This window comes from Pagrus pagrus (assembly GCF_965226575.1).
Source record: "Pagrus pagrus genome assembly, chromosome: 23".
Classification (NCBI taxonomy): Eukaryota; Metazoa; Chordata; class Actinopteri; order Spariformes; family Sparidae; genus Pagrus; species Pagrus pagrus.
Window position 1 is genome coordinate 2,402,349 of NC_140205.1, and position 204,138 is coordinate 2,606,486.

Below are 204,138 nucleotides of genomic sequence, written 5' to 3' on the forward strand. Positions count from 1 at the left end.
CAATTCGGCGCCCTTTGAGCGACACAACAACATCTATTTTGCGAGTTTCTGCATTTCTATGTAACTGAATTGGACTGTCAGCTGAAAGGGGGGCTTACAGAACTCGCCCTGAAATCTTCACATTTTAAGGTTTTATTCAGTATTTCAGCAATTCTGTGATACTTATGGCCAAATCAATGGCCCCACTGCAATAAGGACGTGGTAATAGCCAATTCGGCGCCCTTTGAGCGACACAACAGCAGCTATTTTGCGAGGTTCTGCATTTCTATGTAACTGACTTGGACTGTCAGCTGAGAAATTATTGAAAACGGGGCTTACAGAACACGCCACATTTTAAAGTTGTGTTCAGTATTTTAGCAATTCTGTGATACTTATGGTCAAATCAATGGTCCCACAGCAATAAGGACGTGTTAATAGCCAATTCGGCGCCCTTTGAGCGACACAACAACATCTATTTTGCGAGTTTCTGCATTTCTATGTAACTGAATTGGACTGTCAGCTGAAAACGGGGCTTACAGAACTCGCCCTGAAATCTTCACATTTTAAGGTTTTATTCAGTATTTCAGCAATTCTGTGATACTTATGGCCAAATCAATGGCCCCACTGCAATTAGGACGTGCTAATAGCCAATTCGGCGCCCTGTGAGCGACACAACAACAGCTATTTTGCGAGTTTCTTCATTTTCCATGTAACTGACTTGGACTGTCGGCTGAGAAATTATCGAAAACGGGCCTTACAGAACTCGCCCTGAAATCTTCACATTTTAAGGTTTTATTCAGTATTTCAGCAATTCTGTGATACTTATGGCCAAATCAATGGCCCCACTGCAATTAGGACGTACTAATAGCCAATTCGGCGCCCTTTGAGCGACACAACAACAGCTATTTTGCGAGTTTCTGCATTTCTATGTAACTGAATTGGACTGTCAGCTGAAAGGGGGGCTTACAGAACTCGCCCTGAAATCTTCACAATTTAAAATTTTATTCAGTATTTCAGCAATTCTGTGATACTTATGGCCAAATCAATGGTCCCACAGCAATAAGGACGTGTTAATAGCCAATTCGGCGCCCTTTGAGCGACACACCAACAGCTATTTTGCGAGTTTCTGCATTTTCCATGTAACTGACTTGGACTGTCAGCTGAGAAATTATTGAAAACGGGGCTTACAGAACTCGCCCTGAAATCTTCAAATTTTAAAGTTTTATTCAGTATTTCAGCAATTCTGTGATACTTATGGCCAAATCAATGGCCCCACTGCAATAAGGACGTGTTAATAGCCAATTCGGCGCCCTTTGAGCGACACAACAACATCTATTTTGCGAGTTTCTTCATTTTCCATGTAACTGAATTGGACTGTCAGCTGAGAAATTATTGAAAACGGGGCTTACAGAACACGCCACATTTTAAAGTTGTGTTCACTATTTTAGCAATTCTGTGATACTTATGGTCAAATCAATGGCCCCACTGCAATAAGGACGTGTTAATAGCCAATTCGGCGCCCTTTGAGCGACACAACAACATCTATTTCGCGAGTTTCTGCATTTCTATTTAACTGACTTGGACTGTCAGCAGAATGGGGGCTTACAGAACTCGCCCTGAAATCTTCACATTTTAAGGTTTTATTCAGTATTTCAGCAATTCTGTGATACTTATGGCCAAATCAATGGCCCCACTGCAATAAGGACGTGTTAATAGCCAATTCGGCGCCCTTTGAGCGACACAACAACATCTATTTTGCGAGTTTCTTCATTTTCTATGTAACTGAATTGGACTGTCAGCTGAGAAATTATTGAAAACGGGGCTTACAGAACACGCCACATTTTAAAGTTGTGTTCAGTATTTTAGCAATTCTGTGATACTTATGGTCAAATCAATGGCCCCACTGCAATAAGGACGTGTTAATAGCCAATTCGGCGCCCTTTGAGCGACACAACAACAGCTATTTTGCGAGTTTCTGCATTTCTATGTAACTGAATTGGACTGTCAGCTGAAAGGGGGGCTTACAGAACTCGCCCTGAAATCTTCACAATTTAAAGTTTTATTCAGTATTTCAGCAATTCTGTGATACTTATGGCCAAATCAATGGCCCCACTGCAATAAGGACGTGTTAATAGCCATTTCGGCGCCCTTTGAGCGACACAACAACATCTATTTTGCGAGTTTCTGCATTTCTATGTAACTGAATTGGACTGTCAGCTGAAAACGGGGCTTACAGAACTCGCCCTGAAATCTTCACATTTTAAGGTTGTATTCAGTATTTCAGCAATTCTGTGATACTTATGGCCAAATCAATGGCCCCACTGCAATTAGGACGTACTAATAGCCAATTCGGCGCCCTTTGAGCGACACAACAACAGCTATTTTGCGAGTTTCTGCATTTCTATGTAACTGAATTGGACTGTCAGCTGAAAGGGGGGCTTACAGAACTCGCCCTGAAATCTTCACAATTTAAAATTGTATTCAGTATTTCAGCAATTCTGTGATACTTATGGCCAAATCAATGGCCCCACTGCAATTAGGACGTAATAATAGCCAATTCGGCGCCCTTTGAGCGACACAACAACAGCTATTTTGCGAGTTTCTGCATTTTCCATGTAACTGACTTGGACTGTCAGCTGAGAAATTATTGAAAACGGGGCTTACAGAACTCGCCCTGAAATCTTCAAATTTTAAAGTTTTATTCAGTATTTCAGCAATTCTGTGATACTTATGGCCAAATCAATGGCCCCACTGCAATAAGGACGTGTTAATAGCCAATTCGGCGCCCTTTGAGCGACACAACAACATCTATTTTGCGAGTTTCTTCATTTTCCATGTAACTGAATTGGACTGTCAGCTGAGAAATTATTGAAAACGGGGCTTACAGAACACGCCACATTTTAAAGTTGTGTTCACTATTTTAGCAATTCTGTGATACTTATGGTCAAATCAATGGCCCCACTGCAATAAGGACGTGTTAATAGCCAATTCGGCGCCCTTTGAGCGACACAACAACATCTATTTCGCGAGTTTCTGCATTTCTATTTAACTGACTTGGACTGTCAGCAGAATGGGGGCTTACAGAACTCGCCCTGAAATCTTCACATTTTAAGGTTTTATTCAGTATTTCAGCAATTCTGTGATACTTATGGCCAAATCAATGGCCCCACTGCAATAAGGACGTGTGAATAGCCAATTCGGCGCCCTTTGAGCGACACAACAACATCTATTTTGCGAGTTTCTTCATTTTCTATGTAACTGAATTGGACTGTCAGCTGAGAAATTATTGAAAACGGGGCTTACAGAACACGCCACATTTTAAAGTTGTGTTCAGTATTTTAGCAATTCTGTGATACTTATGGTCAAATCAATGGCCCCACTGCAATAAGGACGTGTTAATAGCCAATTCGGCGCCCTTTGAGCGACACAACAACAGCTATTTTGCGAGTTTCTGCATTTCTATGTAACTGAATTGGACTGTCAGCTGAAAGGGGGGCTTACAGAACTCGCCCTGAAATCTTCACAATTTAAAGTTTTATTCAGTATTTCAGCAATTCTGTGATACTTATGGCCAAATCAATGGCCCCACTGCAATAAGGACGTGTTAATAGCCATTTCGGCGCCCTTTGAGCGACACAACAACATCTATTTTGCGAGTTTCTGCATTTCTATGTAACTGAATTGGACTGTCAGTTGAAAACGGGGCTTACAGAACTCGCCCTGAAATCTTCACATTTTAAGGTTTTATTCAGTATTTCAGCAATTCTGTGATACTTATGGCCAAATCAATGGCCCCACTGCAATTAGGACGTACTAATAGCCAATTCGGCGCCCTTTGAGCGACACAACAACAGCTATTTTGCGAGTTTCTGCATTTTCCATGTAACTGACTTGGACTGTCAGCTGAGAAATTATTGAAAACGGGGCTTACAGAACTCGCCCTGAAATCTTCACAATTTAAAGTTTTATTCAGTATTTCAGCAATTCTGTGATACTTATGGCCAAATCAATGGCCCCACTGCAATAAGGACGTGTTAATAGCCAATTCGGCGCCCTTTGAGCGACACAACAACATCTATTTTGCGAGTTTCTTCATTTTCCATGTAACTGAATTGGACTGTCAGCTGAGAAATTATTGAAAACGGGGCTTACAGAACACGCCACATTTTAAAGTTGTGTTCACTATTTTAGCAATTCTGTGATACTTATGGTCAAATCAATGGCCCCACTGCAATAAGGACGTGTTAATAGCCAATTCGGCGCCCTTTGAGCGACACAACAACATCTATTTTGCGAGTTTCTGCATTTCTATTTAACTGACTTGGACTGTCAGCAGAATGGGGGCTTACAGAACTCGCCCTGAAATCTTCACATTTTAAGGTTTTATTCAGTATTTCAGCAATTCTGTGATACTTATGGCCAAATCAATGGCCCCACTACAATTAGGACGTACTAATAGCCAATTCGGCGCCCTTTGAGCGACACAACAACAGCTATTTTACGAGTTTCTTCATTTTCCATGTAACTGACTTGGACTGTCAGCTGAGAAATTATTGAAAACGGGGCTTACAGAACTCGCCACATTTTAAAGTTGTGTTCAGTATTTTAGCAATTCTGTGATACTTATGGTCAAATCAATGGCCCCACTGCAATAAGGACGTGTTAATAGCCAATTCGGCGCCCTTTGAGCGACACAACAACATCTATTTTGCGAGTTTCTGCATTTCTATGTAACTGAATTGGACTGTCGGCTGAAAACGGGGCTTACAGAACTCGCCCTGAAATCTTCACATTTTAAGGTTTTATTCAGTATTTCAGCAATTCTGTGATACTTATGGCCAAATCAATGGCCCCACTGCAATAAGGACGTGTTAATAGCCAATTCGGCGCCCTTTGAGCGACACAACAACATCTATTTTGCGAGTTTCTTCATTTTCCATGTAACTGAATTGGACTGTCAGCTGAGAAATTATTGAAAACGGGGCTTACAGAACTCGCCCTGAAATCTTCACATTTTAAGGTTTTATTCAGTATTTCAGCAATTCTGTGATACTTATGGCCAAATCAATGGCCCCACTGCAATTAGGACGTGCTAATAGCCAATTCGGCGCCCTGTGAGCGACACAACAACAGCTATTTTGCGAGTTTCTGCATTTTCCATGTAACTGACTTGGACTGTCAGCTGAGAAATTATTGAAAACGGGGCTTACAGAACTCGCCCTGAAATCTTCACAATTTAAAGTTTTATTCAGTATTTCAGCAATTCTGTGATACTTATGGCCAAATCAATGGCCCCACTGCAATAAGGACGTGTTAATAGCCATTTCGGCGCCCTTTGAGCGACACAACAACATCTATTTTGCGAGTTTCTGCATTTCTATGTAACTGAATTGGACTGTCAGCTGAAAACGGGGCTTACAGAACTCGCCCTGAAATCTTCACATTTTAAGGTTTTATTCAGTATTTCAGCAATTCTGTGATACTTATGGCCAAATCAATGGCCCCACTGCAATTAGGACGTACTAATAGCCAATTCGGCGCCCTTTGAGCGACACAACAACAGCTATTTTGCGAGTTTCTGCATTTTCCATGTAACTGACTTGGACTGTCAGCTGAGAAATTATTGAAAACGGGGCTTACAGAACTCGCCCTGAAATCTTTACATTTTAAGGTTTTATTCAGTATTTCAGCAATTCTGTGATACTTATGGCCAAATCAATGGCCCCACTGCAATAAGGACGTGTTAATAGCCAATTCGGCGCCCTTTGAGCGACACAACAACAGCTATTTTGCGAGTTTCTGCATTTTCCATGTAACTGACTTGGACTGTCAGCTGAGAAATTATTGAAAACGGGGCTTACAGAACTCGCCCTGAAATCTTCACAATTTAAAGTTTTATTCAGTATTTCAGCAATTCTGTGATACTTATGGCCAAATCAATGGCCCCACTGCAATAAGGACGTGTTAATAGCCATTTCGGCGCCCTTTGAGCGACACAACAACATCTATTTTGCGAGTTTCTGCATTTCTATGTAACTGAATTGGACTGTCAGCTGAAAACGGGGCTTACAGAACTCGCCCTGAAATCTTCACATTTTAAGGTTTTATTCAGTATTTCAGCAATTCTGTGATACTTATGGCCAAATCAATGGCCACACTGCAATTAGGACGTACTAATAGCCAATTCGGCGCCCTTTGAGCGACACAACAACAGCTATTTTGCGAGTTTCTGCATTTTCCATGTAACTGACTTGGACTGTCAGCTGAGAAATTATTGAAAACGGGGCTTACAGAACTCGCCCTGAAATCTTTACATTTTAAGGTTTTATTCAGTATTTCAGCAATTCTGTGATACTTATGGCCAAATCAATGGCCCCACTGCAATAAGGACGTGTTAATAGCCAATTCGGCGCCCTTTGAGCGACACAACAACAGCTATTTTGCGAGTTTCTGCATTTTCCATGTAACTGACTTGGACTGTCAGCTGAGAAATTATTGAAAACGGGGCTTACAGAACTCGCCCTGAAATCTTCACAATTTAAAGTTTTATTCAGTATTTCAGCAATTCTGTGATACTTATGGCCAAATCAATGGCCCCACTGCAATAAGGACGTGTTAATAGCCAATTCGGCGCCCTTTGAGCGACACAACAACATCTATTTTGCGAGTTTCTTCATTTTCCATGTAACTGAATTGGACTGTCAGCTGAGAAATTATTGAAAACGGGGCTTACAGAACACGCCACATTTTAAAGTTGTGTTCACTATTTTAGCAATTCTGTGATACTTATGGTCAAATCAATGGCCCCACTGCAATAAGGACGTGTTAATAGCCAATTCGGCGCCCTTTGAGCGACACAACAACATCTATTTTGCGAGTTTCTGCATTTCTATTTAACTGACTTGGACTGTCAGCAGAATGGGGGCTTACAGAACTCGCCCTGAAATCTTCACATTTTAAGGTTTTATTCAGTATTTCAGCAATTCTGTGATACTTATGGCCAAATCAATGGCCCCACTACAATTAGGACGTACTAATAGCCAATTCGGCGCCCTTTGAGCGACACAACAACAGCTATTTTACGAGTTTCTTCATTTTCCATGTAACTGACTTGGACTGTCAGCTGAGAAATTATTGAAAACGGGGCTTACAGAACTCGCCACATTTTAAAGTTGTGTTCAGTATTTTAGCAATTCTGTGATACTTATGGTCAAATCAATGGCCCCACTGCAATAAGGACGTGTTAATAGCCAATTCGGCGCCCTTTGAGCGACACAACAACAGCTATTTTGCGAGTTTCTGCATTTCTATGTAACTGAATTGGACTGTCAGCTGAAAGGGGGGCTTACAGAACTCGCCCTGAAATCTTCACAATTTAAAGTTTTATTCAGTATTTCAACAATTCTGTGATACTTATGGCCAAATCAATGGTCCCACAGCAAAAAGGACGTGTTAATAGCCAATTCGGCGCCCTTTGAGCGACACAACAACATCTATTTTGCGAGTTTCTGCATTTCTATTTAACTGACTTGGACTGTCAGCTGAATGAGGGCTTACAGAACTCGCCCTGAAATCTTCACATTTTAAGGTTTTATTCAGTATTTCAGCAATTCTGTGATACTTCTGGCCAAATCAATGGCCCCACTGCAATAAGGACGTGTTAATAGCCATTTCGGCGCCCTTTGAGCGACACAACAACATCTATTTTGCGAGTTTCTGCATTTCTATGTAACTGACTTGGACTGTCAGCTGAGAAATTATTGAAAACGGGGCTTACAGAACTCGCCCTGAAATCTTCACATTTTAAGGTTTTATTCAGTATTTCAGCAATTCTGTGATACTTATGGTCAAATCAATGGCCCCACTGCAATAAGGACGTGTTAATAGCCAATTCGGCGCCCTTTGAGCGACACAACAACAGCTATTTTGCGAGTTTCTGCATTTCTATGTAACTGAATTGGACTGTCAGCTGAAAGGGGGGCTTACAGAACTCGCCCTGAAATCTTCACAATTTAAAATTTTATTCACTATTTCAGCAATTCTGTGATACTTATGGCCAAATCAATGGTCCCACAGCAATAAGGACGTGTTAATAGCCAATTCGGCGCCCTTTGAGCGACACAACAACATCTATTTTGCGAGTTTCTGCATTTCTATTTAACTGACTTGGACTGTCAGCTGAATGGGGGCTTACAGAACTCGCCCTGAAATCTTCACATTTTAAGGTTTTATTCAGTATTTCAGCAATTCTGTGATACTTATGGCCAAATCAATGGCCCCACTGCAATTAGGACGTGCTAATAGCCAATTCGGCGCCCTGTGAGCGACACAACAACAGCTATTTTGCGAGTTTCTGCATTTTCCATGTAACTGACTTGGACTGTCGGCTGAGAAATTATTGAAAACGGGGCTTACAGAACTCGCCCTGAAATCTTCACAATTTAAAGTTTTATTCAGTATTTCAGCAATTCTGTGATACTTATGGCCAAATCAATGGCCCCACTGCAATAAGGACGTGTTAATAGCCATTTCGGCGCCCTTTGAGCGACACAACAACAGCTATTTTGCGAGTTTCTGCATTTCTATGTAACTGAATTGGACTGTCAGCTGAAAACGGGGCTTACAGAACTCGCCCTGAAATCTTCACATTTTAAGGTTTTATTCAGTATTTCAGCAATTCTGTGATACTTCTGGCCAAATCAATGGCCCCACTGCAATAAGGACGTGTTAATAGCCATTTCGGCGCCCTTTGAGCGACACAACAACAGCTATTTTGCGAGTTTCTGCATTTTCCATGTAACTGACTTGGACTGTCAGCTGAGAAATTATTGAAAACGGGGCTTACAGAACTCGCCCTGAAATCTTCACAATTTAAAGTTTTATTCAGTATTTCAGCAATTCTGTGATACTTATGGCCAAATCAATGGCCCCACTGCAATAAGGACGTGTTAATAGCCAATTCGGCGCCCTTTGAGCGACACAACAACATCTATTTTGCGAGTTTCTTCATTTTCCATGTAACTGAATTGGACTGTCAGCTGAGAAATTATTGAAAACGGGGCTTACAGAACACGCCACATTTTAAAGTTGTGTTCACTATTTTAGCAATTCTGTGATACTTATGGTCAAATCAATGGCCCCACTGCAATAAGGACGTGTTAATAGCCAATTCGGCGCCCTTTGAGCGACACAACAACATCTATTTTGCGAGTTTCTGCATTTCTATTTAACTGACTTGGACTGTCAGCAGAATGGGGGCTTACAGAACTCGCCCTGAAATCTTCACATTTTAAGGTTTTATTCAGTATTTCAGCAATTCTGTGATACTTATGGCCAAATCAATGGCCCCACTACAATTAGGACGTACTAATAGCCAATTCGGCGCCCTTTGAGCGACACAACAACAGCTATTTTACGAGTTTCTTCATTTTCCATGTAACTGACTTGGACTGTCAGCTGAGAAATTATTGAAAACGGGGCTTACAGAACTCGCCACATTTTAAAGTTTTATTCAGTATTTTAGCAATTCTGTGATACTTATGGTCAAATCAATGGCCCCACTGCAATAAGGACGTGTTAATAGCCAATTCGGCGCCCTTTGAGCGACACAACAACAGCTATTTTGCGAGTTTCTGCATTTCTATGTAACTGAATTGGACTGTCAGCTGAAAGGGGGGCTTACAGAACTCGCCCTGAAATCTTCACAATTTAAAGTTTTATTCAGTATTTCAACAATTCTGTGATACTTATGGCCAAATCAATGGTCCCACAGCAAAAAGGACGTGTTAATAGCCAATTCGGCGCCCTTTGAGCGACACAACAACATCTATTTTGCGAGTTTCTGCATTTCTATTTAACTGACTTGGACTGTCAGCTGAATGAGGGCTTACAGAACTCGCCCTGAAATCTTCACATTTTAAGGTTTTATTCAGTATTTCAGCAATTCTGTGATACTTCTGGCCAAATCAATGGCCCCACTGCAATAAGGACGTGTTAATAGCCATTTCGGCGCCCTTTGAGCGACACAACAACATCTATTTTGCGAGTTTCTGCATTTCTATGTAACTGACTTGGACTGTCAGCTGAGAAATTATTGAAAACGGGGCTTACAGAACTCGCCCTGAAATCTTCACATTTTAAGGTTTTATTCAGTATTTCAGCAATTCTGTGATACTTATGGTCAAATCAATGGCCCCACTGCAATAAGGACGTGTTAATAGCCAATTCGGCGCCCTTTGAGCGACACAACAACAGCTATTTTGCGAGTTTCTGCATTTCTATGTAACTGAATTGGACTGTCAGCTGAAAGGGGGGCTTACAGAACTCGCCCTGAAATCTTCACAATTTAAAATTTTATTCACTATTTCAGCAATTCTGTGATACTTATGGCCAAATCAATGGTCCCACAGCAATAAGGACGTGTTAATAGCCAATTCGGCGCCCTTTGAGCGACACAACAACATCTATTTTGCGAGTTTCTGCATTTCTATTTAACTGACTTGGACTGTCAGCTGAATGGGGGCTTACAGAACTCGCCCTGAAATCTTCACATTTTAAGGTTTTATTCAGTATTTCAGCAATTCTGTGATACTTATGGCCAAATCAATGGCCCCACTGCAATTAGGACGTGCTAATAGCCAATTCGGCGCCCTGTGAGCGACACAACAACAGCTATTTTGCGAGTTTCTGCATTTTCCATGTAACTGACTTGGACTGTCGGCTGAGAAATTATTGAAAACGGGGCTTACAGAACTCGCCCTGAAATCTTCACAATTTAAAGTTTTATTCAGTATTTCAGCAATTCTGTGATACTTATGGCCAAATCAATGGCCCCACTGCAATAAGGACGTGTTAATAGCCATTTCGGCGCCCTTTGAGCGACACAACAACAGCTATTTTGCGAGTTTCTGCATTTCTATGTAACTGAATTGGACTGTCAGCTGAAAACGGGGCTTACAGAACTCGCCCTGAAATCTTCACATTTTAAGGTTTTATTCAGTATTTCAGCAATTCTGTGATACTTCTGGCCAAATCAATGGCCCCACTGCAATAAGGACGTGTTAATAGCCATTTCGGCGCCCTTTGAGTGACACAACAACATCTATTTTGCGAGTTTCTGCATTTCTATGTAACTGACTTGGACTGTCAGCTGAGAAATTATTGAAAACGGGGCTTACAGAACTCGCCCTGAAATCTTCACATTTTAAGGTTTTATTCAGTATTTCAGCAATTCTGTGATACTTATGGCCAAATCAATGGCCCCACTGCAATAAGGACGTGTTAATAGCCAATTCGGCGCCCTTTGAGCGACACAACAACATCTATTTTGCGAGTTTCTTCATTTTCCATGTAACTGAATTGGACTGTCAGCTGAGAAATTATTGAAAACGGGGCTTACAGAACACGCCACATTTTAAAGTTGTGTTCAGTATTTTAGCAATTCTGTGATACTTATGGTCAAATCAATGGCCCCACTGCAATAAGGACGTGTTAATAGCCAATTCGGCGCCCTTTGAGCGACACAACAACAGCTATTTTGCGAGTTTCTGCATTTCTATGTAACTGAATTGGACTGCCAGCTGAGAAATTATTGAAAACGGGGCTTACAGAACTCGCCCTGAAATCTTCACATTTTAAGGTTTTATTCAGTATTTCAGCAATTCTGTGATACTTATGGCCAAATCAATGGCCCCACTGCAATAAGGACGTGCTAATAGCCAATTCGGCGCCCTTTGAGCGACACAACAGCAGCTATTTTGCGAGTTTCTGCATTTCTATGTAACTGAATTGGACTGTGAGCTGAAAGGGGGCCTTACAGAACTCGCCCTGAAATCTTCACAATTTAAAGTTTTATTCAGTATTTCAGCAATTCTGTGATACTTATGGCCAAATCAATGGCCCCACTGCAATAAGGACGTGTTAATAGCCAATTCGGCGCCCTTTGAGCGACATAACAACATCTATTTTGCGAGTTTATGCATTTCTATGTAACTGAATTGGACTGTCAGCTGAGAAATTATTGAAAACAGGGCTTACAGAACTCGCCCTGAAATCTTCACATTTTAAGGTTTTGTTCAGTATTTCAGCAATTCTGTGATACTTATGGCCAAATCAATGGCCCCACTGCAATTAGGACGTACTAATAGCCAATTCGGCGCCCTTTGAGCGACACAACAACAGCTATTTTGCCAGTTTCTGCATTTTCCATGTAACTGACTTGGACTGTCAGCTGAGAAATTATTGAAAACGGGGCTTACAGAACTCGCCCTGAAATCTTCACATTTTAAGGTTTTATTCAGTATTTCAGCAATTCTGTGATACTTATGGCCAAATCAATGGCCCCACTGCAATAAGGACGTGCTAATAGCCAATTCGGCGCCCTTTGAGCGACACAACAGCAGCTATTTTGCGAGTTTCTGCATTTCTATGTAACTGAATTGGACTGTGAGCTGAAAGGGGGCCTTACAGAACTCGCCCTGAAATCTTCACAATTTAAAGTTTTATTCAGTATTTCAGCAATTCTGTGATACTTATGGCCAAATCAATGGCCCCACTGCAATAAGGACGTGTTAATAGCCAATTCGGCGCCCTTTGAGCGACATAACAACATCTATTTTGCGAGTTTATGCATTTCTATGTAACTGAATTGGACTGTCAGCTGAGAAATTATTGAAAACAGGGCTTACAGAACTCGCCCTGAAATCTTCACATTTTAAGGTTTTGTTCAGTATTTCAGCAATTCTGTGATACTTATGGCCAAATCAATGGCCCCACTGCAATTAGGACGTACTAATAGCCAATTCGGCGCCCTTTGAGCGACACAACAACAGCTATTTTGCCAGTTTCTGCATTTTCCATGTAACTGACTTGGACTGTCAGCTGAGAAATTATTGAAAACGGGGCTTACAGAACTCGCCCTGAAATCTTCACATTTTAAGGTTTTATTCAGTATTTCAGCAATTCTGTGATACTTATGGCCAAATCAATGGCCCCACTGCAATTAGGACGTGCTAATAGCCAATTCGGCGCCCTGTGAGCGACACAACAACAGCTATTTTGCGAGTTTCTTCATTTTCCATGTAACTGACTTGGACTGTCAGCTGAGAAATTATTGAAAACGGGGCTTACAGAACTCGCCCTGAAATCTTCACATTTTAAGGTTTTATTCAGTATTTCAGCAATTCTGTGATACTTATGGCCAAATCAATGGCCCCACTGCAATAAGGACGTGCTAATAGCCAATTCGGCGCCCTTTGAGCGACACAACAGCAGCTATTTTGCGAGTTTCTGCATTTCTATGTAACTGAATTGGACTGTGAGCTGAAAGGGGGCCTTACAGAACTCGCCCTGAAATCTTCACAATTTAAAGTTTTATTCAGTATTTCAGCAATTCTGTGATACTTATGGCCAAATCAATGGCCCCACTGCAATAAGGACGTGTTAATAGCCAATTCGGCGCCCTTTGAGCGACATAACAACATCTATTTTGCGAGTTTATGCATTTCTATGTAACTGAATTGGACTGTCAGCTGAGAAATTATTGAAAACAGGGCTTACAGAACTCGCCCTGAAATCTTCACATTTTAAGGTTTTGTTCAGTATTTCAGCAATTCTGTGATACTTATGGCCAAATCAATGGCCCCACTGCAATTAGGACGTACTAATAGCCAATTCGGCGCCCTTTGAGCGACACAACAACAGCTATTTTGCCAGTTTCTGCATTTTCCATGTAACTGACTTGGACTGTCAGCTGAGAAATTATTGAAAACGGGGCTTACAGAACTCGCCCTGAAATCTTCACATTTTAAGGTTTTATTCAGTATTTCAGCAATTCTGTGATACTTATGGCCAAATCAATGGCCCCACTGCAATTAGGACGTGCTAATAGCCAATTCGGCGCCCTGTGAGCGACACAACAACAGCTATTTTGCGAGTTTCTTCATTTTCCATGTAACTGACTTGGACTGTCAGCTGAGAAATTATTGAAAACGGGGCTTACAGAACTCGCCCTGAAATCTTCACATTTTAAGGTTTTATTCAGTATTTCAGCAATTCTGTGATACTTCTGGCCAAATCAATGGCCCCACTGCAATAAGGACGTGTTAATAGCCAATTCGGCGCCCTTTGAGCGACACAACAACATCTATTTTGCGAGTTTCTTCATTTTCCATGTAACTGAATTGGACTGTCAGCTGAGAAATTATTGAAAACGGGGCTTACAGAACACGCCACATTTTAAAGTTGTGTTCAGTATTTTAGCAATTCTGTGATACTTATGGTCAAATCAATGGCCCCACTGCAATAAGGACGTGTTAATAGCCAATTCGGCGCCCTTTGAGCGACACAACAACAGCTATTTTGCGAGTTTCTGCATTTCTATGTAACTGAATTGGACTGTCAGCTGAAAGGGGGGCTTACAGAACTCGCCCTGAAATCTTCACAATTTAAAGTTTTATTCAGTATTTCAGCAATTCTGTGATACTTATGGCCAAATCAATGGTCCCACAGCAATAAGGACGTGTTAATAGCCAATTCGGCGCCCTTTGAGCGACACAACAACATCTATTTTGCGAGTTTCTTCATTTTCCATGTAACTGAATTGGACTGTCAGCTGAGAAATTATTGAAAACGGGGCTTACAGAACACGCCACATTTTAAAGTTGTGTTCAGTATTTTAGCAATTCTGTGATACTTATGGTCAAATCAATGGCCCCACTGCAATAAGGACGTGTTAATAGCCAATTCGGCGCCCTTTGAGCGACACAACAGCAGCTATTTTGCGAGTTTCTGCATTTCTATGTAACTGAATTGGACTGTGAGCTGAAAGGGGGCCTTACAGAACTCGCCCTGAAATCTTCACAATTTAAAGTTTTATTCAGTATTTCAGCAATTCTGTGATACTTATGGCCAAATCAATGGCCCCACTGCAATAAGGACGTGTTAATAGCCAATTCGGCGCCCTTTGAGCGACATAACAACATCTATTTTGCGAGTTTATGCATTTCTATGTAACTGAATTGGACTGTCAGCTGAGAAATTATTGAAAACAGGGCTTACAGAACTCGCCCTGAAATCTTCACATTTTAAGGTTTTGTTCAGTATTTCAGCAATTCTGTGATACTTATGGCCAAATCAATGGCCCCACTGCAATTAGGACGTACTAATAGCCAATTCGGCGCCCTTTGAGCGACACAACAACAGCTATTTTGCCAGTTTCTGCATTTTCCATGTAACTGACTTGGACTGTCAGCTGAGAAATTATTGAAAACGGGGCTTACAGAACTCGCCCTGAAATCTTCACATTTTAAGGTTTTATTCAGTATTTCAGCAATTCTGTGATACTTATGGCCAAATCAATGGCCCCACTGCAATTAGGACGTGCTAATAGCCAATTCGGCGCCCTGTGAGCGACACAACAACAGCTATTTTGCGAGTTTCTTCATTTTCCATGTAACTGACTTGGACTGTCAGCTGAGAAATTATTGAAAACGGGGCTTACAGAACTCGCCCTGAAATCTTCACATTTTAAGGTTTTATTCAGTATTTCAGCAATTCTGTGATACTTATGGCCAAATCAATGGCCCCACTGCAATAAGGACGTGCTAATAGCCAATTCGGCGCCCTTTGAGCGACACAACAGCAGCTATTTTGCGAGTTTCTGCATTTCTATGTAACTGAATTGGACTGTGAGCTGAAAGGGGGCCTTACAGAACTCGCCCTGAAATCTTCACAATTTAAAGTTTTATTCAGTATTTCAGCAATTCTGTGATACTTATGGCCAAATCAATGGCCCCACTGCAATAAGGACGTGTTAATAGCCAATTCGGCGCCCTTTGAGCGACATAACAACATCTATTTTGCGAGTTTATGCATTTCTATGTAACTGAATTGGACTGTCAGCTGAGAAATTATTGAAAACAGGGCTTACAGAACTCGCCCTGAAATCTTCACATTTTAAGGTTTTGTTCAGTATTTCAGCAATTCTGTGATACTTATGGCCAAATCAATGGCCCCACTGCAATTAGGACGTACTAATAGCCAATTCGGCGCCCTTTGAGCGACACAACAACAGCTATTTTGCCAGTTTCTGCATTTTCCATGTAACTGACTTGGACTGTCAGCTGAGAAATTATTGAAAACGGGGCTTACAGAACTCGCCCTGAAATCTTCACATTTTAAGGTTTTATTCAGTATTTCAGCAATTCTGTGATACTTATGGCCAAATCAATGGCCCCACTGCAATTAGGACGTGCTAATAGCCAATTCGGCGCCCTGTGAGCGACACAACAACAGCTATTTTGCGAGTTTCTTCATTTTCCATGTAACTGACTTGGACTGTCAGCTGAGAAATTATTGAAAACGGGGCTTACAGAACTCGCCCTGAAATCTTCACATTTTAAGGTTTTATTCAGTATTTCAGCAATTCTGTGATACTTCTGGCCAAATCAATGGCCCCACTGCAATAAGGACGTGTTAATAGCCAATTCGGCGCCCTTTGAGCGACACAACAACATCTATTTTGCGAGTTTCTTCATTTTCCATGTAACTGAATTGGACTGTCAGCTGAGAAATTATTGAAAACGGGGCTTACAGAACACGCCACATTTTAAAGTTGTGTTCAGTATTTTAGCAATTCTGTGATACTTATGGTCAAATCAATGGCCCCACTGCAATAAGGACGTGTTAATAGCCAATTCGGCGCCCTTTGAGCGACACAACAACAGCTATTTTGCGAGTTTCTGCATTTCTATGTAACTGAATTGGACTGTCAGCTGAAAGGGGGGCTTACAGAACTCGCCCTGAAATCTTCACAATTTAAAGTTTTATTCAGTATTTCAGCAATTCTGTGATACTTATGGCCAAATCAATGGTCCCACAGCAATAAGGACGTGTTAATAGCCAATTCGGCGCCCTTTGAGCGACACAACAACATCTATTTTGCGAGTTTCTTCATTTTCCATGTAACTGAATTGGACTGTCAGCTGAGAAATTATTGAAAACGGGGCTTACAGAACACGCCACATTTTAAAGTTGTGTTCAGTATTTTAGCAATTCTGTGATACTTATGGTCAAATCAATGGCCCCACTGCAATAAGGACGTGTTAATAGCCAATTCGGCGCCCTTTGAGCGACACAACAACAGCTATTTTGCGAGTTTCTGCATTTCTATGTAACTGAATTGGACTGTCAGCTGAAAGGGGGGCTTACAGAACTCGCCCTGAAATCTTCACAATTTAAAGTTTTATTCAGTATTTCAGCAATTCTGTGATACTTATGGCCAAATCAATGGTCCCACAGCAATAAGGACGTGTTAATAGCCAATTCGGCGCCCTTTGAGCGACACAACAACATCTATTTTGCGAGTTTCTGCATTTCTATTTAACTGACTTGGACTGTCAGCTGAATGGGGGCTTACAGAACTCGCCCTGAAATCTTCACATTTTAAGGTTTTATTCAGTATTTCAGCAATTCTGTGATACTTATGGCCAAATCAATGGCCCCACTGCAATAAGGACGTGCTAATAGCCAATTCGGCGCCCTTTGAGCGACACAACAGCAGCTATTTTGCGAGTTTCTGCATTTCTATGTAACTGAATTGGACTGTGAGCTGAAAGGGGGCCTTACAGAACTCGCCCTGAAATCTTCACAATTTAAAGTTTTATTCAGTATTTCAGCAATTCTGTGATACTTATGGCCAAATCAATGGCCCCACTGCAATAAGGACGTGTTAATAGCCAATTCGGCGCCCTTTGAGCGACATAACAACATCTATTTTGCGAGTTTATGCATTTCTATGTAACTGAATTGGACTGTCAGCTGAGAAATTATTGAAAACAGGGCTTACAGAACTCGCCCTGAAATCTTCACATTTTAAGGTTTTGTTCAGTATTTCAGCAATTCTGTGATACTTATGGCCAAATCAATGGCCCCACTGCAATTAGGACGTACTAATAGCCAATTCGGCGCCCTTTGAGCGACACAACAACAGCTATTTTGCCAGTTTCTGCATTTTCCATGTAACTGACTTGGACTGTCAGCTGAGAAATTATTGAAAACGGGGCTTACAGAACTCGCCCTGAAATCTTCACATTTTAAGGTTTTATTCAGTATTTCAGCAATTCTGTGATACTTATGGCCAAATCAATGGCCCCACTGCAATAAGGACGTGGTAATAGCCAATTCGGCGCCCTTTGAGCGACACAACAACAGCTATTTTGCGAGTTTCTTCATTTTCTATTTAACTGACTTGGACTGTCAGCTGAGAAATTATTGAAAACGGGGCTTACAGAACACGCCCTAAAATCTTCACATTTAAAGGTTTTCTTCAGTATTTTAGCAATTCAGTGATACTTATGGTTAAATGAATGGTTGCACTGCAATAAGGACGTGACCATGCTAATTCGGCATACTTTTTCATGACACAACAACAGCACATTTGACGATATTCTTTATTTTTCATGTAGCTGACTTGGACTGTCAGCTGAGAAATCATAGAAAACAGACGCTTCAGAACTCCCCCTGAAATCTGTACATTTTAAGGGTTTCTTCAGTATTTAAGCAATTCGGTGATACTTATGGCCATATCAATGGCCCCACTGCAATAAGGACTTGTTAATAGCTAATTCGGCATACTTTAATGGAACCAATTGGCCAAAATATCAACAAATACAAACTAAAAACATGAAGTAGTTTGACCGCTGATTTGGACGGTCAGCTGCTGTGGATGTGACACGCAAATCCTGGAGGATATTATAGCAGCTAATTTTCGAAGTTATACCTCAGTCAAATGTGAAGAGACAGAAATGAAACACATCATTTTAATTCAGAGTGACTTCAACTTTTCAAGAATATCATTATCTCCCATGTCCATTGCGAATAAACGTCCATAAATCCACTTTGAAATGACAGAAAAAAGTTGCTTAAGAACTCGCCCTGGAATCATCACATTTTTAGGTTCTCTTCAGTATTTAAGTAATCCAGTGATACTTATGTGTCCATTCATGGTCACACTGCAATTAGGACGTGCTAATAGCTAATTCGGCATACTTTTAATGCCTCCCATTTGCCAAAATGTAAAAACAAGGTTTCTAAAGAGACCAGCATAGCTACTAACATGTAGCTGGGACAATCTTCTAATTTTTCCTTCACTGTTTTGATTCCCAAATAGATGTTTCCATTCATCAGATCAGCTTAAACATGTTTAACTTCTTTAATTTTCACATAACAATTAAAATTCACACTGAAAAGCAGCTTTTCACATGGACACAACTGAGATTAGTTTTAAAATTAAAAATCCTCTAAAAAATATTCAATAATTCTGACTGTGATACTGTGGGGGATCTTAAAAATCGGCCAACCTCCCCTACAAAACTAAATCCAGTATCAAAAAGGCTTGTGATAAACTTCTGCAAACTTCTATGGGAAAAAGTAAACTTTTGTGACGTATTTTGTTATTTGAAAGTGGCAGAATTGAGCCTCCGTACAACCACACCTCCTCCTCATCATTTCAATAAAATTCAAACAAATTGAAATAGTTTATTTTCATAATCACATGATTATGACAAAAGGAGAATCATTCAATTTTTCCTTGATGTTTACATAATTATATATGAATATGGCGTCTATAAGGAGAGAGGGTCAGTTCACATCCATCACAGCCTTTAGAGTCTCTTTGGCACTTCAGAGGCTGAGAGGACGTCCGTTGATGTCCGGGCTCGAGCAGCGCAGATTTCACATTTCATCCAGGGGTTCAGTACGAAGCTTTAAACACATTAAGCTTCACACAGAGTCAAAAGTTCTGTTTCATTTAAAACCACGTCTGTTCTCACGTGTTCACATCCTGGTTTTAAACAGGAGAGGAGCAGACAGGTGTGCGGTCTTTGTTGGTGGGTAGCAGCTGGGACTTCACCACAGAAGAAGACGAGACAGGAAGTAGCCTCATTCTATGGAGGTCCTGAGGGACAAGTGAAGACATTTTTTCTTTCTGGTGATTCATTTTCTAAGTCTGATCTAAATGTTTCCTCTGCTGTGTTCATAACTTCATAAGTGCCTAAATTTTTTTGCCATCTGTGAAAACATAAAATTTAGGGTCATGGGTCATGCTGAAACATTTGCCAGGACAATCTTTCTAAGTGCCGTTATGTTTTTCATCTGTGAAAACATGTTGGGTTTTTCTCATGTATGAAATCGAGGAGTGAAAAAAAAGAGAACATTTCTAGAAAAGGGGGAAAATATACAAAATAAAAAAATAATGTGAAAAAAATTTGGAGGGAAGACATTTTTTCATTCATTCTGAAAGTGAGTAGAAAAAAATTCAAGAGAAAAAAAAGTTGGCAAGAGAAATTTCTTTTTGTAAATCTCATTTTTCTCAGCATTTGTTTTTGCACTTCATTTTGACCACAAGAGGCTGAAGGGCACCGTCACCACATGCTCTAAACAGTGGAGGCAACGTTGGACGGTTCAGGCCTCAGCGTCGACGGCATTAACACAAAGACCATTAATGTATATTTTCATGTACTTTGTGATCAAAATATCAAGTTTTTCACTGCAGTAACTCCGTCTCCGTGGTAACACCTGAGAGTTTTGACTAATAGCTGAAACAGTCATTACAATCATGATTTCAGCCATCAAGCTCGGGGGGTCGGGTCTTTTAACTTGTACAGCGCTTTGTGTTGCATTTTAAATGTATGAAAAGTGCTATATAAATAAAAATAATAATAATATATAAATAAATAAAGTTTAAATTTAAGCTCTTATGTAATGGAAACTTTTCTGCTACTCCAGTAAATACAAATACAAAAAAACAATTCTCATGGAATGTGTTATAAAACACATTTTATTTTCATGCGTTTTCACAGATGGCAAAAAAATAAATAAATGAGGAACTTGATGAGGAAGATTATCCAGCCAAAGCTGTTTTTCTACCAGTTCTCAAGTGACAAACACAGGAGAGAAGACAATTTAGACCAGATTTAGAAAATGGATCACCAGAAAGTAAAACATTTTTCACTTGCCCCCTCAGGGCTTCTGTATCCTCCTCCACCGTTTGATCACCAGCCGCCACAGTTGAAGCTCAGCTCAGTCGGAGCCCTCCTGGTTCTCTAAGATCGGATCTGTGGACAGAAGAAAACTTAAAATGTGCTGAGCTGATTTCTGATTAAAGCCCAAACAGGATACACATAACATCTGCTCTATCAAACATTTTTATCTATCTATCTATCTATCTATCTATCTATCTATCTTAATGGCTACAGGCCTAATGTGGACACTGCTGTCATTGTTGTTGTCATTAATAGTTTGTTCCCTTGTGCTTTTTATTTGTTTTATATTATGTTGATGACCCCAGGAAGAACAGCTTCTACCTTGGTAGTGGCTAACGGGTATCCAAATAAGTAAAGAGATAAAATAATCAGTTGGGTCGGGCGTTGAACCCAAATGCTTATTGAGTATCTACTAAAGTCAGGTAAAGTTTTGCAGTCTACAAAACATTTCTGGAGCTTCAAAGCGAGAAAAAAGGTGTTGCAGCGTTCTCTTAAACAACTGAAGTAGCTGGAGACTTGTTTTAAAACGCAAATAACAACAGAAAAATTGATTTTCAAATGGATTTGAAAAGACGTTAATTACACAGTTTTTACGCCAAAATCTTCACGGCAGCTGCTAAGCTACAAGCTCACACCCTGTCTGAAGTGGGTGCTTGAGCTCAAATAGCTGTGTGTAAATGTGAGGACATTGAGGGTGTTATTAACGTCTTTTCTGTTGTTATTTACGTTTTAAATCAAGTCTCCAGCTCCTTCAGTTGTTTAGCAGAACGCTGTTTAACTGTGAAGCTCCAGAAATGTTTCGTTGACTATGAAACTTCACCTGACTTTCCAGCTGCAACGTATATTTAAGTGTGTGTGTGTGTGTGTTACCTGTCAGTGTGCTGCTGATGTTGGGAGGAGACACGATTAGTACAGTGCTGCCAGATGCTATCCCAGAATGCACCACTGGACCCTCGACAGACTGGGAACTCAGCTCCTGAAACTCACATTGACAGTTTTTGATTATGTTCAGTATTTGATCTCTTAAATTCATAAGGATGCACTGATTCTTTTATTGTCGGTGTTGTTCTACACTCACTGTCCACATTATTAGATTCACCTTTACAGTCTAATGTAATGTAATAAACAACAGCTCTGTGATTAATTTTATATTTAACGTGTTTCTATTATTTTGTCCACCCCTGTTTACATACATATATTAAGAATTATCACCATTCATGTCAAAGAAGGAGTGAGAAGGTTCAATAACTGACCAATGAAAAGGTCAAATCTGTTATTTTAAAATCTCTATAGTGAGTCTTTTCAAATTAAAAGCATGTGTATGATGCAGGAAGTAGGAACATGAAAATACGTCATTTACAAAATAAACATCCCTCCTGAAGATTAGTGTTGTTACCTTGTCAGTGAAGTCATCCGTCAGTGGCTCCTGAGTTTCCGTGACGACGCCCTCTGAACCCTCCAGGAGACTCGTGGCTTCCAGGCGGTCGTCCTGACCCTGCCCCTCCGTCTCCACGACCAGCTGTGATTGGCCGAGGTGGTCTGAGGAGGCGGGGTCAGAGGTGACTGTCTGGATGATGACGCCGTCGCTGGAGCAGAGGCCGTCCGTCTGAAAACACACACACACACACACACACACACACACACACACACACACACACACAGTGAGGTGTGAAAACAAACAAACAAACAAACAAACAGGAGTGAAAACACCAGAAACACTTTGTAGAAACTGACCGACAGGCTGTGGAGGATGATGTGTTCGTGTGATGAGGGAGAGGAGCCCGTCGTCAGGGTAACCGTGCTGTTGTTGCCTAAGCTGAGCGGAAGGCCCTGACTGGTGGAGAGGCTGAGCGGCAGGCCCTGATTGGACGTCGTCTGGAGGTAGTAGGTCCCCGGGGTGCCGGTGGGCTGCAGGTGGAAGGACTGGAAGAGAAAAACAAGACGAGGAAACTTCTCTGTTAACATTATTCAATATAAATTATTTATTACATGATGTGATGACTCAGTGTAATCGTGTCAGCTATGAAACAATCAAACAAAATGAAAAGATTTGTTGTTCTTACCGGCAGGATCTCGAAGGTCTGCAGGGCTCCTGTGTTCAGAGTGATTGTTTCACTGTCGCTGGCTGCTGCTGAAGAATCTGACGCTGGAAGACAAACACACAGAGTCAACTGTCAGGAATCAATCGCACAAAAACCATCAAACACACAGAGTCAACTGTCAGGAATCAATCGCACAAAAACCATCAAACACACAGAGTCAACTGTCAAGAATCAATCGCACAAAAACCATCAAACACACAGCTGGAGCGTCCGACAACACAGAACATCTGCAGTGTAGCTGAGATCTTTGTATCACGGAGTCTTATTTTACTTTTAAACCTAACACAGATGTTACAGTGAGTCTCACCCAGGTGTGTGATCTGCAGCGGGATCTGGACGGGAATCTGCAGCGCCGCCACCGAGCTGGGGGCGGGACTGCCGCCGCTCTCATCCAATCGGGTGAGTCGGATCTGTAGCGAGGAGGAGGAGGGGCTTCCTGGTCCGGATGAAGTCTGCGAGGTCGCCATCAGCTCCTGGAGACCCTTCAGGAGGACTGAGGACACACACACACACACACACACACAGACATACACACTGGATTACTTTAACGTATAAGTATTGGTACTTCAATGAAGTATCTGAATACTTTTTCCACCTCTGATTAAAGCTGCTTCAAGAAAAAATATTTTCTACAAACTCGAAACTTTATTGCTTAGGTCAGACAAAAGAAGTGTGTGTTTGTGTGTGTGTGTGTGTGTGTGTGTGTGCGTGTGTGTGTGTGTGTGTGCGTGTTTACTATTAAAGGGGATGTCCTTGTGATTGGCTACTTGTCTCTTGATGCTCCACCACTTCGATCTCAACCACTGAGGCGACCGGACGCTGCTCCACCCGCCTGCGAGATCCTCCCACTTGATTTCATTCTCATCCTCCACCTCCAGCTCCAATATCCTGAAACACACCGTCACAGATTAATGTTGTTTGTAAAGTAGATTTATTTATGTTAGTGCACACACACACACACACACACACACACACACACACACTCACACACACACTCACCTGCTTATGAGGTTGAGGTCGTCCTCCTTCATCCACTCTGTTCCTCCGCTGTGTTTCCAGTTCAGGTAGTTCAGCCACTTCGACCGACACTGCTTCTCTGAACGCGTGCGAACCTGATCGGCGACCGTCGCCCAGGAAACGCCTCCTGTGACCGCCGACCCCGGCGACACGCCCGCCATCTCATACACGACCTCAGCGAGACGCCTCTCCTCCTCCTCACTCCATTTACCTGTTTAAGAAAAAAACAAAACAGGTCAAATAAAGTTATGAAGTTTTAACTAAAAATGTACACACATATATTCACACCCCACGGTTTTAATTCTGGACAATAAGCTTCTGTAACAGCATTTATAACATGATAAACTCTCCTCTAAAACTCAGGATACAATTCATAATTATTCATATTCTATACTTACTTCTCCTGTTATAAAATCATGATCCAGTTATAAAATATGTGGGGTGTGAATCACAGAGCAGTTCAACATATGTGGCCCACAATCTCTGTGATGTTTATTCTAACCCTCCTGTTGTCTTCAGGTCAAAAATGATCCTAAACTGTGTTTAACAGCAGAGAAAAACCCTTTGTTTTTTTTTTCAACTTGAAATTTTATCAGACACACACACACACACACACACACACACACACACACACACACACACACACAAACATACACACACAGACACACACACACTGCTGATTGATCTTAGACAGAACTAAAACTTTCTCGTGCAGGTGTTGCATCACCTTTCCACGACCCCATGCACAACCTTCAAAGATCAAAGTTCAAACAATTTCAGACACAAACATCAAAGCATTGTTTACTAACACTTCTCCATTCAGAGTCTACGTGTGCTGCAGATGACAGAACCCTCAGTTCTCTGTGCTGAAGCCATGAGTGCACATATTCACCGCTGAACAGGCCATACAGCTCTCAGATCTCCAGCAAAGCGCATTTGATTTGGAAGATGAGGAGGTATCTGAAGAAGAAGATGGCGAGGAGTACAACCCAGAGCATGATGCATCATCTTCAGATGAAGAAACGTCTCAAGCTGAACGAGCAAGGTCATAAGGTGAGGCTGCATCTAGTCTCTGGGTTGAGAGAGAGGAAGCTGCCACAATGCCACTGAAAGTCTCTCACACTTTCTCATGAATGATACGGTTTGATTACCGTGAGTCAGACCTGCAAGACGTGTGACAGACAAACTAGCTGCCATAAGAGAGGTCTGGGACAAGTGGGTGAAGCGGCTGCTTGTTCTCCTCTGGTGGTCATGGTTGCCCTCTCAGATCGCCTTGTTGGTTTATGTTGTCCACATTTGACTATTACTGGAAGTGCCTTCAGTAAATTGCATTCAAAACTACTTTCTGCACATTTGTGATACTTTTTTGGGCTATACAAGTACTATTTCTTGATAAAAAATATATTGTTTACCACCTTTGCAGTACCTTAAGAAATAATAACAATAATAATAATCTACTTTAGTAAAGAAAACATGTATGACAGCTGTGTTGAAATAAAAACAAGTGGTGTCCATTGAATGAATGCAGTCTTTCTGCACTGTAACAAGGGAAAACTCTGATATTCACACAGTTTCTGATGAATGACAGGTTGTTTCTTCATGCAAAATAGATTTGGCATTGAAAATGAAATGAAGTTGGTTTATTTTAGATCTTTTTGACCCGGAGGACAGGGGGCGTATACAGAATGTGAAGACAACAGGAGGGTTAAATACTGGAAGAAAGCAAACAAATGCAAAATATTTCCCAATATTTCAGACAGTTTGTCTCAGTTTGATTTCCCTCACCTGTGTTGCAGGTGTCCTTCATCAGGCGGCAGCGGTCTTTAACAGAAGAGGCACTCCGACCCAGAGCGGCTCCGATAGTCGCCCAGTCGTTCCCGTGTTTCTCCCTCAGCCTGAATACAAACACCAAACATAAATAATATATCAATGAATGTTTTAAAAAAAACTTTAATGTTAAAAGAAGATGCACAGGGGTTTGACTCACGCTTTTAGCTTCTCTATCTCATCAGCAGTATACCTTTAGGGGGAAATACAAAATAAATTATTACAAAGTGAGAAAACAACAAAGTTGTGTTGTGTTTTCTGTGATCTTTTCTTCAAACTCACTTGCCGACGTGGTTCCTGTTGTCGTACATCCGTAGAACTCGTCTGTAGACGGCGAACAGCGGCCTGTTTAAGCCCTGAGCCACAGAGCGGTAGAAATCCTTCCTCTCCTCTTTGGACATCTCAAAAATGATCTCTGCCGGGTCTTCGATGCCTCGGCCCTGAAACACACACACACACAGAGTCAGTCATACAAAATATGTCATAAATCAAATCAAATCAAATTTTATTTGTATAGCCCAAATTCACAAATCACAGTTTGCCTCAGAGGCAATATGTGTCACAGACGTCTTCAGGTGCAATAAAGAGAAATAAAGATGGCTGACGTGACAGGACGGACCTTCACGTATTGATCGATGTTGCTCATCAGAATGTCGATCTCCTCTTTAGACCACATGCCCTGCTTCCACTTATGACCTGAACAGGAAGAAATGTTGAATACTAAACTTTACATTCTCATTTTTTGTTGTTTACTTCTTTCTGGTTGAGAAGAAATGAGTTTATCCTGCATGAATTAACAATTATCTAAACAGTAAAATGTGCAAAAAGTTGTGCGAGCATCCTGTTAATATCATTAGAACTGCATTTAAATTAATTTTACAAGAATCTAGAAAACTAATCATGAAGAAACTGGCATCTGTGCGTCCCATAATAGTGGTTATATAACAAAAGAAAGAAATATTCTAAACCTCTGCTGGATTTTTTAGGTGAATATTAATGTAATTTTGATGCCCCTGTGTTTACCTTTGTTAGCCAGTGTGTCTTTGTCTTCTTTGGTTGTGAACCAGGCCTGACTGACAGCCGACACCTCTGCCTTCTGACTGGGTGAAGGAGAGTCTTCATCATCCTGCAGAATCTGCACAAACAAACAAATAAAGGAAAAAAACACACACGTAAAGGCATTTTTCAGACCATACCAACAAACCTGTGAAAACCAAGCTCTGTGAAATATCAGGACTATAACTCTAAGTCCATAATTGTAAATCAACAGTCGAAAATTAAGATCAATCACTGTGTCCAGCTTAATTTATCACATTTTTGAATGAAGTTTGGTGTGTCTCATTGCATCACATATTATTCTTATTCACAAACACATCTGAAAAGTAGCTCCTAGCTGGCTGACTTAGGAGAAAGTCCTAACATGAAGGGGCGTAGAAGCATTTAAGAAGTAGAAGCAGAAGAAAAGGACCTGGATCTGAGCGACTCCCTCCTCAGAGAGATCAGCGTCTGCTGTGGCTGTCATCGTCACCTCGAAGCCTTCATCGTTCTCCGACACTAATGTGAAGACAGAGAGAAACAAAGAATCAAGAAACTGACTAAAAGTGGCTTAACAAAACTTTATTGATAATGTAAAACACAAAGTTTAGGATGTCGGGGTTAAACATGATGTCAGAGATGCAAACACAAAATGTGTCTTACTCGGTAAGGTGACCACGTTGAACTGAGGTGTGTCCGTGTCTTCCTGTTCATCTGTAGAGAGACGCAGTTTCTTCTGAAGGGGCTCAGAGTCCTCATCTACACACACACACACACACCATTGTAACATGTTCAAACTAACCAAAAAGTATAAACGTAAGTGGATAAACGTGCTTAAAATCTGAAAAAGTGCAGCAGAAATATTGAGTAATTTCTCGGCTTAATTTGCCTAAAAGTTGAATGAAGTCTGGTGTTTTAGGATGAACACAAACTACAAATATTATTAAACTTTCTCCTCACAGGAAGGAGGACACAGAAAAAGATTTGTGTGTGTGTGTGTGTGTGTGTGTGTGTGTGTGTGTGTGTTAACCCACCATTAGGAGGACAGTGCAGTATGATGCTTCCATCACTGTCCTGAGTGAGTGTGACAGACTTGACGGTTTCTAACGCTGCATGCTCCTCCTCTGCAGCTGAGCTCATCCTGCTCCTGGTGATCAATACAACACAGTGACTGATATTTAATTTACTTTTATTTTAGTAAATTAAATGAGTGTCATAAATATTTTAATAAACATCTAAGTTTATGGAATGGGCTCTGGCAGCTTCCTGTCAGCCCCACCATGCACTTAAATGGAAACAGGGTGAGTGAATTGGCCATAATTACATGAAATATGTTGTGATTATTGAGCAGCACATATGCCGAACAGGAGGTTGGATTGTGGAAGTTATAATGAGGATTAAGCAGATTTTTCTGGTAATCAGCAAGACTATGGCAAACTTTCAACACAGGCCACACCAAATCCCCTTACAAAATACACCTATTTAAACCAAAATTGCACACAGGCAAAGATATTCAACTCCCACATCTGCACTTATGACATTATATTTATCTTTAGATGGGAACGCTACACTCGGGTGAGAAGTGAAATGTATATAACAAATTAATTTCAGTAAAACTCTTAAACTGTATACTGAGCTTGTAAGTGCTCACTACCGCCCTACACTACTTTCCAGAGCAAACGTAGACCCAGCTGCTAGATTCATTGGCCATCATTTGTCCTAATATGTTGTGCTTGTCGGACAGTATGTAAGCCGGATTACAGGTTGGACATTCTTTGAAAGGTTTTGCTTCAAGTTAAGATCAGCAGTGTGTTTATTGTTGGCATTCAGCAAGAGTACGTAGAATTGGTCTATTTTTAAATGGAGTTTGGCGTGAGGTCCCGTCCATCACTATGTGGGAAACTGGCGAAAACACTGGCACTCGGCGCAGAGATGGACGCGTCACTTTGTGATGCAAACAGCCAAAACCTTTAGAAGTATTCTTGTTTTAATACACACACGCAGTAATGTCGCTGTTTATATGATGTTTGACAGGAGACGGGCAGTCTCCCGCTCCTGATAAAGCTCTCACGCTAACCGTTTGCATCCAGCTAAATGAAAGACGAAAATCCTCCGGCGCCATGTTAGTCGACAAGGTGAAGCTTATGGCGTCTGTGCTGTTTGACGGTGTTCTGGCGCTTTATTCTCGATTTTTTCCACTTTGAGCTTTCTCCGCGTTCCCCCCAGGCTCCGACTACCAAACAGAAAGTGAATTTTACTTTTGATTTGGCTACTTACTTCCTGTTTTTGGTCCGGGGACTTGCGAGTTACCAGGATGAAGGTAAGTGCCAGGATGGAGGCTCGGCCGACGGAGGGCCAGCGGGTTGCCAGATAAGGAGATTACCCGTAAAAATGGAAGCTTGTAATTGATTTTATTTACTTTTTCATTTAATTAGTTGTTTTAATTCACTTTATATATTAACATTACATTAAAGCTGAAAAATATCAATGGAAAATTAACCAGCAACTGTTTTTGTAATCAATTAATCATGTAATTATCTTTTTCTAGCATTTACTAATAAACACAAGTTGCACTTTTAATTTTTTCTATCAGTTGTAAATTGAATATATTGGGGGTTTGAACTGTTAATTGAACGAATCAAGATATTGTAAGATGCCAGTTTAGGCTTTAGGGCAATGTAAAGGTATTTTTTCATCATTTTCAGACGTATAATAAAGCAAACAATTGATTAAAAAAATTATTTGCGAAATTAATCGATAACAGAAACAATCTTTACTTGCAGCGCTATGAAAATCATTCACAATTTTAGAGAACACAAAGAGGACACAATTATTTTTGATTCTTATATTTTATTTTAATTTTTATATTTTTAATTAACCTATTCACGTATGAGAACCGGAAAAACAACACTTATTTAATGTGCACTGCAGATATTGTATTCTATTCAGTTTTAAATCACATAAAACTCAGTCTATGTATATCAAAACCCCTTTTTTGCTTGCATCTTAGTTATTGTTCTATTCTACTTGAAAACCGGATTGTACAGATACAAGTCTATATTCATATACAGTACAATTTGGTAGAAATTAATTGAAAATACAACCAGTGTTTTATTGATCATATAGGTTCATTCTTCATCTTGAAAAAATTTTCACTTGAATTTCGCTAACAAAGACTTGAATGTGGTTGAAAGCTCTGTAAAATCTTGTTAGTGGACCCTGAGTAGCAACTATATGGATAAAGTGTTAAATTATTTGCATTGAATACAAAACAATTCACTTTGTGTATAAGAATCAAACCTGGCAACCACCCTCTCCGCTCTAAAACCTGTCCGGGTAACAACCTGACATATTTATATTTTTCCATAGACTAAAATAACATAAATGAGATATTTAAAATCGACATTGACACTAAATAAAACGTGAATATATTAAATCTAATTTATTCTACTACACTGTGTGGGTAGCCGATGTGTGATTTGTTGAGACGGAAATGGTTCCGCTGTTATTTCGATCGGACGACAATCGGCGACGAACGTAACGTTCAAACTGCAAAAATCCAAATCACACTTTCTGACACTTACTCCTAAAATTCAGCCAAGACATGGGAGAGCAACCAGTGAGAGTGTAAGTTTGACATTATAAATACTTAAACTTTATCTGTAATGACGTCTCATCCGGTTAACTGTGGTGGTTTAGTCTGTGACGGTTTTTATTTTATTTTTATCTCAGCCGTGATGTGACAGAGGGTCTGTTAGATCCAGTAAAACACGTTAATTAAAGGTTTTGTTGATAAGATGGACATAGGAGCGTCTATTAAAAGTTTGAAAGTAACGTGAGGTCCAGTTGTTTTAATCGCTACGAGAGTTCGAATAAATTCTGCGCCGAACCCCATTCAAAATGTTGACTATTTAAGTCTGTTACTCGTCGGCACATTTATTTACAACATAAGAGCTGATGTAGAAGCATTACGGATATCAGTAGTGAGGACTGAGAAATTCGGCGTACATATACTTCACCAGAATACATCTACTTCAGGACTATATGAGTCTGCCTCATGCACACTTGTAATCTGATATGTAATATGATAGTTACAGAAGTACATGTTACTGAACTTAAGGGCGCGTATGGCCATGTTTTGTTTGCCGAATTGAAAAGTTGTCTTTAATATCCATGTGTGCATGTTTACAACCGAACAAGGCGCCATTAAAGCCTGATTAAGATGGGAGTTGATCAAACTACAACATCTTGTGCTCTTTTCAAACTGTCAGCCATCAGAAACGATCCACGAGTCTTAAATGCTTCTTTAAATGGATGTTGTGTTTATTTTATTAAGACAGATTTCATTAATAAAGTGTATTTTTGCAGCTTGGCGTGTGGGGATGTTGAAGGCAGGCTGACCGCTCTGTTCAATCGAGTCCAGACCATCCAGAAGAAGACCGGACAGTTTGATGTGAGTCAGCTGATCTGAACTGTCAGTCTGTTAGTACATGTATGATACGTATCACACTGTGTTCATGTTTGATGCTTTTTTTCTCACAGCTGTTGCTGTGTGTCGGAGAGTTTTTTGGGACGACACCAGAGGCCGAAGCAGAGTGGCAGCAGTACAAAACCGGAGCCAAGAAAGGTACAAACATCTGGATGAGTAACTGTTTAGTGGAACACAATCATGACCCTCACATTTTATACAGCAGCTGAAGAGACAAGCAGGTTTTCTTAAATAATTCTATGTGGATTATTATGAAACATCATGGTGGCTTGAGACTTGTGACTACAGATAATTTTTTTTTTTACTAAAACAGAAAAATCTCATGAAAACATCAAACACAGGCAGCAGTTTCCTTCTTTGACCACAGTCTCTTTTGTGCCTCCTCAGCTCCCATCAGCACCTACATCCTCGGAGCAGCGAGTCAGGAGACGGTGAAGAATTTCCCCAGCGCTGATGGATGTGAGCTGGCTGACAACATCACATACCTGGGTAAGACCAGTTCCCTTAAAGAGACTAAGATGCAAGTAAAATACAAGAGTGAGGGAAACTCTCCTGGTGTTTTTCCCATAAATGTCACCACTGAATATATTGTCTGTGATAAAGATAGAAGAGGGAAGTAACAGATCGTGAAAAGAAGTTTCATGCTACTTTAATAAAGAACATCATGTTGATCTGTGTGTGTTTTTAGGTCGGAGAGGCATGTTCACGGGCGTGTCAGGATTACAGATCGCCTACGTCAGCGGTCGGGAGGCCCTGCAGGAACCGGCCCCGGCTCACTGCTTCACATCCAAAGATCTGTCGGCACTCGTGGCTCCGCTGACCAGCAGCTCCAAGTTCAGAGGAGTCGACATCCTGCTGACGTCACAGTGGCCCAGAGGAGTGTGGCACTACGGAAACAACCCGGTAACCAGGAAGTCCAGAATATATAAATGTTACTGAGGAGGATTGTTTGATATCCAAAGTTTACGTGTCTTTGTTTCAGGAGGTAAACACTAAGTTCTGTGGAAGCGGCTCCGTCGCCAGCCTCGCTGACAAGCTCAAACCACGATACCACTTTGCTGCACTAGAGGGCGCTCACTATGAAAGACTCCCGTACAGGTACACTGCGCAGCTGTGGAGCAACAAATCCGCTGCTTTTTTGACCAAATGTTGACCAGTTTTATGATCTAATGGAGAGTTTTCATCCTCAGGAATCACATTGTTCTCCAGGAAAATGCTCAGCACGTCAGCCGCTTCATCGCACTGGCAACCGTCAACAACCCCGGCAAGAAGAAGGTGTGTGTGTGTCTTCTCAGAGTCATAACTCCATTGAATATAAACACACATACACGATACGTATATTTTTAGATTCGATATGATTTGCACTTCCTGTCGATATCTTTATCTCAGATGTTTATTTCATATAAACCTCCATAAATCTAGTTTGAAATCAAAGAAAAAAGACAATTCAGAACTTGCCTTAGAATCTTCATATTTTAAGTTTTCTTCAGTATCAAAGAAATCCAGTAATAGTTGTTTGAAAATCATTGCGAACACTGTAAACAGGAAGTGCTTATAGATGATTCGGCATATTTATAATGGCAACAATGTGGAACATTTTCAGAAATAGGCAAAAAGTTTTTAAAAGTTACTGTAGATTTTCTCGATTTTGTCTCGGTGGCGGTCAGACTTGGAAGATGTCACATCCTGAGCCTTCCATCTGTTTTTGTCTGTTCGCTGCAGTATTTGTACGCCTTCAACATAATCCCCATGAAGACCATGGATCCCTCAGAGCTGGTGAAGCAGCCGCAGGACGTGACAGAAAACCCGTACAGGAGCTCTGCGAAAGACAAGACAGACAAACAAAGGCCGAGCTTCACAACAGAGGAGGTACAGAGGGGGAGACAAAAATGTTGTCACACAATTACTTTTTGGTTAATGATCTAAAGCTAGTGTCAAATACAATATAATAAAAAGTCCATAATTGACCTTTTCTATCCCACTGAAGTCACTCAAAATACAGTTTTTATGCTACATCAAACATGCTTTTTAACCCAGCAAGCAGTGTGGCTCTAAAAATGAAAATGGTTAATTGAAAATATCTAATGAAGACTCTCCGTCCTTTTTGCCTTCTGTTCAGGAGCCGGCCAGTCAGTTCTTCTTCGACCTGAGCAACAAGCGGGGCGGCGGGGGTCCTCGGGGCGGCGGCAGGAAGAGATATTCAGACGGAGAAGGACGAGGACGAGACCAGCAGCACAGAGACGGGCCTTTTCAGGGACAACCCAAACAGCCCCGCAAGCACCGTGAGTCCAACCAGGAAAAACATGACCTTGTTGTTCAAAGCTCCATTTGGTGGATCACTTGAGTTTTTCTACATGAGGAGCTGCTTGTCGTTCTTCTACTTTTTAAATCAGCTCAGTGTGAAGTTTGACTTTTTTGTGAAAATGTTTCTGCTGAGCTGAAACAGGTTGACACTATTTTGGGGAACAATATCAGGAGAGCCTAATTTTGGCAAAATCTTAACACTGAAAGTATGCCAAACACTGGCATTTTAAGCCCATATTGTTTCCATTTTGGCACATTGGCGACATTAAAAGTATGCCGAATTACTGATTAGCAGTTCCTGTTTGCAGTGTACCAATGGATGTATAGACAACTGTCACTGGATTACTCTGACACTGAAGAAAACCTAAAAATGTGAAAATTCTAAGGCAACTTCTGAAGTGTCTTTTTTTCTATTTTTTTCTTGTCTTGCAAATTATTTATATTTCAGGTGGAACACTATAAAAACAGCATTTGGGGGTAAATTACATTGGTACATTGTGTTGTATTGTCTTTTTATTGTGTGCAGCTCAGCCCACTGGTCCCTGCTGGTTCTGTCTGGCCAGTCCTCAGGTGGAGAAACACCTGGTCATCAGCATAGGATCACATGTGAGTTTATACCACAGATAATTAACCCCAACATCAAATAATGATGTCATATTATCATCAGCACAAGGTACTAAAAAACACAGAAACATAGTTAACAGGAATGGTTTTGATTGCAGTGCTACTTGGCCATGGCTAAAGGCGGTCTGACTCCTCACCACATGCTGATCCTCCCCATCGGTCACTACCAGTCTGTGGTGGACCTGAGCTCAGAGGTGGTGGTGGAGATGGAGAAGTACAAGTCGGCCCTGAAGAGCTTCTACAAGAGCAAAGGAGAGCGCTGTGTGCTGTTCGAGAGGAACTACAGGAGCCAACACCTGCAGCTACAGGTACCAACACACAGGTTGTCACTGCTTTAGTGGATCACGGGACACATTTGTAGTTTGTCTTCTGTGGGTTACAACCACTAATGTCAGATAAAGACTTCCATACAATCAGAGAATTTAGACTTTTTTCCCCTTAAAAACGACTCAAACTGATTAATCGATCATCAGAATAAATGATGATTAGCAATCAATTGTTGCCGCTCTGTTTTTATCGTGGTTGTTCAGGTGGTGCCGGTGCCTCTGGACCGCTGCGCCACAGAGGACATCAAGGAGGCGTTCATGGTCCAGGCTCAGGAACAACAGATGGAGCTGATGGAGATCCCTGAACACACCGACCTCAAACAGGTACGTGTGAACACATACACCTGGAACCAATAACTACACACACATGCACATGAATATATTCACAAGAGCTGCTGTTTTTAATCTGGATATTTGGTTACGATAAAGCCCTCATGGAGAGAGCAAATGTTGACATATACTGAAAAAGAAGATGAGATGAGAGATGACAGAATATATACTGATGTACATGTGTGTGTTCAGATTGCCCCTCCAGGGACACCGTACTTCTACGTGGAGTTGGACTCTGGAGAGAAACTCTACCATCGCATCCAGAAACATTTTCCTCTGCAGTTTGGAAGGTGAGCAGCACAAAACAGTTTGTATTTAACAAAGTGAATACAACTGTGACCTTCAGTTTACAAAAATATAATCTTTCATGTAAAGATTCAAGAAAATATCATAAAAATCTGAAGGCACAGTCAGTTATTATTGTGTTTTGAGTCCATGTTTTAACAAAAAAAGATGCTTAATCTAATTTAAAACAGTGAATGATGACAAGAGGATATGAATATAGTTCAAAATAAATAAAGTAATTATGTCTAACGCTCTATTCTGACAAAATTGGCATCACAAGGGGAGATCAAAAAACTAATGTTCACTGCACAGTAAATTTAACTCATCATTCCAGACTTCACTTTAATTATCAGGAAATTACAGGATGTGGTCTGTAACAGAGATTCAGCAGGACAAAGACAAACGAGAAACACAGAAGAAGAAGAAGCCATTCTCCTTATAACATGCAACACATGCTGAGATCATTTATGTTGATGCACACCTCCTGAGGATCTCTGATTATTAGGAGTAAATGTCCATGAATCCGCTTAGAAATCATAGAAAGTGATGCTGCAGAACTTGCCTTAGAATTTTCACATTTTTAGGTTTTCTTCTGTATCAAATGAATCCAGTGTTAGTTGTCTGTACATCCATGGGTACACTGCAAACAGGAACTGCTAAAAGCTAATTCGGCAAACTTTTAATGAACAATTATAGGCTAAAAGCACCAATTACTGACATGTAGCTGACATTATAACACCACATTTTAATGAGCTTTTACAGGGTCCTGCACGCCTGGTGGTTTAAATGTATTCTGCCTTCTTGTTGGTTTCCAACACAAATAAAATGGACACTATAAATTAGATAAAAATACACAACTCCTGCGGTATGTGTGTGTGTGTGCGTGTGTGTGTGTGTGCAGGGAGGTTCTGGCCAGCGAGGCGGTGCTGAACATGCCAACTCGAGCCGACTGGAAGGAGTGTAAACAGAGCAGAGAGGAGGAGGAGGAGAGCTGCAAACTGCTGAGAGACGACTTCCAGCCGTACGACTTCGCCTTAGAAGACTAACACACACTCACACACACACACACACACACGCACACACACAAAACACACAGATACAGTCAGATACACAACAGTCAGGACATCTGTTGGTGTTGCTGCTTTTGTTTCTACTGAGTTCTTTTCTACAGAATTTTCTACCTTAAAACTGTTAAAGTGATAATGGAGAAGATTAATACCACGTCCATGTTTGTATGGATATGTAGCTACAATCAGCTGTCAGTTAGCTTAGCTTAGCTTAGCCTAGCTTTGGCTCAAAGGCAACAAAATCTACCCTCTCAATAAATAACCACGTTATATCTTGTTTGTTGTGTGAGCTTTATCGGTTCCTGTGGGTAGATTTTTGTCACCTTTGCACAGAGCCAGGCTAACTGTTTCCCCCTGTTTACAGTCTTGATGCTAAGCTAAGCTAACCAGCTGCTGGCTCCAGCTACATACTTACTGCACAGACATACAAGTGGTATCAATCTTTTTAAATCTTGTCAATAACCCAAAATAAACTTATTTCACAAATACACCCAAATGTTTTATACCAGTGATTTTTTAATATTTGGCAGAAAGAAGGAAACTGAGATGTTTGCAGCGAATAAAAATATTTTTAAGTGTTTAAAGTTTCTTTAAAGTATCTACTTTTTCAGAAATGTTTCTTCCAAAACATGTTTTCTCTGGATTCTTGTCTTTGTCAAAATTTATAGAACAGTTTGCATTTCCAAAACGCAGACGTGCTCTGGATGAGCTGCAGGATGAACTCCTTCACAATAAAAGTATAAATCCGTGCACACCGAGGCTCTTAAAAAATGTAACGCTGTTAAAACCCGAGCAGCATCTTCTATCATTTCTACTGAGGCTCTTTTGTTTTCAGCTCAACTTTGTGGGGAAATAGTTTTTAAATGTATTTTTTTTATATATTTTGTAAATGATCTACAATTAAATTCTCATTTTTGTTCTCTGGTCTCATGTTGTTCATTATGAAATTTAGTTTTTATTAATGCAAACAGGCTGTAGAGTAGGTCTGTGTACAGATGAACAAACCATCGCTCCACCTACATAAGAAAAAATGTAATTAATGAGATTAAAAAGTCAACATAAATCTCAGAATTATGACTTTTTCTCATAATTTCCACTTCATATCTCATAATTGTGTTTCACCATGTAATGTTTGTTATTTATATATACTGTTTGTGTTCTAGCAAGGCTGAGTTTCATCCATTTTCTTCCTTTATCTGGCAGAAATGAGCTTCCACAGCATCATTTATGCTGAACATCTGGCCCCAGATGTTTCAGTCCAACAGTTGCGTCATTTGACCACTAGGCGGAGACATTATCCACATAATTAACAGTATTTTGTTGCTCTCTGTGTTTTTCAGTGATTTAAGTGAACACAGACTTCACTGTCAGACATTTTTGTGATGGCCACAGTTACAAACTGACATAACTTATGAAATAGAAACCATAAAGAACATAAATGACCTATTTTGTTGTTGGCTAACGCTGCTGTGATTGGTAAAGAGCTGAAGTCACGCCTCTTCCGGTCACACCATGGGACCTTATTTTAGAAAAACTTAGTAAGGCAGTGAATGAAGAGAGAGAAATAATGTTTTGATCCTGTCTGAATTGTGCCATGAATCACACACATGATGTTTGTGAAGTGGATAAAGTGTCAGTTTGTTGTGATTAAAGTAAAATCATGTAGTTTTGTGTTGAAGCGCTCAGTGAACTACATCGTCTCATCAACACAACATGGAGCCAACTGGGCTCAGAAAAGCTCGTTAAAAAAGATGAAGATCACAATAAATTTGCTCATATTGACAACTGCAGTTCTGTGAAAGGACAGTTGGTTCTGGTTCAGTTCTGGGAGCTGCTCATCGATGTTTAAGTTAGGAGACACCGTCACTAACGACACTGTTGGCTAACGCTGCTGTGATTACTGGAGGGCCAAAGTCATGAAATATCAGACAACGACAGAAAATGATCTTAACAAACATCATATATGTGATTCATGACACAATTCAAACTTTATTTCTTGTCATTCACTAACATACAAAGTCTCCTCTCACAGCAACATTTTGATAAAGTTCATAGATTCAGAAAATACTCTGAGCTTCTTCTACGTTCCTGTGCTCTGATTAAGTCTTTAATTTGGAACAATACCTCTTTTATTGTCATTGTTTGTGTAACTTAATGAATTTTACATTTTAATTTCTAACAGCCCCTCTTCTACTAAACATCTTGACTTTTAATACCACTGTTCTGCCTCTCTTGTAATAATATCTGCGTCGTCCCAACATGTCTGAACTCCTTTACAATCTTATTTTCTTTCATGGTATATTTTTTAATATCGCTCCCCGGTGTCCCTTTATTGCTTTTCTATTAGTTTTGCATGCAGTTTCCTGTGATCCATCATTGTTATTGCATTTATTTGTGCTCCTTGCTTATGAAATATGAAGTTACGGTTGTGATCAGTCAATCCTTTGAACAGCCAGCTTCAAGTTTTTTATTCAACACAAACATCTGGAGGATCTCGTGCTCTCGTATCGGTGATTGCAGATGTGTCACAACACAAACATCTGTCTGTTCTCGTGCTCAGTGTAAAAGAAAAGGCAGCTCTCACTCTGTTTTCTCTGAGTCGCAGGCTGAACTCTGACGATACCTCTGATGGAAAATCCATTATGATGATTAAGTGTCGTTTCCATTAGCCGCGATGCACCTGCACATTTTTTAGTGCAAGTTATTTCTATGTATGACCTGGCTGCTGAATCCTCCGAGGAGTTCATCGTTTGCGTAGATTTCAGGAAGGGAAAACATGTTGTCGTCTCATATTTCACAATCCTCCCTCACATGCACACACTCAAATACATCTGGCAGATAATGTAAAGACGCCACTTCAAATAAAGCAAAATATTTGAGTTTTTGAACATCTGCGCGCTGTTGATTTTGTCCCGGAGAGTTTAAAAAGCTCAAGCTCTGATGAAGTGATATTTAAAGAAAAGCACGTTTTGTTTATGTACGCCATGATGATGAAACCCTCCACACTGCCTTCTCAGATGAACTCAAGCACCCCTTCATCAGCACCTAAGTGTTTTTAAATGGATATTAATCACATAATATCAACGTATATCATGTTTAGGTTGCTCAGTTCTACACTTACGGTGGCAAAAGTTGGATGTTTCAACCACTTTATTCCCTGTGAGGTGATGTTGTTGTTGGGAATCACTGATCTTCACCTTTTAAACTTGAGTTACCTGCTGACGCTGATGATGGAGATCCTGAATGAAGACACCCACACAGGATGCAGCCGACTCTGATCAGATTATGTGGGCGTCATCTTTCCACTGGACTGTTTGTAGTCGCTGTCAGATAAGGTTCAAGTTGCAGGTTGTTATAAATGAGAGTCTGATTGCTATTTATTGGCTTATCTGGACCGCCGTCTGATACATAAACTAATACATGAGGCTGACATTTGGACAGTAAAGTGGTTTTTATCTCTGTTTCCCCTTTGATGGTTTTTACAGACCTTTTACTCAGCAGACGTTTTTGTTTTGTTAAAGCAAAAAGTACAGACGTGATTAATAAACATAATGGATTAAATACTTCTTAAAGGAACAGAGACATCATTAATTACTGTTACTAATTAAACCTGTAGTTCTGCCTGTGTTAATTTGCAGAAATGGAAAAAATAATGAGAAGCTGGTAAAATTTACTTAAAGCATCAGAAGTAAAGTGATTTATAATCAAAATGCTTTGTGTCTCCAGTTTATGGGAGTTTGTGCCTGATGTTCTTTATCTTGTTTCTTTTTTCACCATCCGTAAATCATTTATCAGACGTTCACCAGCCTATAAAACATCAGCGGGTTTATTCTGAACTCTGAAGAATCTGTCTTCAGTTTCTGCAGCAAACACGTGGATTTAATCGACAACACGTAGGATGATGTCAGAGACTTCACCTCACCGTGCACTTGTGTTTTTTTAAAGCATCATTCTTTTGAAATGTTTTAACTCGGTTTTTTAAAGTTATTTGTTTTTGTTTGATTACATTTATTTAACTGAATACCAATAATTATAATACAAAGTTAATTAATTGTCATACATTTTGAACAGCTTAGACAAATTGGCCAATCACATCTTTATTACACAGATACAAACACAGATCAAATCTCGGGAGAGTGACTCGACTTGGGACTTGGACCAAATGACTTGAGTCTCGTGTTTGTCAATTATCTGGTTTTATGTTGTTTTATACGAGTGCAAGCAATGATAATTAGAAAATCTATAAAGAAAAGTCGAAAAGATTCCTTAAAGGTAAAGTATGAAAGAATTGGCCACCTCTCCAAACAAGCAGGTGGCAGCAGATTACCAGAGTTACTTCTAAGTGTAGCTGCTGTTAGCTTGTTAGCTTAGTTAGCCATGCAGCTAGCGGTCAAACTGGAAGCTCGGAGGCTTGGAGTCAGCCAGCTAATTTCAGTAGATATCTTTAACACAATACGTAGACGCCTTTAATAAAACACCAAAACTCTTATTTCTTCACATTCTGTTGATCATTTTTGTTCATTTGTTTTATGATGTTTCATTTATGTTTTAATGTGAAATTCTTAAATAGACGTAAATATTCTCTAAAATACGTGGACACACTGAAGTAAAGCTGTCCCTCTCCCTCTCTGCAGTTAAACACAAAACAATAGAGAAGTGGAGAATATTAAAAAAACATTCTTAAACATAATCTTGTTAGGACAAAGATGATAGTCTGATTTTATTGGAGACTTGTAAAATTGATGAGCGCGGCTCTCTGGAGCCAACATCAGTCTTTTTTGTTTACATTTTTCATTATTTCTGTATCCGGGGCCACAGCGTCTGTGTGTGTGCCATGCTAAGCTGCGTGCTATTTAAAACGGCTTTACAACCCTGACAAGAAAAACACGTTAATGGAAACACTTTTAATATGTGCTGGAATGTTTTTACACGAAATTAAAGAATCTTAACGGGAGGCACGAGAAGTATCCGGTGAGGCGTCTTATCACTGGACCTCAGTGGTGGAGCACAGAGGAGGTTCAGTGTCCGGCTGCTGCCCTCTGGTTCTGATTATCCTCCTGCCAGTCATGTTTTACAACAACCTCGTCATGTAAACTCACAGTGACACGCACACGCACACCACCGCCGCCTCACAACGCCATCGTCAGGATGTTTCCCAGATGTGAGTCTTGCCCAACATCAGCTCCCTGCTGCAGCTATCAAACAATCGCCTTGTTATCTGCACAGTCTTTAATTCATCTTGGCATTTTAATTTCCTCAATATATAACTTTTACAGCCGCTCGTATATCTCAGATGATGTAACTGTGCAGGTTTTACATCACATAGACTTGTAATTATGACTGATGTGCACAGAATTGCTTTTCCTTCAGCTATCGAGGATAAGAGCAGGGTTGATGCCTCTTTCTGGCAAAGAAAATACCTCAGTGTTGTGTGAGTTCAAGTCTTCAGATACAGGTTGAGACTTTACAGTTTACAGTGTAGTTTTCTGAAATGTTGTTGTGTTTTCTAAAATGTTGTGTTTTCTGAAATGTTGTTGTGTTTTCTAAAATGTTGTGTTTTCTGAAATGTTGTGTTTTCTAAAATGTTGTTGTGTTTTCTAAAATGTTGTTGCATTTCCTAAAATATTGTTGTGTTTTCTGAAATATTGTTGTTTTCTGAAATGTTGTTGTTTTCTGAAATGTTGTTGCGTTTCCTAAAATGTTGTGTTTTCTGAAATATTGTTGTGTTTTTTGAAATGTTGTTGCGTTTTCTAAAATGTTGTGTTTTCTGAAATGTTGTGTTTTCTAAAATGTTGTTGTGTTTTCTAAAATGTTGTTGCATTTCCTAAAATATTGTTGTGTTTTCTGAAATATTGTTGTTTTCTGAAATGTTGTTGTTTTCTGAAATGTTGTTGCGTTTCCTAAAATATTGTGTTTTCTGAAATGTTGTTGCGTTTCCTTAAATATTGTTGTGTTTTCTGAAATATTGTTGTGTTTTCTGAAATGTTGTTGCGTTTCCTAAAATGTTGTGTTTTCTGAAATATTGTTGTGTTTTCTGAAATGTTGTTGCGTTTCCTAAAATGTTGTGTTTTCTGAAATATTGTTGTGTTTTCTGAAATGTTGTTGCGTTTCCTAAAATGTTGTTGTGTTTTCTAAAATGTTGCGTTTTCCAAAATGTTATTGCGCTTTCTCAAATGTTGTGTTTTCTGAAATGTTGTCTTGTTGTGTTTTGTGGAAAGTTGTGTTTTCTGAAATGTTTTCTGCAAGTTTGTTGTGTTTTATTTAAATGTTGTGTTTTGACCCTCATGGCCACCATAATTAATAAAACAATTAATTACCATTTATAAAAGGTCTCTTATTCGATCTTTTACTTTTTTTATCATATTGGTTTTCTTTACTTAACAAAGGCAATAATCAACATAATACACAAATAACTGTAACGCTTCCTCTTGTAGTGAAGAACATAGAAAAACGAAGTACATGCATACCTCAGACTCTTACCCAAGTGAAGTACTTCCCAAAACAGCTTCCTCTTCTCCTCCAGAGCAGTTCAGAGGCTGTAATTAGATTTTATCTGAGCGGCTGTAGATTCACCGACATACATTGAACATTAAGTCACTTTGGTTGTTTTGTCGGCGCTCTTACGAGCCCTAATGTGTCTGTTTGTCCCTGAGGTCTGCGATAGGGAAACCACTTCCTGAATGCTGAAACATATGGCACATAAACAGTGGAAACGCTCGACTGGCACATACGTGACATTTGGAGAACATTTGTGCCTTCAAAATAAAAATCCCCTCCCCGCTGGGTCGAGTGAGCCGAGGACGCTTTGTGTTTTCTGCTCCATCTGTTTGTTTTTCTGTCTGTCATCCGAAAAAGACTTGTAAACAGATTTAAGTGTCATTTGGTGGAAAGATGGAGAACATGAGCCAAGAGACAAGCGATTAGGTTCTGGTTCAGATCCAGGAGCCGATCCAAAGGAATTCTTCACATATGAATGTACACGATTGTTCTGTTTTCTGTGACTTTCATGGATCCAGATGAGGATTAAAACTGGGAAATAAAACTCTTACAACTATGTAATGTGGTAATAACTGAAGGGAGGAAAGTTTAGTGACATTAAGAAGAATTTCATTTAAATAAAGCTGCTTCTTTTAAGGAGTCAGTGCAGAATAACTGAAGGTCAAAGGTTGTTATTGGCATTTCTCTTTTATATCTGATAACTATATTAGTTGAACATAAGGCAACAGTCCAGCATCGATGAGGGTACCCAGCTAAAAACAACCTAAAGGTCTTGTTGAGTTGGCTATAAACTATAAACTAATGAACCCAAGTGCAGCGAGCCAGAACATCAGATAACTTCTATCAGCAGCAGATTTGGCAGGTGAGGAGGGAAAGACACAAGGCGAAAACACCGGAGACAGTGACACCGAACAACAAAAAAGTTTTGACGTGGCTGCGTTGACTGAAGCAGCGACGGTGAACTGGCCGGGTGGAGACGGCTGAGGAGAGTATTTAAAGAGATGTTGATTACAGTGATGAGGTGCAGCTGGTGACTCATCCCTGACTCCAGCACACCTGCAGACAATCATTCACAATAAAGAGAGACTGCCGCTCCGAGGTAGCCGGCAGGTACGAAGAGATAATGTTCCCGGAGTAGATGTAACAGGCTGAAAAAAATCTAATTTGTTTGCAGAGAGGGCAGCGTGAGGCTGTAAAGGACGTTTAGAAAGGTACAGAAAGTTAACACTGCCACAGTAGTCAGAAGAAACTGTCAGTAATCACTTGATTAATGATGCCACAGGTGTTTGTGTCGCCCAAAGCCTTCAAATCTAAATCAGTGTTACATTAAAGGCACAATGCCAACTCTTCCAGATTTGTGCATGTTTTCTGAAAGCTCACAAACAGACGACACCGAGCAGTGAAGCCGATACACTAAATCATTTTGGGCTGTTTCAACTTAAAAATCTAAGTTCAGTCGCTGCCTTAAATATTTGAGTTAACTCAATTTAGGTTGAATAGTTCATTTAAAATCTTCTTTTAATTGGATTTTAACTGGACTCGAAAATACGTCTTCATTAGATATTAAGTTGAATCAACGTCTGTTCAGTGACGCCAACAATCGTTACAATTAAAATTGTAACGTTGCGTCACAAACGCTCGTCTACAGGCGCGTACTTTGAGTTTTGGTGGGGTGCGATAAAAAAGAGTCAACTGTCGCTATAGAAGTCGTACAGTTCAAGAATGTAGGTCAAAGAAAAGTTACATAGTTCCCAGAAAACCTTTCTTGGTAAGAGTTAGGAAAAGATCATAATTTGTTTTTTAAATATCTCATCTTGTCAGAAAGACGTCTGCAAAGTGATACGATACGTATGAAAAGTACAAATTTAATGTATCCGTGTTTTCTGCACGACGTCAACACTTACTCTGGTAAATCGTCCGGGGAGGTCGTGCGGTACGAGACGGACTGAATGTAAATGGAGGAAAAAGCAGTCTGAGTGATTATATAGAAAAAGATAGAGGCCACTTAAATCCCGAGCACAGGATGGGACTCCACCCGAGGTCGTTAATGATGAAAGCTGCTCCATTTTAAAGGCCACATTCATCTACACTTCCTGTCTTTAACAATACGCTTCCTCCTCCAGAGTTCCTGCATTAAGCCCTTTGATAAAAAAACGTCCCCGTGGACAAAGTGATTGATTCTCAGTTCCTTCAGACGAGACGGGAGGACATGTTGGGTAAAGAAGGAAACTATGGTAACGGCGTATAGTTTTGATTACTTCAGAGGTTTGCAGGTTTTACACCAATCACTGCAGATTGTATGTAAATTGGTTTCTGACACACAAGTCCATACATTGATTTATTACCTCTGGGTTCGATTGATCACGTTCTGGAGCCGAATCGCACCAGAAAGTAGGTCGAGCTCATTTATTTGATATTCCTGTGTCGTAGGTGTTGAAGGTAACTCGGTGAGGGTGTTTGTAGGTCACGCAGTGAGAAGGATACGGTCGGCTGGTCGGGGATTTCACTCTCAGGCAGAGTTATCTAAACCCAGAAAATCACTGAGGAGGAACAGCAGAGAGCAGAGAGCGTTATGAAACTGTATTTTTAACGTAGGCATATCCTGACTTTTTCTGTGCTTTCATACGTAAAGACGAGGATTCAGACCTCTGCTCTCGTCTGTTTGTCTTTATATCTGTACTTCTGAACAAATCTAAATCTTTTTACATTCTGATGTTTGTTTTTTATGCTGATTATCTCATGTGGTTATCTTTCTTTCGCTCACTGTACAGATTGTAAAGCCCACTGAGGCAATGTGATTGTGATTTTGGGCTATGTACGTAAAATTGATTTGATTTTAACCTCTGAATTCAGACTTTTTTCTCAGAATTCAGACTTTAACATCAAAATTTGAGTTAAATCTAAATCACAAGTCAGTTTATAGAGTTCATCTTCAGGATCAATCTCGCTCCACTCCTTTGTTTGATCTCTGATTGTGAAAGTTATCTTTTCCACGTCTTCATTTGTTCTGTTGCTGATATCCACGAGTTTTAGTGACTCTGGTTCTTTTCATGTCGTTTCCACCTACTTCATGTTAAAGAAACGAGCGTTCACCATCTTAATCATTCCCAGTAGATTGATATCCAACATATTTCAGTGTCAGAGGCTCTAAAATTTTAATTCCTCGTGTGAAAATTTTCATTCACACGTTAGAAAAAGCCAAACACACATAAAAATGTCCAGTTCACATGTTTTTCCGGTGAACTTTTCCTTTAATTGATTGCTACTGAGCTGCTTTTTTGGGTGAATCTGTAGTTTAACCAGAAGTTCATCAAGTTCTCTGTGGCCTAGTTTAACCCTCCAACTCCAGGACCACATCACAGCCCCCCCGGACATGTGTGTCGTCTGATGTCACGACTCACACTGACGCACAGCAGACCTGAGACCTCGGGGGAAATCTGAGCTGACTCAGGTAACTCAGGAGTTGACGTGAAACAGCTGAGGGGACATAAATACTGTTACCTTTACCCACCATGAACACATTAGTATAATAAAGACCAGAGAGCGCTGCTGTCCTCGACTGCAAAACTTTAACTTTAACCAACCAACAGGATTTCACAACAAAGACGTCGGTGTATCAAATGTCCAGGTTCAAAATGGAAAAACAGGATTAAACAGCCAAACTGTGAGGCTGTAAACACACTCAAACTATAAATACATAGAAGTTTTTGAATTTACATTACATTTTTTATTTTAAGTGTTTGACATGTAAACAATAGACCATAAACCCAAAGTCATTGTTTTCCGTGAGCATCATTATTTACTGAACCAAATTTAATGTTCATCCATTATATATTCTGTGGTGCGAGAGGAAAAAACAAAAACAGATCATCTCCAAGTTAGTGAGATTCATCCTCTGGGCACCATGAACATCTGTGTGAGATTACAGCTAAATCCATTTAATACCTGTTGAGATAAACTAAATGTTCTGTCCATACAGTCACATCGCTCACAGGCCAGAAACTAAAAACACGAGAGAGTTTTCCTCTTTCCATGAACTGTTCACCACCAGTCCACGTGTTCGACCTGTGCTGAACGCCGTCTTTGTTTATTTCTCCACTCACATAAAAATGTTCTCTGTTACATCACCTGGAAAAACCTGCCGTTACGCAACCGAACAAACAAACAGTGCGGAGCAGAGAAAACAACCACACGACACGTGAGGAGACGAGTGATAACATTTATCTTTCTTTACAACATGTGCAATATATATATATTCAGAATACATAACACCGATAAAACATCTGAACAACAACAACAACAACAACAACAACATCATCTGGGAATGAGTCTGTAAAGAAGTAAACAAGCCCCAAAAAGACGTATATTCACAAGATTAACGTTATTTATATTAAACAAAGTGCAGTTTTAATTACAGTTAACATGCATCAAACATTACATTTCTTGAGGATGATAATTAACACTTGAATAAGCTCGTATTAGCTTTAATATGACTCTGGTGTGACTGTGAATTCAAAAGAGCTGAAACAATTATCATTCTGATGAGAGTTTAATTGTTAAAGTTAAATTTGACCCCAAATTATCTGGTTCCAGCTCCTCAAGTTTAAATATTTGCTGGTTTTTGGTGTAATTGGGCTCATTTTTCTCTGTTTTCTGACATGTTTAGACCAAACGATCATCGATAATCGAGAGAATAACTGGCAGATTGGTAACTGAACATGAAAATGGCCGTTAGTACCTTTCAAAAAGTGTCGTGACTGTGCTGTAATATATTTATGTGCATGTGACGGTCCAGTGTGGAGGATTTAGAGGCATCTCGCAGTGACGTTGCAGCTCGGAACCAACTAAACACCCCTCGTCCCGTCGATCGGAAGACAATTAATTGCAAAAATGTCAAATATTTGTTGGTTCCAGCTTCTTAAATGTAACGATTTGCTGCATTTCTTTGTCATCGTGACTCTCTTGTGGTGGAGGCTGTAATGTCATCTCTTTACTGATTTTATTCCTTTATTTATTTCTATTTTTGCATTTTTTTCACTCTCTTTATTTTTTTCATGATATGACTTTTGTTGTGAATTGGCACTGTACAAATAAAGGTTGATTGATTGTGATTTACCTGTTTTATAGCTTTTAGTCCTTTTACTTGCAGTTAATCATATTGTCTTTTTGTGTTTTTACGTTTTCTGTTCTGCCTCCTCGTGTTGGCTCGACTGTTGAGTGTTTATTCAGTAATATTGTCCTCCTGAGATTCTTGAGATTATTTGTTTTTCAAAGCACTTTGTAAACTCTGTTTTTAAAGCTGCTGTATAAATAAAGTTTATTATTATTATTGTTATGACAACTCGACTTGGAGGTTAAACACTCTGGACTTGTTTGTGTTCATTTGATGTTTCAAGGTTTTTGTTTTTTTATGAGTTTGGCTGTCAGTCTTTCACATTAAAGTGACGAGGAGGGATTTTTTTTTTCATTGAAGGAATTAAGAAATAAATAAGCTTTAATAAAACTATTTGTTTGATTACATTTACTTCACTGATTACTAGTTATAATACACATATAATTCATCTTCATACTTTTTGAACTAATAACATAAATTGGCACAAATACACCTCGTCTTTTTTCTTTATACAGATCAAAATCTGCAGGTAAGACTGCAGAATCTTTCGGAGGTGAAAGGACTCGACTCGACTTGAGAAAAAATGACTTGGGACTCTTATTTTCCGTTTCTGCCAACAGATCCCCATAAACCCGACACACTGGACCTTTAAAGAAATACATCTGGAGAGTTCGACTCATGACTTCAAATATCAAACATGTTTAGAAGAATCTCTACGAGATCTGAAGACGTCAGATCTGATTGAGTTTATCTGCTGAACGTCGACAAACAGCTGACCCACACTTGTTCCCATCAGTCGTCACGAATCAGATTCAACAACAGCTAAACAATCATAATGTTTGTCCACCGACTGTAATGTAGCACCAGAGTTCACATGTATCTCGACATATTAAATCCAGTAGTTTCCTCATGCGTCACAGAATGAATCTCAGTGTATCAAGAGAAGCTCATATTCAGACATTAAAGCAGTTGAATTACAGCGAGGAGCAGTAAAGGCCGTCATGCAAACAGCTGAAGATTAAGTGAGTGGATTTGTTTTGACTGTCAAACCCCCAAAAATTCTCAGAGCTGGCAGACTGAAAACAGCCGTGTGAGTCTGAACAAACTAACACTAAGAGTTGCCATGGAGTAAACGTTTCCACTCCGGACCGGACCAAAGAAAACAGAGTGAAGGTGTGACCGCACCCTCACATGAGATCATGCCTCCTCCACTGCCACAGAGCAGCAGATTAGGACCGGCTCATGTTCAGATAGTGTTCTGGTGGTCAGGACAGACACTGCGGTAGGCTTTTAGGATTTGGGTTGAGGTCTCTGAAGGGCTCCGAGAGGCGAGGCCCCTGCAGGCGGGACTGCAGCGTGGTCCGGCGGATGCTGCTGTCCGAGTCGTGGTGGACGAACTTGTTCCTCAGCGAGCGGCAGCACGGCAGGCTGCTGGCGAAGTCGGACAGGAGGTGTCCGCTGAAGATCATGTAGATCCAGGGGTTGCAGCAGCTGTTGAGGCTGGCCAGCAGGGCGGAGAGCGTCACGGTGGCGTTCTCAGAGTCTGGAGGGGAAACACAGATTTATGAGCCACGCTCTGAAACGTCAACAACTAATCTGAGGTGTTTACTTTTTGTCTCGAGGGAGTCGGACTGCAGCTCTGACTCACTGAGCTGCCTGTTAAGTGTTTATCCTCGCCTCCAGCCCCAGTTTGAGCCTCTGCTTCCCTTCCTGCACACAGTTTAAGACTTCGACTAACAGTTTTTCCAGCGCGGATTAATTTGACAACTGTTTTCTCAATCGACTGTTTGTTGAACCTCCTCTGTGAGAAGTCAGGGATATGTTGAAACTTTACATTTCTTTATGTTGCAACTTCGCTTTTCTTTAGGTTAAATCTTCAATTTCATATGGTCACAACTCTGTACCTCTGCTCTGGTTAGGTTTAGGCACAAAAACCACTTGGTTAGGGTCAGAAAAACATCATCTTTTGTCTTAAAATACCTGTTTTGGGTCGCTGCAAAAACATCCAGGATTTATCTCCTTAAAACATCCTGTAGTTTCACGCTTGCAAATGTTGAAACACAGTCTTGAACAGTGGTTACTGCCTCAGTGAAACATTAACTGTCAGTACCATATTCATTCGGCAGAGCTGCAAAGAGATAGTCTGCACACTGTAAATGTCAAAAGTTGACTTTACTTTAAAGAAGTCAGGATAAAAGTAGATTATACAGACGTCCAGAACGGACAAACCCAGTACTGTTGAGAGAAGAGTCCACGAGCGAGCGGAGGGGTTGTGTTAGTTCAGACATTTCAGGATAGAGAGGAAAGACGCTGTACGAGTTTTAAAACAGCAGGAAGTTGTGAAAATGAATTTAGAAGAGGTTTCAATTTGCTGCAGTGGAGACGATTTGTCTTTGAGCAGAGAGCAGCACACTTTTAGTAGATATGAACTGGATTCAACATTTTTGTCAGTTTGGCTGGAAAATTCTTTTTATTTTATGATTTTGGATCATTTCCGTCAGTAGTTTGGATCAAACTGGTCACATTTTTTATTTCACTGCTCACAGAACGGACTGATTTTGTGCCATGAGGACAGACATCAAACACGCTTGGTCTGAACTCTGTAATTTATTCCCTGTCCGGTTCAAAAAGCCTCTGAAAGCAGCAGTTGGACGGTCATTTGTCGATGAAACTCTCTCTGGAAGCGATGAAACTCTTCAGGTGGGGCGAGCAGCTTCGCTCCGTCAGGCTGATGGAGCGAAGCTGCTCGCCTCCATCAAACGAGACTCACGCTGCACTGACCGCACGTGTCTGAGTTTTAATACAACGCCAAATATCTGCCTCTCTAATTTATCATGTGCAGCAGTTTGACCAACTGAAGATTTTCCAGGGTTCAAAGTTAGAAGCGTGAGTATTTTTAATGCAGTTTATAGTTTGAAAAGGTGAAAATGTTATAAACTGTTCAAAAGATAAATCAAGAAACAGATTTTGGGCGTTCAGGGGTGATGAGTGTAATGAGTCGTTTATATGATACCTAACAACTTAAAGTTTTACTTTTTTATTAACGGTTTGAAATATGGAAATATTTTAGTTTAAAATTTGCATATGGTCCATTTACGTCCTTTTGTTCCAGCAGCTTTACTCCCACGAGACCAACTGTCTTCAAGAAGAAGAAGAGTCCTAATGAACGCTCTTCATTAATATCCACGACCTGAAGGTGGAAGTTTGAGTTGTTCTCCAACATTTTCAGACAGAAGAGGCAAAATAAATTGTAATTTTAGTTGTATGAAGTTTTTCTTTGTAATTGTTTGATTATTTTTTGAACTACAATCTCTTGTTTTAAGACAACTGTCACTTGTTTTTAGATGATTTTCACTTGTTTTTAGATAATTTTCACTTGTTTTCAGAGCATTTTCACTTGTTTTAGATCATTTTCACTTGTTTTCAGACCATTTTCACTTGTTTTTATAATATTCTTACTTGTTCTTAGACCATTCTCACATGTTTTTAGACCATTTTCACATGTTTTTAGACCATTTTCACATGTTTTTGGACTATTTTCACTTGTTTTCGGGCAAATTTCACTTGTTCCATTGACAGATTTCTTTTTTCTCACAGGCAAGAAACGCAACAACAAATACTGTTTTTTAAACTTAGTTTTGCGTCATTTTTTCCAGTACACCCAGGAGTCTCTTCTGTTGTTTTTGCTCTTTTCTCGTGACATACTGGAAAATGAATGGTCCTCTGGCCACTAATGGAAGAGGAAAATCACTCTGAAGTCGAACTGCTGACAGCTCAGACTCTTCATACATTATTGAAATATGTTTTATGTATTTTATCATGTTGCGTGTTTATTCATATATAAAGATTAAAGACAAATGTAGATCGTGAGGAGAATGGCTTCATGTTTGAGTGTCCACATGCCAGAAAATAACTTGAACTGCAGTCTTGTTTTATTCTAGGAGTGTAACCTGACTGATTAAATCTTCCTCTCAGCAGACAGAGGATTCGACTCACTGGTCCAGGAGAAGGTCTCGTCCCACACCAACCACATCTACACAGTGAAGAGAGGCGCCCAGCAATATATATACAGTTTTTACTTGTTTTTATACTATTTTTGTAATTTTGAGACATTTTTCACATATTTTTATACTATTTTCATATTTTTAGGGATTATGTTCTCACATTTCTAGACAATTTTCACATTATTTTAGACTACTTTCACATGTTTTGGAGTATTTTTACACTTTTTAGACATTTTTCACATGTTTGCGGACGACTTTCACTTGCATGTATATTCAAATATGTGGTTTAAAGACAAATGTATTGTATAATATATGATTGTGAGGAGAATGGCCTCATGTTTGAGTGTCCACATGTCAGAATAAAAACTTTGACTGCGGTCTTAATTGACTCTATGAGTGTAACTGGACTCTCAGCAGACAGAGGATTTGACTCACCGGTCCAGGAGAAGGTCTCGTCCCACACCGACCACATCTGCACGGTGAAGAAAGGCGCCCAGCACACCACGTAGGCCAGCACGATCACAAAGGTCATCTTCACCGTGCGTAATTTGGCGCGGGAGATGGTGCTGACGCTGCTCACCGAGTTCCTGCCCAGGATCCCGGACTTGTGCGACTCTGCCGCGGTGCCGGAGCTCTTCCTTCGGGTCTTATACTTCAGGTTCCTCCAGATCGTCCTGCAGATGAATCCGTAGCAGAACACGAGCATGGCCACCGGCACCAGGAAGATCCCGGCCGTGATCCAGGTGATGTAGGCGCGCAGCCCCCACGGCTCCACGAAGTGTCCCCAGCAGTCGTAGACGGCCGAGCCGGGGTGCACCTCGCTCAGGGAGAAGATGAAGTACTGCGGGGAGCTGAGCACCAGGCTGCACGCCCAGGTGGAGCCGATCATGATGTGTGCGCGCTGCGTCGGCTGCTGGAGCGTCTGCAGCGGGTGGCAGATGGCGATGTAGCGGTCCAGGGTCATCATCACCATCATGTAGGTGGAGGCGAACATGCCGAGCACCTGCAGGTGTTTGACGATCCGGCACAGGAAGTCCGGACCGTAGAAGCGGAAGGTGATCTCCCAGCAGAGCTGCGGCAGCACCTGGAAGAAGGCGACCACCAGGTCCGCCAGGCTCAGGTGCTTCATGAACAGGTGCATGCGGGACGGTTTCCTGCGGGTTTTGTACATGGCCAGCAGCACGCTCACGTTCCCGACGACCGCTGCGATGAACGCGAGGCTCAGGACGGTGATCTCGATCTTTGCCACCTCCTCGTTCCGCCCGAACGGGTCCGTGTCGTTCCTCTTCCCGCTCATGTTCCCCCCAGCAGCAGCCTCCAGCTGCGGGCTGAAGCTCAGCTCCTCGCTGCTGTTTCTGCCCGTCATGTTGTTGCAGCTCTCCCAGGAGAACAGCATGTTGGATGCGTCTGCACCGGGCGCACGGAGGAGCTGCTGTCCGTGCGTTACCGTCACCACCGGAGACTGTGGCTGGTACTCTGATTACTCCAACATGTGTGGGGTGATCACCGGGGTGCACGCGGATACATGAACAGAGAAACAGTCAAAAACCACAAACAAACAAAAAACAAACTCCACATTTGTTCTCCACGTGTGACGCACAGAAACTCCTGATGTGACTGAGTCCACCGCTGCAGATCAGCTGCTTTTAAAGGCTCCTGCCCCCCAGACCAGAGACCAGCCCCCTACACACACACACACACACACACACACACACACACACACTCTGTTTCTTCCCTCCCACCCATTTAACAACACACAGATAAAGTGGAGCCTGCAGGGAGAAATCTCTGCTGTTTGACTGTGAGGACAGAAAACTGTCTGAATAAACCAGTTTATCTGAATTATTAGAAGAAGAAAAAACAGGATTATGGAGGATCATTTCACCTGGAATTAAGATGGCCGGACTTACCATCAAATATATTGTTTTTTGTCACCACAAACATGGCCAGAAATTTGCCTGAGGTCTGGCTAAAAACGCTCAGTGCCATAAAGGTGGAGATGAATCAAAAGTATCTGTTTTTTGAGGCGAAAAACAAGTTCTCTTAAAAACACACGGTTGTGTTGCCTCAAACACGGCTGCAGATGTCCCGACTTAACATAGAAATATGCTTTTTGTATCAAAACAATGATTGGAGATTGTCCTGATGTCTCCTGAAAATATCCAGCAGTTTCACACTTACAAAGTCACCGGCTCCACCTCCTGACACAGAGGTCAGGTAATAAAAAGAGATTTTGTACACGTCAGTCTGTTACGCAGCCTATAAGACGCACAAATTAGAACGTAGGCGATCTGTGGTGGCCAGAAATGTAAACATCCTATCTTATGAGGCCAGGATGTTCTGGGCCTTAGATATTTCTCCCACACTGCTCCCTGTTTTGGGAGAATTTTCATGTTTTTTTAGACTATTTTCACGTGTTTTGGAGTATTTTCCCATGTTTTTAGACATCTTTCTCATGTTTTTAGACTATTTTCACATGTTTCGGACTATTTTCACATGTTTTTGACTATTTTTCTATGTTTTTTAGACATTTTTCATGTGTTTTTGACTATTTTCAGATGTTTTTAGAACATTTTCATATTTTTTTGGACTATTTTCACATGTTTTTAGATTATTTAGACCGTTGCATGTAAATTCATATGTAAAGTTTAAAGACAAATGTAGATTGTGAGGAGAATGGCTTTATGCCAGAATAAAAAAACAACCTTAATTGATTGTAGGAGTGTAACTGGACTCTGGTTGTGTATTTATTAAAAGCTGAATAATAATTATCGAGCTATTTTTGAGCATTAAAAACTATTTTTGCTGCCGAAAACTTCAACTTACTGACATGTTTCTGCTGCATCTCTTAGGTCACAACTTACAATAAGATTATTATGATAAATGTAAAAGAAAATCCTTGAAAAGTTTTGTTTTGTCCAAAAAAAAAAACACTTACAAAACAAGGCTATTAAAATTTATGATGACACAAAACAAAGAAAAGCAGCAAATCTGTTTTAGAGGCCGGATCCAAAAACTTCTCAGTATGTTTGATTAATTCTGACTCTATTGTCAACCGCGCGACAGAGAGGAACATTTTTGTATTAAATCTGATTAGCGTGTCATTAACGCTGACCTGAATGTTGATTTAGCCTCTGACCATGACATGCTGTGTGTCTGTGTGTGGAGGAGGGGTGTGTGTGTGAGTCTGTGCAGCATTAATGTGTTTATGTGCAGATAACCTGATAACCTCGGAGACTGCACTTGTTTTCTCAGCATTGAGCAGAAACCAAACGGACTCGGTGGAAAAACTCCTGCGGGCAGAAACATAAAGTGTTGCAGCTTCACACCGACCAACAATCTGCTGGAGTTTTCTCATTAAGAAGATTTATTGTAGTTTTTATCTGTGTGACTTTTCTTTAATCAGCGCTGCTTGAAATGTGACTTTTATGCGTAGGAGTGAAAATGGAGGAAGTCAAACGTTTTTTATGTTCATCTGATAAATGAAAACATGTTAACACAAGCTTATATTTTTTAATTTTGGGCTATTTGCCTCTTTAACATGTCTTTTTTCTTTAACTCTGTTTCCATGATTTCTTAGCAGGTTTATGGACTTTTATTTTAATGGACATCAGAGATAATGACGTCCTCAGGAAGTGTAAATCACACTATGCATGCACTATCATGTCTGATTTTTGCTGCTGAATGTCCATTACAGGCCACATCATCCTGAAGGTTCGAATGCCATCTGGAGTTAAATTACACAGGAGCAGAGTGAATATTTCATTCCTCACCTCCTCTTGTACTGACAGTTAATCCCATCTGAATGGGACTCAAGTACTTTTAATATTGTACTTTTTATGAGTTTTTTCCCCACAGTTTCCTAAACTTACAACCCCAAGTTCAAGTCTTCAAGTCTGAACTTGAAATATTCACTTTCTGGTGGGAAGTTAGAGAAGATCAAAAGTTTGATGCCACTCTCATGTCTTTCTGTTGAATAGGAGGCTACAGCCAGCAGAGGGTTAGCCTAGCTTAGCATAAAGACTGAATACAGGTAGAAAGAGTTAGAATCCACCTACTGTTTTTCATGAGCATCGGCATGAGAATGGCGGACTCCGCCACTAACACTGAAGACTGAAGTGGAGTAGAAGTGACTGGTAGATTTGCTTCACTCAGTATTTTATATTAGTATATTTTTTATTAGATACTTTAAAAAACTTTTACTCAAGCGCTCCTCGTACGGGGCACCATTACCAGAGTAATATTTTACACTATTGTTTGACTTTTGGGTACTTTTTGTACAAGACTGCGTAAATTAACTTAGTTACTTTGACATCACTATTTCAACGTGATATCGATATCACAATATTTACAATAAAAACACTATGACTGTTGTACTTTTACCTAAATTGATTTGTGAATCCTGAATCTTGTAAACGCTTCCTCCAGACCTCGTGTCTTCCTCCTCTGACAGCGCACTAAAGCACGCCATAATTTCTGGCGCTCGCTGCCTTACAAGGCCACAACTTCCTGTCTTAATGTTCAATCTATATGCAAGCAGCAGGAGAGGAGAGAGGGATCCAGAAGTCTCAGAGGCTGAATGTGTTTGTCACGTCGACTTGTTGTGCACGGGCAGAGCCGGCTGCTGATGCAGACCGTTACATAATGTGTTGTGGTTAAACAATGGTGGGTAATGGTGGTGGCTGTCAGGGGTTATAGATTTATGATGCTGTGATTGTGAAAGCTGTCGGAATAATAATAATAATGATACATGAGCGAGGCTGGTGAGGAGAAAGAAACACTGATAAGGGCTCTGATGCTGGCACACATGGCAAAACACATGTTGGGTAACGGTATGTAATCAAAAACACACGTTCAGTCTCTGTTTTTCTACTCAGTTTGGTTTGATTCTGCCATCAAATGACGTAAACACAACACGATTATTCAAATGTTCACCCAAGAAACAAACAGAAATGACACAGAAACGAGGACAAGATGCAGAATTAAACAAAATAAAGTACGAACAGAGTGTAATCCAAACAATCTGCACAAAACTGAAGCATCAGACACAATAAAAACAGTTACAGTTAAGTAACGTGTTTTCACAACCTGCTCCAAATCATGATAACAGCAACAACTGCTGATCTGCTTTTGTTTCTTTAAATAAAAACTCTTTTATTCTCACGTTTTACATCTGGAAGGCTGTTCTGAGTTTAAGCTGCAGAACAATGCAAGAATGAATGCTTACCAATAAACTCAAACACCTGTAATGTGTTGTTCCCATTCATTCAGGCATGTTATTATTATTATTATTATTGTAATTATTGATCATGATGAAGGTCTAAGGACTGAAGCAACCCTTTTTTTCTAGGTCCTATTATAAGGAAACTTGATTTTTGAATCTCAATTCCAATGTGTCAGTATTTGACGAGTTGAGAGACTCAAAGATCGACTTTTCTTACAAACCTTCTTCAGACGCTTCTTTCAAAATGGCTCTATTGTTGTTTTCTCTTCTGTTACAACTGTTTCCGGTGCATTCATGTGAAACGTGAAGTCAGTGACGTACGATGTGACGCGTCAGATAAAAATCGCAGCCTTGCCTGCGGGAAGTGGGAATGGGGTCAGTAGGCGAGTTTTAGCAAGTTGACCCGTGTTTAAAAAACCCTGTGTAGACCCGATAATGTTGCTATAAGTCTACTGCAATAATGTATAAATCTGAAACAGGCTATTCTGTATAATGAGTGCTTTTACTTTAATGCTAATGCTTTAATACTCTGTAGTTCATAGTTTTAATGAATGACTTCTGAATACTTAGAAAACTGTAGGAAGGAACGAGCTGCAGATAAATGTTGGAAATTAACCTCCTAAAACTTTTCTAGATGTTTTGCTAAAAAAAAAAAAAAGGAAGTAGAAATACTTCTAGAGCCGAGTCACACGTCTGGACCGGCTCTGAATCATTTCTACAAATCAACATTTTACTGGCCAACACTTTGTTGCTGAAGCTGAATATTTACTGAGTTTCTTTAAACAATCATTGACTGATTTATGGATTATCACATTATCATTGATTACGTGTTTTTTTTCCCTCTGAGCCAGCAGAACCAGCGCCTGTTCCAGGTGAATCATTGGTATTGATCTACGACACTATCAGGACTCACAGATGTGGCCATTTCCTGCAGCACGACTGTAAATAAATCCCACTTATTGCCCCTTTGAGTTTAGTTCATACTGTTCTTTAATTAACTATACATTATCCCAGTGGCTCTGCTGGGCTTCTCTATTATCTCCCCGGGTCCTGTTTGGACAGTTCAATACTACAGTAATTCAGCACTAAGTCAACAGTGGTCCTTGGGGCAAAATCTGAGGAGCCAGAGAGGGAAAGAGGAAATACGGCAGAGAGAGTGAGAACGGATATGAGCCGAGCTGCCAGTGATGAACTTCTGCTGCTTCAGCCCGGTACTGGAGTTAAAGTAATAAACCACAGAGATAAAAGAGTCCCTGAGGGGGGAAAGTTCTGCTTTTAAATGTTGTTAAAGTCAAATTAAAGGAGTAGTAGCAGTAAAAATTAAAAGTTAAAGAACTCATATTGAAGAGCTGTCCCTGTCGGAGACTAATGACGATGAAAAATTGATGTTTTAGAATTAAAAAATTGGAATTGGACATAAAGTTTGTACATTAAATATGAATCATATCAACATTTCTACAATATGTATCATCGTAGGTGTCAGCAGATTTTTCAGAGACAGTTTGAGACCACTTCAACTGAAAACCAGGTAGTTTTTCCAGCCATGTTTGTGACGACAGAACCACATATTTTTAACAAGAAGTCTGGACAATTTCAAGCCGATAAACCGGGTACTTCTGATGAGATGTCAGGATAATTTGCCAGGTATTTTGAACGAAAACATGGTCTTTTCTAACCCTAATTGAGGGATTTTTGTGCCTTAACCTAACCAAAGCATAAGTGTAGCGTTGTTACGAGAGAGAAAAAGAAAATTGGAGACAAATGAAGGCATAATCATGAAGAGATTCATCAAGTCTGACATGTAAAATAGCTTATCATTGAGTCTCATCCCCATGTTGTCAGATATCAAATCTTTGTGGGGCGCCGTCTCGACCCAGCAACCGAAAGTATTTGTATATAACAACCCAGTCATGAGAATCAATCAACTATCGTTCTCCAGAATCGCTTATTGCACCTTTCACAGGGGGGTTTTGTGAATGACTGTCTCCTGAGTAACTGAGTTCAACCTCTGGTGAAATCAGTCGGACCATCCTGAAAGACAGAAATGTTGCGTAGTCCGACCCTCGCATTGAGGATTTCTAAAAACTCCTCAGATCGTGTAGATTTCACATTTCAGCAGTACAAAGTATTCCCTTATTAAACGGAGCTCCAGCTGTCAGATAAATGTTGTGTAACAAAACAAAACTTCCCCTTAAAACGACTCAAAGGTGCAGATGACATATATAAATGTAAGTCTTCCAACTTCAAAGCTGTTCCCCCCCCCCGCCTCGGCCTGAAGCTGTGTTGAAATGGCTTCATAATTAAAAGTGCATTGTCTGAGCTGCAGGACCTGTCACCACGTTCACGTCTGACGGCGCTGACTCAGTCGGGGAAACACATTCCTCAGTGAGAAACGTCGACTGTGTGAAACTTCCCAGTGGGAAACAGTCGATATGAAGTGTCGATGTGCTGCAGGAGGTATTGTTTTCTCTGCATGTGTAACCGTTTATATGCAGAGTGTGTGTGCGTTTGTGTGGGAGCTGAATCTATAGAAAGAGCTATTTTCAAGTCTGACCTCACACAATTGTTCTGCTCTGAAGTCCTTCAGCCTCGAGAGACTAAATGTCATATTTAAAGCTGTCACAAGATAGAAAAGGCTCGTGAACAAAAACAAAGAAGCTCTCAAAAGGTCATTTTATACTTTGAGTGTATGCTGATGTTTACAAACTGCATCAATAGCCAATCAGAAAACAGAGGGGCTCCTTCATTAAATATCAAATGGCAGACTGCGAATTAAAATTATTTTCATAATCACTGAAGCACTATTTGTAATTTCTGCTGCAAAACAAAATGACTTCTGATGACTTTTGGTAGATCCAGACCTTCTGCAGGAATAAAGAGCTGGAGTCTCATCAGATTCTGCTCTGATCCGGAGCCGTTGATACCGACGGGAGGAGAGCTCGGACATTACTTGGTAACTTCTGGGATCTTCATTCCTGTTTATCAACCTGACTGCAGCTCAGTCGGAGGTTAAGTCAAACAACCGTTGTTCGTGCTTTCGCTCATAGTTTACTGCTAATGTTCAGTAAAGTAATCCGGCTGTTCGGGGCGAATAAATCGAAATGATCAGAAGCAGAATTCTTGCATATTATATCTTTAGTTCTAGCAATAATCATGTTTATCTATAAAGTAATAGTTTGCTTTAAAGTCAAATTACGTGAACTTAAACATGTGATAAGATTAAAGAAGACAACACAGTGTTATAGATTAGTTGTGTTTTCCAGCTGTTTTGCTTTACGACCTCACAAAAGCTCTTTCTTGGGCCCCTTGTCCTGTTCCAGATGTTGTTTTGCAGTTTTACCGGATACATTTCGCGTCTAAACTTCTCATGTTTTCATTTAAATAACCATTCAAACTGTCCAATATTTCATATGATAAGCAGTTAATCACTCCGGACCACCTTGATTTACCTTGTGACCCCTAGATTGGGATCAACTGGACTAAATTTAACCGTTCAGTGTGTAAAAGAGTGAAGGTGGAGGAAGAGACGCTGACTAAAGAAAAAGAGGCAGGAACACAAATCCTGAGCTAAGCTGGTTTGACGGGTCAGCGCCTGCACTCTTTGTACATTTTAATGATTATGTGAATTTGATGTCTCAACACTTCCTGTGCAGAATGTATGGACCCAAGCAGCTGGTCAAGATGACTTTCACAATATGAATTAAAAGTGGCAAAACACAAGAAAATCAAATCTGATGTTAGTTCGAAATGTTCATGATTACGTCCCATTATGTCGCGTATATCAGAGAGTTGGACTCCGCGGAGAGACAGTAATCCAGATTAAATGAACAGAGCCTGATCCCCATCAGCACCTCGTGTCCCTGCTGTCAGTCTCTCCACACGAGGAAGACGAGCTGTAGATCGCTTCAGGAACAAAGGATTTCCTGTTGTGTGGCGGTAATGATCCCTAAACCTGTTGATTTATGAATATGGATTAAAACGTTTAACCCTACAATATATTTAACTGATAACATAAAGTGGAATAATTAGCTTGTTACACTATAATAAGCCCATTTTTTATGTAAAGCTGGACTGTGTGTAAGTGTAGTATTTTAATATAATATATATAATTATATATATGTTAGTTATATGGTTATGAAATGTACTTTAATTGACAGACAAGCAGATGTTGAGTCCTGAAGTCCTGGAAATGTATCAAAGATATGAGGGAAAAGTTATTTTAATACATTTTGTGGATAATTTTTGTGTAAATATGTTACTTGGTAATCATCGCGTACTTACCATGAAGTATGTGAACCTGGAAAATAAAGTGTAAATGTGTATTTTAATGCAAATATTTACTGAAGTAAAACTTGTAAATGCAGGACTTTTACTGTAGTAATGAATCCGAGTACTTTACTGATGCCAGCTGGTTCTGACCGGTCACCTTGACTATTCTTACAACATGACCCATATAATCTGATCCTGATTGAATTAGCGCCTCTCTGTAAATAGCGATCAATGTTTCTGTGAGACTGCAGACTGTCCTCCAGCGCTGGGCGAATGTTTTGATCAGTGATCACAAGCAGCAGATGTCTATGTAGACGACACTTCCAGAGCAGACTGGAAGTGAAAAGACAAAACAAGAGAAGTCGGACGTTTCCTTGTTGGTAAAAGATCAATATCTTACCTGAGAACATTATCCTCAGTCATACTTCAGCACCTCCGTCCCCTTTGTTTTGTTTTTCTCCCTGTTGAGGAAACGAGCCGACAGCTGGATTGTTTGTGTTTTCTTTAGTTTTCAACAAGTGAACCTGGCCGTACATGTATCAGCTGACTGCCTCAGGAGCCTTTAATTATATTTATTCAATTTTATTATATTTCCATTGATTTCATCTTTGCAGACTTGTTTGATCCAGGCTGACAATAATTAATAACAATTTTAAGACATTTTGTACAGACATGTAAAAATAACTAATGATAACTGATACTAAGACACAGTGTGTCTGACAGTCGTCCTGATTATAGGACTGTTGATGTTTTGCTTGATGTTTTCTGTCTTTCAGTGTTACTGACAGATGATCTTCATGTTCTCTGTGTGTTGCTGCAACACCGTCAGAGCCTCTAGACGCTTCCTGTTTCTAGTTTAACACGTGGGACTCGTGATGTTTTGGAAACAGCAGACCGCCACCTCGGTTAAGTTTGAAACAGTGAACAGCACATTCACACTTATTGTGTTGTAGAAACACACATCTCACAGTATATGACACACATACACAACAACATCAACAACATCTGTTTCGACTTATTATCCATGTATTAACCATGTATCCATGATTTTTTAAGCTAACTTCTCCATTTCTTCTAGCATTTCTTACCCTTGGCGAACTGTTTCAACGTCCATTAGCCTTCTTTAGCTAACTATTTTAACTGTTAGGCTATCCATTACATTAAGTTGGCTTTTTAAAGCATTTACTAGTTACTTCTTGTTTACTGTTTACTGTGTGTATCCATTACCTTTAGCTATTTAAACCAATTCCATTTTAGCTAACCAGTATCCATTATTTGTGACCAGCTTTCCCAGCTGTTATCCAATACTTTAGCTTTAGCAAACTATTTTAACTGCGAATATAACGATTCATCTGTTCGTTTTAGCTTTTGTTTAGTGTTTCAGCTGAGTCAGTGTGGATTTTTTTCTATTATCTTTTTAATTTTTCAAGCTAATTGACCTACGCCACAATCTTTCCATACACCCCTTTAAAAACTCCAGAGCTTAAAGTCCACAAGAAGAAAAGTTTGGGTGCCGAGTCACAGCAGAACAATGTGTATTATTATTAGTGTGTGTGTGACTGAGAGGCTTCATCATGTTTATGTTTTCTATATAATACCCTCCTCCTATTAAGTTTCCATACCTTGTATATATGTGTATATTTTGGGGAATTCTTTCCTACAATCATCAGACGAGGCTCACGAGTCAATCACAGCTGGTATGTGTGCGTATAGATTTACACCACCTAACTATACATCTCTATCTATAGGAGCTGTAATGTGACAGTCTGGAGGTGAGAGGCACTCAGTCCTGTGAGCTCCACGTGTGTGTTCATGTACACTATGAGGCCGTGGAGTGTGTGTGTGTGTGTGTGTGTGTGTGTGTGTGTGTGTGTGTGTGTGTCAGACATGAAAGTACATTTGATTGTGTGTGCAGTCGGCCGTGCTGAGAGGACGATAAGAGGCTTTGGCCTGACGAGCTGTTTAACAGTGAAATCTGTCCAGAGTGATACGCTCTGATCTCAGACAGGAAGTTGAACCTGGTTCAGGTTTTCGCCACAGCACAGTCTGATGTCAGCAGAAAAAATGGTTTGGCCAATTAAAAACGCGTACGCTGACGTGCCAGGAAAGCTGTCTCGTAGTGTCTTCTGGGTCGAGTCCCTGTCGTTTGTTATTTAAGACAAATCACAAGTGTTCATTAGGAAGCGTTCAGAGTCAGGATCAGGTCGTTAAAGTGTTTAAATCCTGACAATTACAATGACACAGCAGTCCTTTAAATGCACAATACTGAATAATCAAGCTGTTTAGTGGGTCATGTTTGACACAAAATTTTTGTTTTTAAGTCTCTAAACAGTCAAGTTCAGGTCGAGTCTCAAGTGTATATTTTGGGGAATTAAAGGATAATTCTGGTTTATGATAACAGGAGAGGCCTGCGCTACAACAATGCTGTAGTGGAGGTGAAATACAATCCAGGAAGTCCAGTTTGAGTGACGGAGCACTACATAGAGGTTAGTTATAGTCTTTTACAAGTGCAAATTACAAGGTAAACTGTGTAAATACAAAGCTTTCGCTACATTTAAGCTATCAGGAATGAGCGCTCGCACATATTTGATCAGCCAGGGCAGCATCTTACTACTGGATAACGTCACAGTGTATTCTCGTTATGTATAACAGTAAGTACCCAAAGGCGAGACACTAAGGAAGACGTAACAAAAAGGAAGGTTTTACGAACTGAAGCTGTATGTGAAAAAACAAATTAAATACAAACCACAATAACACGAGGAAGCAAAAGAGGGCGGGAAAAAGACCAAGACAGGAAGTGGGAAGTAAACCATGAAACACAAGGATATAATCTACAAAATAAAGCAGGAAACAACTAAACCAAAAACTCAAACCACGACAGGTCTCAAAAATTTGGCACATCCTCGTAAAACAGAAAACTGATGATTTTAATATACTTTTTTTTTTTTGAGACATTGGACCACATTTCAAGGTAAAACAACATATTTTTTTACATTATTGTTGTAAATGTAAGCTGTACATTTCACTTCCAGGCTAAAATAAACCTGTCTTAGACGTACGCTGATATTGTAGAATACATTTACACCTTTCCTATTGTGTGATGTTAGCCAGGAAGTGGTTGAATGCTATTGTTAGCTGTTGTCTAACAGAAGCTCTTGCTGTTGTTTAACCATCTACCTTGTATTTCCCAAAGTATATAACCAATTTAATGAGTCTCGAGTCTACAGTTCGCTGATAAAGAGTCTAAACTGAGCAAAGACAAAGTGAATCAGAACTAATACTCTTGAGTTTGTGGACCACGTCTGTTCTTTTCCTGCCCCGTCCTCATTCAGTTAGTCAAGAAATGAAATTACAGTCAAATCACCCCATGAGTTGAGGGCTAATAATGAGCCTGGGTTAATTGTGACAACTTAATTAAAAAGGAACCAAAGGAGGAGAGACATGTTGTGAGGAGGGAGGACACTGAGACGGGGGAACATGTTGGACTTCAAATGCACTTTCAAACTCGCAGGTCAGTGGGTTTGTCTGCAGAATTGGTGATTGGTGTGAAGCGAGAAGTGAAAGCAGGACTGATGTGAATGTCAGCGAGAAAGTTAAGTGACCGTATTTGAGGTTTGATGTCGCAGTCGAACACTTTCATAAAAGCAAGTCGATGTGAAGGAGCAGAACAAAATTACATATTTCATAAAATACAAGAGAGCTGCATGTTTTTCTCAGCGGCGACCCGCTCGCACTGAGAATGGTTTCCATGGTGAACACTCGACTGTTTCTCTGCTGATACAATGAGCTGCATGTAAATACATACAAAGATTTTCTTCACCACAATAATTCGAGGGGGAAATTATTACACTGCAGGCACAAGCCTCAATCATGTGAGTAGTGTCGCTTTTACCTCTCCGGGCTCTCAAATGTGACGATATGATTCATTATTCAGCTTTTAGCGAGTCGAGAATACATGTTAGCAGTGCACATTTCAGCAAACCTGGTCTAATGGTCTGGTTTAGGAACAAAAATGTCACTGGAAATGTTGAAACATCGTCTCAAACAGTCGCCTTTCATTCAGCAGCCGTCTCGCCCGGCTGTAACGTCACGTCGTGAAACATACACATATAATGTGTCCGTGGTTTGCAGGAACTTATATGTTGTCATGTCTCATCTAGTTGAGGTTACGTTGTCTTGTGTTTTCCCGTTTCCTGTTTCCTCTTTCGCCTCGCATTACTGGCACAAGTTTGAGCACTGGATCATTTATCTTTATCCACGTTAAGGCCTTTACACACCAGGGACGAATCAAGAACACAAATACGCTTAATTACTATGTGGCTTCAAAACTATTCACACCGGCAGCGATGTGAATTTTCGACACGGGTATATTATCACATTAAAATGAAACTTAACGCAGAGCAAGCAGAATAACCGACTGTCCCGAGGCTCCAGTCCGGACTGTAGCGATGTATCAATATGTCAAAACACCAAAACTACAAACAAACGAACCGATGGAGGCTGCTGTAGATCAGCTGTGAGGTAAAATTACTCTTTTTATCAAAGTAGTCTGGTGGATTTGAAGACAGCTCAGATGGACATAACAGCTTCAATAAATCCCTCATATATCTGACACCTCAAATTTCAAAAACATTGAGCCAATAACATCCACTAATCAGTTGCAATACGTCTAATAATGAACTTCTAAGTCTGAAACACACATATCTCTCCATAAACATATATTTTGTGCCTCTAATTTGTCAGACATGACTGACAGAGCCATCAGACGCAGAGCACTCAGGATTACATGACACGATCACGCCCTCGATCCACACTTCACATTTCTGCCATCTGCACAGGCAGAACTTTAAAATGGATCCGAGCTCGTCTGGCACCAGTTTGTCCCCTTCTGTCACGAACAAACTGCCTCGTTCTCACTGCTGCATAAATCTGAGCATCTCAGCACAGACGGGAACGCGAATGTTTACGTCGATGTGACCGAGTATGTACAGTATATACATCTATAGTCTGTATGTTCATGTGTGCAGGCTGTGAAAACAAATCTCCTCCTCTGGGATAAAAAATAAAGATCTGCAGATGTTTTTCTAGCCGATCATTTACACATTTCTAAAAAAGTCTTTGGTGCAATTACTGAGTCACCGATGGCGAGTTATTCACACACATTTAGCGAGGATTTACAACGAGACAGAAGCTGCCAACAGAAGCTCTTTAATGGAGGCAGTAAGTGATGGTGATGAAGCGATAAAGAGTGTAACAGCAATGCCTCCATTTTCCTAATGTACACTCTGCAAATCACAGTCAGCCCAGGAATTTTAATCGCTCTGTCAGATGTATATTATCACAGCCCGGACATAAAAAATCGGGGTATGTTTATTTTGTTCCTGGTGTGACCTGATTTTAAAAAGCGCTTCTATCTGACCTCAGACCCGTGAGATTGTGGGGTTTCACACTGACAGACCCACGCTGGCCCGGAGTAATCTCTGCTCTGGGAATACAGGAATGTGGGAGAACTAAGGGGTGTTTGTTTTTCAAAGAAGTGTGGCAGTCCGAGCACGGAGGAGTTACGGAGGCATCTGGGTCGTTGACTCTGCTTTAGCACTGTGAAAAAACATTTTCACAGCAGGAGGCTGGAGACCCCCAACATGAAGTGGGTGCAGAAAACAGACAGATGGATAAAAATAAATGTATGTTTACCACTTGAACCCCGTCCTGAATCACCACTCCAGCTTGTCATATCAGTCCCCGTCAACAAAACTAATTACATTACTGCGTTAAACCTGCAGGGACCTCAAAGATAATTGTGCACTTTAGATTTGCTTTACAGCAGAGACACCTGCTCACATAATATGTGAAACGAGAGACCGTTAAACGGAGCAGAGTGCGTCAACTGTCAGAAAATGTATGAAGAAAACTTTCCTGTCAGTTTGTAGTTTTATATAAGAGCCCGTCCTCACGTGGAGATTAGCTGTTACTAAATATTTGAAGCCACTAGCAGGTGTAACTGCTGTGTGGCTAACTGATAAAGCTAACATTAGCTAGCAGACTGACTGGTAAAGGAGGAAACATGGAGCTCAGTCGATGTTCTGACCTGCGATTTGAAAAATGCAATTTAATAATGACGTAGATTAAGAAACAACACACCTCAAATTTCTAAACATGTCAGTAACATTAGCATAATTACCACTAACCTAACAATACTACTAACTTTGAAACGCTTTTCTTTATGTATGTATTCTTACAGTACATCAAACAAATACCTACATTTACAGAATATATATCTTTTGCACCTCTAAAACTATAAATTATTTTTGGATGTTATGCTAGAAATTCAGACTTCCTGGTTCAAATGCACGTAAAGGTAAAAGACATTTCTGCATTCAGAAAACATCTTAAGAACTTGGGAAGATTAACGTTGAAATTATTTTATGGATTTATGAATAACCAGGTCAGTTATTCCTCTACTGACCCACCCAACAACCTTAATATTTTAAATTCTTATAACTATAACGAACTGAAAACAACCTGTTTCGTGAGAAGACTTTCCTTTTTTTTCTAAACACCTTTAACTCGTTGGTTTTGGGACCTCTCATGACGAAACCTGACCACTGTGGCCAATCACTCAAATCCTTCGTCCTCTTTGAAGGTCTTCGCTGGGTCGCAATAAATCTTTCAGTTCCAATAACGCGACTGACATGTTGTTTTTTCCAGCTCGTTTTGGATTCAGTCCAACGACTTTACATGTTTCTGCTGCAGTATGTGTGTACTATGATCTATTTCTGTTGTGTTTATGATATTACGACCAGCGCATTGGAGCAGTATGTGGCACGGGATGTTTACATGCAGAACATCAGGGGGCTGTAGGAGGTCAGAGGTCATGTGGTCACATCCTGTTCTTCATATGTCAAAATGTTCTCCCATCATCCAACATCGTCACGCTCTAATTACATTTAACCCCATTTTTTATCAGCTGATCCCGACCTGATGATTTGTTCTCACTTGGGGATGTGCAAGGTGAATAAAGTTTAAAGATGGAGGATACGCTGGTTTCACTGGAGTTATTTCCTCTCCTTGTACGGTGCAAAGATTTATTGGTGTATGTTGATCCCACATGGCACACGAGGGAACATTTCTCTTCTTCATGTCATGAGAAATGTTGGTAATCAGTGGGAACTGACACAGTTTCTGACTCTTCCTACTGAGCCATAGGAGAAAGAGAAATATGGGTCAGGAGCCGAGCGTAAACATGAACTTACTGACGTTATTTTAAGCTGAACTGAGACTTTAAAAAGTATTATTTCCCCTTTTTCAACAGAACATAAAAACATTTTTGTACATTTTTTGATTCTCATTTGTCATGTCAGTGTTTGACTGACGTTTGAGGAGACACGCTGTTGATTTCCATGGTGCGCTACCAAGTTTAGCCATGTAGCCTGCAGCCTGATGTCAGTACAACATGTTTTTCTCTGTTTTCAACAAACTCACATAGTGCTGATTGTGAACAGTGTGGAGTATTTAAGATCGCCAGCATGCAGCTGAAGGTAATAGTGGTAGAAATATTACCTCTGCTGCTTGTAAGCGTATTAGTGTATTCACAGCACTACCATTTATTCATCTCTACTGAAGCCTTCTTAAGCTCACGTTAAGCTACAGCTCAAACCTCTCTGAACCACAGTGACGTGAAGAGATGCTTTGAAGTTGGCTCGGTCCATCAGGACTTTTACGGTTTGTAACAGCAGCTCTGTTTCTTTCTCTTAGACGTGTTTTCTCCCGCCTGTGAAAACACATTTAGGACAGTAAAGCCGTCAGGAAATAGAAACTTATGGGAATCTCCTTCAATAAAGAAACAGATGACTCGTTGTGTAGTCTCTGTCTTTGTGTTGCCGTGTGTCTCTTTGTAGTCGTTGTGGGTCTGTGTCTTTGTGTTGCTGTGTGTCTCTTTGTAGTCGTGACTCTCTTGTAGTAATTATTTTGTCTTTATCTTTTTGGGTCTGTTTGTCATCTGTGTGTCTTATTGTAGTTGTTTGTGTCTTTATATTTGTTTTGGTTCTCTGTCTTTTGGGTCTTGTTTTCACTGTGTGTCTTTGTAGTTTTTGCAAGTCTCTTTGTATTCGTTTTGGGTATTTGTCTTTTGGGGTTTCTTTGTAGTCATGTGTCTCTTCGTAGCTGTTTTGCATCTCTACCTTTTTGTGGATCTCTGTCACTCTGCATCTCTCAGCAGTCGTATGTCTTTTTGTAGTCGCTTTAGGTTTCTGTCTTTTGGGGTGTCTTTGTCATTGCTGTGTGTCTCTTTGTAGTCGTATGTCTCTTTGTAGTTGTTTTCAGTCTCTGTCTTTTTGGGTGGCTTTATAGTTGGTGTGTGTCTCTTTCAGGGACACGCTGGTGCTGGTGTAGATTCAGACACTGAACTTAACTTTTTAGTTTACACTGCTGATGAAGAGATGCTGACTCACGCTGACACTCCACTGGACAGATATTATACTAAACACGAGCACATTGTGTTACTTAACTGTAAAACATGTTTCCCTGACATCCATACTTAAGATTTATGACTCTACAACAACAACATGTTAACAGTTCACACTTCAAACAGAGACCCTCTGGGCCCCCGGGCCGCTCAGTGATCCATCAAACTCACATATTTCTAAGGTGTGTTAGGACAGACGTCCAGCTGGAGAGGAATAACTTTAACAGTGGAAAGCCAGATTTCAGCTGCCTTTTGGTTGTTTGTGTTGAGATTTCATATCATGTCCTCCCGACTCTGAACGTGTCCTCATCCCTCAGAAAAAGAGGAACATCTGGTGGCCCTGAGGTGCAAAACACAACTGAGAATGATCATTTTTACAGAAAAGATGCGACTGTAACCATTCAGAGCAACAAAATACAAAAACGGCACAAAATTAACAGAACAAATAAACAAAACAGTTAATTTAAGTTAATTTCTTTTTGCTTTTTTTGTTGACAAGTTTTCTGTAGCGTCGTCAGGGCCACTGAACATCTCTCACAGTTGAGTGCTGTAGCTGCTCTGCTGCTTTTAGTGAGTTAGAGAGTGCAAAGCTAACAAAGCTAAAGAGAGCGATAAAGCAGGCAGAGGTTTAAATCCTCACTCAGTCTGATCTAATTGAGTCGCTCTGTTGAAGTGAGAGCGATGGAGCTGTCTGCATACACGGGATGCCTTCGGCTTTTCAGCAGCTTATTTTAAAAGGCTGTGAACCCCCTGAAAGAGCACACCAGCTATAGCAGGCTATACATTGTGTATCTTTGAGGTTGTGTGCAGAAGATGAATTACTTTAATTGAGCATTTAGATATGAAGCCTGCAGCAAATTGGTTCCAGACGAATAAGATAATATACCACCCACACCGAAAACCACCTCTCATTACTGGCCTTGAACCTTTGTGCTGCCTGTGTTTGTGTGTCGCTCAGGGCCGATCGGCCCTGTTGTGTTTGTTCGAGCAGAGCTGCAGTAAAGCTCTTAAAGCCCAGGTTTGTTTGTGCACTGAATATGATGAGCAATACAAAATAGTTTGCTCTGCACTCCTACTACTACACAGACACACACACAAAGTACTAAATATGATCATTTCCCCAAATGGGCCACCAGAAAAAGTTATCTTTTCATCAATTTGCAGATTTTCCCTTCAATGTCACTTAAAGGGATAGTTCTTAAAATAAACAATATGAAGTTACTTAGCTTAGCTTAGCACAGAGACTGGAAACAAGGGGAAACAGGGAATCTCGATCCTTGCCGTGCAAACACGTTTCATTTACTATAACTTCTTCACAATAAAAGTCCCCCATTATAAGTCATTTTAAAGCTTTTATTATGAAGCAGCATCACAGGAAATGTTGTGTTTTCACCAGCAGTGACTAAACACGACTCCTGAACCAGCTGAAAGTGAACACGATGAGACAGTAAAGAGATTCAGTTAGAAGCTACAAAAGTACTGAGAGCTGATCACACTGACGTTTAGAAACGTCTTTCTCTCAGATTTCCTGAACAGACGTGCCATTTATTTTTTCCTCGGGCGGAGGTGGAGACCAAAAATAGAGCTAAAGGAGAGAGAATACTAAACTTATATTCACCTGGTGAAACAAACACAACTCCAAACATATGCTGGATGTGTAAATAGCTGTTTGCTAACACATGACTACGTATGTCATGATGATGTGTTCACAACTTGTTTCTACTTCCCCCAAAATGGGCTCAAAAAATTCAGTCACTGTTGGTTTGAAGCCAAAAGTAACCCTCATGAAAACATCCAAAAGACTGCAGCTTCTTTCTAGGAAATCATAATGGGTCCCTGTGGGAACCGTAAATTAAAGGGCTACCGTGACTTTTTGTTTTTCAGCCTGAAAGAACAACTTTTACTGCTTTAACTTTATCACCGGGGAACTTTTATCCTTCTGTCTCTCCCTCTCGCTTTGAACTTTAAGTGAGTTGCTGTCAGTATCTCCGTGAACAGAGTCGTAATTTACAGCCAAGGTGACTAAAGATGCACACACACACACACACACACACACTGGCCGCTCCTGGCTCCTGTCCAAAGGCTCTGATGGTGATTAAGTGTTTAATGTCCGCTTTGGAGGAACTGCAGGATTTCTGTGACGGATCAGCACAAATTCTCATAACCCCTTCACTCACGCTCCCAGATTACCTGATCTGACGTGATCTGTGTTTGATCCCCGTTTTATTACAACCGCTCTGTGTCTGCGGATGGACAGCAGCCGCCTCGGGGGGAGTCTGTAAACCATCTCTGCTGCACGCCAACGAGGCTCGGCTCGGCTCAGGGACAGTGCAGCCTCAGATACTTCACCTGCAGCAGCAACAACCGTGAGGGGCTGAGATGAAACTGAACAGTCACCAACGTAAAAGCTAACTGAGCGTCATTAAAAGGAAAAGTTAGATGTTTTAGGAAATACATTTGAAACCTCTCTCATGTCTGTAGGTAAATATTATCATTTATGTTAGCTTAGATTAGCTTAGCTTAGCACAAAGATTGGAAATAGGGGTAAACAGCCAACCTCTTCAAAAGCCTAATATCAGATTTATATATAGTCACATCTGAGGTTAGCTAATGTTAGCAAAACACTTCCTAACTCACTAGCTAATGTATAACGGTTAGCTAATGCTACATCAAGAGGAGTTAGCCTAATGTCATATACATAAATAGCTACATTTGAAGCTCAATAATGTCAGCACAACGCTACCTAACTTGCTAGCTAACGTATAACGTATAGCTTACGTTACATCAAGAGGAGTTAGCCTAGTGCCAGATTTAATTATAGTCACATCTTAGGTTAGCTAATGTTAGCAAAATGCTACCTAACTCACTAGCTGATAAATAACGTTATATCAATAGGAGTTTGCCTGATGTCAGATCACTAACGTCAGCCCAACAGGACCAGTACCACCATGTTTCTTATTGTCAAGCTTGTCCGACCTAGCAACAGTAACTAAGGGAGGCGGGACTATGGATCAGCCGACTCTTTAAAACAGTTGCAGCTATGGATCAATCTACCTGATTGTTTCAGCTCTAAATATTGTGTTCATGGTGTCTGTTATGTAATCGTCCTATTATCATGATCACAGTGAGTTTGTAATGTATTCCTGTGTTTCTCTCTTTATCTGCTGCTGCTTCCTTCATCAGTCACCTCCATCGTATTCAATCAGCTTCATCGTGACTCCACGTTAATGGGCTTTAAACCTACAGAACATGTTCATCCGTTAAGATAACGATCTGTTTACATCCCGCCATTATCGCCTCGACATGTATATTACTGCAGCGCTAATGAGTCATTTATGGAGTCGACTTCATTTGCGGCTCAGATTTGAAGGCTGCCGACAACAAATCAAACAAATCCCATGAAAACACTCAAAAATACAGCGATGGAAGTATACACTACAACTGGTGTGTGTATAACAGCCTGATATATCTTCTTCCTCTGAGCCAAAGAGCTTCATTAATATTAAAAACACATCAGTGAGCCAGGCTGTTACACTGGGCGACATGGTCCTTCATTAACACGAACAAACAGACTGTAGTTTATTCGTTAAGGCTTTATATTGAGAGTGTACCATCTCAGAAAACATTCGCCTCTCGAGGTCTGCGGTCGAGAGGGCTTGTGTTAGTTAACAGACAATAAGGCCTTTATAAGATGTCTAATGACGTATTTATTGACCCTTATTAGACTTTATTCTCAATTTTGATCTAGCAGCTGCATAGTTAACTGTTAATAAGAGCATATAAAAGTATTAAACCATTCAGGTCGACTGTGAAAACGACTTTTTACAACCCGCATTTGATGTCTGTTGTCAGGTGTCGACCTCTAGTGGCCGTAGTTAATATCACACCAGCAAAGGAGGAAATCAGGTGAAGTGGTACGGAGCGATGAGCACATGGAGGAGGTCAGGCAGCTTCACATTAAAAGCATTTAGCTGGTGAAAAGTTGACTTTTATTTTGAAGTCGTGTAGTCACAGAAAATGCTGTTAGAAAGTCTGTTAACGAGCTTCGTATAAGAGCGTCTTATAATCGAATAATAATGCTATTATTAACACTTAGCATCCTGTTAATGCTTAATAATGTTAATAAGCATCTAATACAGACTTATTACAGGCTTTATTACCTATTAACTAACGCTTATTGCATTTAGACCTTACATGTTCTGAGTCAAAATACTTAATGTGATTAAAGTATTATGAGTCCAATCCAGTAAAATCCCCCCCGTGACTGTTTTACTGTCACATCTGATCTCATTAGATGATTGAGCCTCAGTCGTTAACGTAAAAGCAGCTGATCCTCCATGAATCCATTGATTGATAGATAGTGAGTAATGTGGTGACAAAGACCTTCACCGTGCTTGTTTAGTCCAAAACTCAACATTATTACAGATACATTCAAATGGTTACAAGAATTAGCCTCATTCAGACTCGTCTGACATCACAGGAGGAGTCGGGGAACGAAACATTCACCATTTAATCTCCCACATGTTTCACTTCATGGCTTGTAATAACCTCTGTGACACCAGTTCACTCTGCGGTTATACAGTCAGCGCAGAAAAACATCCAAAGTGGCTGTTTTTTTACCTTGAAGGCCATTTTCTCACTCTCACGCCTACATCAGACGTTACAGAGCTCTGAGGAGAATATCAACATGTGGAGGCAAAACAGCGTCTGAGCACAGGAGCAAGGACACACGAGAAGATGGAGAGAGTGAAAACATGTTTACCCCCTCAGACTCTCTTTCGGTTTATTGAAAAGATGTTTCAACGACCTTTAAAAGTGCTTTTCGAGCCACAAGTATGTTGTTTGTACAGTCAGAGTCACGCTTGTACAGGAAAGATCATCGTCACAAAGTGTGTTTACTGCACCAGATGTGGCTACGAGATCATTTTCATCTTGTTGAGAGACCATCGGTTATAAAGAGAGTCACTTCAGGTTAATCACATTTTCTTTTTCTGTCCTCTCTCTGTGTGTCACTGAGCAGGAAGCTCAACATGCCTCCAGTGAAGGTTGAAGACAAGGAAAGCTCGTTGTCTGATTAGTTCGGTTGATCTACGTGCCGGAAACTCACTAGTGAGAAATGAACGTCACGTCTTCAAAGCATTAGCAAGTTCACAAGAGTGAAAGGTTTGAGGTTTTGACTTGTTGTTGTTTTACTTCCCGTCTTTGTCTTTTTGCCCTTTGTCCGGATTATTTTCACCTTTTCCTCGTTAGTTTCCCCTCAAAGCTGTATTTAATCTTCGTCTCAGTTTCAAGGAACCTAAAAAAAAGAAGGACGGGTCATTACGTCACCAAATTTGGCGCCAGACTGTGGTGTCAGCTGTACTGAAGTCTAAAACTCAACATATCGACGTCGTACGACTTCAGATGAAGAAAAGCCTCCAGAAAGTGGAAGAACAGACTTCAGAGAGGAGGTTAAACATAATATCATCACCAAAATTGAGCAGGTCCGACCAAATATCACTGATGAGACACTGTGAAGGAACGAATCTATCTATCTATCTATCTATCTATCTATCTATCTCTCAAGAGACAGATGCAGGAATTTCTTTCTCACTTTCTCTTCCCACTTGCTTGATTGTATTAAAGGCCTTGGCGGAGGTATTCACTCTATTGATTTAACATCTTGTTTGACTTGTCTTCATGGCAAATAACTTGAATTTCACAACATCAGACTAATGCGTGCCGGCATTTCTTCCTCACTTACACAACTGAAACTCTCACTCATGCTGTACATGTTATTCATTTCCACCTGCCCACAATGTTTCCACACATTCCTCCAGCTGACTTCACTGTCAGATTCATCCTCAAAGGGGAAAAGTGGGAGGAGAGATGACAGAAAAATAAAACAGCTGCCATTAATTCCTCTCGTGCAAATATGCACCATTAACAACACGCTGTGCTTCTGTAGTAAACGCGTCTGGTTCAGATTAGCAACATAAAAACAAAGACGAAGCTTTAGAAAAAGACAAATCACTGGAGGAGATTTATTCTGTTTCTTTTTATTAGTTCCTGGACGAAACGTGAGGACGGAGAGAAAACACTTTGTTGTGATTCAACAAAATCAGCTGTTTAGCAGCGATAAGACATGTAGTGGTCGTATGAAGGGTCACAAGATATTAACATGATACGCTATCAACGAGCGAGCATGTCAAGAGGCATAAATGGTGTAAAAAAAACGATTATAACATGTAAATTAACACGTGGACACTTCAGAAGGTGATTATGAAGGTTAATGGTTACACTCAGCTGCAGCAATTAACCACAGGGATGGATGTGACTGATTGGCTCCGACCTAATCACCAATTAAAGGAAGCTCTTTATACAATAATGACATTAACCTCACTGCAGGGGGTCTAACATTAGACTGATACAAATGGAAATAAACTGATACGGAGACGTCTGAGCTATAAAATATCCACCAGGTGAAAGTCCTCACATGTAACACACGGTGGAGACAAACAGCCACGAATGGTTCCTCGCTTTATTAAAGCTTCAGTGTGGATTGATGTTGTGTGTAATGCACAGTGAGATATATTACAGCTGAACCGCTCCGTCACTGTCACTCAACTCAATCATTCAGCGGGAAAAATGGTCTCCTGTGACGGATATATGACATAATTAGATTGTTAATAATGATGCATTAACGTGTAAGCAGCATTTTACTGCTGTAGCTGCTCAAGGTGGAGCCCGAGGGGGTCGGGGCCTCCAAAGGGTCACCAGATAAATCTGAGGGGTTATTTGGAGATGAAAGAAGAAGAAACTGAATTCTAATACACAAAATTATATAAATTTTTATCAATTTGTATTTGTTTTTTGTTAAAAAAATAGAGTTCTACTTCTTTGAGCCTCAATCGTAAGAAGTTTAGAGGGGAAATTAATATTTTGGTGGAAGGTCACGAGTCAGGAAAGTTAAGAACATCTCATTTTTGGTATTTCTGCTTTATGATACAGAAAGAGTGAAAAACAGTACAGGCAGGATGACAGACAGCAGAAGGCCTGGGCCGGTAAAAATACTTAAATGGTTGAAGTAGTTCGCTAAAAGTAGATGAACAGTTAGTTCAAATCACTGGCAAACAGTTGAACTGTCAGGTAGAAATTAGCTGGTGGTTAAGTGGTTGAAATAATGAGCTAAAACAGTGTCTTAATGGTTTGACTGATCAGCTGAAAGTAGAGATTACAGGGTTAAAATAGCTAAAAGTAATCGTTTGGCTGTAGTTAGCTAGAAACTATTGATTTAACTGTGCTTGAAATAATGTTGGGAACATGTGGTCACTTCTCATATTTAATAATCATTATAATTTATTGACCAGCAGACTGTTTTTAATCCTCTGAAGCAGTTTGACCTCACTTCTCTTCTACACTCACTGATCTGCTGCTCTGCCGCGTCACTGGTCACCTCAGCTGTCAATCACGCTTCTAATCCCGCCTCCCGCGCGGACACACCCATTTCCTCACCGGCATCTCATCTGCTGTTATTGGTATGATCTTCACGCGCCAGGGCAGCCTGGTCCAGTCTGTCTGCGTGCGTGCGTGCGTGTGTGTGCGCGTGGCTGCATGTGTGAAAGGTTACGGCGGGGTGAAGATAACATCAAACAGCGACTCTCAGCGTGCTGTGTGCGCGTGTGTGTGTGTGTGCATGTGTGTGTGGTCCATTGCATTTGTACCTAGTGGGCGTGTGCCCGCTCCTCCCTCCCTCCCTCCCTGCAGACCGGTGCGTGCATGCGCGCGGGTGTGATTGCATATTTGCACGAGAGGAAAATGTAATTTTGCAGCTTTTTATTTTTTGCCTCTGATGTTTGGACGCTGCTGCGGGTCCTCGCTGCGGTCACGAGTGTGTAACTCCTCTCTGAGTGTGCGTGGTCTTCCTCCTCCTCTTCCTCCTCCTCCTCCTCCTCCTCCTCTTGCTCCTCAGCGTGGAGGTGCGGGGCCACTACTGGCTGTGTTGTTGCGGCACTGGATGGATCTAACTGGCATGTTTGCGGGTGAAGCCTCGGGCGGTGCACACGGAGGGAAATAAACCTTTTTTTTTTTTTTTTTTTGTAATTGTCTTCTTCTTCTTCATCTTCTCACCTGCTGATCAAACACCTGCATCATGTCAAACTCCAACAAGAGCAAGAAGGACAAAGAAATCCTCGCTGAGTACGAGAGCCAGGTGAAAGGTAAGATCTTTATTTTATCATTCATTCACCTGCACCCAGTTTTCCTTGCAGCAGGCACACCCACCTTTTCTCAGCCACACACACACACACACACACACACACGCACACACACCTGTCTCGTGCCCATGCAGCGGATTCAGGGTGTGTATTGGAGCTGACACCTTCACCATGAGACGTCAGGATTTCTGGGTTCATCCTGAGTGCTGCATGGCGCCCGAGGGGGGAGGAGGAGGAGGAGGATGGGTTATATGTATCTGTGTGTGTGCGTGTGTGAATGTGTGTGTGTGTGTGTCTTCTGCAGAGCACCTTGATCTATTTCGCCTGTGCGTGCGTGTGTGTGTGTGTGTGTGTGTGTGTGTGAGCAGGTGGGTTTTACACTCAGACCTGAGGCGAGTGTGTCCTCGTCTGGGTGTCTTTCTATTGGTATTCCTCTGAGGCTGTGACTGCAGCAGTGTGTGTGTGTGTGTTAGTGTGTCAGTGTGTGTGTGCGCGTCAGTGTGTGTGTGTATGTGTGTGTGTGTGTGTGTGTGTGTCCATAAGATCACCTGGCATTTAATGATGCTAAACTGGAAACACGTTAAAAGGTGAGGATGATAGTGGTTGCCATGACCGTGGGACAACCCCCCTCTCCTCCCTCCTCTTCCTCTTCCTCCTCCTTCTGGCGCCATGGTTACCACCATCCCCCTGCTACGTTTTGGGGCGGTGACGGACACGTCAAATGACCTTTTTAGTAAAACTACAACAGGCAGCCTCGAGGCGTGATTAGACATTCGTGAAGCCGCCTCGTCGTTGCACCTGGAGGCTCAAAATGTCCGACCTTTACTCGTGCGACACCTGCAAATACCATTAGAGACACGGCCGGGGCGCCACCTGTGTCGTCCCGCCTCCCTGACAGGATCTTTTCTTTCCTCCCTCTTCCCTCGCCACATGGCTCCTCACACTTCCACGTTCACTTGACACCTACGCCCACGCCATTGCCATCACCATCACCATCGCCATCGCCATCACCATCACTCTCGCCTGTCTCCTCTTTGAGTATGAGGAGGAGGATGTGTGTGTGTTTACTCTACGGTAGATTAACCTTTTTTTTTCCTCAAATTCAAGCAGCTTCATTCAGAAAATCATCTCCTCTTCCTCGTCCTCTTCCTCTTTCCTTCCCTTGCACACAATCAATTGGCGTTTGAGTGATTAAATTTAATGGAGAGCGTTACAGCCCCCATGTGAGGAGGATGAGTGTGTGTCTTGTTTACACACACTCACCCCTGTTTGTGTGTGTGTGTGTGTGTGTGTGTGTGTGTGTGTGGGGCCCTTTGCTCTGGCGTCCTGCCAACACACACACTCGGGGATGCCCTGCATTGAAATGACCGCTCGGTTGAAGCCCCCCGCTCCTCTTTGCGGCTCCTATATGGATCTGCGTTGTAACTATGTGCTTTCCAAGTCTGCCTCCCCTGCTCCTGCTCCTGATTGGTCGATGCTGGAGGGGTGGTGTGTAATGTATATACACACACACACACACACACAGGAGGTGGCCGGCGCTTTTTTCTCACGAGGGGGTGGGGTCTCTACTCGCTGAGGTGTGAGGTGAGCCTGGTGGAAAGGTAGCAGGGAGATTATGCACAGTGCTGACGGTGCTACATGTTTGAGTGTGTGTGTGTGTGTGTGTGTGTGTGTGTGTGTGTGCGTGTGTGTGCGCTCCGTCACCTCCCTCCTCTCCTCCGTCTGAATGAGATGAGGATCGTCTTAATGAGAAAATGCAAATGAAAAAAAGAGAGAAGAAAAGAGCTCTGCAGGGGAGAGAAGAGATGAAGTGTTTCCTGCTGCATGCGGTGGTGGTGGCGGTGGCGAGGGATGCAGCTCTGGTTTGGGTTTTTTTGCCTGAGTGTGCGTGCAGGTGATTAGTGACCTCACATCTGCATACCTGCAACACAAACAGGAGAGGAGGAGGAGGAGGATGAAGTGACTCTTCACTGGAGGAAGATGTTCTGAAGGCCTCCCATCAGCCTGATGATGATGATCCAGCGCTTACTCTGTCCCCCCCCTCTTGCCCGTCCTTGGACCTGGTCGTCATGGTAACGGCCACCTAGGGGAAAGCTGGCGTGAGCTTCCTGTTCCTGTGACATCATCGCACACATCCCATACAGATATAAACATGAACACCTTTTCCCTCATTATGAAAAGTGTTTGAATGGATGAGACGGGAGTAAATGAGTCATTCCAGAGGATGATGAATGAATCAGTCGGCGGCTGGAAGAGAAAGACAAGTCGAAGCAGTTCGAGAGGCACAAAAGGAGGGAAGGAAGTCAGAGATGTTGAGAATAGACGACGCAACTAATGATTATTTTCATTATCGATCCATTTGACGGGTGCGCGTCTCGACTTGAGTGATGAACGGTCAATAAAATGTCACAAAGCAGTGAAACGCGTCGATTACAAGTTCCCTGAGCCCGAGGTGACGTCTTCATCGCCTGCTTTTCCCTGTCAGTCCTAAAGAACAAAGAAAAGCGACAAATCTTTACTTTTGAGAAGCTGGAAGCAGAGAATATTTAAAAAAAACCCACTTAAACCCGCTAAGATCACCTGCTTATCACCTCCACATGTTTCCCGCCGCGCGAAGTGATGACGCGTTATCAAATAAGGACACTGAAGTAAAATGTACAAACCGGTGATCAACGTAACATCCTCACTGTCCACGCAGCTTGTGTTTACTGTAACCGGTGTTGTTCCCTGTTTCCGGCACATTCGTGACGTGAAACGTGACGTCAGTGACGTACAGCGCTGCAGGAAGTGGGAATGGGGTTTAAAAAACCTGTGTAGACCCACTGATTTTGCTGTAAGTGTTTCTGAATGTGAAGAAGTGTGTCCCACTGATCTCACCCAGGGAAAACTGTCCCTGCCACTACTGACATACATCCTCTTGCCGGGGCTTAAAAGGTCTGTAAGCCTCAGAAGCTTGGGTTAAAGATAGCCGCCTAGCTATAGATGCTAATAAAGCGCAAATAACAACAGCACGACTGGAAGGTCGGTTTACCCACCTGGGCAGGTTTAATAATAAAATTATAAACAGGACGTGGAGACGTAAGCTTATCGATATCGTTCATTGGTCTCAGTGTGGCAGCATTTAATGATGTAGCAGTAACAACCTTCCACGTCACAGATGAATCAGTCTCTGCTTTAAACATTGTCTGGTTTCAGCTTCGTAAATGTGAAGATTTGCTGCTTTTCTTTGTCATTTCTGACAGTAAATGAAGAATCTTTGGGTTTTGGACGGTTGGTTTCTTTAAAGAAGCAATTTGAAGACGTCACTTTTGCTCTGGGAGACTGTGAGGAGCGGTTTTCACCATTTTATAGTGTTTAACTGATTAATCGTGAAAATAATCAGCAGATAAAGTTGTTGCACCTCTGAAGTCTAAACTCAGATGAATCAGTGTCTTTTCTGCTTTATCTGTACTGAAACTGATGATTAAACTGCTGTTCTCTCCTCATCTGTTGCTGACTAGAGCTGCAACAATCAGCTAAGAAAATTAATTGTCAAACCATTTTGGTCATTTTTCAAGGAGAAGTGTCAAACATTGTCTGGTTCCAGCTTCTTAAATGTGAAGATTTGCTGCTTTTCTCTTGATTTCTGACAGTAACTGAAGAGTCTTTTGGTTTTGGACGGTTGGTTTGGACAAAAGAAGCAATTTGAAGACGTCACTTTGGGCTCTTACATTTTATAGACTTAACTAAAAGATGAATTAATCAACAATCACAATAATTGGTAGCAGTCCTACATGTTTGATTTATTAAAACGCACCTGTCGTTGAATCGCCTTCAAAATAAGAGCTGAAACAATGAGTCGATCAGCTGATTCGTTGCCAGATAACCCATTAATCGTCGTTTATCTCTTGATTTCTGACAGTAACTGAAGATATTTTTGGTTTTGGACTGCTAGTCGGACAAAAGAAGCAGTTTTGAAGACGTCACTTTGGGCTCTGGGAGATTTTGACGAGCTTTTTTCAGACTTTTTTGACATTTTATAGCCTCAACAGTTGATTGATTAATCATGAATATAATCTATTGTTGCAGCCGTAGCACTGACAGTCCATCGCTGTATGTGAAAACCCGTATTTGTTGAGAATAATGATGACAGCCTTGAAGGTAATGCAGACATTTCCTTTGTAGTCATGTTCTCGTCTTAATGCATTCTGCGGAGAAAAAGCTCATTATGGTCTTAAATCGACCGAGTTTTAGACAAACAAAATGGAGATTTTTTCTCAGGTTTTACTTGAGATTGAATCTTTTTGTCGCTCAACATTCAGCACATAGATTATCGGATGCTTTCAGAGCAATATTCTCTATGAGAAGAGAGTCCGAGAGTGTTTCTAGACGTACAAAGATAACTGCTCGAAAGTCTAGACACCATCGTCTCAGGGTGATTATCACATCAAGGTTTTTTGCATCATTTCCCACTTTTAATTGTTTTGCTGTTTTACGGCAACACACTTACAGACTTTTGGGATTTGTTCCAGTTTTTCTCGGCAGCCTCAGACCTGAGCTGTGTGCACATGATCTCACTAATGTGTGGAGCAACAGAGGTGATTGAAATTAATCTCATTTAATTTGTTCACGACTCCGTAGCGACGATGTAACTGGTCCAGGCTGATGGTATTTATAACGTTTGAGCTGGAATTTGACTGACGTGCATCCTCCTCGTCTTCCTCGCCGGTTTCATGCTTTCCCCTTCGACCAATGAAAGCTACAAACCGAGCGTTCAGACTGAATCAGTCACGAGACAGGTTCTTCTCTCTGCTCGGTGTTACTGTCTGTCTGCAGACTTTTCCCTGTGTCGGCGCGTTGCCACATTGTGCCGTGCTGACTGTAGATCCTCTGATCAAAGAGGCTGAGTCTTGTCTTTGGGGGGTGTTGCGAGGACGAGCGAGGGGGTTTTTCTAAGAGGAAGCATTTCAGACTTCAAAAGGTAAAAAGTGCAGGCGGATATCCTCCTTTCACGTTCAATCGACTGTGATCCAAGACGACGAGTTTCATTGATATAATCTCGCCTCCTCGGTGGATCTGCCTGAATCCGCCTCCTTTTTTTCTTCGACAGCAATCCTCATTTTTTCTTCTTTGTTTGTTTGACACAGACAGACACAAACTCCTCTGCAACGATTATTTTAATCATCAGTGAATCACAGGCAGTTAATCTGATTATTTCTTGATTATTTGATTAATTATAAACTGGCAGAAAATAGTGAGAAATGCAAATCAGAACATAGTAACGCAGTGTTTCCCACACGTAGACTTTACCTAGGCAGGCCACACATGTATATTAACAGCCCATTTTAACATTTTATACTTTTATATTTTAAATTCATCTGAGAGAACGACACCATCCGCCATCCATTAACTAGCTGACAGGGTAACAGCGTCAAATTACTTATGTTCTGCCTTTCAAATAGGGATGAAAATGTTAAGGAATTTCTTTAATTGATAGTTTCCTGCCTTAACAATCGATTATCGGTTAATTATTGATAATATATGAAATGTGTTGGACATTTTTTCATTTGGAAAACAGTTCATCGAGCCCATATTGACGCTACAAGGCGAAAATGTCCCAACTAACAACGTCTGAAAGTTGGAAACACTGAAGACAAGGAGTGCTTTGAGCTAAATGCTAACACTTGTATGTTTATTTAGCGTGCTAGTATTTGCTAATTAGCACTAGAAGTACAGCTGAAGACGGAGGACGAACTGTGTTGAACAAACTGTAAATTTGACGCCAGAGGAAAAGTCGGAGAAGCACCAGAGTCGTTGCCGCTCATCACCAGGAAGTCTTGAATCTCTGTACATGAGTTCATGTCAGTCTGTCTGATAGCTGTTGAGATATTTCCCGTCGGGAGTCTGCGGAGCCGCTCTGCTCTCTGATAGACGTTTATGTAAAGAGTCTCACATCATTTTGTCGGCAGTAAAGTTTGCATTTACAGCCTTTGATGTGGAGTCTGAACTCCCTGCGGCAAGCATGAGTGGGATTTGTAAGAAAAGTCAAAAGGAGTCTGCAGCTCAGAAGCTTCAGCAGCTAGTTTTATTCCTCAAAATAAGATTAAATACAAATACATCACCTTTTGAAGAGTTTGGTTTGTGGACTGCTGCAGGTGAAATGCTGAACGTTTGTCAACTTTTTAATTGCCAACTGTTTTGATAATCGATTATTCAGTTTGAGTTATTTTTTAAGTGAAAAAAAGTCATAATTCTCTGATTTCAGCTTCTTATATGTGAATATTTTCTGGTCTCTTAACTCTCATCTTTGGGAATATCTTTGGATTGAGGTCAGAACAAGACATTTGAGGACGTCACTGACATTTCTGACCATTTTCAGACATTTTATAGACCAAACAACTAACTGTTCAACAATGAAAATAAAAGTTAGCCCAGTCAGCGGCACAAAGTGAAGACTCCCTCGACCAGTTTGAGAGGCATGAAGGATGGAGGAAGCCCCTCCCCCAAAATTGTGATTATCCAATCATAGCTTAGCAACTTTTTTACGCTTCAGCTTGTGTCACAGTTCAGGACAAGTGAATAAACAAATGAAACACAAGTGTAAACAGGAAATGGATGGGAAAACAGACAAAGACAGGAAGTGGAAGGTAAAACATGACACAAGAGGAGTGAACCTTCAAAATAAAAAAGGGAAATTGCTGAAATAAAAACCTTGGATCATGACAGCGTGTGTATGAAGTAAACAAAAGAGATGAAGTCAGACAGAGTCAGGCTAGCTGTCCAGTCTTGATGCTAAGCTAAGCTAACTGGCTGAAGACATGAGTCTCGATCTTTTCATCACGACTCGCAGCAAAAAAGCGTCGAAATAATGTTTTAACAATAACCGAGCATGAAGCATCAGTTGTGTATCTATGATTACTCGCAGCTCATCAGAGGCTCAACACCAATTTAGAGGAGTGATTAAACCGCCGACCACCGGGACCACCAGCCAATCAGAGACAAGCATTTCTGCGCCCAGGGTTAAATGTGTTACCGCCGCGAGGGGACACGGAGCAGCAGAGCAGACATTCATTTATATGAAAGTGTTGCAGCTTAACACACGCTCAGCGTATGAGAGCAACGTGAGACGGCAGCCATTTTAAATTAGTAAGCTAACAACAGCAACGCCACGATCAATATCTACACACACCAACACACACACGCACAAACACACGTACAGTAACACAGAGACTTTATAGACTTGTGGGGACCAAAGGCCACAGCAGTGTTTTTCTATAGAGATCTATGAAGCATGTCTGGAAATGTGTGTGTGTGTGTGTGTGTGTCTGTCGATGCGGCAGATTCGAGCTCTTGTCTTCACCTTCCTCATCACATGGTTCACACACAGTGTGTGGTTGCCAAGACAACAGGTAGTGGAGTGGATAGGGTCCCCCGGGGATTGGTTTGTGTCTTTCTGTGTGTGTGTGTGTGTGTGTGTGTGTGTGTGTGTGTGATGGAGAGAGGTGGGGTTATCATTGTGTATTCTGTAGCCGCTCTCTCCCTCCTGCTGCAGATAGATCCAGCTCTGAAACAGCACGACCAGCGAAGCGTGCAGCCAGGCATTACCATGCTGACTGTAGGACTGACTGATAGTGTGTGTGCGTGTGTGTGTGTGTGTGTGTGTGTGTGTGTGTGTGTGTGTGTGTGTGTGTGTGTGCGCGCATGTAGGGAGTGTTTGTGTGTGCAGGTTTTTCTCTGCGGTCAGAGGATGTCGGCCAAGGTGACTCCTCTGAGAAAAATGGACTGGTCTTCTTCATCAGTAATTATAAAGGATTAGAGAGCCAGAGAGAGAGAGGGGCGGCGGAGGGAGGAAGAGGAGGGGCGGAGCAGCTGATTAGCTAATCGACAGAAAATTAAACAATTTAAATTAAGCAGTTCATTATTTTATTGTCATTTATCAAGCAAACAGACTAAAGAAGACCAGCTTCTCACACTTCTGTCGCTCTGAACTGGATATCTTTGATTTTAGATTGCTTATTTTCTCTAACTAGGAATCTGAAGACGTCACTTTGGGTTTTGAGGAAGCTGAGATTGACATTTTTCTCTATTTTATTTTAAATTTAGAAATGTCTGTCTCTCTGTAAGTCCAGGTCCAGACTGAAATATCTCAACAAGTGTTTGATGGATTGCTGTAAAAATTGGTTCAGACCTTCACGTTGCCCTCAGACTGAATTATTAATCACTTTGCCGGTTTCTCGCCTTTTAATCTGGAAACCATCAGGTCAAAACTTCAAATTGTCCATGTGTTGACCAGCAAGACTCATGACATCCCCTTTGTGTGTTTCTGCGCTAAATAGGAAATGCTAGCACGCTAAACTGAAATGATGAACATGGGAAACATTACACCTGCTGTGTCTAATGTGGACAACTTCAGAGGTTGGAGTTTTGGTCGAAACCTCCGACTTCCATCCTCAGAAGGTGTAATCAGACTGCGTGCGCATCTCATAGTTCAGCAGTGATAGATCAGAGGGTGTGGTGATTATTAAATACGCTGTCAACCAATCACATCATTGGCCTCGTAGCTCTGAAACAGCTTAGCCAATCACGACGTCAGCTCACGTCATAAATGGCCACATCATATAAAATGTGACAGCAGCCGCTTACACTGTACGCTGAATTTAAAGAAATGTTTGCTAAAAGAAAGTTGTAGACGAGGAAACGTCTCACAGGACTGATGATGCACAGTTATAACTGACCCGTCTGATGTGTGTGTGTGTGTGTGTGTGTGTGTGTGGAGGTGTGTGTGTGTGTGCTAAGTAGCGTCCTGGAGTCATTAGTCTGATTTAATGAAGGTAAACACACTCTGACGCAGCGCTCCTCCAAATCAGAGGCTGCAGATTCATCAACATGTGTCCTGCTGCCTCCAGATGTCTGCAGAGATTTAAGTATTATTCTGTTGTTGCTGCACATTCGCTCCAATTATTTACTTGTATATTATATTTACTAAGTGGCCGCGACTCAGTGCAAAGTTTAAGACACATTTTCCACCAGAATTTAATAATAAACTATTTGGGATTAAGGACCAACGTCTCTGTTTGTGCTGCCTCATCTGAATGAGCCTCCCACCTGAGCACCGTGCGCTCTACGCTGGGCACAACATTACACCGCAGACCGCCAGAGAGAATCTGAAGGTCAGGAAAACACCGAACTGTCGGAGCGCCGCTTGTGTTGGTTTGTTGCACCGCCACAAAAATAGAGCCTGTGGTGTTTTTCACTGCATGGCAACAACAAGATGAATGAAGTATGCAAAAGCACTGATAGATGATCTGCCATCTTTGTGGCGGTACAACGAAAGATTAATAGGTGTCACAACGCTGCCTCCAGAAATATTCCAGTTATTCTGCTGCCGTGGTCCAACAAATTGCCAAAGTGTCTAATTTACAATGACATCCATCTGTGTGTGTGTGTGTGTGTTTATTTGTGTGCGTAGATGTGCGGGCCCAGTTGGTGGAGCAGCAGCGATGTCTGGAGCAGCAGACCGAGATGCGAGTCCAGCTGCTTCAGGACCTGCAGGACTTCTTCAGGAAGAAGTCCGAGATCGAGACAGAATATTCCCGAAACCTGGAGAAGCTCGCCGAGAGGTTCATGGCCAAAACACGCAGCACGAAAGACCATCAGCAATACAAGTAGGTCTACGTGTGTTTCCAGAAGCCCCGAGATCCTAAATTTAATTTAAAAAGACGTTATTTTCACCCTCTGTGCTCGGTGGAGCTCACGCATCCACTTCAGACGGCGTGCGTGCTCACGCTTTTATCTTACTGTGAAGATGTCGGCTTTAAACAGGGCGTTTTTTGTGAAGTTCAGTTTTTAAATGACCTCCTTTACAAAAGAGTTATTGACAACAGAAGCTGAATCTCTCCTCTCTCCTCCAGAAAAGATCAGAACCTGCTTTCTCCAGTCAACTGCTGGTACCTGCTGCTAAACCAGGTCGGTTACATGTTTGGGTTTTTTTGCTCGAAACCTTTAATTAACACAAAATATGAAAGCACAAAATCAGAGATATTCCTCTCATCTTTCTCCGTCTCTTTCCTCTCCAGGTGAGGAGGGAGAGTAAAGACCACGCCACCCTCAGCGACCTCTACCTGAACAACGTCATCTCCCGCCTCACGCACATCAGCGAGGACTCCGCCCGCCTGCTGAAGAGGGTGAGCTCATATGTCTTCTTCCTCTGTTCCTCTGCTTAAAATAGTCCCCAACAAACGCACCATTTCCTCCTGTTTAGCGAGCAGCTGATTTCAGAAGTTGCTGGACCTTTATTTAAAATGAAACTACATATCTGTGAGGTGTTGTTAAAGATTTACGTCTTCAGCTTGCAGTTCAGAGCGACACCTGAAAATACAAATGGTTCTCTCGTTGTAAGCTCAATTAATTAAAACATTTCCTCGGCCTCCCGCTTCGGTCTTGATTTATGTGACCATGAGAACACGGCGCTTTGAGACAGCGACTATTTATTCACTTCATTATTGATCATTATGATGTTTATTTCCTCTTGTTTGATCTATAAAGTGTCAGAGTGCCCGTTACAATTTCCTCAATCATGAGGTGATGAAATCAAATCGCTTTTTTATCCGACCAGATGTCTAAAACCCAAATATATTAATTTATTATCAAATAAGATTTTAAAAAAGCAGCAAATCCTCACATTTTAGAGACCGGAGCCGGTGAATTTTGTGCTGGAAATAAATAATTATTTGTTACTAAAAGGGTTAAAGATCCCTCCAGGTTTTGTTCATGAAGATAATCTTCACAGACGACATCACGGTCACAGGACTTCAACGTCTCCACCACTGAGCGTCTTACTACACAATTACTGTCCAGGTTTATATAAACTGATCAATGCACAAGTTGTAAAGTCAGAGTGAGAACAGTGTGTAACTAAAGTGGGCCTGTGAAGACGGACTAGTGAGGAGACGAGTCTCCGTGTTCGCTGTGAGGACGTTTAATGTCCCCGACAACCTCTGTAGTCTCATTCAGACACTTGTTAGCAACCGCTAACAGTTTTTAACACATGAAGAGCTTTATAATTAAACTGTGGACATTTAATGATGGATTTTATGTTGGAGAACAAAATGTGTAAATTTATTAAAGACTTCAGGAATTTAACCAAAAACTAATTAAAAAAAACTCAGACTTTGAGACGAGGGAACCACATGTGCATAAACGCAAACCGATTTCTGGGTTTCAGGACTTCAGACTTCACTTCTGTGTGTCGGCACCGATGCATTACATAAAAAATTTGATGCAAAGATTAAGAAGACGAAGCCAATGTTTCCTGCATCCAGCACCATTTTGTATCCTTAATCTGCCGTTTTAAGGACTCAATCCTACAATAAAACACCATCAAAGAAGCCATTTTTCTGCGTAATGAGTACGTATCCGTTTGATACTTTGAGTGCATTTTCCTGACAGTACTCCAGTGTGTGAAGTATTTGTGCAGCGTGGTACTGAATACTTTCCTCCGCCACTTATAAAACTCCACCTCAGCCCGACTGAAAACATAATTTCCTCCTCTGATCTGTGATGAATCGCTGCAGCAGCTCTGTGATTAAATATTCATGATTTAAGACTCATTTTATTTCAACACAAATCACACATGTAAAGGAAATTGGAGGATTTATTAGATTTTTGCTTTTCTCCCTTTTTTGCACAGCCGGTCTGCACGCTTCACTTCACAATCTATTACCGGTGACTGCGACAGATTTAGAGCCAGACACACGGAGGGGAGGAGGACGGGCTCAGACCGGAACATTTATATAGATTTACAGTAAAAAGTTTGGTTTTATAGGCAGTAAAACTTCACCTTAAAGAGGGTTTATCACGGAGGTCACGTGATGTGCTGCGTCAGAGGCTTTTAAACCCTCAGAAGTGCTGCAGGCCGACCGCTCCGACAAAAAGAGTCCTGAACCCTCAGAGCTGTCGTTAACGTGCTGAGTTTTAATTTTCAAGTGTGTGTATGTAGATATGCTCGGGATGGAAATACTCATGGAAGTACTTGAGTAAATGTACTCATGTAAATGTGACATAAATCAAGTAGAAAGTATAATATTTCTGTCTGAATTAGAAGTTTAAAGTAGCAGAAAAAAATGGAAATACTTAAATACAAGTTCTTCAAATCGGACTTAAATGCAGTACTTGAGTAAATGTACTTAGTTACATTCCATCACTACTCTTAAATAAATGTAGCGACAAGAAAGGTACAATATTTCTTTCTGAAATTCAGTGAAGAAGAAATATAAAGTAGCAGAAATTGGAAATACTCAAGTACAAGTACTTCAAATTAAGGACTTAAGTGCAGTAACTGAGTACATGTACTTAGTTACATTCCATCACCTCTCTTAAATAAATGTAGTGAAGTGAAATGTACTATATTTATTTCTGAGATTTATTGAAGTAGAAGTGTAAAGTGAGATAAAATGAAATACTCAAAAAGAGTACAAATACTCTAGTATTTAAGTGCAGTATTTGAGTAAATGTACTTAGTTACATTCCATCTCTTCTTTAAAATAAATGCAGTGACGTGAAAAGTACAATACTTCTGTAGTAGTAAGTAGAAGTATGGAGTAAGAGAAAATGAAAATACTCAAATAAAGCTCAAGTATTTGAGTGCAGTACTTGAGTAGATGTACTCTGGGAGCTTCCGTGTGTGCCGACCTCGGGGCTTGTTCATATTTTACGGCATCTTTAAGTACCAGAGTTGATTCTAATGAAAAGTAAAGTCAGTATTCCCCTGAGCTCAGTTAGGCTGCTCCGACTTTAACAAATTAAACACACGTGCACGCGCGCGCACGCTCCTCGCCGCCTCCAACTTTAGCTCGCCGTCTTCATTATTAATCTCTCCTCCGGCTCGTCTTTTATTCATGCTAACTAAAGTGCAGCGGCCGCCGGCAGCTATAAACAGTAAGACCTCCATCACGTCTCGGAGAGTCGCGCTGAGGAAGGGACACCGGGAGGAGACGGACGGCTCAGTGGCCATGACAACGCTGACAGCCCCGTGGCCATGGCGACCGGCTCAGCTGATCTTTTCTCAGCGGGCGCTATGGGAACGAGATTCATCCATCGTGGGATTCCTCAGTCATTTAGCATAATGTAATATTAATGCAGCCACACAGCTCCTTTGCCCCAAACTGGAGGCTGTGTTTAATGCATGAGGCAGATTGAGCTCGGCTCGGTTCAGTTATGGATTCGTTTGTTTGTGCGCGGTCATTAATTTATCTGCCGCTGCTCGACCTGACTGATGGAGGCGCGACAAGAGAGGGCAGCTAAGGAAGAAAGTTTGCAAGAAGTTGAAGGAGAAGCTGACTGAAATCCTCCGTCCAGGCAGAAAGATAACTTCACCTGACGGGAAAATCTGAAAAGAAGTCGGTTCAGGCTGATATAAAGGCTCCGCTGGGTGTTCAGAGGTTTAAAACTGCTAGAAGATGCTGGTTTTTAGGGGAAATTACTCGAGATCAGACTTGTTACAGCACAGTAGTAAATGAAATACACTGAATATTAGCAAAAATCATCTTTATTCAGTTTTTTTGCCGTCTTAAAGGAACAGTCGTTATCTCCTCTTTTTCTGGTGTGGCAGCAAAACACTCCTGTAGAAATGTCTCGTTGTTGAAACTTGTGTTATAAGTTTCTTATGTAGTATCTTAATCTGAAAATGAACTTGCTACTGTCGGATGAATAAAGTCTGTGTTTTCTCTTCCATTAAAACATCCCCCGTCACATAAATGCCTAAATCTTCTACAAACCAAAGGAAAACACTGAATATGGTGGAGTATTTCCTTCTTAAATGTGTCGGAGTAGCATAAACTTAAAATAAGTACAAGTACCTCAAAAATGTACATTAAATACATGGATTAAATTGATGTAGGATATGTTAATTCCCACCCCTGCTGCTGACACTATGTGAACATGTTAATTCACCTTTTGCTGATGATATTTTTCTCTTCTTCTCCTCTTTTAGAGTAAGGAGATCATCTTTCAGCTTCAGGAGGACCTCATGAAGCTTCTGAACGAGCTTTATACCGTAAGTAAAACATTCTGACTCAAACTAAACCTCAGGAGCAACTTATTTTTCAGAAAGACAGATAAAAGGACGCCCTGATGTAAAGTAAATGGTTACTTCTGCACTGAATCCAAAAATGTTTAGATCACATCACATTTTTGATATAATCTACTGGACTGCATTGGTGTAATTTGTCTCCAGTAGCTGACTTCTTCTAAAAGTAATCTGCCCAAACCCTGAGAGAAGGCAGACAACTGAAACGTAAAAATATCATTAGGGTACATTCTCTTTGTACACGATGAATTAGAAAGTGTAACAACACAAGAACTGGGCCAGCGAAGAGTCACCGAGGCATGTTTTAACAGCTCGGGATGCATCCAGGGAGAAGTCCTCGCTGCCTCGCATCCAGAGAGGTTTTTATCTCGGGCTGTCAGGAACATCTGCTTCTCGCCTGACATTATTTTCAGGTCTGCAAAGAGCCTTAAAGGAGGAAGTTTTCTGAGTTTGTCTGTCACATGTAAAGGTTTATTTGAAGAGTCAGAGTACTCGTCTTAAAAGCCTCCTGTCCAAAACGCTGTAAATCAGATTAGAGCGGACCTGATAACCTTGAGGAGTAAAAACATTCAAAGGCAGTCTGATGTTGTTTTTCCAGTTTTTGAGGTCCATTTGTGTTATTATGTGCTGCTGTTTCCTAGGTGATGAAGACATATCACATGTACCACGTGGAGACGATCAGCGCGGAAACAAAGCTGCGGGAGGCGGAGCGTCAGGAGGGACGCGTGAAGGGCGTGACGGGGACGAGCGGAGGCGGGGAGCCCGTGTTCGGGCTGCGGATAGAAGAGCGCCATCAGAGACGCAACGCCGCTCGCAAGATGGAGAAGATGAGGGAGAAGGTACGTCGTTGTCCTTCCTGCTGAGAAGCCAAGGAAAGGTGCAAGGATGGAGAAATAGCCAGTCCTTTCCTCTCAGGCATCATCTGAAGCAAAGTCACACACTTTAAATCACAAAGATACTTTATGAGGCACATTTTCACCAAAAATCGCACCCCTTCTCAGAGTCATGACCCGGTCAAATCTGCACGCACAGACATGATACACATATTTTTAGATTCAGCAAGGCTTAAACTTCCAAATAGTGTCATTACATCAGATGTGCATCAAGACTAAATGTCTATAAATCTGCTTTGAAATCATAGACATAAAGACACTTCAGAACTTGCCTTAGAATCTTCACATTTTTAAGTTTTCTTCAGTATCAAACTAATCCAGTGATTTCTGTCTAAAGATCCATGGCTACACTACAAATAGGAACAGCTAACAGATCATTCGGCTTACTTTTAATGGCTCCAATGCCAAAATATAAACAAATATAGGCTCAAGGCTTAAAACATAGATTTTCTCAATTTAGTCTGAGGAGGGGGACTGAGTTTGGCAACCGTCGAAGGTGTGTGTTTTCTCTGAGTCACAACTCTGTCAAATATGAACACACAGACATGACACACATATTTTTAGTTTCTCCATGACTTGTACTTCCTCAGAATATTATTATCTGATATGCATTGCATGGAAAACATCCATACATCTGATTTTAAATTGTAGAAAAAAGACGCTTCAGAACTTGCCTTAAAATCTTCACATTTTTAAGTTGTCTTCAGTATCAAAGTAATCCAGTTATAATAGTCTTTACATCAATGGGTACACTGTAAACAGGAAGTGCTAATACTTAATTCGGCATACTTTTAAAGGCATACTTTTAACATATATATATATATATATATATATATATGTTGGTTTGTTCCTTCATCCATTTTAACACAAAAGTCAGATTTCACACCGAGCTGTTTAGAATAAAAGTGCAAGCTGCTCTTCAAAGAAAAAAACTCAGTGATCCAATTTAAAGTCCAAGGATGTTGCTCCGGATGAGATTTAAATTACAGGAGGACAGCGAGTTCAAAGAAAAACTGGTAATTGCACGTGTAATTATTGGACGGGATTAAAATCACTGACTAAAGCGGGTCATGTTAAAAACTCTCCTGGTGAAATAAATCCAGTCTGAGTGAAGCTTGAGCCTCATTTTTTCATATTACGTGTTGGATTATTTACACAAACTGGATTATCTGCTCCAGCTCCTTTTAAAAGTACGTGCGACTATTTCTTATCTATATATACAGTTTTGAATGTTATGCGTATCTTTTAAGGGACCATTTAAAGTATTGTCACATGAGACTGAATAGTTATTTCACAGATGGATAGTTAAAATCTGCAGACTCTTGACTGTAAAAAGGAAATTCTGGGATTTCTTTTTCTTTAATGAGATGGTGGAGGCGTATATATGGATTCTGGATACCGGCCAACAATGTAACCAATATTTTCTTCATCTCACGTCTGTTTCTTTCTTCATTAGAGGAAGGCAAAGTACTCAGAGAACAAACTGAAGACTCTTAAAGCCAGGAATGAGTATCTGTTGACTCTGGAGGCCACCAACGCCTCCGTCTTCAAGTACTACATCCACGACCTGCCCGACATCATAGACGTGAGTGTGCTGAACGTTTCTGGCACAAATGATCTAAAAACTGTCTGAAAGCTGTGAAAACGTGCAACTCTTCCTCCATCTTCGTCTCAGTGCTGTGACCTAGGGTACCACTCCAGTCTGAGCCGGGCTCTGAGGACCTACCTATCAGCCGAACTGAGCCTTGAAGCCTCCAGGAGGGCGGGTCTGGAGGTGCTGGAGGGGGCCGTGGAGGGCCTGGACCCCGCCCGAGACAGGCAGCGTCTGCTGGGCCTCTACCCCACCGCCTTCTGCCCCCCATCGCGCTTCGGATTCCAGGCCCACATGGGCGACGCAGTCAGTACACCGACCAGATGTTTTACATTTGATTATTCAGTAAACACGAGCACATATTTGACTTTTGGTTTCTCTGGACAGTGATGTTCTGATGATCTTCTTCCACTTCCTGTCAGGTGACCCAGATTGCCTCCCAGCCGCAGCTCCAGGCCGAGCTCACCCTCCGCCTCACGCAGCTCCAGACCCGCCTGGCGTCTCTGAAGATCGAGAATGAAGAGGTAAGACTCACAAGTGCAGAGGCAGCACAAATCAAAATGATTGAAAAATCTGTACTTTGCTTTTTGATGTCTACTTTTAATTTAAGATGATCCAAATTGTGCGGCCAACGTCTGCTGACAGCAACTGCCTTTTTTAAGACACGTCAAAGCTGCAAAATTCACAAGTACAAGTTCAAAGACCGGGCGTCTTTAAAATGTCTGCAAAGACGCTGAAACATAGAAAAGACGCCAATCTTTCCTGTGTCTCTGCTCAGTGGGTGAAGTCGAGCTTCGTGCTCTACCGATGCTGTGTGGATGAGTCTGTAGGTTGATATGAACTCTTGACTGAACACCTCAATAGATTTCACTACAGCTCAAAGCTTCATGGATCACGAGTCATGAATTAGTCATCGTTTCAGGGCGGAGTTTCATTTTACATATTGTTTGATGAAGTGGGCGTTCAAGCGCGACCGCTCTGTTTATGTACACGACACATATGCAAAGTGTGTTTCTACTTACAGCGAGGATAATGGGAGTAAAAGTGTGTTTATTTGTACGTGATAATCAGGGTGTGTTCGTGTGTACGTGTGTGTGTCTGTGAGCTGCTGAGACGTGCAGATGCAGCTCATTAATCCAGACTCCTTCAGCATTTTTATGCCCTTCAGGGCGAGTTAACAGCTGCCCTCTGTGCTCACAACACTCCCGTCTGCTCCGCAACAACAGCGAGGACGCCACCGACTGCAGCGCCGGGTCGCTTTCAGATGGCGCAAGTTTATTTTTAGAGGCCACATCTGCTACATTATCACCCCATTAGAGCAGCATAAATTACCACAACTCTGTGTAAAGTTTGTAACCGTCAAGAAAACATTTTGATTTAGTAATCGGTGAGATTTTTTGGCCACTGATGTGAAGTTTTTAACAGCCAGGAGAGTTGGTGCAGACATTAATGGATCTCCTGAGGGTTAAATCCAAACAAATTCTGTGACTTTTCATGTCGTCCAGATCTTGATAGTTTCAGAAATTCAAATAGAGGGATGTGGGAAGTCCATCACAGCTTGATAACCGACCAGTATGACCAGGATAACATGTATCTGATCGCTATTTACAACAACTTGAGAATGTTTGACGGCAAACGCCAACATATCATAGGTCAAAGCAGCAAGGAGATGAAAAGAGAGAGAAATTGCCCAGACTCCCTTATAAAATCACTCGATTTTGTGAGTTGTTGAGTTATAAGAAACTTTATAAACTTTGTGAAGCGCTGTTTCTGACAAATTCTTAATTTTTTGGGCCTTCTTGTAAATTCGGCATATGTTATATCCTCGTTTTAAAGGGCGCATTTTTCCTTTTTTCCGGTTCCCCTGTCTCGAAGTCAGTGGGTTTTTGGTCAATCTGATGAAAGACGAATTTAAAAGTCCATTTTCTGCCCTCATCCAGGTGAAGAAGACCTGGGGCGCCACCCTGACCACCCTGCAAGACATGACGGTGCTGGACGACTACGACGTCTCCCAGAGCTTCACCCACAGCCCGTCCTCCGAGTCGGTCAAGTCCAGCGTGTCGGACGGATACTTGAACAAGCCGAGTCTGGCCAAGAGACGGGCCAACCAGCAGGAGACGGAGCTCTTCTACTTCACTGTGAGGGAACAGCACAGCGTCATGTTCACATTCAAAGAGACATTATTTTTTTTGGATACTTGACTAATGGGGAAGACAATTTTCAAAAATGCCCCAGTGTAGTGCCACCTACTGGCCTGGCACGCATACTACAGTGTTTTTAATCATTTTTGGACGCAGAATTTTTAAAAACACGAAGAAAAAACGTTTCCACTTTTAGCAAAACTGTTCATTATAATAATAATTAATTAAGCTTGCTGATTCTGAATTGAGCCTTCTTGGCTGCTGGTGCGCCCTCTGTTGGATGCACAGTGAACTGAACTTCTATATTTTGTGTTTATTTTTTAATCCTCAGAAATTTCGCGAGTATCTTGAGGGCAGTAATCTCATTTCCAAACTGCAGGCCAAACATGATATACTGAAGAAAGCCTTAGCTGAGGGTAAGACTTACATAATACACTCTCTCTCATTTCTCTTCTGTCTTATATAACACACCATAATCAACATTTCACATCCTTGTCTTCCTTTTCTTGCAGGATATAAGGCCGAGCTGTTGACTACCAGGTATTATTTCACGTCTCAGTGCACATTTTCTCCTCACGTTAATAATAAGTGTAGTACTTGAAGACACTCCTCTTACGCTCTCCTCTCTCTGCTCATTACAGTCGTGGGCGGAAGAACTCCCATAGCAAGCACCAGGTACAGTTTCACCTCCAACAGGCTTTCATACTTCAGTGAGCGTCACTGAAATTCAGATCAGAGAAAGAAGGAAACAACTTTATCTAAGCTGCCTTCACTCTTTGCCCTCAGAGCAACAAGTTTAACAAGCAACAACGAGTGATTTCCTACTTCTTTGCCCCAGTTTTTGCCTTTCAGGCGCCGTCAAAATCCTTCAGACTCTTCTAAATGCTATTAAGTCTAAAAAAAGAGCGAACGTTGAATCTGTATTTTTTCAGTCTATAATTTTTTATTCTTAAAGATGCTGAAAATGATCAAATATCACATAAACAGTTAATGATACATACAATAATTATCTATTGTAAAGTGTGAGGTCTCAGAGCATTTTTATTTGTTTTATGAATTAGATAACTGTTTCTTTGCATTTCTTTATATAAAAATGTAATTTCATGATAACCATTCATTGTCAAAGGCAGTCAGAATCTTCTGAAAACAGTACAGACTCAAATATTGTGACAAGAATCAGAACCAGGAGCTGATAAAAACTTAATATAACCGACGCTAATATTGTATTTAATGACTGTGCTTATAGGATTCAACCAAAGCCATACCCTTGCTTGTGGAGAGCTGCATCCGCTACATCAACCTACATGGTGAGTGTCAACGATCAGGTTCGCTTGACTCGGCTGTTATTGATGAGGTTCAAGAGGTTCTCTTGACGTTTGGCTGCTCTGAGAGAGGTTACTATGACTAACTGATCGTCGGCTTCGTGCCAACACTACAACACAAACTACAGACGGACTGAAAGACAAACACTCGTTTCTTTCCAACAGGTCTTCAACATCAAGGTATATTCAGGGTGTCGGGGTCGCAGGTTGAGGTCAACGACATCAAGAACTCCTTCGAGAGAGGTGAGAAGCTCGGCTGACAGTCGCCTGATCGACAGCGTCAGGGGTGTCAGGATGTGCTTGAACTCCCTTGTTTGTCTTCCAGGTAATGACCCGCTGATTGACGAGGAGAGCAACCATGACATCAACTCTGTGGCCGGCGTGTTGAAGCTCTACTTCAGAGGTTTGGAGAACCCGCTGTTTCCAAAGGAACGCTTTAATGACCTCATCTCCTGCGTCCGTGAGTAACACCGTCTGTTTACCGCTGATGTGACATGATGACTGCTCACAGGGCTAGTTGGTAAACTGCTGTAGCTAGGAAGCTAACTGTTAGCTCAGTCTGTCAGTTTACTGGCTGAAAAGTTGTTGAATCTCACCTTATCACTTGCCGTAGCCCTCAAGATTGAATCTCTCTCTTTCTTCAGCCCACACGCTCACTTTCCTTCTCAGTTTCATCGTCTTTGTCTCTCTTAATTGCCTCTTTGTCTTTCTGAAACTCATCCTCTCCACAGCAGCAATATGAAGCCGGCCGATCGTCTTTCTGTGTTTGTTCTGATGTGCGTTTCTCGCCACAGGAATCGAGAACATGTACGAGCGAGCGCAGTGCATCCGTAAGATCCTGCTGGGCGTCCCGCGGGCGACGCTGGTGGTGATGCGTTACCTGTTCGCCTTCCTCAACCAGTGAGTGTCCACTCACAGTTAATGATAATCGCCCATTTCTTTCCGTTCCCCCAGAGCCGGTCCCCTCGTCCCACGTGGTTTCAAACCTCTCTTGTAGTGAAGGGGGTTAGAAGTGCACACTTACAGCGCGGCGAGATGATAAAACAGAGCTCATTTTATCTCTGCAGCCTCTCAAATAAATATAGAATGAGAGAGCGGCGAGGGATGGAGAGGTGTGATGTGCAGGTGTGATCTACAAGCTGAATGTATTAATGTGATTATTGGCAGGCCTGTGAAGAGCATTCAGCTTCAGTGTTATTAAACCAGGAGCTTCACTGTCAAGGAGAGTGAAAATATTTCTGTTTCCATCAGTACTTAGTGTCCAGGTCGTGTGAAAACTGGTGACAACATCCTAAAAAAATAAAAAAAAGAGACTGAATGTGGAAAAAAATTGATAAAACAGCATTTTAACATCAGTAATTTATAAAAACGCACATTTTAAGCAATTATTTTATTGGAAAACGCAAATTACACCATCACATAATGAGCTGTGAGGTTAAAATTGGCAGGAAATCAGCGTAATTGTTTTAATTTAATCTGTTTTCCTCTCCCACAGCCTCTCCCAGTACAGCGATGAGAACATGATGGACGCTGGGAACCTGGCCATCGTCTTCGGGCCCACCCTCCTGCCCACACCGGACACTCTGGACCAGGTGGCCTGTCAGGCGCACGTGAATGAGGTCATCAAAACGGTCATCCTGAACCACGATAACATCTTCCCCGACACCAAGGAGCTGCCCGGGCCGGTTTATGAGAAGTGTATGACTGGAGACCAGTACTGGTGAGAACAAACAAACCTTCATGTTCAGTTATTTCATTAGTCGCTAATCAGATTTATCTTATTTTAATATCCTGATGTTATTACGATTCTTCTGTGTAACCTGTTCTCCACTTTCAGCGAGGTTAACCCTCTGAATCCTGATTTTCCCTCATGAAAACTGTAACTTAACATCATTATCTCTGATGTTCATCACAACTAAATGTCCATACATTTGTTTAGAAATCATAAAAAAGACGCTTCAGAACTTGCCTTAGAAACGTCACAGTTTTAAGTTGTTTTCAGTATCAAAGTAATTCAGTGACAGTTGTGTGAACATTCACAGGTACACTGCGAACAGGAAGTGCTAACAGCTAATTCGGCATACTTTTAATGGCTTTAAGATGAAATCTCAGCACCAGCTCGTTATGAACACTACTGCTGACACAACCCTAACCTCAACCTGATGAGGTGACGCTCTCTCTCTCCTTTCACCTGATCTGAGCTCAGTGTGTTTCTATTATAAACCAAACTCTTGACATTATTCGCTGCATCGTTGCATAAACGTCCTCAGACTCTGATGAGCAGCCTCGTCTCCATCTGTGCATGCGTCCTCCTCTCTTTGTTCCCGTGCTGAATGGACAGCGCGTTGACGCCTCTCTCCTCTTCCTCCCTGCAGCGAGAGTCCGTTCAGCGAGCCGGGAGCGTTGGAGGAGGCCGAGCCCGACGGCGGCACCGAGACCCAGACCAGCGACGAGGGTACGCACGACCCCTGACCTTCACACAATCGCCCACGCTCCCATCCCTCTGTGTCCTGGCGGAGAGGGGTTGCTACGGCAACAGCAGCCATGGAGACATCTCCTCCTGCACCCTCCCTCCTTTTCCCTTCTCCACACCCCGTCCTCCTCCCTCATCTCTCTATCTGAATTAATAGAAAAGACCGGTTTTAATGCTCTTGTCTGATTGGTGGAGCGGTGGGAGGAACAAAGCGGCAGAGACAGCTGATTGACAAGTTCAGGTTCACCTCTATATCCACGTCTGGCTCTTATCTTCATCTCCCCCTCTCCTCCTCCTCCTCCTCCTCCTCCTCCTCCTCCTCTGTTCTCTCTCTGTCTCTCTGGCAGAGGGTGAGGCTGTGGAGGCGGTGGCGAGGTTCGACTATGTGGGCCGGTCGGGCCGCGAGCTCTCCTTCAAGAAGGGAGCGTCCCTGCAGCTCTTCCAGCGAGCGTCACATGACTGGTGGGAGGGGCGGCTCAACGGCAACCACGGCCTGGTGCCTCATCAGTACATCGTGGTGAAGGACAGGCGAGTGCACACACACCTTTAATCTATACGTTTTAATGTGTTTGTCAAATTTTATATATTTCACTGAAGGTAAGACAAAAACTAGATAGTACAACACCATTAATATTAGAATAAAGAATAAAATACATACAAGTATTTATGTTGATATATGCGATCAAATACACTAAAATCTAAGAAAAAGAGGTGCGTCTCATTCAACCAGTACAGGAAGATATTTTAATATTCATATTGAGTCAACGTGTCACATGACCTGGAAGATATTATTTAAAAAATGCAGATTTTTTTTCATGAAAAATCACTAAAATCCAATAAAAAATAGTCCGACCTAGTTGTCAAGTGTTAAAATGTATAAAATATAAGTAATAATATGACAGCGAGTTTGAAAATCGGCACCGTTCGCTTTCCACCACAGATTTAGGCTCAAATTTAACATTGGCTCTTATGGCGGAGTTGCTCTTGTTGCTTGAAAGCCAGAAGTGTGAGTCTGTTTGCTTCCATGATTAAGTCCCTGCGACGAGCACAACATTTCTTACTGATTTGATGTATAAATGATGTGTGTGGAGTGAAAATTGTGGGAAAATCTGTATTTAGAATAATATATAGTGTGTGATGTCCTTTTTACATCAGGCACATTAAATAAAAGATGGGATACGTCCACACTTCCTTGGTGCACATACAGTGTGTGTTAGAGATTATTTTAATACGTTTATATATTGTAGTTGATTGGTTACTGGTCATGAAAACTCATTATTTTGAAAGAAATATCACCCAGTTCAACATAGAAGGACCTTGTTATTATCACAACAGTTTAAAACAAGCTGATCACGCTGGTTCTTGTGAACATAATTGGCCCATTTGATTCATCGACAGCTGCAGTGATGGATTCAGGAGGATTTGTACTCACTGGATCGCCCTCCTTGTTTATTAGCAGACTTATTGGACTGAGCGAGTCACTAACCACAAGCTATTGATCAGTTAATTGATGATTGGTGTGTTGTGTTAGTTCAGCTCTCCTGTCTCCAGACTGATTTGTCCTGATGGAGAGTGTGTGCTGTCTGTCGCCGTGTTCAGGGCCGACGTCATGTCAGACACCCTCAGTCAGAAGGCGGACAGCGACGGAGGAAGCAGCAGCACCGACGACAAGAGGTCCAGGAGCGAACTGAGCTCCCCCACAGACATCAGACCTCCTGAGACCTATAACAGGTCTGTCATGTAAGATGCCTTCCATTATCACCAGAGAACAGATTGTTTCGGGTTTTTAAAACTCATCCTCCAGCTTCTTCTCTCACCTCTAAAAATACCTGAGAATTTCATCAGGCTGTCATCGCAGCCGTTTCTCATGTGACTCCCGTCTGCAGACACCTCGCACTTCCTCTCTCAGTCATTCCCAACAAAACACGTCTGAGATGGAAATCCAAGTGCAGCAAGTTTTCAGATACTTTACTGAAGTTGAAGTACCAGTACAACAACGTAAACACAAGTAAAAATCCTGAAAAATGTACTTAAAAATATAAAACCTTCTGGTTGTATGACAGCTTAGAACTCAAGATTTTGTTATTTAAGATGTAAATTTACGAAAAAAAAATGAGGCTACTCTCTGAGATTAAAGTGGTAAATGTAGAAGGAAAAACTTGCATATTTACAAGAAAGAAATCAAGTATTGTCCGAGAAATTCTGTCAGAATAAACGCACAATGTGTAATTTCTGCCACAAGAGGTCACTCAATCAAAACAAAAAGAAAGACGTGAGTAGCGTGGGAGCGTGGGACAACTGTTCTGACGTTATGCTAACCAGCTAGCCTCCACTCGTCCCGGTCTAAAGCTCCTGAAAAGACGTACAAATGTTCATCTTCTAAATCCTCCTCTACTTCATCTTTCTGCTGCTTCTTAAGCAGCCAGAATCGTCCGTCACTCCTGAATCATTAATGAGTTCACTAAAAGTGTTCGTACTTCCTGTTGACAGCCACAGGAGGAAGCGAACTGAGGGTTTGTTCCGCCGCCCCCTCGGCCGCTCTAACGACAGCCACTGCCACGGGAACGGAGGGGTGATGGAGCGAAGCTCCCCACCGGTGACGGGTCACTTCAGCCCCAGGGAGCTGCTGCTGGGACGGGGTCAGGGTTTGACTCCGCCTCTTGACAGCCCGGAGCGCCGCCGCCGCTCTGCCGCCGCGGTGACCATGACGGTGAGCCGGCATGATTCACTGCGGAGGCCGGAGGACACGCCCATCCGGCGCTCGAGCAGCGGGCAGCACGGCTTCAGTGACTCCCATCGCTCCAGAGGGCTGGACCCCGACACACTGGCACAGGTACACACATTGGTACACACAGGTACACACAGGTACACACACAGGTACATGATCCCAAAGGTTTCCAACAATGTTCAAACCAGACAATGGAGGTCACCTCCGCGGATCACTGCTGCAGTCAGGTTGATAAACAGGAGTGAAGATGAAGACAATGAAAACCTCTTTCCTTGTCTCTTTCATGGACTCCTTCTCTCCTCCTGCAGGACATCGAGGAGACGGTGACGGTGGCTCTGGGAGAGTTGAGGCAGCTGGAGCGTCAGGGCTGCCGGCCGGCTCCAGACGTGGTGCTGGACACTCTGGAGCAGGTGAAGAACGGCCCCATCACCACCTGCTCCTCCGAGTCTCCCAGCCCCCACAGCACCCCCAGCACCCCGGGCACACCTGGAACCCCCGGCACCCCCGGTACTCCCGGTACACCCGGCACTCCCGGCACTCCTGGCACCCCGAGCCCTCTCAGTCCTCTGAGCCCCATCAGCCCGCTGCCCGGACCTCCGCCTGGACCTCCCAGACCGTCCAACCCTTCCCCCGACACTCTGGGCTCCTTCAAGCCTGTGGCAGCTGCCCGCATCGGGGCTCCGCTGCGGCCCCCGGCCCTGAGGCCCAAACCGATGGTCCCACCTAAGAGCAGCACTCCGCCTCTGCCCCCACCGCTGGACAAATCCTGCACCATGTGAGCCAAACTAGGCCAATTGAAGGCCAAATCAGGCCGACCCAGGCCAAAAATGGGCCAGAAGAGGAGATCAGGGTACTGCTTAATGTTTATAATCAACATGAGGGTAGAAACGGTAGAAAGAGAAAAAGGTTTTAATGTAGTAATAAACTCTAATATATGACATGACCTATGATATGATATGCCATGATATTTATGTGTTGTCAGGTTGGTGTGTACTCTCTTGGTGTGTAGGAGTTTACTTTCTCCATGTATCGAAGCATTTATCAAAGGTTAGCTAAAAGAACTGCTGATAAAGAGACACAGGAACATAGGCAGAGCGTAGGCAGAGCATCCTGTCCTGTATATGAGACGTGGGGAGTGTAGTTCAGCTCCAGTAAAAATGTAGTTCCAGTGACGTGAATGTTGGCTGTACCGTCATGAAGACAGGCCTGCGTCACCAACAAGGCTGCTGTTCCCTTAAAGACTATCCGATCGATCGGCTGCTGTATCTGTAACGAGAGACTGTTCAGAGGACGAAGACAAACTATTCAACAACGACGTCTGTGTGACTTATAATTTATTTTTTTATTTTTCCACTCGGTTCAGCTGCTAAGCTCACTTACACCTCAAACCACGAAACGCCTCTTGAGGTCGTCGGTGACACCAAACTCACATTGTTTAATCCAGCTATTTAAATGAATGTTTCCAGTATTTAACGACTGTTCAGCCATCTTGAATGTTCAGTGAGCTGCTGCGGACGCTCGCTAAACTTTTTAATAGCCTTCTTGTGTTCTCGGAGGAGGTGACGGGAGGGTGGGGGGGTGGGGGGGTATTTAAACAGGGTGCGACGGTTGAGCGGTGGAGGGAGCTTGGACAGAACTTTTTCTGGGATGGGGGTGGAGGTGGGTGTATGATTTTGTTCTTGTTTGTGTGTAAGAAGAGTGTGTGTGTGTGTGTGTGTGTGTGTGTGTGTGTGTGTGTATGTGTGTGTGTGTGTGTGCATCCTGCTTGCCTGCCCTTGTTCTGCTCCCCTTGTAAGTGCAGCAGCACTAGAATAGTGATAGATGATAGATAATTCATGCCTGCCTTGAGTGCCAGAACACGCAAGTGCAAGTTGGGGGGAGTGCAAAAAAAAGCATGCCACTTTCTATGTGTGTGTGTGTGTGTGTGTGTGTGCGCGTGCGTGTGTGTGATAAATGGTTTACCTGCTTGTGAAGTCACTGAAGTCACTAGTTAACCTTAAATTCACAATAAGCTAACAGGGTGGGGCTTTGTGTGTAAACGCCCAAAAAAAAACAAACACTTGAACAGCACACTGAATGTGGCCTCCAACCGGGCTGGTAACTGATGTGTGTGTGGTGATAAACATGAGACATGGCGTGCTGATATGGTGTGTGTGTGTGTGTGTGTGTGTGTGTGTGTGCGCGCGCGTGTGTGTGTGTATGTGAAAGTGCCTTTTTTTTAATCCTTGTCTTTTTTGGGGAGTTGTGAATCCACTCACGCATGTCCTGAACGAAGAGCAGCAGCACTCTGAATGAAATAATCATAAAGTGTTTTAGTAGATTTACTGAATTATGAATTCTAGCGTTAACCCATTGTGACATTGCACTTTGATGTATAGGATCGTGTACTTGGCATGTAGCATCATAACATGTTGGTGCATTTTAACTCAAAAAGGTCCGGAGGTTTCTTTGAATGTGTTTCATAATAAAGGAAAATGGTTTTCGTCTGTTAGTGTTGCTGTATTTGAAAAACTGAGCTTCCTAAAGATGAGCTCATATAGCCAAATGGATTGTATCAATGTGTTGTATTTATATTATAAATAAATCGGAGAATAAATTAGCATCAAGTCATTAACTGATTGAACCTTTCTTTACATGAAATGTCGCTAAATGTTTTTGTTTGAACACTCAATAAACCTCCAGGTGTGTTCTGTAAAAACCACTGCTTTCTTTAACTTTGTGTTTTTTTAACTGGTTATCAAACAGTCTCAGCTTAATACTGATGCCAAACACACAAGACTAACAGTGAGAAGACTGTCAACAGTTGGATGAACCACGAAATGAAAACTGGAGTGCTGAGGATGAATTTCAGAAAGCTGCTCTGTAGTTCGGTGATACGACTCTAAAACAAAGTCATCGTTCGTCCACAGAGGTCGCTCGGTGGTAGCTTTAAAATGTCTGCCGCCCCGACACATACACCAAACTAACGCTAGTTGTTGATATGTTACGTCTGAAGAGGGGCCTCAACCTAAACGTCACGTGGAGGTAATAAAGGCTCAGGGGAGCGTTCTCTCGTGTGTGGACATTTTTGTAGTTTTTCTCAGAAAATACGTTTTAGTAAGTTGATACCAAGGTGATATAAAAAATGTTAGGTTTGTTTTTCCAGCTCTAAAAAAACACCCAGAATACAAGTGACACTAATTTTCATTATTGATGCATCAAGTCAATCGATTCTTTATTTGGTATTTTAATGTGTCAAAATGTAAAAACAAATGTCGACCTCAATCATCTGATACATTTTACATCTTCACCTTTCTTGTTTTGTCTGACGAACAGTCCGACAGTATTTATAACTACTTTAAAACACAGAAAAGCAGCAAACAGTTGGTTTGTTATTTTAATGATTTATTGATAAACAAAATTACAGCCAAACTCCGGGTTTTAGGTGCTGAAAGTTATATTAGTATTTGAGGTTTAAGAAATCTGAAAAATATATATACACAAAACATTTTTATAAAAGAATACACCAAACATTTTTGACTGAGAGCCCTTAACAAATTCTAGTTCTTTTATATATTACTATTATCAGCCAACAAATAAGCTTATCTGTTATAGGTTATGTCCACTGACCAATCAATTAATAAACAAATCATTCACTGGCAACGACATGAGGCTGGATGTGTAATCATCTCAAGGCTTTATTTAAATTGTAACAAGCACAGTCAGTATAAACTTAATTAAAAGTAAAAAGAAAGCATGTTAAAAGAGTAAATGATGCAAAATAATTAAAATCATCGATAAATCTCAAACAAACAAAGACTGCTGTCGTCCTGTTGTTGCCTTGGAATCAGAAAGTCAAATAAATTCACAGTCGTGCGTTTCTTTGGTCTGGAAAGTGTTTTAGCAAAATGAGATTCAGATCAACAAGAAGAACAGCTGATTGGACCACAGGAAACAGTTTCTAAATAAGATGCAGAATTTAAACATCTTCAAGTTTCATCATGATTTCCATCGTTGCCGGTTTGGTTTGTAGCTCAGCCCTTGGATCCGGGTTTGAGCGTGCTGAAGGGTTTGGAGTTTCTCAGCGATCCTGAGATCTCCTGCAGGAAGGCGGCGATGTGCAGATCCTTCTCCGACTTCCTGCCGTCAAAGATCACCACCATGGTGAAGTGAGGCTCGGGCCGCGTCAGGTAGTAGGTGCTCTGGACTTTATCGTCGTAGAAGTGCACCACCTTGTCCAGAGTGTTGAGCTCCGCGGCGCGGTCCCCCATCATCATGATGACGTTCGGCCAGTGTGTGAGCGGCCGCTCTCCTGACGGCAGGGACACCACGGCGGGGAACTGCTCCACGCCTTTAGGTGCCTCTCTGTAGGAGTGTGGGTGGTGGTAGCCGTGGCCCTGGAAGCTTTCTGAGCCGCGGTTGTCAAACACCAGAGACACATTGCTGGCGTCGTGCTTGCGGATGAAGGAGCTGATCTTGCCATGGTAGTCTGGCGTGGTGCGGGCAGTGAGAGCTCTCATGTCGGCCGGCGCCGTCTGCCGGCTCAGAGCTTCGTGGAAGTAGAAGCTGAACTTGGCGAGGAGCATCGCCTGGAAGCGCTGCAGCCACAGGTACAGGTGAGGAGGCTGCACGGCCTTCTGGGATTGACCTCCGAATAGATGCTTGCGGGTCTCTTTCTGCCGTTGGAACAGCAGACCCCAGGCGATGAGCTTGGAGTTGGCGCCGTGCAGGCTGAGCAGAGCGGGCAGGAAGCTCCACTCTGAGACCTGGGCCTGGCAGCGCAGTAACTGGGTCACCACGTCCACCTCCGTCTGGAAGCCCTCCTCCACACGGCCCAGGATGGGGTGGTGGAACCTGAGGGAGCGAGGAAGACCATGTTAGTACAGGAAGACACGCAAAAACGAATACAAAGACAGCAGCTGACCTAATTTTCTAGTGACCTGAAAGCAGCTGTCTCTTTGTCGTGATGAGAATACATCTGCAATTAAGTGTGAATCTCTCTCTCTCTCACACACTCACACACACACACACACACACACACTCTGTATTTTGGGTCCATATATTTCTGCAGACGAGAGCATCACCTTCACCCTTCAGTGCACGGTCACATCAGTGATGTGTGGTGCGTCAGACTGCGACCTGCTGCAGCTCAGTCAACAGCTCAGCCGTGCAGTTTGTGTTCCTGCTACAGTCGCAGCCCACATTTCCGCTGACACGTCTCCGGGGAAAAGTCGGAATCCTGCGTCTGCAGAAAGTTTTTTCCTCCAACCCCAATATGTCACTTTCTCCTTCACAAGCTTCTTTCTTTAATCTCACTAATTTCTTTGTGGTTTTTTTCAAGACTGAACCAGGTGTAAATGATGGAACAAGTGTTTTAAAAGACAATCAAAGAATAAACATAAAATGGCCCCGTACAGCTAGTCTGGTGTAATCTAAGTCTCTAGAAGCCAAGAGAAAAGATGTTATTTACACACTTTAAGAGATGAAATCTTCACCATAGCTGTAGAGACTTGGATTACACCAGACGAGCTGTATGGAGACATTTTATGTATATTTTGGTTGTTCTTTACATTTAAAAATAAATCCCCTGCTACCTCAGTTGTTCAGGAAAATGCTGCAATGCTGTTTTGCTGTGAAGCTCCAGAAATGTACAAATCTAAGTGCAAAACTTTTGGCTTGGGGCTGAGTAGAAAATGACTGAATTTTCACTTTTGGGTGACCTTTTCCTTTAAGCAAAGGTACTTAAATATGATCCTTAAATGTATCAAACACTCTTTAGGCTGGAACATGTCTTCTTTGATGGTGTATTATTTTAAGATCCAGTCCTAAAGATATTTTCAAACCTGTCACTGCAGTAAAGATGTGTGTCTCTGTAGCTTGAAACAAGGAAGAATGACGATTCTGCAATAAAATTCGTAAATTCAATCATTGAAAATACTTGAAACTGGGACAATATACTTGATTTTTTAACTTAAAAATATGACTTTAAAGAAAACAAATGTAACTTCCCAGAGAAAGATAGTTGATCATTGAGCCTTACCCACAAGGGGTCAAATACCGACTTCTTGACAACCTGTGGATGAGACTCAACAATCCCCAGTAAGTTACATTTTCTTGCTTGGAGGACATTATTATACACACTTGGTGCTGTATTTGTGCAGGACGGCCTCCAGCGTGGTCACCAGCTCCTCTGAGTTGATGCTCTTCTGGCTGCCCAGCGAGTGCATCTTCTCGTACAGGTCGGCCATCTCCATGCGGGCCTGTGTGAAGTGGCAGAGCTGCTCCGACAGGTGCGACAGCAGGTCCTCCAGGTAGGGAGCGGAGCCCGGCTGGCTGTGACGCCCCATCGTCACCACCTTCCTGAGCTCGTTGAACAGGGAGGTGTAGATGGTGCGGATGGAGTCTTTGCGGCTGAAGAAGGACTGACCGCCTGCAGAGAGAGGGAAAGAAAATATCATGCTTACAGTATCACAATGAGACGAAAATGGGTGACTTTTTCCTTTTTAGCATCCATGAGCTACAGCTCCATCTGCTGTTGGAAATGTTGCTGTCAACGTGCCTTAATCTCACGTTGTTATCACTGAAGATAGAAAGCATTGACCAGGGTTCAACTTTTATTATTTGCACAATAACACAAGTATTGTCACATTAAGTGGTAGATGATGAAATTACGTTTCAGACACATTTCAGGCTAAAATACAGTTTGATCTCTCATCTATTCGGGTTAACATTTTATTCTTGTGATACCAATTTAAAGCATTAACAAATCATTAATAAATCTATTAGTGACAGTTTACAGAGCCTCCACGAAGGCTGGCTTATCATAACGTGTGTAAAGCTTAATTTTAGTGTTTAAAAAATGGGATTTGATACGATTTTACTTTTGCTTTCTATTCATATTATGTTCCCTAGTCATGACGGGACATAACGCCAAGATGCAAACAAAGTCACACCACCAGACTTCCTCTAATTTACCCATTTTCTGTCCGAGGAATGTCATGTTGTGGTACGCCTTCTCCGCGGCGGCCAGGTGAGCCAGAGCGGCCAGCAGCGCGGCCCAGATGGCCCCGTGGCTCTTGCTGTTGTCCTTCTCCTTCTCCACGTAGTCCTTCGCCCGGTCGAAGGAAAACATGCCGAGCTGCGTGAAGAAGCTCTCCAGGATGGCCCGCTCCCTGGGAACGGGCCGCAGCTCCTCCACCTCTGTCATGGCTCAGAGATACTTCCCGCTGACTGCACCTGCTGCCTTCGCCTGCTAGCGGGCTAGCTAACAGCTAACCGTGCTAGCTAGCAATGAGACAGTCTGACGTCTCGGTAAGAAAATCTCATTCTACCAACCGAAACATGCAGTGTACTGACTTTAAAACACTTCGACGTTATTTCAAAACGTATCCATTTCGAGAGATGCCAGTAAATGCCTTTAATATGAGCTGAAAACGACCAAAATGTTTAAAAATGTGCCTGTTTCTACCTAACTACATAACCGACCGACGCCATTTTGGCTGTAACGGATGTAAACACTACGGAAAGTCAGGAGCACCAAAATACGTACGTTAGCTTCGCAGCTGCAGTCAAAGTTTCATCTTTAAAAGGGGTTAAATACATTTGTTTCATATAATTTTGGGATCTCCTGGCTTCTGGAGACGTGGATTTCGTCGGACAAGCTGTGTGGAGCAATTTAATTCTATTTATTTATTTATTTTCAGTTGTTTTTTGTTGTTTTAAAGTTCCCAGCTACTTGAAAAAGCTTAGTTCAAAACATATTCCTTTGTAGGGATTTCCAGTAAATGCCTTCAATATGAGCTAAAAACAACAATATATTTTTTTATAAATGCACCTGTATCTATCTAACTGTCTAACCAACCGACACCATTTTGGCTATAACAGACGTGAACACTACGGAAGGTCAAGAGAACCAAAATAACTACATTTAACTTTGCACCTACAGTCAGGTGACCAGATTTCTGAAATAAAATCCGGGGACATTTCCAGTTCAGAGGTCTAAATATCATTAAAATATTCAATGTTCTTATCGATGAAATAGACAAATAAAAAGTTAAAGTGACTTCGAGAAACTTTCAGTTCTTGTTGATTCTAGCGCCCCCTTTTGACAAAAGTGGTAACGACACCAGCGTCTGCTGTCCTAAAGATCTTTGCTAGCACATGCCGGTGGTTGTTTTGGAAGTGAGTGAGGGAGAAACCACAGGATGGATCGCGATGAGGTAATGTATCTATATGTGATGTATGTGATCAGACCTGAGCACAAGAATTAATAATAACTATTAAAATTAGCAGTATGTTCGCTGATGGTCTTGTTTGCTGTTACAGGTCGTTTATAATCATCAGAGGAATCACAACACTGTTTCATAAACACTTAGAAGTTCCTCATAGTCACACATACTAATATATTTTGATCGTAACTGATTGATAACTGCTGTAATAAAACTATGGTCCAGGTTTTACTTAAACTGGCCACTTAAAGTATAAAAAGTGAAAGTATTGATGTCAGTGTTTGTATATCTGATGTTTCTGGGTGTTAATGTGTCATTTTACTGCTGTAGATTTTTAAGGTTGTGCTCATTTCGACTACTTAAATACTGTTTGATAGTTTTATCTGCAGCAATGCATCGTTGTAGTGTGGCTGTCCTGTGAGAACCACGCATCTCTAAAATGTCAGAAAAACAGCCTGCTGTCACCTTGATAATCTAAATACACATTCACAAATTAATTGAGATTCAGCCTCCACACACATTTGTAAACAATATGTGAAAAATATATATGGTGTTCGTGGAAGGCCTCCTTGAACATTGGTGGTTTTCTGGGTTTGCCTGCTGACATTTCATGCAGCCCGTGAGGTTTTTTCTGCTCCAGAGGACGTTTCTGTGGAGTTATAGATTCCGGTTAGTAATCAACAGATAAACATTCAGATAAATCTGTCATGTGCTGGTGGGAATAAACACTGTCACATGATGATTATGTCAATAAGTCTTTGTAAGAGAGTGAATATAATCATTAATAGCATAATTGTGAATCTCTCAGCCTTGACCCTATAAAACTTAATCTATTGATTCGGTCGGTCTCTCATGTTTCTCAAAATTCCTAGAAACCTTTTGGATTCCCGTCATCTTCAGCTGTTCTGTGTTTAGTGCTGATCAACAAATGTTATCATACTGAGGCGCTGCGGTAAACTTGGCTAAAACAGGAGAAAAACTGGTAAATGTATCAAGTGAGAATATGTCATTAGGTGTTAGATGTCTGGTTTATGTCTGGTTAGGTTTCAAAATTATGTCAAATTATTTCAGCGGTAGAACACAGACTGTTCTTTGGCAATGTTTATAAATTAAATGTACGTTGACGACACCATTTTAAATGCAACAGCACCCTCGCAGAGCCACAAAATGGCTGTAGATAATCAGTTCTGTTCATTAAAATACATTTCTAAATTATTAATCAGTTATTAAAATTGTTGACAGCTAATTTTCTTGATTGATCACCTCTGCACCCAGAATTGGGAAGTAATAAAGTACAAATACTTAGTTAGTGTACTTTGTATCTGTACTTTACATCAGTATTTATTTTTCTGACATCTTGACTTCCCTCCCTACATCTGAACACAAATATCTGGACTTTCTCCTCCTCACATTTTCAAGCAGGCTCATTATTTTAGTTTGCGTTTTGCAGAGCAGTCAAAGTCTGCTCTGAAATCGTTGTCCTGCCGGTCAGAGCACTTTCCACCGTGTGCGAGCAGCAAACACTGAGGAGGATCCTTCAGGACCCCTCCCACGCTCTGTTCCCACCGCTTGAGTGGCTCCCCTCGGGACGCCGGCTCCGCTGCCCGGGCTGCAGAACACAGCGGAGGAGAGCAACCAGCGCTGTTCAGCTCCTAAAGTCCCATCAACCCCTGCCTCAATTTTATTATTGAAAATGATTAAAAAAAGTTACAAGTTACAAGTTATCGGATCTGATAATCAATCAACCTACAGTATACTGAAAACATATGTGTACACTAAATACTTTACTTTTACTTGAACTTTAGATTCTTAAGTACATTTAATATCAAATACTGTTGCACTTTTACTTAATGCTATTCATACGGCTGACATTCACTTTTATTTATGGAATATTTAACACGATACTTTTACTTTAACACAAGTGTGACTTAGTTTTGGGTACTTTTTACAACACTGGATTGAATTAGTTGCTTCCTCTATCGTTAAAGGAGCACTATGTAGTTTTGGTTTCTATTAATATTCATTAATATTTACAATATTAATGAGGTGATGATACATTTTTTCCATAACTGAATAAACAAGCTGTTCTCAGAGGAAAATAAGGTCCCAGAACACAGTCCAAAGCTAGGAAGGTGGCAGGGTCCGCCACATATAAACAAAATAAAAGTGTGAAATTGTGTTGTTTCTTAAACATCAGTTTGTTTATTCAGTTGATTCAATCGTGAAAACAAAAATAGTTTGTTTATGTAGTTTGTTTAGGCAGAAACAAAAAATCAAAATCAGATAGAAAATGTGAGCTTTTTTAAAAAATACCTACAAAACTAAGAGGATTTAACGGTGATTTTATAGGAAACATTCAACAAATACATTTCCAATGATTCCCTCTGATGTATGCATGCTATCATATCCCAATGTCTCTCTCTCCCTCCCTCTCTCTCTCTGTAGGGGTGGGTCTGTGCTCGTCTTTGAAACTGTCAACTGCTTTAAAATTAGCACAAATCTCACTTAGCCTCACTCTCCTCCGCTCCTCCCTGTCTGGTAGGTGATGTCGTCTCTTCCTCCCTCTCTCTCTATGCTGCATCTGAGTTTGTGTCTGTATTTATGTCTGTGTGTGCTCATGGATTGCAGTAATTTCAGTAAATGTCACATTTTGTTTTTTTAAATAGACTGCTGGTATTTTAACTTTTCTGCTCATGCTGTAATAGAACCATATTTTTTTTTATTTACCTTTGAGAAAAGTGCTGCAGATCAGGACAGAAATTATCTTCAGATTGATATCGAGAATTTTTACGTTGGACAGTTTGTGTAAATCTCAGTCAGTGTCTGTAAAAATAACATTATAATGTTAAAGTATATAAATTGGATCTATGTAGATTTGTTTGACAGGTTTGAAAAAGTCTGAATTAATATATAAAATAAATAAATGCCTGATTAACACATGCTTAATTGAGTTTGATCTAATGCTGAGATTGTGTCATTGAAAGACAACTAAGTCATTCAGGACTGAAACATGCGGTCTGAATTTGAATGGTGTTTTCTTTAATCACACATTGTGCATTTAATAACATTTCCAGACCAATTAGCGCTCTGATCGCGCCTTTAAATCCTCATCTGTGCCCAAACAAAACACAAAACACAAATCCGTGAAATCAGTTTTTCTCGTCTGTCTGGTTTAAGGCACCGAGTCATGATGGAGTTATAGAGCTGAACTTTAAAGGGAATAAAACACGGTGATGTCTGACACTTGTGCTGTGGACACACTTTAATTGTGGTCAAGTGTGTTTTTGCAGTCTGCAGTTCTCCACCGAGCAGTAGCCTCCAGGGGCTGTAAAATTAAGTCAACGCAAGATCCAGGTACCAAAAACTTGAGTTTCCAAAAGTGAGTCAAAACCCACAAAAGCCTGCGTTAAAATGCAAAAATTTACAGCAGAAATAAACATGTTAGCAGCCTGGGATGGAAGCAGTTCATGACAACTGTCCTGTTGGTGAATATTTGAAAGATTTTGACATGTTTAAATTAAATTGAGGCTTAATGTTATGCATGATTTTAGGCATCTGTGCACCGGTGCCTGAAAAGACTTAATAAGCTCAATTGTGAAAGAAGCAGCTGCAGAACGCTGGATACACTTTTTTTTGGCGTCACAAGCCCGGCAAAACGTTTCACTCATCAGAATTTGATCCATTTGGTCCGATTACATTTGGGAAAGTCTAGAAGAGACACAGCATTAAATTGTTTTATTCCCTTCAGGTAAGCCGCTAAACCCGCAGTCTCTTGTGCGTACGCTCTACGGGCCGCACAGTGTGGAAGTTATAGATTTAAACCAAACCTGGATCGAACGCCACCGCTCAGCCTTGCTCCCAATTTCAACCAGTGGCCACACGTGGCACTGCAGCTTAACATTACCCTGCAGTCCAAAAAGCATTTGTAAAACTGTTCACAGGACACCAAGAACTGCAAACAAGATCATTTATGACTCTTTCTATTATAAACCTTTGATCCATGGAGGATATTTATGTGTTCAACTTTCCTCAAGCGGAGAAAAGCGATTTAAAGATCTGGCAGGAAAGATATTACATGAGATTTATGATCCATATCTTGCAATTTAAAACGATTTTTCACACCAGGAAGTAGAACTGTTTGACTTGATGCGACACAAAGCAGCTTTTATAGGAATTAACAGGGCTCTGCCTCAATCGCTGTGTCCATATATCTGTTATTAGCTCCATGATGTCAGTAGAAAACACAGCTGAGGCTGATGGGATCGTCATTAGTTTTGTAGTCAACTATTGGACAAATTATATCTTTTCCAAAGATTAAAAGGCCAAGTCTGCGCCAGCCAGAGCTCCTCCCTCCCACAGAAATCACTGCTCCTGAAACGCCTCGTCAGTAGCCCCGCCTTTAAGTCCATGACTTTGTGACATCACACCACATCACCATGTCACACATTTGCATAATTTATGCCTTTTTGCACGTTAGTGAAAAACGTGAAGCTAACTGGAAACTGGAAACACGACAAAGCCGACAGGAGACGCGGTGAGCGATGTTGACTCGGGCGTGTGTGAGCTGACCAATCAGAGGCAACTTGGGTATTTGTGAGGGGCGGGGCTTAGAGAGACAGGAACTAAAACAGCGTTTCAGACAGAGGGGGAGTACAGAGCTGCATTGTGGTGTACACCTTACGGAGAACAACAGCTGTTATTTTCATTTCATGTCAGCAACACTGGACATTTTTAACATTGGAAAGTATTTAAATATGAACTTCATCTGCGTGACACACCGCTCTATCACCCATCTGTCTCAGTATGTTGCACAATAATGGAGCATAAGTTAAAGAAAGCGCACGGCTCTCACAAGTCTTGAGATGTTTCCAGTGGAGGACTTATGTCACTGAAGGAGCAGACTGCTCATGTGAAAGCTGTTTGAGACAGAGCTCTGATTGTGCTCCTCGGCTCCCACGAACAAAGATGTCACCCAGCATGTGATCACGAACTACAGGCAGCATCTTATGCGCAGCTTTACACTACATGGCATACATGAAGTATATGATGCTTGTGATATAGTTCCAGGAATCCTGAAAGAGTGGAACTCATTTTCCCTATAATCAATCTGAGCGGGTCATTCGTCAGACTTATAGTCATGACGGTACTGTGGTGTCTGGAGGTTATTGTCTCCTATATGACCCTGTGTCCTTTGGGAGTCTAGCAGGCAGTTTATATGTAAGAAGAAAGAGTTTGGAGACCCATTTTTCCTGCAGTGTTCACTACAAGCCAAAATAAGAGTGATGGAAACAGCGAAAATCTGATTCTTAGATTCTTATCACGCGACTGTAGGGGTGAAAAGAAAACACAAGAGAAAACAAGCAACCAGCTCGATGGATACAAGCCGAAAAAAAGCGACTTGGCTCCTCAAATAAATAAAATAAAGCCCAACAACAGGTGACCTAACCTACCACATTGTTCTGGCTGCAATCTAAGGGGACGAGGTTCAGACTGAGGGTCAGAGCCACCTGGGTGTCAGGTGTCATCCCCACCTCTCTTAAGCCTTCACAAAAGGGCGTCGTCACACCCTGATTGGCTGGGAGGGAAATGACCCAAGCTGCTTCCACTCCTCAATCAGGAGTCAGTCTCCACACCTGCACACAGGTGATCTGAATCACCTGCAATAAGACCAGAGGGATTTTTGAAAATCAGCCCAAAACAAAGAAAGATAGCAAGTCTCAAACAACTGGACTGCTACAGTGGCGTGACTCCGGCTCTCTCTAAGAGCTGCCACACGTTTCAAAACATTTCTGAGAGTTGTCTCTTCATTCAGATTCTTCAAAATGTATTTGATCTAAAAATGCATCATATCTTTACGAACACTCGTCAGATTTGTCATTAATCTTTTTGCTTTTTTAATGTTTTCTTTCCGTTTTGTATCATTATTTATTTGTACTATTGTCTTTAATTGTTAATTTGCATCTTGACTATATTTGCTCAGTTAATTTACATTTTTCTTGGAACTTGTACTCGTCATATTTGTATTCTGTACTAAGTTTAAAAAAATAAATAAATGTACTAAGTTTAAAAAATTTAATAAAATAAATGCACTCTTCTCTGGGTCAGTTGTGGGCAAATTCAATAAATACAGCAACATTGTGATTTCTTTTGTCAAACCTTGAAAATCTTTATTGTTTACAATTCCAATTACAAAAGCAAAAACAAAACAGAGTAAAAACAAAACAACAACAACAAATAATCACATTTTACAATGTTGTATCAGTGGTAATCATACAAAAGAAAAACAACATAATTTCATCATTCAAGTTCATATCATGTCATTTCACCCAGTTCATGATATGTCATTAATTAACTTTCAATTTAATTTATTTCATATTGTTGTATATATATATTTTTACATTTGCATTTAACTTACATGCTTAACATTTCTTATTTTTTATGTAAGAAACAATTTATTTATAGTTGACTGTTCTTTGCATATTAAATAAGTTAACTTGTTTCCAGTAAATGCCTGTCTGCTGGTTTATTTTGTTACTTTCCAGCACACCAGTAAGCCACGATAATGGTTGTGTGAGATGTACAATGGACAGATGATGAAGTATGGACAATATAGAGTTAATATTGAAGGTGCGAGAAGTACAATATAAGTAGAAGTATAATGAAACTTTGTAAGATTGTATTTACTATGGGCGTTAGTCACAGTCATAACAGGGATTTTACTACACAGAAGTCACATGTTAGTAGAAATTGCCCGTTTTGATGTGGTTTCCGCTCTGGTTCACTCCTCTGACTGACCTCCTCATTTCCATAACAACTACAGCGGCTGCTATGGAAAACCTTTATGAAACAGCGCTGTCTTTTTAATATTTATTTATTTATTTATTTATTTATTTATTTATTTACTTCAAACACCGCCGCCCTCCACCTGCAGCTGCTGAGACGCGGTCAGCTGCTGTCAGTCTGTCCAGTCACACTGGCTCTGATTCAGGTCGCGGCCCCTTTAAGAGCCGTCAACGGTTTGTTACCGGAAGTCGGTCCGTTAACTAAATTGTCTCGGTCCTGCCTTAGCCTCCGGTGTCTGTGTGTCAAGCACGGAACCTCTGAAGTAATTTTGTTTTCTCGGGTCGTCAGTTACCGAATTTCATCGGTTTCGGTTTTTGTTAGGAGAAACTTTTTCACCCCAAATCTGCTGAGAGAAAAAAAGATACTATCGACTGAACTATAACTTACATTTTTAGCTAACGTAAGTTAGCGTTGGCTAGCTGTCGAAGTAGGTTAAAGGAAGTTGTAAATCATGGCTCTGGAGATAACTGGTGAGTTCACTTACACAGCCGCTGTTATTAAAGAAATGTTAGGTAACATCTGTTTAATGTTGCATCTAGTTAAACTTGTGAGGTACAACACGTCAGAGAGCAGCGGATCGGCTAATTTGCTAGCTGCCGCTAGCTCTAGCTATCCTCATGTGAAAGACTGTCATTGTACCAGAGTGTCATTGATTTATAAGCATTATTAATGTCTTTTTTTTTTTAGGTGTCTGCTCATGTTTTACGTATAAGGCAAGTGTAAAAATAGGTTCCTTTCCAGCTAACATTATCCAGTGTTAGCGCCAAATTATCCATGAAATGAAAAAGATGGGCGAGTCTTGTTTGTCGCGTATTTTGACCATGTAATAAACTATACTGCAGGTATTATATAAAGTATGACAAGTAAAAGCACTCACTGTGCAGCCAAATGGTCCCAGTCAATGTTTTACTTTTATATCTAATGTTTTTTGGATTATTATTACTGCTGAATTAATGTGCATGTTGCATTTTACTGCTTTAAAAGTTTAAGGTTGAGCTCATTTTAAAGGGGGCACTGTGTCATTTTTGGAGAAGGAATTCAAACTCAGAATTGTAATATTTACAATATTAATGAGGCAATAACACAAATCAGAAATATTTATTTTTGTGCATAACTGAATGGACGAGTTGTTCTCAGAGGAAAATAAGATCCCATGAACACTGTTCGAAGCTAGAAAGATGGCAGGGTCCGCCAAATGTAAACAAACAGTATAAAATGGGGCAGAATTTTTGCATCATATGAAGGAACACTTCATCCTTTGTTTTATCACAATCATTCAAAATCAACACATTTTCCCTGAACAGGAAGGGGCGGAAAAATTGTAATCTGAGAAGTAACTAATAGCCAAAGCCGTCAGACACATATAGCTAAATATACAAACTTTGCCTCTGAGATATACTGAAGAAGTTAGAAGTAGGATTAGAAGTTTTACTACGATCCATGACAGACAGAGAAACAACTGTATTACAGAAACACTATCTGAACAGCCATTGTTCTTACTCAAATCTTTCCCACCCACTCTCTTCTCCTTCCTCTCCAGTCTTCAATAAAAATAGCACAGTATTTAAATGAAATATCTTGCTCAGCACATTCCCATTGCTTTCCTCAGTTTTGTATTTGAAAATACAAATTTACAAATGTACTTGTAAAAACCATTAATAATCAATTAGCAGGCTCTGTAATCATACATTTACCTCTCCTCCTCTACCTCCAGTCTTCCTTCCTCTCCTCGCTTTATCTGACTTTAAGAGATTTGGGGACTTCCTAAGAATGTGGTATTTGGCCCGTGGCGGCGTCTTCAGCCTGCGTCACACATGGCACTGTGTGCCTAATGCCTGTTCCCCTCAGCTCACGTTGTGTGTTGCATCTCTTGTAACTTCAAACAAAGAGTATTTTTGTTTTTGGTGATCATTGCTGCTGATTTATTGATTTAATCCATAACATGATCTTTTCCAAAACATAACCAAGTAGCTTTATTACCTAAACATAACCAAGTAGTTAGAGATAGAGTAATTAGGAGCTTGCTGCCAACTACTGTTTCAAAATGTGTTGATAATGCGCTTGTTAAATCAATGATATCATGTCATGTTATTGGATATAATTTATACTGACACCAATTTATAACCATTAAATTTCTAAATATCGGGTCGATAATTTATCATGCATCATAACTTCCTGGGACGTCTGGACTTAAAACAATAGCCAGGTGCCTTTTATGAACATGGATGCATCTTGGATTAGTCTCCAGCTACTTCAGCTGTTTAACAGAATGCTGCAACGTTGTTTTCCTGCGACGCTCCTGAAATGTTTTGTGGACTACGAAACTTCACCTGACTTTTCCATCAGCGTGGAGGGAGGAGATGGTGACTGAATATACATTTTTGGGAGAACTTGTGCTTTAAGATGATTTATGACGGTGTGCTTGTTAGTATAAAAACCTTACACCTGTGATCTATAAATCTTTAACTCAAATGAATGGCACCAACCTTGTGCCTTCCCTTTTAAATAATCCCAGCACAAATGAGTCTGGGAAAAGCCATGGACGGAAAGAGAAAAATCAAACTTGGTAGGGGAGATTGAAGCCAGACATGGAGCCTTAGAGCGGGTCGTAGCTCGGCGTGAGACAATATTAACATTTCCTGTCACAATTATCATGTACAGCATGATTGCGATTTACGATAATGTCCCGAAATAAAATGATAAATAATGAAAATTCCCCATGATCAACTTATTCAGACAGTCCTGTCCTCAGTTGTGGCTACACGTTGTCTATGAAGTTGTTCGTAACAGGCTCGGAGGCACATGTGTCCCAAAATTCCCGGTAATTCCCGACATAACCAGCGAGAACATCCCTTGCGTCAAGTCTAGAATTTTTGGGGGGAGATAAATCCACATCAAAGTGAGGTCACATTAATAACTATTTATATGTGGTTTTATCACTTGAGTCGTGCTTCGAATAAAAATACATCGTAAAAGTCAGTTTTATAAATGAGGCCCGAGGACGAGGAGCACGAGTCTCCTACAGCTTTCCAACAAACAAAAACACAGATATGTAGCATCTGATCCGAACACCTGCAACTGTGGCCCCAGTTAAATTACATTTATTTATTTAATTAATTTGTCTTTCAGTTACAGAGTGTGTCAGAATTCTGCAATATATGAACTTTCCTTGTGTCCTGTAAGTTTTCATTCATTCATGTTTGGTCTGTTTTACTCATTTCAGTGTATTAACATAAGATAATGTTAATAATGTAAAATAAATATTCTCTAAAAACAGGCATTGTTAACCTGGCTGTGGTTCCTGTTTTGTTTTTGTAAATGTTTCCTGTTTGTGATTGTTTTATTTTCTCTTAAGTGATTTTGTGGCGGTACTCGCAGTAAAATGTTTACAGGCCAGCCCGACCTACATGCACAATTTCATTGTACATGTGTATAGTGACAATAAAGAATATTCTATCCTATAAAAATATAAACAAAAAACATGTAAATGTAGAGGGGATGCCCGATGTCCGCTACATGGCCCATAAACCGATAAACAAATGCCTCTTCAGGGATACTCAACAAATGTGCTCCTACAAGCCCCAGTGAAATAAAATGTCAAACTGAAGGTGTATAGGGGCTTTAGGGTTTCAAGGGGATCCAGAATAAACCCAGTTTCCTCACTAGAAAGATGTGGAGCAGCCAAGGAAACACAACAGGGCCTAAACAGACCAGAGCGTCTGGCTGCAGTCTAAGGGGATGAGGTTCAGAGCCACCTGGGTGTCATTCCTCACCTCTTTTAAGCCTTCACAAAAAGGGGCGTCGTCACACCCTGATTGGCTGGGAGGGAAATGCCCCAAGCTGCTTCCACTCCTCCATCAGGAGTCAGTCTCCCCACCTGCACACAGGTGATCTGAATCTACTGCAATTAGACCAGAGGGATTTTGAAAATCAGCCCAAAACAAAGAAAGATAGCAAGTCTGAAACAACTGGACTGCTACAGTTTGATCTGATGAACCTTTAGGAGAACCTTGAGCCCAATTCTAGACAAGATATAATAATTTTTCCCTTTTGATTAACCAGATTAATCTAAAGGGAAAAAGATTAACCATCTTAATGTGCATGATGTCAAACAGTTTGATCTGATGAAGTTCCAGTTGGGACCTAAACGTGCAGGCGTTTTCTTCTTTTTATTCATCTTTGCACCTAAGTGATTTGCATATTATCAACTTCTCCTTCTCATCACTGGAGATTCCCTAAAGATATGGGAATGATCAGCATCCCGTCTCCTACAGTCTCCAGCACTTTGACTCTTTACCTGTAAAGTAAAGCTGTACTATCTGTACCCAATATCTGTAATTATTGAATTATTGAATAAAGTATCAGTATCAGATTTTCTCTTTATTGTCACATCAGAACACACACATGCGCTGATGTGTCTGACGTGTCTCCTGTCCTGCAGCCCCGTCCGTCTGTCATCATGGTCTCTGAGAATGAGGTACTGATGAAGGAGTACTTGAAGATGATGACCGACATGATCGTGCTGTGTGCCACTCTGGCACTGTCCCTCTTCTTCTGGGTCCTCTCTCTCACCATCAGCTCATACTCCGGTGAGCTGCACAACCTTTCCTCACAAATCTGAAGAATGTTGACACTGGTTTTTACTGTTAGTCTAAGGTTTCCCACAGTTACATGACCAGACAGATGCATCAAAGTTTTTTTTAAGAGAAAGTGAGTCAAACCAAATCATGTGTTCTCATGGAAATACTGGACTGTGTTGTCCTTGGTTTTGGTTGGGTTTGGACCATGGTCTAATCTGTGAAATTTGTATGTTCCCTGTGTGAGATGACGTCAATAAATGTTAGGTTTGATTTTTATTTAATCGTCACCAGAGCAAACCAGATTGACCCTTGGTATTTTGTTTTATGGAGAGAAACTAATTTGAGAAGGTTACGAGAAATGTTATATATCAGGATTTTAATTGGAAACTGTGGAGATGTTTGTGTGTTTATTTCACCAATCCACCAGAGCTTTCTCAGATGGAGAGATGTTACAGTGAGATAGTGGTCTGAGTTTGTGTGTGTGTGTTTACAGGCACACTGCAGCCCGTGTCGCCGTGGCGATGGTTGTTCTCCATCCTGGTCCCTCTCGTGCTGACGGTCAGAGCGCTGAAGAAAAGCAGTCTGAGCCGCTCGGGGGCTCTGGGAGGTGAGTCAGTGAATCCAACCATTTTTAATAAGCTGCACTGAATTACCGACTGTATGATATGAAAGGAGGTTGTGATGAACCCACAGAGAGTAACGACTCTCGCCTCTGCGGGGCTTTTCTGCATCTGTAAGATCATTGTTTTTGTTTTCTGACCCACGAGTTTACATTTTGTGACACATTAGCTGTGGTTACATGGACAACATTTACTGTTAGAAATCATTCTGATTAGGATCCTGACTGAACTGTTGACACGGACACAAAATAAAGTTTTTATGCCCTAAAGAATTTGAGCTGAATATAACTTTATTGACATGCACAAAGTGGTTCCACCCGCTGTGAAGCATCCGGTCTGCCGGACATATAACGGAAGAGGTTTTGTGACCAACTTTGGAGCTCTGGAGCTTCACAGAAAAACAGCGTTGCAGCGTTCTGCTACACAAGAGCAGAATGCAACAGATTCTCGTGGTTCGTCCCCAATTTCTCTGAATCTCTCCACGAGTCTTTGAACAGTCTTTGAACAGTCTCTTCACAGTCGAGTCCACGCAAACCTCGACAAAACACCCTGAAATGTGTCTCCAGGCTAATTTCAAGAGTGTCTAGATGTTTTCTGTGTTCTTGGTCCTCCTTATCTGGCTTCCTTTAATTCAAGTCTAGCGGGGATGCCCAATGTCCGCTACTTGGAGAATAAACCAATAAACAAATGCCTCTTCAGGGATAATCCAACTGAAATGTGAATCCTACAAGCCCCAGTGAAATAAAATGTCAGACTGAAGGTGTATAGGGGCTCAAGAATAAACACTGTTTCCTCACTGGGATAATGTGAAACAGCCACAAAAACACAACAGGGCCTAAACAGACCAGAGTTTCTGGCTGCAATCTAATGGGACGAGGTTCTCAGTGAGTCAGGGACAGATTCAGAGCCACCTGGGTGTCTTCCCCACCTCTTTTAAGCCTTCACAAAAAGGGCGTCGTCACACTGTGATTGGCTGGGAGGGAAATGCCCCAAGCTGCTTCCACTCCTCCATCAGGAGTCAGTCTCTCCACCTGCACACAGGTGATCTGAGTCTACTGCAATTAGTCCAGAGGGACTTTGGAAAATCAGCCCAAAACAAAGAAAGATAGCAAGTCTCAAACAACTGGACTGCTACACTCCTTCTAGATTTGTGGCAGTAAATGCAGCTCAGAGGCTGGTGGTCTTTTCCCATCACTTCAGTCTATGTAGCGTGATAGTTTTAATTTTAGCAGCTGATGTTGTTGATTATCAAAGAGTTACCAAACAGATTTAACCTTTCAATTCACAATAATGTCATTTTTGTTTGGAGCTTCAGGGAGACGTTAATCAGATTTAGTTATTTTTTTAATCTCACAATCAAGTCCTTTGAACTTTAACTTGATGACGCTGAAAGTGTGTCTTAACCCCCGTTTGCTTTCATTATCGGGCGACACCCTCCCCCTGAAGTTGACAAATACAGATTACAATCTTTGTGGCCAGAAATGTTAAAAGGAATCAATTTGATGACCATAAAAAAACAAACTTTTGAAAAAGGAGCTGATAGCGTGAGACGGCTGTGATGAAGAGAAATGAGGTCACTGGTTTATTGAAATGCTGAAGGATGACGTGTTTGCAGATATTTAGAGGATGTGAGGTGATGGAAGTTATTTTAAGAAGCAATACATTTGTTGTTTAGGTAAAAATGTCTGGAAACCAAAAAATATTCTAGTCTCACTTTATAGATTTTTGGCCGCAGTGCGACTACAAGTTTTCATCTGTTGCACCTGAAATTTAGCCGTTATTGGAATTTGTTGTTGTGTGATTTTACATCGCAATTTGACTGTACGACCGTCGCTGACGTGACATGTGATTTCTCAGCTCTCTTGGTGGGATTCGTGTTGACGATGGCCAACTACAGCTTCTTCTCCTCTCTGCTGGCCTTCTTCATCACCTCCTCCAAACTGACCCGCTGGGGAGCAGCACAGAAGAAGAAGATAGACTCGGAGTACAAAGAAGGTGAGAGACGTGAGGGTGTGTTTTCTGTTTTAGGGTTAGTCGGAAACATTGAGTTTGGATGTATTGACTGTTTGTGTTTGTGTGTCAGGGGGCCAGAGGAACTGGGTTCAGGTCTTCTGTAATGGAGGAGTTCCCACAGAGCTGGCACTGCTGTACATGATAGAGGTGAATTAACTGTCTCCATGACCTGCAAATAAAACCATCAGGCTTTATTTCCTCTAACTGGCGGTTGTGTTTCAGGTGGGTCCAGGTGAGATCCCCATTGATTTCAGTAAGCAGTACTCGGCGTCCTGGATGTGCCTCTCTCTGCTGGGCGCCATCGCCTGCAGCGCCGGGGACACCTGGGCGTCAGAGGTGGGGCCAGTCCTCAGCCAATCACAGCCTAGACTCATCACCACCTGGAAGGAGGTCCCAGCAGGTGAGAAGCCAAGGACACTGATAACGAGCGAGGACGGATTTATTCAGTATTGATTATTTTGACGACTATTCTCACGATTTAGTCTGTAGACTGTTAAAATATTCAGAATAATGTTCATCATGATTTCTGAGAATTGTCCTTTTGGTAACTGACAAAGAAAAGAAAACACATTATTACTGAGAGAACAGAACAGACTTGAGGGAGTGAAGACATTTATGTGGAATTAACCTGTAGGCCGGTTTGTAAAAGACAGTTTTATTGGTCAAAAACCAGTGATTATTGCTTTTCCTGTGATGCAGCCTGTACTGCACATGGACGTAAACAGAAGCCCTTTCATTCTGTGAATCTGTGTGAAAAACTGTATTTACAGTGACACGGACATGTGACGGGCTGAAGTCCAACCAGTCACAGTTTCATTGTACTGAGCGTTGCTCTTTCCAGGAAACTGAATGTTCAGGAAAATTAATGGTTTTTCTCTTTCACCCTCCAGGAACAAACGGAGGAGTTACTACCGTCGGATTGGTCGCCAGCTTCGTCGGCGGGCTGATGGTGGGCACGGCTTACTTTATAACACAGTACCTGGTGGTCAACGACCTGCACATGTCCGACCCTCAGTGGCCGATCATCCTGTACGGCGGCGTGGCCGGTCTGATCGGGTCGATGCTGGACTCTTTCCTCGGAGCTCACATGCAGTATTCAGGTAGGAACTAATAATTGATTGTTTAGACAGCCAACAATCAATCTGAGAAATAACTTAAATGTTCATCCCTGATATTTACAAGCTCAGTAACTGTTGTTGTTGTTGCTATGAATCTGCAGATTATTTTCTTGGTCTACAGTCCTGATTCAAACACTCTTACAAAGTAATCCTTCAGCCAATCAGTCACATTAGCCTGCACTCAGTCCTGAAAGAGGATGTGATGTCACAGTACTTATGTGAATAATATATATTGTTATCTTGAACCTTCTAGTCTCAGAGAGATGCTGAGGTCTGTAGTCTGTGTGGGTCGTTTTGAGCTTGAACAAAAATGATTCTTGGGTCGATGTGATCAGTTTCCTCTTCGTCCGTCTGTCTTCAGGTTTTGACTCGAGCATCGGGAAGGTGGTGAGTTACGAGTCGGCCACCACCCAGCGGATCTGTGGGAAACCCATCTTAGACAACAACGCCGTCAACCTGTTCTCCTCCGTCCTCATCGCTCTCGTCCTGCCCGGGCTGGCGTGGGGGCTGTGGCCACGGGTTTATAAAGACATTTGAGTAATCTGAGGGTCACTACTGATCCCAGAAGCATCGCACTTGAGATTAAAAAGCACACACGCTCTCTCTGCCTGTACTACTATGTGTCGGATAAAGACTTCGAAAGGAAAAAGAAGAGGAAAATAAACAGACTGATTTAAACTCGTTGCAGTGTTTCGAAATCCACCACACAGAAATCACTGCGTGGTGGAACAGACAGAAGCTGCAACTGAGGAGATTTATGAAGGTTGTGGGCGACTTGTTTCCAGACAAGAGATCGAGAGATTAGATTAATGATGAAACACGAGTGAGGATGGTTTAGAAACAACAACAAAAAAGAAACGCACATCTACTTGACTAATAAAATGTCCAGGGTCCTGTTTCAGTAAGCAGGTTTAACAAACTCGGTTCAGTCCTGAGCCCGAGTTGAGTTGAGGGGTGTCACGTGAATTTCCCCAGTCAGAAATTTTTTTTTCCCTGATTAAACCACATGAACGCAGTTCAACAGCCTGTATCTGTACGAGGGAGGAGGCAGAAGGAACGAGATCGCTGAACTCGAGGTTTAGGAGCCAGTTTCCACAGGACCCGAGTTTGTTAAGCCTGAGATTTCTGTTTCTTAAATTCAGGCTCAGTTTTCACTAAGCCAGCTCTCTGAAACAGGGCCCTGGTGTGCAGGTACTTCTGAAGACTTTTCACGTCTACAAACAAGTGAAACTGTGAATAATTCGAAATAATGTACAACAGTGATGACGCATTTAAGAGATCAGGGGGTCACACAACATTTGATACGTCTGCCTGAGTTTGTTTGTCGCACTGAAGCAGCTCATCTGCATCGCAGTTAGTGCGGCCGTCCCCTCGAGGATAAGTTCCCGATGACGACTGCTGGTAACAAACACATATCTTCAACACGGTTGGAGAGCACGTCTTAGGAAGTAGTTCTGATCGAGCATAAACGAGCCTGAAGTCTCGTGCTGATTCATGGAATAATCAATGTTGAAATCAAACGGTTCAATCTGCGGCGACACAAACTCCCAAACAGACGAGGAAGAGCTGCAGAACAACCACAAAAGATGTAAAACTAAAACGAGTTGATTATGTTGATCAGAATATGTGAAGTTGTTTAAGTGCCAAGTAAATAATGTAACTTTCCAAGGAATCTCGATCCGTTTCGCGGAAAAAGTGTAATTAGATTTTAACAGTCCAGTCAAATATACAAATAAATCATCTCATTACATAAAAAATAATCTAAATTGTGAATTTGTTTGGTGACTTTGTTCTGTATTTTTGGTTTGTGCTCATTTAATGTGATGTGTCCACTTTTATGATGATGTTTTTGTGTATTCAGGGCAGATTTATTTTGTCACGCTTTCACAGTCTGCTTCAAGTTTCTCCTCAATCTTCAGAGTAAGAGGTTCTTTCTGCTCTTCAATCGTTTTTAAAAGAATTAAAACTCATTTTTTCTGCCATTGAAGTGTTAATAAACAGGTCAAACTTTTAAATTGAAGTTGTCTCTGTCTCTATTTTTATGTCTTAGTCGATCTTTATCTTCATTTGTTTTTAATTTAATCTCCCTACTTATGAAATCAAACCTGCACCGTTGGAAGGACAAAAAAATACAACTTCAAATCCAGATGAAGCCTAAATGATCCAAAGGAAGCGTTGATCTAAGACACCCAGAGTGCAGCGGTGCTCTACATCTCACCTGACTGTCGCACACTCGACCTCTGACCTGGTGTCGTATCAGCATGCGAGGTGGAACACAGACTGGACAGACGGCGGCAGGTTTCCAGAGGTATTACTGTTTTTATTTCAGAGTGTCTGAGAGAAAAGGCACTAAACCAAACCGGGAGAGTGACATTGACTTTGTATGGGAGAAAAAGAGAGAGAGAGAGAGAAGCATAGGTTTAAATTAACATATATAAAGTTTACACAACAGCAGGCATACAAACACACTCCACATTCACACAGCTGACTATCTACACATTCCTGATTGATTAAATACAGCAGGCCGAGAACTCCAGGAGCCGTTAAAGGAACATTCCCTAAATCTGTTTGTCATTTGTAGTGTTTTAACAGCAGAAAATGTAAAATGTAGTGTCTCATTTTTCCTTTAACGCAGCTCTCCTGAAGCTTCAGCAACGTCTGAAACCACCCGACAACAAAATAACTCTTCAAGAACTTATAAATATAAATAATCGGCATACAGAGAAACTTTATAGTGTTGAAAAAGACGTTTTAAGCCCCGTTCAGACAGGATTAATATCACAGGGGGAAAAGGTCATTTAACGCATTGTTCTGGACATTTTAATCAGGAAACGACGGGATGTGGTCTGTAAAACCAAGAAAAAGCTGGAGATTTAAAGGAGATACTGTGAAAGGTAACTGGACACAGAGACATTAATCTATCATTGATATCATTCAGAGTGATTTACACTTCCTGTTGATATAATTATCTCTGATGTCCATCATAAATAAACGCTCATAAATCATAGAAAAGACCATTCAGAACTTGCCTGAGAATCTTTACATTTTTAAGTTTTCTTCAGTATCAAAGTAATCCAGTGAGAGTTATCAGTAGATTCATGGTCACACTGCAAACATGAACTGCTAACAGCTAACTGCAGACTTAACAGCGCCGACTCCCAAATATAAGTTGGTGGTCGCATGTTTCCGTGTACAAGATTAGCAAAAATATTTACACCGACTTCAATTTCACACTGAGCTCATAAAAATAAGGACGAGCAGCTCCTCAAACTGAATAAACTTGTGTGAGTCAGTGAGTTCGGCAGAAAAACATCAGATAAATTAAGAAACGTTAACGTGGTCCCGCCTCCTTTAGAGATATGAATCCAGTCTGAACGGAGCTTTAAAGTAAAGTTCGTCTTCATTATCTTCTGATTATCTTTGCATCCACTTGCTACAACAAAAACTAAAATTAAATATAAGCTTATACACATTTTTATTTGTAAACAATAGTTGATTGTTTGGTCATCATATTAAACTGGCGGGCGTCTTCATTTTCTGAAGCAGACTTTTGTACATTTCTGAACAAATATTCAGCACAACCGACTCGACTGAACTCAGAGCACCAGATACTTTTAACTGAAGAGTTGAAGCAGCGCTGTAACAAAGGTTTTAGTGACTGGAGCCACTGTGACGGAGAAAATATCTGAGATTTAGAGAACAGTTATCAGAGCACAACCTTTTCTGATGTATCAATATCTGCAGTCATGTTGTCTGACAGGATGTTAGAATGTAACGTTTGTTGTTGCAGTGAAATTGAGGGATAATAGCAAAATTGTGCATAAAATGGCCAATGTTGAAACAAAACTGGCCACCTGTTGCATTCATCCTCCAAACAGATACGGGCAGCAGATCACCAGAGTAGCTGCTAACTGCTGCTAAGTGTATTCATGCGACCTCAGTTAGCCGTGCAGTTAACCGGACTACCTTGGGAGTGTTAGTGTTCACGAGTTGGCATGCTGCCTTCAGCAGATATCGCTGCACCACTATACAGAGATGTCGTTGACATAATGACAGAACTTTTTTTATATCTTCACTTTCTTTAAATTATTTTTTTGAACGTTTTAAACTAAATTTCTTACATATTGAACCTCAGATTTTTAGTTAAAGTAAATATTTAGATAAAGTCGTGACTTTATGAGGTCATTTTATGCAAATAAAGTCGCAATTTTGAGGAAAAAAAGTCACCATTCTGAGCCTAAAGTCATAATTTTGAAGAAAATCCAGTCGTAATATTTTGTGAATAAAGTTTAAAATAAATAAGTCGTGAAAAGTTCTAATTTTACCCGAAAAAATGAATTTCTTCTCAAAATCCTAAAGGTTTTTCCCTTTGAAATTGACCTTATTGTTGTTTTGTTTTACTTGTTTTCTTATTAATTATTCCTTAATTACAACTTTATTCACAAATTCTGATTTTTTTTTTTCCTTCCTTTTTTCTTGTTTTATGACTTATTCTCAAAAGCACTGATTTTTTCCCCTAAAAATATTTCACCCACCTTCTCTAAATCTCAGATTTTATCCTCAGTGTGGCTCCAAGTCTCCATCCTTCCAGAAAATGATCTTTATTTGTCGTTGAGAAAACTGAAAGATTTATTTCAGCCTTGTTGAGCTTTCTTTGTAAAGACGGGGAGAAACAGAAAGCAAAGGTCAAAGCTCCTCAGACGGGTTCAATGCTAACATGTCACAAGTCTCTTTTCGTGCCACTTCTCTTCATATAATCGGAGTGTTTCATGTTTCAATAAAGAAAATCTCATTTTTCAGATTCAAACTCTGAACAGAAAACCAACAGAAGCTCCAGCTCGGTAACGACAACAGACCACCGACGTCTTCCAGGCTTCGTTTTGTGATTGAAAACAACCACACACAAAAACACACTCACACATAGAAGAGGAAGGAGGAGGCGGGGCGTAAATGGGAGGAAAAACCAGAACCAGAACCGGGAGGGGGAGGGAGGGCGGAGCTTCAGGCCAGAGTCTGCTGTGATTGGAGGGCAGGGCTGTCCGTCAGTCACAGCTGGTCTTTGTAGTAGCCGAGCTTAGCGAAGGACATTTCTCTGCGGAGCTGCATCACCTCCCAGAACATCTGCTCTGCTACACACACACACACACACACACACACACACACAGACACACACAGACACACACAGGAAACAGGAAGGTGTGATCACACAAAGTAACTGAGTACATTTGAGTAGCTTGTAATCAACTTGAGTATTTCTATTTTTCTGCTCCTCTCTTTTTTTTCCCTTTCTTCTTTCTTATCCACAAATTGTTAACAAGGAGCCAAATGACAAAGTGTGTATATGTGTGTGTGTGTGTGTGTGTGTGTGTGTGTGTGTGTGTGTGTGTGTGTGTGTGTGTCTCTTACCGTCCTGCTGTTTGACCAGCCCTTGGTGGATGTAGCGAATGTAGGTGAAGAAATTACACACTGCTGTGATCTGAGAGAGACAAACGAACACTGTTGTAATCTCTATGAAAAAACTACACAACAATAAACACAATGATGAGATCACTACACACAAGTAGGTGACATCTGACAGGAAGCAGACTGATCGTTACTAAATCTGTGATTCTTGTTAGTATTTAACTTTTAGTTTGTATTAGTTTCATCCCAGTCTCAGTAAACATATGCACTAATACCTCTTCTCCTGCAGGTGTCACTGTGAGGAAATACTCTATACCTGTGTGTGTGTGTGTGTGTGTGTGTGTGTGTGTGTGTGTGTGTGTGTGTGTGTGTGTGTGTACTCACTCTATATCTACAGTAGGGAGACACGTAGTAATAGTTGGACGAATCTCCAAACTTGATTCTGTGCTTACAGGTTTTGGTCTGACCACTCAGGGCACATTTTCTATCAGAGACACACAGAGAAAGAGAGAGAGAGAGAGAGACATTTATAGGTTTATGTTTCAATATAAAACAGTTTGTCCTAAAACTATAATAAAAATAAAAACTTTGCAGGACTACTACTAAAGACTCAATGAAGCAAGGAAGGAGTAAAAGGCATGAAGGAGAGAGGGACGAGTGTTAGACATTTATCAAGGTTCCTCTCTTCAGGATCGCTTTGATAAACCTGGACAGAAGGACGGACTGAAGGAAGGATTGTTACGAGTTAGCGGGGACGTTTGGACGAGCCAGGCGGGGTTGAGGGGGGAGGGGTTCAAAATGCTGATGGGAGAGACAGAGAGAGAGAGAGAGAGAGAGAGAGAGTCAGACTTACGTGACGAGCTCGGCCCTTCGCCCACTAGAGGAGGAAATTGAGGAAAGATGGAGAGATGATGATGAAAGAGTGAAAGCTTGATGAGGAGGAGAAAGTGTGTGTGTGTGTGTGTGTGTGTGTGTGTGTGTGTGTGTGTGTGTGTGTGTGTGTGTGTGTGTGTGTGTGTGTGTGTGTGTGGTCTCACTTTGGTCCTCCACACTCCACCGCCGAGGCTTTGACCACCGGCAGCGGCTGGAAACCGACCGGCTCCACACTCAGCGTGTTCTGCTCCACGGCTTCCAAGATGGCCGACCCCAGCTGAGGGACAAGAAGCCGATGGCGGACATTAAAGAAACAGAACGTGACTTACAGGCGAGTGTGAATACATTACATGTCGGCCTGAACCTCTGTGTACCTCGCTCTTGCTGAAGGTGAGGCAGGGGTAGATGTCCTCATGGTAAACTCTCTCCAGGAAGCAGCAGCTCCGGTCCAGCGTCGGCTCCTCCTTCCACGCCTTGAAATCACTGAACAGCTGACTGTCCACCTACACGTCCAACACCGCAGGTTAGCATCGATTAGCACAGAGTCTGACCGCAGAAACATACAGATACACATACAGACACACATACAGAGGCACCATGAGATAAAGTTCTGTACCTCTCTACACTCGCGTACGATGGGCTGCGTGGCCGACGGGTCGGGCTGCGTCCCCATGATGGCGGAGGAGGTGCTCTTGTTCCTGCTGTGGCCCTTTCTGAAGGGAGTCTTCACGCCTCCTCCTACCGCTCCTGAAGGGGGGAGGTCACCCAGGGGGGAGGTGGGGGAGGAGAGCACGAGTGTCTTCAGCGCCTGGACCTCCGCCTGGAGGACGTCGATCTGAAGAGGAGGAGGGAAAAGTGTTTTGACTAATTTGATAGATGGAAACATACAGAAACATGCTAACACCAACGTGTAGGCTAACTCAAACATATCGCTCCATTTTTTTGCCTACATTTGTTTACATTTTTGCAAAGAGGCTCCATTAAAAGTTTGCCGAATTATCCATTAGCACTTCCTGTTTGCAGTGTAAACATGGATATTGAATCAACTATCACTGGATTACTTTGATGCTTAAGACAACTTAAAACTGTGATGATTCTCAGGCAAGTTCTGTGTTTGTTGTCGTCACCTTGCCGAGCGCTTCTTTCAGCTGTTTCTCAGCATTTGCCTGTTTGACGTTGGCTTCTCGGACCATTTTGTGGGCCTCCTGGAAAACACATACACAATGTGATATTTTCAGAGATTCTTAAATCTTCATAGAGAAGCAACATCTACACAACCTCGTGTTAAAGGGACAGTTCACTCACAATAAATAATATAAAAACATAACGGTAACATAAAGTCAAGCTCAGCCTGTTAAAACTCACAGACACACACACACAGATAGGAATCCCAGCACCTTCTATGGGAAAGAGAAGAAGACCAGAACAAGGAGGAGGAACATGAAGAGGGAAGGAACAACACGTCGTGAAGGCCGGCCGGACAAACTCTGTCTTATGTCTTGAGCTATATCTCACTGGTACGCTAGTATCAGGCCCAACAGAGCCAAAACAAACGGTATAATGAGGCTGATATCTGAACATATGAACACATTTACTGAAACTAAACTCTAAACTGCAGAGTTCTGGTGAGAAGTTACAAAAGTACTGAGAGTTGAACAAAGCAAGAACTAAAGAGCTTTCTGTCTGGTCACCGGCATCGAGCCCGTGGAGTAACCAAATGAAATGTTTCAAACTCGACTAAAACGCCGCTGGAGCTTCACGTGTCTGCTCACAAAGAACAGAGATCAACCAAATCCTGAGTCAATCATTTAGATTGTTCTGACCAGGTTCTGTCTGGCCACTGCCTCAAGGAGGAAGAGAAACAGGAAACAGGAAGCAGAGGAGACGGACAGACGGGGAGGAGGCAGGCGGACCGACCTGGAAGAGACTGGCGGTGAGCTCCTCCAGCTCCTGGCCGAGCTGGTCTCTGACTTTAGACAACCTCTCACACTCCTCATCCTTCAACAGCAGCTCCTTCCCCACACACACACACACACACACACACACATTCACAAACACAAAAACAGAAAACAACACAACAGAAAAAACAAACCGCCAAATGAACACATGAAAGTAAAATCAAAGCATGGCAACAACAAACAAACACATGAAGAAATAAAAATTAGTGAAATATGTTTGAGACGTTATTTCATTTCAAATTATAAAAAAATGTGCAAAAAAACGCTTTTAAATAAAAATATAAAATCACATGATGTGAGTCTGAGTGATGAGTGCTGTGGAGAGGTGAAGTCGAACACACACACATTCACTTTCAAATCACACACACTCACATTCAAACTCCAGGTTTAGACCAGAGACCGTGTGCGTGTGTGTGTGTGTGTGTGTGTGTGTGTTACCCTCTGGGCCTTGGCCAGCTCCTCCTTCAGCCTCTCGTATCCTTTCTCTCGGACCTCCATCACCGACGGGCTGCGCAGCCTCGACAGGCTGTCGCTCAGAGCGCTGCACTCCTCCCCGTCCTCTCCGGACAGGAAGTTGCCGTCGGCCGACTCCGCCTCCTGGCCCGGCACGCTGTGCAGCATAACCATGGCAACAAACGTGGTCAGTCATGATGCTGTGATTTTACATGTAAAGATCCTTTATGTTCGAGCAAACCTGCAGGTTTTATATCAATATTCTGCCACAAGGACCGCAATTATCAGTTATTTTCATCAGCAATTAATCTGACTGTTCGTTTCTAAATCAATTAATTAATTGTTTGGTCAATTAAATGTCAAATGTAATGCCTGAAAATGTCTTTTTTTGTCTGAAAGTCAAATATATTCAATTAAAAATCATGTAAAAGAGAAAAACAGTCTTTTTGTGTCCTCACCTTCCATTGTGGCTGTGCCGCGGTGTGGAGTACACCGGCTGTGTGGGGAGCTGGTCGGCCTGCAGCGAGGTGGGGCGGCCAGGACGGGGCGCTCCCAGGGAGTGGGTCCGGTACAGCGAGGCGGGCGGGGTGCTGTGACGGGCGGGGGGGCGCTGCTCCGCTTGGTTCTGCAGGACGACACAAACACGAGGAAGTTAGAAAACCATTAATCACCTGAATCGAGGGCAGAGGATGTCGTTCACTGTGCAGATTGTAAATCCCACTGAGGTAATGTGACCGAGATTTTGGGCTATTTGAATAAAATGTATTTAATTTGGTTTATAAAGTCATCAGGGTGATTTATGGGAGCCGGTCTCAGGTCCTGGAAGAACAGAACAACTGATTTTGTGTACAAATCTGTAAACATCCTAAAATGCTCTGAACAATGACTCTCTACCTGCATGTGATGAGTTCAAGGGTTTTACGTTCGACCTACCTGAAGGTCAGGTGTGGTGGGTGAGGCCAAGTTCACCTCATGGAACCCCTCCAGAGTTTCGGCATTGCTCTGACCGCTGCTGCAGGCCATAGCAGCTGCTCTCAGACATCATACACTCTGCACACACACACACACACACACACACACACACACACACACACACACACAGTTTATTAAGTGTATTCAGCTGTAATGTGTTTAAAACAGGCTGAGAGCTGCTTCCTGTCTGCTTCAGTCGACTCCACAGATGGAGACTCAGCGACTCGCAGCAGGAGGCTCGAATGAAACGCTTCAGAGATTTGTTTATTGTTGAAGTAAACAACAAATAATCAGCACTAATTAGTCACTTCAAGCCTCAAGTGTTTCTGTCGCTGAAAGCTTGTTTTAAAAAAAGTTTCAAGTCTCCATTACTTTAACCAAACTTCATGTTTATCTTACAATCAGCAGCTGAGACAACTTCTCTTTCAAGTGATCCTGTAAAACTTCAGATACACAACACAACACTTTCTCTTTCAACGAGTTTTCTCCTGAAGGTGTGTTAACTGTACCATAGTGCAGCGGTGGATGGAGAGGCTGGTGAATGACGGAGGCTCTCAGTCAGTCAGTCAGTCAGTCAGTCAGGAGGACGATCTGCAGGTGAACCAGTGACTCAGCAAACAGGTAACAGCTGTCCTTCACCTGAGAGGGAAACAGAGAGAGAACCATCATAAACTACTAAATATTTATTGGTCGACTGACAGAAAAACAGCAAACATGAACTGTTTCTGGCTTCTTGACTTAATATCTTCGGTTAACAGACGTCTGAAGACTTTGGGAAGTGTAACGGGCACTTTTCACTGTTTTCTGACATTTAAAATCAAATAAACAATCGTCAGATTAATTAATAAGGAAAGATGTTTGTTGCAGCTCTGTGCCGAGGTATAAAAAACAAATAATGAAGTGAATGTCTGGTGTTAGCACGCCTGTCGCCTGTATTATGAACATCAAACTCATTTCTACATCACCTCTAATGGTGGAAGAAGTATGAACATACTGTATTTTATATATATTTCAGGCTCCTTAAATATTCATTATATATTGTAAAATCTTAATCTGCTAAACAGCTACAGATTCCTAATAAATGTACTGAATTAAAAAGTAACATTTTCTCTCTAAAATGTGCCAGAGAGGAAGTAAAAGAGTGTAAAACATAGACTGAAGCAAATGAGCTCATAATCGTGCAGGACTCGACATTTCTTTTATTCCTGCAGCCGACACGAACACGTCTGAGATAAACTCAGCAGATAATACCGGCTCTGAATCTCCTGCAGCGCCACACGGCTCACTTCCTTCATCCTCTTCACTCCCAACAGTTACAACACGGTTACGGCACACTGGGTCAAACTCCAGCAGACGGACCGAAACAGGAAGTTCACAGCTGACAGACAACAAAACATCAGGTCTGTTTTCATTCCAGAGATCCTCCCTCATCATCATCATCATCATCATCGTGATCATCGCATCATGTTCCTGATATAATCTAATTCTTTGTCTCTGTCCGGGCTGTGAACCTACCTTTTGTTTCTGCTGCCTCAGCACACCGGTCACACCTGCTCAGCCTGGTGTGTTTCTGTGAGTGTGTGAGTGTGTGTTAAGTGGGTGTGTTCCTTCACTGAGCATATATACGAAAGCTGAATTCAGTGACCTGAAGACAAATTAAAGACGTAGGACAAATAAAGATGGTGTGACTGAGAGAAACTTACGTTAGTCCCTCAGGTGATGTAAAAAGTCTGAGTGTGTTTTTAGATCAGCATCACGTCAAAGTCTTCTGTTGACTGTCAATAAAAGTTCTAACCAATAAAAAATAATCATTAATTTTTGTTCCTCCTCAATCCAGAGTCGATGACACATCAGTTTCTGTGTAAACAGTCTTAAAACTTGACGCTCAGCTTCGCGTCTGTCAGTCAAACTTAGGTGAAACCCCACCCGCCTCGCACCGGCCGACCCCTCCTGCGCCCCCTCCGTCTCCATGGAGACCAGTCCTGGAGAGCCCATAGTAACCCGACACGCTGAGGGATGCTGGGTACGGATCCAGTTACTCCAGCCACCTGATAAAGGCTCATCCCGTGTGTTTACAGCACGCAAAACTGATGTGGGAACGCCGACGTTAGCAGCAGATATTAACGGAAATAATCCTAAAGCATGAATGATCAGCTGTTCTGCTCTTCGTGATGGACCAGCTGGCTGACATTTACTGGTCACATGTTGACGTGTATGTTTTAAAGGTTTTGACTTATAAATGAAGAACAGGGCTTTTCTATCATTACCGCTGGCCTGTGGTGATATAGTTGAAATCTAATTTAGTTCATTACCAAGTGGAGGGCGACTGATACGTGATTTTTGGGGCTAATGCCGACACTGATATCCAGGAGTAGGACTGAACCGATGTGTCTTTTTCAGGCCCATACCGAAAATTAGAAATCAAGGAGACTGGAGAGCGATATCTGGGACCGATAATCATTTGCAGTAAAAATTAAAGACTTTGTGTCAAAAGTTCAAAAAACCAGGGATGAAATAAACCAAAGTACAATTTTCTTCCTCTCCACGACATTTGTTTGATGCATTTAGTTACTAGATACTTCAGAGTTTCTGATTATTTAGGGTTTATAGGCTGTTAATTGTGACGTGTTACCAATCAGATAATCTGAAAAATGTTGAATATCGGCCCTAATAATCAGTCTACCTTTATTACAGAGTGCAATATTCTGATATATTGGCCGATAAACACACATTTTTTGCAATGATCCTTCAGATGTGGTTATAAAACACGACATAGATATGTGATGGAGGATATTTTAATTTTTTAAATAAACTTCATTGCCAAAAATGATGAACCAGAAATGTAATTATTATAAATAACAAATTACGCCTTTTTCTGCATTATTATCACTAAAAAAAAGGTTTTGATATCGGACAACATATATATGTATGTATATAGGCCAATATCATCAGGCTCCATTATATAATACATTTTTAGAAAGATAATAATTGTTTTATGTTATAATTTGCTGTTTTATGATTCAAATTTGAATATGTTATGATTGTAGACTGTTTAGATGTTTTCTTGACATTTTAATAGAACAAATAAAGAATCGATTCATCAGGAAACAAAAACTGAACTAATTTATAATGAAAATAGTCGTTAGTTGCTCTACAGATGCACATTTCTACTGTTTCTACTACTTTCTTACCAACAAACTTTGTTTATCAGTGACTGTTTTACACAGGAGGTACACATCAGATTGTTTTTGTTGTGATTGATCCATATTTGAATCGATCTGAAGTCAAACTGTGGTGATGATTTAAACCCATCACTCTGTCGGATGTGTAGGAATATTAGAAACACTGAATATTTATGTTGTGGACAGCTGACACTGAGCTTTTTGCGCAAGAACTGCAGCGTTTGCAACGAACACTAACTGAGTTTACTCTGACAGCAGCCTCTCTGTCCATTCACATGATTTCAAGCTAAACGTTAGCTGCACAAACAGCCTGCTGAACATCATTATCATGTTATCTGGATGCTGACAGGCTGAAGTCTGAGCTCGAGTTGTCCTCATGTGACCCAAACATTGTGGACAGGATGCGATTTTAAGCAGGGATGCACCTGTTTCAGGGTGCAGTGACAGCTAGCACTCAGTTAGCCGCGGCTAGTTAGCATGTCTGAATGTTAGCAAACGGGCTAAAAGGCTAACGCTGCTGCACAGAGGGGGGCAGCCGGCTAATGTTAGAAAGCTAACGGGTGTTATCCGACTCTGCACGCATGAAAGATGCATGAAAGCAGCTTCACCAGCGTGTTTCATCTTAGGTTTCGATGCTAAACGGAGCTAACGTTAGCGATGCATTTGCATTAAATTATCTAGCCGCTAGCTAACATCAGCTTCATTCAGGGGCGTGTTGTAGCATTTCAGTGAGCTGTGACATGAATGCTAGAAAAAAGAGAAATAAACCAGCTGATAATGTCGGAACAATTACAAAAGCGACGCAGCTGTGTCTCTACAAAATGTTAAAATCTGCCGTTATTCGCATGAAGGGGGGATACCCTGCTTCCATTATCGGCCACCGCACACAGCCCAGCCACGGCTTGCTATTATTACTGATATGCCTGAAATTAAGGGATGTATCGTTTATAAATTTGACTGAAATGACGGATACTTTTCATTAAACACAGACAGGGTGTGTGGTTGAGAGAAATAAAGAGACAAGTAGCGACAGACGGCTCCGTGTCCGATAATGGGTGCATGAACGTAATGGTGCATTTGCATGTAGCTACGCTAGCTAGCGGGCTGAGCAAGTTCCCCACAACTTATATAATAATAACAATAACAGCATTAACGTCAATAACACGTTAGCGGGGGACTCACCGGACCTCTGTGTGGACAGCAGCCGGGCTGGTCGGTCCTCCTCCGGGTAACGTGCCGAGCCAAGCCGTGAAACAAACACACTGGAGCGGCTGTTGACGCAGAGCGGGGCAGGTAACTGACGGGAGGTGCCTTCAGGGACCGCTCGGAAACTACACAATCATCACTGCAATGTTTTTATGCTTCAGTCTAGTCAAATGAGACAGTTGTCTGAATGCAGGAGTCAACAACAGGAAGTATTCAGGTACCACACTGTAAAAATACTCATACATTGAAAATGTTTATTAAAAAGTAGAATCAGGAATGTGTGGTTAAAGTATTAAAATACACTGAATGCAATAAAAATGTCCCCTGTGACTGTTATACTATTATATATGATGTCATTACATGATTATGATTCATGCATTAATGTAAAAGCAGGATTTCACTGCTGTAGTTGGTTGAGGTGGAGCTCATTTTGAGCTATTTATATACCCAAGGTGCTTTCTGGTATGTATGCACACACATGTTCTACAGGTAAGTAATATAAATGTATTAAATATGCATGTTCACGGGTTTAAAATTAAATATAAATGACATTAAAGATTGTAAAGCAAAGATATATCGTATAAAGAAATACACAAAACTGAGTGCTATATGAATATAATGGGAATAAAAGGGAGATAACAGAGAAATATTTGCATAGTCATAGTTATAATGAGTTGTATAACATTAACAATGATGAAGCAACATGTAAACAAATAAGCTGATTTGTGTGGAAGTTTCCATATAAGTTTCTGAATGAATAGCTGGATTATCTGTACTCTCAGCCAGTGTTGAGCTCACTTCTCAAGATAATAGATCACTTATCACTTGTTACTCATTGACAAAGTAAACATGCAATTCCAATTATTCCTTTCCCAGGTGTGGTTACTGGTTTCTGTGGTGACTGGACTGGGATCAACACTGGTGACATTTTTCCACCGGGCGAAGAGATTTGTTAGATAATTCAACAGATTGACACAATAGATAGACTTGTTGTCACGTTGATCACAAAACCAGACAACATGGGGACGGTCAAAAAGTGAAGAAGTTTCTGGTTCAAAACTCCCTCCATAATTTCCTATCCTTTCACTGCACCTCACCAAGGAAAGGCTGTACAGGAAAAGGCAAAAAAGGTCATTATAAGCCTACATTTGTTTACATTTTGGCAAATTAGCTCCATTAAAGTATGCCGAATTAGCAATTAGCACTTCCTGTTTGCAATGTACCCATTTATATATGGATAAGTATCACTGGATTACTTTAGTAATGAAGAAAACTTTAAAATGTGATAATTCTCAAGCAAGTTCTGCAGCGTCTTTTTCCCCCTATACATTCTAAGCGGATTTATGGATTTATTCGCGATGGACATCAGAGATAATAATATTCTCAGGGAGTATAAATCACACTGAATTATATAAATATATATATGTCATGTCTCTGTATATTAAAAGATCCTGAGTCAAAATATTCACCACCGCCTGTATGAAGGAAGGAGCTCCACCAGGCTGCAGCCAGCAGGGGGCGCCACAAACAAACAAATATCATAGTGAAGTCATTAATTCATTATATAAACCCATTGTCAAATATTTAACTACATTATCTGAAGTCTTAACAGGTACACTTTGTTTTAAGTAGTGCAATTACTTTTTAAAGATTAAACCTGAGAAGTATGGAGGACTGAAACTGCCAAGTAAATAAATAATAATAATAAATATATAATTTATTTTATCAACATTCCTCCATAAAGATGATGGTTTAGTACTCAGATTTTGTACTGAAGTAGCAACACACTACTCAATTACAAGTTAAAGTTCTGCATTATATTTAAGCGGCGTGGCAAGAAAAAAAATCTTCTAGTTAATCCAGTTGAAGAGCAAAACAGAGTAAATCTCAAATGTCCCACTGTCCCTGAACACATCCTAATGAAACTGAGGTGTGTGTGTGTGTGTGTGTGTGTGTGTGTGTGTGTGTGTGTGAGATAACTTTCCACTGTGTCACACACCTGAATGACAGCACACACATACAAACACACACACACACACACACACACACACACACACACACTCCTGTACGCTGTGGGCGGAGTCTCCTCGTGGCTTTAACTGGTGCGTAAAGTGCCGCCGTGCTGTCATTACGCACGGGGAGCTCCGGGAGCGCGACGCGGACCGAAGTTTTAAAGACGAAACCAGTTACAACAAAGGCAGAGATCAACTTTGGTGCTTTTACTGTGAAGGACAAACACTGGAGCCTGGTCGAGTTTATGATGACGGACCTGTGGAGATGATGGGTGAGTCTTATTGTGTCCAAACGTTTGGAGATTTTCATTTTACGCGTTTTTCCAAGTGTAAAGTGGATTATAAGGCTTTAATTCACTTCAAGATGCTGTAATGTTTCTGTAACAGTCCTCTGGATACTTCATGTAACGATATACTACATGAAAATATCACTTCTACATTTATGTCAGTGTGAACATCCATGAAAGTAGAAGGCTTCAGACCTGCCATCACCTGTTATTGTACATATGGAAAAATCACAGAACACACAGAACTGAGTTTTTTTGCAATATATAAAAAGTAAAAAATATGTGGTTACACTTCAGGTATGCAGTATTATTTTATATGTTCCAAACTAAACTGCAGTTATTCAATATTTAAACATTAAAAAAAGATTTGCATTTGACAGAATTTCTGTCTTGTAATTGCTTTCCAACCTTTTTGGTAAATATCATACATATTTCTCTCAGCTCTGATTTTTCTGCCTTCTCAGATTGTTAAAGGCAAGAAGAAGTAAAAATATGCAGTATTTTACAAGAAAAATGTGCTATAACACATACTATTACACTTCGTTTTTTGCAGCTTACAATGAATTTGTGAGCGTTTCAGAGAAGTGTCTTGTGTTTTAGTACGAGCTTTGCTGCTGATAAGTTTTTGTTTGATGAACTAGGAGAAGAATAACCGTTTATCAGTGTTGGTGAATAACCCAAAAAAAGAAACAGAAATATAAAACAAGAACAAAGTAGATTCACTGAATAACTACAAAAATAACAAACAAAACTGGTGCTTAAATGTGACCAAGAAGAGTTTCTGGCACAACTTCACCCACTTCCAAGAAGAAGGGAGAAAGTCTGAAGAGGTCAAAAAGCTCCAGAAAACCAGAAACACGTCTGATAAAGTTCTTCTATACACTGCAAGTGTCACTGGAGCTTTTAGACCTAAAAAACAACAACAAACAGACCAAAAACATCAAAACACGAGTAAAAATTATGACTTTTTGGGGTTTAATTCATGGCCCAACAGAAATGTAAAGATTAAAGATAATAATGCTCATTTCGATGCATCTTTAACTTTATTAACTGCGAGTTTTGTCTCTTTTTTGGCAAATAAGTAAAAAGTCTGTAACCGTAAATGTATAAAAACGTACCAGAAGAAGAATCAAACTGGATGAATGTTTCACTGAATGATTTTAGAGGTGACACGACATCATCATGTGTGTTATTAACGTGATAACAATATTTAATTTTTAAATATTGATCATTACTGGTTCATTATGACCCCAATAATAAGATGCTGTAATTTAGGTGAATAACAAACACTCACACTTATTTATCTTATCACTGATCTCCACTGTGTTGTTGACCCGGGACCGAGCGCACCAGTGGACCCAGACCGGCTCAGTTTTGTGGCTCACATTTCCTCCTCGTCTTGTTTATTTTTCTTGTCGGCTCAGTTTTTGTGTTTTGGCCTCGAACCGCAGCGAGGAAGCTTTTTCTTTTCCTTCTGAATTCTTTTATCTGAGCGGTGTTTGACAGGAATGTGTTCAGCGGTTTCGGCTGCAGGAGCTGGTTCTGCAGCTCCCTGTTCCCGGTTAACTGGTCCATCAGGTGTCTCCCTGCTGTGGTGCTAAAACCTCAGAGCGTGAGTGGAAAGTAACTGAGTACATTTACTCATTTTGAAAGATTTCCAGGACATTTCAGAGGGAAACGTTGAGCTGTTTAATAGTTATTTTAGATAAAGAAATACTCGATAGGCTCGATAGTTCCACCTAAGAGACATTTTCCCCTTAATTTAAAGACCTGTTTGTGGTAAAACTCTCCAAAAATTGCACCAAAAAGCAAAGATTCCTTCCTTTCATGATACTTTGACCTTGACTGACCTCGACAGGACGGTGTTGTCTGACCTCTCGTGCCTCCTCTGTGTCTCCAGGCCTTCGTTGAACAGAAGATTAGATGATTCTTCAGAGCGACACCGGATGTGATGCTCGTTTCGTCGTAGTGCCGCCCGGGAACACAAATGCCAGCTGACCTCTGACCCCTGCACCATGGACCTCCGTCTGCAGGCCAACCCTCAGCTGCACTACGGGATCAACGGGGGCGCAGGTCGCAGCTCCAGGCCAGGCGTAAGTGTTTGGAAACCATCGGCGTTAATCAACACTTCACTGGAGACTTTTCCTGTTTTTTCAAAATACACAGAATAAACTGAATCTTCATGTCTAATGTAAAATAACATGAACATTCTGTAACTGTAAATTATTCGATTTATTTATTTACAAAAATTGACTTTTCTCCACGTTAAATACTTTCACAAATATCTTCAGACAGTCAGATAAAATTAGTGACAATTGATTAGCAGAATTATTGATACTGTAGTTTTACATAGATTTCTGTTGGTGTTATCATGACAGATATCTTGTATAATTACAATTACATTAATAGCTGTTAGTTTTGTCGAGCAGTGGTACATGGTGGTAATTTTAAATCTCACTAGCAGGTGTACAAAAGTATTTTGACGTATTTTAAAATCAAACTAAATGATTTACGGGCACTTTTATGCAATTTTAAGCCTTATTATTTGTATTATAGGAGTATTTAATCATATTTAAAGGTAATTTCAGTGTTTTTACATGTGTAAATATCTTTAATTAAACATTAAAAAGCCCAAAACAAACAAGATCTCATGTAAAATTAAAGTATTTATTAATTAAAACAGTTATTATCTTTTATTTGACAGTATTTTTTGGCCCCCTTGCTGCCAGAATATTACTTTTTTTTAACAGATTTCTTTACAGTGTGGTGCTTCATAGGGGACACAGGTTTGTGTAATTACACATCCTTTGTTCGGTCGACCGCAGTATAAAGTCGTCTTGTTCTATTGTCTTCTTAAACACAGTAAACCCACTGAGCGTATCAGATGAACAGCTGATTATTCAAACTGTACTTCACATTGACTGTGCTGTGTTTACACAATGCTCCCAGTCACCACAGTCGCTGAGAAATTACACCTGCTTAACAACTTAATCCCTCCTCATGCCTTGGGGATGACATTCATTATCAACGTTCAGCGCCGCCGAACCGGTTAAGCTGCAGTTTTCTAGGTCCTGAGCTGCTTCGCGACAATAGACATTATTCACTGCAGCTGAAACCAGCAGATCCGTGTTTATCTCCTATTGGTTTCAGTTGGGTGTTGCTGCAGGTGTCTTTGTGTGCGAAGCAAAACAAGCCTCCTCTCAGTAACCTTGTTGTGACACTCATGTCAGCAACAAACCCTGTTTGCCATGTCGACCACGAGCTGAAGGTCATCACCTTGAAATAGCCCAAATGAGCAGCTTCCTTCGTTCTGGTGGACGTGTAATTGTAGTCAAACACGACCTGCGATCAAAACACTTCATTGTCAAACAATCTGTTGTATAAGTACTGCACTTAAAATCCAAAAATGAAAATTGAGTCATCATCTCCTCCCTCCATGCTGATGTAACGTCAGGTGAAGTTTTGTAATCCACGAAACATTTCTGGAGCTTCACATCAAAACAGCGTTGCAGTATTTTCCTAAACAACTGATAAAATGATAAAAGAGCAAAATACAGTTCGCAGTTCAAGTTTCCATAAGTCTGATATCCCAAATTGATTTGAAAAGATGTTATTTGAACCCTTTTTACAATGAATTTGTCACTGTTGCTGTGAGGTAAAATTACTGTTTTTTCCAATGGAGTCTGGTGCTTTTGATTAGAGCGATAAAACTGCTGTTTTTGGTTAAACAAAAAAGATCTTGCTCTCAAACAAACCTCTCTAATTGTTTCTCAAACAAGCAGCTAATTAACAGGTTGTAGCTCGTTTGTTTAAATTGTACACAAACTGAAACGTTAAACCACCAAGTTTAGGGTTGGAACTATTTCAAGTACTTTGTTTAGTTAAAAACATAAAGTTAAACCAAATAACATCAAGTTAATGATATAAGGTCATTTGATTTTAGTTGCAGTAACTGTTTTTCTGCGCTAAGAAGAAACCAGGCAGTGTAGTTAATTTACATTTTTTAATTAAATTTACTTATCCAACAGCTATAGTAAGTACTTTTTTTGTAAATCCAGATAAAGCGTTATAGAAAAGTGTGTCAGATATACGTGTATTATTATCTTGAATGTCTAAAAACTTTTTAGGAAGTACTGTGTGCAAGAAAACCGTCTTGTTTTGTATATATTATCTATTTATAGATTTGACGGGTTATGGGGGGGTGAAAGCTCCAGAAAAAGCTAGAAAGTAGAAACTGAGTGAAGATTATTTGGTTTAACTTCAGTTGCTAATTGATTTACAACAAATACTTGCTCCTATAAGTTTTACAAGTTGTATTTTTAACACGCAATGCAGTATTTTATATCTTTGTGGCTCTAACTTCAGTCCTTCCTCCTCCGCTGCTGCTCATTTTAAGTCCATTACACATTGTTACAGAGGATTACTTTCTCCCTACAGCCATGTGGTTTGGCTTAAATAGGTGGACTTGATCTTTATCAGAACTGAAAGAGACCTCAAAGTGGAGCAGTAAAATCAATAGTCACAGCGCGCTGTTATTGGATAGCCCATTGTGTCATTCTTCAGTGGCAGCACTGTGTGGAGCCGGACAGGTGAAGCACAGATGGGAGGGGCAGTTAACCAGCAGAAGAGAGGGGCATTTGAGCCAAATATAGGGTGGGAAAGAAGTTTGGAGGGTTGGGATGAAGGAACAAACAGGCCTGTGTTCACCGTGTACACATGACTACTGTATGAGAAAGTCAGAGTTAGAAACATGGAGTTAAAAGATGACGAGAGAAGTGAAGACTAAGCTGCTGCTTCTATGCTAACGTTATGAGTATATGCTAATGTTAGCAGCTCTGTGGAGAGTAGTACAAGTTAACAAAATCAAGAAGTAGTGTGTAGGAAAGAAAAGATGCTTTTGTTTATGTGTGTAACTTTATCATCGTTAAATTCATATTAGCTAACCTTCTGTACTGGGTCTCAGGGCACTTGCTTAATCCAGCCTTGACATTTGATCCAAACGTATCCCTTCTTTTGCTAATCGTCACACTGCTCTAAAAAACACTTGCTGTCATCTGTAAGTCTTTCAATTTTTAGTAAATTGACTTCTTTAGATCTTTCCTCCCTCTTCGTGAAAACCTTCTCAAATGTTGTTGTGTATACTTGATATCTACATTTGTGCATCATCAAACTTAGACAAAAAAGAATGAAAACACACAATATCAACTAGTTTCCTGTTGTCTCTTTGCCTTGATAGGAAGATGATACGCTGAAGTTTCTGAGCCGGGAGGAACAGGAATGCCTCCAATTCTTCGAAGAAACTATCGACTCGCTGGAGGAGAGTCTGGAAGAGAACGACCCGAGGCTCGGACAAGTGAAGCACCCCGCAATCGGTGGCGGTCCTTTCGATGAGGTCGATGTACCCCCTACCTCGAGTCCCAAGCCTGGTGTCGTTCTTTCCTCTCCCCTGGCGAGTCCTCTGAGTCCCAAAGAGGACATTATAGATCTGGTGCAACCGGACTTGGTGCAGACCAGAGAGCGGATCTTCAATCCCACCAGTCCAGGTAGCGTACAACAGTTATATAAAAGTATGACGTATTCCCACCATAAAGGTCTGAATGTTTCAAAGCCCTTCTCATTCTGGTCAGGCTTTAAATTCTGGTGTAGAAATATAGAAACATTTATTTATTTATTGGCCTGTAGTCGTTAGAGATTCAAGAGAAAGATATTGATTTTTCAGTCTCATTCCAAAGTCATCAAATTCCAACGTTTGGGCTTGACCTTGTTGTTGGGGTTCGGACTGAGCCACCAACCCGAATCATTGGTACCTGACAACCTGGGAATGAGACTCAACAATCAACTCCTCCCTGGTTGTTAAATCCCCCAGATTCCCTCCAAAAAACTATCCAAGATCTGACTCCAGTGTCCTTCATAGTAACTACAACCCTAGATGGGACTGAAGCTTGTCGTCTTTTCCAGATTTTGACTTTGCAACTTCTTCCTCCCAGATTTTCAGAGCATGGTGCCGACCCCCGAAAGCCACTTCGAGATCAAGCCAAGGCGTGATTCGATAGACAGTTTGCCTTCGGAGTACAACCCTCCACTACCAAGCGGCAACTACGGGTCCACAGACAGCCACTCAGCCTACCACCCTCCAGGCAGTATCCCCACCCCGGTCCTGATTGCCCAGAAGATAGCGGAGAACCAGGCAGGGGGAACCTCCAACTTACTTCCCTCCACACTCCTTCGCAGAAGCAGCCTGGAGGCCGAAAAGCCACCAAGCTACAGCACAGATCTTCCCGTCAAACAAGGTCCACCTACCTCTGTGAAGCCTACCCGCTTTCCTGCCAACATCAGTGTGATCCTTGGCAGCAAGGAGCACCAAAACCAGTCGCTGGCTAATGTGAACATCCATGAGAGACGGGCGCAGATGCTGGCGAATCTAACGGGGCCACACCCTCTGCTGCAGGAAGTTCCTCAGCAGGCCATGGAGCAGAAGACTCGAAATGCTCCCACACGCAGCATCTCCTTCAAGGACCCCTCCCCGGGCAAATCGAGGATGGAGGCGCTGTCTAAGCTGGGTCTGAGCAGGAATCGTGCCATGTCTGGTGGTACATCGCTCTCTGTCACCCCTGATAGCACCACTCTGGATCTTCTCCCCGGTGAAGGAACAAGTGCCAAACCTCTGGAGGCCAGTGTTCCCCAAACAACAGAAACCAGCACCAGATTGCCAGAAGTTGATGTTACGACACTACATCAGAGCCAGGTTAATGTCGACAGAAAGTCAGATATACTGCGGACAGATTCCCTCAGGAGCCAGGAAGATAGAAATCCCATACCACCACGTCAGATCCAGATTAATGCCGATAGAAAGTCAGAGATCCTTCGGACAGATTCCCTCAGGAGCCAGGAAGATAGAAACCCCATACCACCGCGTCAGATCCAGATTAATACCGATAGAAAGTCAGAGATCCTTCGGACAGATTCCCTCAGGAGCCAGGAAGATAGGAGCCCTCAGTTGAGCCCCTCACCTCCGACAGTGACACAGAGCAGCTACTCTCCACCTCCTCTGGAGCACAAGACATCTATTTCCCCTCCGCCTGACGTCTCCTCGGTGGAATTTAACAGCTACGGAGGGAAATCTATTGTGGTCAACCCGTCTCATTCCACCAGAAGCGAACATGCAACCTCTTCGGTGACCCACGAACCCAAAGTCCTCCCACCTGCGCTGGCTCATCCCAGTGAGTTCAACAGCTACGGAGGAAAATCCAAAGTCATGACTCCTGTTCCTGTAGCCGTGAACAGGAGTGACCTTCCGGACATCCTCAGCTCCCATATCGACAAGAGCCAGACCTTGCCAGCTAGATCAGAGGCACGACCTTCTGAGCCTAACAGTTACGGTGGAAAGACCCTGACCATCAACCCCTCCGCTGGGTTGAATCGCTCTTCACACAGTTCGGCAAAGAGTTTCAAAGCTCCAGCTCCGACCCCAGCCCCAAGACCTCCTCGACACTCCTACCACGGCGCTGTTTCCACCAAAAAGCCGGCGCAGCATGGCATGTCCTCTGAACACAAATCGCGGAGACCCGGCTCCATGTTTCGTCCCCAAGGCATCACTGTCCAGTTTTCTGGACGGGGCGCGACGGACGAATCGCGCAGGGAGGCTTTGAGGAAATTGGGGCTGCTGAAAGACTCTTGATAAACTCTGAAACTCCACCTGTCGAGCCTGAAACGCTAGTATGTACCTGCCGGTGGAGGTGAAATGCTAGAAGTTTCCTCATTTATGACTGTGAGGTGTGGCTGGACAGAGACCTACTTTTACAGAGGAATGGAGATCCTACAATAGACCCGCACATCCAGTTCTCACTTCCTGGCCATAAAAAACTGACAAACAAGTGTGACACAGTTCAGCTGGTGAACACGTGACGCTGTTTCAGTAACAAGTCTTGACAGAAAAACTGCAAACTGCTTCATGTTGCCTCTGATACAAGACGTTTTATACCTCTGCACAAGATATTGTAGATCAAGCTGATGCTGATCAACTTCCTGCGAGAAGCATTTTAGTATTTTTGTTATTGTCAACAAATCCCACGAAAAAGAACAAAAAAAAATGTGTTAGTCTTTACAAATACTTTCTGACTTCCCTACCTTGTCTGTGGTACTGCTGGGCACTGTCGTCTTTATCAAACATTACTCAAACAGGAGTAAATCGTGTATTTATTGGGGACTATTTTCAGCGGTGGATGGATACACATCAAAGCAGGTCGGTGTGTGTGCAATTGGGTCAACTTTAAACTCCAATGGGACAAACTGACACCATCTTTGCCTTGAGATGCTATTTTTGAAAAGGGCAGAGAATAAAGGTTAACTTGATTGACAGAATTAGCCGGTTGGTGTTCTCGACCCACAACACCCCAAAAAGTGCCAAAATGAAAAAAGAAGACTCAATAAAATCTATTTTTAAGCAAATTATATCACTGGTACAGGCAATGTCATGAAAAAAATGTATGTTATTTTGCCTTTTGGACATTAACTTGACCCCCTGTTGCAACACGTATCGAAATCTAGTTATAAAAACGTTTATTATTTAAATTTTCATATAAATTAATACATAAATTGCCACAATTGTATTGCCACAACCTCGGGGCATGTTCGTAGTCCATAATGTAATTGTTTCTGGGGCTCTGGCAGGCGATATATATGTGTGTAGTCAGGCGTATCAACCCTGGGGGGGCCAGTGGGGGCCCAACATTCAATTTGGCCCAGGACCCCTGAGCAGGTTGATCTGGTCCTGGTAAAAAAATAAATAAAAAATGATATTTTTAGCTTCAAGAAGCTACTTAAAACCACCTTTTAGTGTACATGTGGTCCTGCTGCAGTGAAAAAATGAGAAAAACTAAGACATCAAAATGAGCAGCTGAATTTGCATAAAAGTAATTTAGATATAAAAAAAAAGAACAATAAATCGTTTAAATCCAAATCTCACACATACTCAAAAAAAGACCTCCCAACATTTGTTTCTGTGTCCAGTTTAAGTTATATTTGTTGAGTGAAATTAATGTTCATACACAGGCTGTGAAGTCTTTATCACCCCTGTTACATGGGAAACTTCTCTTTGTTTTACTGGTTTGTTTACTGACTTGGGGCATTTAAGTGTGTGTGTCTTCTTCTGTCAGCACTTTGGTTGAAAGAACTTTCCTCTCGAGCAATTTATTACTTCTGAAATGACCAAAACTACATAAGCAAAGGCGTAAAAGTGAAAATCAAGACGCCCAACGTCAAACTCAGTGCTTGTTTTACTAATATCTTCATTTACTCTCTCAAATCTGTCGTCCTGGAGTTACACCGGCGCTCAAGCTCAAAGTGAAAACAGACCGAGAGGTTTTTTTGTCTTGAAAGATGCAAAAGCTGAGCTGAGCTGCAGGATATTTTTACTCCACGGACAAACCTCCCACACCAAACCACAGACTGTGGAATGGGTTTGTGGGCAGGACTTTTACTTTTTTACTACGCAGAGGGAATACTTTAAATTCAGTCTCTAGGGATGGGCGAGCACATGGCATTGTACAAAACACAAGCACTAAAACCACAGAGGCTAGAAATACATCCCGGGTTACTTACTCCTTTCGAGCTGTTGTCGATTACTTTGCGAGTGTGTTATTTAACTGTTGTAGCAGCATGAGTATGTATGTGTGTGTATGTGCGTATGTGTGTTTATATAGACTCCGGCCGCTGTAGTTCACCTACAGTCACTTATGAAGTATATTTTGTTTCACGCAGACGTTCTCGTCTTGTGTGAACATTTTTTTTCTGTGAATTTTGTTTACAGACTCCGGCTCCTCTGTAGTTCAGCTACAGTCATTATGAAGTATCTAATGGTGCATACATACAGTTTATAACTACATTCTGTATAACACAGCCTTCAACAGGGATTAAATAACCATGTGTGGTGAATGGGAACATTAGTGATCATGTGAAAGTTGCTGCTACAGCCTGGTGAACTTTCTGACTTTGTATACTGTAAAAAAAACAAAAAAAACAGCTTAATATATGTAATGTTGAACCTGTCGATCATTAAACAGAGTAAAGTGACTTCTGTGTAATTGTTTTTCTTTGATTAACTCTGGAATGTAAAGAATGAGCAGGTGCTGTTCAATGATTGGCCACGTCGGTGAAATATTTCACCTGAGTGGAAACTTACAGGTTGTTTTGATGTGATGAGGTGTTTAGTTTATGTGTCGCAAGTCTCAGATCTCGTTTAATATGTTTTTAAAGTTTTAAGACTTTAAGATACTTTAAGCTATCGAGTGTCCCTCGCAGAAAAGTGAGGTGGGAAGTAATAAAGTACAACTTCTCCTCCCGACACCTGAACACAAATATCTGAACTTTCTCCTCCTCACATTTTCAAAACAGGCTTGTCACTTTAGTTTGAGTAAGAAGACGTGAACAGACAGAGAGGGAGGCTGGAACGGGGAGAAAAGGCATGTTAGTGTCTCGTATCTGCTGAGATTTTCTTATTTTCTCACTTTTTTGCTGCTCGGGACGCTTTACCAACCCAACATGTGGCTATCTGACGTCCTGGGAATGAGACTCAACTATCAACTATCTTTGTGGTGCGTTCAGGAACAGCTGGGACAAATCCTACTGACTACCTTTAACTTTAATAGTCTTTGAATTATATTAATATGACGTGAGCTTCAGTTAGCTTTGACCACAAATGTCCTTCAGAGGGAGACTTTTTACTCTGATACTCTGAGTACATGTCAGAGCCTGTACTCTATTACTTCTACTGGAGTAAAGAAGCTGAATCAGTACTTCTACTTGTACCAGATTATCTTTTTACTCAAGTATCTGAGCTTCTGCTGGGAGGAAACAATGTGTGGACTCACAATGATGAAGGCACAATCGAGACTACAAGAATACGTTATAATACCAGGTGTAGACGCAGAGACCTGCGGATCAGTCATCCAGATACAGATCATATGTTGATACCACGAGTAAACGAGGCCTTTGTTTGTGCTAATTTGTTGAATCACAACTTTGGAATAAGCACAATATAAACAGAAAATCAGCCTGGAGATACACGTCCGCTCGTTAAGAGAAACAATAGTGAATGAGGATGTCAGACATCCTCACTCTCTCTCAGAGCCGCAGCGGTCGAGCAGCACTCTTTAGTAAAGAAAGCCTCAGTGTTGAAGTCTTATGTAACCGTCTGCAGTCCACACAGTTTGCTTCTGTGTTGCTGCTGTTCAACAGACAAGTGGTCCAATGTGAAAAATACACGGGGAAGGTCAGAAAAACAAAACCTTGTAAAACATGGTGAACCAGAAGTGAGTGATATTGCTGCTGGGGTGAAATCTAAAGTTTCTGCTACAACATTTCCATTTCTTTTTCGAAAAGACGGACGAGTGAGTCTCCGTGTTCGGTGTGATGACGTTGAATGACCCCGGCGACCTCTGTAGTCTCATTTAGACACGTAAACGCTCTTTGATTCAAACGTGGGGTATTTTTACTGACGTCTTTTTATGTCGTAGAAAATAAACGTGTAAATGTATTTCAGGCATTTAACAGAAAACCTGTTCAAAAAACTTTGAGATGAGGGAGGTTTTCCAGTTTTTCTGCAATCCTCTAGCGCTGGATGAATGCAGCTTTCTTCCTTTCTTCTTCTTTCTGTTAAAGCAACATTATGTAACAAAACAGAACTGACGATTTGACCCCAAAATGAACTTTTCTTATAAATAGGAGCTTTAAAGGATGTAAAGATTCTCTTGGAGACACCCAAGATAAAAATATGAAGCTTTTCCTTCTTTCTCCCGGAGGACAAGAAGAGTTGTTGATTTGACAATTTTTTACTTCAGGTAAACTTTTAAATCCACTTTTACAAAGAATGAAGTCTTTAATTTAAAGCCATGTTCAAGAAAATCAAGAAAATCAAGAAGATGATTGCAGCGAGCTCAGCCTGATCCAACGTCTGATATATAGTGTTGGTGGGTGGTCAACAGGTTAGTTCAGTCAATGTTTAGCATATGTAGTGTTTAGAGGAGTGACTGTGCAGGAAATGAGGAAATACTTCTGCTTGGCTGCCTTGTAATTAAACCTCGACACACAGACGCACCCTCTCAAAACAAACGCCACAAACACAAGACGACCAGCGATAATCTTCAAACATTTATTGGGATCATCTGTCTGTCGTGAGCCGAGACACAAAGCCGTAAAGCTGTTTGTTTTTTTCTTCTTTTCTTTTGCTTGCAGGAAAAAGAGCAACAGTTTTGACTCTAGACACAGACAAACTAACTCAGAGCCACCGCAGGACGCTTTACTACAACAGAGGATGAGACGGTGCAGAAAAGAGGCCCATGCAGCACAATACAGAGAATATTTATCCATCTACAGGCTCGACAGTTAAATTAATCTAAAACAATATCGTCACTGAGGAGGACTCTCAGGCACACGGTTAGCCATCTGTCAAAAGTACTCCACAACTTCAAATCAAAGCAAGCTGAATATCCTCAAAATTAACTCGTCGATGCTCTTGATTCTGGAAAAAAAGAGAGAAAACGCAGATTATGTACACCCAGGTGTCCATCAGTGGTCACGTGTCCGGATCTCCCAGGAGTCTGAATGACGCCGACGTTAGAAAGCGACTCTCGCTCTGGTGGTTTATGTTGATGCAGAGTGATGCGTCACTGCTGGTATGCAGCTCCTACTGCTGCTTACATAAGATCGCCACCGCTGACACGTCTGTGAGGATACTTCCAGCAACCGGTTAGCTTAGCTCAGCATAAAGACAGACAGACTGAGAAACAATCTATTCAATTAGTGCCAGATTTTATAGTTATTTCTTGGAAATATATAGTAAATTACAGACACATAAAATAAAGTGTTACCAAATGATTATATGCTGATGAGTGTCGTTGTTATCCAACAGTGAGATAAACCAGTAGACGGATCGTGACACACCACTCTGAAATCAGCCACTTTTTTTAACCACACGATTCGTCAGACGTCGCGTCCTCCTCTTCATCGCTGTGCGAACAGTTCATGAACAACGTGGTGTCAAACTTCCCGCCCTTCGTCTCCGTCTCAGCGTCGACCGAGCGGACGTGTTCCTGGGTTCAAAAACAAAAATATCCACATCCTTTTCTAGTCTCATGTCGTGTTTTGTCCACTCGCAGGTTTTTAACTCCTAAAAATGTGTCCCTTTTTTCTCAGCGGGAGGTGATGCGTCTCCACTTCCTGTCTGTCTCGCCTTCAGTCGGCCGGTCAGGTGTTCAGTCGTCTTTGTAGTTCGTTCTCTGGTCCAGACAGTCGTTTATTTTTTCGTCATCTCAGGCAACAGACAAAAAAGAAAGAGAGCCGTCTCTCTGACCCCTGACCTCTGACCCCAGCTCCTGGTTTTGCCTCTCCTCCTCGACGTCGCGCCCCTCAGTGGGGGTAAGAGTGTGTGTTCAGGTCAGGGGGGTGTGGTCTGTCCCGGCATCAGTGGGCGTCTGGAGGACTCGTTCCCCGTTGAGACCGGTTTCCCCCTCCGATCTTCTCTTTCTCGCTCTCTCACTCTCTTGCTCGTTCATTCGCTCGCTCGTTCAGCCCAGGACCAGACTCCAATCAGCGTCTCCTGGAGGAGAGAGCAGACATTTACTGTAGACGAGCTGAGCAGCAGCAACACAAGTCTGAAGCTTTCAGATTTTCATGAAATCAAACCGGTTTTGATAATATTTTAATGCAAGTACATCATTTCTGCCACTAGGGGTCTGTAAATCAAAACAAAACAAAAGACACAGGCAGTGTGGGATCGTGGGAGTTGTTGTCTTCATAGTTGAACAACCACCACTGCTGAAGAAATGTTCCCGGACGAGGTTATGACATCCTTACAAATACTTATTTGGCTGCACGTAATTGGACGGGAGCCACTCATCTGCTCCTGGATTTCAAACTGGACCAACATGGTTCTGGAAGTTTGGAAACTTTCTCTTACATTATGAAAATAGCCGAAATGTGTTTTAAAGACATTTTAAGTGAGAAATAAGCCGTACAGCTGCTGAATCTGTCCTCATTTTAACTCGACAATGGTTCGTTTTTACAGGTTTTCAGGAAGTTCTGGAGGCGCCGAGTTGCTTAAAGTGGCAAACTCGAAGATTTACGGAAGCGGCAATTGCAGGTGTATTTTTGGACCTCACTGCTTCCCAGAGATCCAGTGTCGCCTGTGTGACGTCAGTCAGTCAGTCAGTCGTCAGCTTCGCCGCGCCTCCATAACAACACCACATGAAAGCAATTTGCACCTTTGTTAAAAAGTTTCATCGTCCGCTGTTATCGGTCTTTTGTTTGTTTGCTCGGCCGTTAACAGTGACGTTAACCGTTCACTCCCAACGCTAGCAGAGACCAGGACAAACAACTGTGCGAACCACCGACTCTCCCCGGCCGACCGAACACTGCCGGGTGAACGCGTCGCTGACTGCGCGCCGTTTGTGATATTTTCCGGGAAAGTCGCCACCGACACCCAGTGTACATCTTTGGTATTACAGCAAATGCGAGGGCTTTCATCAGTGGGTCAGGCTCAATCATTATTGTGTTACTTTGACTTTACAGATATTTATTTACATGAAAAGATTATTACTTTAAAGCAGGCTGGACCTCGACTTTATGCAAATGCATCACTAGCAATGAAAGTACACGACTCGCAGTCCAACTCCTGTTGTGTTTCAGAACAAGAAGCTGCTTAAACATAATGGTAGGAAGTCACAACATTTAATTGATGAAAATGAAGGTGATGAAAATAAAAAATTAAGTGATATAATTATCAATATATTGGTGATTGGATTTATTGAAAACAGAGTCATGTGTTACGATTTCCGCCATCTTACATTCATCATTCAACTTCTACTGACCAAAAACACCATTTATCATTTAAGGAAAGTGGCTTCAAGGGTGGAAGTAAGAAAAAGTGGAAATAGAAGTGATGACAATGCTGACGAATCAATAATGAATGTGATTTAATGCATGTGATTTGTAAAACAGAGTAATAAACTGTCAGCTGATTTGATAAAGTTGACTGACATTTGATTTCAGTGTTGCTCTGATAATCAGCTGGCTGAATATCTGCCGTCTGCCATCGTCAATCTCAACATCTCACTGACGTTTGTCTTTTACAGCAAGCAATTTTTGTTACTTTCATCCTTGAGGTCACTTTTTCCTTGTTGTGAACACAGACAACCCAGTTTCATGCGAGAGCCGTCTGTCCGGAGGGGAAACACTTCTTTAAATGCCACATGCGCATCAAAATGTTCATGATGTTCAACTTTACAGAAGCAAGAAAGACACAAAAGTTGCTGCTGATGTTTAAGTATAAACTTCAAGTAATCTTTATTTCCAAATATTCCCAGTTTTTACAGAAAAATAGATTATCTGACTTGAACTCTTAGCACCGGAAAATCAGGTAAAAGTGCAAATAAAAACAGGAACTCATCAACAAAACCTTTTCTGTGTTATTTCACTAACTTTCTGAAGCTTCATCTCTGATAATCAAAGTCCTCGCTGGGTCCCGACCTGTTCTAGCCTACTCCATGTCATGCCTTTGGCTTCTCTCTCCTGCTTGTCTTTCCTGTCTTGTCTCTCCCTCCTCTCATGCCTTTCTTTCCCCGCACTTCTCACGCTGTTTAAAGAAATACCGATGAGGTGGAGTCAGAGCACACAGTAATCAGATAATGAGCCCTACATCCGGCACATTCTGCGTCTGTTTGAGTGTTGGCGCTTCAGTGATCGCGGCTCGCGTCTCACCTTCCTCCGGTCTTGAAGATGAGGTCGGCGTTGGGAGCGCCTTTCGGGTGCTGGTAGCGAGGCCGACGCTCCCGGTTAGTGTTGGCTGGCGCCGGACGCTGGGCGAGGGACTGCATCATCTCTGTAACACACACAGAAGACACTCGGGTTCAATCACCACGTTTTCATTATGTCAACAAAAAATGTGATGGAAAATATCTGCGGTGGATGTGGTGGAGTCGGGTCATACGATGATGAAATGTGGACGTTTGCCAAACTCTTGTTGATGTTAATGCTTCACATTCAGCTTCTTGTGTTACAGTGAACAAAGTTAAACTCGGTCACGGTGTCGTACCCTGGTAGTCCTCCTGCTCCTGCCTCTCGTTGATGTCCAGCGTCAGTTTCTTCATCCTCATGCGCTCCTCCTGCTCGGCCTGCTGCTGGTTGAAGTGGTTCGCCGCCAGGTGGGAGGACAGCGGCACGTTCAGGATCTTATACTGTCGACCACAAAACACACACGTTAACACGACATGCACAAGATCTGGGACCAAGAGCAAAAGAAAGATTTTGTTTTAACGCCCAAAATCTAAATGTCCTCCCAAATAAATACTAATAAAGGGTATTTATATGTTTCAATGCAATCAGGTACTGCAGGTAATCAGTGTTGAATTTAGAGTTTCTGTAATAAACATGTCGATCAAAGTACATTTTCTGTGTATCTTTCTGTTTTATTCAAGCAATAAATCAACAATTTAGTCCAAGAAATATCATAAAAAAACGACGACAACAACAACAACAAGGGCAGTTTCCACTGTATTTTGGCGCCAATTGATTAATTGACAAAATAATCTGCCTTTCACACTGGACAAAAAACCTGATGAGGTAAATGATCTGCTGAACGTGACGTTGAAAAAGAAAATGACAGGAAACAGAGTCAATCTCCTATTTTTTGTGAGTTTTTCCACCTTGACAAACTTGCAATAACAGCTCATTTTGGTGTAAAAGTGGTTTAGTGAGCTTTAGAGGTGCTGATTGGTGGATTTTATTGCCTTTAGACTGAGCCAGGCTAGCTGTTTCCCCTTGTTTCCAGTCTTTGTGCTAAGCTAAGCTAACCGGCCGCTGACTCCACATCATGCACTGACAAATGCACTGTTCATAGAGTCTGTCAGTGCTAGTTAGCAGTTAGCATGTTGTTTGTGAGTCCATCCCACACACATGTAGTAAGGACAGTCACGAAACACACACACACACACATACAGGATGCGTTTATTCCCTGCTGCTGTAGAGGCAGCGTGTGTGTTTACAGAGAGAAATGTCATTTCCCATCCGCTCATTAACACACCGACAAAGATATTCTGTGTTCTCCTCAAACGCTCGTATGAAAAGTGATTTTTTTTTCTGGCAGCGGACCTTAAAACAGACTGAACCTCCGAGCGACTGGCAGAAAAACTGGACACACCCTGAAGTACAAGAACCAGTCTCTGCCCTCAAACCACACATTCCACCACTGCAGCTCGCCCACACACACACACACACACACACACACACACACACACACACACACACACACACACACACACACACACACACACACACACACACACACACACACACACACACACACACAGTCAATATTATTCCTGGGCTCAGTTCGACTGAGGCGAGTGTGTGAGTGAGTTTCTGTACTAGACGGTCCGACTGTATCGGCGCTCTGCTGATCTGATCTGATCTGACTAATAAACTGCAAACATCTGTTGGCGGTTTATTAAAAACTCCACCACAGTCCTGTTCCTGTGTCATCCACCAACACCTCTGGGCCCTGACACGGTAAAACTAAAGGGTGATGAAGCCTTCAGCGCTTCAGGGATAATTATTCGCCATTGGAGGAGTCAGACTAACCAGTTTTTGACTGATGGTTAAAATGATTGATGGACGTCTTTTGAATCTTTAATCTCAAAGACTAATAAATACCGAGAAGTTTTATGACGTCTGGCCTCATTGTTTAACATGTATACAGAAAGAGAAGATTCCTCTCCTTGTTATAATGAAAATTTGCTACTATATTTATGTTCTGTATCTATGAGGTGTTTCATTTATATTTTGTGCCCCTCGACTTTTTCCTGCGTCACATTACACCCGCAACACGACCGCCGGAGCTGATTGAACGCTTGTGGTTCAATCAGACGCTGTTGCATGTTTTATTAGCTTCCCAGAAGCAGCCCAAACTAGATGACTTTCTAATTAAGACAAACTGTGACTTGATTGACTTGAAAAATTATCTTTTAAATTGACAAACAAGGCGAAATAGTCGAAACAGTCTGAGCAACTCAACAACATAAAGCAGGCACGACGCTCCGCTTCTGAAACGCTCCGAGTGGGATATAAAGCCGCGTGGAGGACGAAATAAAACAGCGAGGGACAGGAAAAAGAGTAAGAGTAAAAAAGGAGTAAAAAATCATGATTGACTGTCATATGTTATCTTGTGTTGTTCATTATGTTGTATTTCTAAGCAGCAGCATTTAAGATCGACTTCCTTCCTCGCTGTTGCCGACTACAGCTGCCGTCACTTTTTACCTGCTGCTTGTTGCCTTTGCGTGTCAGCATGACGAACTGCATGGTTTCAGAGATGTCCGACTCTGCCTCCCCGATGCACTGCTGTCCGCCTCCTCCCTTCTTCAGCTGACTCTTCAGCTGCAGAGGAATTGCCACGTCCAGCTGGTGCACCTTCACCGTCTCGCCGCTACGCTGCTGCAGGGACAGAACACACAGGTCAGGGGAGTTTCTTTAACATACGACAGTAAACACAAAACTGCTCATTGTGTTCATGTTTTCCTACCTGCAGGTTCTCCAGCATCATCTTGTCCAGAGCCTGAATGAAGTCCTCGTCCTCGGCGCAGGCCACGTGCTTCAGTCCACCGCCGCGGATTGTAACCTCCTTCAGACAGACGGCAAATTAACACGACAGCACGGACAAATCTTTAAATTAACATGTCTGTCTCCTCGGGTAACAAGTGTTTTCTTACAGCTAAATTTACTACAACCAGAGACAAGATAATGATAGTGTGCCTCATAAACACGTCTGTGTCTCTGAGTGTGAGTGTCGACATTCACCATCACTCATCCTGTGTTCATGACAGTGATTAAAATGTATTGTAAAGACATTTTTAGGCAGATTTACAGGTTTATTATCATCTTACATTGTTCTCCTCATCCGTCTCATTTTCTTTATTGGAGTCGGTCAGATAGTCGGTGTTCTCTTCTTCCTCTTCCTCCCTCTCCTCTTCCTCGTTCTCCGACCCTTCCTGTGGAAAACAAAACAGACTCGCGGGTTATTAACTGGCAGGCAATCAACTCTTTCCTTTCATTCAAACCTTTAAGGTGAGTGAGTTGAAGTTGAGATCTAACATTCAACACAAGAATACCAGGAGTGCAAGCTACAATCTGATTACTTCCACGAGTAATCGATTATTATTTGGTCTATAAAATGTTGAAAAATGTCGATTATTGTCACAGAGGAGGGAAGAAACCAGAAAAAAACTCACATTTAAGGAGCTCATATCAGAGAAATTAGACTTTTTTTCCTTTAAAATAACTCAAACTGATCAATCGATTTTAAGATTAGCTGACAATTAATTGACAACTAAGCGCCCTGACACACCAGGCCGCCACTGTTGGCTTGAAATGACTCTGATTGGCTGTTCAGCTATGCGGACAGGTGCAGGAGAAGCGAAGAGGACAAAGAAAGGGAAAGCCCCATTAGCCTGTTGTTTCTTCACCAGTGTCATTTGCAACTTTCTACCAAACATATTCTCGTTTAGAAGCGGTCATGTTCGCAACAGTAGTGTCAAAAAAACACAGCTATATCATAACAACTAGTGGTAACGACTGGTGCTGAAAAGGCCAAAAAAGCCAGAAAAAAGGCGTCAAATTTAAGACAGATCCTCAGTTTTACATCAGATCAACATTCCTAAGGTATGTCCTCGCCTTTAGTCACTCCTGATGCTCTAAATATAGTTTCAGAAGCTTCTCCACCCGAACAAGAACAACAAAACCATCTTCATCGAGTTTCAATTGTCATGTAATTGCGGGGTAATCACGTCACCTCAGTGACACCTGAGCGGACAGACAGGATGAAGTCTGGGACAGTTAAGTCATCGTCAACAAACTGACTCACGTCTTCTTCCTGTTCATTCATCTCGCTCTCGTTGCCCGACTGCTCCTCGGTCTCGGCTCCTCCCTCCTCATCGTCGCCGTCGTCGTCGTCCTCCTCGTCGAGACCATCGCCTTCGCTCATGGCGCTGGAGCGGCCGTCCTTCTCCATGGCCAGGCCTTTGAGGAGACACATAGCGTGACATGTTAAATAACGAGCAGGGAAAATTAATCTCTAAAACATGAGATGGTTATGACAGATTATATCATGAACACGTAATCTGAGCCAAACCCGAGCCGGGAGAAGCTTTACTCAAACAAAAGCTTCAGTTATAAATAGATCAAATATTCAGGAGGGAGTTATAGTTTCATTAGTCTGCTACCTGGATGATAAGTACAAGCAATTACAGACTGTAATCATGCAGCTGTGTGACGGCAAAGAAATGAAGTCAGGCGGCCTGAAGCTGAAGATCTGGTTCTGTGTGACTCAGGATCTGAGGAATGTCTGATCCTGGTTCAAGTATTCAAGGTAAAACAATGGAACCACTGTTGGCTTAAAGGGGCCTCCATCAGCCTCATCAATCACTTTCTCTACCACGCACACACACACACACGTACGCACACACACACACGTACGCACACACACACACACACACTCCAGTGGCGGAAAGCAAATTCACAAGTAATATCCTTAAAGGCACTTTTGAGCTTCTTGTACTGAAGTATTTCCATTTCCCAAACAATTGTTCCTGATGTTTTTAACATCCTAGGCGAAGTACATGCACACTAATTATTGTGCCTCAGAGCGGTGTTTTTCTCAGGACCCCTCAGATTTATCTTGTGACCCTCTGGAGGGGCCCGACCCCTAAGTTGGGGACCACTGGACTCGACTGACTGCCTGAATATAAAGTAGTTCAAACTAGCTCCACCTTGAGCAGCTACAGCAGTAAAATGCTGCTCTTACATTGCTGCATCAGTATGAACAATCTAATAATGTCATTTATTAGATTAGTATCTTTACACTGTTATATCCAAGTACCTCAGTCTCACAGTGTCACTATCTGAGGGTGGAGGTGTGTTTACATATTTCTCTGCTCATTCAAAGTCGACACCTTGAAACTGTAAAACAAAGACGGTGTTCCTGTGAGAAACACCTGCTGAGTTTCCTTCTTCCTCCTCTCACACTCGTCTTTTTCCACTGTTTCACGAAATAAGTTGAAGAAGGCCTCGGGCTGTAACACGTCTGTTTCTTTCTGCTGCTGGGCATTTTTAAAAAGCATCATCTACATATTTGTGAGTGCTTACACATTTTAAGAAATTCCCTCCAGGGCGTGAGTTCACAGTGACCTTTGACCAAAAAAATCTAATCGCTACGGCTTCAGCCACCGCCGACACCAAAGCATAAAGTCTGCACATGTAACTTTTATGTAGAAGTCACAACAGTAAAAAATCTACAACTCCTCACGTGTGAGAAGCTGAAACCAGAGAATGTGTCTTTGCATAAAAAATGACTTGTGATTAAATGATTGAACATTTCTGTCAGTCGACTCATCATTTCCATAAAGCAGTCACATGCAAAAGAGCAACACAACAATATAAACAGCATTTTTTGTTGGTGACAAATCTATAAAAAATAAACTGTCTGCACAGAGAAACTCTGCAACGGACGTCATTCAGTTTAATTCACAATTATCATTCCTGAAAACTCTGTAGCGACGGGGCCCTTCCAGTGACTGCATGTGTTTGGTATGTGTGTGTTTCTATGAACTGATAAAGCCGAGCGAGGAGTGATCGTCCTCCTACACACCGGAGAATGCTGCTCAGCCGGGAGGACAGAGAGCGGCTCAACCAGAGAGACCGGCCGCCACAAAAACATCCTTCACTTCCACTAATTACACACCGGATTTCATCTACTGCCTCTCACATTCATTTATAGATACGTGAACGCCGTGTGACTCGTACCTAGTTTGACGAGCACCTCCCTCTCCAGGTCGGTGACCTGTTTGGTGGCCTCCTCCAGGGAACAACTGAGCCTCATCTTGGGCCGCAGCAGCTCCAGGGTGTCGCTGATCATGTAGTCGATGTCGATGGGGAACGGGTGGTCCTTGGTCCAAACATCGATGCTCTTCTTCCACCAGATGTAGCGCTGCAGCACACAATATCATTATATTTACTGTACCTTTATTTGACCAGAAAGCCAGAAAGTTCTCAGCTATATGGGGGCAGTCCCGAACACCTTATTTGGGGCTTTGAGGCTTTAACAGCGTGACAGATAAATGTCTACTGCCTGAAGCATTAGAGTAAGGTTAAAATAAAGGTTAAAAAGGCAACAGAAAACTCTGAAGCATTTGGGTCAACATGAGGAGCAGACGTACCTGGAAGTAGATGAGGAAACAGTCCAGCTTCCTCTTGCTGGAGCCGCGGTCGAAGTACTGGCCGCAGGTGTCGAGCAGCGTGCACACCAGGCGGATGCGGAACAGGTGCTCCGGAGGGTCCAGCGAGCTGGGGCTGCCGTCCTGGTTCACCCCGAAGGAGATGAAGGAGAAGAGGGTGCGGAAGATGACGGCCGACTCCACCATGCGGTAGTTGTAGAGCTCGCCCAGGAACTTGGCGCTGCTGATCCGCCGCTGGTTGAACTTGGGCTGGTTGACCTGATAACGGACAGAGGAGGAGGAAGACATTTTTAAATGTTGCCGCTCTGTTGTTTGAGCCCGAGTTGTGAAACAGTTTGAAGTATTGTGCAAAACCACTTGGCTTGAGTTCAGGATGGAGTCAGTCAGCCTTCTCACGTGTCCTGCGACATGTAACAGTGTTCTTCACAGTAACAACACAGATTTCCTCTTCAACCAACTGTCAAAAATGTCAATCAAGATTAGCAACTGCTTTGTCTTCCTGTCCTCTCGCTGCTCTCACTCATCATATATTGTTGGTTACATAAGTGTTTCTACACCACTTCCTTCTCTCCTCACCTCCATGCCCAGCCGGATGTCCTCCAGCACTCCGTCCACCACATGGATGCCCACGTCCTCCTGGTAGGCCACCAGGCCGGCCAGCAGGTTGGCCACGCAGTGGATGCTGTTGTACTTGACGTTCCAGATGTTGACCATGCAGCAGATCAGGTAGCTCTTCACCTCGGGGTCCTGCCAGGGCAGCTTACGCATCTGCCTGAGCACCTTCTCCGTGGTGACCTTCGACAGGTCCTTGTAGAGCAGCTTGCGGATGTACTCCTGCAGCGGCGGCCTCTTCTTCTTCACCGTCTTCTCCACAGGTGGCGGGTTGCAGTAGTAATAGGCGTTCTCCACCATCGTCACGTAGCGGGCGTCCAGATGCTGCGCCTGCTTTTTACGCATCATTTGTTCCTGAAACGCAGATAAACATTTATAAACAGCTGTTTATATTAAAACAAGACGTAAAACAAGCCCTTTTACCATTAACAGGGTTTGTACAGGTTTTAATTCAAGCACTTTTCAAGGTGTCTAAATGACAAATTTCAAGACTCCTGAAGCCTTTATAATCACATCTAAGTAACTGTAAATGTAAACACAATTCCTTTATACCCACACAAACAAAATCTGTATATTTTGTTTATTTCAAAAGTCGTTCACCTTAACTTTGATTGTGTGTTTTCATCATGAATATTTAATTCTTGCTAATTTCGATGCCAGGAGACAACAAACAGGATCATTTCATCTCAGATGTTAAATGTTTGGTTTACCTGAGTGAAACAACAGATTATGTTGAAAATCAAGCATTTTTCAACAAGCGTAGTCAGATTTAAACATATTCCAAACCTTGAAAACGTTTAAGTATTTTCAAAACTTTCAAGACTTTGTATGAACCCTGTATTAAACAAAGCCCTGAGGTGAATGCTGATATCAATCAGCTGTTACACCCAAATCACAATCTGCTCGACAATCGTAATGCGTCTCCTCCCTCTTATGTTTCAACATTTCCCCTGTTAGCTCTGTTTGTCTTTCATGTATTGTATTATTGTGATGATGATGATGATGATGTGTACGAACCAGTAAGACGCTGGTACGCAGGTGAGAGTCGGGGGATCTGAAGAGGAAGCGTCCGCAGGTCTCCAGCAACGTGCACGCCATCTCGATGTGGTGATGGGTGAAATCAGACAGCAGCATCTGTTGGGAGACACACACACACATTTATAGTTAGGTTGTTTAAATCAAGACCCTCCTCAGCATTGTTAATATTTAACAGCTAATCATCTCCTAGAATCACACGCCTAAGTTAATGCAGTAAAGTCTGTGCTCTTTGCAGAGAGTGCAGGTCAGGTTTTGTTGGAAGTATTTTCTCATATTCAAATCCTGGGCTTATCTTTCAGTCTATAGTCAAAGGTAAAGGGATTCAGTTACAGTTTGTGTGCGTGTTACAGGAAACTAAACACACACAGACGCTCCCTCACATCCCTCAGCCCTGAGACAACAGAGTCTTTCCACCCACCTTGAGACAATGAAGCGTGTCTGTTTTTGAGAACATCTTGAACTTGGCCAGTTCCCCGATGAATCTGACCGTTTTATTCTTCGTCTCGATGTTGATCTGGTCCTTCTTCCGAATCTACAGCACGGACACAAGAAACAAAATTAGAGTTCTGCTAGTTTGCTTCTGCAGACTGTGTGAACACCAACATTCAAAGAAAAATAAGTGCTGGACATAAAGTTTGATCAGAAAGAAAAAACATGTGTTCATGCCACTTCACTCAACTCATGTGTTTTATTTGAAGCATCCATGACTCTTGACTTTGTTTCCGACCTGAACTGGCTCTTTTTCGTCACAATCAAACTCAGTATATCATTTTACAGACACAACAACAGACGACCTACATGGAACCTGAAGTCTCCCTTCAGCATGGAGCAGAGGTCTTCAGCCACGTCTGACATGCAGGGATGAAGAGTTGCCACCAGGCGAGAGTAGAAGGGCAGAAGATCCAACCTGTAAGAGGAGAAAGAGTCAGCACTCCTCTGTCCTGCAGACCATTAATAATGATGATAGCGCCCCCTGGTGGAGTATGAATGTATAGGATAAAGCTGCTGATATTCTATATTTTTCTTGTTGTGAAAGAAAAGATGCATGTTGCACAGCTTTACCTCTGCCTGGGGACAGTGAAGAGGGCTCGCACAAGCTTCCTCCTGTTAGATTTGGTGTTCATGTTCATGCAGAAGTCCATGGCAGCCTGCAGGAGTCGACACAGAGCTCATAAATTAAAGATATAAAGTTCTTCAACCTCCAATTACTCATTTGTAACACTGCATTTTATATAAGAGCTCAAAATCTAGCTGGAAACGAATCATCAGGAAATTATCTCAGCACAAACAATACAGACACAATGTTAATCATCGTTATTCTTTGTTTCTCATCACCTTGTCTATGAGATCTCTGTTGACACAGTTGGGGAGCTGCTGGATGAAGGCGTCCACGATGAGCTTCAGGTGGGAGCCTGTGTTGGCCTCCTCATCCTCTTGTTCTACATATACACAGAAATATAGATTGATGAATTATCCACTTCAAATGAAACTCCTAAAACTAACCATAACCACTTTTTCTCTGTTTTATTCTGGTGTCAGCAGCTGAAACTGAAGGTGTGTGTTAAGTTATGGAGACATCATGATTATTCATGACAGTTCTTCTGTTATTTAACCCTGTAATCTTTATGTTTATGTGTCTACATTATAATTTAGTCTTGAGTCATGTTGTTATTTGGTTGAGACTGGTTCAGTTTAGTTGAGACTGTCATCAGGACTTTTATGTAAAAGTGACTTCATTATTATCTAGACACCATCATATTTAAGTAGAGAGGTTAATGTTCACCTTGCTCATCCAGCAGTTTCTTGGCCAGTTCTTCATTTTCAGCCTCGTCTGCTCCCTCCAGTTCAAGAGGTTCATCTGTGATGTCCAGAGCCTCCAGCTCCAGCTCCAGTTCCTCTGTGGTGCTGGCTGAATCCTTCCCCTCTCTGCCATCTGACCCAGACAGTAACAGCAGCACAGTCAGAAGAAAACTCTGTGTGATCTCTTTCTTCATCAATCTGTGGATTTATATATTTACCTTTGCCGTCGTCCTTGTCTTTACCCTGGCCGCTCTTCTCGTTGTCCTTGAAGAGGATGGCGGGGACGAAGGCCTTCAGGTCCACCAAGTTCTCATAAAAGTTACGAGCGTCTTCATCTTCCCAGATCCCTCCCTCCAGGTCGTACTCTCCGGGTTTACCAGGGGTGAAAATGTCAATGCCAGGACCGTGTTCTGAGAGAGCAGGGAGAGAACAACATTACAGACCAAAAAAAGCTACGACGCACACTTGCTGAAATATAAACAAATGTTTCCAATCCTGGAAAAGTGAAGTCACACACCCTCCTGCACAGTCTTGTCCTGAGGCAGCTCTGGCATGTTCTCATCGAGCAGATCAGCCAGGGACTGAGTGTTGGCCAGCAGCTTCTGGTAGGAAGTGGCAAACTCTTCATACTGCTTGTGTCTGTCCTCACTCAGCTCCCCTTTGGAATGTAGGATACGCCTGAAGAGAAGAAAAGGTTAGGAGGATTTATCTAGTGGACAACAAAAGCTGAAAACATTACCTGTGCTCAGACACTCACCTGTTCTGCCTCTCAGTGTTCTGCAGCTCACGGTGGTCCTTCTTCAGGTGTTTGGTGAGGGAGGTGAAGTATTCCCTCAGCAGGTTCTGGAAGGGCTGCTGCTTCTCCGTGCTGATTATCTCGCTCGGAGGGAAGGTCAGGCCGAACTTCTCAGCAGCCAGTTTCACCTTACGGGGCACCAGACCGGCAATATCATCCCCGCAGTGCTTACAGAAGCTGATTACCACCGACACGTGAGTGTGTGTCTCCCTGTCGGTCCCGATAATGTTCTTCAGCTGCTCATAAATAAGCGAAAGGCCCTCTTTGTCTGTGAAGAGCCCAACGATGGTGAGCTCGGCGATAAAGCGCAGGTCTGTGCGCAGCTTGCTCACGTTGGGCGCCTTGTCCTCCTTCCTCGCTTCAAAGTGCTTCTTCCACGCCTGCAACAGTAACGGAGCGAACTCAGTGTACCGCTGGTGGAAGAGCGAGCAGAGATGGACAGCGCAGCCGACATCAGAGATCTTCAGCTTGGCCTCCACGACGGAGCTCACAGCCTCGCCGATGTACTTGCTGAGGTTCAGTGAGGAAAAGTCGTTGGAGAGCGAGTCTCGCTGCTGTTCGGTGAGCGTGCGCAGCTTCTTGACAAAGGCCGTGTTCTTTTTAAGGCTCGAGTCCAGTCGGCTGAAGAAGGCCTCTTCGGGTCGACCCTCTTGGGCGTTCTGGTTCTTGCTGCGGAGTTCCTTCCTGCACTGATGGCGCTCCCAGGCCTCCTGGTGCAGCTGGTGCCCCTCCTCCTTCTCCCTGCAGAAATGAGGTAAAATGGAGGAAAATATACATTTAAACTAAGACAACAGTCAAAGAGGGTTCTTGTTGTGGCTATCTTGTCATATAATCAGTACACAGGCTGTTTTGATGCAGGAAACATAAAGCTGACATATAACAGATATCTCAGAGATACTGGCAGTAAAATATGGCAACAACAAAGTTCACCATCACTCACTTCAGGAGAGCTGCCTCCTCTTCACGTTGCCTTTTGGCCTCCTCCTCTTGCAGCTTCTTCTCCTGCTCCTCCTGCTGTCTCTTCTCCTCCTCCTCTTTCTTCTTCTGTTCCTCCTCCGCTTTCTGTTTCTCCTCCTCCTTCTTTCTTCTCTCCTTTTCCTCCTTCTTCTTCTTTTCTTCCTCTAGGCGCTTTCTCTTCTCCTCCTTGCCGCTGTCTTTTTTACCGCTCATTTTGGACTCATCCTTTGCTTTGTCCCGAGCAGATGCTGGTCTTCTCTCGCCATCTCTGTCCTTCTCTTTCTCCTTGTTGCTGAAGGAGCAAACGTCTTTCTCATCCATGTTTACTGAGCGCTTGCGTTCAGCAGGCATACTGAGGAAAGACGGCAGGAAAAGGTTGTTTAATAACAGTTTCTGCTGTCCTGAAGGCATTTCGAGAAGCCTCATCTAACCACCTGTGGGAATACACTTTCTGCCTGTTGCATGATAGAAAACATCTGTGGATGGTGGACAGAAACATCTCTGTCAATCTCCTTAATGATTTGAAGAACGTCTACCAAGACTTAAAAATCAGTTTTATTGGTATATGTTGACATTTCTTTCGAATATTGTTTTAAAATATGTTATAATTACATGCAAAATAACATGATAAATGTTGCTGGTCTGTTTAAAAGAACAATAAAATGAATAAACATTACAGCGACCTGGATGAGTAAATGCGTTGCAGCACCTTACAAAACTGGTTAAAAATCATTTTGTGCAGTAGACGGAAGACTTTTTAACAGATCTAACGTTTTATGTTTTACTTTTAAAAATGCCTTCAATAGCAGCACATCTGGTGATGATAAACAACCTCCTGTTTTTTTTGCAAAGAAGCAAATAATTTTCAGAATTAATGACGATTGTTACTTGACCGTAAATATATTAAAGAATAAACGGAGGCTATATACATGTATATTTTTATGGTTTACTATTGCACTTTGTGTTAACATGTGTTTTTGGGTGTTAATTCGTCTTTTTTCCTTAACACCACTTTCCCTCTAGTTTTAAAAGGTGCTATATACATGATTTTTCTCATTTCTATCGGGAAAATAAAGACAGAGGCTTCATTTATCTCACTTGGTAAACACCGTCAGATATGTTTCAAGATGTTTCAAGAAAATGTGGACAGCAAAATCAACTACAATTCAATCCTGCAAGCATAAATTCACTTCTAGCATTTTACTGACACACACCCACGCAGCAGCTTCGCTGCACATACCGTTCGTTAGCTACCTAGCCTAGCTGCATTACCGCGTTTAGCATGGTGACGTTAGCTATCTCTCATGCTAACGATATAGCTGAAGAGTAAATATATTATATTCAAGAAGTCAACCCGTTTAATGTTACTGTAAAGAAGTTGTAACGTTTGTATACACATTTGCAACAAAAACAGAGTTAGCATTAGCATAGCTAACGCGTTTAGCTAGGCCACTTGACTGCACGCACCGAAACAAATGTAAACAAACGTTTTGGCAGCGTTCAGCTGACGGCTGCTGTGCGTTAAGTCGTCAACGTGTAAACTTACAATAAAATATGTTATAAATTCCTCTGTGGCGATTCTCATTTTCGTGTAAATATTGTTGTAAAATGATGAGGTTTACCTGCTAATTGTAGCAAAACAAACATCGGTCATTAGCGTTGGTTTCCGTGTGAACCGCAGAAGGACCCTTTCATATTTGGATCCACAAATTATGCCTTACTGAAAATATAATTATTAAATTAAATTCGGTTATATATTTAACATGATTCGGTGAATTTGTATTTTTTACTTTGGGTGTTATCACAATATTAATTAAGTTTGGCATAAATGTTATATTTTGATACACTAAAGTTGTGTCACATCGACAGGCATTGCCCACGGCGACTGCTCATGTAAGAGTTGTTTTCAACGGTGACAGCTGAAGTCATCGAGCTATTCGGCCACTTGGGGGCAGAGTGACGAGTTGGTCTCAGATCTTCCTCATGAACAATTCAATTATTTGGCCAAAATTCTTAAGTTAGCTCATGAGATATGATGCATTATTATAGATTAAACATATAACAAATTTGCTCCACCTGGACCAACTACCTGTACAACAGGAAAAGTGTTATTTACACATGTATACCTGAACAATAGTTTAATAAATATATACATGCTAATAACACTTTTACAGTTAAGGATGATTTCAATGCATCACCTCTACTTGTCGTGGAAACGTATTATATTGCACTGTTGCTACTATTATATAAGTAAAGATGTAAAAACTTCCTTCACCACTTACTGTACGCACCAGCAGTAGTAGTGGCAGCAAAAGTATTAATATTAGTACTTGAATGAAATCTTGGCTCTGGGATATTATAACAAAATTGGTGAATGTGACTTAAACTAATCAACTAAGCTGCTGCACTGATCTGATAGCTTAACGTGGTAAATCAAACCAATATAAACGTGTGTACTGTGATTAAAATCCGAACAGTTCCCACTAAACTCAACCTACAGTGGAAACAGAGCTGAGTCTCTGTGAGCCTGTTTTTTTTTAAAGCAGCTCTCAGGTTTTCCTCCTCAGGAGACTGCAGGTATTTTGAAACACACACTCTGTCCAACTCATTCATTCATTCATTCATCTGAAATTTGCTCCCAAGCACTGCCACTGTGTGTGTGTGTGTGTGTGTTTGTGAACAAGGGTTGCTGTTGTAGCTTTATTGACACAGTATTAATGACACACAGACGGTGGTGCTGAAAGCTCAGCTCAGAGCGACAGGAGAGCTACACATAAGAGCCGTTCACAGGAAAACTACTTTCTAGGTTTGGTTACATTGAATGAAACGATGCTCACATCGGCTGCAGCAGTTACTTACTGCAGCTTTACTGCTTTAACTCACAGCAGTCTGCTCTGAACGTCTCACATGGTTTCATTTAACTGTTTGAGGCCCAAGGACAGAAAAAGCAAAGGTTAAAGTTGGAAAAGGAAACACAAATTTGTGTATCAGAACTTTGCTTTCTTGTCTTTCCTCTTGCATTAATCATCTCATGACCCTTTAAATGTATTGTTATTGTTATTGTTTATATGTTGGGAGCCACTGGACTAGACCAGTAAATTGTTTTTGTTTTTTTAAAACTTCGAGTAGATTTTGCTGATGATAATCTCACTTAAGTCTTTGCAAGACGTTTGACTATAATAGACTATTTCTATGAATACTTCTTCCACTGCTTCATGTCTGTATCCATGGAAACTCAACAACCCGTCAATCAGCCGAGCAACAATTCAAACAACTGCAAAGTCCCGAAACCATTTTTTTATTCAGCAGAATGAAAATTCAACACAGTAAATTCAGATGAAAAAAGAAAAAGCTGCAAACCAACTGTTTGATTCTCTGTAACGATACAGTCAGACTGCATGTGGTGAGGCTGCAGTGCATCAGAGACATGTTCATGGTCAGACATCGCTGGCTTCTGTAATAAGACATCACATGATTGGAGTTTAAATGACCGACTGTAGTTTACATTTTAATTAGATATTCCTAACACAACCGATCACACCGTCTCCTGGAGGTAAGCACTGTTTCTTGTTTTCTTTAAAGAAAAAGACAATTCTAGAAATCAGTAAATCTCTGCTAGAAGGTTGAGATGAGAATCTTCATCAAAAATAACTATAAATAAAATAAAGAAAATTAAGTAACACTGAGAAAAGTGAAATGTTGGCGACTGTTAACACTCAGTGTAAAACAAAAAAAATAACTACTGAAATTAATGACAACAAAAAAAAGATTGTAAAACATCGTCGCTGTTTCTGGTGTTTAAATCAGAGCTGCCTTAAAGTTGATCCCAACAAGATTCAAGCCTGCCAGATGTTTCCAGCAAAAAAACCTGAAATGAATTAAACATTTAAATAATATTAATGCCGTGATTTTGTGATGTTATAATGTTCTTTTAATATAAAAGGATCCCTAGTTATTTATTATTTTAAATTATTTTTCTTAATCTTAGAAACTCAGGATCCAAATACAATCTAGCTTTTCACCAAAACAATATAACAGGTGTTTTCTTTCGGCTGTGGCTCAACATGAAGTTTAGGTTTGTTGCTGTTGACCAGCCGGTGAGGAAACGCAGCAGGAGAATCCAAAATGGAGGAAGTGATCATAGTCGACTCGCTGTTTCGCTTCATCAAATGTTATTTAAACTCTATCCGAGTAAAAACTTTTCTACAGAGGAGAAAAGGTTCACAGACAGTTAAGAGAAGTCAATAGTTCAAATACATCTTTTGAATAAATTGTGTGATTGTTGTGTTAGCAACTGAGCTAACAAGCTTGCTATTAGCAAACCTGTTAGCTCATTTAGCATTTTTCTATCTTCATTAACTCCTGAGAAGGAAAATGTCAGTGAGTGAAACGCAACAAAAAGAGAAAAAAGACAACATTTATTTCTTCTCAATCAAAAAATGTTCCCTTCCCGTCACTTTCAAAGAGAAAGCGAGACTACAGATAACTAAACTGAAAACATAAATGAACAACGACAAGATATTCAAGTCATCATGTCTCAAGTCTTCAACTTCCAAGTTATTTATTTTCTGTCAGTGCAAGTTGCAAGTCATCAAAACAGTGACTTGAGTCCTTGAAGTCTGCCACTCGCATTATATTCCCATCTAGCTAGTGCGTTAGCCGTTAGCTTACTAGGCCTACAGGTGTGATAAGGCTTCAAGTTATCATCTTTTTGATTGGCGATATCATTTGTTACCAGGCTCAATACTTGTTTAAAATACTGGTTGATTGGTTGGCGAGCGTTGAAATTATTTATGTGGACAGATTGAAAATAGCTGGACTATTATTTTAAGTCATTGTCGAGGTATGTTAAAATAACGTCACTACAAACAGAATAAAAAGGGTGATGGTTGAAACACAGCCCCTCTCGTTACCTTTGGCATGTGACCTTTGTGTAATACAGTAATTTTCTATGTGTGGACAGTCTGAATGCTGCAGCCAAGCAGTTATTAAGAATGATAAAGCAACTGTCACTTTAAAGCATTTTCATTCAATGACAGATCCCTTGTAGATAATACCTGATAGAAAGGGTTTGCTGGACTGTTCAGAGTCCACAAACAGTAGGTACACACAACTGAAACAACAGGCTTGGTTATAGAGTCCCATCTATCTTTGACAGTCTGTCCTCTCACAGTCCTTTAACTCTGTCCACACGGTGTTGACAGGAGCTGTGGTTTCCTTTTGATTGGTGGCAACTAAACTGCACCCATGAACGTATCAAAGGTCAAACAATCTGTCAACACAAACAAGCCACAAACAGCAGAATTTGGCGTCCTGTATACAGGGTCTTTGATCCGCTTTAGATGAAAACAAAGATGTTGTTGTCAGCTTTTTCTGGTTTGTAGTTTCATTATGTTAACACAGCTTTTTTTTTCTTTTAATTTCAGCAGCTGAAAAAGTTCATCCAAAGTCCATGTGCCGGTGTAATGAGCTTCAGTTTCCCCTTAAACACAGACATCAGTGTTGGGAAGAGTCTGAAGAGCAGAGGATGTCGTACACACTTAATCCTCTCAGCGAAGCACGATGAAATTCTTTACTCTCCTACAAAAATACTCATAAAATAAAAAATATATATAAAAAAGAGGTCTCTGGAGTTCGCGCAGTCGACTGACAGGTGAGTCAGCCTATGGTCTCTGAGCCAGGCGGCTCTTACCCTCCTCCTGTTCCATCAGCTTGAAGTGAGTGTAAGACAGGATTCCCGCCAGAGTGCAGAGGATCCCCAGCGCCTGAGGGTGAGACGGGAGAAAGACAGGTAGAGACGAGAGGGTGTGGAGGGAATAACTGGAGGTGAAGACTCAGAGTAAAGACTCACCTGGTTGAGTGACAGCGGGTCGTGGAAGAGCACATATCCTCCAACCAGAGTGATGCAGAACTTGAAATGACCAAACATGTTGTAGCTGCAAAGTAGAGTCAGGAGAACAATAACGTACAAAATCCAATGAAAATAATTCAATCTAATACCGATACTGAACACCAGAAACCTCCTCAAGAAGAATAAGTCTACCTAAAACAGACCTGAACCCCTCAATTCTTCCAGAAACCTCAACAAGGTGACCAAAAACCTTCTTGGTTGGTTCTGATGACCATTAAAAAAGATGAGAAAACTCCTCAAATCACTGCAAAAATCCCTGAAACTGCTTAAATGCACCTAAACTTAACAAAGTCTTTAAACCTCTCCAGGTGAACCTCAAACCTGCACAAAGGAACCTGAAAACAACCCCCTGAACCCCCCGTCAGACCCTAAGCCTTGTTAAGCTCCTGTGTATTTAAGGATACGTGACAGCCGAGGTGTTTCCAATGATCCAGTAGATGGACAGGTTGACCAGGAACGCCACCACGCCTGAAAACAGCACCGTCGCCTAGATATGACAGGACATTAAGGTTAATCCAGCAACATGACAATGAACAAAACTTTACAATCAAAGCCTGGAGACAGAGTGTGTGTGTGTGTGTGTGTGTGTGTGTGTGTGTGTGTGTGTGTGTGTGTGTGTGTGTGTGTGTGTTAAGTGTGTGTTTATATGTGTGTGGTATGTTGAGTCTAACCAGAGCAACGAAAGACCAGGGTCCAAATATTCCTCCGTCTCCAGTCAGTGGCTCGAACATAGGGACGACACAGAGCAGGAAGCCCGATGACAGAGGAGCCTGTTAATGTTGGTCATAATATCACATTATATATTAATATAACATGCTAATATTACAGTGACAGTGCTCATAAGTATAGAGGCTTCGAGCTGATCTGCATCTGGCCTGTATCAGAGACAGCAGATGCATTATTGATTTGTTTTCGTAGATTTTACACTCCAACTGTCCAAACCAGCTGGCAACAAGTGTCAAGACAATGTCAGCAAGTCCCAGATGAAGAGGAGCAAGTCATAACTCAAATCCCAGGTCTGAATCAACAGGTGCTACATGAAGAGGAACAAGTCCCAAAGTCAGGTCTGCGGGGAAAAAATGAAGTCAGGTCCCAAGGCAAGACCAAGAAGTCGCAACTGAAGTCTCAGGTCAAAACCAAGAAGTCTGATGTCAACGCCAACAAATCCCAAATGAAGGGGAACAAGCCCCAAGTCAAGTCCCAGGTCTGAATCAACATGTCCTGAATGCAGAGGAGCAAGTCCTAAATCCAGACCCAGGTGAGAAGCCACAAGTTCCAAGTCAAGTCCAATATTAAGGAGGAACAAGTTCCCGAGTCATGGCCATCAAGTCCAGAAGTCATGACCAACACGTCCAAGGTCAAGTCCCAGGTGAAAATCAACAAGTCCCAACTTAAGTCCCAAATGAAGAGTAGCAAGTCCTAAGGCTACTCCCAAAAGAAGGACAACAAGTCCCAAATCAAGTCTCAGGTCAGAGTCCACAAGTCCTAAGACCCAAGTAGTGAAATAATTCCAGGTCATGTCCTAAGTATCAACCAACAAGTCAAGTCCTAAGTCATGACCAACAAGTCCCAGTTGAAGTGGAAAAAGTCCCAAATCATTTTCAAGTCAACACTGGTAGGTCAAACAGTTTGAACAGAAATCAACAGGCAGCATGACGAAGCATGAGGCAGTTTTCACTGTACAGAGGTGCTGCTGATAAAACTATCACGAGATATTGAGGATTAAGTGACCTTTGTACTGTCAAAGCCACAAAATCAAGTGCTGTTACAGTTATATTATCAATATCAAATTATAAAGCAGTCCTACTGATACTACTGACCATCAACGTGCTACTGATACTGTTCATTCCACATTTGCTGAGTCATACCTGATAGTAGAGAAGCTGCATGGAGTTCACCTGCAGCTCATGTTGTTTAGCTCCCACCCACTGAGAGAGAGACAGGCAGAGAGACAGCAGGACGAGAGAGAGACAAACAGTTTTATATTCATTCAGTCTCACAGAGACCACTCTGTCTTCCTGACTTTGGGATGATTCATCTCAGCCTTCTAGATTTACTCACCACTTGGTAGAGCGATGTCACCAGAACACCCAGCGTCGCAAACACTGTGCCGGGCAGGTTGAACCGCACGTCGTAGTACGAGTTCAGTATCACTCCTAATGTTATGGGCACCTGGAGACACACAGGTAGAAGTCAGGACAACCTGCAGCTAACAACAACGTCTAGACAACTTTATTATTACACTGTTACATAATGCTATATCCATTGAATTTGTGTTTAATTACCGCCACCGACTAACTTTGGCTGATGAGAGTCGTCCCTATTTTAACACTTTATACTTTTTTTAATTATATTTTTTTACTCTCTTTTCATGAAAAGTAGAGTCAAGCTATTGTTTTTTTAATCATTCTATTATTTACATTTTCAATAATAATAATAACTTATACTGTATACGTTCAGAAAAAGAGATTTCTTAATAAATTGCATTTAAGAATAACTAAAAACTTGAAAAACAAATTTGAAGTACTTTAACTTGAGTCAAGTAAAATACGAGTACTTCAGATGTATTCTGACAAACAGTACTTGAGTAGCTACATGTTTCTAACTTCCACTGTCACAAAAGTTTTTCTTGTTGAAACCAGATGAATCTGAGCTCTTAGTCTAAAATCTCAGAGAAAAAAGGACCCACATTCATCTTTGTCAGCATTATGTCATATATAGGTCTTAGAGCTGCATAGCCGAGGAGCTTCATGGTATGTTCTCTAATGAGATGTCATTCCCCTCTCTGAAATTTAAACTGTTCAAATTATTGGTTTTGGCAGCCGTCCTGCGCTTACTCTGTCGTCCAACGAGTTCTTTAATGTGCAACCACATGAGAAGATCAGCTCTGTGGTTGAAGGGAATGTATGATCAGTCATTTCTGAACAGCTAGAAGCCACTCCTGTACTTTATTCCTGTCAAGAGTGATAGTCATTATTACAAGGATTTTCTTTCTTGACCTGAAATCCCTCAGGATACTGGTCCTGGACACACTGGCCGATGAAGGATGGCCCTGAACTCACCCTGTCAGGACCAGCTCTGATTACTGTAACACTACTTAAGCTTTCCTTACCAGCGTGAGTTTGATCTTGGTGGAGAAGGTCTTCTTGTAGTAGGTGGTCTGGATGAGGATGATGACGGGTGTGGTCATGGCTTTAGCCAGCTGGTATGTTCCTATGGAGTTGCTCTGCAGGGAAAGATTAGTGAAGGCCACAAACCCGCAGAAGCTCAGAGCCAGCCACACGATCTTGCGAATCGGGAGGCTTTTGGGAGCAAAAATGTCCATTTTTTGGCAGATGTAGAGTCCCAGGTAGGTGATGACAAAGTGGACCAGGGTCAAGGTCATGTTGGGGAAGCCGTAGTGCACGTAGATCCACTTGTTGATGAAGACGATGCAGATGGAGGACAGCAGGTTGACCAACAGGCCGGCGAGGATGCGCCTGTTGGCTGACAAACCGAACAGCAGCTCGGCCATTGTTCTTAACGTTTCTGAGCTTAGTTTATTCCAGACGAGCTTCGTTTAACTGTTCACACTGTGGAAACAGGAAGTGAATGTTGGGAAACCTTCAGCCATATTAAACGTGCTAATACTCTAACATGACATTTTAGTACAAATGTGAGGTACTTTTACTTAAGTATTTTATTTTATGCTACTTTTTCTTCCATTATATTTATAGCTTTAGTTACAGATTACTGTTTAAATACAAAAAAGATCGGTTTGTAAAATGAATTTAATAATAAAAAATTAAAAATTAAAAAAGATGTGAAAGACGTAACGGTTGATGGTAAAAACAGCTGTTTTTTAAATAAAGTTCGGCGTGAAAAAATAAAAAGTACGCCAGTAAAGTAGCCTGGTAGGAAATGATAATGCCTCTGGCAAGTATAAGTACTTCAGATTCATACTTCATTCAAATTATGCACCGAATTACTTTCTAGCATTGTTTTTAACAATCTGTCAGGAAAACTTTAGTAACACATAACATTCTTCGGTTTGTAACGGTTGACGTTAAAATAACTGTTTTTCTAAATGGAGTTTGGCGTGATTCTCTGAAAGTAAAAAGTACAACTGCCTCTAAAATGTACGCCAAGTATGAAGTAGCCTCGAATAACATAGTAATACTCAAGTGAAAGTACTCCAAATTCTTCTTGAATGATGCTTTAATTATTTTCTACCGTTGTTTTTGTCAATCTGTAAGATAACTTTATTAACACAGGCAACATTCTTAGGTCTGTAACGGTTGATGTTAAAATGACTGTTTTTTAAATGAAGTTCGGCGTGATGCCCTCAACACAGACAGGCTTTAACATGAAGTCACTGCCTATATACAGAACTACTGCAGCCTAAAACAGAAATAACAGATTAAATTATGTGTGTTGGTGTTTGTTAACACGACATATTAGTTTCTGAACACTGACAGTCAGTTCCTCTTACTCAGACGACACTAACGTCCACCTGTCTGTCTGTCTCTGTCTGTCTGTCTGTTTGTCTCATTCTGCCACGCATTAAGAAAAGTTTACCTGGGGTCTCCATCTGTCCAGCTGTCCCCCCCGGCTTCTTCCCCTCTGTGTCCCCCTCCAGCCAAACAAACACCCCGTCAGTTACCGGGCTGTGCCTGCGTCTCTCCCCGGCAGTCGGAGCTCCAGTCCCGGCCTTTGCAGTAACGAATCCCCGCTGCTGCTCTGGAGGATTTTCCTCCCTGCTCTCCTGATTACAGCCGTGATTCCTGGTTAAAAACTGTCCTGTGTGTTCCTGTTTCCTCTGAGTTTAACTCCGTCTAACGTCTGTGTGATGAGCAACAGCGCCCCCAAGCGGACTGGAGGGTGGAGGAACTATTTTACCCCAAATTTTGTTTTATTTTATTTTATTTTTGTTTTTATTTTAATTTTATTTTTAAGTTTATTAAATCGTATTCTATTCTTTTTTTAAACGTGTTTTGTTTTGTTTGTTTTTTATTTTATTTTTAGGTTTATTTTATTTTATTCGATTTTAAGGTTTATTTAATTTCATTTATTTTTAGGTTTATTTTATTTCATTCTAAAAACGACTGACATCAGAGTGTGTTTCTGATAACTGTACAACAACACAACTTATAACTGTATTCAAAGATTTTGGTGGAATTGTAGCCTAAAATATTTCGTGTCGAAAATAACTCTACAAAATAAAGATTTATTATTATTATCACCATTATAATTACTATTATTACTACCATTATCATTATTACTCCAGTCCAGAAGGAGGGCGTAATGCACCTAAAAGCTGTGTCAACTGCCATCAAAACACCGAAGAAGAAGAAGAGGACACACGAAGAAGAAATCTGTTAAGCCTCGTGAAGCGGGAACTGACAGCTCTCTACCATGGACTGGTAAAATGCACTTCATTTATGTTTTTTAATTATAATCACATGTTAAACTTCAACAATGTCACTTCTATATGTTAGCCGTTAGCTTGTTTCTTAGCCGGCTAGCCCGTGGCAGGCTAACTTACTGTGCTAGCTGGGGGAAACAATGCTAACACCGTTAACGGTGCCGTTCACAATCAATGCTGATGCTAACAGGCTAATCACCGGTTTGTGTTGACATGTTTACTGCTGCTAATAACGCAGCTCACAGTCAGTAATTACAGCTAATTACAGTAGCGGCTACTTACTGACTGACCAAAGATTGAATAAAGTGCCACCGCCGCCTCACAAACTAATAACAGCAGCTGTGTGTTGTTGTCAGCCAGCAGAGCTGCTGGGCATTAAAGTTGAATTTAGAAAGTTCAGTCTGGACTGAAACCGTGCGTGTCTCTGTAAAGCTGTTCAGAAACTATATTGGAATGAATACAGTGGTCATTAATGGCCCTATTAGTGAGTGATGCTAATGAATAGATAGTTAACTAGTTAGTTATGTTATTAATTGGGTCAAACCCTGATCCCCCTCAGGATTTGCTGCTATCCTGATTTTCACTTTAAATTATAAAAGCTAACTTGTAGAAGTTTCTCTGGAGTTTTGATCACTTTCTCCATTATCTTGTGACATTTTTTTCAACCACACAATTTATTAAAAAGATCATCAGATTTTGTGCAGTGCAGTTCTGTATTCTGCAACGTTTAATTAGGAAGTAATTTTTGTTTTGTACGATTCACAAACACATGCGGACCCTCCTTGTCCTACAGGGGTCACAGTGAGCTGCCGTCTCCGGTGGTTCGAGATGACGAGGTGACCATCGCTGCCCGCAGGAGGAGGAAGAAGGTGGCCTGTATCCTCCAGTGTTAAACTTTAAATTCAATATCTAGATTTCTTGATATCTTATTTGAAAACAACTCCTTGTGAAGGTTGTTCCTCATATTTATTTTTACATTTTATACACTAATGACACAAATAACAAAAGTATTTATGGGTCTGCTTTATTACAAGTATTGGTTAATATTGTCAGAAGTGTCAGTGTTGTTGTTCTCCTGACTGTTGGTCTCAGTCCCGTCTCCTGGCAGTGGCAGCCCCGTCATGTCCACAGTAACACCAGCTCGCTCCCTGATGAGGAACACTCCTGCTTCACTGTACAGACAGGCTGGTACGACACACACAAACCCTGAGTCAGATACTGATCCATCACATCACCTGATTTCAAGCTGATTACCAATAATCCCCTGATATCAAAGAGCTCCATATTTTAGGAAAGCCTCACTATAATCTCATGTGTGTGTCTCTCTCTCTCTCGCTCAGTAACTCCCAGGGTTCCAGATGTTTCTGCCATTTTGGCTCCAGCAGGTCGAACGCCCCGATACACACACACTCCCAGAAACGCACTCAGCAGTATGGTGAGACACACAAACTTTCTCTCATTGCGTCTCATGCAAGAACATTTTTGTTCTCTGATCTGAAACTTTTCTTTTGTCTTTGAGACTCGCTCCTCCAAGGGATCAAAGTTGGTTTCCATAAACAAACTTGTTATATATTTCTACTAACAAACTTGTCAATCATCGTATAAAAAGATTAGAAGTTGCATGAAAGTTAATTTAATACTGGTATTTGTCTGCGTCTAGAATCTGGATGACAGTGATTGGACCAACAGCATGTACACCTCCCCTGTCTCTGGGATGGACACCAGCTTCTTCACAGATGACATCGCCAACCTCAGCTCAGCACTACTAAAGGAGGATGACCCAGGCGACGCCGGTGAGTGAAACAAACGCACCCAAGCCCACGCTGTCTGTTACTCTGCAGGGTTAGTTTACAGTACTCCTGTTAATGCTGTCATTTTTTAAATACCTTTGCAGCGGCTGCCAGTCTTTTCCCAGAGTTCCTCGGTGCCTTTCTGAAACACTCTTCTTCTGCGGTGTTTGAGCTGCTGGAGGACTATCAGGCACTCTGCCAGGACAAGGTGTGTGTGTGTCATGTTTTTTCCATTTAGTTCAGTTCAGAGGGAAACGGCTAGCCTTGCTCGGTCCAATTTTACCAAAGCTCACTAGTTATCTGACTGCTCAGTTTAATCACTCACCTTCTCTCCATCATCATGTTTAAGGTGGATGTGCTGCAGTCTGTGGTCCTCAGAGCGGGTCAGAACAGTAAGACAGCTGGAGTCCGCTGGCTGCTGCAGCAAGAGTACTGCTCCTGGAGACTCCTCACCTCACTGTACAGGTGCCTGTCTGGCTGAACGACCACCTGTCTGTCTGTCTGACTGTCTGCTTGTCTCTGATTGATCACTTGTCTGTATCTGCAGGGATCGAGTGCAGCTGGCGATGGAAGATGATATGATGACAGACATGGTTGTGAGTAACATTCAAACTCTCTTACACCTGCAACACACTGACTACCTTCCAGCCTCCTTAATACACTGACCAGGTGGGTCTGGACGTTGTAAAGATATTGTTTTGTCTCTGTGTGAAGGTTCCCAGTGAGAGCGAGAAGGTTGTGGTGGAGCAGCTTTTTCAACGGGACGCCGTCATACGACAAAGTCAGGTAACAAACACATTTACACCGACTTTACTTTCTCTTCCTACAGTTGGATCAATTACTTTTTCTATACATTAGAAATAAAAACACTTGCAAACAAATAATTGAATCAATGAAATAAACTGGATCATTCAGGATCAGGAGAAAACATAATTCCTAAGAAGTTTGTGTCTGTTGTCCTTCCTGGTCACTGTGTTGCAGCTGGTTGTTGATTGGCTGGAGAGCATCGCCAAAGATCAGATTGGGGATTTTTCTGATAACATAGAATACTACGCTAAAAACGTCTGCTGGTGAGTTCACACCTGTCTGTTGTTAGATATGAAGTCTACAGCAGTGTGTGTCTCTGTGTGTGTGTGTGTGTGTGTGTGTGTGTGTGTGTGTGTTAAGATGCTGAAGTAAAATGTGTGTGTTTCAGGGAGAACACCCTCCATGCGCTGAAGATGAGGAGGAAGAGCGGCTCGGCCTTCACTGTTCCTCTGGTCACTGAGCTGGTGAGGCCCGTTACCACGGCAACAAACACACCCTCATCCCCAGTGTTTGTACATATATTAATGATGTGTGTTTGTGTGTTCAGGACCCAGACGCTCCTCTCCGGCAGCAGCGCCCCCTGGCTGACCTGGACAGAGAAGACGACGCCCGGCTGCTGAAGAACCTGTTCACACTGATCAGAGCGGGGATGACCGAGGAGGTAGAGATGCTGTATTTAAAGGGCCAGTATACACAAATTTGCCATTTACCTGTGGCAGAATCAAGCCATGCAGTTAATTATTTGTTTGTTTTTAAGATATCTCTCTCTGGGATTTGTGCCTCCACCCAAATACAAAGTTTTCTAGAATCTAGAAAGATTCAGCAGTCTTAGTTTATCAAATCAAGTGGATATCTTCCAAAGTTTTTTTGTATTTTGGGTGAACCAACCCTTTAGAAAAGTGCTGCGTCACCTATGGAGATTATAAAATGCAGCCTATAGAAGGACTAGCTGTGTGTTTAATTTACCCAGTGATGATGAGAAAGACTTGATGGATGACGACTTGAATGGGTCCGTTGTGTGGTGATAACAGTGCACAACACATGTAGAGAAGACAGCTGCTGATGTGCTTCTCTGTTGGCAGCCATGTGTGTGTTGTCTGTTGTCTATGTTGCATCTGCTTCCTTGGATCCACAGCTGTTTCTGTGTGTGTGTGTTCGTAGGCTCAGAGGCTGTGTAAGCGCTGTGGTCAGGCCTGGAGAGCAGCAACTCTGGAAGGCTGGAAGCTCTACCATGATCCCAACATGACCTCAGGTAATCTCTGACCCTGATGTGACCCGACAGATGAACAGTGTTCTTGTTACTGTCTCTAAATGTGACTGCACATCTCATTGTGTTGCTGCTCTGAAGCGGCCTTTGTCTTTCCTCTTCTTGCAAAATTTCTGTTACAGACCATTTCCTGTATTTTCCGTATGATTAAAATGCCGACCAGGACGACGAGTTAAATTACTTGAGAGCACATATCAATAAAAAACAATCTGCAAGGTGTTTGTATCTAAACACTGCTTGTCTCTGTGTCTTCTGCCTGCAGGCAGTTTAGAGCTGCAGCCTGTTGAAGGAAACCCTCAGAGAGGAATCTGGAAGGCCTGCTGCTGGAGGATGGCTGAAGAGGTACAACAGTCTTCTTAAGAACACATCGATGTTGATTCATCTGTTGATTATTTTCTTGATTAATTAAAATGTCAGAAAATGGTGAAACATGTCGATCAGTGTTTCCCAAAGTCCAAGATGACGTCCTCAAATGTCTTGTTTTGTCCACAACTCAAAGATATTCAGTTTACTGTCAGAGGAGGAGGAAAGAAACCAGAAAATATTCACATTTAAGAAGCTGGAATCAGAATTTTGACTTTTAATTTCTCTAAAAATCACTGAAACTGATTATAGAAACAGCTGGTGATGTTACCTTGTTTATTTCCTCTTTGTTTTACACAATGTATGAACTAAAAAACTGTCTTTTTGACACTTAGGCACAAAATGAGTCCCTGTGCATTTAGTGACACGACTTAACAGCAATAACACATGGTACAATGTTAAGCTGCTGTGTGTGTGTTTGTGTTTCAGGAGCAGTTAAACAGATATGAGAGAGCGATCTACGCCAGCCTGAGTGGAAACCTCAAACCGGTAATTAAATGAGTTTGTATTTCTTGTATTTCTGTGTCTTTGTGTTTGTGATTCTGCTGTTTTTACATTTTTTTCCATCACCATTAATCCACTTAGAGTAATGAGCTGTAAGTAACAATTAGTTTCATTATCAATTTATATGGCGATTTTTTTTTTGTTTGATTAGTTCCTTAATGTTTTGTGAAAGTGCCATGATAATAGTCCAAGGACACATTTTCAAATAAACCCAGAAGATTCAGTTAACAGTGATACAAAAGTCAGATTTCTGACATTAGAAGTTGGAGCCATAACAAAATTGGCTGAACAGTAGTGACACTTCTCAAGGGAGAACATAAATACATAAATCAGACTGTGGATTAGTCTTTAGAGATCCGCCTGATAACAGTTAATTAATGCCAACTATGTGTGTGTTTCTGTGTGTTCAGCTCCTGGCAGTGTGTGAATCCTGGGAGGACTGTGTGTGGGCTCACTTCAGAGTGATGGTCGACTCGCTGGTTGAAAAAGATCTGATGTCATCGGGAATGGCCCACCAGGAAGTGGAGACGCTGCCACGGGATTACCTGGAGGCAAAGTACGACAGAAACACACAGGAGCTATTTGGATTTTAAAGTTTCTTTCCAACAAGCAGCTGTTCTGACTTTTTGTTACGAGACAGAGTTTGACAAATAATTGGAATTTATTCTGTTTTAAACCTGACGTCACTTCTCTGGCTGGTCTTTAAGAATAAAAACTGATATCTCTCTGATCGTCTCATCGTCTCTCCACAGTTGGACCATGGAAAAGGTGTTTGAGGAACTTCAGGCTTCAGAGTTGAAGGTGAAACACAAACACTAACTGAATGTGACTGGTGAATATCAAAATTACATGACCGAACCTTCATAAACCAGCTTCTTTCTGTGTGCAGAGGGTGTTGGAGGAGACAAAGGAGCATTACCACGTTATCCAGAAGTTTGTCATCCTGGGAGATCTAAACGGTAAGACCTCCTTACTTCACTTCACCTCACCCCAAAAGACGGGTCCTATCCCTTAACCTTAACCTGTTTCTCCATCTCTTTCAGGTCTGTTGGATGAGTTTGCTGATTGGCTGACAGCCTCTAAGCCCCTCCCCTCCCACCTGCTGCGTTTCATGACTCACCTCGTGCTGTTTTTCCGCTCTCTGGGTTTGGCGCTGAAGGTAAAGTTGATGAATAAATCGTTTTTAAAAGTCTGTTCGTGTTGACGTCTGCTGACCTGTGTGTCTCTCTTTCTCTCTCTAAGGAGGAGGTGTGTGTTGATGTGCTGAAGGCGTACGTCTCCCTTCTGATTCGGGATCAGCAGACCGACCTCGTGGCGAGCTACGTTAGCCAGCTGCCAGCCGAGCTCGCCACCGCTCAGTACGCCGCTTTCCTGGAGACCGTCACCCAGCCGGAGATCCGCCCCCGCTGCCTGCAGCTCGCCACTGACGCCGGTGAGATAGAAAATATTGCACACTGAGGTCAGTAACAAACATCATGCCTGAAAGAACGCTGACGGTTTGTTCCTGTTTGTAGGTCTGGATGTTGCTGCGATAACCAAGCTGGTGGTGGAGACGGTGAGAGAGAGAGAGGAAACCGAGTTCACACATCACAGCCAGACGCTGGAGACGGGGACGACAAAGGTACAGATAAACATTTAATCAGAAGACAAAGAGTTTAATCATTCTTCAACATTAGCATCATAAACAGTTAGTTTGTTGTATTAGTTTAACTCCATGGAGTGACTCTGACGCTGTGCTCTGATAGGAGGACCTGAAGAAGATTGATGTTATCGATTGGCTGCTGTTTGACCCCGCCCATCGAGCCGAGTCACTAAAGCAGTCCAACGCTATCATGAGGAAGTTTCTGGGTACTTCTTTTTATCATTATTATTACTTTTTGTGTTGTTTATTTGTCTGTTTTTCTTAGTTTTTTGTATTTTTGTGTGCCATTTGGTAATTTCTTTAAGTTATTTATCTTTTATTTTTGTGTGTTATTAATTTATTTCTTTGTCTCTCAGTCTCTGAAATCGAGACTGTTGATTGGCCGCTATGGTCCGTAATGTGAGGGTCATTTAACTGCAGCAGGTACTGAAGCTAGCTCTAAACGCTAATCTGCTACTTAGCTGATTTACTGCTAAATTACCACTATTTGATGTGTGTTATTACAAAGTTATCTATTAGACAACACTGACTGTTGGTTTTGTGTTGTCAGTCTTTATTTTAAAAAAATGATACATTGGACAAATCTCAGCAGGAATTGCAAATGTAACCTTACAAATGATGTAGAAAATACAACCCATTTCTCAGTATCACATGTCAATCTAAAGTTTGACAGCTGTGGGCACAAAGGACCCTCAGTTCCAGTTCATTAAGTACAACTAGCTAAAACGTGTCCAGTCTAAAACAATCCTGCTACAATACCTCCCTACATGAAGGTGATTAACCAACTCATGGTTTTGGCCGTCTCTGTAGGTCACGTGATCCTCGCCCTGCAGGTGGTCGCAGTCGGTCTCCAGTCTCCTGTTACTCACAATGAGAACCATGATGCATTGCTTCTGTCTGTCTCTTTCAGCCCTGCAGAAACACGACGCAGCCAAGGCGGTGTTCTCTAAAGTCCCAGAGGACTCGATGAGGGAGATTTACTGCCAGTGGGCGGGCGTCGGTCAGACCGCGGCGCCTGCAGAGGACGAGAACGCCATCAGAGAACACCTGTGTATCAGAGCCTACCTGGTCTGTCGCCTGTCTCTGTTATAATGAGTTCTTTTCAATACAGGAATTTAATGACTCCTGATCTAAACTTGAACAACCTGTAATCATTGGTGCCAGGTGCTGCCTCGGTAGGACCATGCATGTATCGAGCAATAGTCAAGATATTTAAGTCTCAACCAAAATGGCGGACCATCAGCGGTAGAACCAGGTTACGGGTCGTTAAACTCCTGTACTGGAAAACTGAAAAACTTCTGTAGGGATCAATAAGGGTTATTGATCTGACTGCATCTTTTAATGATCTTACAGGAAGCCCATGAGGCCTTCACTGACTGGTTCAGCCACAGTAGCTCCGCCCCTCAGAAGCCAGCACCTGTCCCAGAGGCCAAATTCACTGAGAGAGTAGCCAATGAGATGAGAGAGAAGGAATACCAGGTACACACACACACACACACACACACACACACACACACACACACACACACACGGTTCTTATCTATAGGTAGTTTATCATTTAAAAAAACACTGCATTTCTAATCTATACTTAAGTAATGGCACTAATACAACAATGTCAAAATACTTGCTTGCTTCACTTGTGAGTCATATGTCATTCTGTGTGTGTGTGTGTGTGTGCGTGTGTGCGTGTGTGTCAGTCCTCCCTGGCCGCCTGGTCGTGCCGTCTGGACGTTTTAACTGAGGATGTGAAGGAGAGAATCTACAACGTGCTGCTGTTTGTCGATGGAGGATGGATGGTCGACAACAGACAGGTAGATGGAACGTGAAGGAACCAGGGACTGAATATATTAATGATTGTTTTTATATTTGATTGGTTGATAAACGGATTGTTTGGGTGTTTTCAGGATTCGGAGCAGGATTCAGAGCGCAGCCACCAGATGGCAGCGCTGCGCTCTCTGTGTCTCCCTCGCCTCAGCTTCCTGCTGCTCAGCGTGCTGCAGAACTCCTCCAGACACCAGGAGGCGCTGCGACTCGCTGACATCATCTCATCTGACCAGCACCGCCTCTACCAAGTAAAGAACGCCTGTCGAACCCTGCGATTTTATTGATCTTGAGCGTTTTAATCTGACCTGCAAGAAATCCAAACAACTGTCTGAAGCCTATTCATTTTATGGTTTGTTTGTTTGTTTTTCTTTATCAATTCAGGTTTTCTCCAAAGAGGAGCTGAGGAGGTTTCTTCAGAAGCTGCGGGAGTCGTCGCTCGCTCTACTGGACCGAGGACTCGACCCGCTGGGCTACGAGCTACAGCCATAAACACACAAATAAAATGCACACACACACACATACATGCGCGCCAGTGTTTAATCACTGTTTTCTTTTTGGATTGTGTTAATCTGTTTTTTTTTTTTTTTCAAAATAAAAGCCTGTGTTTCCTGTACTGGTTTGGTGTAATCTTTATTAAAAGAAGGTTGATACTGCAGACAATCAACTGATCAGTTTATTTTGTGTTTTAGAAAGCTGTAAAAACTATATAATGTTTTACAGTGATGGATCTGTAAACTGGCACCTTATATCATGAGAGCACACTAAAGAAAATGTTGATGTTTTGTAGATAGATACTTAAACTCACAATGTCATGGACTATTAGGGACACTTATGGAGAAATGAGCTGATATGGAAAAATCACAATATTACCCTTATTTTCTTTAACATAAAACATTAATTAATACAATCAATTTTTCCAATTTTATTGTTATTTTCAAGGGTTAAAAGGTTAAAAAACTTTATTGAAAAATAATACATTAAAGACAAGAGAGGTCACATGAAAGCAACACATGTACAATATATACAATACGATAGACTATTATTGTAATAATCGAATAATTATTAATGTTATATTATGCATGTGTAGTCATAGTACATACACTAAAGATTGATCATGCTTTGCAGTATATACTGTATATATAGTAGAGGCTGTTAGGATATAGTGTATAATATGATCAGATAAAAACATTACATTGTACTGGTAATAGTAGAGAACAGGATACAAATTTTGCATCAAGTCTGTGAGTCATTTATTTAATTTTTGTAGTTTTGGTCACATTTAAACTCCAAAATCATTCACATTAAATCATTATATCATTATATACACTCCTCAAAATTATTTAGGGATATTGGGATATTTTAGTGTTTCACTTGATTGTTTATTCTGTGATATCTGAATTATTATCTTGTGTTTTGTGAATATTTTTGGTCCCCAAAAATGTGACAGTTCATTTGACTTTTATTTCATATCCCAATACCGATTGTCAAAGCACTTTAACTCTGTTTTTAAAGGTGCTTTATGAAAAAAGTTTATTGCCATTATTATATCGAAATGGTTAAATGAGTTAAAGGTAAATTCTGTATATTTTGCTTATAACAGTGATATAACCAGAGGCTGGAAAAGTACAACTCATGCTGACTGTCTGTCTACGTCAGTGTCCTGCAGTGTCCGTGTTCGGCCAGCAGGGGCGCGACACTCACTGAAGTCTGAAGGGTCAACTGAACAGTTGCTAAACTGAGCGACTGTTAGTTTAAATGTCCGCTAAACTGGAGGCTAAACGCTGTTGAAGGATATTATTTAATCAAGAGTAACTGGAAAGGTAGGTAAATTAAGGTTACACTTTATTACGCCTGTGTTTACTGCTGTGAGAATAACAAAAGCAGAAGTTAGCAGCGGCGTGCTAGAAGGCCGCGGAGCCTCGTGTTTTCTTGACTAGAGTAGAGCTGAAACGAGGAGCAGCGACGCGGCCGTGAATCGCTGCTGTTCTCCGGTAAAACTAACAGGCTTTTACACATTTTCGTAAGGTTGGAAACCGTCACAGGTTTTACTGACGGCTTTTGTTCGTATGGAATATTGTACATTAGCTAAATTGTTTTATGTGAGGTAACGTTAAATTAGCTTGGCTAACGTTAAGCTTCTCAAGTTTGTGTAAGTTGGCTAACGTTAACTAGCTAATTTATGATTAAGCGTTATGTCGCAGTTGCTTTTGCATTTAATAATAATATTTTGGGGTTCATTTTGAAATCATACGCTGCCGAGAATGTTAGGTGCTAATGTGATTAAACCCAGCTTAAAGGTAGACGTGTTTTTGTTTTTAGCATGCAAGCTAATACACAAGAGGAGCTAATAAGTTAGCCTATTGCTACACACTCGGTTTGTTTCTCGATGCTAACTCGTGGCCGTTACACTGTCACAATTATTTAACAGTAGCGTTAACACTAGCTTTTAATGTACAGATAAAATAAAGCTGCCACGTTAAAACAGCAGACAAAGTTCAGCATTAGCAGCATCAGCGTACACAGACTGTGTAAGAGCTAGCTAACTGTTTAACCTCTGCAATACAAGTTTCACTGTTTAGTTTTTAAATCCATCAGCTGTTTGAACTGTACGTGCTTATAAGTCATTCATTGATGCACGTGAAGGTGTGGTGAATCAATCCTGACACGGTGGTGGTGTTTAGTCTGCCTCCATCAGGTCTGTTGGTGTAGTAGAAAGTGAGAGAGGGAGTGGGAGGAGACAGCGGGACAAGTCCGGGCATATTTTCACCGTGTGTGTTTGTGTTGTGTGAGTTCAGCAGCTGACTGACTGTTTGTCCTCTGTACGGCGTGTACTCGTCGTGTTTTCTGTACAGTCAGGCTGACATCTGCCCAGACATATTCACACACAAGCCAAACAACGCTAACCAGCATGGGTTGGGTCCGAGCATGGATTAAAACACATATTTTGATATTTTTGGGAAACGTGCCTCTTTGATCAGTCACTGAGAATTAGATGAGAAGATCTTTTTTTTTTTAGTGTCAGTGTGGTGGGTAAATAAAGTGTATTTACTGGGGATGTTAATGATGAATGATTAATCGATTAATCAGTGTCAAGAATTTAACGATTAAATAGATTAGAATAATAATAATTAGAATATAGCAGGCGATGGACATTTGGCCTCAGCTTTTTAACCACCATCAATCACAACCGCAAGTTCTTCAGAACCGTCCTCTAGTTATTTTGTGTTGTTTAGTTTATCAGTCAACTAACTTTGTGTTTACTTTGTCTGTTTTTTAACTCCTAATGTAGCCTAGTCTAATTTAGCATCAAACATAGATCATGTCAGTGGTTAAAGGGGTTTTCTACTTGAAAAAACAGCCAACATATATCATATATTGTTAGCCGATTGGTAAGGCATCCAACTATCGATTAAAGAAATTGCAAAAAATATTGCACCCCTAGCATTTACTCATGAATATTGAACTAATCTCGCTCATCGTTAATCATAATCTATTTTAATCATCTTTTAAATTAATCGTTATATTAGCTGTTTGTATTTTATCAAACATCAATCTCTCTCACTCATGTCCTCTGATCCAGCTGTCATGTTAAGTGGCCCCCTGCTGACTCTGAGCCTCCAGGGTCAGGATTTTTCTGAGGTCAAGCCGGTCAGGCTGTCAGCTGCTGTTTGTAGTTAAACGGTTAACTTACAACCGCCCATGTTGTTAGGAGGAAAATAGTTAAATAATGTGGCGATGCAAGACAAATGATTAATCTGCTGGTCACAATTAATAGATAAGTCTTAAAATGTAAAATATGAACAAATAAATGTGACAAATGCTCATCACAATTTCCTCGCGCCCAAAATGACGTCTTCAGATTGCTGCTTTTGTCCAACCAACAGTCGAAAACCCAAAGACTCTTCATTTGCTGTCATAAATGACAAAGAAAAGCAGCAAATCCTTAATTTATTTTATTAACTATCTTTTTTGATCAGTAGGTTGTTGCAGCTTTAAATGTGTGTCTTCTGTTTCTGTGAAATATTTCCTTTATTTCTCATTTATTAAACTCTCTAAATAAGTCCCCATATGAGACTGACATGCTCATTTTAAATATATTTAATTTTAAGTCTCATAGTATTTCACTCCCAGTCAGACAGCAGTTTGAAAAAAAACATGTCCAGACAGCCTTTTGGAAAAGAAAACAACCAATTACAACGGTAGTAAAAATGTTTTTGGGTGTGACCACATTTAATTCGATGGGCTGAACAAATATTACACGGAAAATTATTCCTGGTTGCTATTTTTCTTCCACTTCTCCATTTTCCATAAAGTCTGAGGACCGTCCTGCCGTGGAAATATACTGAGGTCATGTCAGTGTCACAAGTATGATTGCGCCCTGTTTGGCCCTGGTCAGCACTGGGTAGTATTGTTGTGGTTAGTGTGGTTATCAAATTTTGACAGGCATGAGTCATCCTGGACTAGTCTCGGCATGTCTGTACAGATCTGTGTGAGTAAATCAGCTGTTCCAGTCGGTCTACACATGAACATACAACATGACTGTTGCTGACTCAGCCTGGAGTGGCCCTGTTAGGCCCTGATAGGCCCCGGTCAGGCTAGGCCGGGCCATAGGCTGGTCTAGTCCCGACATGTCTCAGCTGCTCTATAAGAGCCTGCAGCTCATCTCTGCTCCACTCTGACTGCACTTTATCTTTTTACTTGCACAGGATGGACTGCTGATACTTTCTACACTTTAAGTACTGGTAAGATTTAAATTTATATCATGTCCAAAAATACTGTGTGCATGATGACTAACTATATACTATTAATAGTAACTGACAAATAACTCCTTAAAAATGTTTATCTGCTAACTTTCTGTGGTAAGTATTTACAGTAATTCCAAGAAAATGTAATCAAAATGAGCTGTTTATGTTTTAGTTTGACACATTTTGGAGAGTTTGTTCTTCAGTTCATGTATATCAGTGGAGCAAAGTTCATTGCACTGAAGTTTTTCAACATTTTCAAGTGTTTTGTCTGCATTCTGGATTATCTTTGAAATCACTTGGCCAGAAACTGTGCCTGCAACATGTTCAAATAGATTGTTTTGTTCAAACCCAAAAAGTATAAAACAAACAACCAAATAGTCACATTTGAGAAGCAGAATCCAGCGTTTGTTTTTGGAATTTAACTTGATAAAGATGAATTAAAATGATTACTTGATTATCAAAATAGTTTTCTACAAAAGGACTCATGATGAAGGATCTAATGCTCCAGAGACCTGTTGCTTCATCTTCACCAGGCTCTAGTTTGTTTGGTTTGTTTCTCAGGGACTGTGCATCTTAATGAACATTACTGTAAATATGCCAGACTGTAGTCATCTGTAGTCCCTGACCAGGTGTAAGGTTGGTAACCTCAAATCTAGAGAAATGGGCAGCGATAAAAGCTGTAGTTGTAGATTGTGGTGCTGCTGACTTGTATTGCTTTGTACTCGGTATTTTCAATATTTGTCCTTCACATTTATGTTGTCAAGGGCTGATGAAGCATTAGAAACACCTCTCAGTATAATGCAACACAAACAAACAGCAACACAAACCACAAAACTAGATGGCCATAACGCTGAGTCATGATGGATTTATGATGAGGTTAAGTGAAGATCTGAAGTTAGTCATCTCTGTACAGCTTTGAACACTCAGACAGGAGATGATTCAACTCTGTGGTCACACTGGATTAAATTAGACGTAACTGTTTTGTGTTCATGGTTACATCAGGCTACAACGGTTATTTGGTTGTGCCAGATTTCAATCTCTTGATGAACGTTAATCACATCAACATTAAAAGGATTACTGAGAATGAATGAGGGGAGTAGAAATTGTGGCTTCTAAGATTTGATGAGGGATTTCAGAGGATTTGCATTCGATGAGTGGATTTGATCAAATTTGAGCTGAGATTTCGGTTCATAAGAGAGGTTTGTCTGAACACACTGTCAAAGAGGAGAAACAAACATCTGGCACCTCAGCTGTCCATACCTACTTAGTCAGAGAAAGGCTGGTTTCAGCAGCCTCAAGAGGAATATACAGGATGATGTTACATTGAATTTTTCCTACATTTCCTCAAGAATTTGTAGAGTTGGTTTCCTTGAAGCCGCCATAAATCAATACTTCTACACTAGAATACAAAATGACTGTCTTTATCACCTCACCCTGCAGACTCCCTCCGCTGTCTGAAGTTAAACCACCTTTGAACCACTAATGGCAGACAGAAAGTAAAGCTGGTGAACATAGTGGAGCGTTTAGTAGCTGAATGAACAGGACATTTTTCTCATGAGGTGGTGTAGACCAACGCAGAGTTTAAAGGAGAGAGTATTGGGCCAGAAATATGATAATAATTGCTGCTGGGTGTGTCAGTAGGCAAGTATTTGTGTAATATTGGTTAATACATAAATATACTTGCTTAGCTTAGCTTGCTTAACCCTCCTGCATGTAAATGTAGTACTAAGATGTTTTTGTATCTGACTGCGGGCTGTCAGGAGGCGTCACACACCTACAAACTAAACTTGGCATGATTGTGATAGTGGATCATTCTGTAAGAGGCTTTTTAATCCTGTAGTTTCTGTCTATACTCTGATCAAACACAAGAGCAAACACCGTCAGCACTGCCAGCTATAGTCGCTAATGTGCTCGTTGCTTCATAATGGGCGTGTGTTGATTTTAGTAACAGCTTAAAGGCATTTTTAATTGGTTAATCCATCCACGAGCTTGTTGTTGTCTGTGTTAATTACTGATATCAATAGGAATTACATCTGCGGGGAAGTGCTGAAAAATATGATTATAATAAATAAATCTAGATCATTTTGTCTCTAATGGTTTTGCAACATCCTTTCCTCATTTGGAAACAGTATTAAATTGTATTGTATGTGGTGTTATTCCTGTGTAAAGTCACTAATGACCTGTTTGTGTGCAGGAACCATCAGCTTCACCATGTCAGCTGACGGGGAGCTCCATGCCGACGCCTCTGACGACAACAAACTGGTGAGTGGAATTAGTCATTGTCTTCTTCACAGGCTGTTAACTGAAACTGACTGTTTCCTGTTTGACTAAATGTGTTTCTTTCGTTTTGTGTGTTTAGGTCAGACCAAAGGTAGAGTTCCACACTTTACTGCAAGATGCAGGAGCCACTAAAGATGTTTTCACCATGAAGGAGGTACAGCGACGTTTCCTGGAGCCGTGAACCTGTAGAAACAATAACTCCCACTCAAGTTCCTAGCCATTTTAATGCTTTAGTCAGTCAGGGATGTTGTCTGTGCTGTCTGGAGTCTGATGCATCTGTGGCTTTGCAGGTGATGTTCTACCTGGGTCAGTACATCATCCAGAAGCAGCTGTACGACCAGAAGCAGCAGCACATCGTCCACTGCTCCCAGGATGCACTGGGGCGGGTGCTGGGAGTCGACAGCTTCTCCGTTAAAGAGCCACGGTGAGGTTCAGATTCAATATCGCAGTTTAAGTTTCTGTTGGTAATTAAAAGCGGTCAGAAAATACTTTGAAAATAAGCAAAAACCTTTATGTTGAAAATGGAAACATGTTTCTATTTCAGAGTTCTGTTTGCTATGATCACCAAGAACCTGGTGGCCGTGAAGAATGAAGGTAGGACTGCTCTTCTTTCTCTTTGGCTGACAAACTTCATCACGCTCTCTGACTTAATGGGCTCGTTCCCAGGAAACCCACGAGTGCCGAGTGCTCTCTAAAGGCACTTCTGGCCACACAGTCAAACCATAACGTGCTGAGTCGCCTCTCCATCACCTCTTTAAACGTTTGTAACCGTTTTACTGAGTTTTGAGAGAAAGGTGTTTTTAAAAGCCTCCGTGTTCAGCTCTCTTGAATCTCTGTGGTTGTATACATTATAATCTAAAGATTAACAAAGGCAAAAAAAAGTGATCCTCTGTTGATGTTTTGCAGAGTATATATAATTAAAATGTTAGAAAATAATAGAAACTTCTTTGCACACTTAAATGTCAATACTGTTTAAACCCCATTAAGAAAATTGGGAGATTTAAGTTCAGAAACATAAACTGGGTGTTGTGATGGGGAGGTTTTAACTGTATTATATGACTGAAGTCTGGAACATTTGGGTTCAGCTCTTCCCTCTTTTATTCCTCTTTCAGCTCCTCATTCTGTTTCTTCTCTTCTGTGTCTCTTCTCGCTCTTTACCCCTTTTTATAAACCTTGTCATGTAACAACAGTCAAGAGTTTCCTCTTTTTTATTACCTCTTTTTCTTCATTTCCTCTTTGTCATTGCGCTCGTTCATGCATCTCTTATTTTTACCCGTCTCTCATCTTCTTTTTCTGGTTTAGCTCCCCTCCCCCTCCCCCTTCACAGTCCTCCTCACTTTTTTTTTTTAACCTATCTCCTTGTTCTCTTCCTGTTGCTCAGATAGAGAAAAAACTAACCGTCTTTCTTTCTTTCGCATAGATTCACTACCAAGTTCGAGTGAACCACACAGTAACGGTCAGACAGACAGGGGGACGGAGGTGAGACACACAAACAGTCTTATAATACAGCTGGGAAATAATAATGTGTTGCGCTGCATTCAAAATATTGTAGGAGCTTTGTCACACATGATTATAGTGTTTGTCTGTTTTGAGCATAAAATACACACTTTACTTTTAGATTCACTTCATGACACTTTTAAAGCAGAATTTAGTAGAGAAAGTAACACTTAAGAGCACATAGAAAGTATCATCCTACAAGGTTTATAATGCACAAAAGCAAGGTGAAATAAAAATTACGTGATTTTTAAAGGGAGTTTGGTGATCTTCTCCCTGTACGAGAAACAAAGTAATGAGCTAAACAGTATTTTAACTGTTCACTACAAATTAAGAGACTGAATTTGTGTGTTTTGTTTTCAGGAGGCAGATTCAGAAAGTCGCTCTTCATCACCGGAGAGGAGGAGCAGGCGGCGAAGGAGGAGGAGGAGCTGCAGGAGCAGTGAGCCAGGTGAGTTTCTCCTCTGACCCCCCCGCCCCATTATATACCCTAAACAAACCTTTAATGTTGTGACTTAAACCCCGCCCACCTGATCTCCTCAGGACCCTCCCACAGTGTGGAGAATGATGAAGATGAGGAGGAGTCGGAGGACGAAGAGGAAGGAGAAGGGAGGAAGAGGAGGAGGTCTGACAGCTACTCCCTGACCTTCGATGACAGCCTGTCCTGGTGTGTTATTGGTGGATTGGGGAGTGGGCGGGACAGACACAGCAGCCAATCGTCTGACTCACACAGCTCGGTGAGTATTACACACGCACACACACACACACACACACACACGCTTTTATTTAATTAATTAGTTGTTATTGTTTTTTAACGCTGACTGTGTGTATGTGTTTTTAGTCTGGGAGGTCAGAGGTCACAGTTGCAGCCTCAGACTCCGAAAGCGACAACTTCAGCGTTGAATTTGAGGTCGAGTCCATCGCCTCCGACGACTACAATGAAGACGACGCCTCTCTGTCCGCAGACGATCAGGTAAACACAGAAAACAAATGCAGAATATAATCTGTCTGATCCTTTATGGAGTAATTTCAGTCAACAAATCCGATGAAAAGGCTCAAACCATCAACGTTTTGTGTTTGTGTATCATTGTCTGACATGAGGATTGTGTGTTCCTTTATTACCACGAACACACACTGGGAATTCCAGCTACATCTCAGCAAGATGTTTTCATGATTTCTCAGCCATATAAAATATATTTTTAAATCAACATGTAACTTTTAACAGTGGTTTTGCAGAAACTGTACATAGTGTTGCCTTAAAATCAAAGTATTGCTCTGTACCAAAGCTCCGCCTCTTTGTTCACCTGTCTTGTCTGTGTCCAGGTGTATGAGGTCACCATCTTCGAGGCAGAGGATGAAGACTCCTTTGATGAAGACACAGAGATCACTGAAGCCGTAAGTCAAACACGCACTTCAAACAAACACAAATACACACTTGTTGTTGTTGTGAAGGTCTGACAGTGTGTGTGTGTGTGTGTGTGTTTCTCTCTCAGGACTACTGGCGGTGCGCCAAGTGTGACGAGTTGAACCCCCCTCTCCCCAGAAACTGTCTTCGCTGCTGGACGCTGCGCCTTGATTGGCTGCCTGAGGATATAACAAAGCCCGCCTCCTCCAGTCCCAAAGCCCTGCCCCCGAAGCCAACCGACCAATCAGAAACCAAAGAAGCTCCAGGTATGTCCTAGCATGAAGAGCTTTTGAGGAGATTTCAAAAAGATTTCCAGCATATCTCCAGATCCTGCTGCTGTTCTGTCTCACCGTCTTTGTAACTGTTGCACAAGCTTGTGACGACTGATTGGTTGGTTTTGTCTTGAAGGATCTGATGTCGAGGAGAACGAAGGAGTCGATGTTCCAGATGGGAAAAGAGCCAAAACTCCCATCCTGTCACAATGCCTGAGTGACTCCACCCTCTCTGCTCCTGACTCCGCCTCCTTGGCTCCCAACTCCCAGGATCTCCTCTCCCAGCCTTCCTCCTCGTCCTCCTTCTCCTCTCAGCAGAAGCTCTGGACTCCTGACTCCCAGCCCTCATCCTCCTACTCCTCCTCCATCGACTCCCAGGAGCTTCTCCCGTCTTCCCCCATGGATCCCCCTCCACCTTTACCGCCACCAACTCCTCTTGTCCCCGGTCTGGAGCGCAGCATGTCGGCTCCTCTTCCCGTCGTCCCCGATCTGGAGCGCAGCGCGTCGGCGGAGTGGCGTCTGCCGGAGTCGTGTCTGGACCCGTGTCTCATCTGTCAGTCCCGGCCGAAGAACGGCTGCATCGTCCACGGACGAACCGGACACCTCATAGCCTGCTACGTCTGCGCCAGGAAGCTGAAGAAGAGGAACAAGCTGTGTCCGGTGTGCAGGCTGCCGATCCAGTCCGTCATCCTCACCTACGTCAGCTGAGACACACAGTCTGTCCTCACCTGGACACCCACTCATACAGCAGAAACATGTATGACAGATTAGTTTATTCTATTTGCGATAACCATAGAATTTAAAATTGATGACGATCACCAAATAAACATTTAGTTTCATGTTTTAGTTTTATCTACATCCCCACAAGGCACATGTCCGCACTTTCTGTCAGTATGGGTCGATAGGAAGCTGGCATTACTCTTTACTTTTCTTATCGTCAAGACCAAAACCAACAATGTTTGAGTCCATCTCTTAATGCTTTCTGACTTCCTGTCAGTTCCTACTGAAGGTAAACGACTCACTGTCTTGGTAAATCCCTAAACAGCCGAGGACTCGAGTTTTAAGCAGGCCTGCGACTAACAATCATTTTCTTATCGCTTAGTTTTCCCATTTTTGTCAATTAAATTTGTGAAATCACAAGCTGATGTATTCAACTTCAGCTATTTTGTCTGAACAACCATCCAAAACTCATAGATATTATATTTACAGATACAAAATGGAGAACAGTGTTTGGGGACTGTTTTCAGTGGCGGATTAATCTGAACATGTCACCAAGATTACGTCATTGATGTGTTTTTAATAGTTTTTGGGCAAAAATGGAGCGCGATGATGCAAAATACTTGTTTGAACATCAGTTCGTTGTTGGTTTTGGTCTTTTAATGGGATTTTCTTAAAGTAAAAAAGGTAGAACATCATCAGACTCAACCATTAAATGATAGGTAAACCTCAAAATGATTAAATTATTTTTCATTCTTTTTTAATCAGCTTCACCTGATCGGTTTTCATCTTCCTTAGCTGAACTTTTTCACACTTTTAAAAAAAGGGCGGGAGCTCCATTCCTCCTGTTTTCCATCCGACACCCTCTAAAAACTGATTGTACATCCTCTCATCTGAATTTGGGTTAAAAAAAAGTCAAATCAGGACTCTCCAAAATGTTGGAATGTCCCTTTAAGTCTTGCCCATCATCGGTAACGCTGCTTGTGGTGATGTTTTATTTTGTGGGTTTATAATTTAAAAGATATTTCCTGGAAATAATTCTGAATTTGGTACTAATTGTACGAAAGAAGTCTTGAAATTCATGATTTTTGTTTAACATAAAAGCAGTTATTTAGATTTATTTATAAGAATAGCAAGTTTACACCGTTTTCCCTACAATGAGTAACAAATAACTTGGTTCTTTCCAGGAGACTTTCTGTAAATTATTAAGAAATTATTCTAAAATTATGGACCCACAAAATAAAACTTTACCCTTTATTTTATGTTTTCTACAGGTTGTAATTTCTGAACGCTTTCATTGAAAGTTTTGTGGAAAGAAAAATGTCATTTTGTCAAAAAAACACATTTTATTTATTGGAAATATTTTCCACGTATGTGATTTGTGTTCTTGTCCTGGTGAGCACTGACTCAAATAATCACCAGGTTAAACTAGAAATTGATTATAACCTCGTCAGTTGATAATATAATTAATCCAAATGACATTTTCTTTCTCTTTCCAGGAAGCTTCCAAGAAAATCATTTTGAAATAGCAGAAGTGTTACCCAACATCTTTATTATTTATTGAATGTTTATTTAAGATGCTCGAGTTTATTTAAGCAGCCGATTTTGTATGAGCTCTTTAAATAATAAGATGAATATATAAGATTTCTAATTTCTGATATTTTCTGTTGAGAGTTTTGTGTGAACTGAATAAAGTTTAACTTCTGTTAACATGAGCGTGTCCTTTCTGCTTCATCACCGTTTGTAGATGCTAAAACTTGTTCGATTCTCGTGTTTCAACACATTTATACAGAAAGTGAGAGAAAAGTTAAAGAAGCGCATCAAAACTCGTGATGTGAGTTTTGAGTCTGTCTCAGGTGGCGTCAGTCTAACGTTTTTCTTCTGATGCAGGAGTTCATGGGAAAATGAAATCTGATGAATCCTGATTTGAATAATCATTTTGGAGTACTTTCCTCAACACACAGAAATGAAACATCAGTTTAATTCAGAGTGACTTCAACTTTTCAAGGACATCATTATCTTCCATGTCCATCGCGAATAAACGTCCATAAATGCGCTTAGAAAAAAGACGCTTCAGAACTCGCCCTGAAATCTTCACATTTTTAAGGTGTTTTCAGTATTTAAGTAATCCGATGATACTTATGTACATTCATGGTCAGACTGCAAGAAGGAAGTGCTAACGGTAAATTCAGCATACTTTTAAAAACAGCTACAGAACATGTGACAAGCTTTTTTTATTTTTCATGTAGCTGATTTGGACTGTCAACTTAAAAATGTGAGGATTCCAGGGCAAGTTCTGAATTGTCTTTTTTCTATGATTTCTACGTTTTTTCAGTATTAAACTAACCCAGTGATAGTTATTTGTATAATCATGGGCATTCTGCTAAGTGGAACTCCTGAGGGGTAATTCAGCAACGGTTCCTCCTGCCCAATTTCACCCATAGGCAGCACCTGCACATGAACTCCAGCAGGGGCTGGCAATGAAATGACATTTTTGACTGGGGAAATAAATGATTTGTGTGCTTGTGAGGGGCCTACAACAGGTGCTACAGTTTCTTTCACAACCACCTCCTCTCGCTTTTGTAGGGAATTGACCTGAGAAGTGAGTGTGCACTGTTGATGGACAGGTGATTCCAGAGTAGCCTGCACTGAGCCCACCTGCTGTCGCAAGGTGTGCACCTCAGTCACTGGAAGTTGTACGTCCTTGCTGGCTGCTAGAAAGGGACTGCTGGAGCTCCGACTGTGTCTGCCGGGCAGTCCACTGAAATCCCTAACCTCTAGCAGTAACCTGTTACTGGTCTTCTCTACCAGATCAGCCATCTGACTGGCACACACTTTCAGAGCCTTATCAATTGGTATGCCCTTTGTAATGTTTGTTTTTAATCCACTGTATTTTGGTGGACCTGTGTCATTGAATTTACAGCCTCAGCAAAAATGGCTAAATCAGTGTCAGACTGTTCTGGGGTGGAAGAAGCTACAGAAAATGGGGATGAAGGCAGGAGTGACAATCCTCTCACAGCCAAAAGGCGGTACTGGCTGTCCAATGCCCAATGTCCACTACCAGGACAATAAACCCATCAATGAACAAACGCCTCCTTTGGAT

General features: G+C 41.5%; 12 protein-coding genes across 29 annotated transcripts; 6 read left to right on the plus strand and 6 right to left on the minus strand.

Moving 5' to 3' along the window:
• Positions 1–19,501: 19,501 nt before the first annotated feature.
• On the minus strand, positions 19,502–29,362 carry dmtf1 (cyclin D binding myb-like transcription factor 1). Of its 3 annotated transcripts, XR_014621532.1 has the most exons (18): positions 29,279–29,362; positions 28,036–28,148; positions 27,665–27,760; positions 27,435–27,520; positions 26,990–27,101; positions 26,586–26,662; positions 26,249–26,406; positions 26,127–26,159; positions 25,925–26,034; positions 24,122–24,350; positions 23,859–24,010; positions 23,430–23,615; positions 23,084–23,166; positions 22,755–22,943; positions 22,417–22,626; positions 21,891–22,002; positions 20,994–21,092; positions 19,502–19,933 (listed from the first exon to the last, which is right to left on the minus strand). XR_014621532.1 is itself a non-coding variant. In XM_084345666.1 (17 exons), the coding sequence occupies exons 2-17, from the start codon at positions 28,139–28,141 to the stop codon at positions 21,058–21,060; spliced, it is 1,968 nt and encodes a 655-aa protein (XP_084201792.1). In that variant the 5' UTR covers positions 28,142–28,148; positions 29,279–29,362; the 3' UTR covers positions 19,502–21,057. The 3 variants fall into 3 exon arrangements, 2 of the variants coding, with proteins under 2 accessions (XP_084201792.1, XP_084201791.1); XM_084345666.1 differs by having other exon boundaries at positions 19,502–21,092; positions 21,891–21,996; XM_084345665.1 differs by having other exon boundaries at positions 19,502–21,092.
• Positions 29,363–30,504: 1,142 nt separating this feature from the next.
• Positions 30,505–37,346, plus strand: cwf19l1 (CWF19 like cell cycle control factor 1). Its single transcript, XM_084346008.1, has 14 exons — positions 30,505–30,628; positions 31,370–31,454; positions 31,544–31,628; positions 31,878–31,979; positions 32,179–32,393; positions 32,473–32,588; positions 32,681–32,765; positions 33,213–33,359; positions 33,610–33,772; positions 34,321–34,400; positions 34,517–34,726; positions 34,949–35,068; positions 35,267–35,364; positions 36,261–37,346. Exons 1-14 carry the CDS (start codon positions 30,606–30,608, stop codon positions 36,403–36,405), a joined length of 1,674 nt encoding a protein of 557 aa, XP_084202134.1. The 5' UTR covers positions 30,505–30,605; the 3' UTR covers positions 36,406–37,346.
• A 9,742-nt stretch (positions 37,347–47,088) lies between these two features.
• LOC311252692 (arg8-vasotocin receptor-like) lies at positions 47,089–53,639 on the minus strand. Its single transcript, XM_084346106.1, has 2 exons — positions 52,477–53,639; positions 47,089–49,580 (listed from the first exon to the last, which is right to left on the minus strand). Exons 1-2 carry the CDS (start codon positions 53,435–53,437, stop codon positions 49,303–49,305), a joined length of 1,239 nt encoding a protein of 412 aa, XP_084202232.1. The 5' UTR covers positions 53,438–53,639; the 3' UTR covers positions 47,089–49,302.
• Positions 53,640–77,627: 23,988 nt separating this feature from the next.
• LOC311252631 (SLIT-ROBO Rho GTPase-activating protein 1-like) lies at positions 77,628–104,955 on the plus strand. 2 transcript variants are annotated; one of them, XM_084345942.1, is made up of 23 exons: positions 77,628–78,196; positions 87,642–87,837; positions 88,084–88,138; positions 88,249–88,356; positions 92,163–92,225; positions 92,900–93,097; positions 94,608–94,736; positions 94,827–95,048; positions 95,165–95,266; positions 96,683–96,880; positions 97,215–97,299; positions 97,396–97,423; positions 97,525–97,558; positions 98,130–98,190; positions 98,371–98,448; positions 98,531–98,665; positions 99,000–99,105; positions 99,701–99,925; positions 100,581–100,660; positions 101,026–101,206; positions 102,278–102,418; positions 103,169–103,511; positions 103,715–104,955. In XM_084345942.1, the coding sequence occupies exons 1-23, from the start codon at positions 78,130–78,132 to the stop codon at positions 104,183–104,185; spliced, it is 3,306 nt and encodes a 1,101-aa protein (XP_084202068.1). In that variant the 5' UTR covers positions 77,628–78,129; the 3' UTR covers positions 104,186–104,955. The 2 variants fall into 2 exon arrangements, with proteins under 2 accessions (XP_084202068.1, XP_084202069.1); XM_084345943.1 differs by having other exon boundaries at positions 102,278–102,409.
• Positions 104,956–107,065: 2,110 nt separating this feature from the next.
• On the minus strand, positions 107,066–110,953 carry kics2 (KICSTOR subunit 2). Its single transcript, XM_084345661.1, has 3 exons — positions 110,361–110,953; positions 109,527–109,815; positions 107,066–108,239 (listed from the first exon to the last, which is right to left on the minus strand). Exons 1-3 carry the CDS (start codon positions 110,590–110,592, stop codon positions 107,420–107,422), a joined length of 1,341 nt encoding a protein of 446 aa, XP_084201787.1. The 5' UTR covers positions 110,593–110,953; the 3' UTR covers positions 107,066–107,419.
• Positions 110,954–118,595: 7,642 nt separating this feature from the next.
• On the plus strand, positions 118,596–128,807 carry tmem19 (transmembrane protein 19). The gene is made up of 8 exons (XM_084345237.1): positions 118,596–118,926; positions 122,898–123,045; positions 123,530–123,643; positions 125,514–125,651; positions 125,740–125,816; positions 125,892–126,069; positions 126,560–126,769; positions 127,149–128,807. The coding sequence occupies exons 2-8, from the start codon at positions 122,916–122,918 to the stop codon at positions 127,322–127,324; spliced, it is 1,023 nt and encodes a 340-aa protein (XP_084201363.1). The 5' UTR covers positions 118,596–118,926; positions 122,898–122,915; the 3' UTR covers positions 127,325–128,807.
• A 279-nt stretch (positions 128,808–129,086) lies between these two features.
• On the minus strand, positions 129,087–140,933 carry rab3ip (RAB3A interacting protein (rabin3)). 8 transcript variants are annotated; one of them, XR_014621500.1, is made up of 15 exons: positions 140,811–140,933; positions 136,956–137,085; positions 136,408–136,524; positions 135,933–136,099; positions 135,460–135,631; positions 134,981–135,076; positions 134,191–134,268; positions 133,680–133,898; positions 133,438–133,566; positions 133,228–133,340; positions 133,044–133,067; positions 132,575–132,674; positions 132,194–132,263; positions 131,706–131,916; positions 129,087–129,164 (listed from the first exon to the last, which is right to left on the minus strand). XR_014621500.1 is itself a non-coding variant. In XM_084345161.1 (15 exons), exons 4-15 carry the CDS (start codon positions 136,495–136,497, stop codon positions 131,834–131,836), a joined length of 1,341 nt encoding a protein of 446 aa, XP_084201287.1. In that variant the 5' UTR covers positions 136,498–136,524; positions 136,956–137,085; positions 137,698–137,824; positions 140,811–140,928; the 3' UTR covers positions 129,087–131,833. The 8 variants fall into 8 exon arrangements, 7 of the variants coding, with proteins under 7 accessions (XP_084201287.1, XP_084201288.1, XP_084201289.1 ...); XM_084345161.1 differs by adding an exon at positions 137,698–137,824 and having other exon boundaries at positions 129,087–131,916; positions 140,811–140,928; XM_084345162.1 differs by having other exon boundaries at positions 129,087–131,916; positions 140,816–140,933.
• A 2,068-nt stretch (positions 140,934–143,001) lies between these two features.
• proser2 (proline and serine rich 2) lies at positions 143,002–153,204 on the plus strand. The gene is made up of 4 exons (XM_084346001.1): positions 143,002–143,118; positions 145,034–145,226; positions 148,370–148,676; positions 149,121–153,204. The coding sequence occupies exons 2-4, from the start codon at positions 145,149–145,151 to the stop codon at positions 150,809–150,811; spliced, it is 2,076 nt and encodes a 691-aa protein (XP_084202127.1). The 5' UTR covers positions 143,002–143,118; positions 145,034–145,148; the 3' UTR covers positions 150,812–153,204.
• Positions 153,205–155,267: 2,063 nt separating this feature from the next.
• Positions 155,268–172,308, minus strand: upf2 (UPF2 regulator of nonsense mediated mRNA decay). 6 transcript variants are annotated; one of them, XM_084345367.1, is made up of 22 exons: positions 172,233–172,308; positions 170,594–170,962; positions 169,615–170,394; positions 169,375–169,535; positions 169,076–169,267; positions 168,841–168,990; positions 168,393–168,496; positions 168,120–168,205; positions 167,856–167,964; positions 167,476–167,589; positions 167,037–167,153; positions 165,984–166,373; positions 165,390–165,665; positions 164,977–165,160; positions 163,040–163,194; positions 162,063–162,167; positions 161,702–161,800; positions 161,440–161,613; positions 159,221–159,362; positions 158,887–159,007; positions 158,608–158,761; positions 155,268–156,727 (listed from the first exon to the last, which is right to left on the minus strand). In XM_084345367.1, exons 1-21 carry the CDS (start codon positions 172,262–172,264, stop codon positions 158,632–158,634), a joined length of 3,990 nt encoding a protein of 1,329 aa, XP_084201493.1. In that variant the 5' UTR covers positions 172,265–172,308; the 3' UTR covers positions 155,268–156,727; positions 158,608–158,631. The 6 variants fall into 6 exon arrangements, with proteins under 6 accessions (XP_084201493.1, XP_084201496.1, XP_084201495.1 ...); XM_084345370.1 differs by lacking the exon at positions 158,608–158,761 and having other exon boundaries at positions 155,268–156,724; XM_084345369.1 differs by lacking the exon at positions 158,608–158,761.
• Positions 172,309–173,892: 1,584 nt separating this feature from the next.
• On the minus strand, positions 173,893–181,374 carry slc35e3 (solute carrier family 35 member E3). Of its 3 annotated transcripts, XM_084345846.1 has the most exons (9): positions 181,079–181,374; positions 179,634–180,093; positions 178,583–178,693; positions 178,390–178,449; positions 177,193–177,291; positions 176,926–177,008; positions 176,462–176,546; positions 176,303–176,375; positions 173,893–174,064 (listed from the first exon to the last, which is right to left on the minus strand). In XM_084345846.1, exons 2-9 carry the CDS (start codon positions 180,033–180,035, stop codon positions 174,048–174,050), a joined length of 930 nt encoding a protein of 309 aa, XP_084201972.1. In that variant the 5' UTR covers positions 180,036–180,093; positions 181,079–181,374; the 3' UTR covers positions 173,893–174,047. The 3 variants fall into 3 exon arrangements, with proteins under 3 accessions (XP_084201972.1, XP_084201971.1, XP_084201970.1); XM_084345845.1 differs by having other exon boundaries at positions 173,893–176,375; positions 181,164–181,373; XM_084345844.1 differs by having other exon boundaries at positions 173,893–176,375; positions 181,079–181,373.
• A 462-nt stretch (positions 181,375–181,836) lies between these two features.
• Positions 181,837–190,735, plus strand: nup107 (nucleoporin 107). Its single transcript, XM_084345390.1, has 27 exons — positions 181,837–181,923; positions 182,719–182,801; positions 183,018–183,113; positions 183,266–183,360; positions 183,586–183,718; positions 183,820–183,923; positions 184,065–184,180; positions 184,263–184,311; positions 184,430–184,501; positions 184,697–184,785; positions 184,911–184,986; positions 185,070–185,183; positions 185,684–185,774; positions 186,052–186,131; positions 186,582–186,641; positions 187,067–187,212; positions 187,409–187,457; positions 187,546–187,615; positions 187,700–187,815; positions 187,899–188,088; positions 188,171–188,277; positions 188,402–188,504; positions 189,209–189,366; positions 189,652–189,777; positions 189,996–190,109; positions 190,203–190,370; positions 190,504–190,735. The coding sequence occupies exons 1-27, from the start codon at positions 181,916–181,918 to the stop codon at positions 190,609–190,611; spliced, it is 2,721 nt and encodes a 906-aa protein (XP_084201516.1). The 5' UTR covers positions 181,837–181,915; the 3' UTR covers positions 190,612–190,735.
• Positions 190,736–191,794: 1,059 nt separating this feature from the next.
• Positions 191,795–202,745, plus strand: mdm2 (MDM2 proto-oncogene). Its single transcript, XM_084346466.1, has 13 exons — positions 191,795–191,942; positions 194,829–194,864; positions 197,062–197,129; positions 197,227–197,301; positions 197,438–197,571; positions 197,692–197,741; positions 198,568–198,626; positions 199,005–199,092; positions 199,185–199,378; positions 199,483–199,614; positions 199,965–200,036; positions 200,135–200,312; positions 200,455–202,745. The coding sequence occupies exons 3-13, from the start codon at positions 197,079–197,081 to the stop codon at positions 201,024–201,026; spliced, it is 1,605 nt and encodes a 534-aa protein (XP_084202592.1). The 5' UTR covers positions 191,795–191,942; positions 194,829–194,864; positions 197,062–197,078; the 3' UTR covers positions 201,027–202,745.
• Positions 202,746–204,138: the final 1,393 nt, after the last annotated feature.

Excerpts from the sequence above, each read along its gene's own strand:
- nup107 (XM_084345390.1), top strand. Across the intron at positions 184,786-184,910 it reads TACGCTAAAAACGTCTGCTG|GGAGAACACCCTCCATGCGC; the intron begins GTGAGTTCACAC and ends TGTGTGTTTCAG. Across the intron at positions 186,642-187,066 it reads TGAGTGGAAACCTCAAACCG|CTCCTGGCAGTGTGTGAATC; the intron begins GTAATTAAATGA and ends CTGTGTGTTCAG.
- upf2 (XM_084345367.1), bottom strand. The coding sequence starts at position 172,264 with ATGACCGATGTTTGTTTTGCTACAATTAGCAG. Across the intron at positions 170,963-172,232 it reads TGTTTTGCTACAATTAGCAG|TATGCCTGCTGAACGCAAGC; the intron begins GTAAACCTCATC and ends GTCTTTCCTCAG. Across the intron at positions 167,154-167,475 it reads ACACGCTTCATTGTCTCAAG|ATGCTGCTGTCTGATTTCAC; the intron begins GTGGGTGGAAAG and ends GTCTCCCAACAG.
- LOC311252631 (XM_084345942.1), top strand. The coding sequence starts at position 78,130 with ATGTCAAACTCCAACAAGAGCAAGAAGGACAAAGAAATCCTCGCTGAG. Across the intron at positions 98,449-98,530 it reads CAAGAACTCCTTCGAGAGAG|GTAATGACCCGCTGATTGAC; the intron begins GTGAGAAGCTCG and ends TTTGTCTTCCAG. Across the intron at positions 103,512-103,714 it reads ACCCCGACACACTGGCACAG|GACATCGAGGAGACGGTGAC; the intron begins GTACACACATTG and ends CTCCTCCTGCAG.
- cwf19l1 (XM_084346008.1), top strand. The coding sequence starts at position 30,606 with ATGGGAGAGCAACCAGTGAGAGT. Across the intron at positions 32,589-32,680 it reads TATGAAAGACTCCCGTACAG|GAATCACATTGTTCTCCAGG; the intron begins GTACACTGCGCA and ends TTTCATCCTCAG. Across the intron at positions 35,069-35,266 it reads AACACACCGACCTCAAACAG|ATTGCCCCTCCAGGGACACC; the intron begins GTACGTGTGAAC and ends GTGTGTGTTCAG.
- kics2 (XM_084345661.1), bottom strand. The coding sequence starts at position 110,592 with ATGACAGAGGTGGAGGAGCTGCGGCCCGTTCCCAGGGAGCGGGCCATC. Across the intron at positions 109,816-110,360 it reads ATTCCTCGGACAGAAAATGG|GCGGTCAGTCCTTCTTCAGC; the intron begins GTAAATTAGAGG and ends CTCTCTCTGCAG. Across the intron at positions 108,240-109,526 it reads CTGCACAAATACAGCACCAA|GTTCCACCACCCCATCCTGG; the intron begins GTGTGTATAATA and ends TCGCTCCCTCAG.
- dmtf1 (XM_084345665.1), bottom strand. The coding sequence starts at position 28,141 with ATGAGCTCAGCTGCAGAGGAGGAGCATGCAGCGTTAGAAACCGTCAAG. Across the intron at positions 27,102-27,434 it reads AGGGAGTCGCTCAGATCCAG|ATTCTGCAGGATGATGAAGA; the intron begins GTCCTTTTCTTC and ends TTGTTTGTGCAG. Across the intron at positions 26,407-26,585 it reads ACATCGATCAATACGTGAAG|GGCCGAGGCATCGAAGACCC; the intron begins GTCCGTCCTGTC and ends TGTGTGTTTCAG.
- proser2 (XM_084346001.1), top strand. The coding sequence starts at position 145,149 with ATGGACCTCCGTCTGCAGGCCAACCCTCAGCTGCACTACGGGATCAAC. Across the intron at positions 145,227-148,369 it reads GTCGCAGCTCCAGGCCAGGC|GAAGATGATACGCTGAAGTT; the intron begins GTAAGTGTTTGG and ends TTGCCTTGATAG. Across the intron at positions 148,677-149,120 it reads CTTCAATCCCACCAGTCCAG|ATTTTCAGAGCATGGTGCCG; the intron begins GTAGCGTACAAC and ends TCTTCCTCCCAG.
- rab3ip (XM_084345162.1), bottom strand. The coding sequence starts at position 136,497 with ATGGCCTGCAGCAGCGGTCAGAGCAATGCCGAAACTCTGGAGGGGTTC. Across the intron at positions 136,100-136,407 it reads CCACCACACCTGACCTTCAG|AACCAAGCGGAGCAGCGCCC; the intron begins GTAGGTCGAACG and ends GTCGTCCTGCAG. Across the intron at positions 135,077-135,459 it reads AGCTGGCCAAGGCCCAGAGG|GAGCTGCTGTTGAAGGATGA; the intron begins GTAACACACACA and ends TGTGTGGGGAAG.
- mdm2 (XM_084346466.1), top strand. The coding sequence starts at position 197,079 with ATGTCAGCTGACGGGGAGCTCCATGCCGACGCCTCTGACGACAACAAA. Across the intron at positions 198,627-199,004 it reads AGACAGACAGGGGGACGGAG|GAGGCAGATTCAGAAAGTCG; the intron begins GTGAGACACACA and ends TTTTGTTTTCAG. Across the intron at positions 200,037-200,134 it reads ACACAGAGATCACTGAAGCC|GACTACTGGCGGTGCGCCAA; the intron begins GTAAGTCAAACA and ends TTTCTCTCTCAG.
- tmem19 (XM_084345237.1), top strand. The coding sequence starts at position 122,916 with ATGGTCTCTGAGAATGAGGTACTGATGAAGGAGTACTTGAAGATGATG. Across the intron at positions 125,652-125,739 it reads AGACTCGGAGTACAAAGAAG|GGGGCCAGAGGAACTGGGTT; the intron begins GTGAGAGACGTG and ends TTTGTGTGTCAG. Across the intron at positions 126,070-126,559 it reads CTGGAAGGAGGTCCCAGCAG|GAACAAACGGAGGAGTTACT; the intron begins GTGAGAAGCCAA and ends TTCACCCTCCAG.
- LOC311252692 (XM_084346106.1), bottom strand. The coding sequence starts at position 53,437 with ATGCTGTTCTCCTGGGAGAGCTGCAACAACATGACGGGCAGAAACAGC. Across the intron at positions 49,581-52,476 it reads CGAGACCTTCTCCTGGACCG|ACTCTGAGAACGCCACCGTG; the intron begins GTGAGTCAAATC and ends TTTCCCCTCCAG.
- slc35e3 (XM_084345845.1), bottom strand. The coding sequence starts at position 180,035 with ATGGCCGAGCTGCTGTTCGGTTTGTCAGCCAACAGGCGCATCCTCGCC. Across the intron at positions 177,292-178,389 it reads TGCAGCTTCTCTACTATCAG|GCTCCTCTGTCATCGGGCTT; the intron begins GTATGACTCAGC and ends CAACATTAACAG. Across the intron at positions 177,009-177,192 it reads CCTGGTCTTTCGTTGCTCTG|GCGACGGTGCTGTTTTCAGG; the intron begins GTTAGACTCAAC and ends TGTCATATCTAG.